A 288,358-nucleotide genomic window follows, 5' to 3' on the forward strand; every position below is an offset into this window, starting at 1 on the left:
AAAAACTACTCCAAATAGACTAAAAATATATAGATAGACAATTTTATGACAATAAAATGTGAATTTATGCAAACAAAATGTCATATGTCTACAACTTTGAAAAATAAGTATCAAAGAGCAGATGGTAATCAAAGCAAACATCTCCAGAGTCATATTTCAGGTTGATACCATTTCCTATCAGCCAGCATATACTGCAAACACGCAGACCGAAGGTCACTGAAATGAGGTGGAACCAGTTTGACAGAGAGTGTGCAATCTTGTTTCAACAGATTGATTAATATGAGAGAAAATAAAATGGCAGGAAGCAAGGAGGCAGGGTTTGGGGTGACTTCACAGGAGTCCCACGGGCAGGAGCACAGCCTGCTCTTCAGCCATTTCAGTAGGATCGAAAGAAACTCTGAGTCAGCAGATGGAGATGCTATTTACAGAAGACAGGGAAAGCAGGGAAAAGAAACTTTATTTGAGTGGAGTTATGGAAAAGTGTTTATTAGTAGCTACTTTCAAGCATGGCTAATGGAAATGTATCAGCAGTTGAGGAACTGGCAGAGAATGTATCAGTCGAGGCTGGAGGGTTCCTTCTTTTTCTCATTTTCTTTTACTAGTTCACATCTTCTGTGTTCCTCCATGTATATCACCCAATCTAACTAATAGACAATAAATAAATATCCAGCTATATGAAATTATTTCTTTCACTGGAAACACACATTCAAGAAGTATAAGAATGTATTGAACAGAAAAATAGAGCTGGGTTTGGAGACACAGGCCTGGAATCCCAGTATCTGGAGACAGAGGCAGGAGGATTGCCTTCACTGTGATACCCAGTTTCAAACAGTCAACAGAGGTCGACAAACAAGTTCCATACTTCGATAACTTTCCTGACACTTTCAAAGTAGCCAAATTATTTGTCTCTTATTTCTTCTGTTGAGAGGGGTCTTTTGGTCATGGTGTGGGGACGCACCTGTAATTCCAGTGCTTGGGTGGTTTACTAAAGCAGAACCCTGCCATGAGTACAAGGCTAGCCTGTGCTACACAGTGAGTACCAGCCTGGGCTACTCAGTGAGTATCAGGCCAGCAGTGGTGAAGGCAACATAGCAGGATCTTGTCTTAAAAGTCTAAGCAAAACAAGGTTACTAAAAATAACTAATACAGAGAGGGCTGAAAGATGGCTTCCTGGGTAAGAGTGGGTGCTGTTCCTGGATTCAGCACTCTGTAAATAATAGTGGTTTCTGGGTCAAACTGCAGTTTATACTGATTTCTCACATTGTGTGGAACACACAGTCAAAGAAGTTTTTCCACAACTCCTGATGTGAATGTGCTGGTTCTGGTAATTCCAGTCCGGGGTGCAAATGCCAGGAAATGCACACCAATCATACCTCACTTCACTTCAGCCATTTATTTCCATTCCTTCTCTCACTAACCTTCAAGTAAAACCAGTACAGCAGTGAAGGGGCTGTTTTCTGTCCCTGCCAACCTTGCCTGAAGAGGAAAGTGACATGCTGTAAACAGGAAATAAAGGCCCCAGTTAGGACAAAGTGAGAGCTCAGTCTCGGGGGCAGACTTTACAGGGAGAAAGTCTTCACTTGGCTCTAGAACAAACTGCCAGGATCACACAGTGGCTTCGTTCGTTCGTTCGTTCAGACGCCCTGAAAGGGTGCCTCTGGCACGGCTGAGGGAGGCCGGGACTGTCTTCCTGCTCAGAGGCTACAGTGTGCACTCGCTGACTCACCCTCCTCACTTCCTGGGACGCCTGGGTGTTCCAAGACATTAATGGAGGATTAAATTAAGATTGCCATGACAGCTATGTACAAGCTGTTATGATAATATCCACAGACTTTGTATCGCCTTCCTTGGGAGTTCAACCCTCTCTCTGAAACATTTATCACTTTAATAATTTAATAATTGTATCTCTTCAAAAACTAAACAAAATTAATTTACAGAATGATAAAGTCTGGTTTCTTTTTGAGGCTGGTCTCGAACTCAGAAATCTGCCTCTGCCTCCCAAGTGCTGGGATCAAAGGTGTGCACTGATGACAACTCCCCAGATGAAGATGACAGCCAAGGGTACTCCCAAAGGTGTGACTTTTTTTTTTTTTAATAGAAACTCTGGTGGTTGGAGATTTGAAAGAATGTTGCACAGTCCTAGCCTACAACAGAAACAGCCTATAATGAATATACCCGATCATTACAGCCTCTACATGATCATTAACCTAGGCCTGCTCATTCTGTTGGGGGCCAACAGAGTTTCTTGCCCACAGGACACTGCATGAGTTACTTCTGGAGTGGAGGGCAGTGTCTATGATGTGGCAGAAGCACACACGATACGTGGGTCAACATTTCTAGCTGAGTTGCACAGGAAGCTTCCAAAGCCTTAAAACTGGCTAATTTCCAAAAAAAAATGGGGGTTTGGGGGGCTGTAACTTCAAATGGTCCTCTCAGCTGTTCTCAGCACTCTCCAGATGCCCGTGCCCCTCCCCCGTGGCTCTTCCCTGCTGTTTCCTTCTCCCCTATTGGGGCTAAGCATTTGGTTTCTCTTCAAGATCATCCTATGCTGTTTTAACATTTGCTTATGAGAGACAGCATCCTTCCAGGATGTCTGGTCAGGTTCAGCTAACCAGAAGTCAGAACCTACTTAACCCCAGAGACTTTAATTCAGATCAGACAGATACCTGAAGCCTTTCGTATTAGCAAAAATGGCTTCAGTTTCTCAAACGATACCAGCCTCCGGGATCTTTCTTTTTTTTTAATTGTATTTGTATGGGTGTTTTGTCTACATATATGTCTATGCACCATTTGCAAGCCTGGCACTTGAGGAGGCCAAGAAGGATCCCCTGGAACTGTAGTTACCAACAACTGTAAGTTGCCATGTGGAATTGAACCTGGGTCTTCTAGAAGAGCAGCCAGTGCTTTTAATCACTGAGCCTTCTCGTCTCTCTAGCCCTTCAGGCGTTACAAAAACAAAAAACAAAAAACAAAACAACCCCCCCCACACACACAAACACAAAAAAACAGAAGGAAAGAAAAGCATTGTTCCATTTGTTTATCCATGTTGTGAGTCGAGGGGCCCCACATGCTGTACAGCTCTTGTATATAGGTCTAAGGACAATTTGTGGGAGCTGGCTTTCTCCTTTTATCATGTGTTTTTCAAGGACTAAATTCAGATTGTCGGACTTAGTGAAAAGTGCCTTTACCTGCCGAACCATCTCACTAGCTCCCAAAATCCTGATTCAGCACCAGAGGGGCCATTCTGATTCCGTTACGGCACATAACTGCCTTGACCATCAATGCTTCCTGCAGTGCCTTCAGCTTCCATCAAATGAAATCAGCAGTGTTGGGGATCAGCAGTAGCCCCCCAGCACATTAGGCAACTTATAACTGCCTGGAACTTCAGTTTCAGGGATTCTGATGTCCTCTCTCGACATCTCAGGCGCCTGCACACATGTAGCACACACATACATACTACACTCACACACACACACACACACACACACACACACACATACACACACTTATTTTTTACAAAACAATAGAAAAAAGAGAAAATGTGAATTTTTTTTTTAAAAAAGCTGAGTCATATGGAGTATGCTGGTGCACGACTCTAACCCTAGCAGTTGGGTGGTGGAGGTAAGAGGCTCAGGAGATCATTGCTATCTTTGCTATATAGTGAATTCAGGGCTTGCCTGGGCTACTTGAGCTCTTTAAAAATGTCTTTAAAAGCCTCTTGTTTGAAAAACCAAAGTAAGGGTGCTAATCAGGATCCTGTCAGGAAGCAGCCCATTCAAGTGAGCTTAGTAGTAAGGATGGTCCATTCCCAGAGGGTGAACAAGGTGAAGTGGAAAGTGTGAGGAGGAGATACTGAGGCTTCCAGAGATCAGTCTGAAGACATCTCCAAGCACTGTTGGCCTCCAGGTGGTAGTGGAAGGGCCATTGTTACAGAGCCCGGAGGTAACAGACAACGTGAAAGAATGACTGTCCAGTGCAGACAGCCATTGTCCAGGTGGACAGCTACTTCTAGAACCTGAGCAAGGCAGAGCACAGGGGAGATGAAAATCTGACTTCTCTGGCCTCCCACTTCTGTTGCCTGTGAACAGGAATGAGGAAACCTCACTGATACAGTTCCCAGGAACGAGCCTCCAGGACACAGAGGGTTAGAGAAAGAATCTGGAACCTGGTGTAGGAAATGAAGAGTAACCAGGCTTTGGAACTCACTATACTCTTTTCTTATATTTTTGTTACTTAGCTATTTGGACAGTCAGTATTGCTGTGTATCTGGCTTATAGTTTTGTAGGTATATTACTACATCTTGTTTGTTTGGATTTTTTTTTTCAGAACAGGGTGTCTCGGTGTAGCCATGGCTGTCCTGAAACTTGCTCTATAAATCAGGCTGGCCTTAAACTCAGAGACCCACCTGTCTCTGCCTCCAGAGTGCTGGTTCTAAAGGCCACCACATATGACTGATTATTACACCTTTTTATTTCTTAGTTTTTGTTCATGTGTCATACTCAAGGCCATCTGCGTCCAGGATAGGACTCTATCAGAGCCAACTCCCTTAGCTCACACCACTACTGATACTGGGAAATAACAAAGTTCTATTTTCTGTTGCAATAAAGATGATCACATGTATTTTCCTGTCCTAATATTTTTTTAACAACTCAAAAAACAAATTTTCTAAGCGTGTGATAAGGAAAATTGCCTGAGATTGATTTCTCGACCCAACCCTGTGCACAATGGTAGGGTAAATTGGCAGAACAAACTCACACAATGGAAATCTCTCATTGTCAACTCGGAGTAGCCCAGACTCCAACTAGGGTGCTGATTTCATGGCTCACAACAAAGTCAAGTTCATATTTGAGCTTAGCAGGAAGCTATAGGTCTGATCTTCTGCAGCCTTCCCTTTTACCAAAGGAAGAGTTGAGAAAAAGATTCTTTTACATTTCCCGTCCCTACCATTTGCCCGGGTTTGCACACGGGTTTCCGCATCTGCTTCAAAGACTCTCAAACCAAATCAAGGACAGACTACGAAAAGGAAGCTGCGCCCTGATAAGAATGTGCTGATCTGTTATTTTGTTAGTCCACCACACATCCTAACATACCGATTAGACATTTCAACAATGTGCTGTTTGGATGTTTTATCTACTGGACCAAATGACAAAACTTTCCTAAAATTTCCTCTCCAAATTGACTCATCGCTGGGTATTTACTAGAGGCAAAGGCAGATAGATATCCTTGCTTCATTCCCTTACCAAGGAAATGAGCCAAACAAACCTTGCTATATTCTCTCAGCTGGGACCCGAGTGATAAACAGTAATAGCTTTACAAGCCACGTGAATAGGCTTAAACATTTTTTTTTCTTCTGAAACAGGGTTTCTCTGTGTAGCCCTGGCTGTCCTAGAATTCACTCTGTAGATCAGCTGGCCTCTCAGAGATCAAACTACCTCTGCCTCCTGAGTGCTGGGATTAAAGGTGTTTCCACTACACCTGACTTTAAAAAGTAAAAATTTAATGTAAAACTACAATGAGCACACTTTTAATAAAAAGAACACGGCAGAGCAATTTATCAATGAATATATCTCAAATCTATCGAATGGCTAAGTATTGCTTAAAGTTGAAGGCCATTGTCTAATTTTTTCTTTTTTCTGTGTTCTTTATTTTGAGACAGGCTGGCATCTTGTTTCAGGCCCAGTGCTAGGATTAAAGGAAGTTGTTCTACACTGATCTTCTGTCAGACACCCCAGGCTGTCTTCTTCTGTCAGACACCCCAGGCTGTCTTCTTCTGTTAGGTAGCCCAGGCTATGTAATTTTGGAAACAGTGTCATATAGCTGTTTACAAAATGTGAGTAAAAACAGTGATATTTTGTAAGAAAATGTAAATAATATTTTTTAAAGTGCTCTGCTAATACTATTGTACTCGTTTCTGAGGCTTTTAGAAATAAGCACAATCAAATATGAAACATCTCAGCTAACATAACTTACGGGGCATCTGTGTAACCCTTGGAAACAAAAGGCAGCTGATCTTACAAAGTAGGCAAGCAAACAGATACACAAAGAGACACATTACGTTGGACTTTTTCCCAAATTATTTTTTTCTTGACTTTAATTAGCAGACCAAAGGGAAACAAATGGTCTGTGAAATTTTAGACTTTTTTAAAGATTTATTTTATTTATATAAGTACATTGTAGCTGTCTTCAGACACACCAGAAGAGGGCATCAGATCCCATTACCACCATGGTTGTGAGCCACCATGTGGTTGCTGGGAATTGAACTCAGTACCTCTGGAGTCAAGCAATTAAAACTTGTTTAAACAAGGTTCCACTTAAAACACTTCTGAAAACTTTAGAGGGCCTGGGATTGTAGTGTAATGCCAAAAGTACTTGCCTTCCTTGCATGGAATCTAGGGCTCAGTCTCCAGAAGTGAGAAAGAAACCAAACAAGTGATAGACCGCTCATTGGACAAGACTCTGGTAGGCAGACAGGGAGAGGGACCATGGTTAGGTAACAACGGTGACTAATTCCCAAGACCACCAGCTTCTTCTACAACTTCTTAGTGTTTCTTTATTGCTTTGGCCACAAAACACTATAACCAAAAACAAGCTGGGGAGGAAAGGATTTATTTGGCTTACATTTCCACACCATAGTCTATCATTGAAGGAAAGGAACTTAAACAGGGCAGCAATCTGAAGACGGGAGCTGACGCAGAGATCATGGAGGGTGCTGCTTACTGGCTTGCTTCCCATGGCTTGCTCAGTCCTTCTTATAGAACCCACAGTCAAGCTGGGAGGTGGTGGTGCACGCCTGTAATCCCAGCACTCTGGGAGGCAGGGCAGACAGATTTCTGAGTTTGAGGCCAGCCTGGTCTACAGAGTGAGTTCCAGGACAGCCAGGGCTATACAGAGAAACCCTGTCTCAAATAAACCAAATCAAAAAAGCCAAAAAGGCGGGGGGGGGGGGGGGGCTGGGCTCTCCCCTGTTGATCACTAATTAAGAAAATGCCCTACACATTTGCCTAAAGCATTTTCTCAATTGAGGCTCCTTTTACTCTGATAACTCTTAGCTGTGTCAAGTTGACATAAAACTAGTCAGTACAGCCTCCTGATTTGAGACAAAAGCCTCTGTGCTGTGCAGAGGGTCTTATCTGCATGTCTGTGGGGTATGTGTTCCCTCACTCCCCAATGCCTACACTGCTACATACTGTGCTTCAGATTTTTTCTGCCTTTTAATTCTTTATCTGGCAGAGAAAATGAACCTGATCAAGACCCTTGACTGTATCAAGACTGTTTGAGAAGGAAATCAAGTTACATATCTAGTCTCAAAATGAATTGTTTTTTGTTCACTGAGTTAGCATACTCCAAATAAACTACTTCATAAACTAGATTATTTCTGTAGTTTCACTTAAGAACTTGAAAAATTAATATGAAACTAGAAACCTTTTTCTTTCAGTTAATAGTTACCTAATATAAAGCAATATTATAAATGAGCTAGTAGTCCATTGATGCACATTTATGTTGCTGTCAATTTTTCTACTCTCTACCACAGGACATGTTACCTTTTCATTACTATAACAAAATATAAGGGACAATTAACTTATGAAGAGAAAAGCTAGCTGGGCAGTGGTGTGCACGCCTGTAATCCCAACACTCTCTGGGAGGCAGAGACAGTCGGATTTCTGAGTTCGAGGCCAGCCTGGCTGGTCACAGAGTGAGTTCCAGGACAGCCAGGGCTATACAGAGAAACCTTGTCTCGAGAAAAAAAAAAACAAAAAAAACAAAAAAAACAAATCCAAAAAACCAAAACAAAACCCAAAAAAATTTAAAAAAGAAAGAAAGAAAAGCTTTGTTTGTGGTGCCAGTGATGGAATTCTAGTGCACAATTGGTTGGTCCTGTTGCTTTGAACTTGTGATTAGGCACCACACCCTAGCTGGAACATGTGTTGGTGTAAAAAGCTGTTCATCCTTATGTATAGAAATATGACTTTCCAAGTTCACATGTGTTTGTAATTTTGATTCTGCCAGTTACTGTTTCACTCTAGCCCTGCAAAAGTAGCGCTGCTATATAGACAATGCTTTTCAGTTAGAAATGAGCCAAGTATGTCAGCTTCTCATTAAAGAACCGGTGAGAAAGCACAAGTACATCCAGTAATGCAGAGTTCATTCTCACTGGAAAGTACATTCAACAGGAATTTCTTTTGAATCTAACCCATTATCAAGAACTTTTAGGCACTTGAGCTATTCATATACACCAGTGACGATTCAAAGTCACATTTCTGCCTGTGTTGGAACTTACATTTGAGTTCTACATTTTGAAACTCTTTACTGCTTCTTAAGAAGCCAGTTAAATGTCAAAATCCTGAATTTGATTTGTTGAGATTCTCCACATGGGAGCCAGACATATGCTACGAAGTGTTATTTAAAAACCAACTAGGGGCAATGTTGCCTATGATTTCATCACTCCATCAGGTCGGTCTCCCAACAACATACTAACCAGAGAGCTCTTTTTATCTGACTCCATCTGCTGTTGGTAGTGATCAGCATACTGTGGGCACTGTGGTATCATCTGAGATTAGGTTGTGAAATAGGAAGTGGAGTTGCGAGCAGATTTGCAAGTGTATGCAAACTGTTCCCTTCTATTTCTTGCTGAAACTAAGGGTGCCCAACTCAGGTTTGGGAGTAGGCAAGATAAAGCTATCAGTACATTCTTATCAAGGTAGTTTCCTTTCTGCACACTGTCCTTGTTTTGGTTTTGGAAAGAGATCAAAAGGGGGTTCTCTGGAGAATAGTTTCAGAAGCACACAACATTACAGTATGAATTCCTGTGTGCTGAACAATGGCATATTCTGAACATGCTGAACAAGGGCGTGGAAAAGGGGGCCGTGTAGAACCGGGGGAGGTGGGGACCGGAAGCATTGTGAGAGCAGATGAAAAGGAACAGGAAGTGCAAAGATATAGTGTAATCTCAGATTTTTAAATTCTCATCTTGAGCATCTAAGAAGAGAATTTCTTAGATTATTGGCCTCAGTAGATTTAACGACTAAGCTACAGCTGTTAGAAACTTTCCCAACATTCCAGTGAAATTTATTTATTGCTTAACAACCGAGAATTCAGCTTGTTCTAAAGCCGCTTAGACATTGCTGCATCTTTATAGATGAAGCCCGGAAAAAAATCCATCTCCAGAACCTGGCTTTTGAACCCTATGCCAGCTTCCCTCTTTTCTGGTGTCACTGAAATTTGATCTGGGCATCATAATAGGCACAATCAACAAGTGGTTAATGAATGATTTCTGATTTCCTAATATTTTCTCCAGGCTCTCGATTTTGGAGCTTGAAGATTTAAGTCAACAGTCTTTATATGATAGCAGAGGTGTAAAGGTGAAGCGGCAATAAATGGTAGAAGTCAGGCCTTTGTGGATTCTCATTCACCACAGGATCACTATACACTTCACTGCGGGCCACTTCCGGATTCTACACAGGCCACACTGTAAACTGGATTGACTTTGGACAATAGCACCAGGAAGGCCCACAGTTATTGCACACAGCAGGTCCTAAGGATTCAAAGTGCAGTCACGCTCCTGTGTACAGCTCGTCCAGCACTCTGCGCGAGGCTCAGGCCACCAATAGCTTCGCACAGACCTAGTTATTAGCTCAAGATCCCCAGAGATCCATCTCCTGCCAATCCATGTGCGACACGTTCACCAATACTAAGCAGAGTTGCCAGGCTGTGGCCCCTAGAGCTAGGGCGCCTTTAAGTCCCAGAGGGCAGGGAGCCTGCCGCCCTAGCACTCTCGGTTCTCCATTCCCCCAAATCCCTACTAGCATTTCCCAACACTTCCCACTAGATGTTTACAAAGTGTTGACACCCACTCGGCCACCGGCTTCCTCGCCCTCCCTAATTCCTTCGCACCGCCCAGCCTCCCCAACAACCTCCCAACACCCCGCCCATCTGCATTCCGTGGCTACCTTGCCCCACGCGCCCTTTGCTGCTTGGGACCTGGCGCCCCGCCCACTCAGCCATCACGTGAGCCGCCCGTCCCCCACAAGAAACATTGCCCCGCCCCTTCTGTCACGTGCTCCCAAACCACCCGCCCATCTACAGCACCTGCCCCGCCCCCCCGCTTATCACGTGGGTACTCCGCACCGCCCCTCTTAAGCGTCTTTCCACACCCTCTCACGTCTCTCCGCCCCGCCTTCCCAGGAGACCACCAGCCCCTCTGGTCACGTGGCCAAATGTCCCACCCCCTGCTTAGCGCCCGCCCCGCCCCCGCGCCGGCGCGCTCCGACGTGCCCTGGAACTTACCCTCCCTCAGAGACCAGCCTGCGGGGACGCCCGGTTGTGGTTGCCGCCGAGTGAGCGCTCTTCAGGTGGTCCCTCAGCCGCTCGGCCACAGCGCCGGATGAGGAGGGAGCTGCCCGTCGCGAGGTCTCCGACCCTTGGTAAAGAGGCCGGGCGCGGGTTCCCGCGGAAAGCACAAAGGCGCTCGGGGGCGCGGGCTATGCCCGGCGAAGGCTGCGCCGGGGAGGGCGGCGGCCGCCTGGCCTGCGGGGCGAGCAGGTTTACTTGACCCCGGTCTCAGCCTGGGCTCCCCGGCTTCCTGCCTGCGGGCAGCGGGCTCCCGGGAGGGCGGGAGGGCCGGCCCGCCCCCCGCAGCTGCTGCGGGTGGGCACACCTGCCACCTGGGCCGCGGCGGGGACCGTGGATGCGAACGGCGCGCTCTCCCCGGCCCTGATGAGCTGCCCCCGGTTCTGCTGCGAGGTATCTCTTCCGAGCCCTTGAATCACGGACAACAGACCCTGCTGCCAGCGCGCTGCCTGCCTGCCTGCCGCCCGTCTGGGGCGCTTGTTTTGTCTTTCCGGAAAGGCTGCCCTTGACACGTTGTGTCTTAAGTTACTGCAGACCCTCGCAGACAGAATGGCCACAAGGTGGTCATTAGGGAGAAAGGCACGCCCTTCAGTTTCTGAGGCTGGTGCAGTTTTCCCTTTTTTTTTTTTTTAAATGCCTACAGCAGCGTTTTAAAATGCTTTTCAAAGGCGAACGCAAATTTTCTAGTATACCTTTTCAAAAAAGTTGGAATGCCATTTCAAGTGAAGTTGCCACGGGTAAAGGTTTTTAACACTGGTTCCAAGGTTGGTTTGTGTGGTTCATGTTGACATGCGGAAGTAGATTTTATTGACCATTTAGGCACACATTCCTAAAGGGAGGTACGTTGGAGGAAGAAACATTAACGAGGAGTCACCCGGGTTCTGGTTCAGATATTTTGCTGTCCGACTTAACAGAGGTGAATCCTTGGGAAACGTCGAATGTTGCAATGAGAAATTGTTCAGTATCTAGCCCGTAGCAGTGCCTCTTTTGTACTTAAAGGCTGAGAAATGGTGGCCTGGAGGTGTTTATTTGCTCACGTCCGGTTTTGCTTACCTGATCTCTAAGAGGGTGTATGGTAGAATAGATCTTCTTTCCCTTTCTCCATTGCTCCGTGGCTGGCTACAGGTGCACAGTTTTCTATTTTTAGATTACATTGAAAACCTTTCAGAACAGTTTTTGAAACTCAAAGCAATACCTAAGGCGGGTTCTTGAAGGTGTGAAGGTGTGACTTAAGCCATGCCATTGAGTCTCCTCTCTCTCCTTCTTGTGTGTGTGTGTAATTCCTAGTATTTATTGACTATCTCCTGTTTTTTATCAACCTCGGGGTTTGGAGATTGCTTATTGAGTCAGGACACCACTAGTGTAGATTAGTTGTGCTTTTTTGTTGTTGTTGGTTTTTTTCAAGACAGGGTTTCTCTGTGTAGCCCTGGCTGTCCTGGAACTCACTCTGTAGTCCAGGCTGGCCTCGAACTCAGAAATCTACCTGCCTTTGCCTCCCAAATTCTGGGATTAAAGGCATGCGCCACCACCACCCGGCTACTTAGTTGTGCTTATATAATTGTCAATACTTCCAGCTTCTTAATATACTATTCCATTTGTGAGGCATAGATGAAATATGTAAATGCTGCAGAACAGCTTATTAGTTGTAATCATTTGGCTTTCTTATTAGAAAATATTTAGTCAATGCTTTTTAAAAAATGGCTTAATTTAAAAATGAGCTTTAGTAAATTCCTAAAAGTGCAAATGACATTACTGGGAATGAGGGTAATAATTTTATTTATTTTTTTAAAAATTGAGATAGGGCCTCATTTATGTAGGTAGCTCTGGCTGGCCTGAAATACACTACTTATGTAGGTAGCTCAGGCTGGCCTTGAATTGGCAAGAGATTTTCCTTTCCCTTGAGTACTGGGATTCAAGGTGTGTACTACTGTGCTCATCTATAAGTAATACTTTTAAATTAACTAAAATGTGATAGTGGTCTGTAATATTTTTTACCAGAGAAAAATGGACGTTGAAATTTTGTAATAAACAATGAAAGAGAAAAGTGAAATTAAACTTTTGTTCCAATGGTTTTAATCTTATTTGGATTATGTGTTACTAGAAATCAAACCCAGGGCCTTGGCATGTTGGCTGAGTGTTTTCGTTTGTTTTTTTTTTGTTGTTGTTGTTTTTGGATTTGTTTTTTTGTTTTTTGTTTTTTTTTTTCTCGAGACAGGGTTTCTCTGTGTAGTCTTGGCTGGCCTGGAACTCACTCTGTAGACCAGGCTGGCCTCAAACTCAGAAATCCGCCTGCCTCTGCCTCCCAGAGTGCTGGGATTACAGGCATGCGCCACCACCGCCCGGCTGGCTGAGTGTTTTCTAGTAAAACCAAGAACCTAATAAACGTTAGTTATAATTGTAAATATGTTTTCTGTTTTTTGTAGAATAAGTCAGATGTGGAAGTGAATATAGCACAGGGATTCATTGTACTTAAAGTTACTTTCAGTTGAGGACCCCAATATTGGTCTAGCATCTATCTTTGTGACTTCACTTTCCCTTGGTTAGCTGGTCTAATTTTACTAGAACCATGTAATTCAGCCATTGCCTTGTTGCTTTCCTAGAGCTAGTGATTGTCCTGTGGTTTCGGTTTGTAGGTGACTTGTTTTAAAATTGAACTGAGCCAACAAATGCTGATGTTTCATCGGGGAGCTCCTTGTTCCTTTTATAATCTATGGCTTCTCTAATCCTTAAACACAGGGGATCATCTGCCCTTCTGATAAGTCCCTGGGTCATATGTGTTGCATCCAGACCACTGACAACAGTAGTATCATAGAATTGTACGACCTCCTACCGGGTGATCTTAATTTGTAGTACTCATGTTACAAATAAACAAGTGAGAAAATTGCATAACATAAATATATTTAACCTGGTATATTAAAGTAAGTTAGTGTATAATTAACATAGAATTCTCATTGTTTTGGTTAGCTTTTTGATAGATTGTGTAGCTTACTTAGAACACTTAATTTATTCTACCCACGTTTCAAATTTTTAGTAGTCAATCAATAGTGGCTATTGTCTTATGCTATATATTGTTGGTTAGCCTGATGTCTTCTTTTTTTCTTCTTGATACAGGGTCTCATTATGTAGCTCTGGCTGGAACCAGGGTGTAGACCAGGGTGTAGTTACCTGCCTCTGCCTCTGGAGTGCCCATCAGTTAGTCTGAATTCTAAGAATGCTGTTCTTAGTATGTTTGCAGATTAGTGCAACATAATGTTGATTGTGAAGTGTAGATTTTGGGACTTCAGTTTTATACTGTCATTAAAATTTCTAAAACTGGCACACAGTACTTCATGGCTTAAAAAAACTCTCTAGTATATGATTATGGCATGCCAGTGGTATTCTGGATGAGGTCCTAGGTCAGAAAGGTCAGTGTCAGAGCAGTAGGGAAGAACTAAGAAAATCTGAATGAAGTATGGACATTATTGTGCATCTGTTGATTTTGATACTGATTTATTGACTGAGAATAGTGTGCCAAGTATAACATTACATGAGGCAGATCAGGTCCCAGAGCACATAGGAACCTTTCTGCACTATTTTTGTAGTGATTCAATAAGTCTTTTTGAGCCAAGCTTTTATGTAGCCCGGGCTGACCTTGAATCTGATAAGTAGTTGGGGATGACTTTGAATTTAGTATATTCTTGCCACCACCTCCCAAGTGCTGGGATTATAGATGTTTGCCATTGCACAGAGTTGATACTGTGCTGGGATTAGAATGCAGGGCCTCTTGTATGCTGGCCAGCTACTTGACCTAAGCTATATTCCAGCCCTAATTCTACAAGTATTAAACTCTTCCAAAATAAGTATATTAAAAAAATTAGATGATCCTTCCCAGATGATTCCATTACTCCACGTATGAGAATCAGTGCTCTGAGGCACCAGTGACTTGCCCTCTGCAGCTTGGATGGCAGAATAGAATCTGGTATTGAGTATTTTTGCAGAGGAGATAAAATTTAGGAAAGACTTACTGTTCTAAGTACCTGTACATTTAATTTTCCCAACACATGATTCCTGTTACTTAGTAGCTTGCCGTGCACCTGGAAGCAGTCTTGGAGAGGTTCGTTGCCCTCTCTTAGATCACACAGCTGATGAAACAGGGGCTAGTTTTAATGTATTGTATTTTTCTACCCACAACTTTTGCTTTCTAGGTAAATGGTGATTAATATGAACACTGTGTATCATTTTGATTTACAAACGTCATTTCTCTTTCACAGGCATCTTTTGAAGGTTGTATTGTTTCTTTCTTTTTTAACCAATAAGGTACCCAAGGAGCTGAAATGGCACAGCCCAGGTTTAAACCTTGGGCCTCTGACCTTGAGTTCTGTGCTTTTTCTCTTCTCTCACACAGAATTTAGAATAAAGTGTTAAGAGTGGTATTTTTGAAAACTGGACAAGAAGTACTTGCATTTTGTTATATATTATTATATTTTTTAAGTTTCACTTTTATTAAGGTATAGTATATGTACACTAACCTGTTTCCTATTCTATAGACCAAGTCACAAATGGAAAGGAATAATTTTAACCCTGAGACTCAGTGTACTTGAAGTCACTTTTAGTTGAGGATCTATTGGGCTGCCATCTTTCTCACTTTTCTTTGGTCAACTGGTCTAATTGTGCTAGAACCTAGAGATTGAGTCACCGCCTTGTTGCTTTCATAGATTTGGTTGATTGCTGTTTCAGTTTATAGTTGATTTGTTTTATAGCTGAACTGCTAAATACTGAGCTCTGGAAGGCCCCTCTGCCTTGTTGGTAATTACTTCTCCAAATTAATCACCTGCACTTATAGTAAACTCCAGGTTGTATGTATAATGGTCCTCTGCCCAAATTTAAACTTGTTTCTATTGAGGTATAATATACATGGATTAAAAATATACTAATGAGCCACCACCGCCCGGCTCATTAGTATATTTTTAATCCATGTATATTATACCTCAATAGAAACAAGTTTAAATATAATAAATGTAATCCCAGCACTCTGGGAGGCAGAGGCAGGTGGATTTCTGGGTTCGAGGCCAGCCTGGTCTACAGAGTGAGTTCCAGGACAGCCAGGACTACACAGAGAAACCCTGTCTCGACAAAAACCAAATCCAAAAAAACCAAAATAAATAAATAAATAAATAAATAAATAAATAAAAAAATATACTAATGCATAAAATGAGTGAATTCATATGAGTAAATACATATAACAACACAGATGTACTTCAGAAGCATTATTCTAAATGATACCCAGGAAACACAGAAGGCTGTCTCATCCCCTATGATTTTTTTTTTTCCTCTCATAACTTTTGCATCCTTGGGCAAGCCGTGACTAATGGGATACTCTTTCTGTGCTTTTATATTAGTAGATACAGTAGTACACATTTTATCTTTCTCAGCTCTCAAAAATCTTTGTGTTTACTATTTTATAGAGGTGTGTACATGAGTTTGTTTAGGCATTTGGTGGCTGATTGACAGACCTTTTTGTGGCCTGACATTGCTGCTTCTCTTGGGTGAGTTACCAGCTTATACTGTAAGCATACACTTTTATTAGGAACTGACAAGTTGTTTGTTAGGATAGCTGTGTCATTTTGCATTCTCATAGTGATGAGTATAGGTTTCAGTTGCTACTGTTCTTATCCTAAAGAGTACTTTTTTTAAAAGTCATTTTTGCCAGGTATAGTGGAAATACAACCTTTTATCCCAGCATTCTGGAGCCAGAGGTGGGTGGAACTCTTGGAGTTCAAGGCTAGCCTGGACTGCACTTAAGCCAGGCAGGGCTATACAGTAAAACCTCGTCTTCTCTAAAAAAGTAAATAAGTAGTAAGGTTTGGCTGTTTGACTTAAAATGTACAGTTTGATGAGCTTAGTAAAATGTATATTCCTGAGAACATACTATAGTTTGAACATAATTTGAGGAGCTCGCTCCTCAGTGTGGTGGTGTTTCAGGAGCTTGCTAGTATGTCCAACTTGCAGGTACCTCCAGAAAAATAAACTGTGAAATTGAGCATCATGATATATGCCTTTAATCTCAGCACTAGGAGGCAGAGGCAGGTGGATCTCTGAGTTTGAGGGCTGTTTGGTCTACAGAGTGAGTTCCTGGACATCCAGGGCTATATAGATAAACCCTGTCTCAAAAACAAACAAACATAGATAAACCCTGTCTCCAAAACAAGCTGTCTTTGTTAGGGTTTCTATTGCTGTAAAGAGACACTGTGACCAAGGCAACTGACCGCATTTAATTGGAGCTGGCTTACAGGTTCTGAGGTTCAGTCCATTATCATCATGGCAGGAAGCATGAGATCATCCAGGCAGGCATGGTCCTTGAGGAGCTGAGAGTTCTACATCTTGCTCTGGACAAATAGGAGAAAATGGTCCCCCAAATGGGTAGGAGGAAGGTCTTCAAGCTCTACCCCACAGTGACACACTTCCTCCACCAAGGCCACACCTACTCCAAATAGTGCCACTCCTTGGGCCAAGTATATTCAAACCACCACACAAACAAATAAAACAAAAGATAAGATATGAAGATGGCCCAAAACAAAATTTTAGTCTAACTTAAAACAAGATGATGCTTTTGGGGTGTATGGTTTTAAAAATTTCAGTCACACAGTTCTTGAGTGTGATTTTTGCAAATGACAACACCTTGTTGCAGTGTTGAATGAGACACACCTGTGAGAGGTAGAGCCTATCAGGAAATTTTGAAGCTGTTGAGTGAGTGACCCGTCTTCAGGAGGAATTGTGGTTCTCATTAAACCTGGCTAGTTTTTGAAAGGTTATTGGTAAGAGAACAAGCCTGGTTTGGCTCTTCCTTGTCAATGATATGGCTTCTTGCTCTGTGGTTCTCCATTTCTTTGTCACCACTTTGAAGCTATTTGTTACAAACTCTCACCACAGCCTAGCTATCGCTAGCACCACACCATTTACACTCTAGAACCGTGAGCTAATAAGTACCCAGCCTCAGGAATTGTCTAATGGTAATCAAATACAGGAGGCATCACCATTGTAAAGATTGAGTACACCTACTGCCCCCTTATTCCCACATCTCTCCAGTTCATTTCCTTTGTTCCCTGTCATCACTCATAAGCTGCTCAGAGCTGCACAGGGAGACTATCTCAAAAATAAAACAAACAAAAACAAAATTTTTCTATTTTTGTTATTTAAGTTAGTTTACATTTTCTAGAATTTTGTGCAGATGGACTCTCATACAATGTTTGGGATTGTCTTAGTAAAATTATTTGAAATGTACCCAGTTTGTTGTTTGTTAGTTCATTCCTTTTTATTATTGAATGGCGGTCCTGAGATGGGTTTCACACAGTCAATCTGTTCATATACCTGTTGACTGATAGTTGGGCAGCTAGCTGTTGATAAACCTGCTATTGTTAAATGGAAGCTGTGCTTTCATTATTCTTTGGTAAATCCCTAAAAGACTCTGTGTTATGTGGTGTAGTTATGTTTTTAAGCACTAGATAAATAAAATCAAGTGGTTTTCTTCCTTTATTTTTACCATTTTACATCCTTAGCAGCACTGTGAGTTTTAGCTGCTTCATATTCCCAGAAACATGAGTATGATTTGGCATATAGGTATGTGGTGGCACCTTTTTTTAAATTTTCATCTTCCTGATGACTGAAGAAATTGGTTATTTTTTCAAGAGCTTATTCAGTATCTGTAGAACTTTGCATACACATGTTAAAACTTTTTGCCTCATTTTTTGTTTTTGTTTGTTTTGTTTTATTTTTGAGATGGTCTCCCTGTGCAGCTCTGAGCAGCCTGGAACTCCTCTATATAGACCACACTGGCTTTAAATGCACAGACATCTGCCTGCCTCTGCCAAGTGCTGGGATTATGTTGAGTTGTCAGTAATTTGCAAACTATATTTTCTAGATGCAGAGTTTTTTGTTGAAATATGTTTTCAAAAATCCATAGCTTTCCTTATCAGTTTCTCAGTGGTGTCTTTTTTATTTTTAAATGCCCAATGGGAAGTTTCTCCAGCCACTACAGTAAAACCATCTGTTTGGTGGAGGCATTTTGCCAATGGGAACTATAAACTCTTAAACTGGTAGAATAGAAGCCAAACACGGTGAGTTATAAAGTAAAATGAGAGATTTCTGTACCTGTGAGGTCTGGTTATAGGAGGAATATTCAGTTTGTGGGACATTCTGTAGGTAAGGTGACCTGATGCTCCAAAGGATCGTCCTGTAGGTTAGTAGCCAGATGCTCCAAGGGATGAGCTACAGATAGTGCTGTCTAATAAACCGAGGTAGAGGTAAAAGGTTCATTAAGCTTATTTCACATGAGACAAAGTAGACAAGGCTAGTTTTGAGGGCACTCCCGCTTTTGTTGCCATCGTTGTTACCACATGCTAAGGAATGCCAGGAGCTCCAGCAAAAAGATTTTTAATTGGTGAAATTCAATTTGAAACTCAATTTGAATTTTTGCTTTTTGTTATTGCTCTTCATTAGAAGAAACCATTAACAAAGCTGAATGTGATTGTATATTCTTGTAATTCTAGTATTTGAGAAGCTGAGGATAGTGCTAGGGCTACATGGTAAGACCTTGTCTCAAAAACACTGCCAAAATCCAAAATAAACCTTGGCTAAATCAATAATCACTTATATCTTCTCTCTTAGAAACTTTGTAACATCTGTGATCCATTTTGTTTTCAATGAAAACATATATGGTACAAGAATTCTATATAAAGCCTGCTGTGGTAGTGCATACATTTAATCCCCACACTTGGGAGGCAGAGGCAGGAGGATCTCTGTGATTTTGAGACCAGCTTTGTAAGCAGAGCTAGTTCCAGTCTTGAACAACAAACAACAACAAAAAAAGAATGCCATATGAATGCTGAATTTACTGCTTGTTTGTTCTTAGTGTTTGGATATGACTCAGCAGGTAAAAGTGTTTGCTTTCTTATATATTTGTATATATATACAAATTTAAAATTAGATATTTTCTTTATTTACATTTCAAATGTTAGCCCATTTCCTGGTTTCCCCTCCAAAACCCCCCTACTCTATTCCCCCCCTCAACCTGTTCACTAACCTACCGACTCCTGCTTCCCTAACCTGGCATTCCCCTACACTAGGGCATTGGGCCTTCACAGGACCAAGGACCTCTCCTCTCATTGATGTCCAAAAAGGCCATCCTCTGCTACATATGATGCTGGAGCCATGGGTCCCTCCATGTGTACTCTTTGGTTGGTGGTTTAGTCCCTGGGAGCTCTGGGGGTACTGGTTGGTTCATATTGTTGTTCCTTCTATGGGGCTGCAAATCCCATCAGATCCTTGGGTCCTTTCTCTAGCTCCTCCATTGGGGGAAGCATCCACTTCTGTATTTGTCAGGTACTGGCAGGGCCTCTCAGGAGACAGCTATATGAGGCTCCTGTAAGTAAGCACTTGTTGGCATCTACAATAGTGTCTGGGTTTGGTGACCGTCTGTGGGATGGATCCCCAGATGAGGCAGTCTCTGGATGGCTTTTCCCTTAGTCTCTGCTCCACACTTTGTCTCTGTATCTCCTTCCATGGGTATTTTGATCCCCCTTCTAAGAAGGACCAAAGTATCCACACTTTGGTCTTCCTTCTTCTTGAGCTTCATGAGCTTCTGGGCTAATATGCACTTACCAGTGAGTGCATACCATGTGTGTTATTTTGTGATTGGATTACCTCACTGAGGATGATATTTTCTAGTTCCATCTATTTGCCTAAGAATTTTATGAATTTGTTGTTTTTAATAGCTGAGTAGTAGTACTCCGTTGTGTAAATGTACCACATTTTCTGTATTCATTTCTCCGTTGAGGGACATCTGGGTTCTTTCCAGCTTCTCGATATTATAAATAAGGCTGCTGTGAACATAGTGGAGCATGTGTCCTTATTACATGGAGCATCTTCTTGGTATAGCTGGGTCCTCAGGTAGTAAGTACTATGTCCAATTTTCTGAGGAACCGCCAAACTGATTTCCAGAGTGGTTGTACCAGCTTGTAATCCCACCAGTAATGGAGGAGTGTTCCTCTTTCTCCACATCTTCTCCAGTATCTGCTGTCCCTGAGTTTTTGATCTTAGCCATTGTGACTGGTGTGAGGTAGTCTCTCAGGGTTGTTTTGATTTGTATTTCCCAGATGACTAAGGATGTTGAATATTTCTTTAGGTACTTCTCAGGCATTTGGTATTCTTCAGTTGAGAATTCTCTGTTTAGCTCTGTACCCCATTTTTTACTAGGGTTATTTCTGGAGTCCGTCTTCTTGCATTCTTTGTATATATTGGATATTAGCCCTCTATTCATGTAGGGTTGGTAAAGATCTTTTCCCAATCTGTTGGTTGCCGTTTTTTGTCCTATTGACAATGTCCTTTGCCTTACAGAAGCTTTGCAGTTTTATGAGGTCCCATTTGTCAATTCTTGATCTTAGAGCACAAGCTATTGGGGTTCTGTTCAGGAACTTTTCCCCTGTGCCCATGTGCTTGAGGCTTTCCCCCACTTTCTCTTCTATTTCAGTGTATCTGATTTTATGTGGAGGTCCTTGATCCATTTGGACTTGAGCTTTGTACAAGGAGGTAAGAATGGATCAATTTGCATTCTTCTACATGCTAACAATTTGTTGAAAATGCTGTCTTTTTTCCACTGAATGGTTTTAGCTCTTTCATCAAAGATCAAGTGACCATAGGAATGTGGGTTCATTCTGGGTCTTCAATGCTATTCCATTGATCTACCTGCCAGTCACTGTACCAATACCATGCAGTTTTATCCCTACTGCTCTGAAGTACAGCTTGAGGTCAGGGATGGTGATTCCCCCAGAAGTTCTTTTATTGTTGAGAATAGTTTTCACTATCCTGGGTCTAGTGTTATTCCAAATGAATTTGTAAATTGCTCCTTCTAACTCTACGAAGAATTGAGTTGGAGTTTTGATGGGGATTGTATTGAATTTGTAGATTGCTTTCTGCAAGATGGTCATTTTTACTATATTAATCCTGCCAATCTGTGAGCATGGGAGATCTTTCCATCTTCTGATATCTTCTTCGATTTCTTTCTTCAGAGATTTGAAGTTCTTGTCATACAGATCTTTCACTTGCATAGAGTCACACCAAGGTATTTTATATTATTTGTAATTATTGTAAAAGGTGTTTCCCTGATTTCTTTCTCAGTCTGTTTACTCTTTGAGTAGAGGAAGGCTACTGATTTGTTTGAGTTGATTTTATATCCAGCCACTTTGCTGAAGTTGTTTATCAGGTTTAGGATTTCTCTGGTGGAATTTTTGGGTCACTTAAGTATACTATCATATGATCTGCAGATAGTGATATTTTGACTTCTTCCTTTCCAATTTGTATTTCTTTGACCTCCTTTTGTTGTCTAATTGCTATGGCTAGGACTTCGAGTACTATTTTGAACAGGTTGGAGAGAATGGACAGCCTTTCTAGTCCCTGATTTCAGTGGGATTGCTTCAAGTTTCTCTCCATTTAATCTGATTTGCTGTATATTGCTTTTACTATGTTTAGGTATGGGCCTTGAATTCCTGATCTAAGACTTTCAGCATGAAGAGATGCTGGATTTTGTCAAATGCTTTCTCAGCATCTGATCAGATGATTATGTGGTTTTTTTTTTCTTTGAGTTTGTTTATATAGTGGATTATGTTGATGGATTTCCTTATATTGAACCATCCCTGCATCCCTGGGATGAAGCCTATTTGATCATGATGGATGATTGTTTTGATGTGTTCTCAGATTTGGTTTGCAAGGATTTTATTGAGTATTTTTGCATTGATATTCATAAGGGCAGTTGGTCTGAAGTTCTCTTTCTTTGTTGGGTCTTTGTGTGGTTTAGATATCAGAGTAATTGCGGCTTCTTAGAAGGAATTGGATAGTGTTCCTTCTGTTTCTGTTTTGTGGAATAGTTTGAAGAGTATTGTTATTAGGTCGTCTTTGAAGGTCTGAGAACTCTGCACTAAACCCATGTGGTCCTAGACCTTTTTTTGGTTGGGAGACTATTAATGGCTGCTTCTATTTCTTTAGGAGTTATGGGACTGTTTAGATGGCTTATCTGAACCTTATTTAACTTGGGTAGCTGGTATCTGTCTAGAAAATTGTCCATTTGATCCAGATTTTCCAGTTTGTTGAGTATAGGATCCAGTTTGTAGTGTAGGATCTTATGAGTTTTTGAATTTCCTTGGTTTCTGTTGTTATGTCTCCCTTTTCATTTCTGATTTTGTTAATTTGGATACTGTTTTTGTGCCCTCTGGTTAGTCTGGCTAAGGGTTTATATATCTTGTTGATTTTCTCAAAGAACCAGCTCCTGGTTTGGTTAATTCTTTGTATAGTTCTTGCTGTTTCTACTTGGTTGATTTCAGCCCTGAGCTTGATTATTTTCTGCTGTCTACTCCTCTTGGGTGTATTTGCTTCTTTTGTTCTAGAGCTTTCAGATGTGCTGTCAAGCTGCTTATGCTCTCTCCAGTTTCTTTTTGGAGACACTCAGAGAGCTATGAGTTTCCTCTTAGTACTGTTTTCATTGTGTCTCAAAAGTTTGGGTATGCTGTGGTTTCATTTTCATTGAATTCCAAAAAGTCTTTAATTACTTTATTTCTTTCTTGACGAAATTATCATTGAGTAGGGCTTTTTGTTCAGCTTCCATATGTATGTGGCCTTTCTATTATTTTTGTTGCTATTGAAGACCAGCCTTAGTCCATGATGATCTGATAGGATGCAAGGGATTATTTCAGTATTCTGTTGAGGCCTATTTTGTGACTGATTATATGTCAGTTTTGGAGAAGGTATCGTGAGGTGCTGAGAAAAAGGTATATTCTTTTGTTTTAGGATAAAATGTTCTATAGACATCTGCTAAATCCATTTGGTTCATAACTTCTGTTAGTTTCATTGTCATTGTTTAGTTTTGGTTTCCATGATCTATCCATTGATGTTAGTCCCCAGGTGTTGAAGTCTCCCACTATTATTGTGTAAAGTGCCATGTGTGCTTTGAGCTTTAGCAAAGTTTCTTTTATGAATGTGGGTGCCCTTGCATTTGGAGCATAGTTGTTCAGAATTGAGAGTTCTTGATAGATTTTTCCTTTAATGAGTATGAAATGTCCTTCCTTATCTTTTTGATAACTTTAGGTTGAAAGTCAATTTTATTCGATATTAGAATGGTGACTCCAGCTTGGTTCTTGGGACCGTTTGCTTGGAAAATTGATTCCCACCCAGCCTTTTACTCTGAGGTAGTGTCTGTCATTGCCATTGAGGTGGGTTTCCCGTATGCAGCAAAATGTTGTGTCCTGTTTGTCTGTTAGTCTATGTCTTTTTATTGGGGAATTGAGTCCAATGATGTTAAGAGATATTAAGGAAAAGTGATTGTTGCTTCCTGTTAATTTTGTTATTAAAGGTGGAATTATGTAGCCAGGTGTGTGGTGGCGCATGCCTATAATCCCAGCACTTGGGAGGCAGAGGCAGGTGGATTTCTGAGTTCGAGGCCAGCCTGGTCTACAGAGTGACTTCCAGGACAGCCAGGACTACACAGAGAAACCCTGTCTTGGAAAAAACAAACAAACAAACAAACAAACAAAAAACCAACCAAACAAACAAAAAACAAAAAAAAAACAAAAAAAAAACAAAAAAAGGTGGAATTATGTTTATGTGGCTATCCTCTTTTTGGTTTATTAAAAGAAGATTTTCTTGCTTTTTCTAGGGTGTACTTTCCTTCCTTAGATTGGAGTTTTCCATTTATTATACTTTGAAGGGCTGGATTTGCAGAAAGAAATTGTGTAAATTTGTTTTGGTCATGGAATACCTTGGTTTCTCCATCTATAGTAATTGAAAGTTTTGCTGGGTATAGTAGCCTGGGCTGGCATTTGTGTTTTCTTAGGGTCTGTATGACATCTGCCTAGGATCTTCTGGATTTTATAATCTGTGGTGAGAAGTCAAGTGTAATTCTGATAGGTCTTCCTTTATTTGTTACTTAACCTTTTTCCCTTATTGCTTTTAATATTCTTTGTTTTGTGCATTTGGTGTTTTGATTATTATGTGATGGGAGGAATTTCTTTTCTGGTCTAGTCTATTTGGAGTTCTGTAGGCTTCTTGTATGTTCGTGGGCATCTCTTTTTTTAGGTTAGGGAAGTTTTCTTTTATAATTTTGTTGAAGATATTTACTGGCCCTTTAAGTTGGGAATCTTCTATCTCTTCTATACCTATTATCCTTAGGTTTGTTTTTTTCATTGTGTCCTAGGTTTCCTGGATCTTTTGGGTTAGGAGCTTTTTGCATTTTGCATTTTTTTTTTTTTTGACTGTTGTGTCAATGTTTTCTACTGTATCTTCTGCATCTGAGATTCTCTCTTCTATGTCTTGTATTCTGTAGTCTATGACTCCTGATCTCTTTCCTAAGTTTTCTATCTCCAGAGTTGTCTTCATTTTTGATTTCTTTATTGTTTCTACTTCCATTTTTAGATCCTGGATTTTTTTGTTCAAGTCCTTCACCTGTTTGGATATAAATAAGGGAGTTATGTCCTTCTTAAAGTTCCCTGTCAGCATCATAGGATGTGATTTTAAATCCATATCTTGCTTTTCCATTGTGTTGGGGTATCCAGGACTTGCTGTGGTGGGAGAACTGGGTTCCGATGTTGCCAAGTAGCCTTGGTTTCTGTTGGTAAGGTTCTTGGGCTTGCCTTTCACCATCTGGTTATCTCTGGTATTAGTTGGTCTTGCTGTCTCTGGCTTGAACTTGTCCCTCCTGTGGGTCTATAATCCTGTGCCCAGCACTTCTGGGAGACCAGTTCTACCCCAGCAGGACCAGTGTACAGATGGCTGCGGTATAGCTCCAGCTCTATGGTGCAGCTGGTGACCAGAAGGACCCCATCCCAGCTGTTCCACTGTTCCTGCGCCCTATGTGCTCCTGGCCATTCCTGTCTTAGACAGTCACTGGAGAGAAAATGGCGATCTCCCCTCTAAGCTCAGGAGCCAGAGCACTCCCTGGAGACCAGCTCTCCCCTGGCAGGACCTCTGCCCATAGTGCTGTGGACCAGCCCTAGCTCCTGGGTGCAGATGTTTGCTTGCAAGCCTGACAAGCTGAACTGGATCCCTAGGACCTAAATGGTAGAACATCTCTCTTGTGAACATTCTATACTCAAGTGGTGTGTTTCTTTTTTTGTTTTGTTTTGTTTTGTTTTGTTTGAGACAGGATTTTCTATAACTTTGGTTGTTTTGGAACTCATTATGTAGACTAGGCTGGCCTCAAATACAGACATCTTCCTGTCTCTACCTCCTGGGTCCTGAGATTAAAGGTGTAGGCCAGGTGTGTGTGTGTGTGTGTGTGTGTGTGTGTGTATGTATGTGTATTTAAAAGAGATCCTACATTGTTGTCCCTTTGCAGTAATTTATATAAATGGAGTTTGGGTTTGGTGGTCTACATTGTATGGGTTTGGGCAAATATGCTATTTATCCAGTGTTAGAATAAAATGCATAGTATTTTCACTACTTTAGAAATCTTCCAAGGTACTATAGCTGCTCATCTTCCATTCTCCTAGCACATGAGACCATGGGTTGGCCTTCTGATCTTCACTGTCCTTGCAGTTTGCTTTTTTCAGGGTATTAATACGATTACAATCATGCACCGTATTTCATTTCAGACTGTTTTCCTTTTCTTGGTGGTATGTTTGTTTCCTCCATGCTTTTCTGTGGCTTAATAGCTCTTTTTGTGTGTGTGCTAAAATTACATTGCACTAAAATTGCTCATGAGGATGAAGCAGGAGGATGGGAATTTCAGACTCTGTTTCAATAAAATAAAACAAATTAGACTATGGATCCTTCAGTTTCTCAATTTCCCTACTTAGTTGTTCTTTAGTTGTAGTAATTATAGACAGCATTGTGGTTGTCACCTGTATGCAGGTTTTTATATAGGCTTTAGATTCTAACTTCTGTAGGTCAAAGTCAGGAGCTACTAGGGTAGTAGTATGGCACTCCTTTAATCTCAACACTCAGGAGGCAGAGGCAGGCGATTTCTTAGTTCGAGGTGATCCTGGTCTACAGAGTGAGTTCTAGGACAGCCAGGGCTACACAGAGAAACCGTGTCTTGAGAAACAAAAACAAAAGCTTCCAGAGTGTCTTTACTGAATCATTGACCTTCCCAGTGGCAATGAAGGGAGTTCCTGGGACTCCACCCTGCTTGGTTCTTGTGCTGTCTGTCTGGACTTTGCCCTTGTAATAAGCATACACTAAGATTTCATTGTTATATTAATTTGCATTTCCTAGATGGCATATGATATGGTTCTCTTGTGTATAGATCTCTGGTACCATATCTGTTAAAGTCTTTGGCTCTTTTTCTTTTTTCTTTGTTTTTTTAAGATTAAGTCTTAATTCTATGTCTTCTTGTATGCACATGAGTGTAGGTGCTTGTAGAGACCTGTGCATTGGATCCCTGGAGCTGAAGTGACATGTAGTTGTGAGCTGCCCAGCATGGGTGCTGGGTGCTGAACTTGGGTCCTCTGCAAGAGCAGTAATTGCTCTTAACTGCTGAGACATCTCTCCATCCTTGACCTATTTATAAACTGAGCTTTTAATTAAATAGATGTATTTTTAACTTTTTACTATTTTATTAAATGCTTATAGGTCTGTCTGGTTATCATCCATGTGCCCAGTGCTGGAGGAGGCTAGAAGGCTTTTGGATGCCCTGGAAATGGTCATGAGCTACCATGTGGAGGCTGGAATTGAACCTGGGTTCTTTGAAAGAGCAATGTGGTACCTGGCCTTTAACTTTGGAGCCATTTCTCCAGCCCAAACGGATTGGCTTTTTTTTTTTTTCTTCTTCTTTTTGGTTTTTCCAAGACATGGTCTCTCTGTAGCTCTGGCTATCCTAGTAGAACAGGATGACCTGGAACTCAAAGGCTGCTAGTAACACTGCCTAGCTAAGTTGATTGACTTTTAAATGTTCAATTTAATACTGTTTTTGGGCTTGATACATTATAATTTGAAAATATTGTTGGAAGACATGATAGGGTATGCCTGAACTTGGGAGGTAGAGTCAGGAAGACTGAGAGTTTGAAGTCAGTAGGCGTAAAGCATTCAAAGCGAATCTAGACTTGATAGATGAGGGGGACGTTAAAGGGATCCAGTGTGCTACAATTGGATTAGCAACTTTCCTATCTATATTCTTGAATGATACTGGTTAGCAGTATCATTTTTTCTCTCTGTTTCATTCTTTTATGTTGTTGTAAGTATGCTAACTTTATAGAATGAGTTGGGTTCTTTTCACATTGATCCTTCATGGAAATTTTTGTAGAAATGTGGTTTTCCCTCTTCATTTTGAGTAAATTCGTCAGTGGAAACTTTTCATCCAGGAGTTCTTTTTGTGGTTAGTTTTTAATATTTACTTTACAATGGTGGGGTTGCAAATTGGTACAACCATTCTGGAAATCAGTCTGGCGGTTCCTCCGAAAACTGGGCACCTCACTTCCAGAAGATCCTGCTATACCACTCCTGGGCATATACCCAGAGGATTCCCCACCATGTAATAAGGATACATGCTCCACTATGTTCATAGCAGCCCTATTTATAATTGCCAGATGCTGGAAAGAACCCAGGTATCCCTCAGCAGAAGAGTGGATGCAAAAAATGTGGTATATCTACACAATGGAGTACTATTCAGCCATTAGAAACAATGAATTCATGAAATTCTTAGGCAAATGGATGGAGCTAGAGAACATCATACTAAGTGAGGTAACCCTGACTCAAAAGGTGAATCATGGTATGCACTCACTAATAAGTGGATATTAACCTAGAAAACTGGAATGCCCAAAACATAATCCACACATCAAATGAGGTACAAGAAGAAAGGAAGAGTGGCCCCTTGTTCTGGAAAGACTCAGTGAAGCATTATTCAGCAAAACCAGAACAGGGAAGTGGGAAGGGGTGGGTGGGAGGACAGGGGGAGAGAAGGGGGCTTGCGGGACTTTTGGGGAGTGGGGGGCTAGAAAAGGGGAAATCATTTGAAATGTAAATAAAAAATATATGGAATAATAAAAAAAATTTACTTTACAAATGTCATGTATGTGTGCCTGTGTGTGTGTGTGTGTGTGTGTGTGTGTGTGTAGGCCTGAAGTCCTACTTTTTTGTTTGTTTTGAGACAAGTTTCTTTGGCCTGGAATACATGATCAGGATAAGCTGACTGGCCTGCTAGCCCTAGGAATCCTTTTGTTCCCTGACCTAGGATTATAAGTGTGTGCCATCATGTTAGGTTTTAACCTAACATCAAATAGCAACCATTTTACTTTTTTCTGTGGTGTTGAGGATCTAACCAAGAGTCTGTTCCTCATGTGCTCTGCATTCAGATTACATTCCATCTCACATTTGGGGTTCTTACTGTTCATAAGTTTATAACTTCATTCTGATCAAATTCATTGTGACCAGAGAACTAACTCTGATTTCTGTCCTTTATTTTTGGGACCTGTTTCCTGACCCAGAATGTGGGCTGTAGGAAGTCATGCCTTCCTAGTAGCTGCTCTTCGTGTCACAGCATTAACAAGGCTGAGAACCACTGTTCTAGATGCTTTCCCATTCTGCTCTCTCCTGGTTTCCCCAGGCCTGGAGAGACTGCTATTCTCTCGGCTTCATGTAAGTGAGATCTTACAGGATTTGTCTTTTATTTCTGACTTACTTAACATATATCCTGTGATTTCTGTTCATGTTATCAGAAATGACAGGGTTCCATCTTTTTTATGGCCAGCTACTTTATTGTGTATACCATGTTTTTGTCATTCATCTGTTGGTGGAAACGGGTTGCATTTCTTGGCTCTTGTAAATAGTGCTGTAAGAAAAATGAAATTGAGTCTGCTTCTTCAAAATGCTGATTTGCAGACGTTTTCATTTTTAGTAAAGTACAGTTTTTTCTTCATAATTATAAATTTGTTAAATATTAAAATTCATTGCCAAATCCAAATTTGTATTTCTATTTTGAATTGCTGCTCCCCTTACCCCGATGCACACACTATACCTTGCGCATGCTGGGTACTGCTGATTATAACTCCAGCCTGTGAACTACATTCAAGAGGAAGTCATTGACATGACCCTATTTCTGTCTTTCATGGCATGTGGATTTCCAGATACCCTGTACTAATTTTCCTTTTTAAAAAGTTTATTTAACTTTTTCTTTTTTTGAGACAGAGTCTCAATATACCCTGGCTGACCTGCACATTCATTGTGTTCACCAAGGTGGCCTGAGGCTCAGATCCTCTTGCCTCTGTCTGGGATTAAAGGCTTGGTTTACGTATTTCTTTTTTATTAAAATGCTTATTGCTCCAAATGCTGCTTTTGCTGTTACCTCATTTTTGTTTCATGCTTAGGTCTTGCTTTTGCGGTTCCTTCATTGGTTCTCCGCTGTTGCCTCCTGTACCACTTTATAACTAACAACTCATTTCCTATCCCATTTTTGCTTTTTTTTTTTAACAGCCAGACTAGTTTATGATATTCGCCTTTCCTGCATTACATTGCCTGTTTTAATTCAGAGACATAATTTATATTGTTTATCTGTTCATTCTTAGCTGGGATTCGTTAAGAAAAAAACTTGAGCTTAATACTGGCTAATGATTACAAATGTACAACTTAGAGAACTAGTTGGTAGAATAATTTCTTCTGCTGGTACCTTGTGAATTTTGTTGTTGCCTTGCTCATTAAAATTTTTTTTTTATGTGCTCGTTTGGGGATTATTATTTTATTCTTATTTTTTCCCCTTTTATGGTGTTTGGGTACATACTAGGCACACAAGCAGTCTACCAACTAAGTTACATCTCCAGTTTTTTTTTCTTTAAGAAATTAAAAATTGATTTACTCTTAAGACAATTTTGTACATGTATGTAGTATATCTAGTCACACTTGTCCCTCATTTTTCTTATCTTCATCTTACTGGTACTAACTCCCACCTCTAGTTCTTTTATTCATTATTTGTTTTGTGGGTCTCATACATGTTGGAGAAGTGTTCTACTACCAATAATAGTATGCCGTAGCCTCATTTTATTATTGCAGAGAACATAGTGCCAAGCATTAGTGATTCAGCTTTGATATTTTTAGATTGCTTAATATTTACATGCTTGCTGCATATTAGCATTTTATCATTCTAATTACTAGAGTATCAGAATTACTGCATGGGTTATGCATATGTGGATTAGTCTTAAATTATAAACCTCTTAGTTATAGATTATTTACTTAAGTTTTTGTTTCTCTTAAAATTTTATTTTTTTGTTTATTATTGTTTTTGATATATCTAGTAAGATATAGTTGGTTAAAGCAGATGTCCTTTGGGAGGAAGGTAACATTTGCTAATCTGTATAATTTGTGGTAAGCTTCTTAGTAATTTACACGAAAAAGACTATTAAAAAATTTAACAGATGGGAAAAAGAGATTATCAGATGATAAAGTAGCGTGATGGAAAATATTAAGTGAGCTGAGGATAGAGCAGTGGTAGATGTGATGGGCTCATCAAATGGCTGGAAACCTAAGTTTGCTCTACAGAACTCACAGAAAAAGCCAGGCACAGTGGCATGTGATTAATCCAGCCCAGTGGAGATGGAGTGAGTGCATCCTTGGGGCTTGCTGGTCAGCCAGCCTGGACTACGTGGCGCATTCCATACCAGTGAGAGGCCCTATCTCAAAAAACAAAACAAAACAAAGCCTGGTGTGGTGCTTCACATGTTTCATTGGATATTTATGAGTTTGAGGCCAGCCTAGTCTACATAGCAAGTTCTAAGACATAGCTATTTTGTTGGATTCTATCTCAAGGCAAAACAAACAAAATGATAGATTGTACCTGAGAAATATCTAAGGTTGTCCTTTGACCTCTATAGGAATGTGAGCCTGTGGCCAGCACACACACACACACACACACACACACACACACACACACCCTCTTCCATCTTTTCTCCATACATACAAAAGATGTATGTATATGTGTTTGTTGAAACATAAGGAAGAATTGATTGCAACATGGGAGGAAGTAGACTTGCAAGAAGCTTGAAAGTCTCATGTGAACATTTAAAAAATTGCTGAGAAAAGCAGGGGGTTGTTCAAAGCAGAAGACATGCAGAAATTGAATGTTCTGGTGATTGGGTGCTTAGCAGTTTGTGTTTGGTGTGAGCATGGACAGAGGCACGTGGTGATAAGTACTGAATAGGTTTCATTTCAGGAGTGTTCTGGTGAGAGTATTCTCTAGTTAAATAAGCAGAATCCTATCTAAAGTTATCAGAATACATAGCTTCATACCTGATTTAAGGAGAAGAGGAAGAAATAAATCCAAATCAAAGTAAACTTTCATTTTACTGTAGCCTAGTCTTAAACAAAATAGAATAAATGACTCACACAGTTATATAGGATTTTCACTTAGATCTGTTTTTTATAGTTATGAATATCTTAGTCTCTTTCAAGGTATTCTTTACAGTAAGACTTCATTTTATCTGATTTTTCTTAGAATTATTTGCATTGTACAATATGCTATGTAGTTTCTTAGGTATTTATGGTTTTAACAGTTATTTATTGTTTTCCAGTTTCATTTCCTTCCTCTTACCTCTGTTTGGAGTAATAATTTATCTGTAGTTTCTCTTCCTCATTACCATGTGTCTTCTTGTTCCTTTCATCTACCTTGGCATGTGACTACCTTTTTACATAGATTATATTATTTAACTCCTATATTTACTTGCTTTCCCTCATCTCATTGCCTTTATCTAAAACTGTAGATTGGATGTCTTATTTTGAATTAGTGAAATTGACTCCCTTGTTTAAAGCTCTTTCTCCCTGTTTCTGCATACTTCGCTTTGTAGTCACTAGGGTGGGTGCAGTCATAAAGCCTGGCAGTAAAGAGAGAACATGGATTGGCCTGTAACTGATTGCTGTTCTCCAGTGCCACAGTCTCTCTACAGTAGCGTAAAATGAAACACTATCTGACCAGTCCTGATGTTTCTAAGCTATAGTAATCTTGTGAAAAGTAGCTGCATGTCTCCATATTCATATCCCTATCTTCAAAGGTACTTCTTATTTTATGTTTCCTTGCAAAAAAAGAAAACCCAGTTCATTAAAGGATAAAGTACAGTTATATTTCCTGTGCCAACCAGTCGAATTGTGAGATCTGTCATTGGCTGATTCCCTCATTGGACTGTTAGTGTGTTTACACACAGTGGATGCTTACTTATTTCATGTGGTCTTTTGATGCAGTAGGTAATGTGGTAAACACAAGATGTATGAGGGTGCTGCCAACATTACATGGCATACATTACATTACCGCTGTAAGAACTTTTAAAAATACGTAAATATATGTATTAGATGATAGTTTCTAAAGTATCAATAAAATGTAGTAAAAACAACTATTACAGTAATTTATTATCATCAAGTACTATGCTCTGCATATTTGTATTATGGCTTTTATACTATACTGCAGTGTGGTAGGTGTCTGTACATCTGTATTACCAGAAAAATGAGTAACATGTTACCCTAGGATTTTAGAATACTATGACAGCATTTTTCAGCTTCACTGACATCTTAGGCACCACTGTGTGTGTGTGTGTGTGTGTGTGTGTGTGTGTGCGCGCGTGTGCGTGTGTGTGCGCGTGTGCGTGTGTGCGCGCGTGTGCGTGTGCGTGTGCGTGTGCGTGTGTGTGTGTGTGTGTGTGTGTGTGTGTGTGTGTATTATGGCCCATGGAAGCCAAAAGAAGGCATTGGATCCCCTAGACTTAGAGTTCTAGACATCTGTGAGCCACCCAAGGTGGATGCTAATCTGAACTCAAGTCCTTTGGAAGAGCAGCAGGTCTTAATTGCTAGGCCAACTCTGTTACCCTCAGGAGGAATTTTCGAAAAGTTGTGAAAACTTTATATAAGGTTAAAACACAGAATGACTGAAGTGTACTAATACATGAAAGCAGAGACTGAACAGTCCAAAGGTTGGAAGTGCTCTTTACTATGATGAGCAAATTGGGCAGGATAAGGGTAATGTATAGACTGCAAGTAGATTTTGGATATAGTAAATTTTAGGTACTCCTAACTAATCAGTTTTGTTTATAAAAATGTCTAGTCTTGAGGAATCTTTTCCCCTTTCCATTTTTCATGACATTGACTCTGAAAAGTTTATTTCTATATCTAATGGAATGTTTTGCCTTCTGGATTTATGTGTTTCCCAGTAATTGCATGAAATGAAATATGCTTTTTTTCTTATATTTTTTTTAGACTGGGTCTTACTATGTAGCTCTGGATGTCCTGTAACTTACTGTGTAGACTAGGCTAGGCCTGCCTCTTGCTGCTCAAGTGGTGGGATTAAAGGCATATGCTGCTATGTCCGGCTGAAATATGCTTTTGATAAGAACACAGCACAAGTGACAGTCTATACTATAGGTGTGTCTCACCTAGGTGTCTTGATTGGTGGGGTCGATCATTTGGTTTAAAACTTTTCTTTGAAAAAGAAGCATTGCAGTGTCTGTTTCTCTTATAAAGAGTAAGTGACTGTGGGGGGAAATGTGTTAGGATTCCTAATAACTTTAAACATAGATATCATTATTCTCTATTTCCACTCAATACCATAAACTTAGAGAAGCAATTATCTTAAACGTTTATCAAATTTGTTTATCATGTAAGCACTGTTTGTCAGAATAAAAGTAAAGGATGTTGAGGCAGTAGAGGCAGCAGGCAAAGGCAGTGGCAGAATTCATCTCCATGGCCCCAAGTGGATTTGTTAAAATGTGGCACTGAAAAGTCAGATATATGACACTGCCTTGTGGTCCTTATCACTGCCATAAAAATTATTCTTCCAAAATTATACACATTATGTGCTTAGTCTTTAAGGAATCTTGTTTAGAGATATAAATTTTTTTATTTAATTTTTAGGTTTAATGAGACACCAGGTGTTTACAGCCTTCCAAGGTAAGCTTACTTTTTTTTTTGAAACAGTGTAATTGTATTTATTAATTTATTAATTTACCATCTCAGCTTACTAGCTTTATCTTAGAGACTATAGGCCTCAAAAGAATGGTTGTTTTTACACACAATGTATAACAACCCATCACATGGGAACTTGCATGGAATTTTTGACCTATGCCATGTTAGTGCTGAGAAAGTTTCAAGATTTTAAAATTTTGCATCAGTGATACTTAGACTGTATTGTAAGTGGGTGGCTCAGGCAGCAGATCTTGATGAAGTTAGCCTGGGCTACAAGATGAGAACCTTTATTCAGAATTACCAAAGTGTTAATGTTGGCATTCTTTGATCTGCCTTGCTTCATCATAGCTTCTTGTTGCTGGGAGTCCTTGATATTCTGCCGGTTTCTGCCCATGTCTTCTGTTTGGCTCTTCTGTTTTGTTTTCCTCTTTCCTTTCCTCCTTTGCTTCCTCCCTTTATTATTATTATTTATTTGGAAGCAGTCTCTCAAAGTCCAAGCTGACAACAAACTTGCTTTGTAGCCTAGGATGTGAATGAAAATGAGGATTTACCTAATTGCTCTTAGGTATAGTTGAGGAGAAGGATTTTATTGTAGATATGAGGGAGAGCTTAGCTGGAGATATCTGGAAGGGTTCAGACTAAACTGGTCTACGAGAAGAGAGAGAAGTGAGAGGAAGAAAGAAGAGAAGAGAGGGCAAGCTGACCAAGAAAGCCTGTGGCCAAAAGAGCAGGTTTATATAGAAATGAGGAGCTGGCTGAAGGAAGGGAAGCCCAATCCCTGAGCTGAGAGTTTTAGGAGAGGGGTTGGGCTAAGAAGTGCTGGGAGGAGCCATGGGTACTGTGAGCCTTGTTTTGGGTTTCTTTCGGACCTGACAGAATGAACTTGAACTTAGAGGTCCTCGGACTCCACTTTCCAAGTGCTAGAATTACAGATTTACACAGCTATGCTTTGTTGATATGTTGCTGGGGATTGAATTTAGGCCTTTCTGCATGCTAGACAAGCACACTGCCTATATCCCTACCCTTCTTTCCCTGTTTCTAAATCTGTCTCCTTCAGTTTTAAAGACATGGGAGGGGGCACAGCTAGAGGGTTGGGGAGAAGGCTTATCTGGTAAAGTACTTGCTACACAACTCTGAGCACTAGAGTTCCGATCCCTAGCTGAATAGGTGGCAGCCAGCCTATAATTCCAGCACATGGAAGGTGTAGACAGAATCCTCAGAGCAAGCTGGCCAGCCAGACTAGCCAAACCTCTGTTTAGTGAGATATCCTGGAGAGTAATAGAGGGAGCCTCTATACCTTGAGCCTCCATATTAACATGCACCACATGTGTGCTCAAACACACATAAAAACGTATACAAGAGCACACACACTATATAGTACATATAACAAAAAGATACCGACATGGGGATTATAGTGTCACTCTTATCAAATATGACTATCTTAGGGTTTTTATTGCTGTGAAGAGACACCATAACCACAGTAACTCTTATAAAGGAGAACATTTAATTGGGGCTGGCTTACAGTTCAGAGGTTTACTTCATTATCTTCATGGTGGAAAGCTTGGTGGCACAAAGGTAGACATGGTAAGGAGAGGTAACTGAGAGTTCTGCATCAGGATCAACCGAGAGTGAGCCTGGCCTGAGCTTCTGAAACCTCAAAGCCAACCCTCCAGTAACACTATTCCTTTAACAAGGCCACACCTACTCCAAAATAATGCTACACCCTATGTGCTGGGGGGGGGGGGGGAGGAGAGGGCATTTTAATTCAAACCACCATAAAGACCTTGTCTTAATCTTCCATCTGCAAAGACCATTATTTTCAGATAAGACCACCTTTATAAATCCTGAGGTGAGGACTTGACTGTATGGGACAGTTTACACCAGTACAACAGTGCTTACTCTGTCCTCTTAGATTGTAAATAACTGAAGAACTAGAATGAAAATGTCTTAAATGTAGGTTGATATGTGTATTACTAGACATGCTTACTTTATGGAGTTTTGAAGAAAGGATTTTTAAATGGTATGTGTAATGTTTATGAGTGTGAAATTTACATTACATTAATTTTTTCTTTATTCTTTCTCTGCTTAAATAATAGTGTTATGTTAATTCATCGAGGCACATGACATAATGTGACATGCTATCAGTTTTGAGAGTATTACTGAGTAGACATGGCTGAGAGAAGTGGGAAGATTGCTGCAGGACAAGCGTATATTGAGGTGGAGTATGATTATGAGTATGAAGCAAAGGACAGGAAGATTGTGATCAGACAAGGGGAGCGCTACCTCCTGGTGAAGAAGACCAATGATGACTGGTGGCAAGTCAGACCTGATGAGAACTCGAAAGCATTTTATGTGCCAGCACAGTATGTCAAGGAGGTCACTCGTAAAGCGCTGATGCCGCCTGTGAAGCAGGCAGCGGGACTGCCAAATAGCTCTGTGAAGACAATTCAGAGTTTGCATCTCCAGAGATCAACAGAAAATGTCAACAAAATGCCCGAGCTTTCAAGTTTTGGAAAGCCATCATCTGTTCAAGGAACAGGTCTTATTCGTGATGCCAATCAGAATTTCGGATCCAATTATAATTCAGGCCAGACTCTCAACCTAAGCCTGGACCTGACCCATAATAACGGAAAGTTTAACAGTGACTCACATTCTCCTAAAGTTTCCAGCCAGAATAGGACACGCTTATTTGGTCATTTTCCCGGGCCAGAGTTCTTGGATGTAGAGAAGACTAGCTTCTCTCAGGAACAGTCATGTGACTCAGCTGGCGAAGGCTCGGAAAGAACGCACCAGGATTCTGAATCTGGAGATGAACTTAGCAGCAGCTCCACTGAGCAGATGCGGGTAAGAGAAAAGGCTGGGGAAATGCGAATTTGCTGAAATAAAAATGATATTTTAATTAAAGTCATAGTGTTGTGAATTTAGTTGTTTCGCTTTATATGTTCAGAACACATGGAGTTTATCCTGATTTAAAGAGCATAAAAAATGTGAAATAGGTTGTGACATTCATAGAGAATCCCTATGTGGTATTCATAATTCTGACATATATGTGTACTGGGAGTTACTTTGAGTCTGAAAATATTTTTTTCTCCTTACTGATGGCAGTAGGTAGGAAGCGTTTCCTTCTAGCAGTAGGTGATTCTTTCTTTAGGAGAAAATAGGTTTTGTTTTCTGGTTGCACTTTTTGACTTGTTGCTAGCAAGTACTTACGTGTAAATATGGGAAAGATGCCACTGGCATATTAGTGGCTAACTTGCTTATTGAAACTTACCCTGGAACACCATGCAGTATAGGCTGAATAACTGTATTTCCAGTCATAATGTTTGTGCCTGAAGTATTTCCCCTTGATGGGAGTGAATACTGGACCAGAAAGAATGGCGTTACAGGCTTGGTCTTTCTTTTTTGCCCCTATCTAACTTTCTTTTCAGATTGTGTATGCTACTTTATTTTTCAAACAAAGTCATTTAAAAAGCACATTATGAAATTGGGCATGTGTTTGGGCAATTCTGATTTTTTTTTTAAAGAGTTTATTTAATGTATGTGAATACACTGTCATATGGTTACAGATGGTTGTGAGCCACCATGTGGTTGCTGGGACTTGAACTCAGACCTCTGAGCAATCAGTGCTCTTAACCACTGCACTGAGTCATCTTTCCAGCCCAACAATTCTGATTTTTATGTAAGTTTTTATCTTTAGTTTAAAAGAAATTTAAAAACAACTATTTGGTCTGAAGTTGTGTTTCTTTCCCCTCTGAGGTGTTTGTTTGTTTGCTTTTTGTTGGTTTGTGGTGAAGAGACCCTCCCTCTAACTCCTTTTTGCTTGCTTGGCTATTTTGTTTTGCTTATTTGTGTTGTTTCGTTTTGTTTGACACGATGCTGGGAACTTAACTCTAAGTCTTGGGCTTAATAGGGCTTAATAGCTACACTGCTGAGCTACCTCCCCCCCCCCCTTTTAAAGATTTATATGGGTACACTGTAGCTGTCTTCACACACACATCAGATCTCATTACAGATGGTTGTAAGCCACCATGTGGTTACTGGTAATTGAACTCAGGACCTCTGGAAGAATAATCGGTTCTCTTAACTGCTGAGCCATCTCTCCAGCTCTGAGCTAAACTCTTACCTCTTATAATAAAATTATTCAGGTCAAGTCAGTTAATGATTAGACTGCTCTTAGGTATTGTCTAGTTCTGTAAGTTGTAACTGTTGATAGCATTTTTGAGAGGATATAGGAAAAGAGAAGATTCTGTAGAGAAATTTCCAGTGTTTGAGATTAAGGCATGAAGTAGCACTATCACTGTCTTCTGTGATCCTCAGTTTTAGTGTGATACTTTGATGTAGACTGTGTAGTGTTTGCTGAGGCACACCTTTAATCCTAGCACTCAGGAGGCAGAGGTAGGCAGATCTCTGAGCTGAAGCCAGGATGGTCTAAATAGCAAGTTCCGTAGCAGCCAGAGCTACCTAGTGAGACACTGTCTTTAAAATATGTGTGTGTTTACATATATGCAGACATACATATGCATGGAGAGAGGTGCTTCTGAAGGGTTTATGTTTGTAGTTACTTCCTTATGGAACCTGGAGGCCCTGGGAAGGATGTGTTTCCTATTCTATCCAGCCATAATAATTGTTTCACAGCTGAAACTACATTTTATATTATTTCACAAGCAATCCCCTGTTCTTTTGGTTATAATCATCTTAAGTTTCCTGCACTGGAAGTTCATGGCTCCTGATCTTTAATGGGCCTAGCATGGTTTGAAAGCCTTATAAAGAATTTTTTGGCAGGCTCTTAGCTCTCCATGGCAATGGTCTCAAATCTTTTGCATTTTCTTTTTTTTTTTTTTTCTGATTTCACTTGTACTTTGCTCTGGTCTTATCAGATCACTTTGCTTTATACTTAACAGCAGAAAGTAAGTTCCCAAACAAAATACAAAAAAAGCTGTAATATAGAAATAGGGAGCACATTTGCATAGTAGTCAGTTATGCCAGCTTTCATTTTTATCTGATTCCAGCACTTGCCAGCTGTGTGATACTTGGAGTGGGGGTGGGGAGGCAGTTAGCTTTATTTTACTCATTTTGTAATGCTCAGGGTGAACCTTGGACCTTCATGTATACTAGGCAAACACTTTACCCCTGAGCTATGTTTTAAATGGAAGGATATTTCATTTACTTTATATGTATGAGTGTTTTATCTGCATGTATTTATGTGTACTATCTGTATGCCTGGTGCTGCAGAGGTCAGAAGAGAAGGTGACAGATTTCCTGGAACTGGAGTTATGGATGGTTGTGAGCCATCGTGTTTGTTCTAGGAACAAAGCCCTGGTCCTCTGCAAGAGCTCTTAACTGCTGAGCCACCTCCCTTGTCCTGAGTTAAGTTCCTTAACCTGTTAAGGAGTAGTCACAGAGATGTTGAGGCACATAGTAAGGGCATTGGACATCTATTGCTGCTTAATTAACTACCAAATTTATCAGCTTTCTCTGCTTCTGTGAGTCAGTACATCAGTGGAAGCTTGGGTTCTCTTGAGGCTGCAGTCTTAGGCAAGCCAAGCTGTGATGGAGAATTACTTGTAATGCCTTGCTTACAGTGTTGCTATAGTTAAGCCTCTTCATAGTTGTTTGAATGTAGCAAGTAGACTTCCCCAGAATGAGCAATGAACAGTAGAAATGTGGTAGATCTCCAGTTCCTGATCCTGGAAATCCTACTGTCATATCCTGTTGATTTTGCAGCTCACCCCTCTTTTCTGTGGGAGACTGCACATACGTGTGAGTAACAGGATTTGAGGATTAGTGAGGGGAATACTTTGAATGTTGTCTGTTAACAGATTCTCAGTAAACCACACTTGCTGCTGTGATTGTCATTATTTCTACTTTTATTCCCACTATCAAAATGTCTGTGTTGACAATTGCCTTTCTCCTGGTATAGTACAAACATTTCTTTTAAACATTTTAAACATTGCTATAAAAATGTACGCTCTTCATACTTACTCTTTGTACTTTTTCATGACCCTCTACAAAGCATGTTTGTTAAGGTCATGGCTTCAGATTCACTGCTAAGTCTTTTCTATCATCATTTAATTTATATGTATATGTGTGTGTGTGTGTGTATGTGTGTGTGTATGGCACCCACATGCCTCAGCCGCTTTGCTTGCCTTACATCTTGTTTTTGAGGCATGGCCTCTTGTTCACCTCTGTACTGTATATTCCAGGCTAGCTGGCCTGAGAAAATCTCTTGTCTCTGCCTCCCATCTTGCCCTAGGAGTATGCTGGCATAAGATACTGTTACATCTAGCTTTTTGTTTGTTTGTTTTGGAAACAGTTTTTCTGGTATCTTTGGCTGTCTTGGAACTCACTCACCATGCTGGCTACAAACTCACATTTGTCTGCCTCTGCCTCCCAAGTGCTGGGATTAAAGAAAGGCATAGGCCACCACCTCTGGTGCATCCAGCTTTTTACAAAGGCTCAAAGGATTCAGACTCCAGTCATCATCAGGCTTGTGTAGTCAGCACTTCTGCTTGCTGAGCCATCTTCCCCAGAATTTAGATTTGCTTGTATTTCCCCCATTTGTAGCTGCTTTTCCTGTATTGCTTCATCACTCCTTCCCCTTATCTATTGAGCCATCTCCCCGGCTCCTTCACCACTTCCCATTTAGATAGACTGTTTGAGAGTTCTTAATAGTCTGGAATACTAAGTCATCTGTCAGATGGCTTGCACAGATTTTACTCTGTTGTGTAGCTTTTCATCCTTTTGGTTAGATCTTTCCCAGAACCAGCGTTTCATTTTGACGAACTCCAGTTTATTGGTTCTCTATGCATGCCATAGTAATTTTAGGTATATTTGAAGAAACAGAATCACTAGGGTGTGTGTGTGTGTGTGTGTGTCTTCATAAGTACACACATACACAAAGCAGGATGTATTTGAAACACTTGATTTGCGCAAACATACAGGCTTGCAATTTGAGAATCTGGATTTTCTGGTAGGTATGATGCTCTAGGAAAACAGTTGCTGGTGCTTTTGTTGTCATATCCAAGAGTTCATTGCCAGATCTGAGCTCATGATGATGGACTTTGTGCCTTCTACTGACACTTGTATAGTGAGGTTTTTAATTATTCTGAATTACTTTTTATGTAAAATATGAAATAAAGATGCAATTTCCTTTTTTTTTTTTTTTTTTTTTTTTTAAAAAAAAAGCCCTTTAAGACAGGTTCTCTCTGTGTAACCCTGGCTGTTCTGGAGCTCACTCTGCAGACCAGGCTTTCCTTAAACTTACAGATATCCGCCTGCCTCTGCCTCCCATATCTTAAGTTTCCTGATTGTGGTACTTGCTTTTATTATTGTGTTTTATTATCTTTCAGTATGCCTTCCAACTTTTAGTTGAAAGTGAGATATGTGTCAAATAATAGTAACTGAATTAAATAGACCTGTAGTATAAGGTGTTGGGCTAATTTGGCCAGAAATTGGTTTGTGTTTAATGTTTATTGTAGTTGAACATCCTAGATGCTTAAAATTTAGGATCTGTGATTTTGGCTGTTACTTTGGGGATTTTGGGAGGTTGGTTGGGGGTTACTCCCTCCCCTCCCCTCCCCTCCTCCCTCCATCCCTCCTTTCTCTTTTCTTTTCTTTTTTCTTTTCTTTTCTTCTTCCTTCCTTCCTTCCTTCCTTCCTTCCTTCCTTCCTTCCTTCCTTCCTTCCTTCCTTCCTTCCTTCCTTCCTTCCTTCCTTCCTTCCTTCCTTCCATTATTTTCTTTTAAGACCATCTCAGTGTAGCGCAAGCCTGACCTTTCACTTCCTCCTGCTTACCTCTCCCAAGGATCGCAGTGTGTGGCACTAAGCCCAGTCTCTTCTAATAGCTCCCTCTTTATGTTCTTCTTGAGCTGTTTCCTCTGTGGTCCACTGAAGCCCACAGTAGGGAGGTGTCACAAGTATTCTGTAATCCTGTGGTTAAATCTCAGGCCTACACTGTTTGCTATTGGGCTGTGGGTTTCTTTGGTTTAGCCTTTCCCTTAGGGGAGACTAGAAGCCTCTTTAGAGGGCTTTGAGTATGGGGAATGCTTTCTCCAGGTTGGATAAACTCTGCTGACGTTGGCTTGTTTGTTTTTCTTAGAGTTCTTTATTAGCAGGAACTTTTGGTCACTGGCTCACCTTGTCTTCTTGTCAAAGCCACTGAAGGGACTCATGGTTGCCTTGGAAATAAATTCCACCAAAATCCAGGGTCTCTCACAGAGGCTAGTCCCAATAGTGTGTGCATTAATTCATCATGATTCAGTTAGGTATTCCAATCAGTTTATCATGCTAGTAGTTTCTGTTTAGGTGCATCTCCTGTGCAACTCAGGGTTTACCCCTTCATATGTTGGGGCAGTAGTTTGCCATGAGACCTTGGTTTTCTGATGGGTGTAGGAAATCATGAATTGTCTTTTGTCTGACTTTTGGTTTTGTCTTGATGTTAAGAGAGTGATGACTTTGACATTTTCTCCAAGTTTCAACTAAAATTGGAAGTTGATAAGATTGTGAATAAAAACAAAAATTAAAATTAGTATGTGCATGTTGAGTAGGGAGTAGTGTATGGAGGTCAGAACAACTGGATTTTCTTCTCCCATTGTTTTATGAATCAAATTAGGTAGTCAGGCTCTGTGGCAAGAACTTTCCACTGAGCCATTTTGCATTTTTGTTGCTATTTAGCTTATTAATATATGATTTTTGAATATGGCCCATTCTTCTTAATACTAGTTTTGGTTATGGTCACATGAATAATCTAACTGGTCAGTAATACGCACACACACACACACACACACACACACACACGTACATATATTGCTGAAATTTATTCAGTTTTCTTTTGCTTTTGTATTAAAAAGATGTTGCTTTTGTGGTGTGTGTGTGTGTGTGTGTGTGTGTGTGTGTGTGTGTGTTTGTGTGCTTGTGCTTGGTCTGTTGCTCATTAATCAGGATATCAAAAGAATGAATGGGAAAGTACTTCTTCTTTTGTACTTAGTAAGATGATGTGATAGTAGTTTCCTCTGAATCCTCTTGGGTATCATGTTTGCTTTCATTAATAATGTTAGAAACAGAGACTAATCTTGGTATGGGACAAAGGGACACAGGAAAAAGTAAAGGTAGCTTGGCAAGCCAATGTCTTTGTAAAAATGCTGCACTAGAGCCCAGTGGGGATAGCTTGGAAAGATGGTTTCTCTATTTCCATCCCTGGTGTAGGCGGTGACTGCAACTCATCCCATTGGTGGGCGCTTGATTTTACAGTTACACTGGCTAGTCAGTTCAAAGGGGAAGATTCAAGTATAATATGAGCCCTTGCTGGGTTCATTACTTTTCATAGGAAAAAAAAGAAAAAATTTTGAAATAGTTATTGGGGTATTAAAAATATCCAGTTTCATTTTGGGGAGTTTGAGGTTAGTTTCATTGAAGTTATCAAGTCTATCCTGGCAATATATTCTTTTATTGCCATTTCACTATGTACTGTGTCTTCATTGATATCTATTTCATTGATCTTTTCAAGTAGCCCAGTACTTGTTTCACTGATTTTCTTCATTTTCCTGTTATGAATTTTGTTGCTGCTGCTTCTCTTCCTTCTCTTTTCTTGGGGAGGAGGAGCAAGACTTTTTGTAGTCCTGTTTGGCTTTGAACTATGTAAACCGTGTAGTAAAATGACCTTGATCTCCCAACTGCTCTAGGAAAATTAAGGTACTTCTCACCATGCCTGGCTACAGTCGTCATTGGTATGTTCCTGTTCTGTTCCAGGTTCTTCATCAAGGAATCTTAGCTAATTGCTGTGCAACTTTCCCCATTTCCCAATATGAGCGCTTGCGAAAGTCTCCCCAGCACTGCTTTAGCTTTCTATAGCTAGTGTTGTATTTTGTCTTCATACTGTTGTACTCAGTGCATTTAAGACTGTTAGCATTTGCTTTTTAAACATGCTCATGGTATATTTGGAGAAGCATCTTGTTTACTTTCCAAGTGTTTGGAGAATTCTTTTTTCCACTTTTGTATTACTGGTTTATGGTTTGGTTCCTTTGTGCCTAGGTAACAATCTGTCTGTGATTTAATTAAAAAAATTTTTTTTGTTATATGTTCTATAGATGCTAAAATAATGTATTATACTAGTTGTTGGTCTATAGTTTTGATGAGACCCTTAGGTTTGATGGTGTTTTGTCTTTTGTAGTTTTGTTGGTAGGTAAGTCTGCCTTCTCAAGTCCTTCTACTTTGGTTTATATATTTTCAGCATCACTTTTGGTACATGACACTTTCCCAGATTGTTATACTTTCCTGCACATTTTATGTCTTTATAAATGTTCATCTCTGTTTCTGGCAACTTTCTTTGCTGTGATCTACTGTATCTGCTTCCCCCCCCCCCCCGTCCCCCCCCCCCCCCCCCACACAGGGTTTCTCTGTGTAGCCCTGGCTGTCCTGGAACTCACTTTGTAGACCAGGCTGGCCTCGAACTCAGAAATCAGCCTGCCTCTGCCTCCCAAGTGCTGAAATTAAAGGCATGTGCCACCACCGCTCTGCTGTATCTGTTCTTATAGAAACATGTAGTTAGGCCTTTTAAATTTCTCCTCTTTTGCCAATCTTTGTCTTTTAAGGGACACAGACTGTTGAAACCTAATGAAAACATAATACTGAACTATTATTGATAGCTAACCCTCACATCTGCCATTTTACATTTTATTTTCTGTTTTCTTTCCTATGGTATTTTTCAGAATTCTCTTTTGGATGCTTTGTTGTATTCCTGATATTTGTGTCTTTTAGTGTTTGCTCCAGTCTTTGTATACACCAGCATGATCTGTCATTCTGCTGGTGTCATGTTGTCAATCTGAGCAAACCATGAGTTTACCCTACCTTTCGTAACTGTCCTAAGTACCAGAGAAGCCCTCACAGTGTACTGTTTTTGTTGCAACTATTAAACACAACATAGAAACTCTAGAGGAGTACTCAGAATTCTTCCTTCTTCCTTGACCTTCCAGGTTCCTCATTTCTTCATTTCTATTTTGCCTAGAGAACCAGCAGGCTTAATTATTCATTTAGGGAAAATTCTAAGTTTTCTGTCATCTGAGGATATTTTTATTTCTCCCTTATTTCTGAAGAATGTTTTTTTTTTTTTTTTTCATTTGTTTGTTTTTATAAATACACAATTCTGGGTAGCTTTTCTTTTTTAGTCAGTTTTCAAAAGCACTTGAATCTTCTGGCTTCTACAGTTTTTGATGAGAAGTCAATTTTCCTTTAGCTTTCTCTTATAAATGAGCCTTGTTTTTCTTGTAGCTGCTTTCATCTTTTTCTTGTTTTTCATTTTGACTGTGATGATTTTAGAGCGGATCTCTGTGGTTTACCCTGCTTGTAGGTTGCTTAGTTCGCTTCTGTAGGCTTCCTCACCCCCAAGCTTGCTAAGTTTTTGACAGTCTATAATTTTTTTCAACCCTACACACTGGAGTTCTCTCTCTCTCTCTCTCTCTCTCTCTCTCTCTCTCTCTCTCTCTCTCTCCCTCCTTCCCTCTCTCTCCCTCTCTTTCCCTCCCTCTTTTCCTCCCTCCCTCTTTTCCTCCCTCCCTCTTTTCCTCCCTCCCTCTTCTCTCTCTCTCTCTCTCTCTCTCTCTCTCTCTCTCTCTCTCTCTCTCTGTGTGTGATTCTGATGATATGAATGAATGTTGGGTCATTTGCTACAGTTTCGTAGGTACCCAGGGCTCTTTTTTTTTTTTTTTTTAATCTTTTTTCTTTTTGTTGATGGAATTGACTAATTGTTGTTAATAGAATGATTCTGTTGCAAAAAGCAAATGCTTGAAGTGGGGGTCTTCATCTTTCTGTCACTCCATTCTCATGTCTGTAATATTTTCTTAATTGTTTCCATGATTTTTAGTTCTAAAGTGTCTGTTTCTATTTCTCTCCATATGTATATCATTCCAGTTAGCCTTTGTTCCTTTGCTAAAGCACCATGATCAAAAGTAACTTGGGCTAGAAAAAGTTTTTTTCCTTCATCATCAAGGGAAGCCAAGGAAGGAACTCAGAGCAGGAGTTGGAAGTAGAAGCCACGAGGTAAGGGGGACTGCCTGGCTTGTTTGCTCTGGCTGGCTCTGCTACCCTTGGACAGCCCATGCCTGCCTGACTAGAGGTGCCACTGCTCCTAGTGGACTGGGCCCTCCTACATCAGTTAGGAACTGAGAGAATGCCCCACTGACATAGGTTAATCTTAATGGAGTCAATTCCTCAATCAAGGATCTCTTCCTGGGTATGTCAAGTGGTCACACATGTATTTTCTTTTTTTAATTTTTATTTTGTTTTGCAGAACTGCAGATCAAACCCAGGGCCTTGCAGATGCTAGGCAAATACTTTTGTTAGTGAGCAACATCCCCAACCCTTCTAGGTTAGCTGCCTTATACTGACAACAGACGTTTCCTTACTACTACTACTGGGTGAAGGAGGTAGTTTTGATGGTGATGTCCTGACTGATACATGTCTGGTTTTGACACGCCATCGTATTTGGCTCTGAGACTTTCATTACTGCTGGTGCTCATAAGAGTTCTGCTCTCCACAAGGCCTTCTCTGGCACTAATCTAGCAAGGAGTGGAAGGAGCTGCTCTTGTCAAATTGGAAAGGACTTGTCTGTGTGTGTGTGTGTGTGTGTTAGACTAGATGCCCTATTACTGACCTGCAGTGATTATTCTGGTTCCTTCCTCTGCCTTTCTGACACTAGTCTGGCAGTGGTTAGGATACTTTGTGATGACCTGGTGAGTGCTTAAGTGTCTATTTAGACATTATTGGTAAGATGGGGTGAGGTAGGGTTTTTTGTTTGTTTGTTTTTTAATTCCCTCCTTTATGGCATTTGCCTGGAGCAGAGTGTTTATATTTGAAAGCTTTCATTGAGCTAGAATGTCTCTTTTTTTTGGCCTCTACCTGATAGGGCAGGAGTTTGTTTGAGGGACATTTTGGTCTTACTATGCCTTGGTGTTGCTGACCTCTTCCTTTCCAATCTTTAATGCAGGAAACCAAAAGTAAATGAACAGAACTCACTTCCCCCATATCACTGTTCTGACTTTCTGTCAGAGGATTTGTGGATCTGTGTCATCTCTTAATCTCAGAATTTAGAGTTGTACCTAATGGGAAATAGGAAAAAAATATTTATTCTTCCTGAAATTGGAAATAGTTGGCTTGTTTTAAATATAAATCTTTAAATCTTTCTTTTAAGGACTTATCTTTATGTGTGCATGTGTGAGTATATGTGTGGGCATGCCTGTGGAGGCCATAGGAAGTATTGTATCACCCTGGGGCTGTAGTCATCTGTAAGCTTCCTGAGTGGCACTAGGAACCTAGCAAGAGTCCCTTAGAAAGGAACAAGCACCCCTAACCCTTAAATGTTGAATTGTTTCTCTAGTCTTTTTGATCTTTTAACCTAGATTATTCCTGGCTTCCATAGTCCATCTTTCATGCCAAGCTTCCATTCTACAGTGGTTTCCCTCTGCTCTGCTAATCATAGTTGTGATTGCTTTCTCTTTCTTCTACCACTAGTCTTTAATCTCCAGGTCATACTTGGTTATCTGAGTGTATACTTAGTGTAGTTAGTATCTGATATACCTATTGTTTAGCAGATGTGCTAAACCATGAACAAAAGCTTAAGGGAAAAGTTAGAGACCTAGAGGCATGTTCCTGGTTTCTACTTGGAAAACTGTATTTAGGAGCAATGTTATTTCCTTATGCTATTTATTGTGTAGATGTGTAGATGTACTCCACAGTACACATGTGGAGATCACAGGACAACTTGTAGTAATTATTTTTTCTTTTCACCATGTGAATTCTAGGGATGGAACCCTGGTTGTTAGGTCTTGTGTGAGTGCCTTTAGTGCCTAAGCCATCTTGTCTACCTGATAAAACACAACCTTTAAAGAAGGATGTTAGATAGGAATTGGAGGAAGAAGTTGTAATTGGTTGTAGAGACTCCAGAATTTGAATGAAAACAAAATCACAAAATTCATACTGCAAGGAATAGCTCAGTGGTTCAGTGGGTACCTAATATATGCAAGGCCCTCATCACTACCATCAAATCACAAAAGTCAAGGTAGTGAGACCTAACTGGATAGCCCCCACAGCAATGCTGCTAGAGACAGGTACACTATGTGCAGTGTCTTCCATAGGTTACGCCTTTTCAAAGTTCATACTGATGGAAGAAATGAAGATGAAACTTGAAAATCAAAACAGAAGATAAGAGAGGCCCTGATGGTATATCAGAAGCAGGAGAAGTCCCTGCAAGTTCAGGTCTGGCCTGATCTATATGTGAGTTCAGCTAGAGCACTATATAGAAGAACTTGTCTCAAAACAAAACAAAACAAAACAAGAAAATAATTCAGCCTTGAAAATGATAGTAAAAAAAAAATCATACTTTTTTTTTTAACTATCATTTTCCCCCCACCCACCCACTAATACTTGAATTGTTTAATCAGTCTTTCCAGTCTTAACCATTAAAGTAGACTTCACCAGGAGGCTGACAAAATTCCTGGAGAAATAATGATTGACAAATCCCATTTGGAAGAAGATTGAAATACTATAGATCTAAGAATGAGATTGTTTTTTTAAAAAGTTTCATTCCAGAAGTCTGTAAAAACTATTTTACAAGTAGAATTTTAGTTTAAAATGAATGAGGGATGTGATTTTTTTCAAGCTAGTTACAGTTTTTAAAATTAATGTTAAATCCTTTTGTTTCAATGCTTTAAAGAGGTTTTCCTAAATCTGTGTTCCCTGTAGCAGCGTTTCTTCTCCAGTGGGTGGTGACCCCTTTCGAGGTTGTGTGTGTGTATGTGTGTGTGGGGGGCTTTTCACGGGGATGGCCTAAGTTCATTGGCTAACATAAATATTTATATTTTGATTCCTAACAATAGCAAAGTTACAGTTATGAAGTAACAGTGAAAGTAATTTTATGGTTGGAGGTCACCACAACTTGAAGAACTGTATTAAAGAGTCGCAGCATTAGGAAGATCCAAACTTCTCTGCTCTAGATGGTGTAAATCCAAAGCCCAGTGTGCATTAGGCTTTTGCAACAACAGCACATTGTCTCCTTCCATCCCAATCCTCGTTCTCTGCTGGTCTTTTTCGTAGGTCCTCCCACCAGCCTACGGGGCTCAGTGGAGGCTCTTAGCTTTCCCAGAGCTTAGTGAGATGCAACTTGACACCTGCCTGACCTTACACAAACTTCATACTTAGTGATGCTTTTATTGCTTAGAACTGGTCCAAAGTTAGGGGACTTAGCTTTAGGGAGAGGGCTACAGCACTACTCTGTAGCACCCCTGCAGCGATGTGCTTATTTGGTGAATTTGTTTGAAGACCTAAACCTAGTATTGAAAAGGTGATTTTTGCTGTTGTTATTATTGTTGTTAAATTGTGCTGTTTAAGTTCTAATTGTCATACTTAGACAATTGTAGATTGCAGTTGTCTCTTGAACACAAGTGTACTGTTTACTTTTCTTTTAAATTTAAATGGAATGGTGTTTGAATTTGGATATGGTAGATGTAGGCTTTGGATGTCATACTGTTTTGACAAACCATTTAATCTCAACACCTCAAGTTTTTCACTTGTAGAAATGAAACTCAGAATTGTGGCTAGGTGTAAACAGGCTCTAATGTGTGTGTAAAGTTACCTGTGAGTCTGGCACAGGAGGGACCACATGGCATAGTGTTATTCCTGCTTACTGCTTGGTGGCAAGGTAAACACACTGATGTTAGAGATCAATCATAATGACAGCACAAATGAGTGTAAAGGTCTCGTTGCACTGTTTTTCTATAATTAAAGGGATTACTGGGTTTTAAAATACTTACGAATCTCTCATATGGATTTAGAAAGTAGTGCTTGAGTGCAAAAGTGAGATAACATACCCTTAGTTATATAACAGTAGATTCTGTTGCATTATGTACTTTTCATAGAGAAACTGAGGTCAGATCACTCAAAAAAGGTGATGGCAGAGTTTAGTACAGAGCACTGTTGCACTTTTCAGGAGCTCGCAAGGTAGCTACACTGCTGTCCCCTCACCTAGAATGTATTAAATCATGTTTACTGTATATGGCTCTTTAAAAGGTAGAAATAATTAGTTTGATACAGCTGAGCATGCAACTTGTATCTTTAGAAAGTAAAACTGAAAAAGCTGGAAACTAGAACGGGCTTTAAATTTATTTTTTGTTTAAAAAAAGTGTGTGTGTGTCTGTGTGTGTGTCCGTGTGTTGGGGGTAACTAGGATGAATACCCATGTGCCATCGCACATATGGAGGGCAAAGGACAACTTGGAGGAATTGGTTCTCTCCTTCTTTTGTGTGGGTCTTGGGGACCATGGAAGTGCCCTTACCCACTGGGCCATCATCCCAGTCACCATAGCATTAGTTTTAAATAACTAAAAAGATAGAATATTCACAATAAGAATAGAAGTTTATGAAACTAATGATAGTAGTAGTAGTCTGCCTGCTTATTTGAAAGTAAAAGTATTAATGTTCAGTCTGAATCAGAAATAACCAAATAGCTGTTTTTTAGTATTTTCTTCATTAATTTTTCCATTGTTCTCTAACTCTACCTCTGAATTAATTAATTAATTAATTCTTTTTCATTGTCTCTAATACCCATTGCTATGTACATAGAAAAGACTAATGACTAATTTAAAAAAAAAAAAGTTTAAAGGGGAGGAGAGTAAGATGGAAGAAAAGACCCATAATAATCTCAGAAGGATATTGGAGACTTCTCTGCAGGAGAGTGGGTTCTGTTCATACTGAACCCTCCTCACTTGCATGGTACTTTAGTAGCAAAAGTTCAGAGTAACAAAGTCAAGAATGCCTTTTTTGCTGTTCATTTGACTGATTTTGGTTTATAAACCAACTTAAGCAAACTATATGTAGACAAAAGTGTGCTTTCCTCTCCGACTAACATCCTGGAGATGTCATCTTGTGCTTTTGCTTCCTGCTGTAGCCATCTTCTCATCAAGTCTTCCTACTTAATTAAAGCAGGAAAGGCAAGTAATTCTTAGATTTTTATTTGGTTGTGTATTCAGAACATCAGAAGACTTGAAACATCGTGAAAATTGTGTGAAACATCATGAAATTTCTTAGGAAATTTCACATTTATACCATGTTACTGTAGTTTCAAGATATCCAGAGATCCAGATTAAAGTGATCTGGACAAAGTAATTACAGAGTAAAAAAAAAAATAGCAAAACTTGAAGAAAATTGAGGATTAGATGAGTAGGTAGAAGAATGTTTGGGAGTAGGATAAGACAGGATAAGACAGGCTTGAAAATTACATTTGAATCAACGTGGAAGAAGAAGCTGACTCAACTGGAGGAGTGATCTTGTTCCTTTGGCAATGCCCCCACCCCAGAGAGGACACCTGGTGATTACAACTGGGGTCTTGCCCTAAGAACCTGTTGGTACTAGAACACAAATGCTACAGCCAACCCCCCCTGAAGGAAAAAAAATCCTTACTTGGAGATAGCTTCTCTCCTAAGGCTTCTACCTCACTTGCTTGTGACCTTTTTTAGGATCTAACACAGAGCTGTGGATTGTCCTCTAAAAGAGAGAGAGAGAGAGAGAGAGAGAGAGAGAGAGAGAGAGAGAGAGAGAGAGAGAGAGAGAGAGAGAGGAGAGAGAGAGAGTGTGTGTTTGTGTTCCTTTACCCCTGAGGTTTTTTTTGTTAGCTCACAATTCACAAGAAACCGCCTCTATGTTCTCTTTCATCTTCACATTGTATCAGTGGTCCCATTTTTATCTTTCTTCAACATTTCCCCTCTGTCCCTTTCCTTGTTTTGGAGAAAGGATCTCATAGGATAACCCTTGTTGGCTTTGAACCTGTGATCATTTGCCTCAAGTGCTGGGATTACAGGCTTCCACTATGCCCAGTTCATTATCTCTTTGCTGAGACAGACTGCTCTCTGCTTTATCTTTCTTCTAAATTGTAATTGCCCCTTTCCTTATGATTTCTAGATATAGTTGGTATTTTTTAATATTTGTATGTGCTCCCACATCCTGTTTTCATATTTGTGTAATAGTCAGAATGCTTACAAAGTACTAGAACCTCATTCACGAGTAGCTTTGATAAAAGAATTTCCTGGTTTCTGAAAGTAAACTACAGATTGGGTTTATTCACTTAGCATTAGGAGGATTGTAGCAGGGACCTGTATATTGTGAGTGAGTGGTCTCCAGGTTCTGCGCCATGGTTGTCTATCCATGATGTCATTCTTCCAAATAGGTTTTGTCCCATGACTTAGTGCAAGTTACCAGCAACTACCAGTAGTTTTTCTGTTCAACCATCTGGTTTTCTTTCGTTCTAATTGAGCAAACCTTGGAGGAGTCTGGCTTGGTTTTACTTGAGACAATGCTTGTACTGTTTTTAATGGCCAGGGGTTTGGTGGGGTTTGAAGCAGATCCAAACTATATAGCTAAAACTTGAGAAAGAAGTTGTAGATAGGCTGTTTGCAGACAAGGGAGAGGTACCAGGCATCCAAAGTAATATTGCCTGCACATTCCAGGTTTCCCACATTTTCCTCACAGATGGCCATCCACATCCAACTGCTGTAAAGGACAGGGGAAGAGTGTAAGCTGGAAGCAAAGTTACCAAGCTTACTCTGTTTCTCCTAGGAGTTTTGAAGAGTTTTAAGTGATATAAAGTAAGAATAAAATAATATAATCTCTTTGAATGAATTTGTGCATCTGACTCTCCAAGTTATAAATTTCTTGATGTCAAAGATTTTGTCATTTTGATAATATTGTGGAAAATATTGTATAGTGAAAGTAACACTCAATTCAAACAAACAAACAAACACCGTACCCATAGGGCTGAGGAAGTAGCTCAGTTGGTAAACATTGTGTAATGAATGTGAGGACCTGAGTCCTCAGCACTAGGAGTAGAGGCAGGCAGAGTCCAGTCCAGAGGCCAGCGGGCCAGCGCCAGGCCAGTGAAAGACTCTCTAAAACACACCACCGCACACAGTGAAAGACCTGAACAATAACATCTAAGTTGTTCCCTGGCTTCCACATACGGGCATACGTGTGTGCATACACATACTACATAAACAAACATGCAGATACATATACATAAAAAAACACCTTAGTATGGCTTGTGTAAAGTTGACAGTGAATAAACTTGTGATAGCTTTATGTGCTAACTCAGCTGGTCTACACTGCCCAGATATTCTAGTCCATTATTCTAGAAGTTTCTGTGAAGATGTCTATTATATGAGAATAGCCTGTAAATCTAGATTTTTGAGTAAACCATACTGACCTCTTTAATATTTGGGCATCATCCAGTTTTGAATGCTTGGGTAGAGCAAAGGCTGACCTGGGCAAGAAGGAATTTGTAGAACTGTCATTACCCTTATATGCAAATGACAGATCTTTCCTGGATATCATCCTGCTAGCAATCCTGCAGATTTTAGATCTGCTAAACTTTTGGTCATGTGAGCCAGTTCCCTAAAAGAAATCCCCTTCCCTCTTGTGTATGTAACATTTATATACACATACCCTCTCCATTGGGTATGTTTCTCTAGAAACTGCCTAATAAACAGAGTATAGTTGCTGCACACACCCTTAAGTTTTTACCACCACAGTTAGATACTCAAGAAATGACTGAAGTTCACATGTAGGGTCCTTTGCTTCCTATCCTGGTTGATTATGGGCATTGTTACTCTGGTAGACTAGAGGAACACTTCAGTGGGTATGAGGTCTGCAGGGTCGTATGGTTAGCGGTGCCCTCAAAACTGTGTCAGTTTGGGGAGAGGACAGATAACTAGAAAGAATGTGGGAATGGTAGCTGTGTAGAAATGACATGTGTTCATAATAGCTCAGTTATTTGCTATATGTGGAGCTATATCTAACATTCAGAATATAGAATCAATATAGTCATTATGTCTTGGATAACATAAATGATGACAAAAATTTCCATTACATACTGATAGATTGGATTAGTCACTGCTTAAAACTACAATTTAAAAAGTCTAAAATGCTATATTTAAAAGTTGTTAAAGTCACAGTGTCAGCTAGAGTTTGAGAAGTCTCATCCCTAAAGAATAGGGATTGATAGTAAAACTGTCAATGTCTGATTGTAAGAGTCATCCAGAAATATTACATCCAGTGTTCAGTGTCTTCTTCCTATCTAGGTAGCTGATGAATCAGCAGAAGAGAGCCTCATGGATGCATAAAATACCTTCTGCAGTTCTGCAGTAAAGCCAGGCAGATGGTGGAACTTGAAAGATCACTTAGATACCTTCATCACCACAGTGCATCCAACACTTCAAGTTTTGAGTGTTGAAAAGTAATGAGTGAAACCTGCTGTTTAGGAATTGACTTCTGACTCAGAGCAGTTGGGGTTTCTGGCAGGAATGCTGTCCGGGCACTTGACTTCTGAAACCTTGTCAACTGTGGGTGAATACCAATTGTCGATTCTGTTTTTCTGTTGCATATAACAGCAATTCAGTGACTTGAAGTTGTTGGAAGCAGGATGTAGTGGTGCAAGTCTGTAATTCCAGAACTTGAGAAGCTGAGGCAGCAGGATCATTGCTGTCAGAGACATGGGCTACATACTGAGTACTAGGCTAGCCAGTGCTGTGTAGCAAAGCCCTGTCTCCCTTTTCCCTTCAGTTAGCTTCCAAAACAAATAAACAAACAAATTATAAAGGGCTTGAATTCAGACAAGCAGGGCTGCAAGACACTGAGCGTCTTGGGTTGGTGGCTTCTCATCTGTTCTGGACTATTTCGGATATTTCGGTTTGTTTTTACATTGAAATATAGCTTTCTATTCTCCAGTTCAAAAGTCAAGACCTTTACAACTTTGATGCTCTTGTTTGTTTTAATCATGAGCTGAGCCAGCCACTTTATTCATAGAATACCAGTTCTACCTGATAGGATGTCTGACAATATGGCTATTCATAACAGCACATTTGACATTTTCTCAAAAGTAAAATATAACTGCCACTTCAAAGAAAGTTTTATTTTTGTTAAAATTATAAAATTTAAGCTTTTGAATGGAAAAGTAGAATTTCATTTTATTTTTTGAGACAGGGTCTTATTTTGTGGTTCTAGCTGGCCTGGAAGTTGATCAGGTTAGCCTCAAATTCACAGTGATCTGCCTTCTGCCTCCCAAATACTGGGAATAAAGGTGTAGAACCCCTTCCCTAGCAGAAAGTAGAAAAAATTTTAAAAGATTGTGTATGTGTCGTGTGCAGGTACCTGTGATCCAGGCCTTAGATCCCCTGGAGTTACAGGCACGTTTGAGCCCCCAAAAAGCGTGCTATAGATGCACTTGGGTTCTCTGGGGGAGGAATAGGCACTCTTAACTGCCAAGCTGTCTCCAGTCTGAAGATAGAATGTTAAAATTTGTATTTGCTGCTTTGTATTTTTACAGATTTGTATTTGTAAAGCTTTTCTGATGAAAAAGTATGTTTTGTTGTTTTTTGAGACAGGGTTTCTCTGTAACAGTCTTGGCTGTACTGGAACTCACTCTGTAGATCAGGCTGGCCTTGAACTCACAGAGATTCACCTACCTCTGCCTCCCTAGTGCTGGTATTAAACTTGTCAGCCACCACTGCGTGGCTTTACTTGTTTTTGATTGTGAAGTTTCAGCACTTTGAAGATAAGCATAGTTGAGTGGATGTGTAATGGCAAGTGTGGGTTTTAATGCGACTAGGTAGATACTTAATGTTTATGATTTTAGATTCCAGTAATCCAAAAAACCAAGAATGCTTATAGTTCTATGAAATGGCAAATAAGATACCTTTCTCTTACCCACTTACATGAGAATATAAGGCTATTATTTCTTATACTGCAGCCCAGATAACATACTACAACAGTTGGAATATAGAAACAGATGTGAGACTCCAGATAACAGTGAATGTAAAAAGGGCCATTGTCATTACATTTTTAGAGGAAGATCATTTAAAAATACGATAATATATAACAAGGTAATAATTAGACAAAAGCTCTCTGTGGTGCTGTTAGGGATGTAACTTTGTGAGCGAGCACTTATCTGACATGTATGAGGCTCCAAATTCTCCCGTACTACTCTCAGAAAAATAGTTTGTGTTCAAAAGATTTGTTTTGGTAAAAAGATCAGAGTTTATTAGGCAAACTTGATATTTGATTGTGGCATTACGAAGTTATTACTCTCAAAACTCAGTTCCTTATTCAATTGGTTTAGAGTTGTTGATAATTTTTGGTAAAATGCTTTAAAATTTAACCAGTTAGAGAGTTACAGAGACAGTGGTACATGAATTCTTTAATGGTTAGTAGCGAGCTGGGCGGTGGTGGTATATGCCTTTAATCCCAGCACTTGGGAGGCAGAGGCAGGTGGATTTCTGAGTTCGAGGCCAGCCTGGTCTACAGAGTGAGTTCCAGGACAGCCAGGGCTACACAGAGAAACCCTGTCTCAAGAAGAAAACAAACAAAAACAAAAAAAAAGGTTAGTAGAGCACATGGTGGTTCAGCTACACACATATTTTAATTTTTTTATGTAGACACAGTATTACAAACTGTAATAACATCTAAGTATGAGGTTTTTTGTTTTGCTTATAACTAGCTTGTAGCTATATAAAGATGATTATATGCCGGCCTAGTTTTCTTCTGCCCTCAGGGTGACCAGGCACCATATCGCACTAGGCTGGACTCTGGCATGAAGCCAAGCAGGGAGGTGGTTCTGCAGGACCTTGGTTGGTGTTGAGTGCCAGGAGAAACAGCCTTCCTTCCTTCTCTGAGACAGTTTTCAGTTTTATTGGGGGTAACAAGGACTATATAAACCTTGGGGAGTGGGTAGAGGTTTTCGGTGTTGAGAATGTTTCATTTGCGCAAAGAGGAATTCCAACTGGGCATGTCCTTATATGGAGAGAGGAAGTTAAACCTCTAATTTGGCCACCAGGCTACATGACTACCTCATGGGTGGCAAAGTTGCGGGTCATATAGGCTGTGTGTGCGGGGTGTGCGGGCCCAGAACAGGGCACGAGCAGTCCTAACTCCTTCTGGTCCCTAGAGGAGGTTGGGGTCTGGACATGTCCTGAGCTCACTGTTGCTCCAGGCAGGCTCCTCCAGTTGCAGGGCTTTCTGGGTCCACACTTACACACCAGGTTACATTCCACAAGGGAAGTGTAGTGTGAGAGTCTCAGTGCAGGGTGTGAAAACACCAGCCATGAAGGACAAGAAGTAGAAGACTCGTGCCTTTGGTGAGGAAGGTAAAAAGGGAAGACAGCGTTTTCTGTGTTGGAAGTTGGAAAGCTTGAGAAAAAAAAAATGCCTAGTGCATTTATTCTCCTCTACCAGCTTCCATTTGCAGCAAGAGACAGGGTAGCCAGCAGCTAGACCTGTTTTTCAATCTGTCCACATAATGTGAATTTCTTTCCTTTTATTTGTTTAATTTATTTACTGGACTAAAATTTGAAGCAGGTTTAGGTAGTGGTTTAGTTATATAAGGCTTAAGGGAATAAATATTTCTTTTAATTTTTAAAAAATAGACATGTAAAATTATGTCTATGGGGAATCCTGTGGTTGTTTGTTTGATACATGTGCTTTTTTGATACATACATGATATTTAAATCAGGTAAATACATCTGCTAGCATATTTCTTTGTGATGAAAACATTGACAATCCTTTCTTGTATTTTTCCCCCCAAATTTATTTTTTGAGTATGCATTTGTGTGGAGGTCCGAGGGCAATGTTAGGAGGTCAGTCTGTTTTACTCTTCCATCATGAATTCCAGGGATCACACTGTGGCTGTCAGGCTTGGCAGAGTACTTCTACTCACTGGGCCATCTTCACAGCTCCCAACTCCCCCCCCCCCCCAACCACACTTCTCCCTTTCTTCCTTCCTTTTTGAAGTATACAATTGTTATGTGCAGTCGCCGTATAATGGGACACAAACGTCTCTATAATTTAATACTCATATTACTGTTTTCTCTCTTTTGTTTCTACTGGCCCCAGCCTTTGGTAAACACCATTCTATTGGCAACTTCTATCAGATAAATTTTATTTATTTACTTATTTATTTTTTGAACATGAATACTTAGTATGTATGTATGCTGCGTATGTGTATGCCATAGCTTGTGGGTCAAAGGACAACTTACAGGAAGGAGTCATGTTTCTCTTTCCATGTGTGGGATTTCAGAGACCGAACTGAGGCTTGGTAACGCGCCCACTTACATGCTGATCTATCCCGCTGCTCTGAGAAAACTTTAAAACAAGATCTAGATATGAATGAGATCAAGTAATAGTTATCCTTCTGCATGTCTTATTTCAATGAACATAATGCTCCCTGGTTTCTTGCATTTGTTGTACAAATGGTATATATTCCTTTTTATGACTGAAAATGGTGCAGATTCACCATAGTTTTCAAGGCTGAATTGTGGTTTGCCATAAGTTTATCATATTTTTTTATTCATTTTATCTATTACTGGACACTGGTTAATTAATTGGCTATTGTGACTGATATTAAACATGAGAGTGAAGATGTTTCTTCAGCTTCCTGATTTTCTTTCTTTGTAGTAAGTATGGAGGTGCATTGCTGAGTCGTGGTTGAGGACTTTCCATGTAGCAGTGTTCCTCTGACAGTGTGTAAGCATCTTTATTCTCTGTCCTCTAACTAGCAGTTGGTACCTGCCTGCTTAGACCTCACTGTAGCTTTAATTTGCACTTGTCCAATTATGCGATTTCATAAATGTGTCGTGTCCCCGTCCCCGTTCCCCCCCCCCCCCCCACCCCCGAGACAGAGTTTCTCTGTGTAGCCCTGGCTGTCCTGGAACTCACTTGTAGACCAGGCTGGCCTCGAACTCAGAAATCCGCCTGCCTCTGCCTCCCAGAGTGCTGGGATTACAGGTGTGCACCATCACCGCCCGGCTCTATAAATGTTTTTTATTTTTTGAAAATTTCATACAGTGTATCTGGATTATATTTATCTCCAACTCCCAGATTCCTTTTCGTTCTTGTTTTGCTGTGCAGTTTTTAATTGTGTGTAGTCCCATACTATGAGCCCAGTCATTGTAGTGTCTTCCTGCAGTGATTCAGTTTCAAGTGTTGCATATCTCTAATACAAATTTAAATTGGTTTTGTAACTGATGAGAGAAGGGGGTTCTACCCTTCTGAACTGGTTTACTGGTAACCCATGGTTGCCAGTACTGTTATTTTGAAGGCTGCCCTTTTTCCATCCTATGCTCTTACCATTTCTGACAAAGACTTGCTTGCTCTGATGGCAGGGTTTACTTTCAGGTCCTGTCTTTTCTGTCTGTTTCAGGCTAACACCATGTTTGATTCTTTGAGACACTTTGTGCATTCTTTATGAATTTTAAGATTCCCCCCCCCCCCCCAGTGTTAAGAATTCTGATATTTGTGAGGGATTGGACCAAACCTGATCACTTCTGCAGTTTGGACTTTCTAACACACTGGGGCAGTCTGCCAGTCCCTGTACATGGGAGTCTTTTTCTGTTTTCTGTGTCCTCGAGCACTGGGCAGTTCTTGCTGTAGTTTTTGTTGTACATGGGGCAAGCATAACAGGCCTGTTAATTTGGTGGAGGGACAGAGCTTTTTGTGTTAATTGATTTCCTTTTAATAAAACGGGGATATCCAGTATCTCTTTTCTTTTTAAGTTTTATTTGTTTGTTTGTTTTTGAGGCAGGGTCTCATGTAGCTCAGACTAGCTTTGGACTTCTGACCCTCTCCTGACTCCCAAGTCCTAGGATTTCAGGTATGTCTCATCAGTCTTGGCTGGGTATCTGTTTTATTCAGCACTTACTGATGGCAATGTTAGGTTGTTTCCTTGCAGAACACACTTCCATAGTGTTAATCATCCTGGTGTTATTTTCTACAGCAAAATTACCTGGAGAGTTAGAACATGGTAGATCAAATTCTGTCTTGGCTAGAGTTTCTGCTCTTAAAGAACACATAGTTTTCACGAATTTTTAGCCTACTTTGTCTAATATTGGCAAAAGTAATGTGCATGGAAGCTTCTTTTAAATAATATTGTTTTAAATTATTATTGTCATTTTATTATTTTGTGTATATGAGTGGTTTTGCCTGTATGTATATTCATACACTGTTTGCATGTATTGCCTTTAGAGGCCAGAAAAGGGTGTCAAATCCCTTGGGACTGGAGCTAACACCCATCCACCATGTAGGTACTAGGAATCACCAGTGCTCTTAAGCACTGAAGCCTGCCTCCCTCTCCCTCTCCTTTCTCCCTCCTTCCCTCCCTCCCTCTCTCTCTATCCCCCTCCATCTTACTCATCCACAGGTATGTATTAGTTATGTTTGTTTGTAATGTGTTCATATATTTAATGTTACTTTGGAGAAAAACAATTATACTATGAAGTATTGTTTTGCTTGATGGAGTGCTGGCATTAGGTTAGATGGGCTCTGCCTGACATCTTGGGTGTAGATGGACCTGCAGAGCTTAGGTCAAGTCTTTTTCCAGGCAGCAGTCTGCACATCTTAGAAGCTCTCTTAAGCTCAAGGCCTTCCCAGTCTTGAGAACTCTCACTGAGCATGTTGTGTTGGGAGGGGTTCCTGTTCCCGACTGTGCAAAGATGGTCAGGGTTTCATGTCAGAAGTATGTTTGAAAGAAGGTGGTAAGTCTGTCTTAGCAATTTTATGATTTTGCTGTGATACTAAGGAACTATAAAAACTAATCTTGAAAATTATTTCTGTTCTTTTAATGAGAACTAGCTAGTGCCTCATACATTTGTTGGATGACTCCATGATAAGGTGCCAGTAGAACACATTGTGTAGTTAATGGTAATTGTCTTTCGTTTTACTTACTAGCTAGCTAGAGACTAGAAACATGTTGAGTGAGAACTTCTGGAACCGACACAGTCATGTCAGCCATATTTTCCAGATAAAGATAAAAGTATGTTTTGATACATATGTGAAGTGAGAATGGGCTTCTGGGCAGAAGAGAGAATATTTGAGAGATGAGCTGGCCTGTTTGGTTGCCGTGCTTACACAGAGATTATTGCTTAATTATTTGAAATATTTATTACCTATACCGTGTCAGGCATGTTTGACAAAGAAGAAATAAAATCTTCTCAAGTCTTTTACAAAAAGGCAAGCTGAGCTAATGTGAAATAACGTAGTTCTGAGGTCTCTGAAGTATTCCTCTAACTGTAGGGAGAGAATATGTGAGTTCTTGCATCCTTTACATGGTGACAAATGTTCTTAGCACAATGATGAATGACATGTGATAGCTCTCTTTGGTGGGCAGTGCAGGTAGTCCAGGCAGTCTGGACTTTGGAATGCTTCTGCAACTTCCTCATGAGGAACACACACTTGGATTTTGAGATAGTTGACAGGATAAGGAAGCAGATTAGCCTCAGAGTACATGTTTGATAACATTAAATGTTTATTGGTTTTGATCTAGTTAAAGGAAAATTCATTGAACAGAAAAATTCAAGGCTTTATGAATTTCTCTTTGAGATCTTTAAAAGAGGTTTTCTAACCACTAAGCAAACAGTTTAAAAATGTATAATTTCTAAGTTAGAATTTTTTCGTTCATTCCTTTTTATGGTACCAGAAATTGAGCTAGGGCCCCACACATGTCAGCACTCTGCAGAGGCTGCATCCCTGGCTCTATTTTTTATTTTATTCTGTAGTAGAGCTTTGCTAAGTTGTCCAGGCTGGCCTAGAACTGGTGATAATCCTATTGCCTCTGTTTCCTGAGTAGCTGGGGTTGCAGGCATGTACTTCCACACAGGCTGTGCTTGTTAGATTTTAATATGCTATTACTTGTCACATTGTGTTTGATGATGAGCCTGTTGGTAGGCATTATGTTTTATGAAAATGATGAACTCTTACTCGGAAACTTACCATGTGAAATTTGGGAAGAGCTCTTGGTTGCTTGCAAAGTTTCTCAAGGGCAGACCTTGTGGCTGTTACTTCATTCTTAAATTCAAGCAGGATTGCAATGGATGCTTTTCAAATGAATGAATGAAGGAGTGAATGAACATAAAAATGCCACTAATAAAATCAAAAGACCCAGACTGCTTATTTCTTTCCCCAAATAATGTATACTTAAACAGGAGGACTATTTTATTTCCTAGCTGAAATATTTATGCATTTATAGTTTAGTCTGTATGATTTTCTGAAGAATTTTTGTGTTCTTACAGCTTATAACCATTAACCTTTTCTAATCACTGAATGTTGATTTTAATATTAAATTATAGCTTTAATAGACTGCTCATCCATCAGTAAAGTGTTAGAGGCAGGATAGCATATGGAAGATGGGGTAAACAGAGTCTGAAGTCAGGTGGCCTGAGTTCCAAGTCTGATGGATCACTTCCCAGTTTGCTGCCCTGGCTAAGTAGCTGAACTCTTCTCACCTACTTTTCCCATCTGTATAATGTGGGTAAATGCTGGTGTCTGCACAATTTCTTAGTAACTTTCCTGTTGCTGTGATAAACACCAGGACCAAAAGCAACTTGGGGAGGCCAAGTTCATCTTACACTCCCAGGTAACAGTCGGTCATCAAGGAAATCAAGGCAGGAACTGAAGTAAAGGAACGGTCATAGGCAGTACTGCTCACGAGCTTGCTTGTCCTGCTCTCTTACACACTTAGGCCCACCTTCCCAGGGGTAGCACCGCACAGTGGGCTGGGCCTCCTACTTCCGTTATTGAGAAAATTCCCTATAGACTTGTCTACAGGCTAATGTGCTGGAGACAACTTCGCAGTTGAGGCTGTTCTTCTCAGCCGGTTCTAATTTATATTAATTTGACAAAAGCTAGCTAGCACTAAACAGTATCAGCCTTAAAAAAAGTGCAGTTGACAAAATAAGCTGCATAAATTCTTTCTGTATTCTTGTTTTATATGTAGATATACTTTTTGTAACGGGATTCAGCCATACAGGTAGTGCTAAGATATTCTGTGATATTTTTTATTTTATTTTTTGACATTTTTTTTAAAATGTCAAAATAAAGGAAATTAAAATATCAAGAAAAAAATCGCTAAACTGTCAGGGTCATGTTCACTCTGAACTCTCCCAGATGTCCCTGTCTCTGGCTGTGTTCCCTCTTTTATCTACCATAAACTTTCTCCATCCTTTTTTTTTTCTTTCCATTGAAAGTGAGCGTATGAAATGTAAGAGCAGTTTTGTATCTGATTGATGGTATTAGCAGGGGCCACTGAGGATTTGGTATTTGATGTTAAGAACTGTGAGAGTATTATCTTAAGGATTTTTCTAATATATGCATGACAAGACAATGCTGAATATAGATTTCCATCCTCTTCCTTGTATTTCAGAAAAGTTTGAATCCATTAGTATAACAGGTATTTTGTTTGTTTTTTGGGATTTCCAGTCTACTGAGTGTTGGGATTATCTGTATGCTCCACCCTGCCTCACAGGAAGCAAAAGGTTTGAACACATAATGTGAACCAAAGGCTTTAAGAGAAGTGTTAGGTTTTTCCCATACATTTGTTAAAATATTTTAATGATTTTTATATTTGGAAAGGAAGAGGAAAATAAAGCATAAGCTGATTTCAGATTATCTGAATAATTCATTCATAAATTCATTATATAAGTATCTGTTGAGCACCAGCTGTGTATTTTGGGAGGTGGGGTTAACACTATGTAGCTCCAGCTGGCCTCTTCCTAATGATAATCCTCCTGTACTTACTTCCTAGTGCTGGTCTTACAATTGTGGACATAAAGCTTGGGAATAGTATTACATTTTCTTTAGATGTATTTTATGTATATGAGTGTTTTACCAGCATGTGTGTGTAAGATATGCATGCCTGTAGGACCTTGGAACCTGGCTCCTCACTGAGCTATCTCCAGATCCAAGAGTAGCTATTTTTTAAGAGAAACCGTGTTGTGAATAGATGATGCCTTAGTAGACAGCAGCTCACTGATGCACAATGTGCTATTAGGACAGCCCACAGAGGGAAGTTCTGTATAATTATTTGGGAGTGGGTGAGCTAACTTTTACATCTCAGAAAGCATAAAATAAAATATCCCAAGTAGACGGGCACCTTGAGATGTCTGCACCATAAATCCTGCTGCTGTGTCCGGATTGTGTTATGGAAGAAACTTTGGGTTTTCACTGAAAGGCAAACGGAAAGTCAACTGCTCCATGAAAAGGTCACCTGATCAACAGTGATTCTTTCGTCATTTAAGATCTCAACAGGAGTTACACTTGCTTTCTGCATTACCTCCCTTTAGTTCTGTGTATTGTCTAACTTAATTTTGCCCTCTGTATCTATATTTTACAAGTTAAAGAAGAAGGGAATGTTCTAGGCAGCCAATGTATCTTTTTTTTTTTTTGAGTCATGTAACTCTGTCTTTAAATTTTGTTAATTATTTTTGTTTAGATATCTTCTTTAAGCATCCCAGATTTCCCTTCACTTATTTTGAGTGCTAATGGGGCTGGGGAATGACTCGGTGATTTAAAATGAGTGCTCCTTTTGCAATAAAACTACAGTATGATTTCCAACACCCACCTAGGTGCTGCACTGTAGACTCAGGACTTAGGGGGCAGCTCACAGCCACTGGTAACTCCAACTGCAGAGGATTTAGTACTCTCTTTTGGCCTCTGCAGGCCCCAGCATGCACACAGGCACATACCTTGACATATAAATAAAATAACTTATTTTGAATGCTTGCTTTGAGAGACCTTGTTATATGCTCATGTTATGGCTAGTATGAACACTCAAGATGTGTGCACAGAGGGCTAGAGTGTTAGGAAAGGGTAGTAAGAAGTCTTTTTAGTAAGGTGTGATAAGTTATTAGCAGTTTTGAAAATAAAATCAAATGGGAAGAAATGCGATCTTGTTATAATTTTTATTGCTGCAAGTTTAAACTCAAAATGGGAACTGGTAGATGTTGATGTCTACCCAGTGATTGACACTCACACAAGGTACACTAGAGTTCTTAAGCAGACTGTTAATGAATTGCTACATGTGGTATTCTAGAAAGCCATTTATTTGAGCTTGAAGTGACAGCTTATAAGTTCTTTTTCTTAAGCACTATGATTGAACATTTTTTTGTTTCAGAATATTCTCATGGACTACCTTATTGCACTGTGCATATCATTTTCATCTTATTACAGTCATTGAGGGAGACTGAGGAAACTGGAAACTGAGAGGCAGACTTGTTTTTTCCAGTGTGTGGCACTTTCTTCCTTGAAAAGGAAGAACTTTTTCAAAGAACCAGGTGTTTTTTATGCCTTTCAGTATTCTTTATTTCAAAGAACAGTAGCAGCCCCAAAGGCAATGCTGGGCAAGAAGTGACTACATCTTAGCTGAATGTAAATCTCTGTGCAGGTTTTGCCATTTCTGGTATCAGTGTTCAGGTACCTGGCATGCACATGGACTCAGGGTGCCTTGACACAGCAAAGTCTTTAATCTGACTTAAGAGAAGAATGTCTTCTGTATTTTTGGAATCTTTCTCAAAAAACCTGATTTGAGAGACAGTTTTTGATAAAAAAGGAGGTTTGTAAACAACCCTAAAAAATTACTAAAGGTCTTGGAAGACAAGTTGCAGTTTTGACCAGATTTGACTCCCTACAGAGTGGAGCTTATTTGTTAAATGCACTGGTGTTTCCTGCACTTTTTCATTTGAGTAGGGAGTATATGAAGAATTGTAGAAAGGAAAAAACCAGCTTCAGTGGATCTGTGTGTGTGTGTGTGTGTGAGTCAGAATGATACACCAAGTTTCTGCCTCTATTCTGTCCTTATTTTTTGAAGGTTTTCAACATAGCTTTAGGAAATCTTAAGACTATTAATTCATTGTGTAATCAGTAGATTAAGTAGCTGTGGAATCCGGTTCTTAAGCAAACGTGTTAATGAATTGGTACATGTGGTATTCTAGAAAGCCATTGAAGCTTAACGTGACAGTTTATAAAATTTTTGTCTTAAGCTCTTTGATTGGACAGCTTTTGTTTCAGAATGTTCTCATAAAACAACAGATACTCTGTGAACAGAAAAAGGGAGTAGAATTATGGCATTTGGCATTTAAATGCATAATATAAAACTAGATTAATTTAGGAATTTAGAAAATTATGGATGTGCCAAAACCCCTAACTTCTAAACTTAGACTTACACATATAGTATATGTTCAACGAGTAAGTCACCGAGCGCTTGTTTTCCGGTTTACAGTAATGTTAACCCTTGGAAAAATTTTATTTTTATTATTCTTGTTTCATTTGTGTGCTTGTGTATATGTGTGTCTGTGCTAATGCAGCATGTGTGAAGGTGCCCAGAGAGGGCAGAAGAGGGTGTTGGATTCCCTGGAGCCAGAAGTTTACAGGTAGTTGTGAGCTACCCGATGTGGGTTCTGGGAACCAGTCCCAGATCCTCTGGAAAGAGCAGTAAGTGCTCTAAACCACGGAACCATCCTCCAGCCCCCATTATTAGCTTTTAATCTCCAGAAATTTTAGAACAAAGTATCTCTAGTTATTCTCTGAATGCTGATGGTAGAGTTACCATTCAAGTCCCTTAGGAGGGAGATTTGTAGTTGTGAATGGCAGGGGACCAGGTCATTGTCTGCTACTTCATCAGCATAAAATAGCAGCTATGTCTTGCTACAGCTGCATAATGTCCTGTTGGAGAATTGTGTGTGCTTTGCAAACCAACAGAAACAAGCATGTCTGTATGGTATTTTTTAGCCTATCAATGATGAAATTTCAGTAGTACATATTTGCTTCTTATAGCTGTCTCTTTTGGCTTTTCTATTTTTTTAAAATACTCCATGGATTTTTTGAAAACAGTAAAGGAGAAAATAAGATTCACAGAAGTCTATTGCTTATTTTTGTGTATGTGTATACCTGGTTGTGTGTGGGGTATACATCACAGCACACATGTGCAGGTCAGAGGACAAACTCAACATGGGTCTGAACTCAGGTAGTCAGGCCTGCCCGTCTTTTACCCAGAAAGACAGCTCCTAGCCTCCTTTAAAAGTCTTAAATTTTAAATTTTACTTAATATTAAGTTCATTTGTTGTAAAGTTAAGGATTTTGATTAATTTGAGTATGTTGTATTTTCAGCTGTAAGTTTTGTGAAACACAAATATGTCATAATGAATCTTAGATCTAAATTGAAATATACCATAAAATATACATTAAGTTTTGAAAACAAGTTTTAAAAAAACTAAATATATTTTGTGTTGCATATGTATGTAAAGAAATGATAGTATTTTAGATATATTAGGTTAAATAAGCATATTATTAGTAGCAGTTTCATTTTACCTTTTTAATGTGGCTACTGAAAAAAACTTAAGATCACATACCTGGCTCTTGGTATATTTCTATTTGTACTGTTTCAGATGCACAAGAAATCTGTGTAAAATTTACTTCTGGAATTAGAGAGTAGCTCAGAGAGTTTCAGCCAACTCTTATCTATTTGGTTGTATCCAACCCCAGGGATTTTATGCTGTTACAGAAACCAAAGCCCCTGGAGCCAATACAAAAAGCCCTGAGTGGCAGGATGCATTGCAGTCGTATGCATTTAGGTGAACAGAAAGAAACGAGGGACATGCAGTCTGCATTGAGCCACATCTCTGGTTTCCTGGTGTGGTTTGCTGGGAATGAGACATGTCAGAGGTAAAGATTCCAAGATGTGGGAGAAAAGTAACATGGACTTGCTAATAGGATTGAGTAGCAAGGGGTGTTGAGCAGAGAGCACAGCAGAGCAGTGAGTGGAGGCAGCTAGGGATGGGGGTGCTTAAGAGCCTCAACTTCTGTCCTGGGATTTGGACTTAGCGTTAAGCACGTGAGTAATAAGAAATGTATTTGTAGAGATTAGCTAGTGGTACTAAGAAGATTGGACAAGACAAAGAAATGGGTCAGTGGACCTCACTGTAGGTAGTTGTAGTCATTTCATCGAGAGGAGGGGCCACTTATTTTGGTTTAGGTGGAAAGAATTGAAGTAATGTTTTAATGGGAAAACAGTCACAGAATGACTTGAGCTAGATGAGGATACTGTATTTAAACTGACAAGTGGAGAGGAAGAGGGTGAGTTTGAGGGTGAGTCTCAGCTGTAGTGTACCTTTAGACTACTTATCTGTAACTGTAGCTCAGGAAGAGAGGGATGTTCAAGGGAAAGATGTCTTTCTTACTGAAGCAATGTCATCAGGTAAGATTTTCCATGCAGACTCTAAAGATAGGAAGACAGAATTGATTTTAGACTCAGATATCCATTGTAGCTTTCTTGTTTACAGCTTCCTTAGTTGAGTTCTGCCTCAGAACTTGCTGAGTGTTTATCTGTGTGATGCTAGCCTTAGAAGATGAAGGGATAAGCCAGGCAAATACTGCCTTAGAAATAATCAAGTTCTGGAGGGAAAAGTAGACAAGGAAATCTGGGCTGAGAATGGTGTATTACAGTAAGCTGCAGAGCAGCAAAGCTGGAGGGAAGGATCAAATGCTTGTGAGAGCATTTGATCTGAAAGGTGAGTTTTCTTTCATTCCTTTCAGTTAATCTATCTGGATAAGCTTCCTAACTGAAAGCTAACGTGACGATGATGTCTTAGTCACTACCATCTAGAACTCCTGTGACTTCGGTTTTCTTATGGCATGTGGACAGACAGGGCTACTCATTTGTACCTGTTTCTGAGAGCTAACTTCATTAGTGTGTTGCAGGATTTCTAGAAATGAGCAGTAGTTGGGCTTCAGAATTTCTCCTCGGGACCTGTTTGTTATTGGTGCTTAAATGTTAAAAAGTAAAACATCAAGAATAATAGTGTGGTGTGTATAGCTTGGAGCCTCCCTCAGTGAGGCTATGCCTTAAGATAATGTTTGGATTTATAATTTTATTTCAGAATTGTTAAATGGCTTCTAAACTGTTTTTCTAATAGTTGCCTTCAGTGAAAAACTGCTTTGGAGTTAGTGTTGATGGATTTTAGCCATGTTTTTACTGTTGGCTGCTTAGTGGATTTTCTTGTTTTGTTCTTTACTCTCTATTTATTGGGCCAGTGTTATAATAATTATAGCAAGGAGAACTTTGTTTAAGCAACTAGGTTATAAAGATATTATAATCATACGTAATTTTTTTTTTTTTTTGAGATAGGGTCTTACTATGTAATTCCAGCTATTATGCTTTCTATGGGACTAGGCTGGCCTGGAGTCTGGAGGAAGTCCTCTTGCCTCTGTACTGGGATTATAGGTCTGTATCTTGCCTGGCTGCCCCCCCCCCCACTCACTCACACACACACACACTCTCTCTCTCTCTCTCTCTCTCTCTCTCTCTCTTTCTCTCGCTCTCTCTCTCTCTCTCTCTCTCTCTCTCACACACACACACACACATGTTTTTGTTGCATAAATTAAGAGTTAAAAATAATTTAAATTCAGTTTTGGAGCTTAGTTATTAACCCTCTCACCAAGTCAATATGATTATTGACTGTATTATTCTTCTCAGTAGTGTACTTTTGGATTTCTAGTGAAGTCAGGATTTAAGAATCAAGATGTACAGCATGTGTTGTCTAATGGGTGAGGTGTTTCTCCTAAACTGACTTGCATTCTGCCATTCTCTGAAGTTTATTGTATGTTTCTTATTCTCTGAAATTTATTGTATGTTTAAGTTAACATCAAAGGTAGAAAGACAAATAGTACTTTCTATTTTGAAATAAAACTTCAGACATAGTTTAAGTTTAAAGCTGTCTTTAGATGTGCTTCCAGAGTTCCTTCCTGGAGATCCTTTGAGGATAAAGTGGAACAGGCCAAGTCTTTTTTAAAATATAAAATCGGGTCATGTGCAGTAGTACTAGTCCCAATTCAGCTGTTAATTAATGACAGATATAGCTTATACAATTAGCTTTGGATTTTTGCTCTCTTTTTTAAAGGTTGATTTTTTTCCTTGCATGAAAAGTTCACCTTTGTTTGTTGATGACAATATACTAACAAGGTTTTTCTTACAAATGTTAGAAAATGAATTTTACTTTGATTCATATATTTTAAGTTACTTCTTGCTTAGATTCCTATGTAGGAAGAGTCAGCTGGAGTATATATTAAAGAATTGTGTGCAAGTATTTGCTTTTAGACTAAGGGGACTAACTTTACTGATTGAGTTTTATTGGTCTGCTGTATAACAGTGTGTGTGAGAATTTTACCAGGGCATTTACATGTGGATTCCTGACCTTTCCCACCACTGCTTGTAATTCTGTGATCCTGCCCAAGGATTTTAACCCACTGGTGACTGAGATAGGTAACTCATCCAGTGCCCTCAGGACACTTTGGTTGTTACTGTGTCAATCGTGATGATGCAGGTGCTTGTCACCCCTAGATTCTGGCCCCTATGTGAACTTTGTGGGTAATCTCCTCATGATGATGAAGCTAGGAGATGGCGTGTAGAGAAGTCCTACCTGTTCTCATTCAGAGAAAGCTTACAGCCCTTTGGTCTTTCTTATGCTTCCCTGTTTTTAGATGGGTTCACTGCAGCTTTATGTTCTCTTCTCCATATGTGGTGTGTGTGGTGTTTTAAATCAGGTACATGTAGCCTTTCAAGCTCATATGACATCAGACAGTACTAACCAGACCTTGTTTTGTTCTTAGGTATTTATTGTGACTCTGCTAAGTAACATTGCAATGAACACCTTTGTTAGGAAATGTATTTTTACAAAATTTTAAAAAGTTAAGGACTAGAGAACTAGCTTAACGATTTATAGCACTGGCTACTTTCCCGAGGACCCAGGTTCAATTTCTGGCCTTATATGGCAGCTCCAGTTCTGGGAGATCAGACACCCTCTTCTGGCCTTCGAGACATGTTGCATAGACATACAGGCAAAATACTTATACATATAAAATAAATAATAATTTTAGTCAGGTGAGGTGGTGTACAACTTTAATCCCTGCAAAAGCAGGCAGATCCCTGAGTTCAAGGCCAGTCTGGTCTATAGAGCAAGTTCCAGGACAGCCAGGACCACACAGAGAACCTCTGTTTTCTATCTCCTACCCCCTAAATCATTATTTTGTCTGTGTGCATATCTACATGCTGTGTGGGCACCTGAGCCACTGTGCACTTTTGAAGGTCAGCACAGCTTTGTGGAGTCAGTTCTTTTGCTTCTACTTGTATATAGGTTCCAAGTATTGAGCTTAAATTTGTTAGGTTTACATAGCAAATACTTTTACCCACTGAACTATCTCACAAGCTCCACAAGTTCTTGAAGTATCCTACCCAACGGCTCCCAAAATGTTTCTGTACCTACATGGTAATAGAAGAGAACCAATCCACACACGTTGCCCTCTGACCTCCACTCTGCACCTTTATGGCACAAGCACACCCAGACATAATCGTAAAACTGTGTGTGTGGGTGGGTGTGGGTGTGTGGTGTGTGGGTGGGCGTGCGTGTGTGCGTACGTGCGTGTATGCTCTAGACAAAATAGGGCATTATTAACTCTTGTAACTGATACTGAAATTAATATTTTATACCAAGTATTTATTTATACCAAGACTTTATATTTTCAGAAGTTCTCAAAATAGTTTGATGGATAATTTAATTTAAAGGATGGTAATTTAAAGGATGCCTTTAAATTTTCCCATTGATTAAGGAAGTTAATAATATACATATAGTTCTTTTATGTTTGAGATTCAGAATTACACAAATTTTGGGTCCTTTTTCTTTTAATATTCTCTCCCCCTCCTTGCTCTCTCTCTCCTTCCTCTCCTCCTCCCTCCCCCCGAAAGCTGAAGACTTAAATCTAGTGTGGTAGCATATGCCTGTTATCTCAGTACTCTGAGAAACTGAGGCAGGAGAATTGCTATGAGTTGAAAATTAGACTGAGCTACATAATTAAGTTTAAGACAACTGTAGGATGCATAGTGAAATGCCAATTCAAACACTGTAACTTGAGGCTGGAGAGAGCCTTCTCAGAGTGCTTGCTGTGGAAGCACGAGGACCCAAGTCTGATCCTAGCATCTGTACAACAAGCTGGATGTACCCTGTACCTCTGTACCCTCTTCTAAAGTAGGAGGAACATGAGAGCGTCCAGTTAGCCAATGAACAGTGAGCTCCAAGTTCAGGAAGAGACTGTGCCTCAAAGGAAGAGGTGAGTGAACAGAGGAGGACATCCAGTGCCTCTTGTGTCCTACACACAAGTACAGATGCATGCGCCCACTTCCACCCATGGTTTACACATATGCTCACATAGACACCCCCACAATAAATGAATAAGTCATCTTTTTTAAAGCAAAAAATGAAAATTTAAGTGGATTATGAGTATGGAGTGGATTAAACAGGACTAATATTTCATCTAGAAGCTGTGAGGTATGTATGCATCTCTCTGTTATATGCATGTGCACTAGCCTGTGTGGGTCCATGTGAAGGCCAGAGGTTGGCACTGGGATATATTTTTCAATCACTTCTTTGCCTTAATTTAAGACAGGTTCTCAGTGAGCCTGGAAGCTTGCTGATTAGGCTAGGCTTTCTGCCAGTGAGCCCCAGATCCCTGTCTCTAATCCACAGTGATGTGCTATGGGCTGGGAATCCGGACTTAGGTCCTCATGCTTAGATCCACCCACTCTGATAGTGGCAGGCCAAATACTGAAGACTGGTAACGGGATCTTTTTAATAAGCTGAATGCTGAGTCAGGTGACTTCCAGCTCTTTATGTTCAGGTCTGTGGATTTGGCACTGTTGAGCTCCCCCTTGGAAAGCCTCTTTGGCTTTTCAGCACAGCATTTGCTGTAGACCTTTACTCAGCCATCTTGTCTGTACTTACACGGATGGTAACAGAGGTCACTATCCTTAGACCATGTGCTACCTCTCAATATTCTTTCTCATTTCTCCTGTCTTTTCATTTTTCCTGAGTTCTCATGTATGTTCTCCTAACTTACTGACCCAGTATCTTTACCTTTATCATTTTTGCCCCGGTTTTGCTCAGCTCCTAGTTGATGTATCTAGTTTGAGCATTTCCAGTTGGACATTATAGAGTACCAAGCAGTAGAATCCAAAGAACGTCTCCTTTCCCTCCTCTTGCTATCCAGTTCTCTATTATGATACTAATCTATAGCTTAAAATTGTGAAACAAATTATTTCACACAAATGTAACCATCTGCGTGATTATTTAACCTGGTTCTATCTGGGCTTTAGCTCGCCCCACTTGTGTGTTCCCATCATTTTCATTCCAGTTCTCCTCATCTGTGCTGTTGGCATCCCTCTGCCAACTGATAGGGGTGGAGAGGGATGCACTGTCTCTTTCTCTCCTCCCTTCCCTTTGATAGAGTGGTCTAGGCTGAACTTGAACTTGCTGTGTAGCTGAGGGTAGCCTTGAACTCTTGATCCTTCTGCCTCTACCTCCCAGATAATAGGCAAATATCACCATACCTGATTTTGCTGTGCTCGAATTAAATACAGGGCTTTGTATACACTAGGCAGGCACTCCACCCATGAAGTACATCCCATAGTTGTATCCCTTTTAATGTTATAGTAGTTCAGAATGTTCAAAATCTGTGGTAGTTTTCTTTCTATCCAAGGGGGGGGGGGACCATGCTGAGCGTTGAACGCATGAACTTGTGCATGCTAGACAAGCACTTTTGAGTTACCACTCATAACATCCATGCTTTTGACCATGGCACATAGGTCATCCTTATTCTTTTACTAATTAGGTATTCCTAAGAGTTTCAAACCTAAGGTTTTCCTCTTTTTACTTCTTCACATACTTTGTGGGATCATATGAACCTGTGACTGGTACCATGCTGGTTCTTTCTTTTCTTTCCCACCTTTTTGAGGCAGGGTCTCACTGCAGCTCTGGCTGTCCTGGAACTCATGTAGAACAGAGTGGCCTTACACTCACAGAGATGCATGCCCATGCCTCTTCTTCCTGAGTGCTGGGATCAAGGTAGGTGTCACCAAGCCTGGCCTCCTGCCACGCTGTTTTTTCCACGTGTTTCTGCCTCCCAGCAAGCTCTCTTCTATTTGTTTTTTTCATCCCAAAGGTCTCCTCACTCTTGCTCGGGATGCTCCTTTTTGCTCCAGTGCATATCTGTTTCCCGTGTAACCTCAACATTGTCTATTACTCGTTCAAATGATCAGTTAGTTTCACTTTTCTTTACTGTATTATGAAGTCCTAGAAGACAAGGATTTTTATTTGTGTTTGTACATGATGTTCAATTCATTTGGGAGATGTTTCATTCTTAGGGGCATAGCTGACCATCCTTTCCCCAAACTAGAAATGATTGCTCTCTGTCACATCTAACTAGTTTCAATTTCTTTCTGCACCCCCCCCCCCCCCAGACAGGGTTTCTCTGTGTAGCCCTGGCTGTCCTGGAACTCACTCTGTAGACCAGGCTGGCCTCGAACTCAGAAATCCACCTACCTCTGCCTCCCAAAATGCTGGAATTACAGGTGTGTGCCACCACCGCCCAGCCAGTTTCAATTTCTTAATTTTGTGTTTATTTGGCCATTGTTGTTGGCATTCTTTGTTCATTCGGCAAATTTTGTTGTCTGATGAGTACTAATGTGCTAACAGTACTACATGCGGAGATTGTATGGTAATTTGTAGAGAATTATATATAGTCAAGTTTTCAAATTAGGAACAGGGCTTATGTCTGTTTAAGTTTCTGTGGTGCTGAGGAGTAAGTATGTGGTTTGGGATTCTAAGCACACAGTATACCACTGAGTCAGTCCTTGAAGGGACATTTTCTAAGTATTCTCATTGGGTTTTAAGATTTGTTTTTAATTAGTTAACTGTTTGTCTCCCTACTATGAATAAGTGTTTCTTTTTCCAGTTACATTTTTAGTTATTTGTTGAATTGAGAATGATTAGATTATCGTGTATCTGACAGAGGGTAGGGCTATAGAATTGTATCATTTAAATTGTCTGGAGAGGTGACTCAGTATTTAAAAACATGGTCTTGTAGAGGAGTTGTTTGTTTCCTACCACCTACGTTGGGCAGCTCACAAGCAGCTTCAGGGAATCTGACACTTCTTCTAGCCTCAGGCAGCCTGCTTTCACATAGAAACATACGTACACATAAGTAAATCTTTTCTTAAATTAACTAAAATCTTAGAATTTTAGAGCCTAAGGAAACTTTAGTGGCTTAATCCAGTCCTTTCATTTATGGGTTAAATACTTCATGTTTGGATAGTTGAAGTGGTCTTAGCCAGTGTTGTACAACCTTCTGGTGTCAGATCTTGAATAGAACCTACAGCTGTCAGTTAATTGAATATTGCTTTGGGGGTGGAGGAGATGTGTCAATCTCATTTTGGATTCTGTTTGAAGGTACTTATTTTCAATCTGGTTATGAATATTAAATTATACCATTTATGCCCATGGTTTTATATATTTTTATTTTTCATTTAAAATTTCTTGTTCAGTTTTATGTGTTGTTTTAAAATACTTGTTTGCTCATTTATTTTGTAGTGCTAACAATCAGACCTTCAGCATTTTGGGCAAGGGGTGTGCCACAGAGCTACACCCTCAACTCTTGATATTTTCCCCAAGTGTTAAAATACATTAGTATGGTTATTTATAAGTCTCTTTAATGTCATTTCAATTTGTAAATGTAATGCCATTTAAACATGAAATTTAAATTTTATTTCACAGGCAACCACACCCCCTAATCAAGGAAGGTCAGATTCTCCAGTCTATGCTAACCTACAGGAACTGAAAATATCACAGTCTGCTCTTCCTCCTCTCCCTGGGAGCCCAGCAATTCAAGTTAATGGGGAATGGGAGACTCATAAAGACAGTTCAGGCCGTTGTTACTACTATAACCGCACGACCCAGGAGCGAACCTGGAAACCACCTCGATGGGCTCGAGATGTGAACACAAGCCGAGATTTTCAGAGCACAGGAGAACAAGAGGTATGAGTACATCAGAGCCAACCAGTAAGGCTCCCAGTTTTTCTTCATTATTCAGAAATGAAACAAAAAGCTTGGTTTCTTGGTGTCAGTATGGTAGAGCATTTGGACCTCTAAGATTTCCCCAAGCTTTCTTCAAATCTTTAACTAATGTACAGATGCTGTCTTTAAAGAACTCTCAACTGGTTTCTGCCCACAGCAGGACCTTTTCTTTACTGCATCAGGAGCCAGCACAGCAGATGTGAAACTCAGCACTTGGGAGATAAGGCCAAAAAATCACAATGACAGGACCAGTCCTGGCTGCATAGCCAGCCTGAGGCTGTCCCATCACAGTGGCTCCCTCACCCCCAAAAGGATGCTTATTACATAAATCAATAAAAAGGAAAGGAGACCCATGGTTGGAACCTAGCCAGAGATACAGAAACAAAGTTACTTAACTGATCAAAACAGTTTTCTGTGGCCATCAAACTCTTCATGTTTTCCTGACAGTAAGGATACAAGACAACCCTTTAATTCTGCTTAAGGGAAGTAATGATTATTCCTTTGCTGTAGTTGGGTTAATCAAGTGTGAGGATAATTTCCTCAGAGCTGTGTTATACCCTTTTCTTACTGCTGTTTTCCTCTCTTCAATACCTCCTGCAGGCTGTTACAGAGACCTGACTAGTTACATTTTAGGGAAGCACTGTGTTGTGGTTGTTTTATTTTGTTTTTTAAGTTTAGCTATGTAGGTAAAAGGTGGGTTGCATTGGTGGGATTCAGTGAAGTCCTGGCTGTCCATGAGGACCGCCAACTCTCACAGGAAGTGGCTAGCTACACAAGTAAGTACAGAGCTCCAGGAAGGAGCTAGGTCACCTGTCCTGCATTTAGCAGAATCTAAGAGCTTTGTAGCTGATATTCCCCTTCTTGTCCTACTTTTCAGTTGGTTATTCATAGCTCTCTTTCATGGTGACTTATAATGTTCACAATTGAGAACAAAAATACCAAAGCAAAACTGCTCAAAAAAAAAAAAAAGCTAGGAAAGCTCTAGAAAGATTTGGGGGAGCAAAAAAGTAAAATATTTATAATTAAAGGAAAGGTTAAATTACAGAACAGTAGAAAAAATAGATATACCCAGGAACTCTGTATATATTTCTTAGCTTTTTAATTCTGTAAATGGAAGTGATTTGTTTCTCAGGATCTCAATTTATGCTTTCTGCACATCCTGTGTAAGAACAGACATTTCCAAAGTCTCCGGACACATCTTTTATCAGTTCTGGAGAAAGGATGCACTTGGGAGGTAAAACTGAGAGACTTTGTGAATCTGAAAGCGTCTTTGTATTTAATTAATCAAATGCTTGAGTGTAAAATTCTAGGAAAATAATTTTCTCTCACAGTTATAAGCTGTCTTGAACATCACTTGAATCGGGCATTTGTCAGTTGCTTGTCTTCCCTGTGAGACCCTGTGAGTTTTTCCACACAGACTGAGGTTTTCAGCTCCTCTCCCTACAGTTTGAGGGCCTCTAAGGCACTGGTGTCAGCATCCAGTCCTTGGTGCCTTAGTCTTTGAATACATCTTAACTGTGTTTTGCTTTGCAACTGAGGTTCTTACTGATTGCCCTCTGAGGGGATTAATGCCCATAGTCCTGCTTGGGAGCATACCTAGAGGGTGGGTGTGTTCCGCACCCTGAACATCGTCTCCCAGTTCTAATGCCCTTGTTTCTGAGCCAGCTCCAGATCCTGCTGAGTAAGCACCTTGGTATCCAATCTCCCATTCCTAGTGCCAGTTTAGACTAAGCTCTCTTCTGCATGGCTAACTGAGATGCTTGGTATCTGCTAACTCTACTTTTCCAGTTCTTGTGAGTATGTATCTTTTTAGACATAATTTTCTGTAGTTATTTTTGTAAAATTTGAAAGGAAGTAAGTGGCCATGCCTCTCTGTCTTACCTAGGCACAATGGTTCTCAGCCGACCTAGTGCTGCAACTCCTTAATGCAGTTCTTCATATTGTGGTGACCTGCAACTATAACGTTATTGTTGTTGCTGCTTCATAACTGTAATTTTGCTACTGTTATGAATGTAAATATCTGATGTGCAGGATATCTGATATGTGACCCCCGTGAAAGGGTCATGTGACCCTCAAAGGGTTCGGGACCCACAGGTTGAGAGGCTGTTTTAGAAGCTTTTCCAGTGATTTCCTCAGGACAGTGGTTCTTACCTGGTGACAGTGCTTTGCAGGACAAATGTGCTTGCAGAATCTTGGCAGTATCTGTAGTAGAGTAAGTGTCACAGTGAGGGAGTAGTGGTGCTGTGGAAGAGGCCAGGGCGCTGCTGCTGTCTAACCAGCATATGGCAGCTGTTCACAGCAGAGGTTATCTGTCTGAGCCCAGCAGTCCTGCTGCCCACTCTGCCCTGGACTGCCGCCATGTCTGCTGTATCACAGTTGAACATTTACCAGTCTCCTCCAGGCCTTGAAGCCAGCAGTTACATGCTTTTATTGTTAGATATTTTGTTTCTGTTTTTAAGCTTCTCTACTGTGTATTACAACTCAACATTAATCCTTAATTTTACTTTTTCTCTCTCAAATTTCTTCTGTTTTCAGTACATGCTTTTAAATTCCCTTGTGAGTTTTTCCTTAATGATAGAATCTTTTATTTTTTGGTCTGGAAATGTAGTGTATGTGGTGTGTATGCACACACATGCACCCACACACGCTCAGCACACACAGTGTTGAGTTACTTAAGGACTTACTATAGTTCCAAGTTGGCTTTTGACTTGCTTCTTTTTGTTTGGATTGGTTTTGCTAACTTACTCTCATGTTTCTTGGCTTCCATTGTTGATGATGCTGAAAACTCAGCTGTCATTTTATCCTATAAAGAGCACACTGTCTTTTCTTGCTAGTTGCTCAGATGATTTGATATCTGTAATCTCACTAGGATGTGAATGGTAAAGATGCCTTCGTTAATCTCCTTTCTATTGTGGCATCCACTGTAGAAAATCAAATTAAAGGAGGAAAGTTTCATTTGTGCTCATATTTTCAGTCTTTGCTTAGTTGGGTCGGTTGTCTCTGGCTGTTTGTGAGGGAGAACATCATAGTAGGTGGGCATAGTGCAAGAAAGCTGTTCACCTCAAGACAGCTGCCAGGAAAGAGAGGTGAGGGGTAGGAGAAAGAGATAGCAAGGAGCCAGGGACAGGCTACCCACTTGCTCAGGCCAGTTCTACTTACTCATCCTTAACTCAGGTATGGCTTGATCCCATCTGCATGGGTAGCACCCTCCTGGTGCCCTCTCAGCACCAATAACTGAGAACCAAGCCTTTCACACATAAGTCTTTGAGGCTGTTCTGTATCTAAACTGTAATTATTCTTATTTCCTGTCTGGAAATAAATATTTCTTTGTCTAGGATTGTATTAATGTGATAAAAAATAACTAATGTTAATTGTACCTCACAACTTAACAGTGCACTGAAGACAATATATTTTGAAAAGTAAATATTTGAATATTATTAATATATTCAAGTTATCCTAGTATGTATAGCCAAGTAAATTCAGTCTCTTTAGATTCTCACTTACTGCATATTTATATTCAAAGAAGAAAATCCTTGTGTTTCTGACTGTTTATAGCCTCTTTCATCAGAAGAAAACTACCACAGCAGTTGTTTCAGCCAGTCAGATAGTCAGTGTGATTCTCCTCCCAGGGGTTGGTCAGAAGAGCTGGATGAACGTGGGCATACCTTATATACCAGTGACTATACTAAGGAAAAGGTACTTCTCTTTTTCTTCTTTTTCTCATCTAGTATACCTTGACAGAATCTTCATGAGATAATTGTGTACTGAGATTTAACAGTAATAAGATAAACTCATAAGCTGGTATGGAGTATATATGTATAATCCAGCACTTGGGAGGCAGAGGTGGGATGTTGAGTTTGAGGTTAGTCTCTACTGATCAGCAGGACTCTTTCTCCAAAAAAATCTCATGAGAAGTATTCCTCATAGCAATTTTACAATGGAGTACATAGGAATACTACAGATTCATGGTTTGGTAGGTGTGTTGTGGCTGGGGATAGAACACAGGGTTCACATATGATATATAAGCACTCTACTGCCAAGCTAGACCCTGATTCTTGCTTCACAGTTTAAATGGGCTATAGCAATGGTGCTTTCGTGGCACTGGTAACCCATTCAGATGAACCTTTGAGGGCAGGCCTGTTGTCATTTGCTTAAGGTTCTTCAATAAAAATATTTGTTGTTATTTCTCTTGGGGAGAGTTGGGTTTTTTTTCAATGAATTTTCTAACGTGCTGTTATTACACACTCTCAAACTGCTTTTTCTACTATGACTGAGTTTATGTAAATCAAGGACCATGAATCTAATATTTTGTGATTAGTTTATGAATGAATATCAAATTTTTAAGCACTCCCTGAAAAGTCATTTTAAATGGTGACTGACTGGTTTGCTAGTTAAAGGTAGGGGTTAGACAAATAATCCCGTTTTCTGCTCTAGTTATTTAGCCCTAGAATGTATAAAACTAGTGGTTTTTTACTTCCATAAAGATAAAGGTTATTGTTTATTTATTCTCTGTTCTATATTGTATGCAGTTCTCTTGTTACTTAAAATGCATTGAGTATAATGCATTGGCTGAGGGAAATAATGAGGATTTGTGTAAAATTAGGCTTAAATTGTGAGATTTTTATACCTAAAACATGAAAAATATGTTTTTAATGTCTTAAACCTGTTTTCAGGATGTTTTAGACCCTCTGCTATACCAGGATATGTGTGTCTCCATGTATCTGTATGTCATATGTTTCTTACTATGTTGTCAAATTATATTTGAATTATTATCTGGCATTTGAGGGGAGGGGAGTGCATCTAACATTGAGTATTATACTTACCAAGTGTAAGTGCGCTTTCTTATCATTCCAAGCTTCTTGAGCTTATTTGTTTACATATTCCTTTGTTGCTAGTAGGATGGCATTTCTAAGAATACTATCTAATAGTCTTACCATAACCATTTAAACTAGCATTTATTTAAATTAAACACGAAAATGTTGTGTTTTTATAGTGGCTCAAGCATGTTGATGATCAAGGTAGACAGTATTACTATAGCGCAGACGGATCTCGGTCAGAATGGGAATTGCCAAAGGTAAGAAGCTTAATGTTGACCTTATGTGCATAATGTCTGAAGACAGTTGTGTGAAACTCATTGTTATTTTTATTTTATTTATTTTATTGTTGTCTTTGTTGTTTTAGAAACAAAGTCTCATTTTGTAGCTCAGACTGGTCTGAAGTTCCCTTTCTAGATCAGGGTAGCTTAAAACTTAATTAACATATTTATTCTTGGCTTTGTTTTATTCTTTAAAAAGCAGAAGACTTTTTTTTTTTTTCTGAGTTCATTTGCAGTCCTGTGGTTCCCTAGCATTGTCAGAGATGTAAATTTACCACTTTTTCATCCAGGCTTTTCTCAATCAGGAAATCTTTTGATAGCTTGAAACTGGTCTCTTATTATCCCCAGAAATAAGAGTTCTATGTAATGCCAGTAGTGTCAGCCTGTCTAGTTATCCAAAGGTCTTACATGGAATGGGCCTTATGTCTTTTTAGGAGAGAGGATAGTGATCTTATTCAAGATCATCATCAGCGAAGGTGTATTTAAGTGAATCAGATGTGCGTGAGCACACACACATTTGACACTACCAGGTATGAATAAACATAGGGCACAGCACAGTTAGTTAAACAATATATTGATACTAAGATTTTATCAAAATATGAGATGCATGTGGGTGGTGAATGTGCAGTTCATTATATAGCATGAGAGGGAAAGAGAGATGAATCTGGAAGTTGTATTCGGAAGGCATCAATGTGTACCTAATACTACGTTACTTTAGAAAAAAGTCCCTGAAGCAAACATCTTACTTTAAAATAGTAAAGCTTAGTGCTAGTTTCTTATTATAACTTATTTTTATATATGTGCTTAAAATAATGCACACTAAGATTTTAGTTCAGAAAAATCTCTTTTTCTCTATTATGTGTACTTAGTTATTGGTGTCTCACATGTTGTTGTGCTTGGTTTGCCCCTATGAAAATTCTGTGCCTAGTAAATTGTGAGTACATTTAAAATTATGATTATTACCTGAATTATACATTGTACAAATAATTGTACATTATTTTTCTTACCGCCTAGAAAGGCTTTCTAAATCATAGTAATTACAAGCTCAAAATCTAGGCAAGGTTCCATGAATTTCATATATAAACTTACAGAGTCACAAGTATTTGCTAGAGGTGATTATATTTCAGAGAAGCCCTGTGTAACAGTTAGGTCTCTTTACAGTTAAATATCTGGCACAGGATTTTGGTGGTCTTTAAGCATTATCATTGTTTAGTTTAGAAACGATAATCTGAAGATTGATGTTAGAAAGCACTGAATTGGTTTGTATGCATTCACTTTGGAGAGTAAAAAAATAATGTACTGTATACACATATTCTAATATATAGTTAGTGAAATTATAATCAAAGTCATTGAAAGCTAAGGTTTGCTGGACTGATTTTAGAGCTGAGAGTGGCGTTGATACAAGGAATCCTTCCCTTTCAGGGGAAAAAAACGCATCTGTTTATAAAAGTTTATTTTTACAACTTAAAGCATATAAGTTCCCTACATAAAGTAGCACAACTCTCAAAGCTTTATAGTTCTCCATCATTCTGTATGATCTACTTAATATTTCAGACTCCTGTATGGTTTAATACTGCACTGATAACATTAATTTCACATGCAGTTTTCTTTTGACAGTGATTGTTCTGAGTTCTACACAGGTGGTATATTCAGAAGTAGTGTTCAGAACTTGTATACTTTTGAAAAACAGCAGTATGTCTAGCCTTAAGTGAAACAAAGACAAACCTTTAAACCATTAAATGTAAAAACTGTATGTGTAAACCTTATTTAAGCCTTATGATAATTGTGGTAAATTTATAAAGAGCTGGGATGTTTCTATTTCATTTACTCTTAGAACAACTCTGAGTAAGGTGACAGCTCTGCTCTTGTCTATTTTGTAACTGAAGAACAGTTTCAGGGGAGTAAATATTTTACAAAAGACAGCACTAACTGGGTATGTACAAGTCTAAAATCAAGGTCTCAGTCATGTCACAAGGCTGCTCAGTAAGAACACTGAGATGAGACAACGCTTGGTGTGGTATCACGTGACCATTGCCTAGTGATCATGTGTCATTAGGAGCTATTGTAGATTCACATTTGTATCTTTTACTTAGGAAGTGTATTTTGTTTTGTTTAGTATAATGCTTCATCTCAGCAGCAAAGAGAAATCATTAAAAGTAGGAGCTTGGACAGGCGGCTGCAAGAACCAATAGTGTTAACTAAATGGAGACATAGCACCATTGTGTTGGACTCCAACGACAAGGTAAGAGGTTGGGAAAATGTGAAGAATTTTGGCAAGTGTTTTGGAAATTATATTGTTCACAATGAGTTACAGACATTTTTACTAATATTTATGCAAAATTTTGCTGTTAAACATAATTCTTAGCAAAAATATTAGCTTCTTTTGAACAAGTACAAAATAATGTTATTTTGTTTTAATTTTTCCGTTATTATGTACATATAATGTACTTTGATTATATCGCTTCCTAATTAGCCTATCTTACTCTCCCCCACTGAACCCCTTCTCAACAGAATCTCCCTGCTTTCATCTGTTTGCTTTTATAGCCCATTACATTTAATTGTGTGGAAGGTTATTTACTTGGGCAAGGGCAATTTACCAGTGGCTACAGCCCTGAGGAGTAGGATGCCTCCCACCCCATCCATTAACTGCCCATGGTCCGTCAGGGAGGGCTGAGACCTAAGTCCCTCCCTTTGTGTGCTGGAATGCTGTGACATTAGTCTTGACAAGGTGCTGTGCAGGCAGTCTCTGCTAGTTTGAGCCACATCATATCCAGAAGCGGTTCCGGGCACTCCTTCCTGTATTAGTTCTTCCTGCACTCTTCCTTGATGGCCCTGAGCCTTGGACATGTAGATGTCCTATTTAGGGCAGAACACACAATAGTTACTTAATTTTTGCATGCAAGTTAGTGGTTTTGTCTACATGCAGTGTGAAAATATTTTCTTAACTAAATGGTATGAGTTTGTATTTAGTATCAGTTACTATGCATTAGTTTTTGGCTTTGAGTTTTCTCAAATTCTGTATAATAGACCAACTTTTTTTTTTGTGACTTAGTGATATCTGATGTGTGTACTTGACATTTGAGCTAGCATGCACATGTGTGTTTGTACGAGTGTATAGTATATGTTTACCCACACACTATTTTAAGCCACTTTTGCTGCCTTTGGTCTTCAGGAAGGTTTATATAGTAAAGGTTTCATTTTCTCTGTCCTAGGAAAGGCTGTGATCCTACTGGCTCTATTCTCTCCCATAATATTGCTGTCATCAGTCTGAGAAGTGACATTCCATGTTTCTAATAGGGTATAGATTTTGATTCAGGTTTCAGAAAGGATCTTAAACTTCTTAAGCTCTACTGTTAGAATATGGTTTCCTTTCAGGGCATTGTGGGTATTTACGGTACATTTGTAAGAACATCAGTCAGATCCATTAGAAGGGGAAGGGGATTGATAACATTCCACGATTAGACACATTACCTTTAAAAAGGTCTTTGATAACTTTTGTTATCAAAAGTTAACAGGTCTTCTCTCTCTCTCTCTCTGTTTCTAAAAAGACAAAAAAACAAAACAAAAATTAAAACCAGGATCTCTGTAGCCTAGGCTGGTTTGGAACTTAGCAGCTGAAAGTATTTGGCAAAGCTTAGGAGGTGTGGCTTACTTGAGGAGGTGTGTTATTACACATAGATCTCCCTACTACACACACCTTGTACTTGTGGATCAGTTATAAGCTGTTAGTGCTCTAGCACTGTTCTTGAAGAGACATCATGATAAAGCCAACCTTGTAAAAGAAAATATTTAATTTGAAGGGCTTAGTATTAAGAGAGCTAGACTCCATGATCATCACAGTGAGAGCATAAGCGTTGCAGGTAGCAGTAGCTGAGCGCTTACAAGTACAAGGTATGTGCAGGTAGGAATACACCTCCTCCAGTGAGGCTGCACCTCCTAATCTTTCCCAAATACTTTTCACCAACTAGGGACCAAGCATTCAAATGCATCAGTCCATAAGGGCAATTCTCATTCAGACTACCACAGTGACCATCCTGCCTTAGCCTCCAGAGTGCTGGGATTATAGGTATCCACCACTACGCCTGGCTAAAATGAACTCTGTAGGACAGTTTCTAGTTTTTATTTTCAAGAATATTTTACAACTAAGTGTAGTCATCTAAAAGACAAATAAATGAATGGTATTTTGGAATCTGTTTTTGAAGATGTACTTGAAAATCTATTAGTATTGAGATTAGCCTAGGTAAGTGAGATTCCTAGAAGTATTGATGGCAAATACAATCAGTTCCAGGAATTAATTATGTTTCTAGGTATACAGAAAACTGTTAACTGCCATATATAAGATGGCAAGGCAGAGCCTAGTGTTGAGCTACCTCTGCTACCTCTTCAGCGATAGTGAACGCGGGCATTTTGGTGAGATGTACTTAGAGTTCCTCTTTTCAAGTTTTCTGTCATTTTCAAGGGTACACACACACACACACACACACACACTCACACTCACTCACACTCACTCACTCACTCACTCACTCACACACGTTTCTGTGAGATTTCAGCTTTAATCTGACCCTTGAAGGTGCCTTTACAGAGAACTGCCTCACGTGCTTTTTCATCTAGTTATCCTTGGGCAGCGGCTAGGTGACTGTCCTGAGAACAGATGTTTACTTATTTTTAGTAGAAATCTGTCTCTTTGGGTTGGCCTTTGAAATACACAGCTAATTGCTTCATCAAGTAAATATTTCCATTTCTTTTATCACCTAAATATGCCATCTTAAAATAGGGCAGTCTTTGAGGCTATGGAAAAGAGACTACACTAGGACAAGCTTATACATAATGGGCATCTACAACTTCAATGGAATAAAATCCAGTATTATGGGCAAGTCTTGTTAAAATGGCATGAATCCTGGTTTGCAGGCAAGATCGCCTTGCAGGAGGTAGTCGTAGGTGTGCCTTTATTACGTCTGAGTGGGTTTCCTGTTTCTGCTTATGTGTGGCTTTTACTAACACTATCCATGGATATGAAGATGTGTATGCACGCGTTCTTACACATACATAAATGTACACTCGTTTCTTTACTATAATTATAACTGTGTATTCATGATCACTCTGACTTGTGGGTTTTAAGATTGTAGGATATATATCACTTTTATGGATTATTCCTTTTCAGGTTGTTTTAATACACATAGAAGTCATATGACTAAACTCAAAAAGTAATGAAATAAGGTTAAAGTCAAGTCTGGATAAGCTGAGTTTGCTTTTCTAGGGTTTGTAGATAAATTTTAATACTTTTTCCATTAGTGGTGTTAGCTTTGGTTGTTTCATTGTAAGATTGTCCTTCAAAGGGTTTCCCTGTAAATCTTGATTGCTGTAGAGTTCTGTGGGCATAAATTTACATGGTGCAAACTGAAAATTTTTCCTCAATGAGTACTGAGATCAAGGTTTTACACTGTTACTTAAAATGTTCCTAGGTTTGTTGTCAGAATCTTGTAGTTTTATAAGTATAGATGTTGGATTGAGCAGATGCAGAAATGGTGCTCAAAGCACTGTTTGCTTGGACAGGAATTAGTAAGGGGGATGACTTCTCATTCTCTTTTCCTCAAATTAGTTCAAACATCTAGGAGGATGGAGAAAATGTAAATAAAATAGGCATTAGTACCAAAAACATACTTTTCAGTCTTACCCTTCATAAGAAGTAAAATCTTTTAGTTTTGATAAACTGGCTGTTTATAGAACCCCTTGCTTGTTTTTATATTCTTGTAATCTTAAACATGTAAATAGCCCCCTCCAAGTGCATCATTAATCTTTAAATGCTAGATTTCTTTGGCATATATTTTTATCTTTATATCTAATTACTGGAGTTACTATACATCCCTTTAATGCTGATAAATGATTCAATTTATTTTCCTATATTGCTTTAAACTAAAAATCCCATTTTATCAATTACCACTTAATTCTTATGAATGTTTCTAGCATAGCGCTTTATAATCATTCTATTATATTAATAGCATGTTATATGGTGACTGATGCATACATAATTTTAAATAGGGTTAATTAAAAGTGATAAAATGCTGATTTAGTCAACATAGTTGCTATACAAACATGGCTATAGGTTGTAAACTTTAAAAACATCTGTAGTTTTCAGATTGGTGCCATCCTACTTCTAGAGCATCTGAGATAGAAAATAATGAGGAAACAGTTTCCTTTGTTTGCCTTGTTAGGTTCTCCCACTGTGATCAGGAAGAAACAGACATGTTTAAAATAGAGTAACGTTTTTCATTACTTATTTCTTGTAGGATTCTCCAACTACCACAAAACTCTGCTTACCTGAAAATGAATCTCCTCCTACTTCATCAAAGCATCAAGATCCAGTTAGTATGTTAGAAACATACAGAATAAATAGCCTAGTCTTTTCAATCACTTTCAGGAAATTAATTTTCTTAAAATATAATGTTGAAGTGTTTCTTGTGCCTCTATTAAATTTTATTGGCCTTTTAGAAAAATTATAATTAAAAGTTTTATGAATCAAATTTTATTCATTTTAAAGCCCCTTTTGTATGAAATATGCTAGTAATTTATATTTACATATATGCTATATTTAAGTATATGCCATATTTCTAAGTGACAAATTTATACTTAGTTTTTAAAAGTAAAAAATTCTATGCCTTTAGTCCTGGTACTCAGGAGGCAGAGGCAGATGGATCTCTGTGAGTTCTAAGGCCTGCATGGTCTACATAGTGAGTGTCGGGACAGCCCGGACCACAGAGAAACCCCATCTCAAAAAACAAACAACAGAACTTTCCCAGAGAATATCACAAATTACACTTCACTTTCTTTCCCAGGCCAGCAGTCTGAAGGTAAGACTATGCCCTTCCTTCCCAGCAGCATGGCTGCTCTTGCGAGTCTGTGATTGGAAGAGCTTGTCAGTCTGGGCCAGGGAGGACTGGAGAGGATGATCTGACTGGCCGGAAACCTCCCAGCAGCTTTCCCTCTACAGTGAAGCCCATGTCTGGGCCCTTTGACCTCACTCACCCTCACGTTCACACACTCCTGCTCTTCCTGCTAACACTGATCTGCTGCTGGCTGTGCCGCTGTCCTCTTATCGTGTGACATTTAACATGTTTTTAAGGAGAACATTTTTAAGGAAGACTACATGCATACTTGCTTTGGCTCCTGTCCGTGTCCCTAGCTTCATGTGTCCTCTTCTCCCATCCTGCAAAACATTGGTTAATATCTCAACTTTCTTCTGCCACTGAGGCGCTGCCACACCTCTGCCTGGAATCCTGTGCATATCCGCTAGGGTTAAGTTCAGAGTTTGCTTCCTCAGAGAATTTAGGCCACTCCTCGGTTAGATAAGGTTCCTTGTGATCCTACTCCTTGTAGCGTGAGTTCTGTTTATTTCATAAAATCAAGAGCAGCTATTGACGCCCTCTGTGATCCGGCTCTTGTCGCTGTCTTCTCCAGCAAGGAAACTCAGTTAGCAGAGACGGGAGTACTCATTCCTACTGCACAGCCACACAGTAGCTGCTGAGCAAACACTTGTTGAGTTAGTGAATGCCACTTTAACATTTTAAAAAGACAAACTTTGATCGTTACTATTTGAAGAAGTTAGGTCAGACTTTAGATCCTGTGCAGGCACAGGCTTCACTTCCTTCTGATCATTCTGACTTTTGTTTTCCTTTTTCCACATATACGTGGCAATACGTATGTTTCTTTTTAATTGTTTTTGTTCCTTATATTTTATGGTTCCCATCACATTGTGTATAGTTTTTAATTAACACTGAGTAAGCTAAGAGATAATGATGGGATGTATTTTTAAATATAGGTGGTATACACTTAACAGAAATATCTTCATAGACTGTGTTTTAATAAAAAGGAATTTCTAATTTTAGAAACAAGAATTTAAATTAAATTTAAAAGCACTGTTGGTCAGTGATCTTCCATTTGACATCCACTAAACTGTCCTGGATGCAGGGTGCCCTCCTATGGCCACCCCAGGAACTGCCTCCCAGTGTGCCTTGTTTCAGTGTTCTGTTAACACAGAACAGCTGTGTTGATGCTGCCAGGACTACTATTTCCACATAAACAGGGTGTTCTTCCTCCCACTGAGACTCTTGTCCCTTTGACCTCTCTTCTTGACATCTTCTTTTCAGGCCCCTCCTCTGAGCACCTTGCTTCTAAGAGTCCTATTTGTCTCTTCCATTCTGTCTAGTTATTACAGAGCTATCTACCCCGCTCTGTATGTGAATTAAAACCTTGCATAAATGTTTAGTGTCAGTGAAGGTACAGATTTAGAAGATTTTCTAAAAATGTGACATTGAAGCAGAGTCTGCTATCTACCTAGTTGCTTAAACTTGGCACTCTGCTCATGTCCCCCCTTTCCCATCTCTGTATGTTGTCCCTGTCCTTCATGACCCGTGTCCTTCTAGAATTTAGCCCCTTTCTCACTATCCTTGGTCGAGGTCAGACCTTTGGCCTTCTTCGGCATATCAATAGAGGGGTGCAGCTGGTTGCCAGCCATGCTCTTGTCTCTTAGTGCCACTCTTCTTGCCACTTGTCTACCTTGCCTCATAATTGATGGGCCCTGTGGTGTTCTTGGCCTTTCTCCTCCTGTCCCCATCTGGCTACTCTGTAGGTCCGAGGTCAGCTCTTGTAGGAAGCTGCTCTGATTCTGTTCTTTGCCTTCCAGGTTGAATTCAGTTCTGTCCAAGTTGAGAGAGGAGTCCATTTCTCGGAGCACTTAACATTTTATGTGATGATTAGTTTGGGGTACTTTCTGTAGTTTTGGGTATAGCAAGTTTTATTCTTTTATATTCAAATGAGAGTGCTCAGTATTTAGAGCACCAGTGAGTCCATCTTACTTTGTGTGGTAATTTGGGGAAAGCACTGGGTCCTTTTGAACAGTGCCTGAACAAATGTAGCCTCTTGCATGTCTTTTATTTCTGGTTTTACTCAGTTTTATCTGTCTGCTGACTCTGGTAAACATGTCTGACTTACATGCTTTCTCATTCTTGCACTCCTACCGTCTGTCACTACTGCTATGCCATTCGTTCTCACTCTTTATTTTGATACCTGAATCTCCTTCCTCCTCTTCCTCCTGCTGCTGCTGCTCCTGCTGCTTTTATGCTATCCCAGCTGTAGCTTTAAAAACATTCCAGAGTCTCACTTCTGTCACTTCATATTAAGTGACCCATCCAGAGAAGTTAATGTTGTTATTCTCATTTTTTTTGAAAACTTTTACCTGTATTTGATAAAAGGACAGTAAATTCATAAGGCTCTTATGTAGTGACTTATATATACTTAAAATTGTATTTATGTAGTATCTTGTACATACTTAAAATTGTGTCATTGGCATTTTTGTTGAAAGGCAATAGGGTTCTTATGAAAAGTATCAAATGTGTATCTGAGAGATCAAACACCTATGCTTTGTAAAATGATTATAGTAAAATTTTGACTAAGTTATTTCCAAGTTTTTAGTATGCCAACAATAAATAAGAATTAACAATTTTTCAGCTAGAGATGCAAGCAAAGTTTCAAACATTATCTTCTAAACATTATTGAGAAGATAGTCAATATTATATTTATATGCTATATAAAAAAGATTTATATTTTCTTGTTAAAGTACTTAGAATTTGCTGAGGAATCAAACAGAAATAAATTTTTGGTGCTGGAGAGGTTAGGAATGTTTGCTGCTCCTTCAGAGGACCCGAGTTTGGTTCCCAGCACTCATTATCAGGCAGCTAACACTGCCTGTGATTCCTGTACCACAGGATCTGACCCTCCTGCTGACCTCTGCAGGCATCCACACTTGTGTGCACACACCTGCAAATAAATACACATGAGTAAAAATAACAACAAATATTTTTTAAAAAGAAATAAATTTATTTTCTTTGTGCTTGTATATGTGTTTCAGTTGAGTTATAATTGGCTGCTGTCTCATGTACATATTGTTTTAGTGTTGATGATTATAATAGCCACCAACTCATTTTGATGAATCTCATTTGTATAGGAAACTAATTTAGTCAGAAAGTATTATTTGCAGGACTTTTGAGAAAACATCAACTAGCTTTTGCTTGCATGATGGTTAGTGATAAAGTTTTGTCACTTTTACATTTGTAATGTCATAGCTAGTCTAGTATTTTCAGGACTCAGTCAGCACATGGTGATCTATTTATTTATTTATTTTGTTTTTTTCTGAGACAGGGTTTCTCTGTGTAGCCCTGGCTGTCCTGGAACTCACTCTGTAGACCAGGCTGGCCTCAAACTCAGAAATCCACCTGCCTCTGCCTCCAAGTGCTGGGATTAAAGGCGTGCACCACCACTGCCCGGCTAATGGTGATCTGTTTAATTAAGCACACACTGACATCTCTCTACATCACATAATTCTGTGCAGGGTACTGGGCACTTTTGAATAATTTATTATCATTTGTCTGCATAGTCATCATGTTCTGACAAGATTAGTATTTTTTAAATGTATCATCATAACATCACATCACATTCTTTGATAGGCTGACCAGTGAGCCCTTGGCATCTGCCTGTTTCCTCCCCCAGTGCTGGGGATCCAGGCATGTGTAGCCCCACTTGGCTTTTGTACATGGGTGGTAGGGATTTGAACTCAGGCCTCCATATTTGCAAAGCAGATAGAAACCGTTTTTCTGGTGGTTACTGGTAAAACTCTAATTGCTAACAAAATATCTAAATGGCTGCTGTGACTTAAGGAGAAAAAGATATTCTGCCAGGTGTTGTTGGGCATGTCTCTAATCTCCTACTACCTGTGAGTAGTGGGGGAAGAAGGGAAGGAGTTCAAGGGTAGGTTTTGGTACATAGCAAATTCCAGGCCATCCTGGACTGCAGGAACCCTTTCTAAAAAACAAAAAACAAAAAACAAAAAAACAAAAAACAAACAACAACAACAAAACCGCTTAATTATAAATTACTGACAATGTCAAGATAAGTATAATTCTGTGATATAGGTGTGCTGTATACTAACTAATCTCTTGTTTCTGTAGTGCAAGGTCATTTGGATTCCAGTAATTATTATAATTTAGACATTATTTGTATGAATTTTACATTAAGAGTATTACTTTGTTCCGTAGGGTCAGGAGAAATATGGATTGCTAAATGTAACAAAAATTACTGAAAATGGGAAAAAGGTTCGGTAAGTATGAATCTTTAATATTCTTACATGTTTATTTGATTGAAGTAAATGAAAACTTATATTCCAGTAGTGCTAATAAAATGGTTTAGGATAATTTTCAGTCATATATTTTCTAGTAAGTTTGTCATGAAAATATTTCTTTTGTTAACATATTTTAAAAATAATATTCATAGGAAAAATCTTCAGCTTTGTGTTCCCGTGTCAGGTCCTATGAACATAAGTACTTTACGGAGAATTTACATGTAGATGTTTGGATGGTTGGATGGATGGATGGATGGATGGATGGATGGATGGATAGATAGATAGATAGATGGATGACACTCCCCAACCCCAGGCAGAGTTTCTCTGTATAACAGACCTCCTAGGTGTCTTGGACTTGATTTGCAATTCAGGCTGGCCTCAAATTCACAAAGATCTGCCTGCCTCCCAAGTGCTTGGATTAAAGGCACGTTCCATCATGCCCAGCCACAGACAACACTTTTAAACATGCTCTACTTCATATTTATCTTGGAGATGGTCCTAGTTCATTACATCACAGCTAGCACAGCACGTGCTGCTACAGAGTAGTTAATCACTAGCAAGTTAATCATTATTTATTGGCAAGAATGTAACTAGACCTGCTGTTAGTATGCATTTAGGGTGCTTACAATTATTGTTTTTACACACAGTATTATACTGAGTATTTTGCTTAGTTAATTTTGCAAATGTAAAATTGGTACAGTGGTTAGAAGTGCTTGCTTTGTGGAGGCCTGAGTTCAAATCCCCACCACCCATGTAAAGAAGCTAGGTGGAACTGCACATGGCTGCTTCCCCCAGCATCAGGGGGAAAAAATAGTCAGATGCCAAGGGCTCACTGGTCAGCTAGCCAGCCTAGCCAAAATGAGTCCTCATTCAGCGAGACACCCTGTCTCAAGGCAGTAAGGCAGGAGTGGTGGAAGAAGTCACTCAGTGTCTGCTCTGGCTTCTGCCTGTGTGTATGTAGTCATTGGGCACCTGCATACTTGCATGCAAGTACCATACACACACACAACATTTTCTTTTAAAGAAAGGAAAATAATTCTTCCTTTTACATCTGAAGTTGAAAAGGGAGAAAAGCATCTTTCATAGTAGAGAAATATGAAATAGATTCACAAACGAATAAAAGTCATCCCAAAACAGCATAAAAGAGGTCCACACAAAATGAAATAGAAAATGCATTTTAATAAACTGTTAGAATCCTCATCACTACTTCTAACATGCAGATAGATGATTTAGATCTACTAAAACAATGGGTGCTCAGATCGAAACAGAGAACTGTGTTTAAAAACAGCCTAAAGTGATTTAGAGCTATGAGCAGGGATATTAAAGTTTAAAAAATAAAGCAGGAGTAGGAGCCTAGCAAAGAAGAGATGCATTTGAAGTATTACAAACATGGATACTCTAAAATGGCAAAGCAGGGAGCTGAGAGGTGGCCCAGTGGGTCTGAGTGCCTCCTGCACAGCCATGAGGACCTGAGTTTGGATCCCAAGCACTCCTGTAACAAGCCACGCAGTCTCCCACAGTACCCACAGTGCAGTAGGGGCAGAGACAGGAGACACACTAGGATTTGCTGGCTGCCAGCCCAGCCTCAAGCAAGAACTTTAGATTTAGGCAGAGACCGTGCCGTAAAGGAAATGTAGAGAGTGATAGAGGAGAACACTCCATGTCCTCTTCTAGCCCATGCATGTGCTTGCATAGCCTCACACACAAACACATGCTATACTTCAGCATATACACATGTGTATTCAAGAGCATAAAATAATCGGATTGTGACTCTGTTTGTGGGGAAGCACTGATGATTAGTACTAATCATTGATGGGCTAAGGACAGCAGCTCTTTTGCTACATACACAAAGCCCTGGCTGCAATCCCCAGCTGCAGGAAGGCGGAGGGTCAGAAAGGTCAAGGTCATTCTTGGCTCCACACTGAAGCTCGGCCCTAGGACACATAAGACTGAGACTAAATTATATTTCATTGGACAAATCAAACAGGCAAAAACAGGTGTGCATAAACTTCAGGAAATAAATGGAAAAGTAGATCTCACTGACAGTTATTGAATCCTACATTCTGACAAAGTTAGCAAACCCAAGTCCTTGCAGAGTTCCCACAAACTGGTTGTGTGGGACTGCATGGAAAAGCAGTACTAAATCATCTCTATAGCACTATAGTATGTGGAGTTAACATTCCTTTTACCCCCTCCAGCAACTCAGTTTCCCCTGTAATATTATTTACAAATACTAATCTGTGTTTGCTACTTATAAAGACATTTTCTAGGCTTGAAGTAGGTACAAAAATAGATTGTCAAATAATGTAAGGTTCACTCCAATGGGAGAAACATTTAAGCAAAAAAATTTTAATAGATAATTTAAGATAACGAAGAAGGGAAGAAAGGAAAATTTTAATGGATAATTTAAGATAACGAAGAAGGCCAGACTAAACCATCAATCACCTTTAAAGTTATTAGTAGGAACATCAGTAGTAGTACAAATGTTTATTGTGAATCTTACTTGTGTATCTGGAGACAGGACAGTAAATTAGTAGACATTTTCTTTTAATATTTTTAATTTTATGTGTAAGAGTGTTTTTTCTGTGTGTGCATATATGTGTACCATGTGCCTGCTGGGTCCATTGATGTCAGAAGGGGATCTGGGACCTCTGGAACTGGGCTCACAAATGGTTGTGAAATACTATGTGTTTGCTGGAGATTGAACCTAGGTCCTCTGCAAGAGCCAAAGTCACTTTTAACTACTGAGCCACCTCTACAGCTTTCTAGTGGTCAGTGTGTTTAAAAGACCAAATACAGGGCTAGCAAGATGGCTCAGCAGTGAATGCTTGCTGCCCAAGCCTGACAGCTTCAGTTGGACTGTAGGACCTGCATAAGGATGGAAGCAGAGAACTGACTCCAGAGGTATCCTCTGACCTCACATGCACACACACACAAAATAGTAATACATAACACTTTTAAAAGACCCATATATACTAGACACTTTTTTGTCTCTGTAATGTGGGTTGGGGGAGGGGCTTTACAGGTTTTGACAATGTTGAGTATTGATGTTGGAGAATTGTGTGAGTTTCCCATTATAGTATGTGGGTCCAGGGGACTGAACTCAGATTCTTGAGCTTGGCAGCGGGTGCCTTTTCTTGATAAGCCACCTCACCAGCCTGTCCTTTACACAAGTTTATATTCAGAGTTTTCACATAGATGTGTTGCCTTTGTAATTCAATAATTTTTAAAATCTTAGCAGTTGGTCTGTCATTTAGTATATACTTTTAACATATCTAGTATTTGATATATCTCGTATCTATGGAACATATACATATGCTCTATTTGTATGACTAAAATAAATTAAGATTTTAATCATAGTGTGCTAGATTCGTTCTATGTGAAAACACCTGGTTTTGGTTACAGCTATTTTGATTATTTATATTTCTGACTAACCTCATTTGTTTATATGGGGGTTATGTGTCAGATTGAGGCACTCAAATGACTATGGATGCCATTAGAATCATGTATCTAGTATAAATAGTTCAAGTACTAACCATTAAATTGTGGACAGCAGTGATAGTGCTAAGTAGGTCTTGGTTTCTTTTGATTGATAGTGTTGTTTTCATCTGTATATTTGCAGGAAGAATTGGTTGTCTTCTTGGGCAGTGCTACAGGGTTCATCTTTACTTTTTACGAAAACTCAAGGGAGTAGTACAAGCTGGGTAAGTATTTTTATGTGGAAATGGACTTATGTGAGTGCTGTAGCATCTGAATGTCCACTGTGACGAGCACAGACTGTGGCTGTGTTAAAATCAGCAGTTGGCTTTATCCTTTGAACCGACAGCTCACAACTTGAGCATTGCAGAATATTAATTCATAGGATGTGAAAGCTTTTCTGTGGTTTTAATTATTATTTCAGATACTTACTTAGAAAATAGGTAGTCATGTGGTTGAGCCTACCTTTGTCTGTTTGCTACTCTTGTGACTAGGAAGTGACTCAGATGTCCATGTCTGTAATGTCAGGCAGTTTCTAGGCAAATAAGAAATGGGGCTTGCTTTGTGAACTGCTGACACTGTTTATTTTTGATGTTTACTGTCCTTTTTTTTTTTAAGAATTTTTTTTATTCGATATAATTTTTATTTACATTTCAAATGATTTCCCCTTTTCTAGCCCCCCACTCCCCGAAAGTCCCGTAAGCCCCCTTCTTTTCCCCTGTCCTCCCACCCACCCCTTCCCACTTCCCCGTTCTGGTTTTGCTGAGTACTGTTTCACTGAGTCTTTCCAGAACCAGGGGCCGCTCCTCCTTTCTTCTTGTACCTCATTTGATGTGTGGATTATGTTTTGGGTATTCCAGTTTTCTAGGTTAATAACCACTTATTAGTGAGTGCATACCATGATTCACCTTTTGAGTCTGGGTTACCTCACTTAGTATGATGTTCTCTAACTCCATCCATTTGCCTAAGAATTTCATGAATTCATTGTTTCTAATGGCTGAATAGTACTCCATTGTGTAGATATACCACATTTTTTGCATCCACTCTTCTGTTGAGGGATACCTGGGTTCTTTCCAGCATCTGGCAATTATAAATAGGGCTGCTATGAACATAGTAGAGCATGTATCCTTATTACATGGTGGGGAATCCTCTGGGTATATGCCCAGGAGTGGTATAGCAGGATCTTCTGGAAGGGAGGTGCCCAGTTTTCGGAGGAACCGCCAGACTGCTTTCCAGAGTGGTTGTACCAATTTGCAACCCCACCAGCAGTGGAGGAGTGTTCCTCTTTCTCCACACTCTCTCCAACACCTGCTGTCTCCTGAATTTTTAATCTTAGCCATTCTGACTGGTGTGAGATGAAATCTTAGGGTTGTTTTGATTTGCATTTCCCTAATGATTAATGAAGCTAAGCATTTTTTAAGATGCTTCTCCGCCATCCGAATTTCTTCAGGTGAGAATTCCTTGTTTAACTCTATACCCCATTTTTTAATAGGGTTGTTTGGTTTTCTGGAGTCTAACTTCTTGAGTTCTTTATATATATTGGATATTAGCCCTCTATCTGATGTAGGATTGGTGAAGATCTTTTCCCAATTTGTTGGTTGCCAATTTGTCCTCTTGATGGTGTCCTTTGCCTTACAGAAACTTTGTAATTTTATGAGGTCCCATTTGTCAATTCTTGCTCTTAGGGCATACGCTATTGGTGTTCTGTTCAGAAACTTTCTCCCTGTACCGATGTCCTCAAGGGTCTTCCCCAGTTTCTTTTCTATTAGCTTCAGAGTGTCTAGCTTTATGTGGAGGTCCTTGATCCATTTGGATTTGAGCTTAGTACAAAGAGACAAGGATGGATCAATTCGCATTCTTCTGCATGCTGACCTCCAGTTGAACCAGCACCATTTGTTGAAAAGGCTATCTTTTTTCCATTGGATGTTTTCAGCCTCTTTGTCGAGGATCAAGTGGCCATAGGTGTGTGGGTTCATTTCTGGATCTTCAATCCTGTTCCATTGATCCTCCTGCCTGTCACTGTACCAATACCATGCAGTTTTTAACACTATTGCTCTGTAGTATTGCTTGAGGTCAGGGATACTGATCAGCAAAGTGGCAGGTTATAAAATCAACTCAAGCAAATCAGTGGCCTCCCTATACTCAAAGGATAAGCAGGCTGAGAAAGAAATTAGGGAAATGACCCCCTTCACAATAGCCACAAACAGTATAAAGTATCTTGGGGTGACTCTTACCAAACATGTGAAAGATCTTTATGACAAGAACTTCAAGACTCTGAAGAAGGAAATGGAAGAAGACCTCAAAAAATGGGAAAACCTCCCATGCTCATGGATCGGTAGAATCAATATAGTTAAAATGGCCATTTTGCCAAAAGCAATATACAGATTCAATGCAATACCCATCAAAATCCCAACTCAATTCTTCACAGAGTTAGAAAGAGCAATTATCAAAATCATCTGGAACGACAAAAAACCCAGGATAGCTAAAACTATTCTCAGCAACAAAAGAAAATCTGGGGGAATCAGTATCCCTGATGTTTACTGTTCTTGGCTGTTACAGTTGCAGTTACGATGCTACCAGCTTGTCACTTACAGTTGCTAATGTTTTAAATGCTGGCATGTTCTAAATGCACAGGATTCTGCACATTTTTTCCTTCTACTCCAAGACAGCCATTTCTCTTGTCCTTCTTTCCCATTATAGGTGGGACATTGAGACATCAAACATTCAGACTTAAGGTTTCACAAGTACCAAGTGACAGATCTGTGTTTAGAATATTGAGAGTGGCTCCTGAGTTCATACTCTAGGTATTTCTAGAACTTTCAGTAATTGCAATTGAAGTGTCAGTATTCAAATAAAATTTAAAATGAAATTATTCTATATGTATCTGGTCTGTTTTATATCCTATCTAACCTGCATTTTCTTACAAATACTGATTTATTTTAAATTAGTGTAAGACCAATGGTTTGAGGAAAGAGAGAACAATTATCAAACTCCTAACAGCCTTTTGTTTTCTACATTTGTGATGCAGTCATGCAGAGCAGTGCTGAACCTGCTAAGCTACACATTCCCGAGCTGCTCTTTCTCAGGCTGTATAATGGCACTCTAAAAATCCATATCAGTTGTACATGAATGTGAGCATTCTAGAATATTTCTTCTTGGGAACTGGAGAGATGCTCAGCGGTTAAGAGCACTGACTGCTCTTCCAAAGGTCCTGAGTTCAAATCACAGCAACCACATCGTGGCTCACAGCCATCCATAATGAGATCTGACGTCCTCTTCTGGAGAGTCTGAAGACAGCATATATACTCACATAATAAACAAACAAATAAACATCTTTTTTTAAAAAAAATATTCTTTTTGTGCCTCACTAACCCTTGAGTTAATTCTCTGTTCGTCTACTATAGTGAAAATAACTTAGAATATACATTGATATCACGAGAGAGAAATGTTGGTTTGACCTATCTTTTTAAAAGTAGATTGATCATTATGTCTTCCTCCTTTTCCCTGAAGTAAAGTATGTGGTGCCATTGTGTTGAAGAATTGTGTAATTATTTTTTTTCTTTGTGCTTGTGGCTCAACTTTTATTAGAAGCTGATGGATGCATGAAAGAAAAGAAATGGAGAAGCAGTTAAGATTAATAAATAATAACCAATACCTGAAACAAACTGTATAGTATTCACTTACTTGATAACTAATGAGCCTTACCTGTTGAAGGCCGTGGGAGATGGAGAGTAGACAGTGCTGAGTGAGGTCAGCGGCATAGCTATGCTTGTGATTTCAGTTCTTCTTTTTTAATCTGAGACAGACGACAGACAGACAGACAGACATGGTTTAAATATAGCAGCAGAGAACAACTTTGTGGAATTGAACTCAGGTTACCAGCTCATGCTGCACTCTTACTTAGCCATCTTCAGCCCTGTATGTAACTTTTAAAAAATGCAGACATGAGGGTAGGCCTTAGTGAAATACAGTTCAGAATTCACTGGGCTAGTCAATTTTGAATTTGAAGGATTATTAATGACATTTTCATTTGGGAGATTTATTGTTTGAATTTACCTTAGGTGAAGTTTTATTAATGGTTCAGTAAATACCAATAGTTATATCTAAATAAGAAGTATATGATGTGTTTTGCAAATACTTCATAAATACCAAGGTTTTGGCAGGATATGTAAGACATCTCTTAGGATTACTGGACATGATTTGAAAGAATCTAGTTTTGTTTCTCCACTCAGGCGACATGGGTAAGACACTCCCCTTTCTGCAGTGGAGTTGCTCTTACCTGAGATGAGAGAACAGATTCTTAGTAACTCTCAGAAGGTGCAGGCTGACATTGGGTCTTGTCAGTGTATTTCCCTATTGCTGCTGGCAGTTTAGTTTGAATGGCATTGAGTTACAGTTACAATGGTCACATTGTAAGAGAAGTATAGTTCTTTAGAAGTCATAACCACATCAAAATCCCAAGAGATCACTGACAAAAATAGCAGACTCTCAACCTTATACTCATCCAGAGCCATGCTCATCAACTCTTTGTTTCTTCTTTTTTAATCACCATTCTTTCCTTTTCTCAAAGAACAGTTACAGTTGAATAAATGGAACACACACACATTCCTCCTGCAGTTGAGAAAGCTGCACACAAATAATACACAAGCGTCAGTGGTTACTGAAGTATTCTTTTATATTTTTGGTCGTGAGCCTCACCTTTAACGGCTAAGCCATCTCTCCAGCCCACTGAAGCATTCTTTTAATAATTATTTTTCATCTCTGTGTGGTGAGGAAGAGAGCAAGGTGGGGGAGGGAGACAGTGCAGGTGCACATGGAGGCAGGGGACAGCTTTCAGAAGGTGTCCTTCTCCCACTGTCCGTTCTGGCTGTAAACTCTGGTCACCAGGCCTGCTCAACAGGCACCTTCATTCACTGAGCCAGCCCACTAGCCTTTGAAGCATTCTCTTATACTTTTAAAATTCCCCCAAATAGAACTGTTTTTAGGATAGGCTTTTCTGTTGTGAATGGTATCTATGAACCAAGGTGTTTTGCAGATGACTAGTACCCCTACCTCTCACTTAACTAGAACTAGACATTGTCAGATGTCCCACAGAGATAAAGATCACTTCTGTCCTGGTATTCCAGAGGAAGTGGAAGGTAAGCTGCAAGCAGGAACTGACCTGAAGAGGTCATAAGATACTGCCCAGTACTCCTCAGGAGGAAGGCCAGGGTTTCTGAGCAGAGAGGCTGGGCAAGGCACCTGAGAACCAGACGTGAGTCCTTTCTGTTAACCTTTAGTTGTTGTGAATATAGGTTAAGATGTGCTTATTTATGATACGTCTTGTAAGCCATTCATCTAAAAAATAAACATGAATTTTTATAATTACAAAGTACTGTAGGCATTCTGTCTTCGGAATACACGATTGGGAGTTTGACTATGCTAGTATGGTGTCTGCTTATAGAATTGTGTGCTTATGCTACCTGGTTTCACCGTTCTCTTATATGTGCTATTCCACTGTTGTATGTTGTTATGAAATCATTTTCTTTCTTTGCCTCATGTCCTTTTGCCAATAGGGCTCAATCTATGTGTTCTTCCTTTCTCTGCTTTCTTCTTAGGGAAAAAAAAATCTGTCCATCATCAGATGTAAAGTTTAGCCGTGTTTGATCTGTCACTGTTGGTATCTAGTCGTATCCTCTTACTTCTGGTTGAGGATTTTGTTGTTTTGTTTTGTTGTTGGTACCCTGAATACACTGACAGGGAGGTGATTGCAGTAAGGTACTATGCTTTAAAAAAGAATGAGAAAAAATGTTGCCAAACATACTGATTGTGTTTTTCTCTCATTTTTCGTATCTTTAACTGGTTAGTTGTATGTTCTCTTAGATCACCTTAACCATCAACAGAACATACTAGTAGCTAATTAAGTTATTGATTTTGTTTTACTAAGTGTATTTCAAGTTATAAAACATTTGGAATGTTCCAGTTCTGCCCAGAATATTACTATGTCTGTTATAGCTTTATGGTTAATTGCTTTAGTTACAAAGGTAGAAATTTTTCAGGAGTAAATTACTTTTGGCGCCTATTTCTTGTTTTGTTATGACAAGTACAATGTGTAAATCTTTACTACTCACTGAAAAGCTGAAGAAAAATGAAGCAGTTGGAGTCTGGCCATTTCTTAAGTGCAAAGCTGCTAAGTGGAATACTGTTGTTACAGTAGGAGGTTATCTTCCACAACATTGTTGGGCCTGAGTCCAGGGGCAAGTATATATTGACATGACATTTTAGCAAATGAAACTTCTTATATAAAATTCAGGAAATATTTGTAATCTTTATTACATGTAAATTGTAGTTCTTAGAAATTTTAAAGTACCAAATCATGGCAGTACCATAGGAATAATCTTCTTTTATTCTTACTAAGCAGGCTGAGTAGAAATTTTAAGTTATCAGAGGCTTGCCAACAGAATAAATATGTTTAGTGCACATTTTCTTTCTGCTAATCACTTTCTTGTGTAGTTTTACAAAACATAATAAAGAGCCAAGGTTTGTTAGGTTTTTTTTTTTTTTTTTACTACCCTTTCCACCTGTTTTCTTGATCTTTTCATGGCTCTTACTATGTTGCTAAAGGCTTTAGCATTTCACTTATCATTTCTAGCAAAGGTTGAGTGAAATGATGGGGTTTAGGGTTTCTGTTTCTGTTGGTCATTAGTTATTGGCACAGAATTAGGTGACAAGCTAGTAAGTCTTGAAAGCACAAAACAGGATTAGAGGAAGTTTCTTAGAAAATGTGTGTGGCATCTGCTTGTGATTTATGTACAGGAGATAATTGGGCATTGCATTTAAAACATAATCTTATATAGCCACATACAGTGTAGCATAAGTTATAGAACTAGAACTGTGAAGCTGCAGTATATCCATGTCCACTTGTTTGCAATTAATAGCATTTCCTGATTTCCTTCTCTGGGAATTAACATGATCATAGCCTGTTAAAGGCTCATCAGATTTAGATATACTTTACAATTTTTGAATCTGAAAAGAGAAGGATTTAAGATAATCTGTTTGTTATACATAGTTGGTCTTCTTTTATACATACCTATGCATGTATTTCACATAAAGTCTTCTCTTTTCTCTAAAATGAAGTTTGGGAGTAATCAGTCCAAACCAGAATTCACAGTGGACCTGAAGGGGGCAGTGATTGAAATGGCATCAAAGGACAAATCGAGCAAGAAGAACGTATTTGAGGTAAATAACTCACAGTCTTGACTTTAGTGTGTACATGTTTTAGGATTTTGTTGTGACAAAGTTTGTAACTAAGTTATTTGTACCATCATGTTGTAAGGGCACGGGGTATCTCATGTCTTCTTAATGTTGCTGTGGCCCTAGAACTATTTTACAGCAATGAGGTCTCTCCTCCTTGTCATTCCAAATCTTCCAGAGCAGTTTGTGATCTGCATCAGTTTTTTATTGGCATATAATGGACTACTCTAGCGCTTGGCAGCTTGCAAAGGGGCTTCCCTCACTTATTTCAGTTAGTGCAGAATGAGAGAATGGCTGCTTTGATCTCACCTGAGGACCAGTCACAAGGCTCAGATGGAGTGGGTGGTTGGACTGACTTATTTTCCCCACATGTCCTATATTGCCTCATGGTTAGACTTCCTTCTCCCTAAGATCTCGCTTCTTCAAGAAAGCTAGCACAGGCTTCTCCACACGGCAAGTCGGGGTTTTAGCAGGGTGAGAGATGACAGGGCTTCTCAAGGCCCAGACTTGGAAGTCGACCACCTGCCATGTACTCTGTTGTAACACAGCTCAGGCATTCAGGGCCCTGAGTTGTAAGAGTGTACCTGGGTCAGAGAGCAGTAAAGTCCATTGCAAAAGCTGGAGGAATTTTTGAGATGTGTTTGTAATCTGTCTTCTGTTTCCCCATTCTTACAGCCTTATATCCTAGGCCTTTCATATTTGGAGGCTAAGCACTTTGGCGGCATTGCCGGTGATTTCCAAGCAGAATCTACCTGATTATTTCTTTACTGTCCTGCCTTATGTTCTAACCCACACCGAGCTCTGCCTCCCAAATGCAGTTTATCTCTAAGACTCAAGACGAATGCTACTACAGTGATGCTACTTACAGTGGTTAGCTTTGTTCTGCTCTTAAGAAACTTTTATCTTTGATTGGGAGCCCCTCCCCTGTCTATAGCAGCATACATTTAGTGTTGGGGGTTGGCTGGACCACCTCTAGAAAGATGCATGAAAGGATGTTATTACTTCCTGAGTCAGCTTTGCAGTTTCAGTAGCTGGTTCCTGAATGAGAAAAGGATCCATGATCAAATGCATTTGGGCATAGTATGTGCTTTATCCCTATTTTAGACAATTTCAGTATTCTGAAACTCCTGAAATTCAAACTCCTACTGTCAAACTCCTGAGAAATCGCAAAGGAAAGTGTCTTCTTAGTCTTTTTTGACCTGATGTTTTCCAGGTTAATATTTCATCATATCTTACACTCACTATTTATTTATTTATTTATTTATTTATTTATTTATTTAGGAATGCCCTTATTTTGTCATATCTTACTTTGTTTATTTATTTATTTAGGAATGGCCTTACTAAATAGTACTTGGGAAATTATGGGGGAATTGATTGATTGGGAGAAAATTGCCAAATGTTCCTCTAGAAAAACAAACTCAGTTATCAGCCAGGGATCAGAAAGGGATGTTTCTACAATTCACAATTGTGAGTTGAAGTGTTAAAAACAAAACAAAAACAAACCATAGTCCACTTACAGTCTCTCTCTCTATAGATATAGATATAGATATAGATATAGATATAGATAGATAGATAGATAGATAGATAGATAGATAGATAGATAGATAGATAGATAGATAGATAGATATAGGTAGCCAGATTAAGGAAATTCTCGACTATGAAATAATTCTTAAGGTGTGGGCAATACACTACAGACTTTTATTTCTTTACAGATGTTTCAGTTTCCATTGTCTGCATTGCTTTTATACTTGAATTTATTTTAAATGATAAACTATACTACTTTAGGATCCAGAATTACTAGACTTCCCAACTTCATGTTCCCAACACAGTAACCAGACTGGCACTGACACTGGTGAGAGGCATCCCCTGGCTGCCATGGTGCCTCTACTGCTGTCAGTGTAAGACCGGGTGTACTGTAGACTTCGGGCTTGGAAGTACTTGTTTTCACTTGTTCTGTTGAAAGCACTGACTGTGTTTTTTCTCACCCTTCTTTTCTCTAAAGCTGAAAACCCGCCAAGGAACAGAGCTGCTAATTCAGTCTGATAATGATGCTGTTATTAATGATTGGTTTAAAGTTATTAGTAGTACTATCAATAACCAGGTATGTATTTGACTTAAGCAAAAATTTTTATTGTGGAACCAGCTGTGGTGATGACATGTCTTTAATCCTAACACTTGGGAGACAGAGGAAGGTGGATCCCTGTAAATATGAGGCTAGCTTGGTTTATATAGTGAATTCCAGAACAGCCAGAGCTGTCTGTCTGTCTGTCTGTCTCTGTCTCTGTCTCTGTCTCTCTCTCTCTCTCTCTCTCTCTCTCTCTCTAACTGTAAAGCTGTTTTCCTGGTTTTTTAGTTGTGGATCGTATACACAAATTTCAGTGTACAGATAGAAAGACTGCATGCATATATGTGCTAACCCAGGTGAGAAAAGCAAAGGTGACTAGCAGTTTGTGCCAGTGATGCGACTAAACATCCTCACTTATAAAATGTCAGTGGTTTGCATCAGGGTTTCTGTTAGGCATTGGTTCATGGAGAAGGACCAACAGCGCTTAGTGCACAGTACTTACATAGTACTTACTCAGTGCCCAAATGCATTGGAAGGGATGCTGTTGGATGGAAAGAGGCCAGAGGTCACGTTTTGAAGTGTATGCAGCTGTAGCCTCATGAGTGTGTCTAGTGAGACCATGTCTACTTCTCTGCTGCTTCTCTTCTGAAGGTATTAATTGTTCCCTCATCAGACCGCCCTGAGCTGTGTACTCTGCATTCTTAACTTCTCACTTGTACTGAGGGCCTTCTAGAAGAGGGACATGAAAGATAGCCCTTAAGGGAGATGTGAGCTTTTCCAGCAAATAAATCATGAAACTGTATATTGTATAATGTATATTTTTTTCTTTTATATGCTTCTTTATCTCTGAAACCATGACCGACTTTTATTTTCCTACCCAAATAAGAATAACCTTCTAAACTGGTTTTCCCAGTGTAACATGATGATCTTTTTGTCTGTATGTATGTTTGTTTTGCTTGCCTTTGGTAGTTTTGATTTGCCTGGGGCCTTGTGCATGCTGGACAGTCTTAATTGGTTTTGGTAGCCAGTAGTTCATTCCTAGAAACCTCCTATGATCTTCATTGAAATCCATCTTGAGACCTGTCTATTCAAATGCTTCTTCCCTAGCCCATGTAGGCTTTCAACTGTAATTGCAGTACATGCATGCATGCGTATATAACTATATGAGTGTGTGTATGTGGGCTGCAAGCAGTACCACACCACAGCTTCTTTGCAGAAGTTATAGTCAAGGGCAAAATAAACAAATTGGATTATCACACAGTAAGATGCATTGTACTGTGGTGATGAGGGAGTGTAACATACTCCAAAAACATTAGGAAGGGCTAGCCTAGGGAAGGTACTGCAGGGCAGTGCTGCAGGAGTTTTGTTTCTATTTGAGGTCTCTGGAAACAAGGAATGAGGCAAGCGAAGAAAGAGGAGCATACTATTTATGTGAGCTGTGAAAGTACCAACTGTCAACACAGAAGAGCCAAATGTGGCTTCTTCCTGAGGTCCCAGCACTTGAAGAAAGGCAGGAAGACTGCTGCAGGTGCAGGCCCAGCCTTAGAGAGAGCTGATCTTACACAATCACAAAATGTTACTGAGAGACACTGAGTCTCAAACTCAGTGATGCAAAGATGCATTTCCTAAATGATTTCTAGATGGAAGATTTTTGAATCTCATTAAAATTCCAAGTACTTTTCTTGTAGAATTTGAGAACCTTATTCTAAAATTCCTTTGGAGATAAAAGAGGCTAAAAATACCCAAGACTTTGTCGAAGAAGGAAGTGAAGGATCCCATGGACACTTTATGCCAGAGCAGCACTGAGGAACAGGGCGGAAGGACAGGCCTTGTGGTAAAGAGTACTGGTGCAAGAAGAAATGGCGGTGCCCCTCCTTATACGTATACATAAACAGAAATAAACTGCGTGTAGCAGACCTCAGAGAGAAGGGAGACAGTCCTTAGCTTTGGAAATGTAGTCCACTGTTTGATATCCTGTACAGGTTTCCTTGGTGAGGCTCCGGTAGATGTAGAAGGCACTTTTCAGTGCCTAACATCTGTGAACATTAACTGTCTCCTGCTGTTGTTTCTACACTGTAATAGTGTGCTCTTAAAACTGTTGTCACAGGCAACATGGTTGTCCTGTCCAGGAATGTAAGTCTGACCCTTTTGTCAGAAAGCCCATGGGCTTTTATCACTGGCTTCTTCCTAAGTGCTGTTTGCACCACTCACGTGCAATGCCAAATGAATCAGTTACGCCTAATGCTCTATGACTTTAAAGATTGATCAAATACCTAAATCATATATACTGTACACTGTTTTCCTAAAATCACTGGTAAGAGTCAGTCATTCTGAAAAATACGCTGTTGAGCTACAGCAGTTCTAGAAGTAATGTGTGTTCTCCAACACCTGCAGGTGGCCGAGGCTGATGAAGCAGCTGAAGAGGAGACACCAGATTCACCAGGGGTAGAGAAGCAGGATAAAGAAAAGGACCAGAAGGAGCTGAAAAAACTTCGCTGTGAGTTGTTTCCTCGTTGGCTGATAAATGCCCATAAAAATGCAGCCTTCAGTATTAGAAAAGTGACAGGGTTAGTTGAGTACTATCTTTTAACTCATTGTCACTTTTAACCATAGAATGCATTCATGTGATATAGTAATTGTAAGGCAAAATACCTCAAGAGAAAATACAGTACACTTCTTTCGAGGCCTCTAGGAAGCTAGACCTTTTTGAGTTAAAAATAAGTAATTTTGTATAAAATTAGAGTTTTAGACTTTGGAAGTCTGCAGTCAAGGGATCATCATTCCACAGTCCCACCCTTACTCCAAGCCCCAGGCAGCCAGCTCAGTGTCCTGTGCTCATGCACACAGCCGTGCGCGTGGACCGCCAGAGCGCACACATGGGAGCAGAGCTAAGCTACCAGCTTTAAGAAAGATAGTTTCAAATGCAGGCTCTTGTGAAGTGTATTATCGGCCATTAGCTGTGACTCCACCCCTTTTCTGGCTTAACTAATCCACATGCTTAGTTACCTAAGAGTTTTCTGGCCTTCTAATTAAGTGATTAGAAAGTCACTTCTTTTGTTTCCCAACAATATAATACATATTTTAGATATACACACATAACTTTTAGTTATAAAAATGAAAATTTTACTTAAAATTAGAATAACCATTTCTTCTGTAATTTTTGACCATGGGATTAATATGTTTTGTGTTATCTTTGGAAAAACTCTAATTAGAGAAGTTTTACATACTATCTGTTTGTCTTAAGCAATGAAAGGATCCAGCATGGATTCTTCAGAGCAGAAGAAAACTAAGAAAAACTTAAAGAAATTTCTTACCCGGCGCCCCACTTTGCAAGCTGTTCGTGAGAAAGGTTATATCAAAGGTATGGGGAAGTGGTGCTCACAGAGATGAATGTTGGCTGAGTCAGAAATAAGGTGTTTGAAGTTAAAACTGAATATATCCAATATTTCCATTTTTTATTTGTTAAGTTTTCTGCTACAGAGATGAAAAGCATTTGAATAATTAACACTGATTTTTAAAAAGTACACAGTTAAGCGTAGCTAAAACATGGAGCCAGATATAAATCTCAAACTCCCATTTTTGAAGCCTGTGTCAGAGGAGAACAAATTAGATGCAGGTGGTCTTAGAGATCATGACGTGGGGTTTTGGTTCTGCATCGCAAGGATCAGAAGTTGGAAATGAGAGAGACAGCTACTAAGAGCCTGAGGGGAGCATGAGCCAATAGTCCTGGTCCTGATTGTTTGCTTTTAGCTGTAACTTAAGTTTAAAATTAATTAAAAATTTCCCACTGATTATTTTGTATGTTTAACTTATGATCACTGCAATGCACCAACAAAGAGAAAAGTGTTCCTTAAAAGCACATACATCTGTGTACACCAACAGTTATTTATAATTGTGTTTATCTCAGAAGGTTATATTTTTAAATTTGTAACTCAAACTAGTAGCATTTATTCAGAAATAATGAAGGTAATGCACAGTGTGCATATATGAGGCTGGTTTTAAGTTTGTAACAGACCTTCATTAAAAATGTTTGCAAAGCATCTTCTCAGATGAAAAACAACGATGAGTGCCATTAAGTGCATACATAAGGACTTCTAGAATATATAAGAATCAGCTCGCAATACAACCTCCTGGGTGACTCCAGCTCCAGGGGATCCAATGCCTATGGCCTCCGTGGGCAGTGCACTCACATGCACATACCCACACACAGACATAAAATGAAAATAATCACTTAAAACAAATGAAATAATGTAGAATTGATTTAATCCCAACCCGGGGTTTCTACCCCATCTTTGGCCATTTAGTTCCCAGATAAAAGACGCACATAACCTATATATTTACAGTAAACCTTGACCAGCACAGGAGCTAGGCAGATATCCACCCCCTGTGCTATTAGACTCTGCTTTCCTACCAGCAGCCCCAGTTATTTCTTAGCTATGTTTCATCTGGACTGCTCCTCACTCCAACTGGACAGCCCTTAGCACCACATTTTCATGGCTCACCTAACCCGTGATGGCTTCTCTTCCCTCTGCTTCCCTTGCTTCTCTCTTTCCTCTCTCTCCCTCTTGGTTCTCCTCTGACTCCCCACCCCCAAGTCCGGGAATCCTAAAACTCCACGTATGTCTCCTCTGCCCAGCTCTTGGCTGTCAGCATCTCTATTCAGCAATCAGAAATAGCTTGGGGGGGCAGGTCACACAGCATTACTCTGGTCTATGAGTCGGTGTTAGCATTAGAATACCAGCAGCATCAGGCCAACACACTGCACCCTAGCAATCATAGGGGTTCTAGATAAGGACTTCCGGATAAAGGATGTAGGTTCTGCTGTGACAGAGCAGACAAGACAGTGACTGGAAATCAGTTGTCTTAGTTATGGATACGCAGATTCTCCTGAGGGGATTTTTGCCTGGGACCAGAAGTAAAGAAAGGGAGAAGCTCGCTATAGGAGGAATAGCAATACAAAGCTTTCCCACAGTTGAGGAGGACTGCTGTGAGGCTGAAGGAAGCACATGCGAATGGTGTAAGAGCCCTGCATGTTTTCTCTTGCACTCTGAAGGACTCAGTCATTTCCTGAACTGACCTTTAGCGAGATGCTTCATTAAAAACAAATCTCTTTCAGATCAGGTATTTGGATCTAATCTTGCTAATCTGTGTCAGAGGGAAAATGGAACAGTGCCAAAGTTTGTGAAATTATGCATTGAACACGTCGAAGAGCATGGTAAGAGAAGACCTCCAAGTTTTATTCTTCACATTAAGCAAAACCACTCATTGGTTCACCATCGAAATTCCTAGATCTGGGCCAGCAAGGTGGCTTAGCTGATAAAGGTGTTAGCCACGAGGCCCGAGGACCTGGGAGAGAACAAGAACTATTATTGTCTTTGACCTTCACACAAGCTCTATGACACCTCCACCCCCATCCTTACGTGTGTGTGTGTGTGTGTGTGTGTGTGTGTGTGTGTGTGTGTGTGTGTGTAAGGAAGCATTTTGTAAGGTCTTGGTGTCATTTAATGTTTGATATGTCATTACATTATCTGCTGAAGTCATTTGGAGTTGCCAGTGCTTAAATTGAGGCAGTGGTGACTGAAGCCAAATTCAAAAACTGATAACCGATGTGTGTGCTCCAAGGATGTTTACTCAATAGGAGAATGCTTGTGTAACAACAGATAGGAGAGCTCAACTGTAAAGTATCTAAATACGGAAGTCCCCAAGAAGAACACAACTATTAGGTATTTTTATTTGAATTTAACATGTAATTATACTACCTTCTTGTAGTATACATTGACAGTGTATTGACTCTAGTCACACCATCGTGTGTCAGAAGCATCTGACAGTTAGCAACTTGTGTTACCTTGTTTGTAACTTCTGCCAGTTTCAGATGTTTTGCCCATTGACTCTGTCAGTGTGACCGTCAAGGCTCTGCACTGTTTACTTGCTTTATGTAAAGCTAAATGATTAATATCACATTAGAAATGTGGTTTGTTAAATATGCACAGCTTTGTTATTTAATGAGTATTTAATTTTAGGTTTAATTATGAATTTCAAATGATTCTGGCCCATATCTGAAGAAGTATTATCATGTGATATGTTTTCTACCACTAGATAATTCTACCATAAGCAGTTGGTGTGACAGACAGTTGTGAAAAGAGTGCCGGGTTTGTCATTATGTGCACTTACATGATAAAATCATGTGCAAAAAAATGGATGGGTTGATCTTTACTTTTTTTTTTTATTATTACTATCTCCAGGTATTACTAATTTTTTCTCAGTTGGTTTTCTGAGATTTTTTTCATGTGCTTAGCTACAGTGTGTACCTGATAAAATATAGAATTACTGCTATTTGTTAAACAGAATTCAGAGTAAATCATTGCCTCTAAAAATCAACCCTGCCAAGTGTGGATTTTTAGCTAATGTTAAGAATATGAATTCTGAAGCTGGGTGCAATTTGTCTGCAGCTCCAGCTGCTTGGACAGCTAAAGCAAAGGATCACCTGAGCCCAGGATTTCAAGGCCAGCCTGGGCAATGTGATGAAATCCCCAAATGGAGACATTTATGCCTCTTTAGAAGGCACAAATGAGTTTCTTTCAAAAATGAAGTCTTATTTCCTCTTAGGTTTGGATGTTGATGGTATCTACAGAGTGAGCGGCAACCTTGCAGTGATCCAGAAGCTGAGGTTTGCCGTCAATCACGGTAAGAACGCACTCCCTGTTTTCATGCCCACAGGCATTGCCCATGACTATAAGAACTGGTTCAAAGTGGTTTTTACACTGTCTTATTCCTGCTGTTTTTCAGATGAGAAGTTGGACTTGAATGACAGTAAATGGGAAGACATTCATGTCATCACGGGAGCACTCAAAATGTTTTTTCGAGAATTACCAGAACCTCTTTTTACATTTAATCATTTCAATGATTTTGTTAATGCAATTAGTAAGTATGCTGCTCTGCTCAGTTTTTTCTAGATATTGAAAAACATTTTACAGGTTAAGTTATTGCATTATTCAGACTTTTTTTAAACAAGTTTTTTTTTTCAATAGGTTGTGTAACTCTAGAGATTTTAAATGCAACCACCAGATGTCACTGTGCATTACCAGATTCTAGCTTCCAAACTGTGTCATTGCCTTTCATTCTGTAAGAATTTGTTACAAACTATCTGCTTATTACTTTTTTGTAGAACAAGAACCTAGACAGCGTGTCACTGCGGTTAAGGATCTAATCAGACAGTTGCCAAAGCCAAATCAAGATACAATGCAGATTCTGTTTAGACACCTCAAAAGGTAAGAACTCACTGCAAGAGGGGAAGTGTGGGATGAAACAGTGGCGAGCACGTGGAGGCAGGACCTTCTAGGCCTCATTCTGTTCCTAAACGTAACCCTTGCTGTCTTTGTAAGTTGAAAAGAAACCTGATACTGATGGAAACTGATAGTGTCTATTCCTTCTAGTAAAATGCTTTGGTGTGAAGACTCTGCTAAAGTATATATTTTATGTATATATTTTTTATGTATATAATGCTCATCACACAAAAGGTGTTCTGACAAGACTGAAGTTAACAGAAGTTGAGATAGCTTAAGTGAGGCCTGTTACATTATTTTAAAACAACCTTCATTGCTCAAGATTACTACCGTACAGCTACTTTAATAAATGATTTTGTTCATACTATACAAAGAACATTGAAATAGTAAAGTGGGGATGGCAAGATGGCTCAGCATGTAAAGGCATGTCCTGGTGTTCACTCTCCAGGACCCACATGATGGAAAGAGACAACGGACTCTCACAAGTTGTCCTCTAATTTCCTCATGTGCTTTGTGGCATGTGTGTGCACACAAACACACAAAATAAGTCAAATATAAAAGTAAATAAAAAATAAAGCACCAGTTAGAGAAAAAATTTTAATAATATTAAATAGGTTTTAATTTCTAGTCCCTGATGAAATACCACATCCCCTCCCATATAAAGGATAGATCATTGTTACTTAATTATAACAATTCTGGAAACACAGCTAAAATATCACACATTTAAAGTTTGCCAAAACAAGCTTCATTTAGCAGCCGGATGGACGTCTCCATGGCTAAACATGGTATGTGTCACTCAGCACAGTGAGCTCTCTTTCTAAATGCAGACTGTTAGCTTCGTAATACAGTTCAAAGTTTTATTGTTTTTTAAATAAGTTTGTTTTCTCTCCCTAGGGTTATAGAAAATGGAGAAAAAAACCGAATGACCTATCAGAGCATAGCGATTGTTTTTGGCCCCACCCTTCTAAAGCCAGAAAGAGAGACTGGTAATATAGCGGTCCATACTGTGTACCAGAACCAGATTGTGGAGCTGATTCTCCTGGAATTAAGCACTGTCTTTGGACGTTGACTCTCTGGAACAACAGCCTGTGGAATAGATGTTGGATTCCGAGATTTCAAGTCTTATATGTGGTGTGTTTCGTTTCGGACCAAGCAGTGACTCTGATCTTGCACTTTCTTGAGTGTCAGAGAGGAAGAGGAGAGTGGAGGCACCAGCTGGGCCTCGCTGGCTGCTTCACTGCAAGCTGTGACTGTGAACGTGGATTCATGTTATCCTGGATGCTTGCATTCCGTTCTCTGAATACCAGTAAACATCAAAACTCAAAATTCTAACCAGTCATGCACACTGGATAATTTGGTTAGGACAGCCATGTGGGTCCCTTGTGGTACTGTCCTTACTGTCTCCAAACTGGATAATGTAGATTCCTTCTCATGGTTCGTAAGCTCTTTACTTGGTACAATGATACTGTCAGTTACTTTAAAAATGCTCTTGGGCATTTAAGACAAATGAAGTTGATCTATTTGAAACCTGTGTATTGCTTTTTTCAGGGTGTTTGCATGAGTGGCAGTCTTAAGCTCTGAAGCTCATAACCCAGATAGAATCCCTGGGTGAAGGTTTGCTGTCTAATTTACTGTCTCACAGCATTCTTGCTAAATACCTTAGTTGTCTGTTGGAGCAGCACACTGACAGGACTTAAAACACTGTGATATACTGGAGTTCTGGTTAGTCTAAGTCAAATCAGGGTATTTGGTACCTGTCTTGCTGTACTGAATTATAGCTAACAATCCTTATTATATTTAGTGCCATATTGAGTTTTTGGTATGACCCTGTGGAAACAGACATTGTTTGATGTAAGTATGGGCTAAGGACCTAATATAATTTACCTTATGTATATAACTGTGTTGTATAGGCTCAGAGTACATCTAACTCAATGTTTCTAATCAAGACATTGGTAACTGTTTCCATGAATTGCTTCCTGCAGACAGAGGCCATTATTTGGGAAAGTTAAACTGTGCACTTTTAGGTTTTAATTACGTTTATAGGCAGACCACTGCAATGAAAATGGTACTGGGAGATATTGACTTACTAAATAGTGAACACACTACAGGAACAGCTCCTTAGGTTATTTAATATGTACAGAAGACATTAGGAAAATCATTTCAGAATTCTAGCCCAGCTTCAATAGTGGAAACATGTAAATTGGATGTTGGATAGAAAATGACACTGCAGATTTGAGTATTTTCTTTTTACATTACTAATGTAGATTGATTTGTACAATAAAACAGGGTTTGGAAGGTTTTGTTACAAGGAGGCATGGTCTGTTGAAGATTTTTAAATGTATTTTTCTAGATTAACTGCTGTATATGAAATGTCTAATCTAATAAAGGAAGCTACAATATGCTTAGAGTTTTTTTTCCATTGGAAATGTGCATTTTGGTTCTTAATTTTGTTGTTGTTTTGTTTTTATTTACTGACATACTTTTATACCTCATTTTAGAAAATCAACCAAATCCATATTTCCTGTGGCAGATCTGCTTTTCTCACTTCGTGTGTTTTCTGTTCTTCCTGTACCAACATTTCCCTAACACCACGCACTTCCTCATCATCAGTGTTTGAAAGGAAATGATTTCTGATCATGATTCTTTTTCCTAGGATTGCATTTATAATTTCCAGATTGCCTTCTTGGGGAATAATCTGTGTGTGTGTGAATGATCTGTCCAAAACCTTTCTAAGTCTTGTGGCTAAGATATTGTGTGTATTGTTGTAATCTTCTTAAATAGGTAACAGATTGAGCTGCTTGAGAGCTCATGCAGATTCCTTTGAGTGGGGAGAAATTCTAAACCAGAATGTATAGATCTGAAGATGCCATTAATAACACAGTGTGCTTTAGGGCTCTTGTGTCTTGACTGTGTACCAGGAAATCAATTAGACTCAAACCTATGATCTGTGGTGTTCTTTCTCTTGGTGATCATGAACATGTCAAAGGTTTAAAATTGTCCTGTGTTTTTTGTTTCAAAGTACATGTGTGTATGCAAAGTCTTTAATGTTGTATTGGTCTACTACTAATAATTGTATTGTAATAGTGTATGTACAATGAGATAAGTGTCTTGTGCTTTCATCCTTTGTGAATTAAAAATTAACGATTGTTTTTGTAATAACAAAACCAGTAATATTTTCCTTTCTTGACAACTTGATTTTTTTTAGCAGAAAATATATTAAAAGCTAAAAATAAATTTTATTAGTGGAATTTCATTTACTAATAGACCTTTCTTCAAAATATCATAAAAGAGACAATTGAAAGGAAAAATATATTTAAATCACTGTTAAAATTCTAGTTAGAAAAATATTTCCTTAAATTTTGTTTCACTGTGGTATTTTATCTTTTACTCTGAAGACTATGAAATAGCCCTGAAAAGGTGTTATGTTTTAAATGGAGGCAAATCTAATTTTTTTCTTTTGTGAAGATTACAAATAAAATCACGAATTCAGCCAGACTTCAAACTTAGTGGTGAATAGGCTATGATCATACAAATATATATATATTTACATATATATGTAAGTATATGTATAGCTATTTCCCAGAGAAGTGAAAACTCACCAAAACCAGTAGTGGCCAATGCCTGGAGACCTGTGACTCTTTTAATGTCAGAACTTGCATCTTTGAAAACTACGATATTGGATAGTTAATTAGTCTGCTGCAGCAAAAACATTTAACTCCATTCTTGTGCCAAGAGTGTTTTTTTCAGTTTGTGAGAGAAGCTTCTAATTAAAGTAAACATGGAGTTTCCGATTAATACTAATTCTGCAGACATCGGAATAAGAATATGCAGAAGTTTGCAGAATACATAGAGGGACAGCCTGTTCTTGCTGCTCTGGTCAGATACATGTTCCAAAGCACCACTTGGACACAAGACTGAAAGTGCTCAGGAAGTAGAATTTTGTGCAGTTTACCTTGTGTCTAAACTTCAACCCTCAGCTCTGATCTGAAATGCAGTCAGAAAATGCATCTCCAGTTTATGACTAGAAAGGTATTTAATATGCCTGCTGTTTGGTTTGTGTCAAAACAGTGTTGGAAATGGGGCACAGTTTTGTGTTTTGTTTTAACATATTCTAGTATAATAGAGTCCTTAAATGTGACTTTTAGTGGGGAATGAAAGAGGAGGCCAGTGGGCACAGAAAACCAGCAGACTTATAACAGGAGTGATTTGAAGTTTCTAGGAAATTTGTGAGCTACAGAGTCATGCGAGTATAGCCAAACCGCATACTGGAGAAAGGCGAGGTGCAGGGTGCCTGGTGTGATGGGCTGTATCACCAGAGCAAGGGAGTCTCTTTTGCGCGTGTGTAGACCAAGGGTAGTGGTGAATATATTGTGCTTTCACACATTTCCTTATGTGACCTGGCACTTGAACGATCCCTTTGATTTCCGTGCCCACACATAGTGCTCACACAGCACTTGCAGAACAAGGTAATGATCGGACATAGCAATACACACTTAGAGACAAAGGTGTCCTTTCTCTCCTAAGTTCTTCCCTTATTTTACTTCTTGTTATTCTGCTTAGATAAGCATGCTTTAGTAAAGATGTACTGATGTTGGTAGCCAGCTCTTTCAAACAGTTCTAACACTTGTGGTTCTTGGCAAGTGGCATTGAGACTCATCCAGAACCTTACACTGTTAGTGAGCTCCATAGACACTTCAGACTGACACACGAAGCTGAGGTTGAGCACCAGGGCCTCTAGCTGGAGCCATGGTTCTGCCTAATGTCCAAGGTCCCTTTGGGGCATTTTAAAAGTTCACATTTAGGCAAGAATGGTGAGAAACTCAGTCTCTAACTGATAGATCAAAGGCTAGTAGGAGCCTTCATAGTCACAGGGGTTTTGTCTGCTTGTTTTAGCAGATGAGGAATCAAGCCTGGATTGCATACGAATGCCTCAGATGATAAGTATACTCAAAGTCTGGGGCCAAAAGGAACTAGTTTTGGTCCCCCCAATAAAAATCTATTAAATATAGCCACACATTCTGGGCTGTTCAAAAATTATTTTAATTAACATTTTATATGATATATTTTGATCACATTTTGCAATTCCCAAATCTTTCCACCTTCTTACACTTCAAAGTTAATTCTCTCTCAAGAAAGAACAAACAATGAAAATCTAAACAACCAATACTACAAAACAAAACAAAAAACCCCACCAAAACAAAATTTAAAATGAGCAACAATAAATTTCACATTGAGTTCATTTTAGTTTGGCCAACTAATCCTGGCCATGGAAGCTGCCCTGAAGTGCGCTTGGTATGTGGATGGAGAAAACCAGTTTCCCTTTTCCCAGTGGGATTCAATTGCAGATAGCTTCTTAGTCAGTGGTAGCACCCTGTGTCTACTGCCCCTGCCCCGCCCTGCCCTGTTTTCCTGCTGGGGCCCCTTCTTGGCTTGAACACTTGCAGGTCTTGTTTAGGTTGCCACAGTCTCTGGGAGTTAATATGTATCTATGAGAGACTTTTTGAAATCATCCACCACCTCTGGCTCTTAAATCTCCTCTTCTTCATAAATCCCCCTCTAAAGAGACTGCATAGATCTGAGCCCTGAGGGGTTTGATGAAAACATCCCATTGGAGTGCTCCAGGGTCCCTCACTTTATTTATATTGTCCGCTTGTGGGGCTCTGTTGATTTCCTTCTGCAGTAAGAAGCTTGTCTGGTGAGGGTTGAGCAGTGCACTCAACGATAGGGTTTAGCAGCATGTCATGAGTCATTGCTATGAGGAACAAGTTTTGATTGTTAATTTAAGATGGTCTATTTGAGTTATATTGTGCTGTATTCATGTCATGAGGAGTCATTGCTATGAGGAACAAGTTTTGATTGTTAATTTAACATGGTCAATTGGAGTTATTTTGTGCTGTATCTATAAGTGATCTCTATGTTGGGGATGCCTGAATCCTTGGACAGTGCCAGACTATATCCTACATTCACATACAGTTGTTTCTCATCTGTAGGCTTTATATTCGTGGATTCAGTCAACCATTGGTCAAAAAACTCAGGTAGCAAATATTTATGTTTTGTAAGTAATCAAGATGATTTAAGGTATATGAGACTGTGCATAGGCTCAATGCTGCAGTACAGTAAATGCTGCAGGATTAAGGGACTCATGCTTGTATGGATTTTTGTCTCTGCTAGGGAACAGTCTTAGACCTGATCCCCGTAGGTATGGAAGGATGGGAGCACCGATTTTTCCACTGTGCCCTGCAACATTGCCACACACAACCTGCACTGATTCCTTTGATCTGTTCTTTTCACTGGGCATTTCCTGTGTGTGTCTGCACTTGCGCTCAGGGGCCATCATTAAGTAAACAAAGTTAACTTGAAAGCAAACACTGGTAGCAGCAGTTCATCTGATAGCCCAGATAACCACTAGGTGAGCTAATGCACACAACATGGGTTCCCCAGACAGAAGGATGGCCTGTGTCAGGTGGGATGGAGAGTTCCCCTTCCTACTCAGAACAGTGAATAACCTTATAAGCTGTCTTCTGGATTTCCCATTTAATGTGTTTGAACTACTGCTGCACAGCCGCAACAATAGTCATGGGAGAAACAGCAGGAGAGAGGAAGGATCACTCACTCTAAAGTACATTTAAATATGACCAGAACTCTGTGTGTGTGTGTGTGTGTGTGTGTGTGTGTGTGTGTATAACTTGGTCATTTTGTGGTCTTATCAGGCTCAGATAATTTTACATGATATTGAAATTCTATTCTTTTACACATTGTGCTCATTATTATTATGTAAATGGTGGGGTAGGGCCTGCCTTCTATTTCTCTTCATTCAGGGTACATAGAAAATAACCAACTTCTCCCTCTCCCTCTCCCCATTCCTCTCCTTCCCTCCCTCCCTCTCCTCCTTCTACCCTCTCCCTTCTTCTCCCCTTTCCCTAATTCCCCTCCCCCACCCCTCTGTAAACAGAACTCAGGGCTCTGTTCATATTCATTGATGTTCCTGGACAGACCAGTGTGTGCATTCGGCTCGTTAGTGTGTGATAGGCTTTCACTTAGTTCTGTCTTAACAGAGCTGCCCAAATACTGTAGGTGCTAACCACATATGAAAGTCCTTTGTGGTTTAAAAAAGCGTGTCACTCTGCTGCTTCATGTCTACAACATCACCTTACAGAAACTCTTGCCTGCTGAACAGGAAGCCCACATGCTACTTTGAGCCTTTGGCCCTTAAATTTGTTTTCTGTCTCTGTAGTTGTAACTAAGCCATCTGAATACAATCATACTGTATTTGCCTTTTTTATGACTGGCTTATTCATTTCCTCATGCCTTTATAATTTATTATTTATATACTATTTACAGTATATTGATGGGCTCCTATCCGCTTATAGCTGAATAATATTTTGTTATCCATTGTCTGTCTGTCTGTAGGCAAAGTGGTTTATCTTGGTCACTGTGGACGATGCAGAAGACAGTATAGGTAACCGTAGACTTAAGACTCATCCTAGCACTTGGTGGGAGGCAGAGCAGGAGGATCTCTGAGTCAACAGCCAAGCCTGTCCTACAGAGTCAGAAACAGCTTTGTGAGGCCCTGACTAACAACAGCAACAGAAGGACTTGTGGCAGTGGTGTGGAATCTGACACCAGAGATAGCAAGATAAGACAAACTGAGCTTCACAACATTTTGTGTATTAAAAGAAATCAACGAAAAGGGGCCACAGCAAGGAATAGAGTATTTACAATCATACCTGGTAAAGAGCTGATACATAGAACTAAAACAACAAAAACCCAGTTTAGAACAAGCCAAGGACTGGAATATGGAAATAGGGGATGGTGAACGAACCCATGAAAAGTAGCCCGGCATCTGGCCAGAGAAGTCAGAAGAGAGACAGCTCACACTACTGCTCAGAAAAGTGTGTGTGTGTGTATGTATATATACATGTACAGACACACATGCATATACATATATATATATAGAAAAACTGGACCAATTAATCCCCTATCGAGGATGTAAAACAGCTGGCATTTCGAAGGGCTGTTCTCTCAACTCCAGTCACAGTAATCACATTTCAGATGCCTAGTAGTCACATCTTGTAGCCAGCATTATTTCATCCTCAGAGAACATTCGAGAAGATTAGTAGCGAGGAATAAACAATTATGATTTGTTTTTTCCAAATTCTTAGATAACAAGAACTAAGGGATAGAATGTTTGGTCCTTGTCTGAGTTTAACCTTAGGAAGGGAATACAGTTAAGTAGAGTTTCTGAACCTAAGGACCTGCCATAGCATGGGCCTGAATATTGGGGCTGTCAGAGTAGGCAGAATGTGGTGTGATTTCCAGCTACATCTTTATCAAAATTGGATTTAAAATACACTGAAATTGTCTTGAAAGAAACCCTGTTTTAAGGGAGATGGGCTATACCGTGAGAACTGTGTAACTAAAGCTGTGTTACAAGATTATTCAAGCTTTAGTGTGAAAGACCTTCTGAAATCCTACTTAAGAAACTCTGCAGACCTAGTGAGAGCCTTGGGCTCTGAGCTGCCTTACTGAGCCCTCTGCAGACTGCACTGACGTACTGGAGATGGTAGGAAGGTCTCTAGATGCCTGACTTCCAGACATGAATAATCGAACATCGCTGATATTCTCAAAACAAATCACTGAGTCTGCACATGACTGCACCAGCTGCTTGCCAAAGTGTGGATTAACAGCTTCAGGAAGAGTTCTCAGAACAGGTGGGCAATTCATATTTTTGTTTTTCGTCAAATTACTATTTGGTTTATTTTAAGAGTGCAGGCCATGTGTTTTTCAGTGGTAATACTCATGCATAGTTAACATAGTGTTCTAAAGAAGAAGCTGCTGTGAACATACTGTGTAAGAGTTTTTTGTTTTGTTTTTTTGTTTGTTTTAAAAGGTTTATTTAGTTCATGTATGTGGGTACACTGTTGCTGTCTTCAGACACACCAAACTGTAATTGGATCCCATTACAGTTGCTTGTAACCCAACATGTAGTTGCTGGGAATTGAACTCAGGACCTCTGGAAGAGTAGTCAGTGCTCCTAACCACTGAACCATCTCTCTAACCCACGGATAAGGTTTTTAAGTTCTCAGAAGGGAGCATAGGTCCCTTCAGTCTAGCTTACTGTGCTTCAGTTCAGACAGATCTCGGGGAGGTGGCTTTGCCCTTTCATGAAGTAGGTTCAGCCCTGCTTCTCAGCAAGTGCACAGAGACACCAAGCTCTTTGTCACCTTCTCCCTTCCTACTCTGGTTCCCATTAGTGCTTGCTTTTTCACAGTCAGTTGAGTGGCTCCCCTGGAGGCTGTTTGGGACTTCCTGGTGACTGTTCAAAGTGTCATTTTTCCTGGATAAGATAGACTCCAGTGACAGAGGCATGGGGTGTGAGGGTGTCAAAAAAACCAACACCACCACATTGACAAACGAGATTATTTCTGTCAAGCAAGAATCCCAGCATCCTGGCACAACAGTTCTGTGTATTCTCTGAATCCAGCCTCTGGTTAAAGAGCCCAATCTGAAGGAACATCCTGACACCTAGCCACACGATGTTACTGACCTGTGGTTATACCCTGTCTCCTGACCCCCTGAGCTTGGCCAGTGGTACTGGCTGGACATCCTTAGACATCAGACTGTGTTTGTCAATGCTGCCAGCAGGCCCCGTCACCATCAAGTTCCACAGAGCAAAGATCACACAATAAGAGGTGTCTATTTTAAACCACCCGTCCAGAAACACCCATGTAAGAAACTCAGAGCACGAAGCAATCTTCCTGGAAACCGCCTTACTGGACAAATTCTGGACCTTCGTTTTGATATTTAAGTGTAAAGCCTCCAAGGCTATAGAAGCGACCAGAACAACATTAGTGCTCACGTATTTCTGCTAAGGGTAGGGATGGCTGCTGCACTTCCATCAGGTTCATGACAACCAGGCTTCAGTTGCTTTTTAAAAATGTCCCCAGAGCCAAGCATGGTGGCCAACAATTTCACAGAGCTCCGGGATGAAGCCTCGTACTGGAGAAAATGCTCTGAAGGTAAGAGGATACACTAGCTATGATAACAGCCAGTGTGTGGGTCAAAGTGGGAGGGGCAAGGAGGGACCAAGAACACCAAAAACAAGCCGTGGGGTATTCTAACAGTGCACAGACAGCGCCAGGATACACCGATGCTGACAGGAACCTGGGTCTAGTCTCATCTCAATGCTTTGGGATAAGTAATTTTGCATAAAACGAAGCAAAAATAGTGTCAAGGACACATCCAGAAGTAGCTGAGGAGCAGAATAGGCCATCAGTGGAAAATACCCAGGGAACTGTAAGTCACAAGTGTAAACAGTAGCACACGTATCTAAGATTAGAAATGGACTGGTAAGAAGGCACAGCAGGTAAAAACCAAGCCTGTGGTCCATGTGTGCTGTATCCACAACAGAATCAAGAGTGATTCTATTTTGAGAAACAGAAAACATCTTCACAGCATTGAAGGCACAAGCATAGTATCTGAAAGTGAATATGAAGATTTTAAAGTAAAGTTGAAAACCTGAGTTTTCTTTTAAAGATTAAAAGATGCATTGAGATGTGCACTTTGATCTTCATGTGGGTCCTTGTCTTAGTCAGGGTTTCTATTCCTGCACAAACATCATGACCAAGAAGCAAGTTGGGGAGGAAAGGGTTTATTGAGCTTACACTTCCACGTTGCAGTTCATCACTAAAGGAAGTCAGGACTGGAACTCAAGCAGGTCAGGAAGCAGGAGCTGATGCAGAGGCCATGGAGGGATGTTTCTTACTGGCTTGCTTCCCCTGGCTTGCTCAGCTGCTCTATTACAGAACCCAAGAGCACCAGCCCAAAGGTGGAACCACCCACAAAGGGCCCTCCCTACTTGATCACTAATTGAGAAAATGCTCCACAGCTGGATCTCATGGAGGCACTTCCCCAACTGAAGCTCCTTTCTCTGTGATAACTCCAACCTGTGTCAAGTTGACACACAAAACCAGCCAGTACAGTCCTGAACACCTGGAGTGGGGGCTATCCCAAAAGCTGTTGTTTACATGTGGGATATGTTGTTCTAGCTGGGCTGCCCTGTCTGGCCTCAGTGGGAGAGGAAGCGCCTAGCCTCTCAGAGGCTTTAAGTGCCAGGGTGGGGGACACCCAGGAAGGCCCCACCTGCTTAGATGAGAAGGGGAGGGAGGGGGGAAGGATTGTGGGAGGGGTTGATCAGGAGGGCGGCAATGAGCAGCAGGATGTAAAGTGAATACGTGAAAAAAAATTTAAAAAAACATGACATTGAGAAAAAAAATTAAAAAAAAAACATGACATTGAAGAAAGGTAAAATAAGACAGAAATATGTAAAACCAAGGCAAGCAAAATAAATGTTAAAGGTTTCTCAAAGACATTTTACTGAAATTGTAAAAGAAATATTTTAAAAGAATACTACTAACCTTGACCTCAGTAATCAAGTGCCAAGGTCTAGTCTAGTAAAATCAATGAGGAAAGAGAAGCGAAACTTGTGGACATTTACTTGAAAGAAACACTTGATAGCCAGGGGAGGTCTATGAGTATATGATTTTAAACGGTGCCTTCTACCACATGAAGCACAGTGGTATAGTTAAGATTTCCAAAGAAAGGCAGGCAAGGATTTTCTACCTAGAATTCAATTTCAAGGGCATAAAGTTGCTACTGATTAAAAGGATGTTCTTGCAATGAGCCCCACTCTAAGCCTAAGTTACAGAGCATACATACTAAACACCATAATGACACCTACCTCAGAAATGATTGAGCCAGGCCTGGCGGGGCATAGCTCTACGAAGGCTGAGGAGGACAGTCATAAGTTTGGAAGCCAACCACAGTTATATAATAAGGCTCTCTCTCTCTCTCTCTCATAAACACACACACACACACACACACACACACACACACACCTACCTGATGGTTGATGTATAAGCTTCCCACCACTACAATTAAATACCCAAGGCCTTAATAATAATTAATAATTATAATAATTAATAGCTTATGAAAGGTTTATTTTGGCTCAGGGTTCCGGAAGTTCTTCTCCACCATTTGGAAATCATATTAGGATTCTGGCAAGGGCTATACATCTTCTCAATAGCATGTAAGAGAGCAAACTTTCCCCCAAAGCCAAGCAGGACTCCATAGTTCCCCTCAGGGCGTACCTCCACTAGGTTTTACCCCTACCCAAAAGCATCGTCCCAGAGGCCAGACTTTATACAGTGTCTGGGGAGGATACTCATATAAATCATAGACCTTGAAAATGAGATAGTTATTTAACTGGTTATATAAGTCAGAAGTTGATGAGGGAGAAACTATGCTATATGCTCTTACAGAAATGAAAATGCTGGGCGGTGGTGGCACATGCCTTTAATCCTAGCACTTGGGGGGCTGAGACAGGCGGATTTCTGAGTTCGAGGACAGCCTGGTGAGTTCCAGGACAGCCAAGGCTACACAAAGAAACCCTGTCTTGGGGGGGAAAAAAAAACCAAAAAAAAAAAAAAAGAAAGAAAGAAAGAAATGAAAATGCTGTACTGATTTTAAAATGGATATACAAACTTTTAATGTTTTTATCATCATATTGGTGTTTTCTATCTGGTGTGTAATACATGCAATTGAGCAAGGGGAATATTTGGGCTTCGTTCGTATTATGTGTGCCTTCCAAAGACACGTACAATAATGATCAGCTAAGAGGGAGTCCCTAGCACCCACATTTTGAAGTCCACTCCTCATTAAATAATAGCACAACTTATGGCCATAACGCTGACTGAGGCGTGGAGCAAGAAGTGACAGGTAGATGATCCTTCAAGGCCTGGTCTCAGAAAAGAGGCTACTGAGGGTGCCGAGGCTTTTGTCAAGAGTGCCAAGAGACCAACTCGTTTGAGTGCCACCAAACAGAAGTGGGGCGTTCAGCTTCTTCCACAGCAGCTGCAGTCGCTATGAGAGGATTGGTCACCTGCCTTGTCATGCTGAGCGGGAATCTTGTCATCTGGTAAGGAAGGGAAAAAATTCAGATCATCCTACCGTTGTATGTACTAGAGACCAATGGCTGATGAGGGAACACAGCTGCTGATGGACAAGGGAGTGCGAGTCTTAGTAAGACTCCACATCTGTAGCAGTTGACATCACTGCCAGTTGGCCTGAGTCTGTGGAAGCGCCAAGAACCCCGCCAGAAGTTTTTTGGTGTGTTTTTTTTTTTTTTTTCTATGAAGTCACAACAAGCCGAGCTCAGGTATGCATTGTAAGGCAAACCAATACATGTGTGACATTAGCAAAGAATCCTTCATCATGAGATCTTTCATGTGTTTCCTTTAGCAAAACATCCTTTCACCTATGTCTACTTCAGAAAAAAACGCTTTTGATATGACTTTCCAAAAAACTGGAAGTTTCCACTTCAGTATCAGACTTATATATCATTTAGAAACAATGTCAAAGGTCAAACTTTAGTTATTTGGCATTTTACTACATGTTCCTATCATCTGCACTCTTTTGTTGTTGCTTTTGTTTGTTTTTGAGATGATGTCTCACTAGCTTTGGCTGATCTAGAGCATTCTGTATAGACCAGGCTGGCCTCAAAACTCACAGAGATCCAGTTGCATTTTCCTCTCCAATACTGAGATCCAAGGCATTTGACACCTTACCCAGACCACAGGACATCTGCAAATCAAGGGCAGTCTTATGTGGTGGAACCCCACACATTGTGTACAACTAACATGGTTCTCCTAATCTGTGTACTGTGAGTGACATCCCGGTAGTTTGAAACTGACTGTGATGGTATTTAGACTAACTTGGATTAATCGTGGAGTGTTTGGTTGATTTGTCAAAACAGTCGCTGGAAGAAGTCTTGAGGCTGATGAGAGCTGAAAGTGTGCCTGTTTGGTTCCCACTGTAAGCAGAACAAAACTGACAAAATATTCTCCCAGGACTCAGTGGTGACGTCACTCAGCAGAGAGAGCCGGATCACTCTGGAGTGAACAGCTGACAGGCGCCTGAACTGTCCTCCTTTGCTTTCTTGTTAATGCAAATGAAGCAGCTGTGGGGCTTGCCTGCCAGATTACACTCATTAATCAGTTGCAACTGTGGGATGGCTGCAGGTACAAGAATTTTTGGGAAAAGTTAATAAAAAAAAAAAACCAACCCTGAGAAAGTGTGTGGAATTTGCCATAAAGTATTACAAATAAAATATGTATCACTAAATTCATTTCAATGTTATCTGTGCATATTTTGTGCCAGTTATTAAGCTGCACATTCCAGAAAGGTAATAAATGTTAGTTGCTTTTGCTGTTAGCATGGTAATAATAGCATCATCGCAGACACGGAGTAGCAGGCTAACACAGGAACGTGGAGAGTGCTAAGAGGAAGCATGACAGGTAGGTGCACGTGCTCCTAGGGGGAGGACGGGGCTGTGTGCTTAGCATGGACCACACAACATGCTCAGATGTTCATAGAGCCGACGGCATCCACTCATTCTGATGGAAAATGGAGGCCCAGAGTCAAGTTCCACCTCGTTGATACCTTCAGAAGGGAACAGCTGTGTGGCTACATTTAACAACGTTGGTGTAGGTATGGAAATGAGAGGACACTTGGGAGGCCAGGACTCCTTTATTCTGAAGTTCACCGGGAATGAGATACAATGTTGGGTTTAGCCAGCAATGGAGCGTCTGGTTTCAGCACACAGAGACCTGTGTCAAAGCAAGTCGTCCTGTGGGAATGTGTTTAGGAGGTGGGACTACGAATACACTTTAATGAGAGCAGACGTGGGAGAACGACTAAGTAAGTAGCTGTCTGGGAGGCTCTGACAAATGCCCAAGCCAAACAGGAAGCCAAGCTGCCTGTGTAGAACACATCACCAAAATGCCCATGCAGCAGCGTGGCTTTGTGAGGATAGGAGAAAATATTCATGAAGGTTAAGAAAAGATGGTCAGCAAAAGGCACTTCTAAACCACAGCCAGGGCCCTGGTAAGCAGGGCTGGAGACAAAGCAGAGATGGAGCCCAGAGGCAAGGAAAGCCGTGAGAAGGAGCCGGCAGCTCAGATGGGCTCTTCTCCAGGACCAGACTGGCGCCAGTGCACTTCGCCTCTTAAAGATCCTGCTGACAGAAACCCAAAACACGTCCGTGATGCTGGGGTAGGAGCAGGGAGAACATTCGCAAGCCTCGGTTGAGGAAGGGAAACTCGGACTATGGTGTTGTGCCCAGGGAATCCCAGAGCGAGAGAGACTGAGGCAGGATGATTTTGAGTTTGAGGCAAGCCTATGCTGTATTGTGAGACTCTGGAAAAAAATATTTGAAAAATATTGGAATCAACAAAACCTTTATATGAAATTACACCCAACACCTCAGATAATGCGTAGCCTCCGGCGCTTCTCGGTTTAATACCTGCAGCAGATAGGAATAACGGGCGCTGTGGGGGCTGTACTGGTTTTCTTTATTACACACTGGATCTGTCAACCCTGAAAAGACGAACACTTGGTGAGCCAGCGCCATCCAGTGGGGACCAGTGTGTGTGACAGCCTAGGTGTTCCTCCTGTTGGGAGTGTTAAAGTACTAAAGAAATGTATGAAAGTAAATTTATACATTTATAAGATAATAACTTTTGAAGACATTCCTATTTTCATAAAATATGACATGAAATAGATTTATTTTAAGCTCTGTGTCTTTGCTTTTAATCCAGTGAACACCAGCAGATAAAATCCAGAGAAGCTATTCTCATTCTGAGCTCAGCCTTGCTTCATAACCAGCTGCCCTTGAGTGTGCTGTACCGGACTCAGCCTCCCAAAATTGGAACCATAGGGGTGACTTCATGGTGTGAGTAGTAGTCTTTTGGGCTTGTTTGTGTGTTTTTGTTTGTTTTTAAAAGTCTGATCATTTATTTGTTACTTTTAAAGATTTCTGGTTTCTCTCACGGTCAAAGGTTTAGCATATCCTGATGCCCCCTCCTTGCCTTTCTTTCTTTGTTTCTTTCTTTGTTTCTTTGTTTCTTTCTTTGTTTCTTTCTTTGTTTCTTTGTTTCTTTCTTTCTTTCTTTCTTTTTTGTTTTGTTTTTGTTTTTTGTTTTTTTTGTTTTGTGAGACAGGGTTTCTCTGTGTAGCCCTGGTTATCCTGGAACTCACTCTGTAGACCAAGCTGGTCTCGAACTCAGGAATCTGCCTGCCTCTGCCTCCCAAGTGCTGGGATTACAGGCGTGTGCCACCATGCCCGGCTCTTCCTCCTTGCTTTTCTTAGTGCATTGCTTCTTCAGAGCAATATGTGGGCTTTTGTGTTGCAGGACTCGTGCAATAACAAGACCCCCGACTCTTGTGCGCCTTGTGGCCATCTTGCCCTCTTGGTTTCAGGGCTTTCTGACGACCTGTTAGCAAACATTTCAGAAAGATTGAAAAGCTTCAGATTCTGCAGTTCTTGGGGGCCCAGCTGTTGAGGCACAGCAGTATCTGTCTGTCCATGTTCACCCTTCACTCCCTAAGACACCCACAATTTCCAACAACACTCAGCCTCGCATTTCCGATACATCCCCTAGCAGACCTCTGGTTCTTCTCTCCAGCTCTCCTTGGTCCCCTGTTTACCGGCTCTCTGCAGAGGCTCAAGGCGCCTGGCTTCATGGGAAACCCTTGTTTCTCCTGCCCACCACTGCTTTGGGCTTCCTGTCTTAATCAGGGTTTGTATTCCTGCACAAACATCATGACCAAGAAGCAAGTTGGGGAGGAAAGGGTTTATTCCGTTTAAATGTCCACACAGCTGTTCATCACCAAAGGAAGTCAGGACTGGAACTCAAGCAGGTCAGGAAGCAGGAGCTGATGCAGAGGCCATGGAGGGATGTTCCTTACTGGCTTGCTTCCCCTGGCTTGCTCAGCTTGCTCTCTTATAAAACCCAAGAGCACCAGCCCAGAGATGGCACCACCCACAAGGGGCCCTCCCCACTTGATCACTAATTGAGAAAATGCCCCACAGCTGGATCTCATGGAGGGAATTCCCCAACTGAAGCTCCTTTCTCTGTGATAACTCCAGCCTGTGTCAAGTTGACACTGCCCGACCTTCCACCCATCTCCAGAGCATCAGCAGCTATGTCTGTGGCTGTGTGCTTCTCACGGAAAGGACGACACTTCCGTCTCTTCTCTGCGCCAGAGAGTGTCTACCAGCCAGTGGCTGGGATGAGGGCGTCCCAATTTCATCTTGGCAAAGCCAAGTGTCTAGAAGGTGCCACAGAGAAAGGACTATTTTTTCTTTGTCAATTGATTTTAGCATTTTCTTTAACCCTGTAGATATCTTAGTTTTTATATAGTTTATTTTAAAATTACTTTTGTGTGTATATGAGTGTTGGCTGCAAACGTGTATTTGCATCACGTGTATGTCTGTTGCCAATGAAAGCAAAAAGAGGGAGTTGAGTTCTCTGAAGCTGGAGTTAGAGATGGCTATGAGCTGCCATATTGATTAATTATCATGTCCTCTGCAAGAGCAGAAAGTACTCTTCACTGCTGAGCTGTCTCCCCAGGTCCAAAGAAACAATATTTTGAAGTGACCGTGATGCCATTGGCTTGAGATGACATCTTTCTCAGACACTGAATTATGTACATATTTTGCGTGTGGACGTGTTTTCTATGCCACTGGCCTATCAATGTATACCTGTTGAAATTCGTAGTATAGTTTTGCTAACCTGTCTTTCTCTATCCTGTTGTCTCTCCTCTCTTGGTTTACTCACCCATGTGACATTTGGGTGCCATGAGTCAGCTTCCCTTGTGTGCCTGCCTTGGGCAGGAGAACGCCTGTCTCAGCCTGGGCTTTGCTGCCACTGTTTCCAGCTAAGATGGTTATGACCAGGGTTGCAAGAAGCTGTGGTGTGCAGAACGAAATGTTTTCCCAGGTCGTCCCATTGTGATACAAGATGTGGGAAGCTGAGTAAACTGCTTTCGGGGAATCAATATTGCTTTGTTAAAATTATGGCAGCAGAGGGTGAAGTGAGAATAATAGAGCACTTATCTTCTTCTTCTTCTTCTTCTTCTTCTTCTTCTTCTTCTTCTTCTTCTTCTTCTTCATCATCATCATCACTGAGTTCAATGGAATTCTTTGGAGAAATTCCACCTATCTAAATTCATAAGGGGCCTCCTTCTTGAAATGGTTCCATGTTCTCTTCCTTATCCTGGTCACCAGGTAGTAGGCACTGCCTAGACTGAGAGATGACTTTGGTCCAATAGGCTCTGTGAATGAGCATGAACACAGAGGAGGGGCGTGGGGAGACAGAGAGACAGAGACAGAGACACAGATAGAGATTCTCACTTGTGTTATGTGTCAATAAACACATCGTAGGATGACAGCACCACTCTGTTAAGCATCCCTCTGATGTCTTGCCCACCACCATGAGTGTGAGGAATGTCTACCGAGCCTACAGCAGAGCAGCGGGGCGCTGCATGCACGATGCCCGCTGGACCGCAGGGCGCGAGATGCCCCATGTAGCTATCGAACCCACACAGAGAGGGAAGAGCAGGATGGTCGTCCAGGAAACTCCTGGTTCCTCACGAAGTGTTGGGCTCAAAGATCTAATTCCACCTAAACTGTTCTGTTTCTGGACGAGCCGTGACTTGAGGTGTTGCTCAGTGTTCCGAGTGCCGTGCCTGGGAGCTGCTTTTCGTGAGCTCTGACTATGGAGGGGTCTGCAGTCCAGTCCAGGGGACCAGACCCCGTTCCTGTCGGCTTTATTATTGATACTATTGTTCTCATTGTTTTAAGCATGTGTTTGTGTGCGTGTGCATGGTTGTACATGTGTGTCCTTGCCACAGTGTGCATATAGAAATTGGATAAAGTGCATAGGCATTTTTCTCCTTCCTCCGCATGGGCTCCGGGTACAGAACTCGGGGCCTCAGGGCCTTTACCTGAGCCATCACACCAGCTGTTCTCATCACTATGCCATCATCTCTCATGGGTTTCCTCTGAGGTAACATGTGCCAGGACTACCCTTCTTTTTTTTTTTGTTTGTTTTCGAGACAGGTTTCTCTGTGTAGCCCTGACTGTTCTGGAACTCACTCTGTAGACCAGGCTGGCCTTGAACTCAGAAATCTGCCTGCTTCTGCCTCTCAAGTGCTTGGATTCCAGGTATGCACCACCACTGCCCTGCCATGACTACCCTTCTTAAGCTTCAAGAATGTAACTGAATTTTATAGAGAAGGAAAGGGAAGACCCTCCCTGCTGACGTCAAGCCATGTAGACCTCCCTACCCTTAATAAAAAGGTCTGACCAAAATGTTTCCAAAAAGCATAGTTGAAGTTTAATGACCTAGCTCCCACCTGTAACAGCCAGTTTTATTGAGTTTATACTTGCATCTAGAGCATTTGAGGTGACTTACAAAGAGAGAAGGTGATTTTGAGTGACAATTTTGAAGGTCTCAGTTGGCGGTCAGCTGGCTGAGTGTCTTCAGGTATGTGAGGCAGCACACTGACGGGAACAAGGCAGCTTACCTCAGGGCAGCCCGGAAATGGAGCAGCCAAAGGAAAAGTCACAGGCCCTGGTATGCTCTGAGAAGATGCCCGACTGCTTTGACAGAACCTCACTTTAAATGTTTACAACTTCCCAATAAGGCCAAGTCGGAACCAACCTGTGACTCCGTGGGTGCCTGAGGAATAAAGATCCAAGCCTGACAATTATCCACTTCCTGATGGAATTGTGTGGCTCCCATTATTACCGTCCCACTTCTAGAAAACACCGTCTTGACATACGATGATTTGTTTGGTGGCTGATGGAACACAATGATTGCAGTGTGTAGAATTACAGGATTTCCCCACCTGAAAAGTTGTATGCATTTATTCTTTCAGAATACATACTGGAAATAAAAACTTCCCATATGAAAAAAAAAATCTTGGAGCAAGATGACTCGATTGGTAAAGCCCCAGCCACACAAGAAGGAAGGCCTGAGTTTGGTCCCCAGCACCCCAATTTAAGAGACAGAAGCTGGGTGTGGTGACAGTTACAGCTCCCAGCTCACATGAGTGAGTACACACAGCTGCTCTCTCACACATGTACACACTGCTGCACGCTCACATCTGCCCGCCCCCACTCTATTGGCCTCTGTTCACAGCATCAGTTTCTGAAGGCACAGGGACATATTAAAACCGTCATCGTTCGGTGAGTTTATACTTGCATCTAGAGCATTTGAAGCTTTTCATATTGACATAGGCTTGTTTTGTTTTCTTTTTTCAGTGTTATGATCTCACATTTAGCCCTGGCTATGGAATTCACTATGAAAACCAGGCTGGCCTCAAACTTACTCGGCAGGCCTGCCTCAGTCTCCCCACGGCTTGCTCAGCCTGGTTTCTTATAAACCCCAGGACCACTGGCCCAGGCTGGTAGCACCACAGTGGGTGTGGTCCCCCACATCAACCACTAATCAAGGAAATGCCCCACAAGCTTTTCCTACAAGCCAGTTTTATGGAGGTCTTTTGGGGCTTCCTTTTCCTAGATAAAACGTCGTGTGTGTTTAATTGACAAAAAGACTAACCAGGACAAACATCATCTGCTCTAAGACGTCAAACCTGCTTAAAACTTTAGTAATACTGCTTTTAGTACTGGGCTACTTAAACTTTTTCTCTTAGATAATGGTATATTTTGTTGAGAATAATTGTGCTGTCAGGTACAGGAAAATAAACATTAAACACTGATGCTATCTTCTCCTTTACATCTCTAATTTCCTGGGCTCATAATGCACTGCAGCTTGGCTGGTGAAATCAACAAGGGATGGTAAATTACCTGTCAGATTGATTTGTCTGTTCTGTTCATTATCTTTGGTGTAAATGCGGCGTGGTAACTGTGCATAAGTGCATCTTCTTGTGCACGTGTACACATACACATGTGCATGTGCGTGCCTGTATGTGCATGTATTTTAATTTCCAGGAATGTAGGATAGTAGCTGGAAATATCTCCTTGCAGAAGAACTCTTGGTATATATAGCCCAAAGCTGACAGCACGTATCCAGATCTCATGTTCAGAGCTGATCAAGTTTGCTTCTTTTTGCTTTGAGGGTTTCTTATGAAGTTATGGTCTCCTTTTCTAATTGTCACCCGTTTTCTCAAGGAATTCTGCAGCTAAGCATGAACACATTACTAGGCCAGGTACCAAACATGGCTTTCTCTGTTCCTTGGATAGTTGAACTTGGAAACCTCATAGTACAGTGTACTCAAAGGCTTCCTAAAGCACCAAATAGAAACTATAAAGCAACTCCATAATAACTAAGGGTCTCTTAAAAACTTTAGGCAACAGTGCCTTTGGATGCAGAGATAATGACATATTTTGAGAAATTTTTGTTCTAAGGTTATTCAGCCTAAAATGAGAGTCAGCCTTCTGTTACAGTAACACAGTGCTTGATGCCATCAACTTATAAAGAGTGAGGTTTACCTTTGTGTTTTCGAGGTTTCAGCCAATGGTGAAGTCACGTTCTGGGGCCTATATGAAGCATCCCATAACATAGGACCTGTGGTGGCATCCAGTTCTTCTCCTGAGACAGAGAATGGGGAACCATGGAGTCATTGCAGATGTCCCCTCCCCATAGTTTTGGGGCTACCCTCTTTCGTTGATGTCGCTGTACTTTTAAGGAAGGCGGGAATCATAAGCACAGGATTCCTGTGCCTCTCACAGATCAGGGCCTCTCACAGCGGTCTTTGACTCCAGTTCCGGGGATCTGACTCCTGTTTCTGACTTCCACAGGCACCAGACATGTCTCACAGACAGACATTCTGGCTAGAAACCCATATGCATAAGTTAAATAAATTTTTGAAAATGGAATTCTAAATGTCATGGGGCAGAAGGTGGAGGCCTCAAGCTTTGCAGAGGTTTGGCAAGAAAAAGTAATTCCCTCTTGCTAAGATGTGACCATTTCAGAGACTTTTGTGTTTATTTTTCTTTGATTCTTTTTAATCTACCCTGTTACATGATTTCTGGTCAGGACAATAATGACTGAGTTTTAACTCAGGCCCTGGGTGGAGATGTGACTCTAAACTGTAGAGAGGTTAGAAGACTGTAAAGACAAACTCTTGTCTACTCCAGTATACATGACAGGAAAGTAGGAGGGGGACGTGTTGTGTGGGGCACAGGGGAGTAGGAGGGGGAGATGTAGACACAGTCGTTATACACATTTGTGAAATCGCCAAGTAATAAATACATTTTTAAAATTATTTTATTTATTTACAATCCAGCCATTGTCCCCCACTTGGTTCCCCTTCCCATAGTTCCTCATCCCATTCCTCCTCCCCCCTGTTTCTGAGAGAATGCTCTCCTTCCCACCACACCTTCCCCTTCCCTGGGCCCTCAATACATGTGCCAGGGGCCTCAGATCCATTCATGCCTGGCTCGGTCTCTGGGAGCTCCCTGGGGTCTGGGTTAGCTGAGACCGCTGTTCTTCCTATGGGGTCGCCCTCCCCTTCAGCTTCTTCAAATCTTCCCCTAATTCGACCGTAGAGTCCCCGACTTCAGTCCAATGGTTGGATGTAAGTATCTGCATCTGTCTCAGTCAGCTGCTGATTGGGCCTCTCAGAGGACGGCCATGCTGGGCTGCTGTCTGTAAGCACATTCTAACACCAGTTATAGTGTCAGGCCCTAGTGCCCTTCCATGAGATGGATCCCAAGTTAGGCTGGTCATTGGACCGCCTTTTCTTTAGTCTCTTCTCCATTTTGGTCCCTACAGTTCTTTCAGACAGGAACACTTATGAATCAGAAATTTTGACTGTGGGAAACCTCAGTATGAACCTCGTATTCTTCGAGGCTGCGTGTTTCCATTCATTCGGCTGGCCCTCTGGGATTCTCTCTTGTCCCCCCTCTCCCCACTGATCCTGTTCCCCTTAAATGAAATTATTTTTAAAAATTCACTTATATTTATCTACCACAGGAAGCAAAAAGCTACGATGGAATTAAAACTAGGGAAAGCTATTTTCTATAACTTCCTATTTTCTTTTGTGAGTTGTGAATAAAATGTGATTGATAATGAGAGTATAAAGTCCAGAGTGGCCGTTGCGGTTGTGTAGAAAGAAGCTCACTGAGATGCATAGCTCACTGGGAATGGCGTCCTTAAAGTAGCTGTGCAATGTGTTTATTTGTGAGTTAATAAAAATAATGTTATTATATTAACCCCCCAAACCATTAAGGATTAAAATCTACTGATGTACATATAAATGTCTGTGTATCTGTGTGTGTTCACACATAGAGACCAGAAGAGGACATTGGATCATCAATGCACTGTTAATTTGTGAGCCAAACAGCTCCTCGTTAGTAGAGTGGTTAGCATCCCCGCCTGTCACGTGGGAGACCGGGGTTCAATTCCCTGACGGGGAGGTTGTACAGTTTAGGGAGGAAATCATTTGAAATGTAAATAAAAAATATTTCGAATAAAAAAAAATTGTGAGCCAAGTTTCCAGTTACCAAATTTCTCAATCTTTTAGGACTTGTATTTCTTCATAAGTAGGCACTGATAGAAATGCCTCTTCACAGCTTCAAGGACAAGGACTGATGAGGTGCTATGCATAGAGAACTCTGCATAAGTGCCTGGTTTATAATGTGTCTGGCGTGACCAAGCTGTTTAGCAAAATTACCCCGGTTACAATCCTAAAACAATATCCTACACTTTCTGTGTCCCTGTGTTTGTGCACAGGCATGTGGAGGCTAGGGACCAATGCCCAGTGCCTTTCTAGATGGCTGTCCACCTTAGTTTTTTGAGACAAAGTCTCTCTCTGAACCTAGAGGTCATTGAGCTAGAGCGACTGGCCAGAGAGCTGCATAGAGCCTCCTGGGTCTGCCTCCACACTGCAGCGACAGCACATGCTTTTGAAGATCCAAACTCAGGTCCTCACAGGCATACAGTAAGGACTTTCATAGGCTGAACCATCTTTCTAGTCTTCGACTCACACACACACACACACACACACACACACTGTATTTTCTCCTTTGGGAGGAATTCAGTAAGATAAGAACTTTCTTTTTTCTTTCTTTTCTTTTTTATTGAAAAATGAAGTAAAAACATTTTATGATAAAATTGAAGATTTACATGGAAAATATTTCCGATAAAATAGAAGAGATACACGTTAAAATTGACATTTTTCATGGAAAATTAAAGAGTAAAATGGTAGACATAAAGATCATTGCTAAATTAATTGAAAAAGGAAGTAGAAACATTTTATGATAGAATTGAAAATTTACGTGGAAAATATTTCTAATAAAATTGTAGAAAAATATAGAATAATGTTAAAAATTGAACATTATCATGAAAAATTACACAGATAAAATGGTAGGCATAAAAATATTTCTAAGTTGATTGAAAGTGGAATTATAAGAACCCAGATGGCTCAATGTTTAAGAACATTGACTGATTTTCCAAAGGTCTTGAGTTCAAATCCCAGCAACCACATGGTTGTTCACACACACAAAAAAGAAAGTGGAATTATAAACATTTTCTGAAAAAATTGAAGATTTACATAGAAAATATTTCTGATAAAATTAAAGAAATACATAGAAAAACCTGTTAAAATTGAAGATAATCATGGAAAATAATACAGTTAAAATGGTAGACATAAAAACATTTCTAAATTAGTTGGAAGAGGAATTACAAATATTTTTTTGATAAAATTGAAGATTTACATGAAAATACTTGTTAGTCTATGCCTTTTTATTGAGGAATTGAGTCCATTGATGTTAAGAGATATTAAGGAATAGTGATTGTTGCTTCCTGTTATTTTTGGTGTTATTTTTATATTTGTGTGGTTACCTTCTTCTGGGTTTGTTAGAAGAAGATTACTTTCTTGCTTTTTCTAGTATGTAGTTTCCCTCCTTGTGTTGGCATTGTCCATCTATTATCCTTTGTAGGGTTGGATTTGTGGGAAGATATTGTGTAAATTTGGTTTTATCATGGAATATCTTGGTTTCTCCATCTATGGTAATTGAGAGTTTTGCTGGGTAGAGTAGCCTGGGCTGGCATTTGTGTTCTCTTAGGGTCTGTATGAGATCTGCCCAGGATCTTCTAGCTTTCATCGTCTCTGGTGAGAAGCCTGGTGTAATTCTGATAGGTCTGCCTTTAAAAGTTACTTGACCTTTTTCCCTTACTGCTTTTAATATTCTTTCTTTGTTTAGTGCATTTGGTGTTTTGATTATTATGTGCCGGGAGGACTTTCTGTTCTGGTCCAGTCTGTTTGGAGTTTTATAGGTTTATTGTATGTTAATGGACATCTCTTTCTTTAGGTTAGAGAAGTTTTCTTCTATAATTTTGTAGAAGATATTTACTGGCCCTTTAAGTTGTAAATATTCACTCTCTTTTATACCTATTATCCTTAGGTTTGGTCTTCTCATTGTGTCCTAGATTTCCTGGATGTTTTGGGTTACAAGCCCTTTGCATTTTGCATTTTCTTTGACTATAGAGTTAATGCTTTCTGTGGTATCTTCAGCACTGAGATTCTTTCAAATATCTCTTGCATTCTGTTGTTGATGATTGCGTCTATGACTCCTGATTTCTTTCCAAGGTTTTCTATCTCCAGAGTTGTCTCCTTTTGTTATTTCCTCATTGTCTCTACTTCCATTTTTAGATTCTGGATGGTTTTGCTCAATTCCTTCACTTGTTTGTGTTTTCCTGTAATTCTTTAAGGTATTTTTGTGTTTCCTTCTTAAGGACTTCTACCTGTTGACCCATGTTCTCCTGTATTTCTTTAAGGAATTTTAATGTTTCCTCTTTAAGGGCTTTTACCTGTTGACCCATGTTCTCCTGTATTTCTTTTTCTTTTTTCTTTTTTAAGATTTATTTATTATATATAAGCACACGGTAGCTATCTTCAGACACACGCTAGAGGAGGGAGTCATATCTCATTACAGATGGTTGTGAGCCACAATGTGGTTGCTAGGATTTGAACTCAGGACCTTCTGAAATATAATCAGTGCTCTTAACCACTTAGCCATCTCTCCAGCTCCCTCCTGTATTTCTTTAAGGGAGTTTTTATGTCCTTCTTGAAGTCCTCTATCAGCATCATAAGATGCAATTTTAAATCCAACTCTTGCTTTTCCAGTGTGTTGGGGTATCTGGGACTTGCTGTGGTGGGAGAACTGGGTTCTGATATTGTCAAGTAGCCTTGGTTTTTGTTGGTAGGGTTCTTGCGCTTGCCTTTCACCATCTGGTTATCTCTGGTGCTGGTTGGTCTTGCTGTCTCTGGGTGGAGCTTGTCCCTCCTGTGGGCCTGTGAGCCTGTGTCTGTACTCCTGGGAGACCAGCTCTCTTCTGGCAGGTTCTGTGCACAGAAGGTTGTGCAGCCACCTGGCTCCCTGGTGCAAATGGCAGCTGGAAGACTTCCGTCCTAGCTGCTCCACTGATTGTATGCCTTGTGCCAAGAACTTTTTTGTGTGTGTGATAAACACGTACTACATAGATTTTACCATTCTCGCCATTTCAAGTGTCCATTTTCGTGGCATCAAGTAGGTTCACGATATTGTGCAGCCTCATCTCTACCCTGCTCTAGATTTTATCACCCCACTTACTACATCCTAACTCCTCACTCATCCCCCTGCTCTTGATTACCTCTGCTACATTCTGTGCCAGTGAGTACTGACCCCTCACGTAAGTGGACTCATGCAGTCTACCGATTTCTTCATTTGATATCGTGTGGCCAGTCCCATCCACATATTTAAACCCCCATTCCATTTTCTGCCTAATTTATATTCTTTTGAGAACATACACTACATTTTCTTTATCTGCATGTTTGTCAATAGATGTCTGGATTGGGTCTGTCTGTTGAGTGTTAATACTGTTCTGAACATTGGTGGGCAAGTAAGTACCTGAGTCCCTGCTTTCAGTGCTGTGAGGGGCAAACCTCAGAGTGACACTGTCAGTCTATGATGTGCTGTGCCGGGCATCAGGCATGCGTTCTTTGAAATCACCCTTTCTGACATGCACTTCCAGGGCCCCTGGCCTCTCCCAGCATAGGTCCTCTCTATAGTCAGTCTTAAGCAAACCCAAAGGTCCGAGTACCAAAAGCATAGTCTCTAGAGTTTTGCTATTGGGAGGTGCCAGGTACTTCAGTGGGTGGGTCCTATCGAGAGGACCTCTGGTCTCTGGGAGCGTGGCTTTGAAGGGGAAGGGGATGATAAGACACACTTCTTTCTATCCACAAGATGAGAAGTTTTGCTCTGCCTTGAGTTCCTACCACATTGTGCGGCCTCATGGTGGGCGGGAAGTGATAGTGTTAATTGATCCTGGGCTGGCACTCCTAGAAGAAGGAGCTGGAAGAACTTTTTATAGGCTAATTAGCTCAAGTATTCGTTATGGTGCTGAAAACTTGACAGACATGCTGAAATTGTGTCCTCTCTGAGGCAGTGATTCTCTGTGTGCTGCTTCAAGGCACCTGCCAACCCGGCAACCACTTCGTCACAGCTTCTGTGCATCTCCCAGGAGTCTAGCAGCATGTGCCTGGAGTCTACACCTAGCATTGTGCACTTTTCAATCTGCATCAGGGCTTAGAGAGCCTTCAAGGAGCCTTTAATATTATTAAAAATACAGGGAGGCTGATTGGCCCACGACATTTGGGGAAACATGTTCAGTTCTATTCTTAAGTTTGTCAGGCTTTGTTAGGGCCTTACTGCTGGGGGGAAAAGCCCTCCAGGCTTTGATCTCATGCCACTAGGCATTTATTTTGGATCAGGAGGGTGAAGAAAAAGCCAGAAGTTTGCCATCTTTATTGTCTACCCCGTCCTCTCCTTACCCCATCAGGAATCTGCCATGGTCATTTCATTGGCTCACATCTAACCTTTCAGGATCATCTGTGCATTCCCATGGTTTGGAAAATTGTCAAAACAGAGTTTGCCTTTCTAAACCAAATGATGTTTACCTTCAGCAGGCCCTGGAGCCTGGGAGTCCAGGCGTTTGCATTGTTACCGAAATGCAAACAGGAGGGCGGCTGCCACTGGCTGCAGAGGACAGGTCCAAGGAGCCATGTTCAGAAGTGCTCCCCCTCCCCCCACCCCTCCTGCTCTCCTCCCTTTGTGCCCACAGACCTGGAAGCCAGTCCCAGAGGTTGGCCACCACCTATTCTCTGAAGCATCAGCACAGCCTGCAGGCTTGCAGAGCCAAGCACTCCACGGACAGTTCTAATCAATTATGACTTTTGTGTGCAGTAGATGAAGGTGTTAGCTTTTATATGATTCCACTACAGATCAGCATGGCATTTTTGACCTGCTCCGTTTCCAACCTGGGCTGGTTCGCCCTTCCTTAGGCAATGCAGTGCCCCCATCCCCCTCCTAGAAGGTCACCATATTAATGCCAAACTTAGGGTGGACACAGGATTGGCATAGAGCACTTCAACCCAAAATTCCTGGACTCAAGCGAACCTCCGATCTCAACCTCCCTAGTTGCTAGAACTACAGGTACGTGCCACCTCGATGGCATTATATTTTATAACCATAGGTGCCAAGCTAAACTACCGAGTTGGAGCCGGAAGCTTGCTCTGGAATTTTCCCCCACCAGGCATCACTACTTTAAGTTCTGAACTTTTCAAGTTTTGCCTCACTGTCACTTCAGAGAGGAGATTTCAGAAGTGTGGCCACACAGCAGACGCTAGACCTGGGACATGCTCTGCTTTGGAATTGTCTAGCCTTAGTTTTGCCATGAACTGGTGGCAATAGTGATTTCTAGAAAGTCGGCCTCCTGCAGGGCTTGCAAACCTATAAGCATCAGCACTGGAGAGGGTGAGTTAGGAGGGGCCTGAGCTTGAGCCGCTGTGGGCTGCACATTCAACCCTTCCCTGAAAACAAAATAAAGAAAAAGCCGGGTGGCACTTGGGAGGCAGAGGCAGGCAGATTTCTGAGTTCGAGGCCAGCCTGGTCTACAGAGTGAGTTCCAGGACAGCCAGGGCTATACAGAGAAACCCTGTCTCGAAAAACCAACAAAACAAAACAAAAAGGAAGAAGAGGAAGATGAGAGGTGAGGACTAGGGAGAAAGTGGGAGAGAGGATGGGAAGGGAGGGGAGGGGAATAGTATCTAAACAGAAAGAGTGTTTTATTCTGCAAAAGTCCAGCATGCTGGGGTGTACCATCTACAAAGATGGAGACCCCCAAGTGAGCTCCAAGACCCAATTTAAAGCACATTAGGGGAATTCAGGGGAGGGGGTAGGTCACCTCTATCTTAATCTGTTGGATCTATCTCTACGGACATTCCAGAACCATTGCTGGGGCAGGAGGGACTGGAGACGGCTGCTGACCCTCAGTGGCAGGGCAGCTTCTGAGGCCTGGACTTGCCCAGTTCTTGGAAACAGATGTAGGCGTAGTCTCCTGAACTGTCCGTTTGAAGCCTGTGTCATGGAGTCAAAGAGAAAGAAAGGAAAGGAGGGGAGGGGAGAGGAAGGGAGGGGCAGAAGGGAGAGGAGGGGGAGGAAAGGGGGCCAGGTAAGCAAGACCGTTCCAGGAAGTCTCAGTTGTGGGCGCAGAGACTTACATAAACTAGAGCGATGGAAGGCTACCCTGTGCCCATTTTATAGATGAGTCATCGCAGCTCTCAGCCAGGTGTGTTGATCCCACGTTTCCCTCCCAGCTGCAGGGACCGGTGGGCTGATTCTGCGGTGGGGCTGGGGCTGTTTATTCCTTTTGAGATCTAACAAAAAGCAGTGAGCCTAAGTGTGCTATCCCAGAGGCTCTGGAAGGGGAGGGGTCTGATTCCCGGAGGTCCTGCATCACAGCTGACCCTCAGCTTGCTGTAGGTTTTGTTCTGCTCTTCCTTGGTATGCGGGTGCACTGGCTTGCAGGAGCCTTCCTGAAGAGGGCCTGTTGTTGATTTACAAGGCGGGCCTCCCGTGCGCATAACTTAAAGGGATCTGTCACCCTCGATGGGCTCCCACAGCTCTCACAGCTGTGCACAGCGGCAGCTGCCTCCCTGACTTTGTTTGGTCTCCTGCTTTCCTTTTATCCTGCAGCCCTGGGGCCGGTCTGCTCCAAGCACCTTGATTGGTGCTGACTGTCTCCTGCCCACCCACTGCTTTGGATGGTCCATGAATATACAGTGTCTTACATACAGTTTAGATTAGCAATAGTGGGCCAGGGCTGTCCATCAACAGTGAGTTGCGGGTGGCAGCATTAGCTCTTAAAAATCACAATCGACTCTCCAGGTGGCCTTTTAAGTTTGTGTGGGGGATTTCCTGCTCATCCATAAAGCAGGCCAGAGCACATATGCATGTGTGGCCTCTAAGGATCCCGAGCTAGAGCACAATTCTCAGGCTGGAGGGAATCTGGCTCTACACACACACACACACACACACACACACACACAAACTCCTCCCCCTCCTCTCCCCTCTCCCTCCCCATTCTCCCTTTTTCTCCCCCCCCCTCTCTCACACACACACACACACACACACACACAGAGAGAGAGAGAGAGAGAGAGAATCACATGTAGCAGTGCCCAGTGCCCAGAAGAAGGAATCTGATCCCTGGGACAGGATTTACATACAGGTGATTGTACATTGCTCTGTGGACACTGAGAACCAAAGCATCCACCAAACTCAGGGCCTCAGCAAGAGCAGCAACCTTGAGTGAATTCTCTTGTCCCTGAAAATGACTTTCTAACTCCTGAATTTAATTTCTTCGTCTGGAAAAATGAGATGTGAGAGTGCACCCTCGTGAGGATCATAAGATTGTGGGGGGGAAAATGTGGCGAAGATGCCCATATCCTCTCTCAGTGTCAGCACCTGTGGCTAAAGTAAAAAAAGAAAAGATTTTATCATGTCTTTGGTTCAAAGCTTCAGTTGGGGAAGGAGAGACTCTGGGGCTCACACATACTGAAAGAACCCAGCGTGGGCCTCGGCAGTGGGACCACAGTCCCTCAGATTTCACTCGCAGGTTTTATGGGAAAGTTTTGTGGAGCAAATCCTCTAAGCTAAAACATTCCATCTTGGAGAGAGGTGCCTGAAGACACAAGATGTTCTAAAGGGCGGTGGACCAGTCCATCCGTCTGGGAAGGTCTTTAAGCTCAGAAAGGAAACCATTCAGAAGCTTCAGGCAGTCCCTGAAGCTGACCTGATGGATTAGGTCTCTTCCTCCCCAAGTATATAAGCGGTGAGACTTCTGGGAGACACTTAGGCAAGCTATCTGTTTGTCTCAAGGAGGCTTAGAGCAGACCAGCCACAGAAAGGATCGGAGACTCACGCAGCTGCCTGGAAGAAGAGATGTAGAGCTCCCTGCACGTCATGCGGTGACTGAGGGTCCAGCTTTGGTATTTCCCATCCTGGGGTGGGCCTTGGGGATGCAGCCGTCTTTGAGTCATCTCTGTTCGCGTTCCTCACCCACACTCCTATAAGTAGTGCTAATAAAACTCATTCGTTCATCAAGATGGATTTTGGTGGCATCCTGACTTTGGTTTACTATTGAGTTTCTATATGGAGTGAATACTTCCCCCCTGCTTGTTTTTAGTAGAACATCCTTTTCCCTGTGTCTGCTTCAGTTTTGTTCCTTCATGAGTCTGCCTTAGCCTTTCACCTGTGTCCACTTCAGGAAAACACTCCCTCATGTGTTTGCCCCAGCCAAACACCATCCAACACAACTGACTCTCCAAAGAACCCATACGTTTCCACTTCAGACATTGAAGAAGGAAGCTTCATCCTTCGCCTGCTGGCCCTCACCTCCCTGGCAAGTCCGTTCCCTCAGTGGCATTACAGTTTAATTCTTTAGGATTCCATCATACACTGAAGGCCGACTAAGCCAGCCAGCCGTGTGGACTGAGTAACTACTAGATTCTTGGATCTTCCATTCTTAGCCAGTTATTGTTGGATTAGCTAGACCACAGTCGTTCTAATAAATCCTTCCTGTGTGTATGTGTGTGTGTTTATGTATTCATTCTGTAAGCACCCCGACTAATACATGAATATGCATAGAAAGAAGTTGTTGAATAGCTGAAGAAACAAATATTAGAATCTGCAGTGTGAAGCAGGAGAGCTGTCACATAGCCTGACACATTTCCAACATGATTCACTTATGACATCTGGTATATTTCATTTAAAAATGAACTGTGCCAGAAGGTGGTGGCACACACTTTTGATCCCAGCACTTGGAAGGCAGAGGCAGATGGCCCTGTGAGCTTGAGGCCAGCCTGGTCTACAGAGCAAGTTCAGAATAGCCAGGCCTACACAAGAAACCCTGTCTTGAAAAACAAAACAGAAAAAGAAATACATTCTGTTTCTTAAGAAAGATTAACCTATTTTTAAGTTTTATGTGCATGGGTGTTTTGCTTGCATGTATGTCTGTACACCACATGTATGTCTGGTGCCCAGGGAGGCCAGAAGAGGGCATTGGATCCCCCGGAACTGGAGTTATAGATGGGTGTGAACTACCATGTCAGGGCTGGGAATTGAACCCAGGTCCTCTGGAAGAGCAACATGCACTCTTAACCATAAAGTCATCTCTCTAGCTGCACCAAGTACGTGCTTGTAAGCCATTGAAAGAAAGATAACTAAAGGACATGTATTTTCAATAATGACAAGATCAATGCAGAGTCAATGTTTCTGTTACTTTAAGGAAATAACTGAGAGAATTAGCTTACAAGAGAAGGAGACTTATTTGGGGTCATAGTACGGTCTCAGCTGACACTGCTGCTTTGAGCCTGTGGATGGACCTTTGGTTTGTTTACTTCATGGCCAGGAAGAGAGTGACAAGGCCAGGAAGAGAGTGACAAGGCCAGGATGCACCATCTGCTTCCACGGCATGTCTGCGAAGGACTTGGAGGGTTGGTAATAGGTCCTACTTTCTAAAGGTTCCACTGTAGAGGGAATCTCTTATGCACTGTGTAGAAGCATCACCTGTCAATAAAAATCCTCTGGCCAATGAGCTGAGGCAGGGTTAGAAGGTGGGGTATATGAAAGAGAGATTGGGATTATGGGATAGAGTCTGGCACAAGGAAAAGATTCTCCCTAAACGCTGATGAAGACAGACTGGTGACAGAGCAGGAACCTGAGGAGAGGTAACTAACACAGCGCATGCCTTACACTAGTTTAAATGGGATAACGGAGTTATGAGCTAGTGGAAACGAGTCAAAGCTATTGGTCTCCACATTTACTCATATATAAGAGGTCTTAAAGAGTTGTTACATTAGGGACAAAGAGGCCAAGCAGAAAAGCCTGCCTCTACATACCACTATTTCAACTAGCATCCCAGGAATCAAGATTTTAACTAATCTGCCCTTGAGAGACACTTATGGTGACAGCTGCACAGCAGCCGTCCATGACCTCCCGGGTTCGAAAAACCTCTTCGTATCTGGGTGTCACTGGTCCCCAAGCCTGCTCCATTCAGGCTGGAGCGAGAATTGCACTGAAGACGATATGGATTTCGTTTGGACTACCACAAGAAAGAGAGAAGCTCGGGAAGCCCATGAATGTTCAAAGATGGCCAAAGAAATGACTGGCCTGAAGGCTAAGCGCTGTGCCGAGAAAATACAAATGAAAAAGACCATTAAGAGGCATGAAAAGAAAAAAAAAGATGCATGAAAAGAGAAACACCAAGCAGATGATGATGAGAAGACCCCGCAGGAAGCAGGCCCTGCCTACCTGCTGGACAGAGGGGCAGCCTAGAGCAAAAGTGCTGTCCAACATGACTAAGCAGAAATGAAAAGAAAAGGCGGGAAAATGGGAGGTCCCTCTACCCAAAGTTCATGCCCAAGGAGAAACAGAAGTATTGAAAGTTATTCGAACAGGAAAAAGAAAAAAGAAGGCATGGAAGAGAATGGTACTAAAGTCTGCTTTGTTGGTGGTGGCTTTACAAGAAAACCACCTAAATATGAAAGGTTCATTAGGCCAATGGGTTTCAAAAAAGCCCATGTCACACACTGAGCTGAAAGCTTTCGCCTGGCTATATTTGGTATGAAAAAGAGTCCATCATTCCCATTATATACAACCCTGGATGTGATCACCAAAGGTACAGCTATTGAGGTGAATGTGAGTGAGTTGGGCCTCGTGACGCAAAGAGGCAAGGCTATTTGGGGAAAGTCTGCCCAAGTTAACAACAATCCTGAAAACGATGGGCACAGAAATGTCTTGCTGGTTTGACAGTGATGTCCTACAAGTCATTCCACTCAATACCAAAGACTACACAGTCAGGAAAACACCATCGCTGGGATCTTTCTGAACTACCAAGCAGCCTTACCCCATGTGTAGTCAGTCATCAAGTATTTATTAAATTGTAAAGGAAAATGAAACACTGCTCAATTTAGAAGAAGGAGGAGGAGGAGGAGGAGGAGGAGGAGGAGGAGGAGGAGGAGGAGGAGGAAACACATTCCTGATACTGTAAATCCAACCCCAAACCCATGGCTAGGGAGTTCACAGGTTCCAGGGATGAACCTACAACTGTTAGTTTGCCAAATGGACATAGTATTAAACTGACCTCTAAATTCTTTCTTCTCTACTCATAGAGTACTGCCGGTCTCAGACTCCATCAGAAAAGCACAAACACAGAGACTCAGAACTAGTCAGAGTTTGAAAATAAGCATCTGTGTAGTCTGTGGGCTTAGATTTTTTTTTTAAATTAATCATTCTATTTGTTTACATCTCAAATGATATCCCACTTCCTGGTTACCCCCTCTACTAACACCTCATCCCACATCTACCTTCCCCCCTCCCCTTTTCCTGTATGAGGGTGCTCCCCCCTCTCCCACCCCACTGCTCTAGCATCTCCCTACTCTGGGGCATCAAACCTCCCTGGGACCAAGGGCCTCCCCTCCAATTGCTGTCAGGCAAGGCCATCCTCTGCTACATATGTATCTGGAGCCATAGATCCCTCCAGGCACACCCCTTGGTTGGTTATCTAGACTCTGGGAGAACTGGGTAGTCAGGCCAGCCTATGTTGTTATTCTAATGGAGTTGCAATCCCCCTCTGCTCCTTCAGTTCTTCTGCCTGCACCCCCACCAGGTTTTCTGAGTTCCGTCTGATGGTTGGCTCCAAGCATCCGTGTATGCATTGGTCAGTTGCTGACTGGACCTTCCCAGGAACTGTCACACTTGGTTCCTATCCCCAACAACAGTGTTGGGTTTGGTGTCTGCAGACATGATGGATCCCCAGGTGGGGTCATTCCCGGATGGACCTTCCTTCAGTCTCTTCCATCTTTTGTCCCTGTTCTTCCTTTGGACAGGAATATTTCTGGGTAGCCCCATCCCTCAACCAGGGGCTGTGCCTATCTACTGGAGGTGACCTCCACAGATTCTATCTCCCTCTCCCTTCTCTGTGCATTCTGGCTAAAGTCAATCCTGTTGGGTCCTGGGAGTGACAGGGAGTATCAGGTGTCTGGGGCCCTCCAGTGGCTATCCCCTGTTCCTCATCCTCCCTGCTATCTATTTTTATTCGATTTCCTAACCCTCCTGTCCTCCTCTCACATCTCCTTCCATTTCTGCTACTGCCACCCTTATCTCCTCCTCCTCCTTTCTCTCTCCCTTGTCCCCCCTCTCTTTCCACATCTCACAATCATACTGTTTCCACCTCAATGAAGGACTGAAGCATCCTCCCCCTGATCTTCCTTCCTTCTACGGTCCATATGGTCTGCAGCTTGTATCATAGGCATTGTGAGCTTTTGGGCTGGTATCCACTTATCAGTGAGTGCATATCATGTGTGTTCTTTTGTGTCTGGGTTAAAACATTCAGGATGATATTATCTAGTTCCATCCATTTGCCTGAGAATTTCATGAAGTCATTTTTTTAAAGTCATTTTTAAATTGCTGTGAAGTACTCCATTGTGTAAATGAACCACATTTTCTTTGTCCATTCTTCTGTTGAGTGACATCTGGGTTGTTTCCAGCTTCTGGCTAGTATAAATAGGCCTGCTATGAACATAGTGGAACATGTGTCTCTGTTATATGATGGAGCATCTTTTGGATATATGCCCAGGAGCAGTATAGCTTGGTCTTCAGGTAGAACTATTTTAAATCTTCTCAGGAATTGCCAGACTGATTTCCAAATTAGTTTTACTAGCTTGCAGTTCCACCAGCAATGGAAGTGTATTCCTCTTTCTCCACATCCTTACCAACATCTGCTGTCACCTGCATTTTTGATCTTAGCCATTTTGACTGGTGTGAAGTAGAATCTCAGGGATGTTTTGATTTGCATTTTCCTGATGACTAAGGATGTTGAACATTTCTTTAGGTGCTTCTTAGCCATTCGAGACTCCTTGGTTGAGAATTCTCTATTTAGCTCTGTACTCCACTTTTTAATAGGGTTATTTGGTTCACTGGAGTCTACCTTTTTGTGTACTTTGTATATTTTGGATATTAGCCCTTTATCAGATGTAGGATTGGTAAAGATCTTTTCCCAATCTGTGGGTTGCTGTTTTGTGCTATTGATAGTGTTCCTTGCTTTACAGAAGCTTGTCAATTTTAAGAGGTCTCATGTGTCAATTGTTGGTCTTAAAGCATAAGCCACTGGTGTTCTGTTCAGGAAGTTTTCCCTTGTGCCAAAGTGTTCAAGGCTCTTCCCCACTTTCTCTTCTATTAAATTCAGCTTATCTGGTTTTATATGGAGGTCTGATCATGATCCACTTGGACTTGAGCTTTGTACAAGGAGATAAGAATAAATCGATTTGCATTCTTCTGCATGCTGACCTCCAGTTGAACCAGCACCATTTGTTGAAGATGCTGTCTTTTTTCCACTGAATGGTTTTAGCTTCTTTGTCAAAGATCAAGTGACCATAGGTGTATGGGTTCATTTCTGGGTCTTTAATTCTACTCCACTGATCTACCTGCCTGTACCAATACCATACAGTTTTTAATCACTATTAGTTCTATTGTATAGCTTGAGGTCAGGGATAGTGATTCCTCCAGAAGTTCGTTCTTTCTTTCTTTCTTTCTTTCTTTCTTTCTTTCTTTCTTTCTTTCTTTCTTTCTTTCTTTCTTTCTTTCTTTCTTTTTCTTCTTCTTCTTCTTCTTCTTCTTCTTCTTCTTCTTCTTCTTCTTCTTCTTCTTCTTCTTCTTCTTAAATGAGAATGGTTTTCACTATCCTAGGTTTTTTTGTTCTTCCAAATGCATTCGAGAATTGCTCTTTCTAACTCTTTGAAGAATTGAGTTGAGTTGGAATTTTGATGGGGATTACATTGAATCTGTAGATTGTTTTAGGCAAGATAGCCATTTTTACTATATTAATCCTGTCAATCCATGAGCATGGCAGATCTTTCCATCTTCTGAGATCTTCGATTTCTTTCTTCAGAGACTTGAAGTTCTTGACAAACAGATCTTTCACTTCTTTAGAGTCACACCAAGATATTTTATAATATTTGTGACTATCATGAAGGGTGTTGTTTCCCTAATTTCTTTCTCATTCCTTTTTTCCTTTGAGTAGAGGAAGGCTTCTGATTTGTTTGAGTTTATTTTATTTTATTTTTTATTATTTATTTATTTATTTGGTTCTTTGGATTTGGTTTTTTCGAGACAGGGTTTCTCTGTGTAGCCCTGGCTGTCCTGGAACTCATTCTGTAAACCAGGCTGGCCTCGAACTCAGAAATCCACTTGTCTCTGCCTCCCAGAGTGCTGGGGTTACAGGCGTGCACCACCACCGCCCGGCAATTGAGTTAATTTTATATCCAGCTACTTTGCTGAAGTTGTTTATCACATGTAGGAGCTCTCTGGTAGGATTTTTTTGGGTCGAGTATGTAAACTATCATATCACCTGCAAATAGTGGTATCTTGACATCCTCCCTTCCAATTTGTATCCCTTTGACCTCCTTTTGTTTTCTAATTCCTCTGGCTAGAACTTTAAGTACTATGCTGATTAGATAGGGAGAGAGTGGGCAGCCTTGTCTTGTCCCTGATTTTAATGGGATTGTTTTGAATGTCCCCCCATTTAGTTTAATGTTGGCTATTGGTTTGCTGTATATTGCTTTTATTATATTTAGTTATGCACCTTAAATTCCTGGTCTCTTCAATACTTTAAACATGAATGGGTGTTGTATTTTGACAAAGACTTTTTTTTTTTTGTTTTTTGCATGCAATGAGATGATCCCATGGGTTTTTTTTTTTTTTTTTTAGTTGTTTATATAGTGGATTATATTACATTGACAGATTTCCATATATTGTACCATCTCTTCATTCCTGGGATGAAACCTACTTAATTATGGTGAATTATCATTTTGATGTGTTCTTGATTAGTTTTGTGAGAATTTTATTGAGTATTTTTGCATCAATATTCATAAGGGAAATTGGTCTGTAGTTCTCTTTCTTTTTGGGGTTTGGTGGTTTTTTTTTGTGTGTGTGTGTGTGTGTTAGGTATCAGTATAACTGTGGCTTTATAGAAAGAATTGGGTAGTATTCCTTCCATTTGTAATTTGTGGAATAGTTTGAAGAGTATTGGTATTAGATCTTTGAAGGTCTGATAGAATTCTGCACTAATCTGGCCCTAAACATTTTTTGGTTGGGAGACTTCTAATGACTGCTATTTTCTTGGGAGTTATGGGACTGTTTAGATGGTCTATCAGATGATCCTGATTCAACTTTGGTATTTGTTATCTGTCTAGAAATTCATCCATTTCATCCAGATTTTCCAGTTTTGTTGAATACAGTCTTTTGTAGTAAGATCTAACTTTTTTTTTTTAATTTCCTCAGTTTCTGTTGTTATGCTTCCCCTTTCATTCCTGATTTTGTTAATTTGGCACTGTCTCTGTGCCCTCTATTTCATTTGGCTAAGGGTTTATCTATCTTGTTGATTTTCTCAAAGAACCAGCTCCTAGTTTTGCTGATTATTTGTATAGTTCTTTTTGTTTCTACTTAGTTGATTTCAGCCCTGAGTTTGATTATTTCCTGCCTTCTACTCCTCTTGGGTGTATTTGCTTCTTTTTTTCTAGAGCTCTCAGATGTGCTGTTAAACTGCTTGTGTATGATCTCTCCAATTTCTTTATGGAGTCATTCAGAGCTATGAGTTTTCCTCTTAGCACTGCTTTCCCATAAGTTTGGATATGTTGTGCTTTCATTTTTATTGAATTCTAAAAAGTCTTTAATTTCTTTATTTCTTCCTGACCAAGTTAGTATTGAGTGGAGAGTTGTTCAGTTTCCATGTGTATGTGTTTCCATGTGTTGTTTTGTTGCTATTGAAGACCAGCCTTAGTCTGTGGTGAACCAGTAGAACACATGGGATTAATTCAATGTTCTTATATCTGTTGAGGTTTGTTTTGTGTCTGAGTATAGGGTCGATTTTTGAGAAAGTACCATGGAGTGCTGAGAAGGAATATTCTTTTGTTTTAGGGTGGAATGTTCTGTGGATATCTGTTAAGTCCATTTGGTTTATAACTTCTTTTAGTTTCACTGTGTCTCTGTTTAGTTTCAGTTTCCATGATCTTTCCATTACTGAGAGTGGGTTGTTTATGTCTCCCACTATTATTGTGTGGGGTTCCATGTGTTCTTTGAGCTTCAGTTACATTTCTTTACAAATGGGGGTGTCCTTACATTTGGAACATAGATGTTCAGAATTGAGAGTTCATCTTGGTGGATTTTTTTCTTTGATGAGTATGTAATGTCCTTCCCCCCCCCCCCTTTTTTTTGATAACTTTTGGTTGAAAGTCTATTTTATTGGATATTGGAATGGCTACTCTAGTTTGTTTCTTGGGATCATTTGAGGCAAAATGTTGGGTTCTGTTTACATATCCAGTCTGTTAGCCTACGTTCCCTCCACAAACCCTGTATCTCTCTCCCTACTTCTACGATGGTGCTCCCCCCCCAACCCATCCACTCTTGCCTCCCTGCCCTGGCATTCCCTTACACTAGGGCATCGAGCCTTCTCAGGACCAAGGATCTCTCCTCCCATTGATGTCTGACAAGGCCATCCTCTGCTACATATGTGGCTGGAGCCATAGGTCCCTCCATGTGTACTCTGGTAGATTACTCCCTGGGAACTCTAGAGTATCTTGTTGGTTGATATTGTTGTTTTTCCTAAGGGGTTATAAACCACTTCAGCTCCTTCAGTCCTTTCTCTAACTCCTCTGTTGGCTCTCTGCTGGCTGATCTAGAATGAGAGGAGAGACCCCGGTCCAGCCGAGTTTCTCTGGGGCTGAGCAGGATGGTGAGTGTCTCAGCTCAGATCTCCCGCCTCTGGAGAATAACCACCCTGAGCAGGGAGTCTGTCAAAGCAGGAACTCGTTTAATGGTATCAGTCTTTTGTTTATATGGGGTTGAGAGAGGAGGTGGGGTTTTCTGTAGAGGTGAGATGATACAGGGGACAGGGAAGGGTGATGGAGGGTAGGGGGTGACTGACAGGGCCAACAAAGTTATTCTAGGTCAGCAGACTAGGTAAAGATAGGTAAAGGCAGACTTAAGCAGGTCATGCTGAGTCACTCCAGTACAGAAGTGACAGAGACAGGTCTCTAAACTCAGCAAAGGCTCAGGCTCCCTCACTAGGCCTCAGCATCTGATGGAATAAGGCCCAACACTCCTCTTTTGGGGAACCTCTCAGCAGACAGCTGTATCAATCAATCCTGTCTGCAAGCACTTCCCGGCACCTGCAATATATTGTGTCCTGGCTTTCTTGAATGTTTTGAGTCAGGAGCCTTTCTCTTTTTGTATTTTTCTTGAGTGTTGTGTTGATGTTTTCTATAGTATATTCTACAGCTGAGATTCTCTCTTCTATCTCTGGTATTCTGTTAGTGATTCTCGCATCTGTGACTCCTGTTCTCTTTCCTAGGTTTTCCATCTCCAGGGTTGTCTCCCTTGGTGTTGAACAGGTATTAATTATCTGTGTCTGTGGCTCCAGGTAGAAAGTTCAACAGTTAGATATTATACAGATATTAATAAAATATGTCTGTGGCTCTGGGCAGAGAGCAAATGGAAAGATGGTATAGATTGTTTAACCAGCCAGAGGAAACACATATTCTGCTAACATGGGTTCCTTGGGAATCTTGAGTGTCTTTTCCTGCTTGGTGAGAGAGGAAAGGCCTAGTATAGGCACATACATTATCTTAGTTTACTTAATTTGTTTTAGATTGTTTTGATTTTCAAAATGGGTATGATTTTGAGTTATGTGGTTATATTATTCCTCTGGAAGAGAGGTCAAAATAAAGGCTTTTCTGGTTACTGGCACAAGGATATGCTGATTTGGGAGAAAGGGTTTGTCTTTGCATTCTTAGAAAAGGTGATTAGTGTCTATACACCTTCAAGAGTAATATGAATAAAATTTGATAGGAGATCCTCTGAAGAACTAGATTCCGGAGAATCAAACAAAAAGGTTATCTTGATGATACTAAAATTTTGTTTTGAGATTTGTATATTACAGAACATTGGTGAATCTCATCATCTGACACGCTGAACTGACCTGCTTGAACTCCTGGTGTCTTGGACTTTCAGCTGGATCCAGTCAGGACACATGCATCAGAGACTACATCAATCTTTGATGTGGTCTTCTTAAGGCCAACCAACTCCCCTATTTTCCCTCACCTATCCCCATCCTAACTTTATATATCTCAATGCCCATATTCAGCTTGAAGAAGTTATGAAGAGTCATGGCCCCAGTTCCCTGGGATTTGGGGATGGGAGTGGTTATTATAGGTTGTATTTCTAGGGAATGTAGAAATGGTCGTAATCAGAACAGGGAGGAATCTAGAATTAGCCATAATCTCATTTTGTAGAAATCTTTTTAATTGTTACCAAGTTGAAGTAATAATTTCTTATTTTGGTACAGAATTCATTTAGATGCAAAATCAAGGTTTCCATTGGTATAAATTTCTTCTATTGATACTAAGAATTTAAAAGTACAGAGCTTAGTCCTTCTATTGCTGATATTATAAACTGAACTGAGATGATTAAGCTTTTAAGTTAAGGGTCAAATAGCAAATTCATGGCTCTGAGTTTATCGTTAGGGTGTTTTCAGAGATTTTAATTAGAAATACTGAGAGTAGTTAACGGAGACTAGTCCAGATTACTTTATATGGATAGTTTGTTTTTAAAAACATCAGAAATCCACAGAATATGACATTTAATGTTACTTATTCACTTGTTTTGAGACGAGTCTGCTCCTGACAGCTTTCCCTGTCTTGGATTCAAAGAAGAAATTGATCATCTATGAGTTATTCCAGTTGTGGTGAGACAGACTCTAGGCAAGAACTGACTTTTTCCATCTACAGACATAATACTGTAAAAAGGACACAATTACAGGTTTAGGACAGCTTGGTTCTGTTGAGACAGAATAGGCTAGTCTTTAATATCCTGTTTCTCTAGGTCTGTCAGATGATCCTGGGCCAGATGGCTGAAGACAATGTTCTATCTTCCTGACTTACTGGGGCTGTATAAGTAGGCAGCTGTCTCTACAATTTGTCTCAGTTCTTGAAGCTGTGTTAGGCTTCCTATATATTTTCAGTTAATGTTGGTCATTCTTGGACTTCTGATGGTGTTGAAAAACTACTTATAGCCTCATAGCCAACCCAGGATATTTACTTTGAGAGGATTGTTTTTAGATGGCATACTATCTAAAGCCAGGACATAAGTCAAGGTAGAATCATAAGTCTTTTAATTTAGGATAGATGACAATGTCCTATCTTAATGACATAAACAATGGACTGGGTGTTAGGTCTGTCTTATACTTTATAGATCACAAAATGGTAATAGTTGTGCTCTATTTATATTTGAGAGAAAGGTTTTGTTTTTTATTAGAACAGTAAAGGGGAAGTGTTGTGGATGGGCCTGGTGCTGTTCTTGTGAACCAATCTCCTAATGAATAAAGGAGCCAATCATTGGGTGAGTAGGTGGGACTTCTGGGTTGGACTGAGGAAGAGATGAAGCAGGACAGAGTTAGGTTTCTTTTGGAATGGGGACAGCATATGGGTAAGATCTAATGGATAGAGTCCCTGGTATCGTGGCAGAGCCACAAGGATTTGCCACTGGAGGGATCAGATTATAATAAGGCTTACAAGATTAGGTTTTAGTTCTTGAGCCCAGAGATTGAGTTAGCATTGTTTCTGAACTAAGTTCGTGTTGTTTTCCTTCACACGGTAGCTTGTCTGAGATCAAGAGAGAAAAGTATGGCAACAAAGTGTGGGTTTGCCAGATGTGCACCACAAAGGCCATGGGGGATTTGAAGCGTGGGTTGGTGTGGTAGCAACCCAACCGTGGGAACCTACTAAGCTGGGTGGAGAAATTGTGGAGTTCCGAGAGAGTCTCCATGAGATGAAAACAGGTCAACCATTGCTGACCCATGCATGGCCCGCCTGGCCACTAGGGCAGGACTCAAGCTTGGGAACCAGACAGTTCATTTTTTTAATATTTCCTGCAACAGTTCACATTCCCATTCTAAGGTTCCTCTTGGCTAGTAACTACTGTCAGCCATTGCAGGGCCCTTTGCTCTCCTGTTCCTGCTGATTATGGTTGGCCCCTGCAGCGTGAATGCCTTGACCTGAGTGTCAAGCTCAGGTTAATGCCATTCCTGAGTGGGAGCTATTAAACCAGTGGTCCCACTGTGTTCCAAAAGTCCCAATATGAATAGGTCCCATCACAGAGTCAAGGATTTGATTCAGGATACAACTTGTTTTAATCAGGGTTTCTACTGTTACAATGTTGCCAGGGAGGAAAGGGTTAATGCAGCTTACACTTTCACAGCGCTGTTCATCAGTCACAAGAAGTCATGACAGGAACTGAAACAGGACAGGAACCTGGAGGCAGGAGCTGATGCAGAGGTAGGGAGGGGGTACTTCCTATTGGCTTGCACAGTTTGTTTTCTTAAAGAACCCAGGACCACTAGCCCAGGGGTAAAAACACCCACAATGGGCTGGATCCTCTCTATTAATCACTAATTAAGAAAATGACTTATGGCTGGATCTTATGGAGATATTTTTCTCAATTAAGGTTCCCTCCTTTTAGATAACTTGGATGTCAAGTTCACATAAGACTAGCTAACACACAACTCAAGGGAGGAATGCCACGGTTAACATTATATGAATGGGCAACTTTATACTTAAAAGTTTCAGATTACTGTGTTTAAGGTAACTCTAAAACAAAAATGGACTTTCAAATGTTAAGGGCTGTTAAGGGTTAATTCTGTAACTGCCTGGTGGTCTCTTACAGCTTTAATAAAACCACTTTCTGCTTCCACAAACAAAAGCTTGCTTTGCAGGAGATGGCCTCTGCTGGCAGACAGCGTGTAACTTTGTGTTCTTTGCTTTTAAAAGCCCCCCTCCCTCCCCTGTGAGGCTGGGTGCTGCATCCAGGAATCCCCAGTCCCTGTGTGGACCAGGAGCCAACACATGAATAAAAGCCTATTCTTTGTTAAAATCTATAAATGGTCAGACTGGTGAATGACCCCAGACATATAACAACGCTGTGACCGCTGACCACACAACAGTCATTAGGTGAACATTAGCTTCTTCCTAGCTTGGACCAAGGCGATGGTTTTTTCAAAGAAGACACCATTTTACATCTAATGTAAGGGTCTGGTTTGCCTTTTTGCAAAGCCCTTTCTCCTCATTTCTGAACTCTGAACTTTTCCAAGCTTAACTGGCTTCACACTGTCCCTGCACTGGAAACCCTGACTGCAGCTCTCAGGCTCCATGGAAGACAGCGAGTGCTCTTGCCTCCCACCCAGTGCCAGCACCGGGGGGGGGGGGGGGGGGAGGTGCTTGAAGGACCGGCTAAATTGATGGAGTGTGCAGTCTTGGAACATAGTGGGGAAAGATTCTGAACTCTAACACTTTGGGAGAAGACTGAAATGCACTTGGCTGCCTTTCTTTTTTTCCTTTCCTCATCAGGAGTGACATAAATTTAAGCTGACTAGCTCAGTGGACTGGAGAGGACAGCTGTGATTCCCTGGGGAGTGGAACTCAGTCCTGGTCTTGGCCAGAGGACTCAAGGAATATGCACAAGATCCATTGCTATCTCTGCTGCGGCCACACCTGTGAATGTGTGGCCTCTTAGAAATCTCTTGGCTGTACCAATGCCAGAAACCTCCCCAGATAAGGGCTGGGCCTGAAGTGGGGAGAGGGCTGGGAAACCATCTCTGGCACTGAGGAAGTTACATTGTTCAAAGGTGTTTCAGGTCCCTGGATCACAGGTGGTTACACATCCAGGCATTGCCAATTATTACAGATGAGGGACTCTGAGACACCCTCATCCCAAGGAGGCGAGGGGTAATCAACGTTCTATTTGTTGGTGGGCTCTTGAGTCAGTTCTTAAGCACTGATGTTGAGAGACCTCGCCTGTGCCCTCAGACCTCGAGTGCGAACTTCCAGGCAGGTTGTTGTGGGTGTTCTGTCTCGTCAGAGCCAGCAGCGTCCCATGGGCAAGCACCTTTTTGTAAAAGTGGCATTTGAGGAGGGCACGGTGGAGGCTGCCCAAGAGGCAGGGATAGGGAATTGCCTAGGTTTGGCAAAATGCAGAAATCTGTTCCTGAATCGGCTGCCAGGTTTTACAGGCAGCAAACCTGGCACATTCTGTGTCATTTGGGAAATAAGAGAATCTGGCCACCAGTGAGGACGCTGCCAACCTACAGCTTTATAGCTTTGCTCCTAGAGGCTTTGAAACATGACGAAACCTGTGGCAAATCTTTCAGAGTTAAAGCCTGCTGGTGGTTGCAGAGCCACTGGTGTAGCAGAAATGGGGACGATTTCGATCTGGGCTCTTTTAAATGTTACTTTTAAAAGTTACATTGTAATTTATTTTGCGGGAAACACCTATGTACATGTGATTAGCGAACAGCTTGCCAAAGTCCGTTCTCTCCTTCCATCACATCAGATCCAGGAATCAAACTCAAATTGGCAAGCTAAGGAGCAAGGGCCGTACTGGCTGAGTCATCTCACAGACCCTCGCTCCGAGCACTCGACAGCTGGGTAGCCTTGCACAAGCTTCCTCACATCTCTTGAGTCTCCTACTCACCTGGAAAGCCTAAGGGTTGGACTGGATGACAGTCCCATCAATCCTCAGCCCTTGTTCCACATCTTCTTGGCTTGGGTGAGGAATTCATCTCCCTTGCACATTAAAAATCTATTGATTTCGTCTCTTTGGCAAAGGGGAATGAGACAGCGATTTCTCTCCCTGCAGAGATAAATAGTTCAGCTTCCATCAGGCCGGAATGCCAAACAGCTCTGTTTTAGAAATCTGGAGTTGGTTCATACATATGGTTTTTTTCAAGACAGGACTTCTCTGTGCATCCCTGGCTGTCTTGGAACTCCATTTGTAGACCAGCCTGCTTCTGCTTCCCAAGAGTTAGTTTTAAAGGCTTGGTTCTTCTAATTAGAGGCCAGACTTGGGGGTTAAGCTAATGCTGGAAGCCCAGTTTGACGGTGGTTCTTTGTCACTGGCACCTGTCAGGGCTCGTTGCTTCGACCTATAGGGTTGAAGCAATGCTGTCACTTTTGGCCTCTCTGGCTGCAGCTTGCATTAATCTCAGTTAAGACTGTTTCTCTAGCAGAGCACGGCTTCGGCCACGAGGCGTCTCCCCACCCTTTGTAAGGTGATGCGAAAAGGATTGGTGGCCTCGTGGAGCGCTGGGGTCGGCGGCCAATGGGGACAACGAGGAGGAGTAGCCGCCTGGTGGGAGGAGCCAGAGCTCGCGAATCAGTGAGCGGCCGGATGGCCCGCCTCAGTTGCAAGCGGCAGCTACAGGCTCTTATGTAGTGTGGTTACACCCAAGCTCTACCGTTGGGCTACCCAGGAAGAGGCCCGGGAGGGAGGGACAATCCCTGCGTCCTGTCTGCAGCGCACTCGGACCTGTCGCGGCTGAGCAGAGACACCCTACCCTGGACGAGGACCAGTCACCACCCATCCGGACGGCCACGCAGGCGCACCTGCTACACCAGGATCTAGCGCTCAGCCTGGGAGCAGCGGGGCGGCCCTTGCGTAGCCGCGTAGGGCCCCGCCCACCACCCACTGCCCCACCCTGGACTGTCTGAGAAAGTCTGGAGACTTTCCGGGGCATGCGTTTAAGTCCCCAATGGCGGGACGCTTTTACCCCCTGATGACACCTGCTCCTGCACCCTTGAGCGGGACCCAGGGGCTCAAAGCAAGCGATAAGTGCTACCTTTCCCTCTTGCTTTCCTTTGGTCTGTATTTATGACCTTACTGTCCTTTTAGGACCATTCCCAGATTTTACAACCCTGCTGCTACCTGTCCTGACCCAGCCCCCCCAGTCCCCAACCCCTGACAGCACCTACCTTCTTGTCTGCAGATTCAACAGTGTAGAAAATGAGGCTGACAGTACAAATTCACCCCTTGTGCAGAGCTTAAAGTCCTCTCTCCTAAACGGAATGCAATTATCCCTACCTAGGACTGCCTCCAGTCTCTGCAGCTTCCTTTGGAATTCACGATTGGTCTCTTGCCCATCTTTAATAGTCATGCAGGCTAACTACAGATTTCACCAAGCAGAAGGTGGATCTATTTGAAATATGTCTATTTTGCAGCCTTGTGGGATTGTGTATGAAGGGACAGGAACACCTCACAAATATTGTGGTCCCTGGTTCCATTTGGGAGTTGCAGTCACTACATCCATTTCCCTCAGTGTCTGCCTATTTAGAAGATCCAGCCTGGTCCTGGATATTATGTGCTTTGTGAAACATCCTGGGAAAGTCTGAGAGAAATGGGGTTCATTTGTAGTGACTGTGTGTGTGTGTGTGTGCGCGTGCGCGCACGCGCGCGCGTGCTTCTGCTGATATGACAAAATGCTGGAGAAGATGAAACTTACAAGAGGGAAGATCTGTCTGGGCTCGGGGTTTCAGGCTCCAATGCTCTGGGGCTTTGGTGAGGCAGAACATCATGGCAGGAATCATGTGGGAGATCAAAGCTGATCCTGGCTTTTCCAGAGAGAGAGAGAGAGAGAGAGAGAGAGAGAGAGAGAGAGAGAGAGAGAGAGAGAGAGAGAGAGAGAAAGCTAGGGCGGCTCCAGGGTCCCTTTTGGGGCCCCATCTCTGGTAACTTCCTTTTAGTGGACCTATCTAGTTACTTTGTCATCATTCTGACCAAATACCAGACAGAACAACTTATGGTAGGAAAGATTTCCCACAGTTTCAGAGGGCTCAGTCTATCAGAACAGTGTTGGGGGGACTGAGAAGGGCAGACGGTGGCGCTTGGCAGGGTGGGCGCTCACTCTCCCATCAGTTAGATGTGCCTCACCAATCTCTTAGGTCATACATGATCTAGTCATATTAATAACGAAGATAAACTATTTCGAAGCCCCACTCCTAAAGATTCCAGCATCTCCCAGTGGCGCTGTCAGCTGCCTTCCACACAGAAGCGATTATGATCCGAACCGTAGCAGCCAACAGGGATGAAGGGTAAGCTAGTCCAGGCCAGCGTCTGTGCAGCTGAATCCTGTTTGGGATTTGTCCCAAATGCCATAATAACCTCACGTAAAGCACCAAAATAATTTGGAGAGCTGTTTTTTTTTTTCTCTCTGTTAAATTAGGACTGGTCAGGTCTGGCCAAGAAAAAGGTGGAGGAAACAGGCCAGGAGCAACTTGCCAGAAGACTTGACAAATAAGGCTGAGTCTGAATCAGGCAGATCTGAAATTGCAATTAGTGTGGAAATGAAGATCTTTTCAGAAAGGACAATGGCCCAGAGCATGTCCCTATTGTCTGTCCTATCTCCTGGCTTACACCCCAGGCATCCCTGAGACAGCCCCTTGGCTCAGAGTCCAGCCCATACGTAGGAGAACAGTTGCCATCTTTACTGCTGGCAGTGCACAGGGCCTGTGGGAAGGGAAATCCAGGCCTTTGGAGGCTAGAGACAGGCTCAGCAGGGCGGAGGATGTGCTGTCCTCCATATCTACAAACACTTCCGGCAGAGTTCACTGCATACTGTGTTCATCACATCACTGTGACTGAACTGCCTTACAGAAGGAGAGAGCTAGCTGAGCTTGCAGTCTAGAGCATTTCAGTGCATTAAAGGGGGGATGCCTGGCACAGTCACCCCCTCTGTGGCACTGGGAACATGAAGTAGAGGCTGGTCCTGTCCCAGCCAACCACAAAGTAGAATTTGCTTGCAGGGATATAATCTGAAAGGCTCACTTCTCGGCCCTACTTTTTAAAAGTTTCAGATCCTGAACAGCTGGAGCCCAACTATTGAGAGTGAGAGCCTGTGTTTATGTGTGTATGTGTGTGTATGTGTGTGTGTGTGATTTCAGATTTAATCCTTGACACAGAAGTCCAAAACTATGATCTTTAGCTAGAGCATGTCTGTAATGCATGTGCTTCCAAACGCTGCCCGTTCCATATTTCACTGAGTACCCTAAAAGAAGGTGTGCTCTTTAAAGCCTGGAACCTTGAAAAGAGTTAGAGGACTTAAGCTTGCTTGCCAGTTTTGGTCATAAAGAAAACCTCTCCTTTTGATCCTGGTTTTGTGAGGAGGGTGGAAGCCATGCTACATGGTTTGGTGGGCACCTGTCAAGTCTGAGCACTGCGGGGGTGGTGGGGGGTGGTGGGGAATGGGGAGGGGCTGCTAATTGACACCTTCATTTCATTCCACATCTGCTTCTAGAGAGTCCCTGGAAGAAGAACTGCAGGTACAGAGCTGTCCAGTAACCTGCTAAAGACCACACGGCCCAGGAGCGATTGCATCTGAAAGGGTCTGTGACCATACAGTTCACAGGCACGGGTGGGCAGAGGCCCAGCTCCCTGGGAAGGCTCTTTGCAGACAGGTGGGAAAGGCCAGAGCCTGAGGATGGCAGAGGGTCTAGGACAAAAGTAGTGTGGCGAACTGTCCAGGCGTGGGGAGCTACAGTAAGGGGAGACCTGCTGGGGGGCTAGCTGTGGCACCGACTCTGGATAACTGAGGCTCCAGAAGGCCTGTGGCCAGGGCATCCTGCAGGCCGTTTCCATGGTGCCCTGGGATCTGGCTGCTGCTGAACATCCTCTCCTCTGCAGCTGGACTCCGGCTTCCTATCCACCAAAGCCTCAGGAAGGCTGGGAGTTGGCCTTTCTCTGGGCCTATGCCTGTGTCCCCTGGAGGACTAGAGGGAGAGCCAGACCAGCAGCTGCTGAGGCGTCATGGTGGCCTGCACCCAGTGAATGGGGCGTGTGTGCGGATATGGGTACGAGCAGCTCTGATCAGCCAATGATGGTCTGAGAGGTTCCCTTTCATAATCCTTGAGGGTAAATGTGATTTCCGGTTTTACGGTTAAAAAGAGCGTTAGATGGGATAAAATAACTTGCCCAAGGTCATCTGAAGGTCACCTTGCTGGGAACCATCAGAGTTGGACAGAGAAGGAGACTGTGGGGAGTGGGAGTGGGTAAATGTCTGGGAGAGTGTGGGAATGTGAGACCTGTGTCTAGATATGAGCGTATGGGGACAGATAAGGGGACAGGAGTGGGGCAGACAGCCCGACTTCCAGCCGGTCAGCATTGATATGCCACTATTCTTAAAATACATTTCCGCCCACATCTCATCACCCTTTGTGCTGCGGCCAGTCTCTCCCCGACCTTCCCAGGACTGCCACAGACTCACAGGGGTTCCTGGTTGCTCCTGCCGCTTGCTGTAGCCTGTGGGCCACACAGCAGCAGTTCAGCGGGGAGAAGTACTTTGTATGCCTCTGCTGGCCCCTCCAGCCCCTGCCTGCGTCCACACACCTCACGCCTGACCTTCCCCACACCTGCTGCTGTCTTCATTCCCCACTCTGCTTTTGTGGACGGACCGCTGCCCCTCCTACCCTCTCTGCCCAGAGTGCCAACCCTCCTCCAGAGAGCTTACCTGCTGTGTTCTTGCTTGTTCTGCCAAGGTTTCACTCAAAAGCAGCTTCCAGAAAGGGTCTCCCTGGCACCTTTATTTGAGACTTACACCATCCGTGTCCCTCCACACTTCTTGCTCTGCCATTTTGCTCTCTCTGGCACTCTCAGTAACGTGCTTTATACTCAAATATACATTCAGTCCCTTCAGCTAGGACAAAACGCCATGTGGGTAGAGATTTTAGTCCGGGGTGTTTATTGGCTACCCTGTCTACTATACCTGACATATATCACATATTTAAAAAGTGCTTGTTGGGGCAAAGGGATGTATGGATGAAGCCCCACAATACATCTTGTGTTGTGGAAAGACTCCAGAATTTCCTCACCGGGCAGGAGAGGTGACAGTAGGAGGTTTGTTGAAAGAGAAACACATGGAGGAGTGAGAGGATTCCTGTTCAGGGACACAGGGGGTGCAGGGCCCCTTATTACATCTGTTGCCACCTCCGCGCTGCTTACTGGGGACTCCTAAGGAAACCTGGCTTCAGGTACAGTGGCAAAGATAAGTAGGCCACGGGCCTCAGGATGTGGGGCAGAATGCCCATCACATGACAGTGGGAAATGGCTTTGTCTCAAGTAAGTAGAGACAAAGAGAAAGCAGAGGTTAGGACAGGGGCATCTTCTCCTCTGTCACGGCTGCTCTGGCCGTGGACACCCCAGACAGTTATCAGAGAACTCTGAGAGACGCAAGGGGATATCAGCATGCTGGTCCCACCCCGAGCGTTTGCAAAGCCAGGCAGCTTGGAGTGTGGTACAAAGATGCCTCACTAGACTAGCTGTGGCCACAGGAGATACTGACCCTCATCTCCCCAGGGTCTCTCAGCACCTCCCTCAGTATAGACTTCTTCTCATGCCCAGCTGATGGGCGTGGAGCAGAACATGCCTGGTAGCTCTACCTCCACCTTTCTAGTGTGTGGACTCAATTAAGGCTCTTTAACAGAGACGGGAGAGCAATGTGCCAGGACTAAACGGGGTGATGCTGCAAAGGGCCGGGCAGGCAGTTGCTCAGCAAGGCCTGCTGGGTCGCATTTCCTTTTCTGTCAATCATATTCAGAAACTGGATGTAAGAGATAGAGGCCAAGAGCAAGAAGGGAAAATGGAATGGGGGAAGCCTGGGCCTGGACCAGCTCCAACTAGTTATAGACCACGCAGGGTGAGCTGGGTAGTTTTGTCAGCTTGTCATAAACTAGAGCCACCTGGGAAGAGAAAGACTCAGCTGAGGCTTGCCTCCATTAGATTGACCTGTGGCCACATCTGTGGGCCATTTTCTGGATTGATTTTGACGTGGAAGGCAGTGCCATCTTTAGGCCTGTGGTCCTGGGTTCTATAAGGAAGCAAGCTGAGCAAGCCATGGAAAGCAAGCCAACAAGCTACCCTTCCCCAGTGGCCTCTGCTTCAGTTCCTGCCTCCAGGTTCCTCCTTGAGTTCCTGCCCTGGATTTCCTCCATGATGGACTGTAACCTGCAAACAAGGTAAGCTCTCCGCAACCCCCATCCCTCACCCCCGCCCCCCAGTTGCTTTTGGCTTATCAGCAACAGAGAAGCAAGCTAAGACACCGAGTTACACTGCTCTGTCCTCACAGGTACACAGAGAGGCTTTAACTGCATGTTAAAGGCTTCCAGCCTCACTGTCCTGGGAAGTGTGCGCTGTTCAAGCTGGAACCAGTTTTCATCGGGCTTCCTTAAGCAGAAAGAGTCTGAAGCAAGGGCTCATCCCACAGCTCGAGACACTTCTCAGGACAGACTGTGTTCTAACACACAGTGCCTTTGAGTGGCTATGCCCATAACCTGTCATCCCCACCTATGTCTGGCTGAAGTGCAGGGCCACCCCTCACCATGACAAGCCACTTCCCCATCTCTGGATGGTGCTGTGCTCTGGTCCCCAAAGGGCTGAGAGCCAAGGTTCTCAGACTCAGCATCTCCGAGGGAGCTCAGGAGCCAGTCTGCATTGGTGATACTGGATAACTTGTGGCTTGGGATACGTTGGAGCAGGTACTTCATTGCTGGTAGGAAGGTTCAAGGCAAACAGGAAGTACCCTCTCCCAAATGTGTCAGCAGTGGTGGAAGTTGCTCCTGTGGATGGGGCCTCTAGGATGGAAACTGACACCTTGGGCGAGCCCTGCAGGGCCTGGTGGGAAGATGGGGGGGCCTAGCTTTGAGAATGTGCCTTTTGGGCGGTTTGTGAAAACTTGTAGGATGAGTCCGTAGCTGAGTCCTGGCTAAGGCAAAGATGAGAGAGAAGGCTAGAGGCCCGTATCAAAGCCGAGGTGATCTGAACCACACACACTACCTTTCTCCCAGTTCTAGAGGCTGAAAGCACAGGTCAGAGCCTATAGAGTTGATTTCCCCCAAGGCCTCCCTGTGTCTTCATGTGGTCCTCCCCTCTGGCTTGCTCTGTGTTCTCATCTCGTGTAAGCCTGCAGGTCGCAGTGGAGCAGACTCCTCCTCCTCAACCCTTCGAAGGCCCTGTCTTCCAAAATACAGTCACGTTCTGAAGTCCTGGGAGTTAATGTTTCAAAGTATGAGTTTCACATGGATAGGGGAACAGCACACAATATAGCCCATAGGAGGCACACAGGAAGGGATTAGCTGAAGGGAGGCAGGCCAATGTCCCTTCCTTTTCCTTTGTTCCAAGGTTCTCTCCACCCGGTCACCTCAGCGGTGAACAGCCGCTGTGCCGCAGAGGCCCGATTTGCTAAAGTGATAAGATTTTTACCCGTTCATTCTTCAGACGCCTCTTGACACAGGGCAGGAATGTGCGGCTCTTTGGGGGACTGGAGACTCATAGGCTATAAGTGGCGCCACGTTCCTGATGGGTCTCTGCTATCTGCACTGTCTTTTCTTTGTCTTCCAGAGTCTTGGGGCGAAAAGCCAGCAAAAGCTACCCAGGGAGTCATGCACAAAAGGCCCCCCTTTTTCCTTTGAGCACATTTCACATTCTGCTCAGTAACCACTGGGAGAATAGTCCTAGTTCATGTATTTGGCTAAGTGTCGTCTGTTTCTTATTATGTAAAAGCAGGGCCCCTCTTTTGTTTTGGTGCAGATGGTGAGAAGGTTTAAAGTCCGGGAGACAGGGGGAGCTCATGTTAGGCCGTGACTTAGGAGCCTGCAGGGTCAGAGCTGAGCTTAGAACCAGTGGCAGATCCAGGGGACTCGATTTACCTTGCAAACATTTGGTCAGTGCCGGCTGTCGAAGGATACTGTGACCAGGATGCTGTCCCTGCTGCCATTTCAAGGAACTACAGGAAGAGAGGGTAACTGGATGAAGACAGAACCAGGTGTTACCAAAGTGATGGAGATGGGAGCCTTCCGAAGGGGGGACATGGTGGGGCAGGAGGCTCAGGTTTAGTAAGGGAGTAGCTGCTGCTACTCATCCATTATTTTGAGATTTATTTTTAATTTTAATTATGTGTATTGCAGGTGTGCACATGAGTTTAGGTAACCCCAGGAGGCCAGAAGATGGTATAGGATTTCCTGGAGCTGGAGTTACAGAAAGCTATGAACTGTGTGACATGGGTTCTGGGAACTGAACTGGGGTTCCTCTGCAAAAGCCTCAGGTGCTCTTAACTCTTGAGACATCTCTGCAGCCAGACTAGCCTTCAGGTTGTGTGCCTAAGCCAGTGCTAGCTTTTGAGATGCACAGGCCCCATCTGGCCTGAATCATCCCTCTTCCCTGGGACCTCCACCACAGCAGGATTCACAGCCACACTGGGGACCATGGGCCGCAGTGTGCTGCAAGTGGAGGACGACTCTGAGGAGGCTGAGCTTTGGCCGCCTCTAAGACAAGCCCGATGGCTATGGGTGGGACAGGTTTCTCAGTCACCACGAGTGTGGGAAGGAAGATCAGAGCCAGGAAGTCAGTGGGCAGACGGTGGATAATAAACAGGGGACAGCGCCAGGCTGCTGGCCAGAGAGCAACAGAGCCGGGCTGTCAGTGACGCTATTGTCCTCTGTTGGGGACATCTCAAAAGGAGCATCCGTGGACTGCTTACGGCAGTAGGACAGGATGTTCTGGAACTCATGGGTTACTAGGGATGATGTCACCTCTATGACTGAGCTGGGAGGCCACCTTCAATACTGTCTCTCAACAGGATAGGAAAGGTTGCTTTCCTGTCTTGACAACAGGCAGTGGTGTACGTGGATGAAAATATTGCAAGCTGCCTAAGTGCTGCAGCCTTCTGTCAGTTCATAAGCTGGAGAGGCCTGAATGGTTTATTTTTTAATCCACGCACTAGCCAGAGAGTACAGGCTTGTAATCAAACTTGTAGAAACACCTTTAGGTCCTTGAAACTAGTCCAAACCAATTCCATCAGTTCCCAGGAGCTGGAATTCCAGTGTCTAGCAGGTGTGTGTGTGTGTGTGTGTGTGTGTGTGTGTGTGTGTGTGTAGTGGCTATTTTCTCTAGGGCTGTCAATCAGGCTCCTGATTCATGATCTAATGAGGATTTAGCCCAGGTTCCCTCTGCCTCAGTTGTCCCATTTCCTGAGACAGCTGCTTAGCTTACAAGGCCTGAGTCCATCAGTCCTGGCACCTGCCAGGGTGTCAGACTAGACCATGGCAGCAAAGAGGTGTTCTATACTGACCTGGCCGGGTCCCAGGGGCTGCCTGGGGGTGGGCTCAGCACATTGGGAAGGGTCTTTGGTGCTCAGTGGGCTTCTTAGGGGGAGTAGAGGCCCGGCTGGGACAGCTGCCAGCCGACAGCTTTGTTTTCTTGTGACACTTCTCTTTGCTGAGAGGCCAGCTGACAAGGGGGAGGGGAGAGGAGACAAGTATTGAAAGGGGACAGGCTGCAGCCACCTCCAAAGAGTGGGAGCAGTGTGGGGCTTGGCAAAGCTGCTGTTGCCACCCCCCCCCCCACCTCCCGCATCCGCCCTTCAGATCTCCTGGCCAGGGAAGCAGATGTCTTGCTGGAGATGTCCCATCAGGACCCCCCCCTCCGCCCCTGCCCACACCGGCCTCCTCTCCTCTCTGGAACCTAACTGAGAGGCTTGCCAGCTGTTGAACTCCCTTGGGTGCAGGCCCTGGCTGGGCTTTGTGTGCGCCAGGTGCCAGGTGCCAGGTGAGGTGCTGGCCCTGCAGTTTGTAGCAAAGGGCTGGAGGGCCAGAGCAGGGTCACCATAGACATTGATGGGGAGGGACTACTAGACATGCTATGTTCAAGGGCAGGTGCCTTTTCTGGGTTTGTATTTGGAGGGCTTTGGAAGGTCTCCTGATAGGAACAGCTACAAAATGGGCCTGATGCCAGGTGGATAAGGAGATCAAGTTTTGAGCGAAAGCTACAATTCCACATAATTCAGTTATCAGGAAAGAAAAGACAGGCTCCGGCTGTGGGTTTATCCCAGCACCGAGACTTTCCAGGGAAGCCAAACACACTGGGGCCAGAAGGCGTGTCTCAGGCTTCCCGGCAAAGCCTTGCTCTCTAGAGAACCCTGACTTCTGCTGGGAGCCCCAAAAGAAGCAATTGGCTTTGCTAAGTCAGTGGCCAGGGCTCCCCCAGGCTTGGACTCAGCTGGAGCTAGCCTCTGCCCACAACCCTTCCTTGGAAGCCATTCAGACACCTTTGTGATGGCGGAGCAGCTGCAGGCTGTGAGGTCACCATGGTGACGGGTGACAGCCTGTGCTCTCCACCTGCGCCCTGTTGTGGCTCTGGCAGGCTCTTTGGATGCAGAGGGGCTGCAGGTCGGCGGAGCCTGCCCACCAGCTGCCCTGGAGCTTGAGTGAGCATCACAGTGCCCTCTGGCAGCACCAACTCTATACAGGCTCTGAGCAGAGGCAAATGGCTTGGAAAGTGCTCTTATAAATAAAATCACCGTGCACATTGTTCTGGAGCCAATAAGGTGGCACTTTACATACACAGAAACATACAGAATAAAAAAAGGACAGGGGCTGGGGTGTCAAACTAGTGTGGGTCCATGTATTTCCCAAGCCCCGTGGGTGCTCACCCATCCGGTCTTCCTGGGGTTGCATTGAAAGCATTCGTAAGATTATTTGCTTCCATGTTGGCTGGAGAATGAATAAGAACCGGATTTCTTAAAAATCTTACACTATTTTAAGACCAGTCAAGTTTTATACCACGGAACCAAGGCGACCTCAACTATTTTAGCAAGTGATTTTAAAAACCAAATAGCCTTTTTCTTTTAGAGTGCCATGAACATAATCAACCAATGGCAGCTGGGTTTTTGGTCTCTGTAAGTTCACTGGTCAATACAGGCAAGGCAAGAAGACAAAGAACTGGAAGACAACCAGGGGAGCCATTTTGATGACAGCAGGACCAACACCCACCTAAAAACTCTTACAAATGCTGTTCGAGAACCTAGTTCCCTTAAAAAAGCACTTTATGTAATGATATAAATGTATAACATATAATTATATAATATAATATATAATATGTAATTACATAAAACATATTATTGATTGATTGATATTGTGTGGATCCCATGGTAGGCAGGGTGTAGATCCCATGATAGGCAGGGTGTGGATTCCATGGTAGGTAGGGTGTGGATCCCATAGTAGGCAGGGTATGGATTCCATGGTAGGCAGGGTGTGGATGCCATGGTAGGCAGGGTGTGGAGGCCAGAGCACACCTTGGAGGAGTTGGTTTCTTTCTATCAGGTGGGTTTTGGGGATCCTCAGGCTTGGCAGTATGTGCCTTAATCTATTGAGTCACCTCCACAGCCCTGTTCCCTACGGTCACTCTTGCTCCCCACGAACCCCCTTTAGTCTTTAGTATCCTTTATAAAGTATTTATCAGAGTCATCCCATTCCTAATCGGGGCTCAAATGGCTAAACTGTGGTAGGATTGTTTCCTCCTGTCTGTGAGCGTGTGTATTCTTGGCTGTAGCCCAGGGATAAGGTAGCTTGCTCTTTTGGCTTCTAGTGGCATAGATGTGTTATTTTATGGCCTTTGTTAATGGCTAGCCACCAGGATCTTTGCTTAGGTTTTCCGTCTGCCTACCTAGTCTCTTTGGGTTAATACGCCCTCTGCCAGCTTACATCAAAATATCTCACTGGACCATAATAAACACATATTAAAAATAAGAATGCAACTTAATGAATTTCATTTCATTCATTCTCTTGGCAGTTCACTCTCACTTCCTTTTTGTTTTGTTTTGTTTATCAGATCTAGAAGGATCCAGGTGTCTAGGAACTAAAGTTGTCTCAGCATTGATTGTGTTGATTGTGACTAAGCGACATAGTCCCTGTGTTCCTAGAATTAGATTAGGTGTCTGTGTCTGTCTGTGTGTGTGTGTGTGTGTGTGTGTCTGCTGGGAACTGAACTTGCTCATTTCAGGCAGGTGCTCTACAACTGGCCACCTCCCAGCCACTTGCCAGTTATTGTTTCTTTTCCTGCTCAAAATCAGCCACCTTCCCCACAGGTTACATGTATTCTTACAGTGGACAAATCCCAGAAGACACAATGTATGTGCATTGCCTTAAATGGTTGTAGCAGGTCCTTTTCTGAAGAGAGGAGGGCGTGGTTATCTGGAGTTATGGAGGTCTTTAATTCAGGTGTGCGGCTCAGCGTCTCATCCACAGTGTGGCGTATCCATGTACTATAAAGCAGGGCAGGGAGCAGAGGCAGAGGAAGGACGTGATCTCCTCCTATCTGAGGGGTAGCGCAGATAAAGCAGACGTTTGTAGTGGTAGGTGAGAACTTGTAAGACAATATTTAACACTCATTCAAATGCATATATGTATGTATCAACCTTTAGATACCATGTGTAGCATGTATATGTATGCTTGTATTTAGAAAATATGTTTATTATGCATTTATATTTAAAGAATTGCTTAGCACTTTTTTTTCATGCAAAGTAGGGGTGATTTTCAACGAGTAGAATTTTAAATCCAAGTTAAGGTCTTTCAAATCTATTATCGTGAAATAAAAAATGTATGACTTCCAGAACAATCGTGCATTGTTGGAGAAGGGCCGCGTCAGCGATGTCGGGCAGCAAAGAAGAGGAAGCGCACCCAGAAACATGACGGAAACATCTCACATACAGGGGGACAGAGGGGCGTGGGGGCAACGTGCCTTCCGAGAGTTCCCCATGTAGCCCTCTTCAGCCGTGGGCCATGCTTTTGGCTTCCTGGAGCACGAAGCCCTTGGCAGCTCACGAGCTCTTGGCTGGGACAGCAGCTGCAGACTCTGTGGTTGGCTGCTCAAGTCCCCACGGCCGGGCGGTGGAGGCAGAGCAACAGGTGTGTGCAGTGTTCACCGTGGCTGTTGCCCACAATCCGGTGGGCCATGCCGTCAGATCCCCATTGTTCCGGGATGCCTTCCAAGAATCCTTTGGCAACTGTACCCCTGCAGAGCCAGACTCTACTCAGCCTGCCACGTGGAACCTGGGTCACCTCGCAAATATGCCTGGAAGGATTTGCAGCTTTTCAGTTTGCTCACTGTTTAGAATATTTTTTAAATTTTATTTATTTTTGTATGTGCATACACATATGTGTGGAGGTCATAGGACCCTCTTAGGAACATTACCTAACTCCTTAGAGATTGCCCTGGAGCACACGGAGTGAACTAGGCGGTCTGGCCAGTGAGGCCCACAGATCTTCCTGTCTCTACTTCCTGAGCGCTGGGAATACAAGCTTGTGTCTCTTCACCTCGCTTCTTACAAGGGTTCCAGGGATCGGATTTGGGGGTCTCATGATGGCCTAACAAGCACTTTACTGACCAAGCTACCTCCTCAGTCTCTACCATTTGGAGCATTCTTCCTAAGATGATTAGTGTGGAGACCCAATATTCTATATCTAGACAGTAAGACCTTCTTTCTACCGCTGTCTTACTTATAAAAATGAAATTTGAGTGGTGACTGCATACATAAGGGGCTGCAGACCTTTACACAGGGTACAGGTAGGTGAACTATAGGTTAAGCGATAGTGAAACTAGGAATCGGGAGGAATCGATCTGAGAGCAAAGATCGATTCTGAATTCAGTTACTCAAGCAGCTCAGTGGGAGGTGGGCAATACCAACAAATGATGTGTGCGCGAATGCAAGAGTGAACGGCCTGGGTTCCCACGCTGGGTTTCGCTGCTCGTGTTCTGTAACAACATTCTGTGTTGGCGACTGGCTCCGTATAGCGCACTTGTTGGCCCAGTATCTGGCTTAAGGTATTGCTGCATCCCAGACACCGTATCAACTCTGCAGAATGTCATCTCCCAACAGGTACTGTTGAAGCTTCACGGGGTCATCCCATTGTAGCACCGAACCATCTGCTTCTGGATGCCCTGGTGTGGGTGTGGGGGAACGACACATGGATGTGGGGGGGGGGGGGACACATGGACGTCACTTTCTGTATCTTAGGATGAATGGTCCAGGTGGTACTGATGGTAAGGCGTTCTATAAATAGAGATGGCGTGGAAGAGAGCTAGGATCTGGGAAAGCAAAACCATATAGAATAATATAAACCCATTCAGAATATGACAGTCTTTGCCCCATCAACCTGCCACCAGGTGGCCCGCTGGTCACTACAGGAATCACGCTTCCTGTGGAACTCACCACTGCCCTCTGCTGTTAGCTGTATGTGGTTGACCCTGTAACAGAATCTTTTTTTTTCTTTTCTTTTTTCTTTTTCTTTTTTTTATTTATTGAAAAGGGAAGTAAAGGGAAGTAAAAACACTTTATGATAAAATTAAAGATTTACATGAAAAATATTTCAGATAAACACATTAAAATTGACAATTTTCATGGAAAATTAAGGAGTAAAGTGGTAGACATGTAAAACATTGCTAAATTAATTGAAATATGGGATAGAAACATTTTATGACAGAATTGAAGATTTACATGGAAAATATTTCTGATAAAATTGTAGAAAAATGTAGAAAAACATGTTAGAATTGAAGATTATCATGGATAATTTTATATAGATATAATAATGGTAGGCATAAAAGTATTCCTAAATTGATTAAAAGTGGAATTATAAACATTTTCTGATAAACTTGAAGATTTACATGGAAAATATTTCTGATAAAATTGAAGAAATATATAGAAAACATGTTAAAATTAAAGATTACCTTGGAAATTATAAAGATAAATTCTAAGTTGATTGAAGGTGGAATTTTCAGATAACATTGAAGATTTACATGGAAAATATTTCTGGTAAAATTCAAGAAATATATAGATAAACACATTAAAATTGACTATTTTATGGAAAATTTTACATAAAAAATGGTTGATGTAAAAACTCTTCCTAAATTAATTGAAGGTGGAAATTAGAAACATTTGTGAAAAAAATCAAAGATTTACATTGGAAACATTTCTGATAAGATAGAGGAAGTATATAAAAAGACATTAAAATTGAAGATTATCATGAAAAATAATGCAATGGTAGACATAAAAGAAGTTACTAAATTAATTAAAAGGGGAATTACAAACATTTTTCTGAATAAATTGAAGATTTACATGAGAAATATTTCATTAGTCTATGTCTTTTTATTGGGGAGTTGAGTCCATTGTTGTTAAGAAATATTAGGGAATAGTGATTGTTGCTTCCTGTTATTTTTGATGTTATTTTTATGTTTGTGTGGGTATCTTCTTTTGGGTTTGTTGGAAGAAGATTACTTTCTAGCTTTTTCTAGGGTGTAGTTTCCCTCCATATGTTGGCATTTTCCATCAGTTATCCTTTGTAGGGCTGGATTTGTGAGAAGATATTGTGTAAATTTGGTTTTATCATGGAATATCTTAGTTTCTCCATCTATGATGACTGAGAGTTTTGCTGAGTATAGTAGCCTGGGCTGGCATTTGTGTTCTCTTAGGGTCTGTATGAGATCTGCCAGAATCTCTGGTGAGAAGTCTGGTGTGATTCTGATGGGTCTGCCTTTATAAGTTACTTGCCCTTTTTCCCTTACTGCTTTTAATATTCTTTCTTTGTTTAGTGAATTTGGTGCTTTGTTTATTATGTGCCAGGAGGATTTTCTGTTCTGGTCCGGTCTGTTTGGAGTTCTGAAGGCTTCTTGTATGTTCATGGGCATCTCTTTCTCTAGGTTAGGGAAATTTTCTTCTACAATTTTGTTGAAGATATTTACTGGGCCTTTAAGATGTAAATCCTCGCTCTCCTCTATACCTATAATCCTTAGGTCTGGTCTTCTCATTGTGTCCTGGAGTTCCTGGATGTTTTGGGTTACCAGCTTTATGCATTTTGCATTTTTTTTGACTGTTGAGTCAATGTTTTCTATGGTATCGTCAGAACCTGAAGTTCTTTCTTCTATCTCTTGTATTCTGTTGTTGATGCTTGCATTTATGACTCTTGAATTCTTTCTAAGGTTTTCTATCTCCAGAGATGTCTCACTTTGTGATTTCTTTATTGTTTCTACTTCCACTTTTAGATCCTGGATGGTTTTGTTCAGTTCCTTTACTTAATTGTTTGTATTTTCCTGTAATTCTTTAAGGGATTTTTGTGTTTCTTCTTTAAGGGCTTCTGCCTGTTGACCCATGATCTCCTGTATTTCTTTAAGGGATTTTTGTGTTTTCTCTTTAAGGGCTTTTACCTGTTGATGAATATTCTCCTGTGTTTCTTTAAGGGAGTTACTTAAGTCTTTCTTGAAGCCCTCTATCAGCATCATGAGATATGATTTAAATCCAACTCTTGCTTTTCCGGTGTGTTGGGCTATCCGGGACTTGCTGTGATGGGAGAACTGGGTTCTGATGTTGCCATGTGGCCTTGGTTTCTGTTGGTAGGGTTCTTGTGCTTGCCTTTTGCTATCTGGTGCTAGTTGGTATTGTCTCTGGCTGGAGTTTGCTCCTCCTGTGGGCCTGTAAGCCTGTGTCCTTATTCCTCTGAGGTCAAAAGTGAAAGCACTGCTGGGAGATCTCTCTCTCCTGGCGGGCTATGCACTGAAGACTGTGGAGTTTCTCAGCTCCCTGGTACGAGTGGCGGCAGGCAGGAAAACTTCCATCCCAGCTGCTCCACTGATCTTAGGCCTTGTGTGCTCCTAGCTGGATCCCCTCCAGAGAGAAGGTGGAGATCTTACCTCTGCACTCAAAAGTGAAAGCTTGCTGGGAGATCACTCCCTCCTGGCGGGCTGTGCACAGCTGTGGAGTCTCCCAGCTCCCTGGTGCAAATGGCGGCAGGACATAACAAAATCTCAAAGGGTGGAAAGATCACAAGCTGCCTCTTCTTACCTCATACTAGTTAAGGCTTAGGTGTTGCCTGGGTTCCTGATATCCTCATGGTCTACACCTGTTCAGTGAGGTCTATGTGCACGTCCTCTCAGCCAGCCTCCTTGTCACCAGCCTTCCAGTACTGTTGAAGTCCTTAGTTTTTGGGTACAAATCAATGCAGACTTACTTCAGACCTTTCTTCTTTTGCTTGCAGATAAGCTGCACCAAGTGGTATCCACTGGGGAAGAGCTCATCGTGCTGATCCTCTGCCTCCTGTGGATGCTGTGTGTTCTGAATCTAGACTTGCTGTTTTGTTTTCCTTTCCTTGTCAAAGGAAATTGTCCATAGACTGAGGCACATGTGCATTGGGAATGACAGCAAGGCAGCCGGCACAGAGCACGAGTGAATGTTGGTATTTTCAGGGTTCTCTAGAGGATAGGCTACACATACATGGCGTCAAGGGTTTGGCTCTTGTGACTGTGAAGGGTTTCTTGAGCCCAAACTCTGATGGGGAAGGTTGGCAGGCTGGGACTCAAGAAAGAGCTGCAGTTCAAATCCAAAGGCAGTCTGCTGCTGAGGCCTTCACAAAACCATAGGAGGCTCAGCCATGCCAGGGAGGGCCATGTGCTTCTCTTAGCTGACTACGTTAAATGTGATTCTCATTCCCTGGAATCTATCTCTAGAATAAGATCCTGCCAGCTATCAGATACCATCGCCTATTCAGGTTGACACATAAAATTAAGCAATGGACCAGTTATGGTGTTTGGTTTTGTAGAGGACACACATCGCAGGTGGCTCTGCTCATACTCAGTCCCACAGACACAGTACCCTGTGGCTGGCAGAGCCTCGGGGTGAGCCCTGGGCTGCTCTTCTATTGGAGAATAGCTGTCAGCAACAGAGTTTTTACTGTGGACTCTAGGGATCTCCATGCAATTCCCTGAGTCCCCAGCTGACAGCATTCCATATAGGCTGTATAGAAGTATCTCTTTTACTGCTTGCACCATACCAGAGGATTTTTGGAAGTGGTGCTTCCACAATGGGATTGACAGTTTTGCCTGATCAGAGCGGCATATTCCTAAGTGTGGCAAATATTGTCTCTAATGCCCATAGTCTCCCACCAACTGTCTCTTTCTCTGTCACTTCATCTCTGTGGAAGTGAAAGATGTCATGCTTTTTCACTGACCCCTGATGTCTTTTGATCCCTGAGTCCCCAGAAACCTCACAATATGGAGCAACTCTAAACATTCACAAAATTTATCTCCCATACCCCAAAATAAGCCTGTATTACTAAGGCATGTAAAACACCTGCTAAATCCTGCCCACAGTTCCAGTTAGCACATCTATGGTGAGATACTCTGTCTCTGTGTGATGTTGAGATGGTCTAGTCTTTGAAGACTATTTACAATAGACGGGAAGAATGCATGTAGCCAGCGAGAAGCCTCAAGTGGATACGACTATTGTTACTACTGTTGGAAGGCCACTATCTTTACTGCTTAGGACTGGGAAACACAGAGTTCATAGCATGAAAGCTGTATGCCAGGTACCAGGCAAGTTTTGATTCGCCTTACTAAAGATTCCCAACAAATGTCTCAGGATTCTGTATGATCTATAGGCATGCTCTGTGGTCCATCAGGCAAAAGTCTGAAGTCACTAGCCGCTGTTAGAAATCTCACACCTTCATCTTTTAAGTGCCTAATGGCTTCAAATTTCTCTAATCCCCACCCGCATGGTTCTGGCAGTACTTTGGAACCACTGCCTTGGCAGTGGGGAAGGGGCGGTTTTGGTTGGAGGTCCTCCTTGGTCTTCTGAGGCAAGGAGTTTGGGTTTGGGGATCTGAACAGTAAGTACATTTTGTTTCCACTGTGACTTTGCCACTAGACCTGGAAGTTTTCTGCCCCCCATGTCTCAGGATGAGCCTCTCCAGTCTGTATATCCATTGCAGTCCTGGGGATCAAGTTAGCTCACTGGTACCACCTATCCCTACAGGCTGGTCAGCACTGGCATTTCCTGGTCATGTGCTTCACTGGGGAGACTATATTCCGCTGGCCTTTACTCTTCTGGGGTCCCCTTAAGATTAGGGGCCAAATTCTCCTATCTCTTCTCCCAGGGCTGTTTCCTGCTTACAGCCAGCAGCTGGGAAGAGGTTTTCCAGGCACCCCACCACACAAGTGACAGTCTTATGGCGTTTGAAAGGAGTGTCCCTGGGCCCCCAGGGGACCATGCTTAAGGAGTGCCTAAGCATGCTGTAGAGAACAAATCTACACTCGCACTTTCCTGAACCTTCAGTTCCCTCAGAATTCTAGAATAGTCCTCATGAATGGTCAGCCACAGCTGAGTCCAGACTAACATTAGCCAAGGCACTCTGATGCCTCCCAGGTGTTCCCCCCAGCACAGCGACTTCCAGAACTCAAGAGAGCTCTCCTGTTTCAGTGACTCCTCCCTGGTTTGTGCCCTTCCCTGTCAGCTCTGCAGACTCCTGCTGGTTTCCTTTCCGGTCTTTTGATGTGTGAGTTCTCTCCTCCCACATTCTTCCTCTCTATCTTGCTTATAAGGGGTTTGGGGGGGGGACTGTTATCATGGGCGCGGGACAAGGAGAGATATAAAAGTGTGTCCTGAGGTGACTTGATAGCCATATCTGGGGTTGCTTACATGTCCCAAGTCCCAACTTATGAACAAAGGTTCCACCTTTTGCAACCAGTGGAAAGCATGAGAAATCTAGTGGGGTGGACTTTTCTGTTTTAGTGTTCTGCTTGGTGTTCACCAGCTGAGTCAGGGCCTGGGCTTGGCCCGCTGCTCTGTAGAGGATAAGGAGCTCCCTGATAGCCAACACAGGGACTTCCTGCCTCCCCACTCCTGTTGTGAGGTAGCTATTCAGGAACTTTAGTCTGCCCCTTTTCTGGGTAAGGTTTTTAGGACTGTCAAGAAAGCCATTTGACATTTTACATGATGCTACGTGCCTGTAATCTCAGCACTTGGGAGGCTGAAGCAGGAGGACGATGCACTTCAGGTTGCCCTGAGGACCATAGGGAGTTTCAGGCCAGTTAGGACAAGGTAGGGAGACTGGTTTGGCTAATTTGATAGTCAGCCTGATGGGACATGTGAATTGGAGACAGAGACTGGAGTCATCAGCATGTGGACAGTGCCTGGCATCCTGAGACAAGCTAAGCTACTGAGAGCTTAGGTGAAAGGCCCCCTGGACCCAACACATCTCTCTGTGCCTCAGTAAATGCACACACACACCCACTCTCTCTCTCTCTCTCACACACACACATATACCACACACACACACACATACCACACATACACACCCATACACACATATATATACACACACTCACACACACATACACAGTCACACACAGTCACACACACAGATACACATACATACACACATATGCATACACACATATACACTACACATACATACAGACATACATGCATGCACACACACACACACATGCATACACACTCGTACACACACATACATATACCACACACACTCACACAGATACACTCTCACAGACACACACACATATGCACATAAATACATACACACATATGCACACACAAATATCATACACATACACACATATACATACATACACATACACACATGCATGCACATGCACAATCATGCTCTGCTACACCATTCCTAGCATGAGCATAAAGCCTTGTCTCTCCATGTTGACATTAGGACAGACTCTCTTTCTGTCAAGGCCCAGCCTCTTAGGTCTCAGCTATGCTCTGGGTAAGAGGCCCCTCCGGAGCCTCTGGTGCCTTGCTAGAGCACCACAGCAGAGGTCCCAGCACCATTTACCAGCATGCTCCTGCCTCCACTACCACACTGCAGTCTGAAAGCTCACATTGCTCTCTCCAGCGCCATGCTCAGTGCTACTCGCACCGCATGAATGCTGTTCTCTTTCCCTCCCCTGTATTCCTCTCTAAGCATCTGGCTTGATCATGTAGGCTGTCAGGAAGCACGGAATGTTCTAGAACACAAGGGTCACATTCGTGATGTGGCAGTCAGGGGTCTTCAGAGCTCTTTCCTGTCTTTGTTACTTAATCAATTTTAGCTTTTGAGTCAGGACCAGATCACTCCTGTCTACTGCTCTTGTAGCTGGGGCATCACTGACGGTCTCTCATCCCCACTCATGCAGGGCCTTTCTCCTGGGGCAGGGGAGGCTGCAGTGTTGACAGGCCTGGGCTTCAGGGGAAAACCAGTGTTTAGGTCACGTGTTCACCAGGGTACTTACAGCAAACCTAGGAAACTCCCAGCCACCCCTCATTCTGGGAACCCATTCTGAGCTGCCCAGAGTAGTGGATGGGGTACAGCTTCTAATTTCAAAGACATCAAACTGGTACCCTTAGAGGCATTCAGAGGAAATTAGAATCCCTCCAAATTCGAATAAATATCAGATGATCTTGGGGGAAAAAAACCTGGAGGAAGGAATGTGTTTCAACAATAGGCAGTTTCAACAAGGACATGGTATAATTATAATGGCTTGTCCCCAAAGGAGTAAGTATGTATGTATGTATGTATGCAGTGAGGACCAGTGGTGCTTATCTGCATCGAGAGGCAGGCGCTGCCGCTGGTTTAGTTTTCTTTCTGTGTGAACGTTTTTAAAATATACCGCACATAAAGAGGTGACTATAGCTTTCCATTTCCCCAAGGAGGCGGAGCTACTGGAGGGTCCCACAGCTAGGCAGCTGGTCAAAGCATTTCTCTAAGCTGGGTAAAGATGGCAGAGTCCAGCAAGAGGCTGATTTGTGGGCACCACCATCACCTGCTTGCATCAGGATACAGTGAAGGCGCATTTATGTACTTAACCGATTCCCTCATGGAGAATCACAGGTGTGATAAAGTACCCACCAGTGGTGGGCTAAGAATGAAGCATTTTGTCCTGTGTGCTGGCAGCCAGTTTTGTAACCTTGAGAAGTTTGCCTGACTTCCCTGAGTGTCCAGGGTCATCTGTAGGTGGTGAGGTTTACGTAAAACCACGTTCTCTTCAGTTTGATTTCCTTTTGTCTCCTGGTCCACATAGCAGTGTGAGACAGTTGTTTCACATTGAGAGCTCTGTCTACACATCCACAAGCAAGGGACACAAATTGCTGTCATCCCTTTATAGAGGATGTCCACCTGCCCTTGGATATTAGTTTCCATTTGCTGCTATAACAATTTATTACAAGTTTACTGGCTCAAAACAACATGATTTGCTGTTTTATAGCCACAGGATCAAAAATCCTGAAATCAAGGTGTTAACAGAACTGTGCTCCTTCTGTTCCTCCTCCTGTGTCTTTTGATTCATCCAACTTTGTGCAACTAGAGATGACCCATCTGACGCCACTGTCTCCTTCCCAATCCATGTTGTTCCCTTAAGGAGAACTTGACTCAAGGAACCACCAGTCTCTTCAGGGATCTTCTCTCCAGTGGCAACTCCACCCCACCTATCAGGACAGAGGCTAGCCTGAACTTCAGCAACCTGCAGAATGAACTTGGAAAGAGATGATGACCTAAATTTAACATCAAGAAAACAAGACTCCCAGGCCTTTGTACCCGGGTAGTGTGGCACTGTTTTAGGACACTGCAGGTTGGAGAGAGCACAGGGATGCCATGGCCTTTGAGACCTAGTTTCCTCTGTGTGGTGGTTAGCTTTCACTGCCAACCTGCCACAACCCAAAATCATCTGGGAAGAGAGTCTTAATGAGGCATTATTTAGATCAGCTCAGCCTGGGTGATTTTCTTGATCTTTCTCTGGGTTGCATAAGAATAGAGAAAGCAGAGAGTGAGCTGAAGGCCCGCAGGTGGGCAAAAGGGTCCCGGACTGTGTCACCTGGAGCTGGGAACTGAATGACACCCTCCAGGTCACATTTGTTACAGTACTTGCCACACTAACAGTTTAGAACAGTTTGCGCTGTTGAGGACAGATAACATGGTAGATAATTGTAGGCCCAAGGACTAACGTTCAAAACAGATTATACAAGCAGCTCTGGAAGTCACTGTAGATTTAGGATTGAAACACAGACAGGTGATAGGGTTCTAGAACACAGTAGGCATTTTAAACTGTGGGAGTGACCCCATTTAAATGTGTTGTGAAGAATTTGGCAAGAATAAAAGGTTTCTGAACATAAAATAGGAAATCAATTCCAAATCAAACATGATCTAGAACCCGTGGTGTTTTTCTGGTGGCATGTGACTTCGGGTGCAACCTTGGCTCTGAACACCAGGTGTGGCACCCTTTGTGTCCCGCACACTGTGACCAATTGTTACCAAGGAACAGTCACTGCAGCACCGCCACTCAGCTGAAGTCTGCTCTGCTTACAGGGAACAAGAACTAATATGTTCCTATCACTCTTCAGCTGGAACGTGCCACCCACGTTAGTGTGTTAGACAGCGCATTACTTTGCATTAGAATGTTTGAGTTAAAATAATTGCCATCTGAGCTAATGAGTTGAGATTCATTAAAAAAAATTGTTTAATGAATTTTGGCTTTAGATAAGGACAGAATTTCTAACAATTTCTGTGACCTTAAATATACTTCTTCCATGCATGTTCTGCTTTTATTCAAAGCCATTATTCTCAGCATTGATCATTATGAACCTACAGCTTGGTATGATACATGCCTGTAATCCCAACACTTTGGAAGCTAAGGCAGGAGGCTGGCTTACAAGTTCAAGGCCAGCATGGGCTACAGTATAAAACCCTGCCTCAAACCAACCAACCAACCAACCAACCAACCAACCAACCAACCAAAACAAACATGAAAAACTAATAAAACAAATGACCATGGTACTGGGATGTAGCTCAGAGGCTGGAGAGCTTGGCACCACGCAGGAAGCCTGGGTGTGATCAAAACTGGTGTGGTGGCACCGCCTGACACAACCACCGCGGGAGAGAGAGGCAGACACTAGACGAGCAGACAGTCACAAAGTTCCCCAGCTCCGGGGTAAATTCAAGTTCATCCTGGGCTTCACGAGCCGTCACTCAAAACCAAACTAAACCAGACCAAATCAAAATATCAACCAACAGAAAATGTGGGACATGCATTATGTTCAATAGTATTTTAAATATATTCAAAACCAAACTAAACCAGACCAAATCAAAATATCAACCAACAGAAAATGTTGGGACATGCATTATGTCCAATAGTATTTTAAATATTTACCAAGATTTAATTCTTTTAAAAATTTATTTTGTGTGTGTGTGCATGTACACATACACAGAGAGAGAGAGACACACACACACGCGCGCGGGTGCGCGTGCATCTTTACTGAGGCACAGAGAGATGTGTTGGGTTCAGGGGCACATGTAGAGTCAGAGGATACCTTGCAGGGCTCAGCTCTATCCTTCTACTCTGTGGGGTTCTGGAGATTGAGCTCAGGCTCTCAGCCTTGGTGGCAAGTGCTTTATCTATCAATCCTCTTGCTGGCCTGAGATTTAATTCTTTACATATAAAAAGGTAAAGCAATCCATCATTTTAGTTTTCGAATATGGTTTTGTATTTATTTAATAACTGGTAAAATTATGTGTATACTAGAGAATTATTTGAAGATAAAATTCTGTATGGTTTATATTAGGAAGCATTTGATTTGCATAGCTAATGTGTAGACTCATCCACCCAGGGGTATATAAATGTTTCTTATAGGGAAGAGGGCTTTTAGTGTGTAGGCTTTTAGAAAGTCCTGGTGTAAAGGTAGTAAGTCCTGTCCTCAGGACTGGACCTGAAGATTTGCCACTGCCCACGAGACCCCAGGGTATGAATGTGACCTGTCCTCCATAGGCTCCTGAACTGAGCACTTACCTCCCAGGTGCTGGTGCTATTCTGGGAGGTGACAGAATCATTAGGAGGTGAGGCGGAGGGAGGAGAGCACTGTATGTTTCAGTTACACCCTGTCTTCAGAGGTGCATTTTATGAGCACCCAAACTCATTCTTTACTGGTGCCCCAGCTCAATGACACAAGCACTTGGACTTTCCCAGGCACCAGTTGAGCCCTGGCTTGGAGATCACATCAAGAAGAGTTGTCTTATTATGGGTTGAATATAAGCTGTCCCTCATTAAGCCTATGTGAGCCCTAATTGCTTCATGTCAAGTATTTGGTCCCCATAACAAGGAAAAGTGACCAACACATAATTACACACACAACTATGCTTGGGATGAAGTTTGGACCCATAGTAAGAAACAGTTAGAAAACATTCTCCTTTTAAAAATATTTCTTTTTTTGAGATTATAATATAATCACATTATTTCTCTTTTCTATCTCCTCCTTTTCCTCCCCCCAGTTTTTTTGGGGGGGTCATGATATTTTGTCACAGCAATAGTAACCCTAACTAAGGGGAAGGATTTTTAGAGGCCCATATCTTCCAAAAACCACCAGAGGCTATAGACCAAGTCCCTAGGGGTGTCCCTTTGTGTTCTGTAATAATTAAGGCAGTGGACATTCCAGCATGGAGTCCGGAGGGGCTTGAGAAGTCACAGCAGGGTGGAGGAGCTCTTTGCAGTCCACGGCTGCTGGGGAGGGAGAGTCGGCTTCCTTTGGATGCAGCACCTGACTGATCATGCTCAGGGCTAGCCCTGCACCCATGCACAACAGCCTCAGTGTGTTTAAAAAAAGAGAACGTGAAGTTGGAGTAGAAAATTGGTGATGGTGGTGGGGTACAGGAGGAATCGGAGGGGAAGGACTCAAGATATGGATCCCCAAGTGAGACCAACAAAGGGCAGGGAGGTCACAGCACGATATGTAGAGTTTATTACCTCTTGGACCTAGATCCCTGAATGGAAATGGAATCTGTCCTGAATTCTACAAAAAAAACCAAAAAGATAAAACAAAACAACAACAACAACAAAAAACTGTTCAGTGGCAACACTAAATTCTCAAGGAGGGATTTTTCCCTCCTTAGGAAAATATCTTGAATAAGCTCTTTGGGCTACAAAAGGAGACTATGAAAGGCATGGTTTTGGCAGAGAACCAAGCAATAAAAAAAAGAACCCTTTAAACTTCAGTGCATGAGAAAATGGAAAAGAAAAAATCTTATTTTGGCTTGGGAAGAAGAGGAGAGCAGACAGTGAGATGGTGTGAGCCTGTTTACTCTCAGGCGGAAGTCTCTGGAGTCATCCCCAAAAGGCTCAACCAGCGTGGGACACATGGCCGAGGCAAAGAGACTTATCAGAAGTGAACAAGATGGAGAAGATGGTGGGTGAGTCCTGGCAGATCTCCTCAGCGCAGGCGCTAGCTGCTTCTGTGTGGAGGAAGAAATAACTGACGATGCAGGAGGCTGGTGAGCTGTTAACTTCTGATGTCTTGGAAGGATGGACTCACAGCCGGTACAACGTGTTACAAGCTTGCTGTTAGCTCGGATGGTTGAAGAGGGCTGTGTGTCCAGGGAAGCAGTGGCTTTGTGTAACCAGGGGTAACCAAGAACGTGACTGTGTTTTAACTCTCCCCTGTGGAGACTACTTTCTTGACATGGCTATACCAAGAGGAGGTTCAATGGTCTCCTGGGAGGGGACAGCCCAAGGCAGATGGTTCTCGAGCTTGGAGACAGTCTCTCAGGAACTGTCTGCTGACCTCAGCTTGGTAACGCTTCCTTCTGGCTAGGCCAAGTCTATGCAGCTCATATCAGTGGGGCCTTGGCCCTTTTATAGCTAGGCTTTCTTCCTATTCTTTTACTTTTTCCTAGCAGGAAAACAATTTCCAGAAGCTTCTAGCATTTAGCTCTCTGGCCAGATCCGATCTGGTTTCACACATGGAGACCCTCCTTCCACCCCTGCAAGGAGGAAATGGGATCGTCATGGCCAGCCAGTCCTCTCAGGGCTCACCAGGCGGGTTTATTTTTGTAGAATATGGAAGGTGTGCTTGAATGAAGACGAACCTTCCCTAGCAGGGAAAAAGTGGGGATGAATTGTTAGACTCGATAATTAGTGCTGTCTGATAGGTCTGCAGAACCAGAGAAGGGAACCCCTGTTGAGGGATCATGGCCCAAATGATATTTTAGATTCAAAATGTTGAATAGTTTATTATAGCGTACATCCACACAAAGGCCTCTCTCATCCTTTGGAACTTTGTGTAGCTTTCTGGGCACGAGCCTGTGTGTGACCACTGGGAGAATTCACGTTCCCTAGTACACAGTGGTGGTCTCATTCCATCAGCATGTACGTCTGTCCAGATGTCCGCATCCATACCTTGATAGCTAAGCATTCCTAATGCCGTCCTGGGTCTGGGCGAACCAAGGAGAGTATGGCTTTTGTGTCTGAATCAGCACATGATGAGCCTAAGACATAAGGAGTAGATCACAGATGAGCACGATCACTTCATCTCTGCTTTGGACATGCATGGGACATAGAAAAGAGTCTGAGCCAGCCCTCCCTCCCTGTGATTGACAGGATGGCTGACAGGACTTGGAGGTACTGCTTACCTACCACTGTATGGGAAACACAAGTTTGGGGGGATTCTTAGAGGCATCTTAGGGGGTCTTGTGAAGTCGGTATTATGTCTTCTGGATCTGCCCCTCAGTTGCCCTAGATCTTGTTCCTGAAATCCTTGGGACTTGTGGGGCAGCTGTGGCCCCCCAGGGTCTTCTTCAAACCACCAGTGGGGACGAGTGTACACAGTCTCATCCCCTGAGCATCTGTGAGGGGCACAAGGCTGGGGTATGTGCTCCTGGGCATCGGGCAGAGGTTCTGATGCCAGTGTTTTCAGTGACCGGTTGATGGGTACGTCTGGCCTATGTTGACTATTCCCACGCAGGCTTCTGAAGTTTGCTGGTATTTAATCCTCCTGCACACAGAGCCAACAAAGTTATTTGCTAGCAATTGTAAGAAGCTCTGAACAAGACTTACAAAGACAGTTATTAAAGTAATCCAGGATAGAGGCAAGAAAGAGTGTTAATTCTACCTGGCTTAACACCAACAGTATTTTTCTGGCGTCTTTGTGTGGCTGAAAGTGGGCAGGCACTTAGCTATTACAAAGCAGAGCAGCACTTGGCTACACAGAGGGGGTGACAGCTGTCATGGACTCTTTGAAGGACGCAGTGTCAACCTTTGCTGGGTGGATCTAAATCTCAGGCTACTGAACTTTCCCAGAAGGCAGGGCAGAGCCTCCCTTGGAAGAGGCCTGCAGTGTTGAGCCCATTACCTTCCCGCTACTTCTCCTTGGTGGCGTTAGATTCAGTGACAGAGTCAAAGTCTTTGGAAAAGCTGTGTTTCCGAAGCCCGGCTACCTCCCGCGTTTACTCTTTGTATTTTATGGCTGGCTGTCCCTAGTATTTGTGCCATTATTGTACCCAGCTACATTACTGTAGCTCACCCTGTTTACACCATCCAAGCCTTTCTTCAGCCTTCCAGAATTGTGAGAGTTAACCAGCAGCAAAGATGTTCCCTGGTCATTACCCATTCAATTTCTTCATCTTCTGTGACCAAGTGTGAAGCATCTTCAACAACTGTATCTTACCATCAAGTCTGGCAAACAAAGAGCAATTAACGACAGCCTGCCCTGCTTGTGGTCTCTGAGGCATGCTGACCAGCCCCTCAATGGGAGTTGTCCTGGAACTATAGCCCATGTAGGACTAATAAATTAAATTACATTCCAGTTAATTTCTTTACATGCACACACACACACACACACACACACACACACACACACACACATGAAGCTTGTATAAAAATAGGTTTCTGTGTGGCTTTTTTAAACATCCTTAGCATTCTGTCTAAACTCCATCCCCACAGTTACCTGGCAACAGCCAGGTATGCTCCTCCCTATAGTTACCTGGCAACAGTTATCTGACCTGCTATAAAAGGGGCTGCTTGTCCTCTCCTCCCTCTCTTGTTCTCTTGCTTCTCTCTTGCTCTTCCTCTCCCCTTCCCATTCCCTTCCCCCACCTCTCTCTCCACATGCATGTCATGGTCATGGCCGCCCTCTACTTCTCTACTCTCTCCTTCTCTCTGCCTTTCTCTGCCTCTACTACCCTCTTAACTCCCTTCCCATGCCCTGAATAAACTCTATTCTATACTATACCATCATGAGCCTGGTCCCTCAGGGGTAAGGGATGCCTCAGCATGGGCCCGCTGAGGCACCCCCTTCCCCCATACCTGACTACACATCCATAGAACATATCCCTTATCTCTTTATCTTTTTATAAACATCATATGGTGCCATGACAGAGTTTTGGGGACCCACTTCATGTTCGTGTTTTCCTATCATCGGGTTAGGAGGACAACCTTACCTTCATTACCAGATCCCACCACTTAGTTGTATTTTTAGGGGTGTACCCCTCACCCATTCCTTTTTAGTAGTGCCCACATGTCCTGTCCCCTTATTGGGAAAGTATCTTTTAGCTAAGTTGGGAGCTTCTATTTCCTTTGCTTTCCCCATTTGCCTAAGCGCAAGCTCCGGCAGCCCCTCTGCCCCTCCTTCTAGCCAGTCACCTACTAACACTAACGTGTTCTTTCCTTCACCAGCTTCTCAGATGGACCCCCGAGTTTGGGACATCCAGCACCTCTCTGTTGCAAAGCATCATTCTCCAGTTGTCATCCATTTACTGGACCCTACCAGGTACATGACCCAAGCTCAATACCACCTTTCTCTCCAGAGCCTCAGGGGACTTAAGCCTATCACTTCTGACCTCTTAAGGAAAAACATTTCTTTGCCCCATCTCTTCTGCCTTTAATACCCCTATACTAGCAGTTAAGAAACCTAATGGTACCTATTGCCTGGTTCAAGACCTCAGGCGCATTAATTCTGCAGTGGTCCCCCTCCATCCTGGGGTGGCTAACTCTTATACAGTTCTTTCACTATCCCCCCAGGAACCTCCCATTTCTCAAGGAAATCTCAAGGATGCATTTTTCTCTATCCCTCTAGACATCCAATCACAGAACATTTGCCTTTACCTGGACAGATCCTGGCACCCACTTTTCTACCCAATTTACTGGACTGTTCTACCTCAGCGATTCCGGGATAGCCCACACCTAGTTGGCCAGGCCCTGGCTTCTGACTCACTCTCTTTATCTCTCCCTGAATCTAAGATTGTACTTTATGTAGACGATGTCCTTCTCTGTAGCCCCTCTCTAGGGATTAGCCAACTTGACACCTCTGCTCTTCTAAAGTTCCTTTTCAGTTGAGGCTACAGAGTCTCACCTTCTAAAGTCCAACTGTCCACTCTTCAGGTCACCTATTCAGGACTAACGATTACCCCAACCCACAAGGCTATTACCTTAGAAAGAATCTGATTCAGTCTCTGTTCCTTCTACAAAGGAAGAGATTTTATCACTCCTAGGAATGATAGCTTTTTAGGTTCCTGGGTTCCTTCCTTTTCTCTCCTTTCTCACCCTTTATATGAAGCAACATAGGTCTCACACACGAACCTCTTCTCAAACCTGTTACCAAGTCCTTTCAAAGGCTCCAACGGGCTCTCTTTAAGGCTCCAGCCTTACATCTCCTGGCCTGACTCATCCTTTTTCCCTTTACATAACTGAAAAAGAGGGATTTGCCTTTGGAGTTTTAGGTCACGAATTAAGACCCTCTTTTGTTCCTGTAGAATACTTATCAAAAAAAAAAAAAAAACCAAAACAAAACAACACCTAGATCTAACCATCCAGGGATGGTACCTTGTATTCATACCTTAGCAGCTGCTGAACTCCTTATTCAAGAGTCAAAAAAACTAACTTTGAGGTCCTCTCTTCTCATAACCTGTCACAGCTCCTAACTTACAAAGGCTTGCAGACTCTACCTCCCTCCAGAGTTCTTTCTCTTCAGGTAGCTCTAATAGAAGACTCCACACTCACTTTCCAATTTTGCCCACCTTTTAATATTTCCAATCCTCAACCTAATACTAACCACTCCCTATCTCACTCTTGCACTGAAACTTTAGAGGAACTAGCAACTCTTCTTCACACATACAGGAGGCACATTGCCTCAGGCCGTATATACCTGGTACACAGATGGAAGCTTCTTTCTATATGAAGGGGCCAGAAAAGCTGGCTATGGCATAGTGTCAGACACTGAGGTGGTGGAGTGGAGGCACAGGCCCTTCCTACGTACACCACCAACCAGCAGACTGAACTATAGCCCTCACCCGTGCCTTTCAACTGGCACAGGGACAATCCCTCAACATCTATGCAGATTCCAAATACACTTTCCATATCCTCCTGTCCCACACTGCTATCTGGAAGGAGCATAGGTTATTTACCACAAAAGGAGGATCAGTAAATAATGCAAACCAAATTATGGCTATGCTAAAGGCCTCCCATCTCCCCACAGCTATTGGGATTGTCCACTGCGGATCCCACCAGACAGATGATGGATGACTCTATTGTATCCAAGGGAAACAACCGAGCTGATGAGGCAGCTAGAGCTGCGGTCCTTAGGGGCCTGGACTCATCTTACCCTCCCCAGGACATCCTTACACTACAGCCCACATCTGCACCCTCACCCCCTGACACTCCCCAAACTCTGTCCTATCTTCACCAACTCTTTCATCCTAACAGCCAAGCATTGTCTTTGTTGTTGTTGTTAAGACCTGCCTACAGCCTACTCCTGAGGACTTAAGTTTCATAAAATCTATCACTGCAAAATCTGTCAGATGTCAGACTCCAACTGAAGGTATTGTAGCACCCTTTTTCCTACACATCAGGCTAGAGGTTCCTTTTCTGGAACTGACTGGCAACTTGACTTTACCCACATGCCCACTGTCAAATTGCTAAGTAACTCTTAGTCTTGGTGGACACCTTCTTGGGGTTGGTGGAGGCATTTCCCACAACTAACAAAAGGGCTCAGACAGTCTCTGATCTCCTCCGAGAGAGCATCCTCTGATTTGGTGTTCCAGCCTCCCCCGTAGTCAGACAATGCTCCTGAATTTACTTCCCAGATTTCTCAAATTCTATCTAAGGCCCTAGACATCCCCTGGCATTTTCACATTCCCTACCACCCTCAGTCTTCAGGTAAGGTAGGAAGAACTAACCACACTTTAAAAATCACTTCTGCTGAGCTGTCACAAGAACTTCACCTTGACCCGGTAAAACTCCTACCTCTGGCTCTTTTCAGGTTACGAGCTCTCCCCAAGCGACCTCTCCTCATCTTGCCCTTTGAATTCATGTATGGATGTCTGGTCCTAACTCCTAGTCTTTCACCTAAATGCTCTCCCTCCCAGACCTCTGTTCTCTCCTATGGAAGTTTGCTGACCACCATCTACCACAGCCACACACTGTCTCCTGTCCATTGTCTGTCAACATTGGACACCAAGTCCTTCTATCCCCTCCAGATCATCGGTCCTCACCCCTCTCTCCCAAATGGCAGTCCCCTTTTAAGGTGATTCTCGTGACCCCTACAGCTGCTAAACTCGAGGGACTCTCTCATTGGGTCCATCTGTCTCACCTCAACCCTTCATCCATCCACCTATAAATGACTCTTCTTCATACACGTGGACCCTCACAGGACCATACTCTGTTAAGCTCCAAAGGATGGCGAGACACTGCCTTATCCCCAGTCCCAGAAAATGAGGATCCACCCCAGCAGACGAGCTCGACCTCACTGGATTAGACATGTCTTCCCCCTGCTGTTTGTTTCCATCCAGGGCAGTCCTTACATCTGGAGATTCCAGGTTCAAGGACCCCCCCCACAGATAACAAACAGTCTTTCCAAATAAGGTCAGGAAAGTGCTCCACAGACCCAGGAGCTACAGTCAGACAGACAGAATTTCAGGGAATGTGAGGCCTCCAGTTCTGGGATTTTCGAAAACCCTGTAACGCCTTTTCTAGTCCTCCTCCTGGTGTTACGGTTTGCTCCCTGCCTCATTAGTCTTATTTCTACATCCCTTTAACAACAAAAACAAAACATGTCTAACCAAACTATGAATCAGTTCCTGTTATAGACTTACTATTCACTGCCCACGGAGGATCCTGATGTGAATGTTTGCCAAGTGGACCCCGGAGGTGAAAGCCAGGACGCCACTAGTCAGCAGGAAGCAGCTTAAGAGACACAACACCCCATTCCCTTTTCACTAGTGCCTTCCCCTCCCTCATTTTTCTTCTCTTTATGATAAGAAAAAGGGAGATATGTGGGTATCAGGATTGGCTCTGAACCCAGTGATATCACACCTAGGTGACAGCTACCCACACATCTGTTGCCAAGGTAACTGCCACCATATTCCCAGAATCCACTTGGCTCTCCTCCCACCTTTACCTGCGAATGGCTACGTCACTATCCAAATAAAAGGAAGACCCCTCTCCCTCTCGCCCTCTCTCCCTCTCTCCCTCTCTTCCCCCCTTTCTTCTTTGCCACCACCTTTGCCCTTTTCTCCTACAATAAACCTCATGTGGAACTGTTTGGCCCGGTGTGGTCTGTGGGGATGCAGGCTGTGCTTCTAACACATCACTTAGCGTTAATGTTTCCTCCCTTAGCCCTCTTCTGCTCTACTGCCATCTCCCCCTGCACTTATCTCAGTCAGGGTTCTATTGCTGTGAGGAGACCGTGACCAAGGCAATTCTTATAAAAGAAAGCATTTAACTGGGGGCTTTCTACATCCTGATCTGCAGGGAGGGAGAGGGAGGGAGCGGGGCAGAGGGAGGAAGAGGAAAAGGGGGAGAGAGGATAGAGAGAGACACTATGCCTCGCGCCCCCCCCCCCCCCCCCCCCCCCCGTTGCCTGCTGTAAGCGTTCTGAAACCTCTAAGCCCACTCTCAGTGGTACATGTCCTCCAACAAGGCCACACCTCCTAGGTCTTCTAATCCTTCTTAAATAGTTCCACTCTCTGGTGACTAAGCAAATATATGAGCAAATATATGAGTATTCAAAGTTCCAGCTGATTAAACATCTCTCTCCATGATTCCTCCCTTCACCTTCCTCCCTCCTGTCTCTCTTCCCTTCATCCTCCTCCCCTCCTGCTGCCCATTCCTCCTTTCTTCTTCTATAGTCCAGTCTGAACTTGAGCTAGTGATTCTCCTGCCTTAGCCCACCAAGTACTGGGGTTGTAGGTATGCAACACCACAGCCAGCGTTTGTTTTCTGCAAAAGTTTATGTGGCACATGTTATCCCTGTTGATAGTTCCCAGAAAAGCCCCACTCGATTCTTCACAGTGGATGGCTTTTTGGAAGGTGACCCATGCATAGATTTCTTCAGTTTGTTGTTTCCAAGAGTCCCATGTCTTGTTATGTTGGCTCTGATTGCTTGTAGTTACTGAGAAAGGTGTTATTCATAGAGAGTTCCAAACACAGCACCATAAAAGCAGACACAGCTTTAGTCACTTACGTTCACCCCCAGTGTTTATCATGTCTTCATTTCTCATTTGCTTTTTTTTGTTGTTTTCTTTGTTGTATTTTCAAGTGGTTATCAGTTCTGTTTATCGTCCTACAACCAAGTATTCATCTGTTTGTTTATTGAGACAGGCTCTGGCTGGTCTGGAACTCCCTACAAAGAGCAGGCTGACCTCAAACACTGTCTGCCTTTTGTTACTGACTTCAGGGATTAAAAGTATGTGCCGCTAGGAGTGGTTTTGTTTTTTGTTTGTTTGTTTGTTTTTAAAGATTTATTTATTTGTTTTATATATGTGAGTACACTGTCACTGTCTTCAGATGCACCAGAAGAGGCCATTGGATCCCATTACAGATGGTTGTGAGCCACCTTGTGGTTGCTGGGAACTGAACTCTAGAAAAGCAGTCAGTGATCTTAAGTGCTGAGCCATCTCTCCAACCCCATGGGTGGTTATTTTTAAAAGAAAGATTTTCTTGTTATCTAGTGTGTGTGTGTGTGTGTGTGTGTGTACATGTGCATGCATGTACTTTTAGACATACATTCAGGTGCCTGTTGTGGTTGGTTTTGTCGACTGATTCAAGCCTGGAATAGGAACCTTAATTGAGGAAATGCTTCTTTCAGATTTATTGTAGGCAAACTTGTAGGGCATTTTCTTGATTAATGATTGATTCAGGAGGACTCAGCCTATTTTGGGTACTAGCATACTTTAGCTGGTGGTTCTGGTGATATAAAAAAGCAAAGTGGGCAGCCAGTGGAGCAAACCAGTAAGCAGAACTGCTCTGAGGTCTCTGCTTCGGTTCCTGCTTTGAGTTCCTGCCCTGAATTCCCTTCGTGATAGACTGGGACACATGAGCTGAAATAAACTCTTTCTTCCCCAGGTTGCTTTTGTGAATGGTGTTTATCATAGCAATAGAAACCCTAATGAGGATAGTGCCCAAAGACACCAGAACAGGGCATCAGGTCATCTGCACCTGGAGTTAGAAGCAGTTTGGGTGCTGGGAACCAAACCCTAGTCCTCTGCAAAAGCACAGAGCACGCTCTTATCCACAGAGCACTCTCTCTAGCCCCACAGCCAACTGTTAAGTTTATTTGTTCCATTCATTTCCCCTCTTATCGATCCCTCCCTTTCCTTTCCTCATGGGGTGTGGGACGGCGCCTCACCTCAGAGCCTGGATGACTCCGAGATCTTCCTGTTCAGTCGCCCAAGTGATTTTTTGTGTTAAATAATAAAAATATTTGAAGCTACAGTGTTCTCCCTCCCATTGTCTTCCTAACCATGTTCTTGTTAACTGCTCCCACACTCTCTGCCTTCTTCTTTACAAGAGATCTGCAAGGATTTTTTGTTTGTTTGTTTGTTCTTTTAGGCAGGATCTAAAATTGGCCAGTTTTACCTTCAACTCACATTGTAGCTGAGGCTAGCCTTCATTTCTAAACCTCCTCGATTTCCCACATGTTAGAGTTATAGGTCTGCACCTCCAGGCTGGGCTGGAAGAGTATTTTTTCAATATCCAAATGATTATAATTTCAAAAGTGATTGTTTTTGTGTAAATTACTGATTTTTTTATTTCAATCACATTGAGATCAGAGGATATAGCCAGACACCCTTCTCATCAAAATTCTAGCTGAGATTTGTTTCTGCTAACTAGTATTTGATTGCCTTTTGTCATCTCTGTCCTTTGATACTTACAGAGATCTATCACTAGTGTGGCCTGACTTATGACCCAGCAGGTGCTTAGGTCTAATCCTAGCCATTCTGTGACTATACAGTCTGTGAACTCATGCTCAAATTCTCTCTGTCATTGTTTTTATTTTTCCTGTCAGTCCTTGAAAGCAGGGTGTTTGAAACCCATCTGTACCTGTGGCCTTGTCTAGTCTTCTCTTCACTGCTGGTAACTTTTCAAAGTATTTTGAAGACATAGTATGAGTTGTGCACACACATCCTCTCATTCTTGTGTTTCTTGAGTCTCATGGAGTCTCACTGTAGCCTAGGCTGACCTGCAACCTCAGATGGCCTAAGATAGCAAGCCCTGCCTCAGATTCCTGAGTCTTAAAGTCCACTGTATGCTTCAGACGCTTTCAACCTGTCCATATCGTCACGCTAACATCTGCAGCTCCTCTAGTCTTTGTATCCAGCCTATAGGAAGCATCATCCAGCTGTTTACCCATTTACATTGCACACAAATAATGTGTGGTACTGCTGGATGCATGCCTCTCAGGTGAGCTCATGACAGTTTAGCCCTCGGGTCTTTCTGCCTTTGCTTTGTTGTCTTGTCTTGTTTGCAGAAGGAGGGTGAATTCCACATGTCATGATATTTGATTTGATTTTCTGCACTGAATTTAACTGGGCTTGGCATCATTTCTTTCAGCAGTTGTTCAGGTTACTTTCTAATAATGATTCCACATTATGAGTGGTAATAATTAACTATTATTAATTATTTATTATCATGTGTATGTGCTCTTATCTTATCCTTAGAAAGCCCACAATAAATTAATTTAAATTTTAATGACAATTTTAGTGTGTGTGTATGCATGAGTATGTATGTGTATGTATGTGTATGTATATGTATGCATGTGGTGGTGTGAGTATGAATATATATGTGTGTATATGTATATGTGAGTATATGTACGTATGCATGAACATATGTGTCTGTGTATGAATGTGTGTATATATATGTGTATGTGTGTGTCTATATGTGTATGAATGTTTATGTAGGGGGGTAGGGGGTGGGAATGCAGGTGCTGGGTATGGGACCTGGGCCTTGCATATGCTAGACAAGTGCTCTGCCACTGAGCTGCATTCTCAGTCCATCAAACTTCTCTTTTGTTTCATATTTTTAAAAGGATAGCAATGTGGGGAGCTAGCTCAGACAGTCAGTGCTCACTGCACAAGCATGAGGAACTAAGTCCTGATTCCTAGCACCTATCTAAGAGTCGGTGTGGCAGCATGCCTCTGTGACTATGCACTGGAGGGGCAGGGACTGGAAGATGCCTGGAGCTCTATGTCCAGCTAGTCTATCTGAATTGGTAAGTTTCAATTCAGACGGCAAGATATTGAGGGAGATACCCAGGGTCAAGCTATGGCCTCCACATGTATCTATGAAAATGGGCATACACAACCTTTCCCCCCTTAAAGAAGACAGCATGTGATGTCTTGGCCTTCGCTGTTTCTCCAACTCTCTGCCCGTTGTCCATGTCTGAGTCTCTGTGTTAATTCCCATCTATCATAAGGAGATGCTTGTCGGATGAGGGCTGAGCATTGCTCTGCTCTGTGGGTGTAGCGATATGTCCTTAGAAATCCTTTTACTGCTATGTTCATTTAATAGTAGGGTTTTCCATGATCTATACCTAGCCTCAGGTTCCTGGTCTCATTAACAGTGTCAGTTATGGGCTCCATCTCACGGAGCAGGTCTTAGAAAAAAATGTGATTAGTAACTCCTGGGGCATTTGTGTTCAGTTGCACCAAGGGCAAATATTATAGGCAGGTCATGATTGTAGCTTGCAGGGTTTGTAGCTGGGTAAGATTGATGACTGTTGCCCTTCTCTGGTAGCGTCTATAGCACCTTTCAGCACTGTGGACACAGGGGCAAAGCTCCTAGTTGGACACCAGCTAGATTTTTCCATGTTCTATGATATAAGTAGATGATATCTTCAGTAGAAAGGTCTTACCATGAGGTGTTGGAGAGTAACCAATGGTACAGACAAAAGCCGGTAGTGTTTGGGAGTGGGTCTATGAGAGCCCTTTGGACAATAGATGTGATCCTTCCAATAGTGGGCGTTTTGTTTAGTAGCATAAAATGTCAAGCTGTAGCATTATTGCTCTTTATATATGTATATATTGTAGGAAGTGTCTATAGTAGTAGGTTCCATATGGTTTTAAAGGCCTTTAGTGTTACTTATTTCTCTCTATATTCCCTCCTCTACCCTGCCCTCCCATCTCCCTCTCCATTCAATCCTACTGTCCTAACTTCCCCATTATCCCTTTATAAAGCTATAATCTATTTCCCTAAGGAGATGCCCTCCCCTACCCCCTGGTCTCTTACAGGCTACGTATCTTCTACGGGTATTTTAAGTATAATGCACATATCTGAAGCTTAAAAGCTGACATCTGCATATAAAAGAGAATATGACATTTGTCTGGGTTACCTCATTTGCAATGATGGTTTCTAACTCCATCCTTTACATATATATATATATATATATATATATATATATATATATATATATATATATAATATTTACCTATATATTATATTTACCTATATATATTATATTTACATATATATATATTATATTTACATATATATATATTATAGTATATACCACATTTATATTGTCCATTCATCAGTTGATGGACATGTAGATTGTTTCCAGTTTCTGGTTATTATGAATGAGCATAGTTGAACAAGTGTCTCTGCAGGAAGATAGAGTCCTTTGGTGTATGCCCGGGAGTGGTGGTTGGATATAGCAGTAGATCTCTCACCAGCTTCCTGAGGAGCCTTCACACTGGTTTCCATAGTGGCAACCAGTTTGCAAAAATAATTTTTTTTTGAGACAGTCTTACCTTGTAATCCAGACTGGCCTCAAAGTTGTGATCCTCCTGCTTCAACTTCCTGGGTGCTGAGGTGGGTACCACTATACCACTTCCTTTGTAGACCAGCTAAAATAACAAAAATTCAAATTCTTAAGTGATATAAGAAGTCTATATTTAAGATTTTTCTTTAAAACATTACAAAACTTTATACTTATAATGTTTCTCTCCCCCCCTCCCCCTTTGGGTTCTTTAGGTGGGAAAACACTAAAATAGCTCACTTCAGGTAATTTTGGCTCTAGCAATGGAGGAAGTTGTTATTACAGAGATGAGTGGACTGGCTGGCTTATAAAGATAGAGCCTGGGAGGAGATGGCTTCTGACCATCTGGCCCCGCTCAGGGCGGGGCAGATGGCGGTCTTGGGCTATAAGGTTGAATGCCTGAATGTGGACTCTGTCTGAGGCAGGGTCTCACTGTGTAGCCCAACCTAGGCTTGGACTCAAGATCTTCCCTGATGGCTGGGGTTACAGGCATGCCGATGGCTGGCAGCTGCAGGCCCCTCTAAACTAAAAGGCAAGAATGGGCAGGTACTGCCGATCGATCGATCTGCCGCTTGGTACCTCAGGGACGCCAGGCTGGAGGCGAGAGCAAGAGTTGCAGCTTCAGCTCAGGACTTAGTCTTTTACCAGGTTAGGTTATGCGTGTCCCCCTTGGTGACAGTGGTCATTGCCACAGTACTTGACAGTAAGAGACCACACGACAGCAAGTCCACTGATGTCTGGAGGGGGTGGGGGAGCATCTTGGTGAGGGAGGCCTGTGAATGTGAGAGTGAGGGCTCCCAGCAGCAGAGCCTTCCTTCCATGCGCCACTTCAGAGACCCACAGGTTCATCTGGTGGTGGCTCTGAGTCAACAGAGATGACATGGACACAGAGAGCATCATACACCTGGGCCTGTCCTCAGTCTCCTTGGGTCTCTATCATATCTGAACATTAGATGCCATGCAAAACACCTTCAAAACATTAAATGGCAAGGTCAGGAAAGCCTCAGGCGGGGCTAATTTGTGAGCTTGGCTGTCACAATGATGAATTTGGGACAGATTAACCCTTGGGCTCAGTCCCCCACCCCCACTGCCACTGTGGGCAGGGGGAGCTGGCCTTTCTTTGTCCTGGATGCGATTGCCTTTGTGTCGGACCCTGTCTCAACAGACACACCGGTGAGCCAAATGTTCTAGCCCCAGAAAAGTGAAAACACCCAATTGTCAAGACAAGCAAGGAGGCTGGAAGCAGCGCCGTGGCTGCGAGCGAGTCAGGCAGAGCGGAAACAGGATGCTTTCTGACTTCCAGGTATTCTAAGTCTCCGAAGCTTTTATTTTTATCTCTTTAAAAAGACAGCGCCGCTGTAAAGTCTCTAGTAAGATAAACTAGGACTTCATCCCGTCTAACCCTTTGAAAGAGCCGGAGTTGGAGTCTTCCAGGCTCAGAAACCCCTGGCGTGCCCCTTGACCTGCATCTGGGGAATGTGGGGGCTGCCTCCTGACCGCCACTCTCTGAATGAACAACCCATAATGGGGCAATTCTCTGCTGTCTGCTATTTAAAACAACGGGTTCCTTCCTGTTTCCTATGCTGACTGAGGCTTCTTCTGTGTTAAAGAAAAAAAAAAAAAGAGAAACCCCGGAATACAGTGGCCCTCTGAGCCTGAATGAGCTACACAGCGCGCTGCTGTACCACAAAAGCTCCTGTTTTATCTGTACAGATGGCTCTCATTTGGTGTTGGGTGCCTGGCTCTGTGAGGTAATTTCCCAAATACTTGGCTCTTTAAGCGGGAGGAAAGAGGAAAAAAACTTTCTAAGTCACGCTGGAATCTTCTAAGAAATAGAACTGCTTCTGTGGTTCTGTGTTGTTGTTTTTTTTTTTTTTTTTTTCAGGAATCTCTGACCTGCAAATGTTCCTATCAAGAGGAAAGAGGGTATGTCCCACCCCCTACATACACCAGAAGTGAGGACGCCCTATTCTTTTTTTGGTTAGAGATAAAGAGAAGTTTAGTTACCTACTGCCTACCCCCATGTCAAGGAATGGCAGACAGGAGACAAAAACTTTGGTCTTGGAGGGTGGGGCGGGGGGCAGGCTGAGGTGAGCCTGGCTCCTTCTCCTTCCCTCAGACTGAGTGTGAGGAAGATTAGAAGGTTGGAAGGGAACCCAGGTTTCCTTGAGTTGTGAGTTTCAGGAGCAGGGAGCTTCTGTTTTCCTGAGAACACCACCCAACTAAACTAAATGTCGCCTAGATTTCTGGCCCTGTATAGTTTGGTGACTCTTGGGGCTTTGGCATTCCTAAGGGGTCAGACAGTTAGACTGGTGTCACCCAGTCATTCTCCAGTATACTGAGCCCCATAACGGCTTGGGATCACAGTAGTTCCAACTTACAGAAGCTGCCATCTCCACGAGATGGCCGTGGGAGACACACACCTGGGCATGCACGCGGGGAAGTGGGATTCAGGTAGTGTTGAATGTGGGGTCACGAGGAAAGAGGACAGCTTCAAGGCAGAAAGGGAAGGAGGTATTCCCAGCAGAGGGGGTCTAGAGGCAAGCGTGCGGTTTGTAGGATGGATGGCCTCTGGTACCAGAGTGATACACTCAAGTGCAGAGATACCAGAGCTCTGTAGATAGCTGAAGGCACGAAGAAAGACAAGTGTGGTTAGGGTACCGTGTGCATGCGTGTGCATCTGTGTTTATGCATGTGAATGTGACTTGGGAGGAGCCTAAGACAAGCTTTCAAAGTGTGGGCAGGGTGTGCTGAGACATACCTACATCCCCAACACCCAAGAGGCTGAGGTAAGAGGCCATGAGAGTTCCACCCCATCGTGGGTTACGTAGCAAGACTCTGTCTCAGGAAATTTAACATGCTGGAAGCAGATTAGGAAAGTGTGGGTGGCCAAGGAAAGCCCAAAATATCATTTTAAGACCTTGAGGTACCTAGGAGTTACAGGAGGAAATGTTATACTTGTATTTTGTTTATTTTGGGACGGAGTCTCACTGTGCAGCCTAGGCTGGGATGGACCTGTGATCTTCCTGCCTCTGCCTCCAGAGCACTAGGGTCACAGCTCTCTGCCATGGTGCCCAGCACCAGACATGGACTTTCAAGATTGTATCCTGCATTCTCTAAGGGTCAGGCAGGAGCTGGCTGTGTAGAGCTAAGACTGAATGAAGAGACGAAGATGCGGAGGTTGAACAGTCACTGGTGTGTGATGTGTAGTGTGTGTGGTATGTGTATGTGTGTGTGTGTGTGTGGTGTGATGTGTGGTGTGCATGTGTCTGTGGAATGTGTGTGTTTATGTCTTTGCGTAGTATTGTGTGGTGTATGATGTGTGTATGCTTGTTATGCGTGGTATATATGTGCATATATGTGCTTATACATGTATAGTGTGTATGTGTGGTATGTTGTGTGATATATATATAGTATGTGTGTATGGTATATGTTTGCATGTGTTTGTGTGTGGTGCACATGTGTGTGTGTTGTGTGTATGTGTGTATTGTGTATTTGTGAGTGTGTGTATGGTGTGTATGGTGTGTGTGTGTTTTGTATGTGCACACACATGTGTGGTATATGTTTGTGTGTATGTGTGGTGTGTGTGTATGTGTAGTATGTGTGATGGGTATATGTGTGTATGTGCGTGGTATGTGTATGTGTATATGTGTGTAGTGTGTCTGGTGTATGGTGTGTGGTATATATGTGTATATGTGTGTGTATGCATGTTCTATGTGTGTATAGTGTGTGTGATGTGTGTATGTATATATGTGTGTAGTATGTGGTGTGTATATGTGTGTAGTGCATGTAGTATATGTGGTGTGTGGTATATGTTGCATTTTGTGTGAGTGTAGTGCGGGTATGGTATGTATATGCATGTGCATGTGGTGTTTCTGTGTGTGTGGGGTGTGTAGCATATATGTGTGGGTAGTATATATATGTGTACATAGTGTATATTGGTATATATGTTTGTGTGCATGTATGTGGTATGGTATGGGGTGTGTGTACATATCTGTGGTGTGTGTACATGTGTGTGTGTGCATGTGTGTATGGTATGTGTGTACATGTGTATGTGGTGTGAGTGTGTGGCTGTGGTGTGTATGTATAGTGTATGTGTGTGTGGTATGTGTGTAGTGTATGTGTTGTGTAGTATATGTGTGGTATGTATGTGCAGTATATGTGTGTGTGTAGTGTGTATGTAAAGTGTGTATGTGTGTGTGTATGTGTGTGTGGTATGTGTGTAGTGTATGTGTTGTGTAGTATATGTGTGGTATGTGTGTGCAGTATATGTATGTGTGTAGTGTGTATGTGAAGTGTGTATGTGTGTGTGTATGTGAGAGAGAGAGAGCTCTGGGTAGGCAGGAAAGAGGTTAGTTTGTGGATGGAGCTCTCTCCTGGATGCCGAGCTGCTGGTAGATAGGATGAGTTAGTTCATCTGGAGATCTTGAGACCCAGAAAAAACCTGCTCCAGGACTGACAGCCCCAGGACCCAGCGGCTGGACCAGAAATGTCCCAGCAGTGGGAGTGGGAGGTGACTTGGTGGGAATTAGGGGAAGGGGATGAATATAGTCAAACTATACTGTATTTGATTATCAAAGAGTAAACAGTAGTGTAGTTGGAGAAATAGGAGAATTTTAATTTAGCTAGAGATGGGAAAGTGGAGAAAGCAAGCTCATTTCTTATTTGTTTCTTGAAAAATATCATTATTTATTCTTTGAGAATTGCTTCTTGGCTACCCCAGATATTTAGGGCTTTCTTTTTCAAGATTTATTTATTATTATATGTGAGTACATTGTAGCTGTCTTCAGACACTCCAGAAGAGGGCCTTGAGTCCCATTACAGAAGGTTGTGAGCCACCATGTGGTTGCTAAGATTTGAACTCAGGACCTCTGGAAGAGCAGTCAGTGCTCTTAACTGCTGAGCCATCTCTCCAGCCCCTTATAGGACTTTTTTTTTTTTTTTTTTTTGTACAGACTAATTTTACCCCAGGATTTAAGAATGGGAGGGCAGGTTTGAGGTGTAGGGTAATGAAGTGGGGTGCATTTGGAAGTCCCCTAGGCTTCACCACCGAGGTTATATTCTTTGATCAGTTTTATTAATAACAAGCTGACTGTTTGGATCTTGAGAATAAAAAACGATATTTGACCAAGAAGAGGGAAAGGAGCAGGTTTCTGTGTTTATTTAGGGGATAAGAAAGGTGAAGCAGAGGGGAGGAAGCCACTGCCTGTGGAAATCCTCCCTGCCACACACAAGGACACAAACAACCCCCTGGAAGACTCCTCAGAGGAATTAGTTTTGAAAGCTGCTTCAGGTCAAGGAAGGCATGAGTAGGGTTAGTCTCCGCCTATCAGGGCCCCATGGTTGACCCCTCCTCATGGGTCAGTTAGGCTCCGCCTACCAGGGCCCCATGGTCGACCCCTCCTCATGGGTAAGCTGTCTCTCTCCCTTCCGGATGCTCTGCTGGCTCCCCCTGGCCTCATGCAAGTGTTTATGTAACAAACATCTGTTACTCTCACACTCATGAAAGTTTTTAAAGAGGGAAATAAGTTAAGCCAAATGGAGTCGTTATAGACCCCAGCCAGCACTGCTCTCTAACGGGCTGAACAGGTCAGGAAGGAAAGGCTGCCTGTGACGTATTAAGAATCATTATCTATGATGATTACACCTGATGCCTGCACTCCAGACTGGGCTCCCTACTGGCAGGAGCCCCTCCTTCAAACCACGGCTTTTCGATGTTGGATTTCTGTATCTGCAGAAGTTTGTCTGTAAACCAGACCTTACCTTCACTCAAGTTGTGTGCCACCCCAACCCCCATCTAGCCCAGATAGTGGTTGGGACATCCCCTTGCCTGGGAAGACGCCCAAGGGGGCCCACTAACAGCTTTGTGACTTCCTTCCTTGGCAGATGCAGACTCATGGCCTGCTGCCCTACAGATGTTCCTTTTGGGTTTATCTTGATAGCCTTTAAAAAAAAAAAAACAGTTCATATCTACCAACTGTTCAGATAATAATATTCCAAGTATCAAGCAACTGCTATTATTTTTGGCGGTGTTTGTTCTGACAGGCACAGGAAAAGCACAGGGCTGTGGGTAGGGTGTGTGTGTGTGTTTGTGTGTGTGTGTGTAGGACAGAAAAGGGCATCAGATCTCTTAGAGTGGAGTTACAGGTGTTAGTGAACTGTTGGACATGCGTGTGAGGATCTGAACCTGTTCTCCTGATTAAACAGGAAGTGTTGGTAACCACTGGGCCATCTTACCACCCTCCTCCTGTGATATCCTAATGTCTTGCTTTGTCTGTCCTCCACATACATTACTTCCACTTGCAGTGGACCCATGGTCACTGCAGCAGTGATATCTGTCACCTCCGTGGCCTTCTGCCCCACCCCTCCAGTCACACCTTCCACCATTGCTCTGGAAGGTCCAGGTCTCTAAGTTGTACCCACTGGTGTCTGCCTGCTGAGTGATCGTCTCCTGGGGGCAGAGTGGAGTCGCAGGGCCTTCGGAGGGCAGGCCAGTCCTTTGCACTCCAGGCTCCGTCTCACTTTTCCTTTCTCTCGGTCTCATGCTATTGCGCCAGTCAACTTCTTCCCCTGGCTAGGTCAAGATTACCACCTATGCTGTCTGGTGGGGCGACTGCAAGCCAGGCCTGGGAGGTGCCGGATACTTCGCGGTCTCTACGAATACACTTCCTGAAGTTGTACAGGCCCAGCCATGTAACCTTTGAACAGGGTTTCAACCTGAAGCTGCTGCTTCTCCCTGTCCCTTGAGATTCAAGGAGGATTCAGAAGCCACACCACCTGCCAAGCTTTTCTCGAGCTAGAGAGGATAGATCTTTATTGTGATTCTTTAAAGAAAAATGATACCCATGCATTTGCAATGTTCTTTCTGTTTATTTGCTGAGTTTTCTTGCATAGAACCCAATACCCCCAAAGGATAGAGCCACGAGGTGTTTTCCTACATGCATCTGCCGTGATTGTTGCTAGCTGATGCATACTATCTTAGTTCTGCACCGCTGTAACAGGACCCTGAGAAAGTCTACTTTGCCTTGGTTTGAATGTGAATGGTACAAAGGGTGCCTACGTTTGTACACTTGGTCTCTAGTGGGTGGCACTATTTTGAGAGGTTGAGAGGTTGACACTTGCCAAATGTGCAGCGGCCATGGCAGAAGCAGAGCACTGGAGGTGGACCTTGAGGTTCTGTCGGCCTCTAGGATCGGGTTAGAACACTGCTTGCTGATCTGCTCTGTAAACAAGCCTCGGTGCATACTCCCACCACGGTGGGGGCTGTCCTAGTATGTCTTCTTCACTACTTGTCAGTTAAAGTCAATCTTTCCTTCTTTGCTTCTGCTGGGTCACAGCAATGAGACAAGTAATCAAGACACACATGAAAGGAAGAGGTTTACTTTGCCTTAAGGTTCTGGAGGTTTCTGTACGCAGTCAGTGGCTCCCATTGCTTTGAGCGGGGCAGCAAACTGTTGCAAGCGAGTGTAGTGGGACTACATTTCCTTCATGTCTAGGACACAAAATGGAGTCCCACAATTCCCTTCAGGAGTGGACAGGTGGGTGTGGGTGGAGGAAGACCTGGGTGAGGGAGCCTCAGGGCCATATCGGTAGATCAGTTGTGATGATATCTGTTTTGTTTGTTTGTTTTAAGATTTACTTACTTTATTTAAATGAGTTCACTGTCACTGTCTTCAGACACACCAGAAGAGGGCATTGGATCCCATTACAGATGGTTGTGAGCCACCATGTGGTTGCTGGGAATTGAACTCAGGACCTGTAGAAGAGCAGTGCTCTTAACCACCAAGCCATCTCTCAAGAGACACACTTAACGTGTGGGACAGCCCCTTGAGGGAAGAACTGTGCAGTCAGAGATCACCAATGGTGGTTCAGGAACCCCCTGTGTGTGTGTGTGTGTGTGTGTTTGTGTGTATGTGATGGCTGAGCAGTGTCCTGGGGTGAGGCACCTAGTGGCCTGGCCTGGGGGAGCCTTCCCTGCTGGACAGCTGCTGGTTTCCTGGTTTGGTGAACTCCGAGGCCAGACTTCTCATTTTGAGTGAGACTCTGACTCAGCAGGCAGCTTTGGAGCCTTGGCGTTGTTGGCATTGTTGGCGGGCAGGGGTGGGGGAAACACAGTATGCACATTTATTCTGGGTTTGGATATTTAAAGAGCTGGGCAGGCTGCACAACATTTCGGAAGTGCTTGGGAAGGCTTGAGTTGCAGATCGGCTTTTCTTTAAACTGCTATAGACATCCTGTCCCGCTCTCTTGGTCCACAAAGAGTAATTTTCTTTCTCTAACAATCTGACGTGGGTCCAGCCCATTGTGTAGGTCTCTCTGGCTCCCGGCTGTGCAAGCCCAGAGGAAGCAGGTGGCTAGTGGTGGGACACATGCCCAGCTACGACCCGGGCCTGCAGCGGGTCCTCATCCAAGCGCGATCTTGCTCCCTGCGAGAAAAACTTGGCATGACCTCCTAGGCTGCTGGGCTGTGGGGGCTAGCCACCCCCAAATTGTACCAGGGCACCTGGGCCGGGGCTGCCCCTGCACCTGGGGTGGGAAGAATGGGCTCTCTGGGCCCCTGGCGGGGAGGCGGGGAGGGTGGCATGGAGAACAGCCACAGGGCCCCTGGGGACTCTGGGTCCTGCGGGCTTCCTCTTTGGGGTTTGCTGTTTTCTCTGGCTCAGGAAACAGCTCTGAGAGCTGGGACTTTGTTCCCAGCTCCCTGCGTCATTTTTACTATTTGAATGGCCAGTTGGGCTGTTTTCAGGGAGGTGCCCCCTTTGTCGCTTTTCTCAGTCAGGATGTTGTTTGCAGTAGATTTCGTCAGACTGTCTGCCTTTGTTTTCCCTCCCTAGTACACACGCAGGAAGCCTTCAGAACCCGTGGAAGCAGGGAGCTGGAGCAGCTGCCCAAGTGGGCGTGCTTTCATTTTTCTCTTATGACATTTATTGTTCTCATTGCGGTTTTCAGAGGTCATCGTGTCTACATGCTCATTATAAAACATTTGAAAAATGTAGAAGAGGAATAAAGGGAATCTGTTGCACTGGTCAGAGAGTTGCTTTAATTTAAATTGGGTGCTTTCTGCGCATGCCTTTTACACCTAGTCCAGTCCTTACCTCCTCAGAGTTGTTTCATGGTCTTCTGCGTTTTGGAAGCTGAGTTTAGACCTTTGGAGATCACTTTTGACAGAGCAGTGACTAAGACCAACCAGTATTAGGGAGTAAAGCAGACCCCAAAACTCGCAGAATCTAAATTTAGTTTCAAAATTGCACTTGTGTTTATTTGTGACTATGCATTTGGAGAGTCAGAGGACAACTTTCAAGAGTCAGTCCTCTCCTTCCACCACGTAGGTTCTGGGCATCAAACTCACATGGTTAGGTTTGGAACAAGTCAAGCCATCCAGTGGGTATATGTTTAAAGCTGTGTTTTAAAAGTAGCTGAGGTGAGTACATTTCTTGGTAGTAAACAAGGAAAAAAGGCAGAATGCTGTGGGCCCTGTCTTAGGAGTCTGGGTTCAGGCTTAGCCAAAGCTTCCCTCAGTCTCCCATTCTTTAAAATGCTAACAATATCACCTGCTTAGGTATGGGTGGAGATTATCTGGTAGAGAGACTGCTCTACATTACTTAACACTTGTAAAAGTTCTGGAAGTCCCTGTTATAGGCTGGATTGAGTCTATTCCAACTCTTCCTCAAAGTCTTGTGAAGTCTTAACCCTCAGGACCTCAGAATGAGACTGTATCAGTCAGGTTTCTACTACTATACCAAAATACCTGAGATATCAAACTTATAATTGCAAAAAGTTTATTTTGTCCCTGGATTTTGGTGGATCCAGTTCAAGATCAGCAAGATCATTGGTGGTTGCCCTGTTCTTGGGGGTCACACCTTTGACACTCAAGTCTTAGGGGGAACATTCAACATCTAACCTGCTCACATCTTGGTTTTAACTTTCAGCCACTGGAACTAAAAAAAAAAAAGTTAGCTGGGTGGTAGTGGTAGTGCACACCTCTAATCCCAGAACTCAGGAGGCAGAGTTTGAAGGTATAGAGTTTTGGCCTACTAAGCAAGTTCTAAGACAGCAAGGGCTACACAGAAAAACCCTGTCTAGAAACACACACGCACACACACACACACACACACACACGCACACACATACACACACACACACACACACACACACACACACATAATTGCTATTGTTTAAGCAGTTAGTGTAGCCGGTTGGTTTAAAATGCATGAGTTTGTATGGCCTATGTGTCTGAATTAGAAAACCAACACCATCATTCTGCTAAGTGAGCGCTAGAAGTACTTGGTTGTGGCTGTGAGCAGACTAATCCAGTTTCTTAGTAAGAATGGGCTGTTGTTGTTCTGTGCTGCTGAGCCCTTACCCTAAGTTCCTTGTGATAGCAAGTCACTGAAGTACATGCACATGCATTTCCATAAAGGGGGGCCTCTGTACTGGAAGACAGCCGGCAGGCTCCTGAGGGAGCAGCAAGTGAGCTCCCTCTAAGAGGAACTGGCGAGCAGGCTGCTGCCTGGGGAACGTGGATGTGGTGAGGAGGGAGTCTGGAATGCTGTGTAGCCAGAGAGTAATGCACAGCCACCAGTCAACCTGGGAAGCACAGCAGGAACTAACTGCTCAGACTGTGTTGGGCGTTCTTCCACGTGCTCATCGGCTTCCTGTGCACAACCCTTAGATCACAAGGCAGGAATTAAGACAGAAGCAGCCATGTGTGTTCTTTTGTGATTGGGTTACCTCACTCAGGATGGTATTTTCTAGTTCCATCCATTTGCCTAAGAATTTCATGAAGTCATTGTTTGTAATGGCTGAGTAGTACTCCATTGTGTATTTATACCACAATTTCTATATCCGTTCCTCTCTTGAGGGACATCTGGGTTCTTTCCAGCTTCTGGCTATTATAATAAGGCTGCTATGAACATAGTGGAGCATGTGCCACCCTTATTACATGCTGGAGCATCTTCTGGGTATATGCCCAGGAGTGGTATAGCTGGGTTCTCAGGTAGCACTTTGTCTAATTTTCTGACGAACCGCCAAACTGATTTCCAGAGTGGTTGTACCAGCTTGCAATCCCACCAGCAATGGAGGAGTGTTCCTCTTTCTTCACATCCTCTCCAGCACCTGCTGTCCCCTGAGTTTTTGATCTTAGCCATTCTGACTGATGCAGGGACCCATGACTCCTGCAACATATATAGTAGAAGATGGCCTTTTCAGACATCAATGAGAGAAGAGGCCATTGGTCCTGTGAAGGCTAGATGTCCCAGTGTAGGGGAATGCCAGGTCAGGAAAATGGTGGTGGGGGACAGTTGTTGAGCAGGGGGAGGGGGAATGGGACAGGGTTTTTTCGGGGGGGGGGGGAACAAGGAAAGGGGATAACTTTTGAAATGTAAATAAAACAAATATCTAATAAAACAAAGCTAAAAAAAAAAAAAAGACAGAAGCAGCTTCAGCCTGTGACAGGAAGAAGTCTGGCTGTGCCTGCCCAGACTGATGTTTAAAAGGGAGGGTCTGGTGTGGTGAGATGGCTGGACGGATTCACATGCCCCATGAGAAAACCAGTTACAGCTGAAGTAAAAGGCCTTCTCCTCCCACACCATCCCTGTAAACACTATCCCTCTCTCTGAGGAGAGAAGAGAAGCTTCGGTGTGTGTGTGTGTGTGTGTGTGTGTGTGTGTGTGTGAGTGGGGGTGGGGGAACATCTACTTTTCTGGCCTTACCCATCACTCTCAATGCAGAGCCTCCATAAACAAATGACCAAACAAAACAAACAAGTGGAATGTTTTCTCCCAAACCTACAATTGAGTGCTCATTTTAGCTGATGGATATTTGAGTTGTTTCCAGTGTTGGATCACGACAAACAAAAGACTGAGTATTCTCTCAATTAATTGGCTACTTTATTACTATTACTTAACATTTTAATTCATTATGAAGTTGCTTGCTCTGTAATATACTTTGTCTTATATCAATATATATTCCTTTCTTTAGTTTTCATTCTCTAATGGTTATTGAAGAAAATCTTGTTTTTATTTTAATTTTGATTGATTTGTATATCTTTTTATTAAAACACCATTTCTTAAAAAAAAAATTAAAGTTTTTTTTTTTTTTATTTGCCTGAGTGTTTTGCCTGCAGGTCTGTCTGTGCTCCTCACGCATCCACGTGCCCACAGAGGTCAGAAGAGGGCATCAGATTGTTTAGAACTGGAGTTGCAGATGGTTGCGAGCTGCCATTTGGCTGCCTGGGAGGGAAGCCTGGTCCTCTGGAAGAGCAGTGCTCTTGGCTGTGGCGCCCGTTCTCCAGGCCACAGCCAGCAGTTCTTGTTGGCAGCGTAGAGCTGGAACTGGCTTTGTGGTCTAGTCTACTCTTCTCTGTTTTGATCGATTTGACTTATCTCAATTTCTGTTGTTTGTTTTTTTAATTCATTTATTTTGTTTTCTGTATGGGTATTTCGGCTGCATGCACAGTCACATGCACCACACGCATGCCCTGGAGCTGGAGTTACAGTTGTGAGCCGCCAGGTGGGTGTTGCGTATTGAACCCGGGCCTTCTGCAAGAGCAGCCACTGCGCTTAACCTGCGAGCCATTTGTGTAACTCCCCGCAGCTTTGTCTGATGAGGGCTTTAGGTTGTTTACATGTAATGTGATTGGAATATAATGACATCTGAACCTACCATTCTGCTTTTGTCTTTTATATTCGTGTTCCTCTTTTCTTTTCTTCCCTGCCCCCCCCCCCCCCACACACACACACTGAGACAGCGCTTTTCTGTGTGCTCTAGCTGTCCTGGAACTTGCTCTGTAGATCAGGCTGACTTCAAACTCACAGATCTGCCTGTCTCTGTCTCCTGAGTGTAGGGTCCTATAGCTGCCTGCAGCTATTACGAAGTGGGTTTCTGGAACAGAAGCTGAGGAATAAATAGGGAAGAGGGGCGAAAAGAAGTACGGCTAAGACAATATTCACTGATCAAAGCCGGAAACTTTAATGGCGCCAGACCTTTTAACAGTTTGGGCAAACACTTCCCCCCAGACTCCAAGCTGAGTTCCAGTGGAAGTTGTCTAGCTTCTCTTGGAGGTCCTCGTCTTGACTGCTCCGGCAGCTGGGTGGGTCACCTGTTTAATTCAGGAATTCCTAGACCTAGAGGAACAATGAACTTAACCTTTACTTCGAGCACTCCACCCTGGGTGGAGCAGGATCCTGGCTATCTGGGAGAAGTTAACCTTGACCAAAGTCAAACTCTGACCAAGTGCAAGACTGCCCCAATATGGCTCTGTACACCTGAGACTGGGAGTAAAGGTGTTAGCCACCACACACAACTTCTTTCTTCTCTTTTCTTATCCTTCTTTTTATTGGATTGATTGAATTTTAAAATAATTTTATTTATAGTACTAGTTGGTTTCTCAACTGTAACCATTTGGCTTTATTATCTTAGGGTTTGTTTGAGGCTTTTTCATGTGTAATATAAAGTACACAGTGGTAACTCTTCTACTCAGTAAAGTTCAAATATCTGGCCATTTTCATCCAAGCTTAGTTTATCACCTTCTCTAGTGCATTTAAAACACACTGGCAGGCACAGCCAGACTTCTTCCTGTCACAGGCTGAAGCTGCTTCTGTCTTTTTCTTTTCAACTTTTTTTTTATTAGATAATTGCTTTATTTTCATTTCAAAAGTTATCCCTTTTCCTTGTTTCCACTCCAAAACCCCCCTATCCCATCCCCCTTCCCCTTGCTCATCAACCCCACCACCACCACAACCACCACCACTTTCCTGACCAGGCATTCCCCTACATTGGGGCATCGAGCCTTCACAGGACCAATGGCCTCTCCTCTCATTGATGTCTGAAAAAGTCATCTTCTGCTACATATGTAGCTGGAGTCATGGGTCCCTCCATCAGTCAGAATGGCTAAGATCAAAAACTCAGGGGACAGCAGATGCTAGAGAGGATATAGAGAAAGAGGAATACTCCTCCATTGCTGGTCTGATTATAAGATGGTACAACCACTCTGGAAATCAGTTTGGCAGTTCCTTAGAAAACTGAACATAGTACTACCTGAGGACCCAGCTATACCACTCCTGGGCATATACCCAGAAGACGCTCTAACATGTCATAAGGATACATGCTCCACTATGTTCATAGCAGCCTTATTTATAATAGCCAGCTGCTTCTGTCTTAACTCCTGCCTCTCAGGAGGACCACCCTTCTCCATCACCCCTCTTAGTCATTTCTGATATATATTTTTTTAAACTAGCTTTACCCAAAATGTGGGAGAGCGTATCTACTCACTATATCGGTTAAGGGAAAGGTCTGAGTGAACAGCACAGAGCTTATTATTCTTCCTAAGACATTGTTCCTAGTTTGGCTGACCCTGATCCCTGGCAATTCAACTCGTCAGAAGACCAAAGGCCAGCATCCCTTCTGTTGCTCTTCTTTGCAATTATTGAAACATTTCTTTTAGCTTTTTTGCCCGATGCCATGATTACTGGCAGCCCCAGATAGCACACTCACTCGCCAGTCCTTTCTGGCATCTATTTTAGGAGCAAAGCTTTGTTTCTGTCGTCCCCTGAAATATTTTCACTGACCAGAACCGGGGAGCTGAGATTTCCAGGAGGGTGAATCCCCAGGTGGAAGTCCAAGGCTGTTTATAGGGAAGGGGAGATGGAGGGTGTGGAAAATGCCCAAACCACAGGCATCCACTGCAGAAGGGCCGCAGGAACAAATGGTTCAGTGACAGTAACAGAAAACGGATGTACTCAGCACTACACAGCTAAGAAAGGAGCTAGCCGCTCCCACTAGAAGCATCTGTGCCTAGGGCCCACACTGAAGCAGTCTGGAAGTCTCTTTAAATCTTATGGGCATATTTATATGTAAGGAGGTTAAAAACAAACACAGCAACACCAGCAACAACAGTCCCAATGGTGCCCTCACCACTGGTAATCTTTCAGGTGTCTCTTTGTCGTAGAGGCCACCAACAGAGGCAGAGCCCACCCACCCCTGCTTTACCCCACCCTCATCTCTTCTTTCCAAGCTACCATCTTCCCAGGTCACCCATAGGCGCTCCCTTCTTTGCCCTCTTGGAAGACTTTTTTCTTTTTTTCTTTTTCTTTTTTTTTCTTCTTTTTTTTTTGGTTTTTTGGATTTGGTTTTTTCAAGACATGGTTTCTCTGTATAGCCCCTGGATGTCCTGGAACTCTCTCTGTAGACCAGGCTGGCCTTGAACTCAGAAATCTGCCTGCCTCTGCCTCCCAGAGTGCTGGGATTACAGGTATGTGCCACCACCGCCCGGCAGACTTTTTTTTTTAATTGAATATAATCTTCTTTCAAATGCTAAAACCTTTCCTGGTTTCCCCCCTTCCCCCAAACCCTCAACCCCTCTCCCACCCCCTGCCTCCAAGTATATGCCCCTCCACCTGACCCACTCCCACCTCCCCTTCTCCCTCGATTTCCCCACACTGGGGCTTTATTGAGCCTTCACAGGACCAAGAACGTTCCTCCCACTGGTGCCTGATAAAGCATTCCTCTGCCACATTTTTGGCTGGAACCATGTGTACCCCTTGGTTGATGGTTTAGTCCTTTGGAGTCCTGGGGCATCTGGGTGGCCTACCTTGTTCTTCCCATAGGGCTGCAACCCCTTCAGTTCCTCCAGTCCACCCTCTAACTCCTCCATTGGGGACCCCATGCCCAGTCCAATGGTTGGCTGCTAGCATCTGCCTCTGTATGTGTAAGGCTCTGGCAGTGCCCCTCCGGAGACAGCCATAACAGACTCCTTTTGGAATGCACTTCTTGTCTTCCATAATAGTATCAGGGTTTGATGACTGTTTATAGGATGAATCCTGAGGTAGGACAGTCTCTGGGTGGCCTTTCCTTCATTCTCTGCTCTACACTTTGTCTCCATCATTACTCCTGTGAGTATTTTGTTCCCTTTCTCAGAGGAACCAAAGTGCCCCCACTTCAGTCCTCCTTGTTCTTGAGCTTCCTGTGGTCTGTGAATTGTAACTTGTTTATTTTGAGCTTTTGGGCTAACATCCACTTATCAGTGAGTGCATACCATGTATATTCTTTTGTAATTGTGTTACCTCATTCAGGATGACACTTTCTACTTCCATCCATTTACCTAAGAATTTCATGAATTCATTGTTTTTAATAGCTGAATAGCACTCCATTGTGTATATATACCACAATTTCTGTATCCATTCCTCTGTTGAAGGACATCTGGGTTGTTTCCAGCTTCTGGCTATTATAAATAAGGCTGCTATGAACATAGTGGAGCATGTGTCCTTATTGCATGTTGGAGCATCTTCTGGGTATATGCCCAGGAGTGGTATAGCTGGGTCCTCAGGTAGTACTATGTTTAGTTTTCTAAGGAACTGCCAAACTGATTTCCAGAGTGGTTGTACCAGCTTATAATCAGACCAGCAACGGAGGAGTATTCCTCTTTCTCTAGTTATCTCTGGTGTTAGCCGGTCTTGCTGTCTCTACTGTGGCTTCTCTGTCCTGCAAGCCTGTATATCTGTACTCCTGGGAGTCCCGTTCTCTGAAATGCCCTGCATATGGCTGGTTCTCCAGGAAGTATCAGGAGATGGGGTCTTCCCTGCCGCAGACCTGGCAGGGGTTAAATGCCCTGCATGCTGCTGGTTCTCTAGAAAGTATCAGGAAATGGGGCCTTCCCTGTAGCAGAACTGGTAGGGGTTTACCACAGCAGAAGGAAGGGGGCAGGTGACACACGGGAGGCTCTTGAAAGACTTTAGCTGTATGGATGATTGATAATAAAATAGCAAACATCATACTGTTAAGGCACTTTTCTGAGCGTGACTGTGTGTGAGTGTAAGTGTGTGAGAGTGTGTATATGTGTGTGAGTTTGTGAGGGTGTGTGTGTGTGTGTGTGTGTGTGTGTGTGTTTTGTTTCTGCTGCTTGGGAACTAATCTGTGGCCTTCCTTCCACTTAGCAGACTGTCTCTGAGCTATATCCCTAGCATGAACAGCTCACAAACAGTTATTCTCAATTAACAGTTTGGGAAACTGAGTCACAAGCATGTTGGAATAATTCATTCATAAGCCTAAAAGCACAAGTTGGGGCTGCCATTCTTAGCAAAGGAGAGAATTTTCTTAGCTGCCAAATTCCCAGAGAATGTATCATTCTAAGGTGGGGACATTCTGGAATCTTCTCTCCATAGCATTACTTATAAGAGAGCATTAGTCTAACCCATATTCCGTTATGTCTTTCCCTTATGGTAGGAGGACTCTCAGGCTCCTCCTCTGATCTGAGTCAGCTTTCTTGGAGATAGCTGTTGAGAGAATACTCTTTACACCAAAGAAAGCCAGATGGTGCCCAGGTGCCAGGTGGTGCCCAGGTGCCCTTATAGCTTTACCTGTCAACTTAAACAAGCTAAAGTCACCTGAGAGGAAACCCTTAACTGAGGAATTCCCCAGGTCAAACCACTCTGTGCACATGTCTGTGAGGGATTGTCTTGATTATTAGTTGATACAGGAGGCCTCAGCCCACAGTGGGCGGCACCATTCCCTGGGCAGATGGTCCTAGGCTGTATAGAAAAATGAGCCAGCACGTGACATTCCTTCATGGTTCATGCTTGTGCTCCAACCCTGGCTTCCATCCATGATGGATTATGACGTAAAGTATAAGACAAACACCACCCCAGCCTGTATCTAAGTAGCTCTTGCTCAGAGTGTTTTATTACCACAATAGACAGAAAATGAGAACAGCCAGACACTAACAAACATTTCCCCAGAGAAAGCAACCTTGCTGTGCAGTGCTGAGAGAAGCCTCACTGTTATTTCACTACATTCAAGTTCCAGGGATTCTTACTTTACTTCTCCAGCCCACAGGAGAAAGTGAAGAGTCGGGACCTTTTGGAAAATCCCACCCCCCCTTCCAGAAAGGAAAGGCTAGTTAACATTCTGCAGGAGGGATAGACCATAGGCCTCCTGGGGGTGGGGAAGGTCTGGAGCTAGTAAACACATTCTGCAAGACAAATTGTATAAAGACTGACCAAACAGGCTGGGGGATGGGTCACCATTTGTCCTTTGGGTGCAGGATGACCCCAACACTCGTTAGAATAATAAATTCCTCTTGCTTTTTGCATTGATTCCTGGCTCCATGTTGTTTACTTAGGGGTCTCTGGAAAGCTAATACTCTCCAGAGTCTTACAAAAGGAACAGTTTATCTCAACAATGATTAGGCATCTCCTTAGAAAAATGAAGCTTCTAAAGATTTTTAAATGATGCTACTTTTGTAAATATCAAATTCATAATGAGCAAGTAGGGGTGGAGGAAGGAGAGAGTATGGCCCACTTCTCTCAGGCACTTTGATTTCACTTTTGAGATGGTCCCTGGAGCCCAAGGTGGCCTGGAACTCTCAATCCTCCTGTTTACCTCAGCCTCAAAAGGGGCTACAGGCCCTGTGATATCAGAAGGCAGTGCATTCGAGGCCAGGCAGACTTAATCCTTATTCATTTATTTATTTTAGCCTCTTATTTTGAAGTGACAATTGACTGACATGAAGTTGCAGGATGGTACTTGGAGATCTCAGGACCCAGGTATCCACCTGGCTGCACGGTACAATGTGAAACTGGGAGTTTGCCTTGGTACACCATGCTGTGTGCCAGTGTTGGGTTACAGGGGAACACTGAGTCATCCTCACTGCAAGCAGGATGAGGAGCAGGCCATCATGATGATCCTCCTCTTCCAGTTCCTCATCCCCACCTCAGGGCAAACACTTGTCTGTCCTCTACCTCTTCAATTTTGTCGTTCTGAAAATATCAATAGGTCATAGACCAATTGCCTGTGATATTACTGTTGCCCTGGGTGGCCCTGAGCTGACTCTCATTTTGTTTGGACTTTGGTTCTTATTCCTCTGTCCCTGTTTCGATGTAGACTTGACTGTTAGAATGTTATTTTGATTTTCACAGTACTTTGAGTGTACCTCTTTGTGCCCCCACTACACACAATTTATTTTCCTACTGGCTCTTATCACTGTACCAGTCTGAATGCAGTGTAGCAACCTTATTCTTTTTCAGCTCACTCTGTCTTGTTTATAATAAAATTACCTTAGACATTTCTCCTGTGTATACCTAGAACAACATTAAAGACATTATAATAGAAATCCTTTGAACCATTTCTTATGTGAGAATCTCCTTTAGCTCTTTATGGTTATATCTGCTGGCCGAGAACTCCATTTTCTTCATATGGCAGGAGAATAAAGGTATAGAGATATTAGATTAGCATATGAAAGGGGCCTCTTGACAAGAAGGATCCAGACCCTTCTCACCAGGGCTTCATGCAATAAGCAGAGCGTGGGCAAGAAGCGCCTGTGCTGTAGCAGCCAGAGAAGGCAGCAGCTATGCGGATGGGTACACTGACTCAGGAGTATACGGACTCGGGAGACTTGGGGCCCAGCAGTGCTGGTCATAGCTTTTCCCTACTTGACTAATTCCCATTCTCAAAGTGTCTCTCCTTTTCTTAATTAACCGTCTCTATTAATAACTATTTCTATTACTAGCCACATATCTCCAGTACAATTTATTTTATCATTAAAGTTTTTTTTAAAATATATTTTATGTATGCGAGTGTTTGCTTGGATAGATGGATGTGTACTGCTTGTGTGCTTGTGTTGCAGGAGTGCAGACAAGGGCTTTCGATCCCCTGGAACTGGAGTCATCCATGGCTGTAAGCCACTATATGGGTGCAGGGAACTGAACTTGGATCCTCTGAAAAAGCAGCCAGTGCCCTAACCACTGGCCACCTTTCCAGATTTCTGTTACAATTTCATTTTAATTGTTTCCCCTATTTACCTGAAATACTGTTTCTCCTTCAGGCCCTACTGTGTCTTGATTTGAACTGTTTTGAGCTTATCCTGTTTGAGCTTGGCTCAGACTCTTGCAAGCATGTACCTTTTGCTACATTCTTATTTCTTATAAAGATATCTGCATGCAGCCTCCCCACCTTCATCTTTCTGCAGCAGTAACGACAAGAAAGAATAAGTCCTCAGAGCTGCTGGGACTTCTTCCTGTGGATTTCTTTCCAGTGTTTAGACTGAAAGATGCTGTAGTTCTAGCAAAGCCCCTGTGCCCTTCCCTTGATCACCCCATTCTGTTTCTGAGCTTCCCTACTGCATTTTCTCCAGTTGTAAAATCACTTGCAACTCATTATCCATCCTATTTCTAGATGGTGATTTTCTTTTTTAATAAGAGAGTTTATAATTGTTCATTGAACATTTTTATGAACAAAATCACAGGATAGTCCCTGAGTTAAATATTGTGTGAGGGCTTAGGTTCAATGCAACTTCCTCAAATTATCAAAATGTGCCAACGAGTTTTTCTTTCGAGGTTGGGAGACATATTAAGATCACTTTTAGCAAGCATTTCCGTGCCACTGTTGAGTCTGCCCAGTCTGTGTTGTCTACTGTCTTTCCAACCTTTCTTTTAAACTATACCTATTCAGGTCAATTGCCCATTTTATACATCATTTACTTATTTAAAAATGTAAATTATTATTTTTTTTTTGGTCTTATGTGAGTGTGGATGGAGTAACCACGGTGCACGTGTGTGTGACAGGCACCTTTACCTGGTGAGCCATCTCACTGGCCCTTACACTTTTTGGTATATGGCCGGTAAGCTTCTTATGTATTCTGTGTATTAATCCCCGGACAGAGATATTTCAAATGCCTAAAACAGCTAAGAGTCCCAGATGTGTTGGTTTAGTTCAGCTTGACACAAACCAGAGTCATCTGTGCAAAGGGAAACTCTATCAGGTAGACTTGTGGGCAAGCCTGTGGGGTGTTTTCTTGATTGCTGATTGATAGAGAAGGGCCCAGTCCATTGTGGTGGTACCACACCAGGTAGGTGATCCTGGGCTGACACTCCTCCTCATATTTATGAGGCTGGGGGATGGGGGTAGGGATGGGGGGGATAGTGTTCTTGACACCAGTATCTTTCAGGGTCTCTTTGTTCAGAGGCCACGAAAGAGGCAGAACCCACCCACTTCTGCTTCCCTCCACTGTCAGCCATATTGCTCTCAAAGTGGCATCTTCCAGGCCACATAGATGTGCTCTCTTCTTTGGGCTCAAGCTGAACATGGAAGGCAAACTAGTAAGCAGGGTTCCTCCATGGTTTCTGCTTCTTCTCCTGCTAGAGTTCCTACCCACTTCCCTCAGTGATGGACTATGGTGGGATGTGTGAGCCAAAAAACCCTCTCCTCCCCAAGTTGCCTTTGGTCACAGTGTTTCCTCACAGCAACCGAAAGCAAACCAGAGCACTAGTCGGTGCCAAGGGGCTCTGTGTCATACTAGGGCACGGCTGCAGTTTGCAGTCAGTGTCACCTCTGACTTTCCATATTGTGTGTGTACAGAATAAAGGTCAGGAGGTGAGGCTCCTTCTGGGTCAGCACAGGCCTAGTATGCATGGTCTTTCTTCAGAGTACCTCAGAGTCCCTATTGGCATCTTGTTGCCTACTTTCAGTTCTTATCATTTTGGTGTTGGCCTGTGGTCTGTCACATGGCTTCAGGCATCTGTGACATCTGAAGAGTTGCTGCAGATGATTGTTTATCCTAAGTACATGGAGGTGGGGGATGGTCTCGACCCGGTTGCAGCTCAGTGGAAGAACAATTGCCTAGCATGATGGAGGCCTTGGATGTGGCCCAGTGTCCCCTACCCCCAAATAAACGTTTCCTAACTGGGGCAGGAAGCCACCAGCTAGGTCTAAGGATGGGCTTTAAAGGATGACTGTTTTGTCTACTTGAGTAGCTGCTTGCCTGTTATTCTAGAGCTATAGAAGAGGTGAGAACAAGGCCGGTTAAGAGACCACAGGGCTCAGAATGGTTACAAAGATCTTGCTGTGGTTTTCTTTCTTTCTTCTTTTTTTTTTAATGATTTATTTTTATCTTATATGTATTGGTGTTTTGCCTGCATGCATGTCTATGTATGGTGCTGGAGCACCTAAAGCTGGAGTAATAGATGGTTATGAAATGCCATGTGGGTTCTGAGAATGGAACCCAGGTCCTCTGGAAAAGCAACCAGTGCTCTTAACTGCTGAGCCATCTTTCCAACTCTAGTATTTTTTCCATAAATGGTGTCTAAGTCTTTGTTTACTTCTCAAATTCTGCAAAATTATTTATTTTAGCAGATACATTAAAACAGAAGTTGTATATATTTATAGATATACTGTACATGATCTTTTCTTTTCTCCTGTGTGTATGTTTGGGTATATATAGTGTGTGTGTGGGCGTATACAACACATGCATGTGTAGGTGTAAGCATCCGTGTACATATGTAGAGGCCGCAGGAAGACGTTTGGTGTTCCAGTCTATCATTCTCTGCTCTATTTCTTTGGGGCAGGGCAGGCTGTCTCACTGAATCTGGAGGATTCTGGTTTGGCTAACTTGGGTGGAACTTCCTGTCTCTGCTGGGCTTATAGGCTCTCATAGCCATGCCAGGCTTTGGTGTAGGTGTTGGTAGTTTGAACTCTGCTCCTTACGTATGTACAGACAGTGTTCTTTTCATTTCTACATATATTCATGGCATGCTGTTTAGCCAGATGCATACATTTATTTCAAACTGCATTGTGTCTTTATGATGGCCTGTGCATCCGCATTCAGCCAGCCCAGCGCTGGTGATGCCGCTGTGCTCTATACCTCCCAGAAGCACATCCAAACGTGTGGATGTCTTCAGACATATGATCTGCCCTGAGTTCCAGGCAATGCTTTAGTTCCAAAAGTGTGATATTGGCTAGGGTAGACATGAAGTATCTCCCAAAGTATAGACTTGAAGCTGGTCCCAGGAATGTTCACAAGTGGTCTAATAAGTGTGACAAATGTTTCCTCTCTGCTTTCTTCCTGGGACAGTCATAGGGTACACCAGCACATCTAAGCTCAGGGAGGTCTTAGGTATAAAAAAAATTCAGATATTTAACTTGGCATCTCCTGGGTTCCACCAACCCGGGTGCCCTTTTACACCTTCTTTTGGAGCAAGGTGACTACCAGATTGTCATTTAATCTTCTGTTATGTTCCTGAAGTTGTATAAAGTATGATGGTCCCTCCACACCAGGGTGCTCAGGACATCAGTGCTGGCCCCTTAGGGAAATGAAGACCTTTGTCACTCAGGTAAGCCTGATGTCACATCCTTGCTGTTCCAATTTTCCAGTGTCCAATGTACAAGCAGGGTAACAAGCCAAGGTGTTACCTCATAGGACTGTTGTGGAGTGACAACACAAGCTGGTATGTGCAGACTACTGAAACCAGTTCCTGGCAGACAGTGAGCTTTATATGCATTAATTTGGCCTGAGGATATCTCTTAATGGTCCCTGATGCATTTATTACCATTAAATTATTATTACTATGTAGTATTGATCTATTATTCTAACTTTTTCTTAATAAATGGCTGAGAAGGAGGCTTAGTCCTGCTTCCTTTGTCTGCCTCCCTCCTGCTGTTAAGGGTTCTCCTCTCTGTCATAGCATTCTAAGTTTATGGATATCTGTGGATCTGGCTGGGGCTTGGGGTCACAGTAAAGTTCTCCTTGAAGTGAGAATTCAAAGAATAGAAAAAGAAAAGTATGGAGAGGCTTTCTCTGGGAAAGAGAGAGTCAAGGGATGAGGAAAGAACAAACCTGGGAAGGGACAGCACCGAGAGCTTCAGGACCACCAAGGGAAGAGTCAGCCAGCAGCGAGGAAGTCCCATGTGGGGCGCTACTGTGTGCTCCAAAGTTAAGCTTCTCTCTGGAGGGAAACGCTGGCTTCCCACCTCTGCCTTCCAGGAAGGGAAGTGGCAGGGTTGGAATGCCAGTGCCAGGTCATGCCTCCAACACCTCCACCCTGGGAACAGAGGGCAGGGCTCTTCAGAGCTGCCTTGTGCAGTGGGCAGTCTACCTGTCACCAGGGGGAATTTCCACTTTAGACTCAGACTGAGGACAACTCCACTTTTCCTCCTGGGCCTGCCCTCTGGAAGAATGAGGGCAGAGGAACATTGAGGAGCCAAGGTGACATTCCCAAATAGAAAAAGTGGATCTCTGATCCATACCCTTGGGAATGAGAACAGAGACCCCAAGGCCCAAGTGTACACTAGGCTGCATAGAGAGCCCCAGTGTGACCTCAGAGTGAAGGTCACTTTAACTGTCCTTCCAATACTCTCTGAGGCATAAAAACCCCTCTGCAGGAACTCCACTGTGATCTACAGCAGGTAATGAATTAAGGCTGGCAAAAGGAAGATAAACCGGCTAGTGTGGGCTTTCTTTGCCTTTTTCCCCAGGAAGAGAAAATCTTCTGTTGGGATTGTTGTGCACAAAAATTCCCTCTTCCCTGACCCTTGCCTACCGTCTTCTGGAACCTTCCACGGGTCCATATTCTGAAAGTCTAGAAATGATGACTCCCTAATCACCATGCCACCAGACAGCTTGCAAGGCTGGGTCTTCTGAGCAGCCTGGCATCTCATGGACAGCTTCAACCATGGCATCCTGTCTGAGCCCAGGCTGGAGCCCAGGAACAGCTGACTGGAGGGTAACTCCATGCCCAGGGAGGTTCACCTTGCTGGGTGAGGCTCAGGCCTGGTTCACCATTCTGTAGACACGGGTAGAGCTGGCTGCAATTACAGCCTTCATATTGTATTCAAGTGCAAAGGTCTGACTTGAGGAGAGGAGACAAGAAATTGGTATTCATGTCTGAGACTGCAGCCTAGCTCAGAATTCTCTAGGTTTCAAGGGGAACCCAGTCTCCATGCACCCCCACTTTTACAGCCCCCTGGTCTCAGCAGGTGTACCCAATAGCCTCTGTCTGGTTTATACACCAGCACCCATCCTGTCTTATTTGTCATTTGATGCATTAAAAAAAAAAAAAAGAGAGAAAGACTTCCCAAGGAGTCTGGCTGGCATGGCCCAGTATCTGCCTGTTTGGGCAGCTCCTGGCAGGGAGTGGGGGGCAGTCTGTGGGTCTCCTGTTCTATCCAAGCTTGTGATGGGCTGGGCTCTGATCACAGCCACCACCTTCAAGCCAGGCTGTATACCTTTAATTTATTCTGGAAACACTTGCCACAGCTAACCAGGACCTGCCCTGGAAGCCAGAGGTGTGGGCTTGCAGGACCATGGGATTCCATTGGGAAGATTCTATGTGGAAGGCTTGGGGCCTGCAGTCTCTTTGTGTCCCATGGAAGATGCCACAGGCCCATGTGAGGAAGGGGTCATCCAACTGGGACAATTTCATCCCTTCTTTCCTGAAATGAGATGCAATGCTAGGGAGGATAAAACTTCAAGTCTCTAGCAAGTTCCTTGCCCTGGGCTCCCCAAACATTCCATCTCTGCAGCAAAAGACAGAAACTGTGGTTTGGTTTAATGAGCTCCGTTGGGGTTGCTGTGAGCCGCTTGCTTCTGAGTGTTGGCCTTGTACACTGAGAGAAGTCAGGACTGCACTCCCGCCTGCCACCTCCTACAGAACCTGCCAGAGACCTTGCAGCACCAGCCTGAACACCCAGACCTCAGCTGGTATCGCTCCTCATCAGCATCACACACTGAATCCAAGTGCTGAATTAAATGAGACTCAAAATAGTCACACAACACCTGGGTCTCTGCTGATGGTCACTGGTGACAGTGCCCATTTTCTGTGGCCAGGTCCTCTCTTTCAGAAGCTCCCTCATTTGAACCTCCCTGCTGCTCGTTTCTTGTGCTTTGTGTAGGCTGCTTTCTCTTTCAAGATTGCTCTTGGCTGACCATTTGATAAAGAGCAGCAGTGAGCCACCCTCTCCACTTCCTAGGTGTCTGCCTCTTTGCTACCAACACGACAGCTGGTTTTTATTTTTCTCTTTCTCTTGGTGTCCTCAGTGGTAGCTAGGCCTAATTCAATCCTTCACCACACAACACTTGGACATAACCCTCAGGTATTAATTCTAATCAATAGTGAAAATATGCTTCTTAGCCGGCAGAGGCCACCCTACGGTGCTCAGCCGTGGCTAGATCATTGGGATTATAAGAGTATATATTTGACAAACACTGCTGAAGTATTGTCTGAGTGTCAGGCCGTGTGTTGGGTGTTGGAAAGACAGACGTTGTCATGGCTTCCAGTCAGGGGGCGTGGTTGTTCAGCACAGGAGGAGACTGGACCTTTTTCACATATGGGTTTATCCATTTCCTCAAGGTACTGATGGCTTTCATATGCAGAGACTATGTAAGGACACTACAAACCTGGACAGCATGAGAAAACCAGTGTTAGTGTGCTCACTGGTGCCACATAGCAAAGCGGTACGGTGTGTAGCCAGGGTGTCCTGGCGACCCGCCAGCTGTGGGCAACATCAGTAAAGTTCCTCGAGAGGTGCTAGATATGAGTGTCTGCTATGGCTGCCAAGTTAGACTGACTCATCACGTTTGGGTTTGGGATAGACTTAGTATGATCCATTGTTTTTTCAGCATACATTTTTATTCCTTAAGAATTTCACATCATGTACCCCAATCATACTCATTTCCCGGGTCGTCCATGTCTGTCCTCTACCTTTGTCCCCCCTCCCTCCAATGTCCAGTTTGTGTTATCCATATACTCACTGCAGCATGGTCAAACTTCCAGTGATCTGCCCTTAAAGACAACTGAGTCCCTCCCTCCCACACTCCACCCCCACCAGAAGCCACCAGCTGTGGAGAGCCACACTGCACCACCCTTATCACACTTGTAAGAGCTCTCTTCAATGTCTTCCTGTTTAGACATTGCTACTTTTTTGGAGTGGGGTTGGGGTTGGTGTGGGGTAGGGGTGTCACAGAAGCCGTCGGTGTCCCTCTTTGTCCACTGTGCATTCACAATCAACATCACTGCAACAGCAGCTTCCCTGCTCTTCAGAGTCCGTGGGAACTGGAGCATGGACTTCCACTTGGTTTCTGGCAATGGCACAGACCACAACCAGGGCCCCCAACTGCAGGAGGCCATGGACCCAGGCAAGGCCTTCAGAGGCAGTCCAGACCATGGACATGCCCTCGGGGACTTCACAGGCCACTCACATCACTATGGCCCCCACTGGCAACATGGCCCAAGGACATTAGATATGGTTTCAGGTGGCAGCCCATACCACAGACATCACATGGCCCTAGGTAGTAAAATAGGCCACAGGACATTAACACAGACCCCAGCTACAGTAGGACCATTGGCCATTGGCAGTACCAGCCCAAGTTAGTGCCATTCTTGACTGAGAATGGGGAAAAACCATTGCTCTGGAACTTTAAGGGTTAGTAAGAAGATGCCTTATAGTGTCTTGGAACCAGGGCAGGTAACATATTAGGTGCTTCCATTGGCAGTTCTCAGCTGAGAAAGACCTTCTGGCCATCCCAGCTGACAATAGTAAATTATCTTGAACACCCCTCCCCCCCACCAACCCATCTTTCTGTGAATTGTGCCAAGTGGCTTCTGTTGATGACAGAGAGAACACATGTACCCTGCCCAAACCTCTGGCCTATTGGTACTAAAAAAATACCAAGCAGAGAGGTTGTTGCTGTGTATATAACATATCCTAGTTATGTGTTAATGCAGGCAAGGAACATATAAAGTCTTCGTTGTGCGTATAATTAAATCATTTTTTCTACAAGAGCAGAAAACTGTATACACAATGCAAACACTACAATTTGTAGCAAGCAACAATCTCAAATCCGAACTGCTCGGGGCTGCATGCATTGGCATTATATCTACACTGTGTGTGTTTAAACCCAAGGCTTCAGTGAAGTCATGTGACAACAGGTGTAAGCTGGGCCATTTCCCATTCAGACATCTTATTACCTCACCAAACATTTTATAGCCTCCCACAGTCAGCTTTTAAACAAAGGGTTTAAAAATGGAAGCCACAGGCTAGCATAATGCAAATATTGCATCTACTCATGGATAGCTACACACACACACACACACACAACACACACACACTTGGTGACTGTGAACTACGTGGAGAGATGCAAAACATACAGGTTCTCAGAACTTCCACCTCTTCTGGCAGAGACAGGAGGGAGCTTGCAGCTTCTGCAATGGCCGTACAATGTCAGTCCACAAACTGGTAATTAAACCAGGGAGGCCCTCAATGGTAGACTTAAGCTCATGATGCTTCCTTTACCTTCGTAGCTATATTCCTCAGCTCTTCATCGTGAAAACTGAAATACCTGATTCAAGAAGGTCTTGTCTTGGTCACGGTTTCAGAAGAGTCAGTCCATGGAGGCATGAAGGCTGGTAGAGCAGTTCTCACATGGAGGACAGGGAGAGGGAACGCTGGCTCTGCGCTGACTTTCTTTACCCCTACCTTTTAAATTAGACCTGGGCCTCCAGTGTGATGGTGACACTTACTGTATCCAAGCAATCCTCTCCGGAAGCATCCAGAAGAGCATTTTACCAGCCTCTCAGGCAATTCTAAACCCAGGGAAGTTGAGTGTGAAGGTTAGCCCTCACAGCAGCCTGGGTGAACTAAGTCACAAGTCATGGCTTTCACCCTGTTCCTCTTCGTTGATGATGTGCACCAACCAAGTTTTGAGATGTTGCTCTACGCTGGAAACCTCAATTAAATAGTTGCCTCCATCAGATTGGCTCTTGGGCCTGTCAGTGAAGCATCTTGATTAATCATTGATGGGAGAGGGCCCAGCCCACTGTGGGCGGAGCCATCCCTAAGCTTGTGGTCCAGGGATGTCTAAGAAAGCAGGCTGAGCAAGCCACTGAGCAGCACCCATCCAAGGCTTTTGCCTCAGCTTCTGATTGTGTTCCTGCTCTAACCAATCATGAGATCCTGTAAGCCAACTAACCTTTCTCTTCAAGATGCTGTGCCCAGTATAGTAAGAGAAAGCAAATCCGTATCCTTCCGGTTTCCATCTGTGCATGGAACTGACCCTGTACCACAGTTCTCCATACCCAGATCTCAGTATGTGTCAGGGGGCCCAGCAGCCGACTGGGCTTCATAAATGTTCCTAAAGCCTGACTAACCTAAAAAGAAATTGGCTGTGCTGAGGGGGCGTAAGTAGCCAAGCTCCTGGGCATGCGTGGAGAACAGCCTGGCAGACCCAGCAGTAACTCCCACATCAGCAAAGCAAACTACCGCCCAGGGGATTTCGGGCACGGCCAAAGCTCCGTTGCTCCTCTCTTACCAGAAACCGAAGCAAGAAACGGATCAGGACTTGATTAGCACATAATGTAAAAATTGCCTTTGTTCATACGTTTTTCAAGCATGTTCTGTGTGTGTGTGTGTGTGTGTGTGTGTATGTGTGTGTGGTACATTTATACTTTGGGTGTCCTGCCTTCCAGATAAGATCTCTCACTGAAGCTGGATCCAGGCTGCTAGGCAGCAAGTGCTGGGGTTGCAGGTGCATGGCCACACCCAGCTTTTTCCGTGGGTGTAGAATTTGAACTCAGGTTTTTGTGCTTGCAAGCAAGTGTCTTACTCATGTATATTTTTAAAAATCCAATGACAGTGTCTTGTAGCTTGAAGGTGATCTCTCTGTGTCCCTCCATTGTTTTTGGCCTAGCTCCATCTGTGCTTCTGGGCTGCCCCAACACTTCTGGGAAAACCCACTCCACCTGCAAGAACACACCTGTATCTCTTTGAAATTCGAAACCCCGTGGTTCCCACGCTCCTTTGGCCTTAGGACGAGGTCACTGTCAGCTGCTATTACTTAACTGCTTAGGCAGATGCTAATTGGGAGTGAATTGTGTCCTGAGGTCATTTGTAAGTGTGCCATCAAAACTGGAACACATGTTCCCATAGACATTGTGTTGCTGAAGGAGGGCGTGCCCCTGGCCAACTCAGAAGACCTATTAACACCCAATGTGGCAGAACTGGGCCATGGTGGAGTTCTGGGGGGCAAAGGAGCCCAGAAACTGAAAGAGCCGATTCTCCCTTCTTGAGTCCAAGACCAGCTGTCAGAAAACAGACAAAGAAATCAAGCCCATGGAAAGGCTTCAGCACCTGTGACTTCTAGCTCTTCAGGAACTTTCTTCTCTCTACCGCTCTTTCATTGGTCACCCATCACAGTTCACTTCCAAGGATACCAGGTATCTGCTCTCTCGCTGCTACAGTGGAGCCCAAGATGCTTCTCTGAGCCTCCTCACTCCCTCTAAGCTCCTCATTCTCTTGGGGGAGATTTCCCCGGTGAAAAGGAAGAATGAGTATAAATGTGTCCCAGAAGGAACATAGCAAATCATCTGTGGCCAAGACATCTGGGCCGAGACCCATGACGGTGGCGATGTCCTAGGACCGGGGCTCAAGCTCATCTTCCCCCGGCAGTGATGGAGCATGAGTGCGCTCCGTGAGCACGAGGCAAGGCTCGGTGCCTCACTCTCCAGCTGCCCTGCGTGGCTCTTGCCCGGCAGGCTTAGCGATGCCCAGCGCCGCTTTCCTCATGTTTCTATTGCTTCTTTTCCACCCTCACGTGTGTGGCCATGTAGATCTGCATGTTATTTAAACACCCATTTCTGTTTTCCAGTTGTCTGTTAAATTTGAAGAAAAAAAAAAAGCATGGTTCACCTTCTGTGACACTTCATTCTGGACACTCTTTACTCTTTTCTGAGTTGCTTTCCTGTGTCCAGTTGTCAACAATTGAGTTTTAATCTCTCTAGTTCTGAATTTCTGGTGTGATTTTCCCTCTGGGATGAAGCTCTCCATCTTTTTTTATTTTCTTGTGCTCTTGATCACATTTTTTGAAGGTCCCATGTCAGCGCTAAGGTCTGGACCCTCTGTCTCTTTCCAACTTATCTTTTCCGAACTCTCCTGCTTCTATTTTCCATTTGTTGCTTTGTCTCGGTATGTCTGGCAGCCTTAAAAGTGAGTGTCAGACATTGTGTATAAACAGTTCTGGGAGCCTGGATGACGTCAACTTCCTTTTAGCGGACAATTAAGTTTTTTTTTTTTTTTTCCAGAAAGGCTGGTGAAGTATTTGGTAATAATCTGATACGGTTAAGGACTGGTGATTTGCTGTGATATTACTTCCATCACCAATTTGGCTGGAGTAAGAATCCTCTCAGGAGACATTTCTGAATGTGTCTTCAAGGGCATTTTGTGAGAGGATTAACTGAGGACAGTAGACCCAGCCTAATAGGGGAAGTACCATCCCATAACCCCATAGTGTGGAGGCCAAAAGAGAATAATGGGAGAGAGAGAGAGAGAGAGAGAGAGAGAGAGAGAGAGAGAGAGAGAGAGAGAGAGAGAGGGAGGGAGGGAGAGAGAGGGAGAGCAGGCAAGTGTTGGCTTCCCTCTTTCTCTGATATCTGGTCTATCAAGATGTGAACAAGCGAATCAGGAGTAGAGCAGACCTTTACTCTCAGCAAGCACTTGGGAGGCAGAGGCAGGTAGGTCTCTGTGAGTCTGAGGCCAGCCTGGTCTACAGTGTTGAGTCCCAGGACAGCCAGGGCTACACAGTGAGACCCTGTCTTGAACAAACAGGACAAGAACAAGGACAACAAGCTGTGAGTAAGCAACCTCCTACTCCGCAGCTGGGCCTTCCCCACTACGGAGCGGCCATGTCTTCTTCCCCACTACAGTCTAGATCACTAAACTGTGAGCCAATCAATCCTTTCTCTTGTAAGTTGCTCCAGTGAGGAAAATAACCACCACAGCTCCTGAGATTGTCTCCATTCAGAAGCCTCAGCTGGAAGCTTGAGTGTTTATCTGTGCCCTTCTCTCATGAACACCCTGAACTTGGATTTTGTTTTCCTAGAACTCTAAGACTGTGGGAATTAATGATTTGCTTTCAATCCCTCAGTGGGTGATTCCTGCCTGGCTTCTGTGATGGTTAATTTTGTGTCTGGATGAAGGGACATAAAGCGTTCCTTCTGGTTATCTAGGTTCTGAGATTAGCATGTGAATGGATAAACTCAGTAAGGAAGGTTGCATTGCCAAAGTGCTGGGAACCAGCAGCTCACCACAGCAGGCCAGAGAGAACAAAGGGCCCAGGCAGACTGAATGCAGTCACCCATCTGCCTCTGCCTCAGCGCACTTGGCTCTCCTCAGGGCTTTATCTGCCATCCCACCTTCATCCCCAAACACCCACCCAAGCAGTTCTTAGCCCGTAGACTCAGACTGAGCCTCACCCCCTCTTTCCTGGATCTCTAGCTTGCCAAAGCAGAAGGCAGGACTTCTGGCTTTCCAGGTTGGTTTCACTTCTGTAAAAACCAGATTAAATCAGTTAGTTCCTTGAGCCCTGGGCTTGATGCTGCTGTGATTGACAACCTACATCCCAGGAGGGAAGGACCCATGACCTTACTCGCTTGGGCTGCCACTTGGAAGCTCTCCTTGGGGATTTCCTTCACTTTCCTGTTGCCAGGGCAGCTGCTGTTCTCTCTCTGTTGGCATCTGACACCTGGTACTGACTCTGGAGAATTCTAAAAAGCATTTCTCCGGCTCCAGAACTCTCTCCAGGGGCATCAGGGGCTGACCTCCCTTCCATACAGGCTGATTCCATAAGTACTTTCCAAGTTCGTGGTGCTCACTAAATCTTGCTCTTAAGGAGCTTGATCTGTGATATCAGCATACACATGACTGAGAACTCAGCAGTGGTGTGTGTGTGTGTGTGTGTGTGTGCGTGCACATGCATTCTATATAGGTGTGAATAGCATACATGTGTGTGGTATGTATACATGTACAGTATATGTATATGTGGTATATAGATTGTATGGCAGCATGGTATGGGTGTGAGTGATGTGAGTGTGCACATGGTGTAATGTGGTTGGTGTGTGTCTCTCTGCATGTATCTATATGTCTTAGTATGTCTATTGCTGCAATGAAACATTAGGATCAAAAAACAAGTTGGGGAAGAAAGAATTTTTTTGGCTTATACTTCTCTACACTTCCACAGCACTGTTCATCATTAAGGAAGTCAGGACAGGAATTCAAACAGGGCCAGAACCTGGAGACAGGAGCTGATGCAGAGGCCATAGAGGGGTGCTGCTTACTGGCTTGCTTATCATGACCTGCTCAGCCAGCGTTCTTATAGAACTAAGGAGCACCAGCCCAGGGATAACACCAGCCCTGGGCCTCCCCATCAATCACTAATTAAGAAAATGTCTTACAGCTGAATTTTAATGGAGTAATTTTCGCAGTTGAGGTTCCCTTCTTTTAGATAACTCTAGCTTGTGTCAAATTGACAGAAAGCTGGTGGGTACAGTGTATATGCATGGTGTGTGTGTGTGTTGAATTGTGTGTGGTGAAGTGTGTATGGTATGAGTGGGTGTGTACGGCGTGCATGTGTATTATACCTGTGGGGTGTGTATGGTGTGGTGAGATCTGTGCCTTGAACATTAGGAGTCTGTCAATGCATTTCTTGTGTCTTGAGGATTTTGTCCTCTGTGGGGCCCTCACAGCTTTGGTTTCTTTCCAGGGCCTTCCAACAGTTGGCCTTTGTGTTTAATCCAGTGTTATAGTTGTTCTCGGTGGGGAATTAATCTGATATCATCCGCTCGATCATAGCTGGAAACAGATCATGCTGAGTGTTTTAATTCTCAGAAGCCAGAAGGAGCAGCACCGGAAACTGTTGCTGGGAACTTAATTCTGTTCAACAAAGGGCCGTTGATGGGAGATGCAGAGATGAACTGTGAGGAGAAGCTGCCTGTTTGTCTCACTCAGAAGAGATGCACGGAACACTCAGATGTGTACCCTGAACTTCGGATATGCACACTTCAAAGTTCCCATGGGAAAACATGGACTCCCAGGGAAGGCAAAGCAACTCTGGTGGGGGAGGAGAAACCCGGAGAAACTTTAAGAGAGTAAATGAACTTCTGGTGCTATTGTGATGAAACCAGCAAAGAAAGAATGAGAACCAAACTGAAAACCTCAATTAAGACTGTCCCGTTCCCATGCCTGTGGAGCAGGGCAGTGAGCAGTCAATGACATGTTGATCAAGAGCAACAGGAAGGGAGGGTCTAAATAGACAGTCACCGACGGACTGAGTGACAACAGGATGAGGCTTAATGGGAACGGTGAATATGGAAGTCGATGTGTGTGTGTACATGTATGTGCATGTGTGCATGTACTTGTATGTGTATGTGAGTGTGCATGCATGTGCATATGTGCTTGTGTGCATGTGTATGTACATGTGTATGAGCTTATGTGTGTGTCATGTGAGTGTGTATTTGTATATCTGTGTGTGCATGTGTGTGTGATGTGTGTGGGTGCATGTGTGTATGTCTCTCTGTATGTATGTGTTGTGGCCACAGGTGGATGTCAGATATCTTTCCTAGTCTCTCTTCACTTTCATTTTTAAGACAAGACTCTTTCACTGAGCCTACACATTGGTGATTTGTTGAGACCAGCTGGCCAGAAAACCCCAGACACCTGCTTGTCTCTGCCTCCCTAGCACTGGGATTGCAGGTGCAAGTCATCATGCCAAGATTTAGTTTTACAGGGGAGCTAGGGATGGAACTTAGGTCCTGGTGCTTGCACGAGCACACTCTTTACCAATTGAACCATCTCCTTGGTCTCTATTTACTCAGGTTTTAAGGACTCAACTTCCAGGGTTAGGAGAAAAGAAAATAAGTCTCAGTAAATGGTCAGGAAAAGGGACCACAAGAATAAATAGCATACATTGCTTAGCTTACTTATCTATGGTTGGTTGGCATTGTTAGTGTGAACTTGATACCTAGTACAGTTTTAAATTACAGGTATGAGGTTTCACGTTAGAACATGTTACAATCCATGGGCTCAGACTCTGCCATGTGGTGTCACCAGGAGCCAGAGCTAATTAAGTCATGTAGATTCTGACCTTCTTGGGATTTAGTGTCCTTATAAAAGGGGTTGTCTCTTCTGTCCCTTTGTGAGGACTCCTTTAGAGGTCCCATCTACGGTGTAGAGATGGCATTCACCAGAGGACAAAGATGAGACACCTTTTGGAGTTCCCCAGCCTTCAGAACTTCAGGAAACAAATTTATGTTGTTTAAGAAACACCCAATCTAGATTATTTTGTTATAGCCATCCAAATGGATTAAGATGGACCTCCCCTAATCAGAAGAAGACATTAACTACTAGGGTATTCAGAGGAGGGCAACCAGGATGGGACTGAACCCATGAGGGATTCCTGAAGAAATGGAAGAAGAGGCAGCTGTGTCATGGTGTGTATCCTCAGGCGTGCATCTGGCTATTGAATAGGCCTTTGAATCCTTCCCTTCATACTAGATGGGAGATGGATGTAGACTGTCAAATAATGAAGGGGTTTAACTTAATTTCATTCATTTATTGGTTCTGTGAATGGAACCCAGGTTCTTGCTCACAGAGGCAGTGTAGTCTACCAATGCACAACAGTCACTGCCTCCCCCATGGCAGACTCTTAAACAGCCAGAAGTCGCTTCTTTAAGATTGTGCATGTCCCTCCCCACTACTTGTTCAGGGTTCTAAGGGTCATCCAGTTGATGGTGGAAAAGCAAGGGGACATCTTTGCTGGTCCCCACCTCCCATGTATGGAAATTTAACCCAATATTGTTTGGAGATTTTATATAAATTAAGATTTCTTGACCTTGGTTGAACAACCAAAGGATCTGTGAATATCTGATATTCTCATTCTCTCTCTCTCTCTCTCTCTCTCTCTCTCTCTCTCTCTCTCTCTTATTATTTCTTATGAGGTTGCCGATTGGAGCCATGCTATTCTATTTCAGATTTAGCTGTTTGGATTGACCTCTGGCCCCAGGGCTGTCAACTCACTGACTGGCAGTGACTTGTACTAAGTGTCAGTGACATGTACTAAGGCCTGCTGGTATGGAAAAAATGAACTCAACTAACTACATTTTCTTTAAGCCTTTGGAACTAAGAACTTCAGGGAGAAGCAATACATTTCCAAGGGTTTTGATGATCAAGGAATGGTGGAGGAGTCATGACAGGCCAAGGGCAAGCTGAACTGCTGAAGCTTCTGAAAGGTGAGTGTGTGTGCGTGCATGTGTGTGTGTGTGTGTGTGTGTATGCAGGTGCATGTGCAAAGTGCATGGAAAGGCCAGAAGTCGGTGACCAGTGTTTTCCTCTGGCTGCTGTCCATCTTCTCTTTTGAGGTAGAGTTTCTCATTGAAATCTGGAGCTCACCAGTTCCATTTGGTCTGATGAGACCCCAGGATCCTGTGAGCCCTGGGAGACTCCTATGTGTCCGTCCTCCAATGATGGAGTTACTTACACACAAGTGCTGCTATGCCCAGCTTTTTACACGAGTCCTGAACTTGAATCCTTGTGCTGGTCAAGCACTTTACCGATTGAGCTATCTCCCCAGCCCCTCGGAATGAGTTTATTCTTGGGAGAGCTTTGAAGGAACAGGTACCATAGCATCTATAAACCAAGGCTGAGCTCTTACCTACAGAGCATGACTCTTTCAGTTGGTGGTAGCCGGGCACATTGTGATGACATCCGTCCATGGAATCCATCTCTATGACTGTCTCCTTTTGCTTCTGCAACAAAGGTGTACTTGACAGCCACAGACATGCAAACTTCTTAAGATCTGGTTTAATCACATTCCCATTTCTCAGCCCTGATCAGATAACTCCCAGGAAAGCAACAAGAACTTACTCACACCTCACACGCTGCCATCAAACTTGTGGGCTTGAGGGGGGTATTTAACTTGTTGATTAAGTCCTTAGAAACAAATGCAAACCCGTCCATGGGCTCTGGTGTGCTCACCACGAAACTCGAGCTTTTCAGTGGCCATAATAATGAACACACCCTGTGACACAGATGCCTCAGCACAAGCCTTTTAGAGAGGTTCCTCTGCAGGCCCCCTAAGGGAGAAAAGTAAGGCTCACAACTAACTTATCACAAACTCAATGACATGTCATTTCAGGCGACAGCTGTTGACATGAGAAGACAAAGAACTTCCGGCCCCTGCTGCCCCAATGAAGGCAGCTGGGGAACCACTCGGGGAAATGTATTATTGCAGAGAGCTGCCAACGGTGATGGCGACTCCCTGGCACCAGCTGCACAATCTGAAACCTGCCTCCGCTCAAGTCACACAGACTGGAGGGGCACAGAGAGACACAACATCTGGGTCACTGGCTGTGCTTTCTAGTTGGCAGCCAAGTATTTTGGCGTCATGGAGTTAAGACTTGATTGGTCTTGGTGTAAATTGCTGGCCCCTGCTACCCTGCTTTTGGGGCCCACACCTGCTGAATCATTTCTGAAGCGATCCATGTAGGACATTCCTTACACTGAAGTGGGACAGGCCAGGCCTCCCCTGCCCACATTTGTGTTCTTCGGCTAGAATTTCAAAGATTTCCTTTTTGGAAAAAAAGATACCTTAGCAATGTCTGGTAGTAATGACACATTTTTCAAACTGCTGTCAAAAAGCGGAGAACAAATCTTCCAGTCTCTTCTTAAATTCCCCTGTAACTTTATACAGTAAAGTACAACAAAAGTCACTCTTTGCAGTGCACATCTCTACAGGTTTTGACAAATTTATACCATTTAATAAAATTTGACAAATTTATTACATTGATATGTATATCCGTCCATTACATTCGTGATCATATCCAGAGTACATTGTCCCCCACCCCTCAAATTCCCTCAAGCTCCCCTTTGTGGTCAGCTCTCTCTACCCCACCCCCACCTTTGGCAACCTCTGGTCTATTCCTTATGCTTTCCAGAATACTCTAAAAACAGAAATACCATAGAATCTGGGGCCTTTTGGCTTTGGGCTTTTTCTTCTTGGAGATGGGCTAGCACTGAACTCAAATCTTTGCTTCTGCTTGCTGAGAGCTGAGACACCGACACACCCAACTTCTTAAATTTTGATCTAATTTGTTTAGTTGTGTTTGTGAACATTTTGCCCATTAGCATGTTCTATACAGAGAAAAGAAAACCCTGGGGTGGGGGGTGGGGGTGGGATTCTGAGAATCCCAAGAGACTTGAGAGGGAGGAGGACATGGTGCTCTCAGGAAACTCAGCCCCTTGACAGAGTTAGTGCCTCTCAAAGGAGGGCATGCACCAATCAGAAAGGTTGACCCATCCGACCTTAGCCTCTGTGCAGCTCTAAGACCATGGGCTGCTTAGCCTTTCACTGTTGTTAACCAGCTTTGCGATTTGATCTGGGACTGGGTAATTAACATGAGTAATTAGCCAGGCTCCAGCTCTATGGGTAGTAGTGGCTTGGGCAGCACCAGGCTTGTGGAGAAAAGTGCAAATTAACTGTACTCGGGTAGCACCCTTATTACAGTCTATCAACAACACAGCTGGAGCGGCCTTCCATTTCCTTAGTGTTCACTCATTACGATAATTGCCTTTCCAACAAAGGCTATGTCAGCCCCAGCTTCCTTCTTGGGGGAACAGGATTTGTTTACATAAGTAAAACTGTGGTGGCTTTGGAGGGGGATTGGCTAGGTTAATATTTGGATGCTTGGTTTTTGATTTTAAGTTTCAAAAACCAAGTCCAAGCCATCAAGTTGGTTCATCTTTCGAGGTGGTGTCGACTGGAAGATTTGCATTATATAGTGCTCCCACATTTAGATAGGCTTGCCTGGTTTTCCAGATGCACGCTTGTACCCTAGTATCCCCTTCTGCTTCCTTGTCCTTGAGTCCACGGCAGATCTTACAGATGGTAGCTATGGCTGTGTTGGAGAGACCACACATCTATGTGAGTCATGTTGTGTGTGGGACAAGTGGACCATGCCCCAAGACAGAAGAACTGGAAAGGTTGAAGTAGGTTCAAGACCCCAGGGAATCACAGAATTGAGAACAGTAGGCGTGGAACCAGCTCCCTGCTAAGCTTCACCTGTCCTGGAACAGGTAACCATGATACCCCATTGAGAGGACCGTTACAAATGGTCATGTAGCTTAAAAGCCTAAGAGTTCTCTATGGTAATGAGATATCTAGATAGGCCCTAAGTGTTTAGCCTATGAGCTTCCCTGCCTGGGCATTCCTTCCTGCAGAAAGTATTTAATCCCTGGTTCTCCAGAAGTTAGATATGTGCATTCACATCCTCCATTAAATACATCAGGTTAGACAAGCAATATTTTTTTCCTTTATCAAGGATCATGGTGGTGGTGGTGGTGAGTAGAGGAGTAAAGGAGTAGGTGGTGGGGTGGGTTTGTTGTAAAGAGCCCCACCCGTGCCTAAATCTCCTGGAGAAGGCCTTCTCTCTTCCAGCCTGTCCGTACTCTAGGCATTCATTTGGAACCCAACTGGATTCTGACCTGTTCCAAGCGCAGTCAGCCCCTTCCTGCCTGGCTTGTAGGGAGGCTGAAACCTGCCGCCTGTTCTGAAGTCCTCATGGTCTTAAGCAGCATCCATCCCAGATCTTGCTGCCTCTCACCCTGAAGAGCCTGGGCTCAGCCTCTTCTCATGGACTGTGTTCTACCTGACATGAATGGCCTGCCAGTGGAACTCTGGCACCCCAGTGGAGAGGCGGACGTGCAGCCTGACACAGTGTTTTATCAACATTCATCCCTCACAAAACTGCCTAGTCAGGTACAGTAGGCTCTTTGAAAGGATTACTCTTCTGCTGCCTGGAGACAGAAACCAAAGCAGGGATCATAGAGGAACTGCTTTTCTCTGGTTTGTGCACCTAGCTCTCTTATTCAACCCAGGACTACATCCCTGCTGAGGAGTGGCACCACCCACACAGCGGGCCCTCCTCCATCAATCAGCAATCAAGAAAATGTCCCACCAATAGACTATGTTTATTGAAAACCATTGACCAGGGCGATGAATGAATAAACACAACTAGACTTTAATACTTCTAAGGTGTGGAGTGATTGCTTTTCATTCTTTTAGTCCTTATTTAGAAATTTGATAAATGCTGTTGGACTCAATTTTGCATTGTGAAAAGAATAAAAAACAGTGAGGATTATCAGGCTGTGGAGAGGCTCAATGATTAATCACTTGGTGTGTAAATATGAGGATCAGAGTTTGTGAGTGCCCACATCGATGCTAGGTTGACAGTCTGCCAGCCCATAATCTCAGCACTTAGGAGGCAGAGGACGAGGCTCCCTGTAGCAAGCTTTCTAGGTAGACTAGTGTCCTGGGTAAGCTCTGGGCTCAAGGGAGAGAGACCTTGGCTCAGTGGATAAGGTAGAGGGATAGAGGAAGAGTTATAACATCCGCCTCTATCTCTATTCTCACACACCTGTGCACACGCACATGTGTCCACACACACTCAGGCAAGCATGCACACATCCATTCACATCACACACATGTACATGTAAGAAAAATAAAAAAAGAGAATGACGGCGTTTTATAACATGTTCAAATGAAAGTTATGTCCTCTGACATGTCTCAACAAAGAAGAGACAGCGTGACACCCATGGGATTCCTGGATTTGTGAAATAGCAATGTACTAAGTAATGCAAGTTTGTTATATTTTCAAATGTCACATGCGCTGAAAAAATTCATCCAAACACTTGACACTATGTAGACAAAAACATCTGGATTGTTGGACACACGCTTCAGTTTACTAATGTGTTTTGGGGCTGTGTACATAGCCATGGATTACTCTGAGACTATTTCTTGGGAGGTGGCCACATGACTAAATGGACAGAAGTATTTCTTCTTCCAGAAAGATGATGGGTGGAGAGAATTGAACTCAGTCCTGCTATAAACACAAAGGGATTCTGGACACATGTAATCTTCAAACACCTACACAGCGGAGACGGTGAGCATCAGAAATAAGGCTGGGGATCAGAGGAATGTGCCCAGTACTGACAGAGGAGTTCCTTTTTAGTCCCAATAAACTAGAGGCTTGTATTTGAACATCCATCAAAAGAGAGGAGACAAGGTCTTGGAATCTGAGCAATGTAAACTGGAAACCTACAAGCAGCTGAGGCACACTGGATTGGAGATCAGAGGACTGTCGTTGGCTCAGGGGAAGACAAGGAAATGTCTCAGCTTGAGGGATTGCTGAAAGGGTTCCCTAGAGAGCAGCTCAGGCCTGACCTTGGGTTTTAGGTCCAAAACATGACTTTTAATCTGCTCAGAAACATGGCTCAGGAATTATTTGCAAAACCACGACAATCTGTCCCCAAGTAGACATCTCTGGAATGCCTGAAATCCCAAATCACAGGCCAGTGACACTCCAGCAACATAGCTCAGTGATTCTCAGGAATAGGCCCTGCTAAAGATGAGCTCATGACTAAAAGCACCGAAAGTGCATGCTGAAGTAATTAACTGTGATGAAGAATAGGCAAATTCAACAAGCAGTTGGATCCAAGCCCCGTGAACTTTAGGTAATAGATAAACCAGCAGTCAGAGGAAGGGGTGCTAATAGCATGAGTTTTCAAGTCCTGGAGTGGAGGACTCTGGGAAGAGAGGAAGCCTTACAGTATAATGGGGGTAGGCCTTCTACATATGAGAAACACACACACTAGGAAAAGAAAACAGCGAATGGATTGTGCAGTGCATTAGCTCAGCCGGAGAGAAAAATACTGTGCTGAAGGTTAGATGCGTATCTAGAATATAGCAGAGAAACCAGATAGAAGATACAAGGGGGTTTAAGATAACGAGGGTATAAAACAATGAAAAGTGCATTTTGTAACTCTATTAAGAGTAACAGGAAGAGATAACAGAGAAAACCTTGGAAAGTATTATTATAATATTATGTAATATAATGTTAGTGGAAAGTGGGTAGTGACTCTGAACTAATTAAAGACATGAGTTCTCCAATAGAAACCTCCTGCTTCCTAGGCTTTGAGAACAAACATAATTCTTGGTAAAGCCAATAAGTGCTAAGAGGAGAAAAAAATTAAAACAAAAGTGGAGAAAAGGTCACATACATAGTAACAGTGAGCTGACCCTGGCTTTCCCAGTGCCTGCCCTGAGGTGCACTGCCGGTGCACCAGCACCCTTGTGGGGTCACAGCTCCCATCGGAAGCAAGAGGAACAGGTGCACACCTGGGACCCTACGCACTTCCAAAGCTGAGTTCCAGGCCACTCTGGGCTACACAGTGAAACCCGTGGAAAAAAATAAACCTCAAAACATGTGAGATTGTGTAAACAAACACTGTGGGGGAAGAATTATGATAATAATGGTTTATTCAGGAGCTAGAACACACTGTGGATTAGAACCATACATCACAGCAATGGGTGAGTCAGAACAGGCACTAGAAACTGAGGAATTTTAAAACTCTTTTGCATGCTGATGGAGGTTAAAGTAATTGGGAGGAACTTTAGACCTAATTAAATTAATTTGATAAATGTTTTTTTAAAATAAATGCTCAAAAAATAAGATTAGAATATGTAATGGCTAAGAGATTGGGGGAGGGTGGCCCAGGTGGTAAAGTGCTTAGAAGTTTGACTACAGAGCTCACATAAAAATACCAGGCATAAAGCCACACCCCTTTAATCCCATGCATGTGGGAGCAGAGGAAGATGGAGCTCTGTAAGTTTGAGGTCAGCCTGGTCTGCATAATGAGTTCTAAGACAGCCAGGAGTTATAGAGTGAGACCCTGGCTCCATGGGAAAAAAAGGAAAGGGAAAGGAAAGGGAAGGAAATGGAATAAGAAAAATGCCAGGTGTGGTTGTTCATGCTTGCAATCCCAGCAGTGGGAGGTGGGCGCCAGGAGCTTCTCTGAGGCTCTCTGGACAGATGTCTAGCTTAATTGGTGAACTGCAGACCAATGGGAGACCATGTCTCAAAGGAGGTAGAAGGCATTCCTGAAGAAATACACACACACACACACACACACACACACACACACACTCCCCACATTCAGCACATTTGAATGGATACAGTTGCCAGGTTATCTTTCATCACTTTTGAGTAATGGTTCATGCTTGTCAACTATTTCTTTTAAATCTGTTTTTATTGTAATATAAAGTACATACAAAAATTAACCAATTTTAAATGTGAAATTTAATAAATTTCTATTGTTGCTATAATCGCAAAAAATGATAAAATACAATACTGTAATCACTCATAGTTTCTGTCATGGCCCTCGGCAGTCAGTCTCCTGCAGTAGTCCCGCAGCTTGCAGTAAACGCTAGTTTGGATTTCCTGGCAGTGGAATTATATAACATCTGTTTTCACGCGCTTTTCTCTTTGATTTGGCAAAATGGAGTTTGAGATTCATCCATTTGTTGATTAGATAAGTAGCTCATTTCTTTTCATACTAAATGGAATAACTTTCTTTCTCTTCCTCCCTCCCTCCCCCCCTCCCTCCATCTCTCCCCTTCATTCCTTTCTCCCTTCTGTAATTCTGGGAATTAGACCCAGTGTCTAATGCGTGTTAAACAAGAGATGTACTGTTGAGTTACATTCCCCAGCTTTTCTGTTTGTCTGGCTATTGGTTTTGTTATTGTTATTATTATAGTATTTTTGGTGTATGCCTGTGTGTGCACATGTGTGTACAGGTATGTATTTCCATGTCTTGAGTTTGTGTGCCCTGCTTTATTATTCTTTGCCTATTCCCTACAGACAAGTTCCCTTACTGATTCTGAAGCTGGGCAGGCTGTTGGCCAGTGAGCTGCAACAGTTCTTTCTCCTTGTCCCCTCCCACTGCCAGGGGAGGCATACATAGCCACGCCCCTCCTTCTGCATGAGCGCTGGGGATTTGAACTCCGGTTCTCCTGCTTGTGCGGCTTGTGCTTTTACCCAGTGAGTCATCCCCAAGCCTCCTCTACTCTCCAGAAGACAGGGTCTTGCTAAGCCATTCAGGCTGGCTTTGAACTCACTCTAGCTCAGGCAGATCTTGAACTCTTGATCTTCTTGTCACAGACTTCCAAGTAACTGGGATTATAGTCCCGTGTCATTAGGCAAGGCTACCTTTTTCTTTATTTTCTGTTTGACAGACATTGAGTTTATTTTTCAAACATTAGCTGAAATGGCATTGTCATGAAGCATCGTTACTGGGCATGAGTCATCATCATCAGTGGATGAACACACAGGGACAATATTGGAGGGTCACATGATAAGTTTATGTTACTTCATGATAAATGACACAACTATTTCCCTAAGTCATTGCACCATTTTGAATCTCCACACGCAGTGTCTGGAGTTCCAGTTGCTTTACATGCTTACCAACATTGGAAAACTTCAGCAAACCTCCACAAATGGAATGGCCTGAGAAGCACATGTTTATTTTATTTTTATTTTTAAAATTTTTATTATTATTATTATTATTATTATTATTATTTTGACTTTTTGAGACAGGGTTTCTCTGTATAGCCCTGGCCGTCCTAGAACTCACTCTGTAGACCAGGCTGGCCTCAAACTCACCTGCCTCTGCCTCCCAAGTGCTGGGAGTAAAGGTGTGCACCACCACTGCCCAGCTATAATTTCCTTAATGACTAATGATGAAGAGTGTGTTTTCATGAAACATGCTGTTTATATATTTTCTTTACAAATGATTCAAATTGTTTTCAATTTTTGTTTCATGTTTTTATTGGTAATAAATTGTGTTATTTTTGCAAAATGTTTATTTTACAAATATGTCTCCCAGCCTGTAGATTTCCTTTTAATAATTATATTACATGTATGTATGTGTGCAAGAATGTGGGCTTGTGCACATGAGTGTAGTGCTCCTAGAGGCCAGAAAAAAGCATCAGATCTGGGAGATACAGTTGCAGCAATATGTGAGCTGCTAGATGTGGGAACTGAACTCAGGTCCTCCATAAGAACAGTGCTCACTCTTAACCACGGAGCCATCTCTCCAGCCCCACCTTTTAGTTACTTTATCATTGCCTTCTGAAAAGCAAAAGGATTTTCTTTGTGTGGAGCCTAAGTCTTCAAGAATATAGTTTATGGTTTGTTTCTTGTGACCTACCCAAGAGGTCCCAGGCTAACTCGAGGTCATAAATACTTTCCTGTTCATTTCATTCTAGAGGTTTTGCAGCTTTGAATTGATAGTTATGTCTGCGGTGTTTCAAATTTATTTCTATGTATGGCATACAGTAAGGGTCCAGTTCATATCTGTGTGTGGTTTGCAGTAAGGGTCAAATTCATGTTTATACATGGTAGACAGTAAGGGTAAAGTTCATTGTTTTCACATGGAGATACAATTGTCCCAACACTATTTGGTTTGCCATACTGTCCTCTCCTGTAGAACTTCTTTGACATCTTTTTTCTTTTCTTTTTTAAAGATTTATTTATTTTATGTGAGTACGTTGTTGCTCTCTTCCGACACACCAGAAGAGGGCATCAGATCCCATTACAGATGGTTGTGAGCCACCATGTGGTTGCTGGAAATTGAATTCAGGAGCTCTGGAAGAGCAGTCAGTGCTCTTAACTGCTGAGCCATCTCTCCAGCCCTGACATCTTTTTTGTTAACGTAATTGAGTTCAAGTTTCTGTTTATATTTTGTAATATCCATTCACTCATTTATGTACATGTATATTCATGGGTATCCACATATAGCCTCCTTTAAGTGAGGAAACATAATCCTTCCAACTTGATCCTTTTCAAAATGGTTATGACTTCTTAGCTTCTTTCCTGTGGCTTTTATATAACACCATGACCAAAGCAACACAGGACTCTTCACCCTCTGAAACAGTAAGCCCTAGATAAACTGTGCCATTGTCATCATGGTGGGGAAGCTTGGCAGCATGTGCAGTCATGGCCCAGGACCAGCATTGAGAGCTCACATATGGAACTGCAGACAGAAAGCAGAGAGCCTCCTGGGAATAGCATATAGCTTTGGAAACCTCAAATCTGCTACAGTAGCACACCCTGTAAACCTGCCTAAACAATGTTACCAGCTAGGGACCAAGTATTCAGGTGCCCAAGAATATGGGTACATCTCATTTAAATCATCACATCTACGCCTCAGTCTCTACCTCCTTTTTTTTTTTTTTCTCATTTTTCTTAACATTTCCTTGATCTCACAGATAAATGCATGGGTAATTTACATTTAAAAGTTGTTCTTCTGATATATGAATGTGGCGTAACTGTATTTATTTAACATACATTTAGCTTCTCTTTTGTACTTTTTGATGCCCAGGTCTAGCATAAAGTAGTTCATACATTTTGATGGACTTGTCAGTTGTAGTTCAAAATTTCAGTTTTCCATTTGTATATTTTATAAGTTGGCCTTTATCCTGTTCTTGACAGATTATTATAACTAGCAACTTTTCTTTTTAAGAATTCTTAGTTTCTTTCCACTGGGTGATTGTATTAGCTATATAATTTTTATTTCATTTTATTACTTAATTCCTTAGTCACATTCTCCAATAATGTGTTGTATAAAAGTGAAACATTCTTGTTTTGATTCCTGTCTTAGAGAAAAAGAATCAGCTTTCCACTATTGAATGTGATATTAGTTGTAGGATTTCATATGTGCCTTTTATTAGGTAATAAAATTTGTGCATCACCAATATTGCTTTTTCTTCAAATGTGGTAGAACTCACTAGGGAAGCCATTTGGGCCTGTAATTTTCTCTGTGAGAAGGATTGCACTACAACAAACTCATTTTAAAAAACAAGGCAACTATTAGCCTGCGGTTTGATTATTTTTATCTTATAAACGAGCTTTAGCAATTTACTTATTTCAAGGAATTTGTCTTTCATCCAAGTTGTTAATATTTTATTATATATTATTCAGTATTTTCTCTTACTGTGCTGCTAATGCTGCTGGATCTGTACTGATGCTTCCTGTGCTGCTAATGCTGCTGGATCTGTACTGATGCTTCCTGTGCTGCTAATGCTGCTGGGTCTGTACTGATGCTTCCCATGCCATCAGTGCTGCTGGATCTGTACTGATGCTTCCTGTGCTGCTAATGCTGCTGGATCTGTATTAATGCTTCCTGTGCTGCTAATGCTGCTGGGTCTGTATTGATGCTTCCCATGCCATCAGTGCTGCTGGGTCTGTACTGGTGCTTCCTGTGCTGCTAATGCTGCTGGATCTGTATTAATGCTTCCTGTGCTGCTAATGCTGCTGGGTCTGTATTGATGCTTCCCATGCCATCAGTGCTGCTGGGTCTGTACTGATGCTTCCTGTGCTGCTAATGCTGCTGGATCTGTATTAATGCTTCCTGTGCTGCTAATGCTGCTGGGTCTGTACTGATGCTTCCCATGCCATCAATGCTGCTGGGTCTGTACTGATGCTTCCTGTGCTGCTAATGCTGCTGGGTCTGTACTGATGCTTCCTGTGCTGCTAATGCTGCTGGGTCTGTACTGATGCGTCCCATGCCATCAGTGCTGCTGGGTCTATACTGATGCCTCTTATGCTATTAATGATGCTGGCTCTGTACTGATGTCTCCTGTGCTGTTAATGCTGCTGGCTCTGTGCTGATGTCTCCTGTGCTGCTAATGTTTCTGGCTTTGTACGGATGCCTCCTGTCACTCACAGGACTTGTTTTTCATGGCTGCTCACTTGAGCTACAACTTTACTAATTTTATTGCCTTATCCCTCAAAATAAATAGCCAGCTTTTGATTTTGGTGATTTTGTTTTAACATCTCCTTTTTATTCTTATCTGATTAGTGCCTTCCTCATTTCCCTCTAAATACCACTTGGATTACATCCTACACATTTTGTTTTGTTCTATTTTCATTTATATTCAGTTTATTTTTATGTTTTTAAATTTATGTGTTGTTTAACAATGGGTTACTTGTGTTCTGAATATGTAAATTTTTATAGAAATTTCTTATGTCAATTTAAAAAAAATTATGTCTGGGAGTTTTACCTGTACATTTTACCTGGGAGTTTTATCAGGTCTGTACACCACATGCCTGATGCCCACAGAACCAATAAGTTAGCCCTGATACCCAAGGAAATGGGCTTATGAATGGTGATGAATTCCCAAATGGTGCTGGACATCAAACCTGGGTTTTCTGGAAGAGCAGTCAGTTCTCTTAAGCAATGTGCCATCTCTCCAGCCCTTTTGTTGTGTAGGATTATATTTGTTCAGTTTGTATAGCGTATGCATTTTACTCTTATGGATTTGTTGACACTTGTTTTATGATCCAGAATTCGATTAACTTTCATTAACTATTTGCATCTCCTTAAAAGATGCTCCTACTATTAGGTTGACTGTCTCAAAGTAAAAAGTGTTTAGTTAGATTGATTGCCATGGTGGTGTAAAAGTTCTCATGGGAAGACTTGAACAAATGTTTTATCCCAGATGGCAGACCAACATAAGGATACCACTTAACTCCATCCTGGTGAAACAATAAGATTTGTTTGGGTGATTTCCAGGAATATAGGTGAATGGTTACTAACAGGAATAGAAATGACCCAAAGACAGCTGTATCACCACCGTCCAACCCAGCTCATGAATGCTGGAAACCTAGACTAAACTGCAGGTTGGAGACTGTCTTCTCCAGGCACCTTGCCTGATTAATCTGAGAACATCTCTCAGCAATCCTTACTGCTTATTTTAAAATGTAGTGGAACAAGCCTAGAGAATCTGTTCAATTTCCAGAACTTCCTGAAGCCATTGAGTTGGTTTTTTTTCCTGAGCTTTAGGAGCTTCCCTGCAGGATAGAATGTTTAATTTTGGAGGAAATGCTGTACAACAGTAGAGTCATCAAATTGTCTAGATAACTATTGATACCTTTGCTTTTAGCCTATGGTCATCTTATCAAGAGATGATATCTTATTTGTTATAAAATGTCCCCCTTGATCTCATTTAAGTTTTTGTTATATTCTTGCTAATTCTTGCTCCTTACTTTTGTTTGATGTTACATGGTATATCTTTTTAGTCCCATTACTCTTATCCTATCTGTGACCATATTTTTGGTTGTTTTTTTTTTTTTTTTTTTGTATAAAATGAAGTTATTTGGGGCATGAGAAGAGGATGAGAAGGAATTAGAGGCAGAGAAAGAAAGAGGACAGAGAAGGATGGAAAGAGAGAGGAGAGAGAAAGAAGGGAAGAGATCAGGAACATGTAGAAGGTGGAGAGGACAGAAAGGGGGGAGAGAGAGGGCGAGGGAGGGGGGAGGGAGAGAGAAAGGGAGAGGGAGAGGGAGAGGGAGAAGGAGAGGGAGAGGGAGAGGGAGAGGGAGAGGGAGAGGGAGAGGGAGAGGGAGAGGGGGAGGGGAGGGACCAGAGAAAGGAGGCAGGGAGAGAGTGTGCCTCTGTGACTTCTTGCATAAAGTAAGTTTCTTATAGTGAGAACACACTTGTATCTTGCTTCCCCTATCTACCTTCAGTGACAATACCTGCTATCTAACAGAAGTGTTTAAGCTATAAATACATCTTTTTATTTAGTGTAATTGGAATTAAACATTTCATTTTGTCATCAATTTTCTGCTTGTTCCACCTATGCTGTATTTCCCTTTCTCTTTTCCATTTTTGGAGTATTTTTAATGATTCCATTTTATTTATTTATTTATTTTTAAATGTTTATTTATTTATTATATGTAAGTACACTGTAGTTGTTTTCAGACACACCAAAAGAGGGCATCTGATCTCATTATAGATGGTTATGAGCCACCATGTGGTTGCTGGGATTTGAACTCAAGACCTCTGGAAAAGCAGTCAGTGCTCTTAACTACTGAGCCATCTCTCCAGCTTCCCAATTTCATTTTATTTATTAGCTTACTAGGAACACTCCTCTGTCCCTGCCCCCTAATTTTTGGTGGTTGATTTGGGACACCATGAACATCCAGCTGTTCATCCTCACATGGTATTAGATTATCTATGTAGTATAAGAACATGCCCTAACCCTAACCCTAACCCTAACCCTAACCCTAACCCTAACCCTAACCCTAACCTAACCCTAACCCTAACCCATTGTTCCAAATTCTCTCATGAATGCTATGCAGCACATAATACATCATTATCACTTTTCCTTTAACTAGTCAATCATCAGCTAAAGAAATGTGAAACAGGAGGCAGGTCTTCTGTGTTTACTGTTACAATGCTGTTGTTTCTATGTTACAATGTTGTTGTTAAAGCAGAATTGTTCCTGTGCAGATCTGAACTGAGGACCCATATTGTTTCCCTTTTGGTGGACTGTGTATTCCTAATACTTTTTGTGGTGCAGATACACTAGTGATGAACTATTAAGTTTTGTTTTACTAAATGAGAATGAGTATAATGAATGACGACAGTGGTGAAAGTAAATCCAAATAATTTAGTAACTGTAATAAATTTGTATTATAACGGACTGGAATTAGATTCGATTCTTAGATATCCATGTCAGCAAGATGGCTCAGCAGGTCTGAGTGCTTGCTGCAGGTCTGAGGGCTTGCTGCCAAGCTTGGTTACCTGAGTCTGATCCTTCGATCCACATGTGGAAGTAGAGAGCTAGTTCTTGCAGGCTGTCTTTTGACCTCTACATGAGTACTATATCACACCCAGGTGCATATCCCCTCCCCCCACATACACACACACACACACACACACTGACTACTATCACAATTATTACCAAATAAAATCTAAAAAATATTTTCCATACTATTTGCAAGAAATCTACCTAGAACATTATGTGTCAAGAAATACTATGGAGGGAAAAATGCTAAGTAAACTGCTTGATTGACATTCACAGCTCATAAAATATATTTTAAGGCAAAAACTATTAAGAATAAAGAATGTTACAGAATGACCCAAGAGAAATTCAACACGACATAAACATTGTGAACTTTGAAAGTACCTAATAAAAAACTTTGCAGTACCCAGTGATTTAACCCCAAATCATACACACACATACACACACACACACACACACACACACACGGAAGTTATAAGGAAGCATTGAAAATTTACAATGTTGGTAGGTATTTTTTTTAAACATCTTTTCTCTAGTCACTAATTGATACTCTAAGCAATAAAAGAAAATGATATGGGAATTTCAGTATTATTATATATGATAACTATATATGATATATTTATTATAATCACAACAAATGTGTGAGCATGTAAAATATCACTGAAAAAAAAACCAAGCTCTAGGTTCAGAAAAAGACCCTTACTCAGAGAGAGAGAGAGAGAGAGAGAGAGAGAGAGAGAGAGAGAGAGAGAGAGAGAGAGAGAGACCACCCAGTGCTTGCCTCTGGCCTGCATACATGAATATACAGCATGTGCATCAAAACATACATATACAGCCACATTAAAAATATAAACAATAAAATGTATCATTAGGTGCAGATAGGAGGACTGGAACCTTAAGACCTCATGGGCCATCCCATGAGACCCAATTTCAAACATAAGAAAACATCTATAATGGCAACTTCTGCTCACTATTAATGGTGAAGTTCTAGCAAGCTTCCACTCCTCACCAAAGAAGCTTCTGTTTGCATCAGAGGAGGTTACATGGAGTTCCTATGTACCCAGAGGGTGTGTGGGGGTTACTACAGGGGTCCATGGTTGTTGAAAACGTGGAGACTAAGTGACTGGACGGTGTCCCCCCTCCCCCCATCCTTCCCCCTTCCCCTCTCCCACCCTCCCCGGTCTAAGGTTCAGTGAAAAGGGAACAGAAAGTTCCTAAGGGACAGAGGATCAGGACACCTGCTGTTAGATAGTGCCTTCTAGACATGACAGATTTGCTGCACCCTTACAATATCAATGATTTGGCTGCCAAACAAGACCTGCAAAATGACCTCACCTGAGTCAACATTTCAATATGGTTGGGTAAATTTCACAAGGTCCCATCCTCAGGTGAGCTACAGGCAGTCAACGGCAGCTGAGGAAGAAATCATTCCTCCCCAGGAGGAATATCTCTGATAGCGTACCCAATCCCAAGGGTCAGCTCCAAACACACGTACAACACTAAATGAATTCAGTCTGAAGTCAGCAGGACACACACACACACACACAACTACCTTTATGAATATAAATTTATGAATTTGAGAGAGACTGGAGGACACAGGAGAAGCTGGAGGTGGGAGAGAGAACACCAATAATGCAAATATAATGCACTTTTGTATGAAGTTCTCAGAAAAAAAAACCCACAAAAAATTAAAAAGGAAAGGAACTAAGGAACTGAAAGGTCTGTTTCCTCCCAGGACCCATTCTCTGTCTATAGCACAATGCTCCGGCCTCCTAATATTCTGGGAGCTGAAGGACCTCTGCTCAGGGCCCCATCGTGCCTGACCGGGAGTGGTGCTTTGCCTCCACTAGAAGGGCCTTGTGGCTGTGAGCATCACGGCCTCCTAACGTAGCTCCTTCTGAAGGACACAAGCAAACAAAAAGGAACTTTAAGGAAAATACCCTAGCCATAATCTAATATAATATGCTTATTAACTGATGAACTCTCAGGTAATGTAACTAAAATCCTATTACAGAGTCAGACAGTGCCAGCCTGACATTAGGCCGAGTGTGTGTACCTGAAGGTCTTCAGCACACCAGCAATAAGGTACTAATCAATGCCATGACAGCACTGTCTCCCATGCAACACAACCAGCAGTAGACTATACTATGTACCTTTAACTAATTTTTTATAAAGGTTTATAAGGGATATAAAGACCTAAAAACTTAAAAAAACATAACTTAAAAAAAATTATGGTGGAATGCCTCAACATTACCAATAACACACGTTCTCAGCTAACCTATAAAGGCAACACACCTCTATTTCCAGAGGAAATTCTCCAAAATGGTCTTGAAACAAGTTTTTTTTCAAGACAGGGTCTCACTGTGTTGCCCTGGCTGTCCTAGAAATCATTCTGTAGACCAGGCTGGCCTCAAACTCACAGAGATCCGCCTGCCTCTGCCTCCTGAACGTCTCCTGGTGATCTTGAAATGATTAGGGAGGAGTAGAACATCGAAGACTATCCCAGGCAGTATTTGTGTGTGACTAATAAAGGGTGTGGCGGAGATGTGCCAGGTACCAGTGCTCTTCTAAAGCTCTGATGGTTAAAGCTATAGAGCTAGAAAGGGGTGGACACACAGCCATCCGGACAGAGCTTAGATCCAGCAAGCCCCGTTCTGAAACCCCACCACCTGGGGAAAGTCATTCGTTACACTGAACGAGAGGACTTGCATGGTTCAATAAACTGTGTCCATGGCAACTGCTTCTCCACAGAGAAAGGGGAAGGTGGTTTTCTGCTTTACAATTCACAAACATTGACTTCTCAGCGAAACACAGACTTGTATGAAATGCCATCAAACTAGGGGAAGGAAACAGCCAAACACACGTCATTAGGACAGAAAGGAAAATCTTAGGGAACAAAATGCTGGTAACTAGAAAGCCATCTTGAGCACTTAGTGCTGTGACTGAGTCACCCAAGACACCACAGAAAGGTATAGCACAGAAAGCAGGGTCTACAATTCCACAGCAAGGCGTAATACTCAGGACACCGTAAGATGGAAAACCCCGCAAAAAAAAGGAGCAAAGACGTCAGCAGAAAATTCTAGATGGGAAACCTGAGAGCCCATATGGAAGCACTCAGCCATACCAGTAACCATGGAAACAAAATGTACAGGGCAACAAATCACACTCCTGCTCTCTAGACAGGCCACATTTGAGTCTGGGAAGAGCCTGTTCGTCCTGTCCTCTCCTGGCAGGAGCACACACTGTGGAAGGCGGAGTTGGAGAGGCCCAGAGCTGTGACTCAGCAGCTCCCAGAGGAGTGACATAGCTTCACTGCCTTAACTCTGCGGGTGACAGACAAATCTTTGCTAGGGACATGGCCACACAGCCTTAGCAATGTGATCTGTCTGACATGCTAACCGCCCCCACGTCCACAGCTTCCCTTCCTCCTAGACGTCTTCAGCCCTTAGGCAGTGTCACAGCACTTTTCTTAACTATCATATCCCACCTGCGGCACACGTATTTTACTGATCTTTGTCGCCATTTGAGGCATTTTGCCATTGTCCTTTTGATATCCAGTGACACCTCCCCAGTGTAGTGGTGTCCTGTCACAGGGGTTGTATATTTGTGGCAAACATAAAGGAGGAACTCTTCTGCACGTATTGGTGTAAAAAGCAAGCAGTAAAAGGATATGAACATTCAGGTAGAGTTCAAAGCGTGCAACGGTGTGGAATTTAGGGATACCTACTAGGCATGTAGCAAAATAATACATGCATATTATTGTGAAGGTGTCAGAAACATAGCTGACACACTGATGTCTTTCTACAATGATAGCAAATTTACAACGTTTAGTGATTTCAATGGTGGCAATTTGTCCTATAACCCACAGACCCAGCCAAGATGAATGCGGGCTTGTTTCTTTCATTTTTTATTTATTAATAGTAATGTTCATATCAAATATCATACAGTAAACATAGCAATGTGTCTATATGCATATATATGACTTATAGGATAATTAGAAGTTACAGAGGCTGGAGCACAGTCCAAGAGAGTTCAGAAGTAGGAAGAAAGAGAGATGACAGAGAGACAGAGACACATACATACAGAGAGAGACAGAGAGAGACAAAGATGGGCAGAGACAGAGAGAGACACACAGAGACAGTATTGATAAGAAACCAGACCAGTGTTGGAAGGCAGCTGCTATGGGAAGTAGTGGGTCAGATTCAGGTCTAAACTGGCAAACAGGTGACCAGCAAGCAAGAGAGAATATGCTTTGTCAACAACCAAGAACAGAGTTGAATAGAAGCTTCAGGAACAGTGGGAAGTCCTTAGTTCTTGAAAAACATACTGAGAATCAAGTACTTGTCTGATGTGAGGCTGTATCTTTACAGCTAGGTGTCCATCACTTTATGGGTTCCAGATGAGGGAGCTACACCCTTTTTTTGGATCTGGTTTCTGCTCCGTGTTATGTGCCTATATGCTCCTACAGTCACAATTCACACCAATAAACTTACAGCGTGGCTCCTTTTCTGTTCCAAGGAATGGGTCATTTATCAGTAAGTACTGGACACCTCACGGATGGTGCAGACCCTGGGTCCTCTTAGGGGGCTGCAGTCACCTTCCCTCAAAATCCATCAAAAGGGAGTCCTCTAGGGTGGTGCACATCTCTGAGAGCAAGCTGCTCAAAGACCACATCAGTCCCCTGTATCCAGTATACATAAGGCTTCTGGTATTCTGGCTGTGTCTTAGTTAGGGTTTTACTGCTATAAACCGACACCATGACCAAGGCAACTCTCATAAGGACAACATTTAACTGGGGCTGGCTTACAGGTTCAAAGGTTCAGTCCAGTATCATCAAGGTGGGAGCATGGTGTTGTCCATGCAGGCTGACATGGTGCAGGAGGAGCTGAGAGTTCTGCATCTTCTTCTGAAGTCTGCTAGCAGAATGCTGGCTTCCAGGCAGCGAGGAAGAGGATTTTAAAGCCCACATGGACACACCTACTCTAATAGGGCCACACCTTCTAATAGTGCCACTCCCTTGGCCGTGCATATACAAACCACAACACTGAGCTATACACATTTGCATATACAGAAAACCCACAAAAGCAAAACTAGAAACCATAATATATAAGCTAAAGATCTGTAACAAGGGGGGAAAAAGGACAGGTAAAACACTCTGAGACAATAAATCCCCCAGAATACTGATTTGTGTTGGCCATCTACTGCTGGGCTTGGGGTCTGCCCTTAAGTTTGGTTTGTATACTCAGTGAGATTCTGTTGGAGAAAACTGACTTTTCCTTTGTGAGCGTTTATCAGTTGGAGTTAGCTTCTGGGCTTGGGATGGGGGCTTTTGTGTATTCTTTTTTTGTGTATTCTTGTGTCTTTTTGTGTATTCTTGTCTCTATGCTGGGGCCCTGTCTGGCTTAGACTGGTGCAGGTCCTGTGCATGCCGCTGCCGGCTCTGTGAGCTCACACGTCCATCCATCCCGGTGTGTCTAGAAGCCTTGTTTCCTTGGCGTCTTCTATTCCCCCTGGCTCTTAGGATCGTTCTGCTGAGGAGGCACACTTGAGCCTGCTCCACTCTGCTGCACGCCCTCAGCTCGCCAGGCCGGTCCCCTACAGGGATGTGTCCCAGGAACCTCTGGCCTGGCAGGAGCACCACAGACCAGCACCTCCCACTGTGTTTGTTTGCTTTTGTGTCTTTGGCCATATTAATTTTTATTCTATGTTGGCTTGCCTCTTTTTATGTAAAGAGAATCTGTCTGTAACTGAGATCTGGAGAGCAAGAGAGTTCGTGGGTAAACTCAGAACTTTAACCTGAAGCTCAGAAACTGCTGCTGCTAATAGTTTTTTGGAATTCTCTCAACAGGAATAAATGTTTTGTTTCTCACCATTTTCCTACCTCTTTTTATTTTATTACTATTATTTTTCACCTAAAAGTGGAATTCATAACATTCTTACTCCCTGTGAAAGTTTCGATTTCTGAGGGTATTGGCAAGATGGTTTGGATTTTTTCCACATTTATTGTAATGCATTCAGCTGTGATGGGTGGGGCCTGGCCCATTCCTGTATTAAGAAGACTAAAATTGGAGGAAGGGAGGGAGGGCTAAGAACTACATTCCATGCTTTATCTTTACCATTTACAAGAACCATATAAATGTATCCAAAATCCCCAAAGCAGGAAGCAAGTAGTAAAACGCATGTGTTCATAGGAAATTCCACGGCTATTTGCTGCGTAGTGTGTTCTGGGAAGAGGGAATGGCTAGAGAGGAGGGGGACCTGTGGTCAGACACACAACTGTAGAGGCCACTGAGCCCCACCAGGCCAGCACTGTATCCATTCTTGGGGTGTTTGCTTCTCCCAAGGGGACTGTGTACAAGGAATCCCAGAGGCCTGCGAGTCTTGCACACTTTTATGGAGGTTTGCTTCAAGATGGCTAAGTGAAAAGATCTCAGGGCTGAGAAGGTAGGGCCTTGTATTCTCCATCAGTGCCTTCCACCTTCCATAATAATATGGACAAAATAGTTGACCCTGTCCCCTTCTGTATAGCAGATGGCCTGACTCAAGGCCAGGAGCAAGGTCTGGAAGCCCTCTCTACCTGAGCCCAGGACTTAGCCCGCTGGGTGCTTTTGAGGCTTGGCTGTTTGGTAATGGGATTCGGAAACTCATGACAACAAACTGAAGGATACACAGTAAACACTTAGCACGAAGAACAGATTCAAGATCGGGTACTGTCTACCCTCGTGACTTTATCACCAGGATCAGCAAAGCCACAGACCTTCCATGAGAAGGCAAATCTGAAGCCAATGGCTTCTCTCCTGAGCCAAGTCTCAAGAACTTATCTTCCCCAGTTTCCTACCCACCTCAAGTGGGACACTTTCAAATTAATCTCCCAGTTTGCTGTGTCTCTGAGCCTCTTAGGGTGTGTTGAGTCTGATTTCTACCCCGATCTTTCTGAAAAGCCGCTGATTCCACAAGCTTAAAGATACCTCTCCCCAGGGCTGGAGTGCTGGGCTGGGGATGGGAGGTAGCCACGAGGTATCTAAGGCTCTGGGCAAGAAATCAGGCTTTCCTTCCTCCATTCCTTCCTCCTCGGCTCTACTGGAAAAAGACACCACCCAAAGGAACCACTAGAACTCACTCACCCGAGTTAGGTGGAGAGCACAGGAAATGGTGTTTCTCTTTACAAATTACAATGGACTGTGTGTGCCACTGTTTTTTTTTTTTGTTTTGTTTTTGTTTTTTTGTTTTTTTTTTTTTTTTGGTTGTTTTTGTTGTTAATGGGAACCATGTTTATGGAAGAGAAAAGCTGTCATTGTGGACTGGGAAACTATGTGCATATTTTCAAACAACTAGGACAAATTTAAATCTGTACCTTTGGTTCTCCAGTAATGTAAAATTCGGTTACTCTTCAAAATACAATTAATCTTAATTTAATTAGTTGCATTTTCCTATTACCTCATTTATGACTTTCCTGTGTTTGAGCTGCCTACCTTCCTTCTCCTGTCCGTCATCACATCCTATCTTTAGAACAAGATTTTGCACTGCTTGTTTGAACTTGTTATTCTCTAATTGTTGTGAGGGTCTGTACTGGCTAGTTTTGTGTGTCAACTTGACACAGGCCTGAGTTATCACAGAGAAAGGAGCTTCAGTTGGGGAAGTGCCTCCATGAGATCCAGCTGTGGGGTATTTTCTCAATTAGTGATCAAGTGGGGAGGGCCCCTTGTGGGTGGTACCACCTTTGGGCTGGTATCCTTGGGTTTTATAAGAGAGCAGGCTGAGCAAGCCAGGGGAAGCAAGCCAGTAAGAAACATCCCTCCATGGCCTCTGCATCAGCTCCTGCTTCCTGACCTGCTTGAGTTCCAGTTCTGACTTCCTTTAGTGATGAACTGCAACGTGGGAGTGTAAGCTCAATAAACCCTTTCCTCCCCAACTTGCTTCTTGGTCATGATGTTTGTGCAGGAATAGAAACCGTGATTAAGACAGGGTCCCAAGTCTCTCTTCGTCACCTTCTCTGCTGATGCCATCAAGTGCACAGCCTGCTTGTAAAAGCTCATCTATCTGTAACCTTTGCCAGCTAAGGCTGGTTCCTGACAATGCTGTGCGCTAAACAACATCTATTTTAGTCCCTCCTCCTTCCGCTAGGCATCCTGTCTCATTCTTTTTTTTTTCTTTTTCCTTTCTTTCTTTCTTTCTTTCTTTCTTTCTTTCTTTCTTTCTTTCTTTCTTTCTTTCTTTCTTTCTTTCTTTCTTTCTTTCTTTCCTTTCTTTCTTTCTTTCTTTCTTTTTTTTTTTTTACCCACAAAGCACCTGAATTCTCAGGGCTGCCTCTGAACTTTCCTCTACCATGATACACTGCTCCACATTTTCAGGGTTACTTCCCAACACATACTTCCCAATACATACCCAACACCCACTGGTCCTGGTCCGCGCATTTCGTTTAGGATCTGCCCTCCACTACTTGGTGATGTGTCTCTGTCTAGCACAATCCATATCTCTGCCTATATGGGTGCACATGCAGACTGTGGTGACACTGTGTAGTCATTCACCTCCCAATCCCCACTGGTCCCAGTCTGTGCTGGGACACTTAACAAACCCCTGCAACGGAGGTGCCTGAGGGCCTTCAGCTACTTGGGGTGCACACAGAGAGTGCACTGGGAGTGAAGTAAGAGCAGCACACCCCGCACCACTGTCCAGAGGTCCCAAGAGATGAGGCTTAAATTGCTCCACGTTGAGTGCCCTGAATCCATATCGAGAGCCTGCGTCCTTCCCATCTTTCTCTGCTCTCTTTCCCACCACAGCTGTCTCCTGGGTTGCCTGGCAATGAGCCCCCTTGCTTCTCATCTGCTGTCTTACCTGGTGATGCTCATGTATTCCAAGAGCTATGCCATCATTCCACACATCTTTGTGCCCAGGAACTGGACACACATTTTGTAATATGTCCTGAGCAGGAATGTGCTGTCCTATGTCAAGAAAAAAAGGAGTTATTTTTTCCACTAATACAATACGTGTCTCATAGATACTGGCAGAGTGGGAGACGAGCTGGAACCATTTCACCAGAGTACAAGGTGATGGTTAAAACTCACCGGGATGTGTCCTATTAGAGTGGATTAATTTGGTAAGACTTAAGAGGGTGCCTCATGACAGACATCAGACAAGAAATGGCCATTTAAAGTTTTCCAAACACATGATCTCCTGAAATAAAAAGAACAAGAGTGAGGGGAGATTAATTACTGTCATAAATACTGGGGTGACTTACCACGCAACAGCATATGATCAGTACACTTGGGATCAGTGTTTGCTCAGGCACTATATGCCAAAGGCCTTCAAAATTTGAATACCCCTTTCTTTTGGGGTCACATAGACCTTAGAAGTAGCTGTGGGTGCTTTCACCAATAAGAGGTGGGTTGGGGGGGGGGTCACAGCAGCCATGGGAAGCTCAGCGGCAACTGTCTCCTGTGAGCTGTGATCAATGGAGGGGGATGTCACGGAATGTGACTTCCTGTACGGGAACGTGCCAGTTGTTCATAATAATAAAGCTGTGATAGCTTCGTGTCAACACAGAGGCGAGTACTTATGGTAATGGACAGCAAGAACAGCACTGAGATGATAGTGACCAGATTGTGCAAATCCCAGCAGCAGACCAGAGCAGAAGCCAGTGGAGATTTTGAAATAAGATCATGAAAAAGACTGGATAGAAGGCTGGTGTCACTCACAGGTGTAAATGGCTATCCCTTGTGCAGCATCCAAGGCTGCATCCAAGATGTGATGCCACTCTAATCTTTTCCCTAAGGACCACACAGCTACTTCTAAAGTACCCAAGAGAAAGGGAACTTTCATATGTTTTGAAGGCCTTTGAATAGTGTCTGAGCTAACATTGTTCCCAAATATGTTGATTGAATATCATTGGTTGATAAGTCACCCCAATACTTTTAGCTTGCTTCTTCTCCTGGAACATGTACATACTAAATTCTTTTAAAATATGGTCTTTGTGTGTTAGTGCTCAATTGTTTCCACAGATTAAAATCCCTCAGATTCTTTTCAGGACCAAATAAATACTCGATTATGTGGATGAACAAAAGAATACATAAATTAATGAATTGAAAAGCAATGTTCAGCAACCTTAAAAGGGTTTTCTAAGTCATGCAGCTAGGCAGCAAGCACTGACTAACCCTCTTCCTAGTGTTTTCTTTTTAACTTTTATTTACTTACTGATGTCTTTCTTTGGGTCTCAAGATCGTGGCCACATTGATGTTCAAGAAGTATATGTACAGTTGCTAAGTGGCAAATAGAAACACTACTTCCTTGTATTACAAATCTGACCCTGGATAGCCCCTCTTTGAGCTACTTCACATTACATGTAATTTATAGTGTGTAAAATGTTTGTCTCCTTCACTGTTGCATTTGCTTCTCAGGAGGTGTTTAGATGTCAATCCTGTAGGGCTTCTTGTTGCTGTGTTCAGTGCTGGGGACTGAATCCTAGGTCTTGGGTAAAGCATTTGTTCCAGACCCATGATTCCCTTCTGGCTTGTGTTCTTCTTTTACAAGGTGGTCTTAGACTACACTGACCAGACCTCCTGTTCTTGTAGCTGGCCCCCTGTAAAGACCCCAGAACCACCATTGTATAGTCAAGGCAGTTCTTGACTTCTATGTCTACCAAGCTTTGAAATTATTGCTAAGAGACTTAGGTGGGGAAGGAGAGAAACAGGGTCTCAAGTATTTTCCATGTTTTTTCTGCTCTTCCCTCACTGGTTCCTATTATGAAGAGAAGGCTTGGGCTTCAGTGTAGGGTCCTTCATGATGTGATCTGACAGTGTAGAGGGATTAGCCCTGGAGTTTGAGATCGGGGACTGATGGTGTTTAGCCATCACACATCCTGAAGGAGTATATTTGACAGACATGTGCCGGGGGAGAGGGGGAGTGATGTATGAATATGATCAAGTACACTTACATGGTGTGGGCCAGACATGTGATGTGGGTTCTTGATGAAGTCAAGAGCCATAGGAAACACGAGATATGTGGAGTGGCCACCAGTGTCACCGAGTGCCACATTCCACAGCAAACTTTTCTGTAAGTGAGACTGCACTCTCAAATGCTGTCAGAATGTGCGACATGAGCAAGTAACAGTCATTCATTAGCACCATTAGGTATTATGCAGTGTAATAATCACAGCAACCACACTGCCATGTGACTGGTGATGCGGAGGGCCTGTTTACAACAGTGGAGGTATCACCATGTTCTAAGGCACGAGGACAAGACTTTAAGACAGCTCAGTGCTGTGGTGCACAGCTGGAGTCACAGACCTTTACAGTGGAGGCGGGACCTCTCACACTTGACTGACTTGGGCTACAAAGAAAGACCTTGTATGAAACAAACCACAGAGAGAGGGAGGGGATAGGGTAGGGAATGGACAACTATCATGTATGTGGCCTGTGCATGTTCTGTGACGGTTCAGAGCAAAGTTTAAGGTCAGCCAAGTCTGAGATTGAATTATGTATACACACACACACATGTGCACACACACATACGTACGCACACACAACCTATATACCTTTAACTATAATGGCTACCTTTCAGTATCCTTACCTGTGAAGTGGGTCTAAAATTGCACACTATTTCCCAGTCCTTGCTAAAAACCAGATGAATTGGCTATGTGTTCACTAAAGGGCTATGGTTGTGTGACATAGGCTATTTGATGGAAACTTGGTAGTCTGACAGAAGAGACCTCATGTAGTGCTGCCCCAGAGCTCTAGGTATGTTGCCAAATGCCCAGACATTGAAGCTTCAAGGTGGAGATGAAAATGGTCAGATTTGACAAACTTGTAAAGTCCTTCACTCCGTGAGCTGGGAGCTATATCTAGGACACCCAGCAGCTGCTGAGCCCACCATTGTCCCTGAGTGCAGCCCTTACAGGACGTCTGGCTCCATGCTTAATGGAAGATGCTTTGCTCCAGAACTTCCATGATCAATAAACTAATGAGACAAACAGAACAGACCCTTACTGAGGCCCCTACCTGCTTCATGCTGTAGACATGCAATATCTACTTTTGTACACAGACCAAATGAGGAGCTGGACTTTCCTAGTAGAAAACTGGCCAGATGCCACGTGTCTTTATTAAAGGTGGGGTTTTTTCAGAACTCTGTGGAGGAGAGTCATCGTTGGCCTCTGAGTTGGGGACTGTGTTGGACTTTCCGATACAGTTCATCCAAAGGCCTTTGTGAATCCCAAGAAGGAAAAGGCAGAACAAAGAGGATTTAAGGATAGTAAAAAAGGCAGTTTTATAAATAACCATTGTCTTGGTTAATGGAGAGAAACCGGGGCACATAGGTAGTTGTGCCACAGCACAGTGTGAGGAGGACGCAGAATCCAGGACTCAACACTGAGCACTTGACACACAGATTCTACTTGGGCCGGAGAGGAGCTCAGTGGTCAAAAAGCACTGTTGTTTTTGCAGAGGATCCAGCAGTGTTCCCAGCAGCACACTGGGTAGTTCAAACTGCCTTTAATGCAGTTGAGGGATCCACTTCCCACTTCTGGTTCCATGGCACTGCACACACGTGGTACACGTGCAGACGAAAAGGCACATACATGTTCAAATAAATAAAATTTCTAAACATACTCAATATTTATAAAAGAACAATTATCTTATTGAATCATTACATTGGATTCAAGAAAGGAGATATAAAATTCATCAATCACTGTGTGTATGTGTGTAGCCAGGCAGATGCATGGCGCCTGTGTGGAGGCTGACACAACTTGTGGGAGTTCCTTCCCTCCTTCTGTCATGTCCCCACTGTGTGGACAGATGGATTATAACACAATATGTAAAAACATCATTGCAAAGTTACAGTGATAAAACTCCCATCTACTAAGGAAGGGAAGACATAGTCTAACTATATCTAACTATGCCTAAGTAAAGGAAATGCAGTTGCAATACGGGGTGCATGGAAGAAAAACACATAGCTTGGCCAAGTGGAATCTGTGTTCAATTATTAACTGCTCACTGTCTAGTCCTTCTGGAGTCTGCGTCCCCCTCACACTGTGCCATGACACGGCTACCTGTGTTCCCCAGGGTTTCCACATGTTTTATTTTTGTTGTTGTTGACAGAGAAAACATCCACACCCAGATGATCAAAGATCTCTAGATTCCTATTCATAGAGTTTCATAATGAAACCCACTTGCGTCTCAAATAAAGACACAGCAGAGACCCTTGAAGCTCGTTTTTAATTTTGACTCACTGCTCTCTAGATCTTCTGTGGTTTCCAGCCAAGGTTTAGTTTTCATTGCATTCCTGGCTTGGTTTTACTTTTGCTGAATCATAAGTATTACTCATTCTTGGGTATCTTCTTAGCTCTGATAAGAGAACTAAAATTTGTTTTGTGTGTGTGTGTGTGTGTGTGTGTGTGTACATGCATAGTGCATGCACATGTCGACCTCATGTGTTGCTTCTCAGGACTTCCCTGTTGGGAACCAGAGAGCTTAGTTCAACACTCCCAGCTGAGCTGTTTGCACAGGTTTCTTGAGAGCAAAACATCTTGCGGCTTAGCTTGATTCCTGTCTTCCAGCCTGATGTGGTACGGACTTCCCAGGTGCCTGACCTATGACTATAATTGTTTTTTCCTGTTCCCATCCCTGGCCTCTAGTACATATATTGCTAGTCTCTCAGTAAAGCTTTGGCATTCTCCTTGCAGAATGACCCATGTCTGTGTTTTTTGTTAATCCCCCAGGCCCACGCCCGATACTTGGTACTGTAGCAGCTCAGGTGCTGTCACACCCCAACCTTGTTTTTAAGCAAGGATCTCTCACCGTATCTGGAGATCACCAGTTTGACGAGATCAGCCAGCCTTCAATCCTCAGGCCTGTCTCTGCTTCGCCAGCATTTGGATTAAGTGTGTGCCACCATGCCCAGATTTTTTTCACCTGGGTTCTGAGGATCAAACTCAGGTCTACAGGTTTATGCAGCAAGCACCTACCCAACTGAGCTTTAAAGCTAATGGAGTATGATGTGCCCCCTGGTGTGTTAGTGGCACGAATGTTACAGGACTAACCAGTCACTTTGTGACTGACTGGGTTGGCGGTTTTTCCTCATGCCTGCTGCTGTGTGCCTGATGAAAGGGTGGTTTTGAAGGAGTTCATAGGCCCCAGTAAGAAACCTATTACCACTGTTTTGCCAAGTGGTCACAGTGTCAGGCTTGCTTCTGAATAATTTTGCTTATACCCACTTATATAGCACCGTTACTCCTATTTTAGACTCACTCAGAGAAGTTTCATTTTACAGTGAACAGAAAGTCAGAGACTCACAACTGATCAAGATGCTGAGAACAAGTGACCGGTAAATGCCTTGCCTTAAATAAGACATGTAAGTCACCCCTCTAAGGCTTAGGGAACCTTGTAGATCAGGGAGCAGCTTGGGGGAGTCAGAGGGTAGAGAGGGATATTGAGAGAAGCTATCTTTGGACATGACGTGGCTGTTTTCCCTATGAACTCACAGCAGCTGTGGTGCCTCACAAGATATTTGCACATCAGGTCTACACATTCCAGCTTGGGGGCGGGGGGGGGGGGGGGGAGGCTCTTGAGGCTTTACCCCTCGCTGAGGAGCTCGAGGTAGTTAATCGCTCCTAGTGGAGAGGGAGTCCACTGATATGTAAGTTAGCACACACATACACATGCAAACAATCCTAATTAAATTTGGTGGGAATACACAACTACACACACACACATTGTGAATGAAAGTAGGAGGGGGTGGTCTGTTGGGAAGGAGAAGGTTTTCAGAGGGAGAAGGAGAGAGCTACCACAGGGAATGCAGGGATGAATATGATAAAAATATATTATGTGCATGCATAAACTTGCCAAAGAATAAATAAATATCCAAAAATTTTATTTTATTTTATTTTTGATACAGGGTTTCTCTGTGTGGCCCTGGCTCACCTGGAACTCACTCTGTAGACCAGGCTGGCTTCAAAGTCACAGAGATCTACCTGCTTCTGCCTCCCAAGTGCTGGGATTAAAGATGTGTGTAGCCACACCCCCTAGCATAATTTTTTTTTTAAATGAAAGAATGACTTTAGCTGAAAGGATGTTATGGAAAATAAGCTTTATGGCTTCTTCCTACCCAGTGCTGCTGTTGCTTTTCTTTACTCCGATTGACAGCTTGCCTGGGTACAACTAGGCAGGTCTTTACCATGAGGATTACTCCATACCTTCCAGCATGGAGACTGCTGAGCGCTCGTGACAGCTCTTGGTGGGAGGCTACCTACCGGTCATCCAGTCTCCTTCTTTCCCTTTATCAAATCCTGAGTTTATTTACGTATGAAGATCACTGCTGTAAAGGAGGGAGGTTTCCTTCTCGGCTCCAGACTGTGTCCCAGCATTCTCTTCTTCTCATCAGGGATTGATTTAGGAGTAGGTTTCTGGATGTTTCTCCTTAAGGATATGATGACTCTAAAACTGCAGCAGCCATCCTGTGACTATGAAAGGAAGAATGAATCATGAGCCTGAAGGAATCTGGGTTGTTGATGTAACTGAGATTGAATTAACCAATTCTTAAAATAAACTACTTTGCACAAGCAATGTTTAATCTGTGACTGGGTTTTAGGTGGTGTTAGTTTGGGAATGGCTTGCTTGCCTGCTTGCTCTCTCCTCTCTGTCTGTGGCTCCCTCCCTCCCTCCCTCTCCATCTCCTTCCCTCCTTCCTTCCTCCCTCTCCATCTCCCTCCTCTCCATTTCTGCCCTCCCTCCCTCCTCTCCATCTCCTTCCCTTTCTCCCTCCATCTCTCTCTCCCTCCCTCCTTCCTTCCCTCCTTCCCTCCTCTCCATCTCCTTCCCTTCTCTGTCTCTCTCTCCCTCCCTCCCCCCTCCCTGCTCTCTATCTCCTTCCCTCCCTCTAATTTTCATTCATCTCTTGCTCTCAGTCTTTTCTTTTTCTGGTACTGAGATGGAGAATACAAGTTTTTGCATGTTGACACAGGTATCTATCACTATACCCTCGGGCCTTTGTGTTTTTTATTTTAAGAAGGTCTCTCACCACGTTGGTTGCCTAGGCTGCTATTAAACTCACTCTGAAGCTTTGGCAGGCCCTGAATTTTCTTCAGCCTCCAGAGCCTCCCCGAGTAGCTGAGGTTAGAGGTGTGCCCCACCATAGCCAGCTTTAGTTTGACTCTTAGCAGTGTTAAATGACTTACAAATCTCACTTTGGATCTTGGCACCTTAGACTGGCTGGTTTTCGTATTAAAACGATTTGAGCCAAATCTCCAATCTCTTCTTCATGGAGATATAAGAAACTACAATAACAAAAGGCATACTTCTGTATATTATACTGCTGTGTTTGCACTACTGGACGGGCTGTCAATAGTTAACTCTGCCTGTTGCTTTGACTCTGAGTGGCCCTGAGAAACTATCCCATAAAATCACTTCCCATCCTTCTCATAGACACAGCAATGTCATCACCTCCTTGTTGTGGTGCATTCCAGAGCATGATGCCAGAGACGGAGGCCACAGCACCGGCTTCACCCTGGAACCAATGTGGTAGTGATTGTCTGCACAGAGCCAGTTTCTGTTAGTGAGCAGAGGCTTTTCTTGCTAGAAGAAAGCCAAGGATTGTGCAAACTCACAGTAGAGGAAGATCATAGGGAAGAATTTGAACTGCAGAAATTTGCATTTTCAAAGGGTCCCTGCGGTATTCCTTTATGCCTAATGCTCACTTAAAAAAAGAAAAAGTAATGTAGTCTCCAAAACTAAACCAGAACACCACACAGCTAATGAACATCGTAGGCACTGAGATCTGTTTAAGGAAAGTCCTGTCATGGAGAGGATCGGAAGGAGCCTGCTCATTGGGAAGCGGCTTCCACCTCTCTCTACAAGGGACTTTCCCAAGGTGGGGACATGCTCAGCTGCCCTGAGTTTTTCCACATGGAGGCTGTAGCCATCTGCAGTTGTAAACCATGATTCTTTGACATGCAAATCCCAGATGGTGCTTTGAATTTAAGGCCCATATTGCACACAGATTTCTACAACATGTGGTTTATTTTTGTTTTTCCTTATTGTTACTCAAAGCATGTTCATTTTTTGGATGAAAAAAAAAAGAAGATAAATATACAACAAAAATCATAACCCCAAGATCCTTAAACATGTTAGCGAATTTTTTCTAATCATCTTCATTTATAGGTAGGATGTTATTATTGTTATTTATAAAAATGGGATTGGACCCTGACCTGCTTGCAGCTGCATGGTGCCCTACATAGCCATTCCAAGCCGGCTGTGGCTCACGGGTGACCAGGCTTATGACCCAGTACTTCACTGAACATGGAAGCAGCAAGAGCAGAGCTGTAGTGTGTGGGTTGCTGACTGTTCGCCTTGAGTCCTCCCAGCTTCTCACATCCGCCTTCAGAGACTCTTTGGAGATAAGGAAACAGATTTAAGCTGAGAAGAGATTAAACTTGGATTCCTTTAGCTCCAAAGCCAGTTTTCCAGGACACCATTGGTACAGTCCAGGTGCCATGACCATCTATCTAGGTCAGAGGGAATCCGGGGTAGCGGCTGCATGGAGAGGAGATACTTCCACTGGGGATGGAGAAGATTCAGAAGAGGGCAGGCGAGGAAGGCCTGCAATGGCTCCCAAGAGGAGGCGCACAGGTTACATTCTGTTGAGATTCAGCCACCATTGGCTGGGGCTTGAGCCTAGGTGGGAGAGGCCAGATGAGGAGACACAGTCACTTTCCCGGCCTAGGGCCAGCCCAGGAAGAGCATCAAGGTTGGTGAGGGATGAGTTTGACCTTCAGCCTGAAGATCTTTGTAGAACCCAAGCCTGCCCTCCTGGGGAGTCCTTCCTGCCACAGAGTAGTGGGGTCCTTTTGGCACGTTTTTGAAAACTATGGAAATTCATTCAGACTATTGGCTAAAGAAGATCACCGGGTCACTGTCCCAAATATGGATACCCATTAACAGGGGATGGAAAGGGAAGATGGAGCTAGCAGCTTGCAGGCACTTTAGTGGGGCACACACTAAAGAAATGACTGTAACATGATAACTCAAGGCAAGTGCATTTTTCTGTTTGTGCTTTGGTTTGGACTTGGAAAGGCAAGCGAGTGTCCCCCGAAGGAGGTCTGAAATGGGGCTTTGAGGGGTGAATAAATATGCTTGGAAGGAAGGCTGCTGGGAAATAATGATGGCCAGTTCACTCACGCTGAGTGAAGGAAGACCAAGGTCGGGGGAGGAGGGCAGGACATTACAGGGCCTCAAATGACTCCATAAGACAGCTGGGTGACTTCTGTGGCAGCTGGCTCATCAGATGGGAACTGTTTTAAGCTGGGCAGACACCTGACACGATCTATGTTCTGGGCAGATACACCTGCTGAGCGTGAGGAGGTCGGTGAGACCCTGGACTAGTGAGGAGGAGTTTGCATGAACGGCATTTGCCTCATTTGAGAATTCTGAGAAAGAACAGATATGGTTCCAGGGACAAAAGCAAGACATTGTTAGGAAAGCCCAGGAGTGTATATTATCTCTAGACAAGGTGGGAAGGGTGGGTATCCCCAACCCAGCTCTGGGCCTTGCTAGGAAGTCCGGGAGAATATATGATCCCTGGGCAGGATGGGAGGGTTGTCTGTCTCCTACCCAACCTTGGTCTTTGCCCTGAGGTTTATGGGCACCCTATGCTAGAGGAAGTGTGAGTGCCTTTGAAGGAGGCGTCCGTGTCTGTGAATGGCATTAAAACATTAGTGGCCAGTCTGGTCTAGCATGGGAGGAGAAAGGCCCTGGGTATACTTCTCTGTGCTGCCTTTCCAAGGGCAGTAAGGCTTTATGTAAAGGTTTTGCTATCAGGAGCAGGGTACCTCAGGAAGCTGACCCTGGGAAGATGCTCTGCTCTGTCTGGATAGGCAGGTATACTTGAATTGGACCTGGGGAAAGAGCCTGGTCCCAGGAGACTTCTATGGGAGTGAGAGACAAGGAGAGGGCTACGGGTGGCTCACCAGACAGGCTGAAGCTGGCTTCAAAGAGACAACGGCATTGCCATTATAGGTGGGGACATAGGAGCAAGATGGTGGGTTCAAATCCCAGCCCCAGCCTCTTGCTGCTATGGGCGTCAGTCAGGAAGCCACATTATTTTTCCTGTCTTGTTTCTTCATCTGCCATCTGGGACAGCGATTTTATTGACCGTTGTCGTGCGGCAGGTCTCATTGTGTAACACTGATTAATCTTGAGCTGGAGATCTTCCTGCTTCAGCCTCTTGAGCACCAGGTGGGTGACAGGCACGCACTGCCACACCTGACATCATTAGTGTCACTCACACTAGGTGCCCAGGAAAGGCCTGCCTGAGTTCTTAGAACCTGATGCCTCCCACAGCGCTGCTCTGAGTGGTGAGTTCTCAGGAAATCAGTCCGTCTCGACTCTTCTAGGCTTTCCCTTCCTCTACCAAGATAGGCGGCAGCCATGGCACAGAGGCCATCACTCTCTGCCCCTTTCCTGAGGACCCAAGGACAAACCCATGTCTGGATGTACCACAGAGGGGTGAGGAGGAGCACAGCACCCCACACAGTCAGGACATCCAGCTGGGAGGCTGAGCGGGCAGCGGAGGCTCCCTCCTGAAGACTTGCTGTACTTGGAATCTTCCAGATCACCCTCTCCCTGCAACATCAAAGTGGCTCATTTTATCCGTTTTGAATTTGAGTTCCAGGAATATTTAATGGGGTGTGTCAGGGCAAAACATGTATAATTTGTAGCCCCTCTCCAAATGAGACAGGACAGGCTCCTACTTTAGCCAAGCTTGTCAGCTGCAGCAGCTGGACATGCCCTTTCTGTGGCCTCAGCATCTGCCCTTTCTGCCCGAGTTTGGGGATCCCCCAATGTTCTCTCTCCTTCAGGGTTTTCCTAGGACATCAGGGCAACCTGACCTGTGCAGAGTAAAGGCTTCTGAACTATGGAGTCGGAGGTAAAAATGAAATTATTTTTCTGTCAGCTGGACCGGTGAGAGAATTTAAATGATCTCTGAGTGGGAATGTTGAAGCTATAGGATGACAGGAGTGTGGAAACATATAGGGGAACCTTTTCTACCAAGTGGTTCTCCTTAGAAAATGTCCTTATGTTCCCTCTGGGCAACAAGTCAGCTCCACCCACGAGGGACCAGCCTTGGAGTCTTTCTGTCTCCCGAGTGGGCGAGGCAGCTCTCAGGCCCCAGTACATAGTTTTGCCTTCCCTCTCTTTCCCTGAGAAGTTTCACAATCGTGTTCCAATGTAAAAAATCCTGTCTGCGTCCTGTGGCCCCTGAGAGTTTTGCTGAGCTGTGACAGATGGCTGTGGAGACAGTGGAGCAGGCCTACATCACCCACGCCTCTCCCTGCCTCCAACTGGGACTGGTGAGGCCAGCCCGGCTTGGATCATTTGTCTCCAAGTACCAGGGGATTTTCAAACAGCTGTGGAGCCAACCATTTCCAAATGGAGCATAGTTCTGGCTTGTGGTAATAATAACACACACATGTGCTTCACAGCCCAGGCCCAAGTTCCTGAGGCGCTGGGTGTGGCGGCCTTTCCTGCTTGGGAGGCTGTGTCACTGCCTGTGTCTCTGTTTCTCCACTTCCACCCAAATGGTGACACCATTCAGAACCAGTATGAGACCCGAATTTGGGGCACACTTGGGTATGGGATAATTTCCCTCCTGTTATGGTTTGAGAAATGTTCCCCACAGTTTTCTGTTTTGAAGACCGTGTTCACTGGTTGATGCTGTTGTCTGGGGGTTATTAACCTTTAGGAGGTGGGCTTGGCTCGTGAAGTTCTAGATGCAAGGTTTTTGATTTTTGTACTTCCCTCTGTTTCCAGGTTCCCCACGTCTACACAGTCACCTCAGGTTCCTTCTGGTCTTGACAGAATTGTTCCCCTGCCTTCCTCTCCAGGGTAGACAAAGTTCTTAGAAATAGGATCCCAGACCAACTTTTCCTTCCACAACTTGTTTTTGTTGGGTAGTTTGGTCACAACTACATAAGAGATACACAACACTGGTCCAGGCTTTGTGCGCTTCTGAACAGATGCATCAGGCCCCGTTTCCTTCTGCCCTCCCTGTCTTCCTCTGGCACCATCCCCTCCCTGTCTTGAGTCTTTTTCTCTCCTGTCCTTCTCTAGAGAGGCTTTCTCTCTCCAGAGGAGGAAGGACTAGGTCTCAAGTCCTGAGCACAGCCCTGGGTGAGGTCAGGGCAGAAAATCCACAGAATTTGTGTGGCTGCCACCATGCCTGCTTCCTCTCAGAGGCCTGGTGTCTCCCTTTTGAGTGCTCTGTAATCTGCTGGAAGTCCAGCAGAGCCTTTTGCTGCTTTGGCTTGCCGGGCAGAGTTGGAGGAGGAGACGCTGGGTCAGGGACAGTGACAGCAGAGGACTTGAGTAGTCTTGAACCCAGGACACAGCTCCAGGTCTGAAAGGACCTCCGGGGTCAAATCCTCAGCACAGAGGAGATTTTTATTTGCCCCAGAGGGACAATGGGCAGGGAATGAGAGACCGAGGATGAGGGGGAAGGGAAGAGGAACAAGGGAGAGGGGAGGAAGAGGGAAAGAGAGATGGGGATGGGACATTTGCCCCAGAGGGACAGGGACTGCTCTGGATGGAGAGAAGACAGCTGTGGCACAGAGGAAAATGATAGTTTATAAAGGTATAAGGAGAAACCCCATGTAAGCATGAAGTGTTTGGTTTTAATTTGGCATGTTAATTAGGTGACCTAAAAGGGACTTTTGCTTGCTGGATATCACTACTTCCATAGCTAGAGCTTGGTAGTCAGCCTCAGGAGAAGAAGCTGGCCAAACAGGGGACTAGACCTTGGTGGCTAGCTTTAGGAATGTGTAGCCAGGCAGAGGGAATGGGGAAAGAGCGAGGCCTGCTGGAGCCCTTCCAGGTTAGCCTTGGCCGGACCTGGGTTTCTAGAGAACTTGGTGTGAGTGGAGGGCCAAGAGTGACTACCCAGAGCAGTGAGAAGAGAGAGAGAGAGAAAGACACCCTAGGCTGGAGAAATGGTCAGGGGTTAAGAACACTGCTCTTCTAGAGGTCCAGGTTCAAGCCCAGATGCCACATGGATGCTCACAACTGTCCATACCTCTAGTTCTAGGGATCTGATGTGCTCACCTGGTCTCCTCAACACCCGCTGATTTCTGAGGATGCACATTGTGCACAGACACACAAGAAGGCACAACACCCAAACACATAGATAAATACGTAAATAAACAAATAAACGTTCTATAAAGAAAGAACGACACTTGAGTGAGAACCTGCATGTCAGCGCTGATGCTCTGCAGGATGGGCCAAGGGGGGTGTCAGAGCAAGGTGCAGGCATGGGACCAGGGTGGGAGCCACCAACCCAGGGGAGGAAGAGAGGGCCCATGAGAGCAGGCCCTCCAGGTTCTCACTACCCCGTGTGGCTGGCTCTAAGCTGAGCAGGCGCTGTTTTAGTTTGGGTTTTATTGCTGTGAAGAGACGCCGTAGCCGTGGTACTTCTTACAAAGGAAGACATTTAATTGGGGCTGCCTGACAGTCTCAGAGGTTTAGTCCATTATCAGCAGGGCAGGAAGCACAGCAGCATCCAGGCAGACATGGTACTGGAGAAGGAGCTGAGAGTTCTTTATCTGCAAGATGCAGGACTCTGTGTCCCACACTGGGTGTAGTCTGAATATAGGAGACCAGAAAGCCTGCCCCACAGTGACACACTTCCTCCAACAAGGCCACACCTACTCCAACAAGGCCACACCCACTCCAAGGCCACACCCACTCCAACAAGGCCATTCCTTTTAATAGTGCAACTCCCTATGGGCCAAGCATTCAAAAACTTGAGGCTGTGGGGGCCATTCCTATTCAAACCACCACAGGGGCCTAGAGGCCAGACACCCCTTCTTCCTTGTGTACTGCCAGATCAAGCTGGAGCAGAGGGAGGAGGGTTTTCAGCCAGCTGGCCTCAATACCTCAGAGCTTGCTAAGGAGAAGGGGCCACAGACTCTCAGGCCTCTAGACATGTGTCTGAGTGAATAGGGAAGTTCTGGAACCTGGCGGAGTTCACTAAGAGGTCACTATGCACGCAGACTGCAACCTTCTGAAGATTCCCTTTCTTATTGGGACCTCAGGAGGTCGGGTCTTCCTTCAGAGAGGCTGAGGTAGGTGTCATGGGTCTCACCTGTGTCATCTCTGAACTCTAAGGGAAAATTCCAATTTGGAGGAGGTCTCTCCAGACATAGTTCCCAAGGAAGGCACAAAAGCCAACTTTTAGGAGTCTAGAATCTTTTGCTGTGATTTGATTTCCTATCACCTACTGGGTGCAGCTGTGTGAAGCCAGGATCTTCCCTGCTGACTGCACCCCAGAATTGCAAAGACGTGGCCCAGAGCTTACAGCTTAACGTCCATCTGTGCCCACAGAGATACACACAGGAATAGAAAGTCACTATGAAAGTGCTAACATGAAGAAGAGCCTCGCCTGTGTGCCCCTCCCAGGAACTCTTCTACCCAGCGGTCTCATCGTCTGAGCAATCACCTTACGTAGATGAGGTTGTGCAGTTTCGGGGTCATGGCAGGAATAGCTCTAACTTTTGGGGGACATTTAGCTGGTTTCTGAGGATTTGTTCTTCTGCATAGTTTTGCAGAGTGGAGTTTACCTCGTTATGAATTTATCTCTGGGAAAAGAAACTACAAGTGCCACAGTCCCTTATTGTGAGGCCATCACGGATGAGCCTCCATCTTGCATCCTAAGCCACTGGCCACAAAGGAAAGAGGGCGTGGAGTGGGCATGGGGTAGTGCCCCTCTATCACCCCTCTTAGGCCGGTAGGGGCCCTTCCTGGTAAAGGCTGGTTATCTGGTGACGCTCCCTCTGCTGGGGCTGCTGAGGTGGCTTCTGGGGGACAGGTGTGGCAGTCTAACTTCTGTCAGGTCCTTCTCTGGGTGGGTCAGCTGCTCCCTTCTCCACTGTCTCAGAGGAAAGCTGAGATACAGTGATAAAGGCGCAGTCACCCTTTTATTCAGGTGGGGTGCACCATTGTCCACCTGCTGCTGGTCCTCCAGGGTCCCTGGGATGCGACCAGGCTACCTGAGCAGGTGCCTGCCAGGTGTAGACGCTCCTAGCACCACAGCCATCACTTTGAAAGGACCCAGCAGTTTACCAACTCAGACACTGTGTTCTTGTTTGCTTTTCTGTTGCTGTGGAAAACACTGCCCAAACCCAACTAGGATCAAAAAGGTTTATTTCAGCTTAAAGGTTCCAGTCTATCGCGGAAGGAAATCTGAGGAAAACTCAGGCAGGCAGAACTTGAAGCAGAGGCCGTGAGGAACATTGCTTGCTGCCTCTCTGTTTCTGCGCAGATAGCTAGCTTTCTTTCTTTTTCTTTCTTTCTTTCTTTCTTTCTTTCTTTCTTTCTTTCTTTCTTTCTTTCTTTCTTTCTTTCTTTCTTTTTTTCCTTCCTTCCTTCCTTCTTTCTTTCGAGAGCCTTGGATCCTCTTGTAACTTGGAACCAGAGTTACAAGTGATTATGAGCTGCCGTATTCTCTGGGAGAGCAGCCAGTGCTCCTATTTATTTATTTATTTATTTATTTATCTTTTATGTATTCACCTTTGCTCTCTTCAGACACATCAGAAGAGGGCATCAGACCCCATTGCAGAAGGTTATGAGCCACCATGTGGTTGCTGGGAATTGAACTCAGGACCTCTGGAAGAGCACTCAGTGCTCTTCACCATGGAGCCATCTCTCCAGCCCTCAGACAGAATTTTTAAACACCACAGGGCCACCAGCTCTGAGGTGGTAGCTGCCCCCTTCCTCCGTTGACCAGCAATCAAGAGAATGCGCCAGAGACAGGCCAATCTGATGAGAGCAGTTCCCAGACTGAGGGTCCCTCTTCTGAGATGTCTCAAGTGGACAACCAAGATTAGTCATCATGTAGTTAATAAAAAATGCGGTACAGAAATATTTTTGATAGAAAAGAAATGGTGTTTGGGATGCACATTTATGGAGAAAGCATGATCTCATTTTTAAAAAATGCTTTGTTTTTCATGGAAGACAAATCTCAATATGTTGTCCAGACTGGCCAGGAACTCACTCTTGGACTCAAGTGGTCCTCCTGTCTCAACCTCCCAACTTTGAGGGACTCGCCACCATATCTGACTACATGGTTCCATTTTTAACCTGCTAAGAATGGAGTGCACACTTATTTTTTATTACTATTTATTCAAAATAGATTCTTTTCTCATACAACAACACGCTCTGACCACAGTTTCCCCTCCCTTCACTCCTCCCAGCTCCCCCACACTTCTCCTCTGCCCAGATCCACTCCTTCTGTTTCGCCTCAGAGAAGAACAGGCCTCCAAGAGACAACAACCAGACAGGACAAAACAAGATACAGTAAGACAAGGCAACCCAAGAGGAGGAAAAGAGTCTTAAGAGCAGGCAGGAGAGCTGGAGACACTCTAACACACACACACACACACACACACAGTAGTGTCTGAAAAACTAGAGATAAATCTAATTAAGAATTATTTCTGGGGTTGGAGAGATGGCTAAATGGTTAAGAGCACTGAGTGCTCTTCCAGAGGTCCTGAGTTCAATTCCTAGCAACCACATGGTGGCTCACAACCATCTGCAATGGGGTCTGATGCCCTCTTCTGGTGTGTCTGAAGACAGCTACAGTATACTCATATAAATGAAATAAATCTTTAAAAAGAAAGTTTTAAAAAAGAGTTATTTCTGAGCCAGGCCTGGTGGCTCATGCCTTTAATCCCTGCACTCAGGAGGCAGAAGGAGGCAGATTCCTGTAAGTCTGAGGCTAGCCTGGTCTACAAAGTGAGTCCAGGACAGCCAAGACTGTTACAAAGACAAACACTATCTTGAAAATCAAAACAAAATGAGCGTTATTGCTGGTTTGTGAAGTTATGGGTGAGTTTGAGTTTTATTTTCTCCTCAACTATATCCCCCACTTCACACAAAGCAGCACACACATTGCGTCATGAAAAAACAAAAACTAAGAAGTTCTTCTCCATGGTATACCCTCTCCACCTCGTTTCTCTTGGCCAAGTCAACAGGAATGCTTTAATTATTTATTTAAATTATTTATTCATTCACCTTACATTCTAATATCAGCTCCCCCTCCTCCCAGTACTCCCTCACACAGATCCTCTGAGAAGGGGGAACCCCCCCCCCCACTGGGTATATCCACCCCACCCCTACCCCACCACCACAGACAAATCACTGCAGGACTAGGTGCCTCTGCTCCCACTGAGGCCAGACAAGGAGGCCCCAGGTAGGGGAACAGGATCCACAGACAGCCCCCACTTCAGGTGTTGGAGGACCCACATGAAGACTGTGCTGCACATCTGCTACGTATGTGTGGGGAGGCCTAGGTCCACCCTATGTATGCTCTTTGGTTGGTGGTTCAGTGTCTGGGAGTCCCCAAGGGCACAGGCTAGTTGACTCTGTTGGTCATCTCAGCACGCAGGCTGAGGGCAGCAGGGCACGTGACCCTTTTCTAGAGCTGGGAGAACAACTCAGGGCTTGTCTTGTCGGCCTGCATCAGTTCCTGCGGCTGAAGGAACTGGGTTAAGCCAGGACTCTGGTGCCTGGTTTGGAGCTTTTCCTGGCCCTATGATTTCCCAGGTGGGACTCTCAACCCAAAAGAGCATCCTATGAATTTGACTTGAAAAAGACAACAGCTTCTCCTTTTCTTCATCCCTGGAGAGTGTTGGCCAGCTCTCCGTCACCATGGCAACATATCCGAGACATTATTTATTAAGAGGAATGGTTTATTTTGGTTCACAGTTTGAGAGAGTTGGCCTCGTTGGGAGTTTAGCAGAGGAGACTGCTTACTTCATGGTGCTTAGGAGGCCACGTAGAGACTAAGAGTCAGTGTCAGTTACACCCCTCCCCCACACATGCCCCACACCCCGGATTCCATTATGCCCCACTCTCTAAAGGCTGTGTCGCAGGTTGGAGTCTAGGCATTGCACATATAGGGCTTTGTGGTAGAAAAGTCATCTAAACCACAGCTCAGAGGACTCGACCACATCACTGCACGGTCTAGAGCCTCAAGTGGCTTCTGGCCATCCTAGGCAGGGGTCCTTCATCTTGGACATTCTGAGATGGAGCTTCCTTGGACATGGGGAGTGTCCTGAGCACTGTAGGATTTTAGTGGCATCTCTGCCTCTTCTCGATAGATGCTGTCAGACAGAGGCGTCTCCAGAAGCAGAACTGTTCTTTAATCAGAACGATGGAAAGGCCACCATCTCTTTGCAGGAGTGAAACTACACGTGGGGCTGCTTCAGTTTTCAGAGGATATAGAAGATTCCATCTGTGGGTCTCTTCCCTCATAGTCTCTAAGTGGAAGGTGCTACTCACAGCTGGATGCTGACAGACGACCAGAACCCCACAGGTCTCATCAGTGAGGCTGACTTTCCAGCTCTGGAGCACCCAAGAAGCCAGGCATTCTGGGCCCGCTGCTCTGCAGTTTGTTTTGCTCTGGTCCTGGCTGGCTGTGTGCCTTCAGTTGAAGTTTTCTGGCTGGTCCCTACCTTGTCCTTCACGTGGCAATTCCCTGGTTCATCAGAGCTGTGCCTCCATCTTGTGTAGGGTAGTGTCTAGCTGACTGAGGCCCGGGACGCAGTGGCTACCTGCATATTGAATTCCTCTGCTGCTGCTGCTGCTGCTGCTGCTGCTTCTCATAACAGAAGCTGCTGGTCTGAGGTAGTAAGGTCAGCAGCCACAAAGATCAGGGTCCTTTCTGGGCTCAGTATCGGCTCGCTGATGATAACGCCGATTGCAGGGCAGCAATGTGCAGCGTGATGTGCAAAGACGTCAACAGGAAATACGCGGAGTGGAACATTGCAGGGTTCCTCTAAAAACAAAAAAGCCGCTTTCTCTAAACCAAGCCTTGTTTAAAAGATAATATTTTTATGAATTTTGTGATAATTTCTTTCCCCGCTCCCTCCCAACTCCTCCCAGATCCACCCCCCCTCCTAACTTCATGCCCTGTGCTTTGTTGTTGTATTTAAATGAACCCACTCTGTTGGGTTGGCGCTGCTCGTATATCCTCACGGTATGAAGGCATCCGTTGAGGCACGGAGTGCTTACCTCTGTTAAAAAGGTGACTCTCACTCTCCCAGAAGACCCCTGTGAATAACTCAGCTAGGGGTTTGTGATCACGACTGGATCGTGATCACGTGATCCGAGCTGGAGTGTTGATTGGCTTGCTCATATGTGGTGTTGTGTGAGTGACCACAGCTATGAATTCATGAGTGCGGCCATATTGTTATATGCAGAAAATGCTGTTTTGCTTGGGTGTCTCTCGTCTCTGGTGATAACCCTCCTCTTCAGGGATGCTCCCTGAGCCTTAAACCAAGGCCTTTGGAACTCGTTTCCACCTTCGACACATTTATGTCATTTAACCAAGACATTTTACATGTCACTGGGCATACAGGTGCATAAAAATAGGCATAGAAGTAAAACAATCTGTACTGGCTGGTTTTGTGTGTCAACTTGACACAGGCTGGAGTTATTACAGAAAAAGGAGTTTCACTTGGGGAAGTGCCTCCATGAGATCCAGCTGTGGAGCATTTTCTCAATTAGTGATAAAGGGGGGAGAGGCTATTGTGGGTGGTGCCACCCCTGGGCTGGTGCTCTTGGGTTCTATAAGAGAGCAGGTTGAACAAGCCAGGGGAAGCAAGCCAGTAAGTAACATCCCTCCATGGCCTCTGCATCAGCTCCTGCTTCCTGACCTGCTTGAGTTCCAGTCCTGACTTCCTTTAGTGATGAACTGCAATGTGGAAGTGTAAGCTCAATAAACCTTGCCCTCCCCATCTTGCTTCTTGGTCATGATGTTTGTGCAGGAATAAAAACCCTGACTAAGAAACAGCCTCTTCATCAATCATAAAGAAATGTGTTAATTCACTGCATGCCCCTCCCCTGTGAATGTGTGTGCACATGCACATGCATGGCTTTATGTCACATGCATGCTCATGCCTGAGTGCACATGCCCTAACATGTATATGGACATCGGAGGACAGTTTGCTACAATCCAGCCTCGCCTTCCACCATATTGGTTTTGAGATCAGGGCCACAGGCTCAGCCTTTGTCTGCTGAGTCACCTTGTCAGCCTAGACAATTTATTTTAAAACAGTTCTTTGCTATACATATATTTTTTCTATTTATTAAAGATAAAGGTAAATTTTCACGCCAATGAGATGGTTTATTTTAACATTAATAATTAAATCTTGACTGAATATTTTATAATGCAGGGAGTACAGCATCTTCCATAAGTTGATCACTATTTTGATTTATATTATTGACTGATCAATGCTGTAAACACATTTTTTGTTATTATGGATATAAAATGTCAAGAGCATGCTTAGGGAACTTTCCAGAATGCTGGAAATCAAATCCTCATCTGAAGCCAAATTCATAGAATGATTTTTTGAACTCAAGTCAGCATCTCAAACAGCAATGTTTAGAATCAAAGATTTTAACACAGTACAATCCAAGGGTTCACAGACTTCATACTTATGTGCTGAGGGGCAGAGGTAGAAAAGTATTAAAAGGCTTTGTTCTCTATAAATAAATCATCATTTCTATAAGAGCAGAACACTTTGTGAGGACACACTGTGGTGGACACACAGTCGTGAGGCTCTCAAGCTTCCCAATGCTATGATCCTTCAATACAGGTCCCCCTGGCCAGAAAATTATTTTTGTTGTCACTTCATAAGTGTAATTTTGCTACTGTTATGAATTGTAATGTAAATATCTGATATGCAGGATATCAGATATATTGACCACTGTGAAAGGTCATTCAACTCCCAAGGAGGTGGCAGCCCACAGGCTGAGAACCATTGCTGTGGAGAGGCTCTGAGCCCGGATGTTAGAGGGGGCTTCATTGCTGGTATGTGATATGAGAGCAGACACAGTTCGAAGAGTACATATGTTATGCTCATATGAGTCAACACTTCAGTGACGGGTGCCATGCTCACCACGCAGACCATTGCCACCAGAAACACCCTGGATCTGTTAGTTGTTTTGGTTTTGGAATAAATTTTGCTATTTACACATTCAGAAGGCTTTAACTGTTGTCCAAGTGTTTGCAATCTGAATTTGGTTGAGATCCCTTACAGGGTCACAGCTCAAAGCTTAGGAAGCAGGCTTAACTCACTGGCTTGTAGACACAACTTTTACAACCATTTCCCTTATGCCTTAGCCTGTTGGGTAGCTCAGAGTCCAAACTATATGCAACCCAAGTGTCTTAGTTAAGGTTTTACTGCTGTGAAGTAAAGACACTAGGACCAAGGCAACTCTATAAAGGACAATATTTTGTTGGTGCTGGCTTACAGATTCAAAGGTTCAGTTCATTATCATCAAGGCGGGAACATGGCAGCATCCAGAAAGGTGTGGCACTGGAGGAGCTGAGAGTTCTCCATCTTTATCTGAAGGCTGCTAGAAGACTGGCTTCCAGACAGCTGGGACTAGGGCTTTAAGCCCACACCCACAGTGACACACCTACTCCAGCAAGGCCACGCCTTCTTATTAGTGCCACTCCCTGGACTGAGCATAGTCAAACCAAGACACCAGGTGTGATATGTGGATGCATTTATGAAGGCCATCTCACTGTTATTTTTTAATTTATATTTCCCTTCAGTCCTTCAGTAGACTTTATTGTTACTGTGAGTGGGATTGGCCTGTATGAGGGTCGTGAAGTCACTTCTTGCTAATGAGCAAGGTGCACAGTGAATGTCTCTTTCCTGGTGTCTTCATGGTGTGGCTACAGGACTCATGAACCCCAGGTCACAGCCAGGAAGCTGCCCCCCACACCCCCCATCTCCCTGAGTTTATTTAAACCAAGCCTAAAGCTTCTTCTCCCTCAGCGCTTGTGAGCTGGGCTGCTGTCACAGCTCTGTGCTGGTGCAAAGGGAGGCTGTGTCACCTGTATGTTAAGACAAATGGTTTTCAAAAGAAAGTCTGGGAGACTTTCAAAGGGCTTTCTTAAAATGTGCCCATCCTTCTTCCCTTCTCCTCCCTCCCACCCTCCCTCCCTTTCTCCCTCCCCCTTCCCTCCCTCCTTTCCTCATTTCTTTCCTTCTCCTCTTTATATATTTGTTACTTGTGCAAATTACTTAACTTTGAGACTCAGGAGTTTGTTTTGTCTTTGCAACTTTTTCTTTTTTTTTTTTTTTTTTTGCCACAAAGAGAAATTTTAAAAAGACCTCCTTAGATAACTGTGTGAATTGACTTAAATTATTCACAAAAAAGCACTTAGCATATTGCCTGACATAGATGAAGCGCACAAACTGTAAGCTATTATTTATTCAACAAACATTTGTAACACAAGCATAGCAGGAAAACATTCTCTTTATTTAAAAGCACAGGCTACTGTTAGCATTCTAAGCTCCGCCCCACGGTTACCTGGCAACAGCCTGACTCACTATAAAAGGGGCTGCCTGCCCCCTACTCACTCTCTTATTCTTTCTCTTGCTCTTGCCTTCCTGCTCCCTCTCTGTCCCCCACCCCTTCTCCTCTCTCCCCCCATTCCCTTCCTCCCCTCCCCCCACATGCTCATGGCCGGCCTCTGCTCATCTACTCTCTGCCTTTCTCCGCCTCTACTCTGCCCTGAATAAACTCTATTCTGTACTATACTGTCGTGTGGCTGGCCCCTCAGGGCAAGGGCTGCCTCAGCATAGGCTCGCAGAGGCACCCCCCTTTCCCATGCCTCACCATACATCACCCGAACATATCCCCTCTCTCTTTATCTTTTATAAATACATCAGCTACAGTAACATGGAAGCCGTGCTGGGTCACACTCATGACTCTGAGTGAGGCTGGAGAGGGCACTGCATCGCTTTCTAAGACCTCAGGAGGTGGCAGTCACTACTCTCAGTTCCTCACGCACACTGTTTTGTGCTGTTTCCTCCTCCTCCTCTGTAGGCCATGCTCCAGTCTGGTCACTCTTAGGCTAGAAGTGCACAATCCTTTTGTATGCAAGCTACTTCTGTTGTTAGCTGTCACTGTGCAAACTGCCTGTAAACCACCCTTAAAGATGGAATGTTGGGCTGGAGAGATGGCTCAGCAGTTAAGAGTGCTGACTGCTCTTCTAGAGGTCCTGACTTCAATTCCCAGCAACCACGTGGTAGCTCACAACCATCTGTAATGGGATCTGATATCCTTTTCTGGTGTGTCTGAAGACAACGACAGTGTATGCATACACATAAAATCAATAAATCTTAAAAACAAAAAAAAGGAGTTCCATGCTTCCTACCTTTTGTGACAGTAGCCATGCTACTTTAGACTTCTCTTTCTGCTTCTGCCAACTTGCTGTCCCTTGAGTTGACATAGGCTCTAACTTTTCCCATTCAGGGATGCTTGGTGATTAATCTGTGGCTAGTTTCCTGTTAGTCCCCAAAGTACATGCAGTACCCATCCATCAAGATGCCCAAGTACTTGATGAAGCCAGTCTGCTGCTGGGGGCCCTGCTGGGGTCTTCTGTACACAAAGTGACGGCTCTGGATTCTGACTGTCTGAAGTTTTTTGGCTCCCAGCAGTTCCATCACCCAGAGTGGCTTTTCTGTAAATGCCTCTCCTCTCTGTGTGATTCGCTAGGCTTGAGTCCCAGGTCAGCATTGACCAAACTTACACTGACAAGAACAGCAGTTGTCACAGGGAAGCAGGCAGTTGGACAGACTTTCTATTCAACCCTAATCAAAGAGGGATCTCAGAGGTGCATAGGCTGTTCTACATCCTCTACAGATCTCCTGCTCTGTGTCAATCTTGACATGCCTTCCCTTAGCACAAAGCCACAGTAATTATCCATTTATTCACTCACTTCACAAAGATCTATGGCTCAGGACACACACAAAATTGCCAGACCTTCACTGGCCTAAGCCTTGTGTGACCCTGCACCGTGGTAAAATAGTGTCCTGGCAACGTGGAGAAATGGAGATGCAGCAGATTGTCTTCAGTACTGTCAAGTATAGAGAAAGCAGTGAACGTTATCATTTGTTTTAGGAATCATTCTGGAAGGGAAGCTTGGCATTCAAAGAGACACTATCTTGTCTACTCAATGGCTGTCAGCAATTGTTTTTACATTACATTTATTTATTTAGTGTGTATATGTGTGTATGTGCAGGGGTGTGTGTGCTGCAGAGTGAGCACGGAGGTCAGAGGTCAACTGTGAGAGCAAGTTCTCTCCTTCCTCTGTGTGGATCCGGGGGGATAATACTCAGATCCTCTGACTTGACAGTCAGCATGTTTATCAGTATCTCACCTGCCTGGTTAGCAATAATTGTCATGGAACTGGAAGCCACAATCACCACAGCAGCAACTCCAGACCACCGTGTCATATATATTTGACCTCAGACACATCTGTGGAGACCCAGGACACTTGCTATTTAAAGTGGATGAAGCCCACCTTTATCAGACCAGCAACCTCTGGTGGCCTTCCTTGGAACTCAAGTCTTCCAAAACATGGCCCCAACTTTATCTTTTTTAAAGAAAAAAATGTTTTATAAGTATGGGTGTTTCCTCTACAAGTATCCTGCGGTCCATGTGTGTGCTTGATGCCCGTGAAGGCCAGAAGAAGGTGTTGGATCTATCAAGACTAGAGTTACAGGAACTTGTGAGCAGGGTGCAGGGAATGAAAACCTGGGTCCTCTGCAAGAGCAGCCAGAGCTCTTAGCCACTGAGCCATCTCTCTCCAGATTCCCAATGTTTCCTTTTACCAAGGGGGTTACAGTAGATCCCGTGAAAGCCTTAGCACTAATCTCAGTACCGCCACTCTTTGCATATCACCTCTACTGTTTTAGTTAAAGCCCTGCTTAAAACCCAGACACATATCACCATCTCTCTCTTCCTGAAAAAGACCCTTTCCAAACAAGGAAATTTCCACTGGTAACTCTTAGAATGGAATCTCTATTCTCCAGTAGATAGTGTTATTCAGATTACTATAAAAAACACATCACAATGACATAGTACACACTTGTAGCTTTTCCATGTAAATGTGTGTTCTTACGTCTATGTGTATAAGTATGCGTGCTTGTCCACATGCATGTGCACTCATGTGGAAGTCAGAGGATGGTAGAGGAGGCCAGGGGCCTGGATGTTTTCCACGTTCTTTCTCTATCTTGTATATTGAGGCAGAGTTTTCAGTTGCACTCAGAACACAGATTTACATACCATGCCATATACACAGAAGCATGCACACACACACACACACACACACACACACAAACATATAGTGAAAAGAGGAAACTTAGATATCTCATAAAACAGACACCCAAAGTACCAAAGTACCCCTTTCCTGGCTAGTTACTCCTTTCCTAGCTAGTTATCCCTTTCCTAGCTAGTTATCCCTTTCCTAGTTAGTTATCCCTTTCCTAGTTAGTTATCCCTTTCCTAGTTAGTTATCCCTTTTCTCGTTAATTATCCCTTTCCTAGCTAGTTGCAAACTTGACACAACCTAGTCACATGAGTGGAAAACATAAGCTGAGGACGTGTTTGAATCAGATATGCGCATGAGCACGTTTGTGGAGGATTGCTTTGATTAGTAGTTGGTGCAGGAGGTCACAGACCACTGTGGGTAGCACCATTCCTTAGGCCTGGGCTATGTAAGAAAGCCAGTTAAGCATGAACCAGAGATTAAGTCAGCAAGCAGTATTCCTCCATGGTTTCTGCTTCAGATTGGTATTTGAGTTTCTGCCTTCACTCCTCTTAATGGTGGACTATGTCCTACAGCAGATAAATCCTTTCCTCTCCTGAGTCACTTTTCGTCAAGTGTTTTATCATAGCAACAAAGAGGAAAATCTGGACAATGGCCTGAATTGCTTCCTCTGCTGTCCCTGCCGATCACCGTCCCTTCCCACTGTGATCCAGATCTAAGAGACATTAAGCTAAGTCTTTAAAAAAAATCTATTATCAAAATATTGAAATAACTCACCCATTAACACCTCAGTTCAGTGACCTCACCAGGGAAGTCTGCCTTGCAGAGCATGAGGTGAACTGCAACAGGCCCCAGCGGAAGTTTTATGGGATGAAAGAGGGCTGGAAATGTCTGGAGCTTGTCATGGAAACTTCTGGTACAGTCTCTCTGGATTAGGAAACGAATCAGGGAAAACCATTAAGGGAAGTGGGAACTTCCCGAAATGAGTACTCCTGACACCAGATGCTGCAGGTAAGCAGCAGACTCTAGGAAGTGACATTAGGCAGGGTCCCTTAGGAAGGAATGAATGAGCATCACCCTCTAAGAAACAGGCAAACACCACTAATGTGTAATACATGGCTTTAGGTGGCACTGCAAGTTTCAGGAGTCAGCTTAAGTCCAAGTTTAGGGAGGCAAGACAGCTTAGCAGGTAAGACGCTCTCTCAGCAAAGTCTGATAACCTGCGTTTGATCCCTGAAACCCACTATGTAGAAAGAGAGCCTTGACACGCAAATGCCCTCTGACACCCATACAACACTGTGGTGTGTATACATGTATTCGTTCACATACACACAAAGGGAATAAACAAAAATGTACTTTAAGGTCTAAGTATTTTTAAAAAACAGCACGACTGAGAAGTCTTCAGACACCTAAGTAGCAGGTCTCCTTGCTCCCTGATCTGCTCATACTCTCTGACACACTCCTCGTTCTTCTTCACGTTTCTGCCATCAGCCCTGGGCTTTGCTGGTCTAGTGGGGGAGCGAAGGCTGGCATTCCCCCGGTGACACCCTGACAGCCACACCAACAGAGGAAGACTGGACTGCCAGGCTTGGCTTCAAACCACCGTTCTAGACAGTGGTTTTCACGATCCATGTTGGGTCTTTAGAACTACAGTAATGGATCAATATGTTGTGTCTGGGTTCTGGGAAGGGAATCATCATGTGTGGCCCTGTGGGACACATAGGAGAGTATATGACTTGGATATGAATGTCCCTCAGATACTCCCTCTGATACCAAAGCTTAATTTCTGGCTGATAGGCCATGGGAAAATGATTGCATCCTGAGATCTCTGACCTAATCAATGGTTTAATCCCATATAAAGCCAAGATATACCGCAGTTTTGGGCAGCGGAGCTTAGTGGGAAGAAATAGTTCACTAGGAAGAGATAATGTCCTGGAAAGATTTACCTTGCCCCTGCCCCCTTCTTAACTTTCTCAGTTTCTTAATTACTAAGAAGTGAGCTCAGCTCCACCAGGCCCTCACCTCAGACCATGATGCTCCCCTACTGCAGGTTCAGAAACAGAGCCACACTCATGTGGCCTGAAACCACTATAGTCAGAATAAATATTTTGTCACTGAAATTATTGCTTTCAGATAGTTTGTTACAACGGCAGAAGGTAACCACAGGGGCAACTTTTATCAAAGATCTAGAGTTGGAGGTCCTGTCTCAAAGGCTTGTAGTTTGTTTTTTTTGTTTGTTTGTTTTATTTTGTTTTTTTGATGTGTTTGTTTTGTTTTCTAGCTTCAGTAAAACTCAGGCTTCTGTCAAGGATAAGAGTAGATGGGGAGACAGGCATCACACATTTAGAACTGTGCCATGTGTGGGGAGAGGACATGAGCAGCCCTGGGAAGCCACTGATGGCAGAATGTACAGTCCTCTTAGTTGGCATGTCTTGGGTACAGTAGCCAGTGATTAAGAGTTGGATGTGAAGTTGGAGGGCGGGAAACAGAGGTGTTCTAAGTGCAAAGGTAAAGGAGCTGAGGTAAGGGGGTGGGGGCAGAACTGGGAAGGGCATCATTGGCAGTGCTGTCAGCTGCTGTGTCTCTCCATGTCTCTTCCGACGCCAGAGACAAGCCCTTAGGTAGTGTTGTGGCTAGTGTTTTGTCAATATCATACAATCCAGGGTCACCTGGAACCTAGATTGTGAAAATGCCATCAGATTGGCCCACAAGGAAGTCTGTAGGGTGTTTTCTTGATTACGTGATTAATGTGGGAGGGCCCAGCTCACCGTGGGCAGTGCCACCCTGGGCAGATGGTCCTAGGTTGTGTAAGAAAGGAGGTTGAACAAGCCATGAGGAACAAGCCAGTAAGCAGAGATCTTCCATGGCCTCTGCTTCAGTTCCGGCCTCCTAGTTCCTACCTTGAGCTCCTGCCCTGGCTTCCCTCAGTGTTGGGCTGTGAAGTGAGATATAAGTCAAAAAACAAACAAACAAACAAAACAAACCCTTTTCTCCCCACGTTGTGCTTGGTTTTGGTGGTTATCACAGCACTGGAACGCACATCTAGGTGAGTTCTGGAGGCATGGGTACCCATATGGATTAAGCCTCCCTCCTTTGGTTTTCAGAGGTCCCATTGGAATGCTGAGCCAAGGCTTTTTCAGCTTTGAAGCAACCGAGGAAGAAGACTTCTCTTTGTGCCTTGTAGTCTCAGACCACATGGTCTAGAACGAGTAAACCCTAGCTCCCGGGTCCTACCTTAGATCTCTCCATCAAGAGAAATAGAACTGTGTGGAGTCTAGCATTTGAAGACTCTGGGTCTAAATGAGAAGGATCAGAGACAGACTAGGCAACTCTGTTCTGGCCTGGCTTGTTGACTTCCTTAAGGAGGGGACACACAGTTGTTGGCATCTGGAATGGAGACTGCCTGTTCCCAGACTGGATTTCCTGAGAGGTGATCTGATATAACCAGGGTGCTCTAGGCCAGGAAGTCTCAGAAACCACTCAGAATTTCTGGCCATCCACTACAGATTTTCTCGGTATAAAAAAGCCAAGGACCATCTCTGCACCTTCCACAGGGCAGCCAAAGATGTTACCTGTGGTGACTTTCAGTACTGGACCCGTGGTCACAGGGATGCCTCTCCAGGACACACTGGAGCCCCCTGTTTCAGAAGCACCTCGTTGGTGGCTTTGGACTTGGTCTGCAGACCTCAACAGTAGCCACAGAAGACTGGGAGGAGGAGGAGGTTGGCAGGGACTGGGGTAGAATTTTTTCCTGCTCCCAACTGGTGATCAGCTTATACCCTAAAGCAGAAGGATTAATAACTAGGGTAATTTTACCTCAGTCAGAATGTAACTACATATGTGGGCTTATTGGGTGAAACAGCTAATCCCTCTGCACTTGGCTTACTTAGGAAATATGATGCCTGGGCTTGTCAAGGCAGTATTTCCAAATGGGCACCGCTCTCCACAGTCTCCTCTCCAGGGCTGGTGGGCAGCTGTCTGGGATTGTCTGGGACTTTTCCTATTTGGGGGGCTGGTGACTTCTCAGCAGATTTAAGACGGAGGGGGAAGGAGCCTCTGTGTGCTATGGACCTGGGGACTCTGGGGTAAGAGGGAGGACACAGTTGAAGGAAAATGCCAGGTGCTGGAGTGGGCGGGTGCACAGAAAAGCAGGATGGAAAAAAGCGTCGGTATGTCTAAGGTTCACTGCAATCTAAGACCCAAAGTCCTTGAGGGGTTGGGATGCGCCAGGAGGAGGAGGGGGTAGAGGAAAGGGGTGCACCTGGGCATACCAAGAGGCACCCAGGGATGTGCCCTGCGGATCTGTGGGAGGCGCCAAAGCCAGAAGACTGCGTTAGTCACGGTGAGGCTGCTGCTGAAACAAAGATGAAAGGCTTTTCAGTCCACTCAATGCTGTACGGAGTAGTTCCCTGGGCAGCCACCCTGGGGCATGTATCTGAGCAACAAAGCTCTTTGAGGACTGAGGTCTGGGCAGAGGGAGGGAGCGGCGTGGGGCAGACGATGGGCGGGACCAGCGCGGGGAGGGGCGAGAAGCTGGGGTGGGCGTGGCCTCCTGCTTGAGCTCCAGGCCTTTGCAACCCTCTGCGCCCAGCAGATCTGGTGCTGGGTGTGGCAGGCCACGCAGCCCGACCCTGGGTGAGCTGTAGGAGACTCATCCAGACAGGGCAGGGCTGCAATGGCGACACAGAACTGTGTCTGCCATCTCCTCCCTTCCTTGCAGTCCTAGGCTGGAAAAAGCAGGATGAGATAAAGCCTCATTTCAGAAACTTCTGGAAATGCCCACGGTTCCTGGGACACTTTGGAAAAGCAGAGTGTCTGGCATCTCAAAAAGCCCCTTAACAAGGAGACACAGTCTGATGGGGTGAGGTGTGGGAGTTAGGTGCAGTCCCGGTGGGGCAGAAGCCCATGGTGACTATAGACTTTAATAAACGCCATTTTCCCACTTCTCTCTTCCTCTAACCCGTGTCTCTATGTAACGACCCCACCCTCCCAACCAAGGGTCTGGAGTCTGTGATCCCTCTCTTGCAAGGCACGGTGGGCCACGGAGACAGGGCTTCTTCGCAGGAAACAATTTGGCCTTCTGGGCCAGCTTCTGGGTCTAGAGGCTCCATTGCCATGGCAACAAGTTCTTCCCGTGGGAATAGGGAAGTCCCGAAAGTGGAGCAAATTGGAAAGGGGTTGTCTGAGCGCCAGCTGGGGCTCCCTGCCGGCGGGCGGGCGGGCACACGGGGCGGGAGAAAGGAGGTGAGGTCTATGGGGTGGGGGCAGGGGCTGCTGAGTCTGATTCTATGGCCCTAAGCGGGTTGGGGCAGCATTTCCAGTCAGATGGAGCTTCACATGCTGGGCATGTGACATGAGGCCCTCTTCCCTTGGGCCGGTGAGCAGATGTGTTTGCTTAGAACAGCCACTGGCAAGCAACTGGCCTGGGCTAGGAGGCCTTTCACCTCTGTGGCATCCAGCTTCTCGTAGGTGGTGAGACAGTGAGACAGCGGCCTGTTGAGAGCCAGTTCAAAGAGGAGTTTAAGCGCTGCTTGAGGCCACTGTGTTCTTTTGCAAAATTTATCAAGTTTTAAAGGGTTTTTTCAAAACCATAAGTTATAGTTTTAAAGAAACAATCTGGAGAAGTAAAAAAAAAAAAAGGTGAAAAGTACTCAGAAACCACTCCTTGGGGACTGTGGTCATGTAGCCCAGGCTGGCCCTCCTTCCCCCACCGCCAACCCTCCTACTTCCGCGTCCTGGGAGCTGGGACTGCAGCATGCATTTCCATGCAAAGCAGTCATCTTTCTGAATTCCATGTAGAAGGAGATTGTGTTGTCTTTGTGACTTGAATTTTCTCTCAACACGAGAAAGGCATGAAAAAGATACAGAACCCCTCTACCATTCTCTCTAGAGGCATTAAGTGGCACACTGCAGCCCATTAGCCAAAAGACACTGCTGGACATTGAATTTGCTTCCCAAAGTGTACTGTTCTTCTTGGTGATACATACTTGTATACATATATTCTCGAATACTCAGATTTCTCAAGGCAAACATCTAAAAGTAGAATCAGTAGGTTAAAGGACACAGGCATTTAAAATTTTTGATTCACATTTCTATATTTGGAGCCTGTAGAATTTTTTTTTTTCAGGAGCCAGCAGAGTTTAATTGCGCCCACCCATATTAGGAACAACAGAGAAAGGCCCATTATGCATGGTGTCTTTTTATGGATAACTCCTTACTTCTAATGCAGACTCAGAAAGCACTCTGGTGAACAGCTCCTGCTGGGAGCATCTGGGGCTCAGGCCTGCAGGAGGCCCTCTGGGGGGGGGGGGGCAGGAGATGGAGAATGTGTCCTCACAGTGCCCCACTAGTGACTGCAGGTGACACACAACCTCCTCTTTCCCCGGTTGGTTGGAAAGCGTGGCAGGTACATTCTCAAGTAGGTCAAGGGGCTGTGGCCAGAGCACCTCAGCTACAAATGAATTATGACTCTGTCCCCGAATCCATGCCAAGGGGTGGGTGAGGTTAACCCAGGACAGAATTGCATAATGGGTTAAGACTTCCTTTGGCCCTTCACCTTCCCTCTCTGCTCCTTAAACCTTTTCTTGGTGCCAACAACTCCGACTGCTCAGGATCACAGACGATTTAACCCTTCAGGGCACGGTGAGAACGTAGGCGATCGCCGCCGCCATGTAGATAATTGGAAATAAAACAAGCTCCTCTCCCAGACGCCTTTGTGATTTAGGACAGAAACCAAAGCGGAGGGAGATTCTTAACTGAAAAAAAAAAATCTAAAATGTAGCAGCTAAGGGCCTTGTGGGTGTGGACTGCCTGAGTCTGAGGCTGGTCCAGCTAGAGAAAGAATTTTGTCCTTTCCTGGCCAGGGGACAGGTAAGATGACCGAATGAAGGCAGGGCAGGCGGGAGGAGGGAGAGTTTGCTTTCTTGAGCCCTTCTGCTCGACACCAGCTTTAGCCAGAGAACGAAGCACAGAGAGCAAATCGGGCTGAATGTGTTGCTGGAGGGAAGGGAAAAGTACTCAGCAGAGACCGGAAATGATCAGCTGATGCGTGAGTGGGAGGAATTAAGGGCTGGGAAGACGCTGGCTACTGGCTATGTAGCTCCTTGTCCCAGGTAACATCCCACCAGACCCAGAAGTCATGTCGGAAGTCAGTGGAGGGCGAAGCACCAGGAGGAACCCTGGGGAAGGCATTTTTCCCTCAGCCTGGGTGCTCGCCGGTTATGTTCACATCGGAAAATGAGTGTTCCCTAGTTACAGCGCGGGCCGCTGGACAACAACGGCTTTGTCTCCCTGGTTAGCCACATGCAAAGGCCGTCACCGTCCCTGTCAGATGGACTACATTTCTCCACTAATACCATCTTGATGGCACAAGAGGGTAAGGCCTCTCTTCTCACACACAGCTTTATGTCTGGTTGAAATGCCT

General features: G+C 43.1%; 1 protein-coding gene, 1 long non-coding RNA gene and 1 pseudogene across 7 annotated transcripts; all 3 read left to right on the forward strand.

The window, feature by feature from the left end:
- Positions 1 to 10,251: 10,251 nt before the first annotated feature.
- On the forward strand, positions 10,252 to 115,536 carry Arhgap12 (Rho GTPase activating protein 12). 6 transcript variants are annotated; one of them, XM_052156285.1, is made up of 20 exons: positions 10,253 to 10,421; positions 28,788 to 28,938; positions 34,183 to 34,218; positions 36,330 to 37,077; positions 75,680 to 75,940; positions 79,535 to 79,675; positions 80,973 to 81,053; positions 83,191 to 83,316; positions 87,362 to 87,436; positions 92,162 to 92,223; positions 95,867 to 95,948; positions 102,838 to 102,939; positions 104,957 to 105,055; positions 107,414 to 107,516; positions 108,264 to 108,380; positions 110,136 to 110,234; positions 111,626 to 111,703; positions 111,806 to 111,940; positions 112,185 to 112,287; positions 113,197 to 115,536. In XM_052156285.1, the coding sequence occupies exons 4-20, from the start codon at positions 36,403 to 36,405 to the stop codon at positions 113,369 to 113,371; spliced, it is 2,514 nt and encodes an 837-aa protein (XP_052012245.1). In that variant the 5' UTR covers positions 10,253 to 10,421; positions 28,788 to 28,938; positions 34,183 to 34,218; positions 36,330 to 36,402; the 3' UTR covers positions 113,372 to 115,536. The 6 variants fall into 6 exon arrangements, with proteins under 6 accessions (XP_052012247.1, XP_052012246.1, XP_052012245.1 ...); XM_052156284.1 differs by lacking the exon at positions 28,788 to 28,938; XM_052156287.1 differs by lacking the exons at positions 28,788 to 28,938; positions 108,264 to 108,380 and having other exon boundaries at positions 10,252 to 10,421.
- An 11,736-nt stretch (positions 115,537 to 127,272) lies between these two features.
- On the forward strand, positions 127,273 to 146,302 carry LOC127664581 (ribosome biogenesis protein NSA2 homolog; annotated as a pseudogene).
- A 17,676-nt stretch (positions 146,303 to 163,978) lies between these two features.
- Positions 163,979 to 234,152, forward strand: LOC127665066 (uncharacterized). The gene is made up of 4 exons (XR_007973311.1): positions 163,979 to 164,379; positions 187,460 to 187,553; positions 232,515 to 232,633; positions 233,539 to 234,152. It is a non-coding gene; the product is annotated as an uncharacterized LOC127665066 (long non-coding RNA).
- Positions 234,153 to 288,358: the final 54,206 nt, after the last annotated feature.

Source organism: Apodemus sylvaticus, chromosome 14 (genome assembly GCF_947179515.1).
Source record: "Apodemus sylvaticus chromosome 14, mApoSyl1.1, whole genome shotgun sequence".
Classification (NCBI taxonomy): domain Eukaryota; kingdom Metazoa; phylum Chordata; class Mammalia; order Rodentia; family Muridae; genus Apodemus; species Apodemus sylvaticus.

Excerpts from the sequence above, each read along its gene's own strand:
- Arhgap12 (XM_052156285.1), top strand. The coding sequence starts at position 36,403 with ATGGCTGAGAGAAGTGGGAAGATTGCTGCAGGACAAGCGTATATTGAG. Across the intron at positions 108,381-110,135 it reads TGAGAAAGGTTATATCAAAG|ATCAGGTATTTGGATCTAAT; the intron begins GTATGGGGAAGT and ends AATCTCTTTCAG. Across the intron at positions 111,941-112,184 it reads TGATTTTGTTAATGCAATTA|AACAAGAACCTAGACAGCGT; the intron begins GTAAGTATGCTG and ends ACTTTTTTGTAG.